This window comes from Myotis yumanensis, unplaced genomic scaffold (assembly GCF_028538775.1).
Source record: "Myotis yumanensis isolate MYYU_CA2020_CCGP unplaced genomic scaffold, mMyoYum1.0.hap1 SCAF_22, whole genome shotgun sequence".
NCBI lineage: Eukaryota > Metazoa > Chordata > Mammalia > Chiroptera > Vespertilionidae > Myotis > Myotis yumanensis.
In genome coordinates this window covers 6,393,570-6,681,927 of record NW_027223773.1, presented here as the reverse complement: position 1 = coordinate 6,681,927, position 288,358 = coordinate 6,393,570, and the positions used below count along the sequence as shown (strand labels likewise).

The 288,358-nt window shown below is 44.5% G+C and overlaps 5 protein-coding genes and 1 non-coding gene across 21 annotated transcripts; 4 read left to right on the top strand and 2 right to left on the bottom strand.

The window, feature by feature from the left end:
- Nucleotides 1–13,052: 13,052 nt before the first annotated feature.
- TRNAT-UGU (transfer RNA threonine (anticodon UGU)) lies at nt 13,053–13,125 on the top strand. Its single transcript has one exon. It is a non-coding gene; the product is annotated as a tRNA-Thr (tRNA).
- A 1,369-nt stretch (nt 13,126–14,494) lies between these two features.
- On the bottom strand, nt 14,495–38,910 carry TAF1A (TATA-box binding protein associated factor, RNA polymerase I subunit A). 4 transcript variants are annotated; one of them, XM_070401016.1, is made up of 12 exons: nt 38,841–38,910; nt 36,942–37,118; nt 34,784–34,953; nt 30,985–31,098; nt 29,533–29,731; nt 26,454–26,584; nt 25,340–25,498; nt 24,690–24,756; nt 22,784–22,907; nt 20,774–20,928; nt 15,970–17,671; nt 14,495–15,016 (listed from the first exon to the last, which is right to left on the bottom strand). In XM_070401016.1, the coding sequence occupies exons 2-11, from the start codon at nt 37,060–37,062 to the stop codon at nt 17,559–17,561; spliced, it is 1,353 nt and encodes a 450-aa protein (XP_070257117.1). In that variant the 5' UTR covers nt 37,063–37,118; nt 38,841–38,910; the 3' UTR covers nt 14,495–15,016; nt 15,970–17,558. The 4 variants fall into 4 exon arrangements, with proteins under 4 accessions (XP_070257117.1, XP_070257119.1, XP_070257120.1 ...); XM_070401018.1 differs by having other exon boundaries at nt 36,942–37,115; nt 38,841–38,906; XM_070401019.1 differs by having other exon boundaries at nt 36,942–37,064; nt 38,841–38,896.
- Nucleotides 38,911–43,756: 4,846 nt separating this feature from the next.
- On the top strand, nt 43,757–78,112 carry MIA3 (MIA SH3 domain ER export factor 3). Of its 6 annotated transcripts, XM_070401215.1 has the most exons (29): nt 43,757–43,895; nt 46,706–46,839; nt 50,319–50,405; nt 52,786–55,603; nt 57,111–57,272; nt 59,077–59,192; nt 63,367–63,498; nt 64,518–64,539; nt 65,307–65,395; nt 65,640–65,717; nt 65,809–65,919; nt 66,902–66,973; nt 67,161–67,265; nt 68,160–68,282; nt 68,371–68,482; nt 69,267–69,322; nt 69,417–69,507; nt 69,861–69,999; nt 71,555–71,656; nt 72,267–72,327; nt 72,427–72,462; nt 72,538–72,605; nt 72,724–72,821; nt 73,231–73,365; nt 74,091–74,156; nt 74,499–74,569; nt 74,680–74,751; nt 76,229–76,379; nt 77,297–78,112. In XM_070401215.1, exons 1-29 carry the CDS (start codon nt 43,763–43,765, stop codon nt 77,602–77,604), a joined length of 5,748 nt encoding a protein of 1,915 aa, XP_070257316.1. In that variant the 5' UTR covers nt 43,757–43,762; the 3' UTR covers nt 77,605–78,112. The 6 variants fall into 6 exon arrangements, with proteins under 6 accessions (XP_070257316.1, XP_070257317.1, XP_070257318.1 ...); XM_070401216.1 differs by lacking the exon at nt 74,091–74,156; XM_070401217.1 differs by lacking the exon at nt 74,680–74,751.
- Nucleotides 78,113–80,733: 2,621 nt separating this feature from the next.
- AIDA (axin interactor, dorsalization associated) lies at nt 80,734–104,180 on the bottom strand. Of its 2 annotated transcripts, XM_070401221.1 has the most exons (11): nt 103,936–104,180; nt 97,247–97,316; nt 92,158–92,211; nt 91,660–91,714; nt 89,029–89,115; nt 88,278–88,341; nt 88,015–88,121; nt 86,760–86,882; nt 84,698–84,820; nt 82,672–82,789; nt 80,734–82,545 (listed from the first exon to the last, which is right to left on the bottom strand). In XM_070401221.1, the coding sequence occupies exons 1-11, from the start codon at nt 104,043–104,045 to the stop codon at nt 82,449–82,451; spliced, it is 1,008 nt and encodes a 335-aa protein (XP_070257322.1). In that variant the 5' UTR covers nt 104,046–104,180; the 3' UTR covers nt 80,734–82,448. The 2 variants fall into 2 exon arrangements, with proteins under 2 accessions (XP_070257322.1, XP_070257323.1); XM_070401222.1 differs by lacking the exon at nt 89,029–89,115 and having other exon boundaries at nt 103,936–104,175.
- A 386-nt stretch (nt 104,181–104,566) lies between these two features.
- Nucleotides 104,567–125,932, top strand: BROX (BRO1 domain and CAAX motif containing). Of its 4 annotated transcripts, none has more exons than XM_070401020.1 (13): nt 104,567–104,673; nt 108,536–108,652; nt 110,498–110,604; nt 110,957–111,053; nt 114,039–114,134; nt 115,549–115,621; nt 116,804–116,909; nt 117,959–118,048; nt 119,541–119,626; nt 120,711–120,792; nt 121,081–121,231; nt 122,432–122,591; nt 123,763–125,932. In XM_070401020.1, the coding sequence occupies exons 2-13, from the start codon at nt 108,552–108,554 to the stop codon at nt 123,844–123,846; spliced, it is 1,233 nt and encodes a 410-aa protein (XP_070257121.1). In that variant the 5' UTR covers nt 104,567–104,673; nt 108,536–108,551; the 3' UTR covers nt 123,847–125,932. The 4 variants fall into 4 exon arrangements, with proteins under 4 accessions (XP_070257121.1, XP_070257124.1, XP_070257123.1 ...); XM_070401023.1 differs by having other exon boundaries at nt 122,455–122,591; nt 123,763–123,854; XM_070401021.1 differs by lacking the exon at nt 104,567–104,673 and adding an exon at nt 105,050–105,122.
- A 23,585-nt stretch (nt 125,933–149,517) lies between these two features.
- On the top strand, nt 149,518–264,090 carry DISP1 (dispatched RND transporter family member 1). 4 transcript variants are annotated; one of them, XM_070401034.1, is made up of 10 exons: nt 149,518–149,617; nt 181,631–181,695; nt 183,160–183,222; nt 226,168–226,693; nt 243,784–243,813; nt 247,787–247,910; nt 248,746–248,873; nt 249,211–249,308; nt 252,458–252,555; nt 260,459–264,090. In XM_070401034.1, exons 3-10 carry the CDS (start codon nt 183,177–183,179, stop codon nt 264,065–264,067), a joined length of 4,659 nt encoding a protein of 1,552 aa, XP_070257135.1. In that variant the 5' UTR covers nt 149,518–149,617; nt 181,631–181,695; nt 183,160–183,176; the 3' UTR covers nt 264,068–264,090. The 4 variants fall into 4 exon arrangements, with proteins under 4 accessions (XP_070257135.1, XP_070257136.1, XP_070257134.1 ...); XM_070401035.1 differs by having other exon boundaries at nt 183,160–183,236; XM_070401033.1 differs by lacking the exon at nt 183,160–183,222.
- The last annotated feature ends 24,268 nt before the right edge of the window (nt 264,091–288,358 follow it).

The following is a 288,358-nucleotide window of genomic DNA, read 5'->3' as shown; positions in this document are numbered from 1 at the left end:
GCCAACAAGTTTCCTTCCCAAGTTGGCACTTGCACTGTCCTTAGGAGCATCCAAAAGGAATATGTATTTTGAGGGTGAGCCAACCTATTTTCTCCTATTTTCTTAAAATGCCTCCTTCAAAAAGCCCACACAGCAATCAAGTAAAATTACTTTCTGGAAATGGATAACACGGAACTCTGGGAAAATACAATCAGCACCAGGACTATCAGTTACAAGAGGCCAGTTCCTTCTTGGAGGACTTGCTGGCCTTTGGGAGATATCCTAAGAGAGTAGGGTGACCTTTGCCTAGTGGTCGAGGGTAACCTGAGCAATTCTGGAGACAGACAGACACACACACACACACACACACATTTACTGCCCCATCCAGAATCTCTGATGACCCGCCCTCCCTCTACTTTTTCATTTCTCCTTGGGAGGCTCCATCTGAAGACTGGAAATTTGCCCAGCTTGCTTGGTAGAAGTCCAGTGACTGACAGAAGCTTTGCAACAAGGTCACTAACCTTAGAAAGCCAACCAAACCCAGTGCAGGAAGGACTAGGCTAATAAGGCCCCCTGTGGCCATGGGACATCTCCACCATAGCATCCCAGAGAGCCACAGCTAGGCCATGGAGCCCAGGAGCAAGGACCACTTTTGCAAATCCCTAAGGAGGGGGTCATGGGAACCTCTGATATTTCTTTCTTTATTTGTTTGTTTATTTTAATCCTCACCCAAGGATATTTTTCCATTGGCTTTTAGAGAGAGTCGAAGGGAAGTGGGGAGACAGAGAGAGAGAGAGAAACATTGATGTGAGAGAAACACATCAATTGGTTGCCTTCCGCATGGGCCCCAACCAGGGCCGGGGATCCAGCCTGCAACCAAGTGCCCCTGACTGAAATGGAACCCAGGACCCCTTTGTCCTTGGGCCGATGCTCTACCCACTGCGCCACACTAGCCAGGGTGGAGCCTCTGATTTATACCCAGTTGGTCAGAAGCACAGGTAAGGACCTGGACCAGCATGCGACTGGCATCTGAAGTGGAGGGCGGTGTTGCAGGACTAAGTCCCTAACCTGTGGGACCTGCCACAGTCCCCTGGGAGTTAGAGTTGACTCGACTTGTGGGACACCCACCTGGTACCCAAGAATGACTTGGTGAGGAAAACCCCACACACCTTGGCACTGGTTCCGAAATCAGACCTATGACATGCATTTTACACCAAAGCTTCAGTGAACATAATATGTCCATCTTGAAGGATACGGGGGGTGGGGGGGCCATTTAAGGTATTTCCACCTGGAGGAGCCATTATCACCTATAGGAGCCATCAATGACCAGATTTCACCGATAGGGGGAGAGTCACTCAATATTCAGTCTTATCGGTCGAAGACCATAATAGCCTCTTCTGGGGCAAAGAGATGGCTTCCACACAAGCCTAGTCCCCTGTGAACCCCGGGACCACCGTCGAAGAGTCACCGAAGTTTCCCAAGAGCCAGTCACCAAGGGCCGAGAGGGACACCTCTCTTTGGTACTGAGCCTGGATTTTACGCAAGGGACCAAAATGCTGTATTATTTGAACGAGCACCATCAAAACTAATGAGACCTCTGCACTCGATGGCTCCTCCTCCCCATCACAGGCTATTCCCGGCCACCTGTGAGCGCCCCCCTTTTAAGAGCTGCCCAGGGCTCAGAAGGCCATGCTGAGAACCGGTTCATCAGCCCATCGGCCAGCCGGCTGCACAGAGCTCAATGCAAGGAGGGAAGGGCAGCCTGGCGAAGCTCCCAGCCCCACCGCACCCAGCGCCCTCTGCCCAGGACTCGCGAAGGCAGCTGGTCCTGCTCCTCCCGCGGTATGAGGAATGACCTAGAAGGCGAGGGACAGGCTGGCTTGGTGGCCATGTTGAAATTCCAGAAGGAGAGCAGATGGGGAAGTCACTTCAAATGAATATTCATAAGAAGAGAATCAATTAGCTTCCTCAGGTGCCACCTGCCCCGTCAACCCGGTTTAGCCCACAGCTGTGGGAGGTAAGGGGGGGAGGGGTTACCCCCGCACATCACAGCCTTCACCTTGAACGCTTTCACAGACTCCCCGGGTCTGATGCCAAACCCAGAACCTGGGCACACCTGGCCTGAAAAGATGGGATATTCTGTGTTTGTGACCTTGGAAACAGGAGCCTTAGGAGCAGGGACCGCTTCTGCAAATCCCCAAGGAGGGGGTCATGGGAACCTCTGATATTTATGTGTTCACTTATGTTTTTTTTAATACATTTTATTGATTTTTTACAGAGAGGAAAGGAGAGGGACAGAGAGTTAGAAATATCGATGAGCGAGAAACATCGATCAGCTGCCTCCTGCACACCCCCTACTGGGGATGGAGCCCTCAACCAGGGCATGTGCCCTTGACCGGAATCACACCCGGGACCTTTCAGTCCACAGGCGGATGCTCTATCCACTGAGCCACACCTGCTAGGGCCGGTGAAGCATTTTTTAAGTCTCCTTCTGATTGTTTCGTGCCTCACATCCAAATGGAGATTCCTGGGCTGCACGGGAAGCTCCAGCCAGTCTCATTAACTTTTCACACCCTCGTAGAGGAAGCAGGCGGACGGACGTGCCCACGCCTGGCTGGCAGAATTCGAGAGGAACAGTTGGAGCAGATCAACCGGAGAACCAACCGCCGAGGGGAAAGGCCACGGCCTCCCCGAGGCTGTCACTCACCCCAAAAAAATGTATTCTCTTGTCACCCTCACTCCCACCCACTCAGCAGCTATGGACGGGGCACGCTGCAGAGTAAGCCGAGCTGCCCGCAAGTAGGCATCGCTCTGCTCTGCGGAGGACGGAAACGGATCGCACACTCACTCTTTCCAGAACTATCTGTCAGGGCTGAAGGGCCGCTCTAGACACTTCGGTCTCCCAGAGCCCTGCCCAGAGACCTGCCGGTGGCTTTACACTTCCGCCCGAGAGTCAGACTCAAGGACAGTTTATCCCTGAATGTCAGACGGCTCCCCTTCGCCCCGGTCCCCTGAACCCAGAGGCAGGCACACTTAATCCGGCCACTAAGTCAGACGCAAAGCACCGTCGGTCGTATTGCCTTGGGGAGCTGGAGGGGTTGGGAAAAGAGCTTTGAAAGTAAGGGTTGCCGAAACCGGTTTGGCTCAGTGGATAGAGCGTCGGCCTGCGGACTGAAGGGTCCCAGGTTCGATTCCGGTCAAGGGCATATACCTGGGTTGCAGGCACATCCCCAGTGGGAGATGTGCAGGAGGCAGCTGATCGATGTTTCTCTCTCATCGATGTTTCTAACTCTCTCTCTCTCTCCCTTCCTCTCTGTAAAAAAAATCAATAAAATATATTTTTTTAAAAAAAAGAAAATAAGGGTTAACAATAGATGCAAGACAATGGGGGGAGGGGAGGGCATGTGCCAGGGCGTGGGGGGGCGGGAGGGAGGTCAATGGGGAAAATAAGGAGACGTGTGTACTACTATTTGTAATACTTTAAACAAAATAAAATTTAAAAGAAAAGAAAAAAGTATCTTAAATAAAAAAGAAGGGTTCATTTTACCAAGGTTCAACCTCGAAATCCCCCTCTCCTTAGTTTACTTCTTTCCCCTCCCGCGCCCTCCCGTGGCGGCGTTCCTCTACTCTTCGTAATACTCCAGTGAGACACAGTCGTTTTTCGCAGAATAAAGGGCCATCTGTTGAGCACTTAACACTGAGGAGTCCTGTGTGGGGATCTCATCCTCTCACCAGCCCTGTGAAAGAGTCTCCCCATTTAACAGGTGATAAAATCAAGGCTCAGGCAGGTCAAAAACATAGCCAGGGATGCTCTCACAGCCACGTCCCAGGCGAGGCTAGAAATGACTGGGGAGACGGACAGCCAACCCCCCCGCCCCTCGCCCCCCTCCCCATGTCTGAAGCAGAGGGTGGGGTGGCCATTCTAGAACCTTCGAATATCTGTGCAGCCGTGCCCCTACTGTAATCTTGCAGCAGTCATTGCTCTCATTCACCAAGTGTTTCCTACTGGCCAGGCATTATTCAGCATAATTTAGATACGTTGTATATCTACTCCTCACAAAAAAAAAAAAAAACACCATTAACCAGACTTGATTCTTGTCCCCACTTTACAGAGGAGAAAACTAAGATACACAAAGATCAAGTGCCTTTTCGAAAGGCGAAGAGCCATAATTCAAACCCAGACAAGACAGTCCGGCTCTAACGTCCACACGAACCCCAGCCATGGCGTTTACCGCTGTCTGTGCTCACACCAAGGCAGACCTCCCCCCCCATGAGACTGAGAGCTCCTTGAATGCAGTGACCAAAGTTTATTCATCTTTTATTCATCTCACACTCACTCACATACATACACACACACACACACACACCACACCCTTAGGTCAATACAGAGTACAGGGTAAGCACTCAATACATTTTTAACTTCTTACATTAATCAACCCCACACATTTTTCTTTTATGTTCCTTTTTCTTAAATGAGAAATCCTGTATTATTTTGGTACCGTTTTATAGGCAAGGGGTTACCTCTCCTTTCCAATAGCCTTCAGCACTCATTAAATAAAGAAATAAAGAGAGACATAAAGGAAGGAAGGAAGGAAGGAAGGAAGGGGCACCCACTTGGCCCAAAATGCCAGAAGCCATAACCAGCAGCAGCTCCTCCTGACCAAGCACCTCAGACCCCAGGAAGAAGTTTAGGGAAACAACGTTTGAGACCATCTCCCCAATGATCAGACGCTTAACAACAGGGCGCGCGCCGAGGGACGCGTCATGTGTGCGAACATGGAAGCCTGCACTTACACGGACCTAACGGTCCCGCCCACTGCACCCCGCGGCGGCCCGGTGCGGCCTCCTGCATAGCGTGTTCTGCACTGAACACTGTACGCAACTGTCACACAGCGGGGTGTCTGCGCGTCTAAACGTAGAAAGAGCAGGTGTGAGCAGCGTAGGTTTCACGCGGTGCACCTGTGCGGGGCACTTACCGTGAGCGCAGCTCTCGGGGCTGGAAGTCGGGCTTGACTGGCTTGGGGTGAGGCCTGGGTGACGGCAGACGCAAAGCACGTGATGGGAGACGGGGTTCAGGAACCAGGGCACCTAGGGAGAGAGCCGGCTTCAGAGAGGAGCCAAGACAGCCCTGCGGACTCCTCCCCCTTCCACCCTCATCTCGCCTCTAACCGACCGCCCTGACATCTTCCATCTTGACTCCATCACTAAGCGTGGTCTTCTAACACCCCACACTATGGATCGCGTTTACGGCCTCCTCTTCATCCTGATTGCCCTCGCTCACGACTAAATTATTACCAGTCTTCCTATCTATAAATTAAGATAAAATAGAGGGTTCCCCCCCCCCGAAAAAAATGTATACACACACTTTGAATAATGCGACAGGCAGTGTTTATGAAAACACATTTCACTTTCAAAACTGAACTCTTGGCTGCAGATACATTTCGGGGGGACGCCCTGCATGTTTGCTTCAATGTCCCAACCACCATCACGCTGAGCACCCGCCTGCTCACATGAGCACAGCGGTTCTCAACCTTGGCTGCACATTAGAATCACCTGGGAATCTCTTTAAAATCCTGATTTCTGCAGGACAATCCATCTTTCTCCATCGGTCCCCTCTCCCCGTACCTCCAAGCACAACGTGAGGGTGCACACACCGTCCCGGGAGAAGGGGAATCCCTGAGGCCTCGCTCACAATCGATCTCCCCCAGAAGGCTGGTCTCTGCTGCCTCCCCCCCCCTCCCTTAGCTGAGCCCAGGGAATGGGGGCAGCGCAATGCAAAGCTTGCAGGAGCCACTGCAGCTGTGGCCAGCTCCCTCCAGACTCAACCACAGGTCGCACGGCCACCAGGCGTCCCTTCTGATCTGCTCGGTCAACAGAAACGGCCGGGACCCAGGGGCTGTGGCTCTTAGCAATGACCTCCCAGCCCAACTTTCTTATGCTCCCACCTCCCCCCCCACTTTCACCGGGAAAACAACTCCTGCCTTCACAGCACGCGGCCACGCTCCAGTTGTAACCCGTCCACTCTCTGGCCTCCCCCAGATCTAACCCTTATTTCAAGAACTCACTCGTTTCCCACCTGCTCCATGGGCCTCCGCTGGCCACCCGGCGTCTCGCCTCCCAACTGAGCCCATCACCTCGTCCTTGGGCATCTGGGATACCTCTTCATATTATTCACTCATTCCCACCATCTGTGTAAGCCAGTGGTTCTCAACCTTGGCTGCACATTAGAATCACCTGGGAATCTTTTTTTTAAATCCTGATTTCTGGGCCTCATCCTCTGGAAATTCTGTTTCTTTGTTACTCATGTTGTGGCCCCAGCCCATAACAAAGAAACAGAATTTCCGGAGGATGAGGCCCAGAAATCAGGATTTTAAAAAGATTCCCAGGTGATTCTAATGTGCAGCCCAGGTTGAGAACCGCTGGTGTAAGCGCTCCCTCCCACAGCTGTGGTCCCATTCCCTGCGGGCAAGAACCACGGCCTATCTGCTTCCCAGCAACACGCTAGTCACCAAAGGGACAGCACTTTTGAAAGAAAAGCTACTGAAATAAACATGTGTTGAGCAAAGCGCAAACTTCCATAGGACAAGGCGCTGGGAAGAGCTCGGATCTGAGCTTCAAGCCCGCGTACATTTTCAGCTGCGTAATCGGAGGCAAGGTCATCCTGAAACACATCCCTAAACCAGGCTGGTCACAGCTGCGTGGCAGGGTGGTTGTGAGCAATCAGTGAGATAAACGAACACCTAATAAGTCACCGAAGCATAGTGTGTCCTCAACAACTAATAGGCACTTTCCCCAGACACCCTGCCTGACACGGATCACACAGGCAACGTTGACAAGTGCCGTGCGCATCCCAAAGCCCCCAGATCCTGGTGCAGGGGGCGTGGCTCTCGCCGAGGTATGGCAGACAAGGTGACCTTTGCCTCTAGGCAGTGGTTCTCAACTCCGGATGAGGCCCAGAAATCAGGATTTTAAAAAGAGTCCCAGGTGATTCTATTGTGCAGCCAAGGTTGAGTACCACGGCTCTAAGGCAGTGGTCGGCAAACTCATTAGTCAACAGAGCCAAATATCAACAGTGCAACGATTGAAATTTCTTTTGAGAGCCAAATTTTTTAAACTTAAACTATATAGGTAGGCACATTGTTATTAACTTAATCAGGGTATGGCCTGTTCTCAACCAAATGGAGGAAGATGGGGCCTCACTCGGCCAGGCCTTGACCAGCAGGACCACGTGTCCCGTGCATGTGGACAGGTTTCTAAACTGGCCGTTCGGAGAGCCACCCGGAGGACACCCAGTGGAGTCCACGGCTCTTCATAAAATAACCCATGAACGTGTGCCCCTGGAGATAGAGTTTGTGTGTGTCTGTCCATTGAAGTTGCAGCGATTGAACAAGAACCCACTGCACAGTCTTCCCCGCCCCGCCCCCAGACGCCTTCTACTCTTGGGGTGATGAGCCCCCCTGCTTCTCCCACGGGGCAGCCAAGCTTCCTGCCCACCCAGGTAGACCCCACGGAGCCTCCCGACTCCACCGCCCACCTACCTGTGACTTCCGGCGGGGACTCCCTTCACTTCCTCCTACGCTCCCTGCCTGTATTAAGACTCATCTTGCAGGTGCTGGTGAGCATTAAATTGGGGAAACCAATGTTCCCCAAACCCTAGTCCCTGCCGCTTCATCCAAGATAGTTGTCATTACGTTATTCCAAGCCCATAAACTCTTATCACGATCCATTCAGTCCGGGGAGGGACCGAGTCCAGACAAACTGAGAAAGGGATTGAAACGGTGGGAAGGGCGCCATCCCCTCCCCATCCGAGGCCCCTCTCCTGGGCTTCCCAGTTCCTCTGCCTTCACCTGGGCCTGTCCGGCCACGTGATCTGCAAACCTGTTTCTGATGGACGTGAACGCGTTTGGAGCAGCCCAGGGGCCCTCTTGCAATCTCCCTGCCCGTTTTGTCCATGTTCTACACCTGAGAGCACTGAGGCTTGAGGGGAACGACCTTCCCAAGGTCAAAGGGCTGGCTGGTGGCACAAATGGAATGCAGGGCGCCCAGACCACAGCCACCCTCCCACCCTGGGCCTCCTCCCTCCCCGACCCACGTGGGGTCTACGCGTCTGGAGGCACGTGGCCAGGGTGACTGGGAACTTGCATGGTGCCACTGAGTCCCCTTTACCATTGAGTGCGTCCTGGGGGACCCTGCCCGTCGCCATGACAACACTCCTCTGGTCCTTGCTCCTTTCCCCTCCCAGGACTGCCTCCTGCGGACCCACACCCTGCTCACCCTCTTAGGGAGGTAACGACGGGGATCCCTCTCCAAACTGGCGACAAACGGAGGCTCAGAGATGTGGCATCCCCGCCCAGGTGTGGGGCCAGGTCGCTTCTAATTCCTAATTTCGGGAGAGCCAGCCAGACAATTAAAAGGACCTCCACGTGACCACTGCCCGTTTACTCAACACTCCGAGGCCGGCCGGGGCCAGATCCCAGCCCAGCTGGTTCCCATTCTCTGGCTCCCCGGGCCAGGCCTGGCTGCGTGGTTTCACCGAATTGTGTATTTTTAAAACCTGACATCTGTAGCCAGATGCCCGCAGGCAGGCAATTGCCCTTTTCCGCCCGTCCGAGCAGGGAAATGTACCTGCCAGGGCTGTGTGCGCTTCGCTGGGCTGCGGACCTGTTTGGAGAACTAAACCTCGCCTCTTACTTTATTTTTCACTGACATCAGTCGCTTCCACGCAGGCAGAGCCTCCTCTGGTGTGGGAACGCGGCGCCCCCTAGTGGCCACTCGCTCAACTGCAGCCACAAGACAGACATCACCGTGGTCACCTTTGACCAAAGTGTTGTGCTCAGGGGAGAGTTTTGTTTTTGTTTTAGTTTTGGTTTTTCTTTTCTCATCGGGGAGAGTTTTAACACTCGTTCTTCTTTCCTCACGCAACAGGGCTTGCCTAGCAGTGTCAGATTTATCTTATTGTTAAGATAAATACGTGAAGACGCGAGGCTCCAGAAAGAAAGCTGAGTCCCTTACCCACTGGCCCTCGGGGTGTCATACTTCCCCACGCTGGCAGCTGTCATTTATAAATGATGAGCTCAGGAGAGGAGAGAGCGTCTCCCAGGTGCCCAGAGAAAGGCAGCCCTCCCCGGGGTCCCCCCAGCACCTCTGGGGACCAAGTCCCAGCTGTACTGTCACCTGCAGGTCAGCAGCTGCAAAGTCTTCTGTGGGACGGACGGTGGAGATGGGGGGCTGCAGTGCCCCCCGCCTCCTCCCAGTGCAAGAACCCAAACCACCCACCTGTTACCAGCCCCAGCGCTGGCCTTCCTTCGAGCTCCCCGTTCCTCTCCGGTTTCTAGAGCAGGCTTCCCCGCCTGGCACCATTGCTTGGCTAACCCTTCGCTTGGGGAGGGTCCACCCTGCACGCTTTGAATGTTTAGGGGCAACCCTGGCCTCTACCCACTAGATGCCAGAAAACCCTTATCCTGCATTAAGACAATCAAACTATCTCTAGACATTGCCCACTGCTCCCCGAGGCTGCAAAATTACCTCCAGTTGAAAACCACTGCTCCAGAAGCCCAGGACACAGAAGTGTAAACATAATAATGCCAAGAGCAACTACTACTCCTATTGCTACCATTTAAAAGGGCACAAAAAGCCCTGGCTGGTGTGGCTCAGTGGATAGAGCGTCGGCCTGCGGACTGAAGGATCCTGGGTCCGATTCCGGTCAAGGGCATACGCCCTGATTGTGTGCTCGATCCGCAGTAGGGGGCATGCAGGAGGCAGCCAATCAATGATTCTCATCATTGATGTTTCTCTTTCTCTCCCTCTCCCTTCCTCTCTGAAATCAATAAAAAAAAAAATACATAAATTTTTAAAAAATAAAAAGGCAGCCCTAGCCAGTTTGGCTCACTGGATAGAGCGTCGGCCTGGGGACTGAAGGGTCCCAGGTTCGATTCCGGTCAAGGGCATGTGCCTTGGTTGCGGGCGCATCCCTGGTGGGGGGTGTGCGGGAGGCAGCTGATCGATGTTTCTCTCCCATCGATGTTTCTAGCTCTCTATCTCTCTCCCTTCCTCTCTGTAAAAAAAAATCAATAAAATATATTTTTAAAAAATAAATAAATAAAAATAAAAATTTCATAACTTAACCTTTACAATATCCTCTTCTACATCATTATTAATGACGAACTACAAAGTTCGCTAATGACTGGTTACTATAATTGTGTTGCATTCACTTCCCTTACGTGCCTTACACACAGGCGCACCATTTCTCTCCGCTAACACTAGCAGCGAATATTCTAGCAGCCCGCGGCCACGTCATTAGTCTTGGACTGACTTGTTTGGTGTGGGCAGCGGGAAAGATTTCGCTTCCGGAGAACAAGAAAAATAGGTTTATTTGCATTACGCTTATTATTTTGTGCAGATATTCAGTGTCTGGTAAGTTAATATTCAAGAAAAAATATTAATTTTTATTAAAATGCTCTATTATTTTATGTGAACGATGACTCGTTTATTTCAGCCCTTTGCATTCGGCGTGTCTCTATCGAAATAAACCTACGTTTCTATGAAAACCGAAGCTTTTGGGTTTTTTTGCAGCAAAGATACACTTACATCTTGTTTACTTGGCCCGGGTCAGCCTTTGAGTTTGACCTGCTTGCTCTACAAGATGGAACGGACTGGCAAGATCAGGTTCTCCACAGAATACCTTGAAGAGCATTTATAAAGGAATGCCTAGTCCTCACCCCACGCCAATTAAACCAGACTTTCTGGAGCCTGGGCAATGACATTTTTTTAAAGTCCCCTGGTAACTCACATGCAGCCAGAATTGAGACCCACACAACCAGGTGAACTGTAAGACCCTCCAGCCCTGTGTTTCTACCTTAAGGCCCCACCCCCTTTAGACTGGAGGTCTTTTCGCCCTTACGTGGCCCACGAGGAGCCCTGCTGGGAGTTGGCTAGTTTCTCTGGCTCATAAGATTGTCCACAAAGTCTTGAGCAATTCTTGGGACTCCCTCAGTGTCTCCACTGTCCTTCTGTCCCTGAACTAGCCATGGCCAGCATCGCCTTCTACCCACCGGGCGTGGAAACCCCGCCCCACTGTCACGGGAAGCACGTGACGGAAGACAGCTGCGTCCCCCGAAAAGACTACCCTCTTCCCGCCTCTGTCTGGCTTCAATCAGGTTCATTCTAACCCGCGGTCTTGCGGGAGGCGAGAGGAGCTCTCCTTTCTGAATATGACTCAGTGCTCCCAAAGCTGTGCTGCTAACATCTCACTCAGCTGGTGTCTGGAGGGGCTCTGGCTACAGAAATCAGGGGCACCTGCAGGCCCCCCATTCTTTTTTTTCTTTTTTTTAAAAATATATTTTATTCATTTTTTTACAGAGAGGAAGGGAGAGAGATAGAGAGTTAGAAACATCGATGAGAGAGAAACATCGATCAGCTGCCTCCTGCACATCTCCTACTGGGGATGTGCCCACAATCAAGGTACATGCCCTTGACCGGAATCGAACCCGGGACCTTCAGTCCGCAGGCCAACGCTCTATCCACTGAGCCAAACCGGTTAGGGCCGCAGGCCCCCCATTCTTCACCTCTCCCTCTGCCTCCTTCACCACCCCCATCTCTGTGAGCCACCCTCCTGCACTAGGCGGGCTGCACACAATACTTGTAGGCGCAACTAGGGATAAAAATAACTTACACCAAGGACTCCCCAGACACCGGGCTCTGTGGGAAGTATTTACACACACGGTTTCAGTGATTCTTCCCAGGCACCCACAGGCGATGGTAGTGTTATTGCAGACGGTTAGCATCCTCATCATCATCATCACTCGCTGAGCTGTCTACCCTCACGATGCCTGCTCCCAGCCTGGAACACCACGACTCCACATTAGATAAGATCAACGTCATCGAAACTGAATCCCCAAACCGAAAAGCCAACAGTTGTTTCCAACGTTCTCCAGGACAGACCACATCTTAGGTCACAAAACAACCCTCAGCGAATTCGAGACGATTGAAATCGCAGCACTGGACACCAAGCCCATGGCCCTGGTGTTTGTCCCTCCTAACGCTGAAGGGCGCCCCAAGGCAGGGTTGACACACATCTGGCTCATTCCCATTCACCTGTCCCTGAACATACACACACACACAAGCTCTCTGTTTCCTGAAGCCACTGATTGCCGCCACGTCCACGTGTGAATTCAGGGTTGGGTTTATAAACCAGTGGGATGGCCTCATCGATGCCAATCCTTCAGCATTTATCGAGCACCTACTCTGTGCTACACACTATTCCAGGTGCTGGAAACACAGCAGGGACTAAAACGGACACCCCTGACCTCGAAAAGAGCCGACATTCCAATAGGAAGAGACAGAAAGAGAATAAACACAGGAAGCCCATCATCTCGTGGGGGAGGGGACAAGGAGGCCGGTGCAGCTTGGAATAGTGGGTGCAGAAAGGTCTCCTGGAGAAAGAGAATGTAAGGAGCAAAGGCTTGAAGGAGGTACAGCAGAGAGGCTTGTGGGCCACTGGGAACACATGCTCTTCTTCGTTCTCTCCTTCGTGCAGGGATAGATCAAGCCGTGGCGGTGACTTCATTCCTTTGGTAAACAGTTCATTAAGCAAAGGGGAATGAGGCATCCTTGCGTGATCCCCGGCATTTTTTAAAAAAAGAATAGGAGTGTGTTGAATCAACGAACTCACCCATAACCAATAACTTACTTATGAGAACCAAAGACAGGCCCCATAACTCCCCTATAAGTATGGATACAAGTTGTCCCAGAAACCACAGAGCTGTCCTACGACCTAGAGGTAACCAGGCCATTTAACTTTTGCATCTTCCCTTCCAGCCTCTGTCTGTTCGCATCACTTACCGTCGGTAAGAGTCAGTGTTCTGTGATCCTAACCTTAAGATGCTGAGATCCGGGGATTGTTTTTTTTCCTGCCTATCGTGGGATAGGCATTTTTCCTCTGGCCTTTCACAGTCTCCAAAACCATCATTATCCACATGGGTGGGATGCATGGGGTCAGTCAGTCTCAAAAGCCTGCCAGCTACAGCAAGGCTGCTTCCAATGTCCTTGAATTACAGTCTCCTAGGTAACGAGTGGGCTCCATAGCTCAGTGGTTAGAGCACTGGTCTTGTAAACCAGGGGTCGCGAGTTCGATCCTCGCTGGGGCCTTTTGCTGGCGCTTTTTTTTTTTTTTTTTTTTCTTTTTGGTCATTATCCCGCATAAATACAAAACAGAAACTGCAAAGAGGAAAAGTCGTCACCTCTGCCAACGTTACCCCGCACGGTGAAAAGCGGCTCCTCCCGAAATGCCAGTGACGGGCTTTGGATGTGACGCGGAAGAGAACGCGCTGGGCCGCAACAAAGAGCAGAAAGAAAAGGGAAAAAAAAGAAAAAAAAGAAAGAAAGAAACAGAAAAGCCATCCTCGGCGACCGTGGCGCTCCCGGCACCTGCGGGCCCGAGCGCTGGAGACGGGGGCCGCCGGCGCGTCCGCAGCGCCTGGGAGCCGGCGCCCCGCGTGCGCGGCGGGAAGCGGAGGGGCGTGCGCGGCGGGAACTCGCGCGCGGGCTGCGGGGCGGGCGGAGGGGGCGCTGCGCCTGCAGTTCGCGCGCGCGGCCGGCAGGTGGCGCTGCGGCGCCGGCTCGCGCTCGCCTCTCCCCACGCCGCACCCGCACCCGGAGCGTGGCCAGCGCGGCTGTGGTCGCCACGTGGCACCCCGGCCTCGCAGCCCAGCCCGGATCCCGGGTCCGGCCCCGATCCAGAGGGAGGGGGAGAGATTTCCCCAAAACAAGCAGCCCACGCCGCTCGGGAAGCCAGTGCCTGCAGCCACCCTCATGGCCCCGTGTTCCCCCTGAATTCCAGAATGCGCGTGACTGCAGAGCCATGAGCATCTTTTCTGAACGCATGAGTGTGCCCACCCACGACCTCCTCCCCGCGCATCCCGGGCTGGAGCGGGATGAAGGGCTGTCTAGCCGCGTGTGGCCTTGAGGCTTGAGTCGCGGCCAATCCGGGTGGAGATGTGCAGAGCATAAAACACAGCCCAGACTCAGAAAACTTAGTTCCCAAAAAAAAGAAAAAAAAGAATGTAAACTATCCCACGAGTAACGTTGTCACTGATTATGTGCTGAAGTGCTAATATAACAGATAGAGTGGATTACATAAAATATAGTTACTTTCATTGTACCTAGCTATTTTTTAAAATGTGGCTAACAGAACATTTTAAAGGAAGTACACATGTGGCCCATGTTTGCAGCTCTCCTACTGCTGCAGGTGTAGGGAGTGAGAGCCCGGCGACCTTGAGTTCAAGTTCATTTTTAACCAGGAAATTCTGGGGCAGGCAGAGGCCTCTGGGTCTGCACGCAGGGAGCGTGGCACCGGCTGAAATGAAACCAAATACCTCCCCAACATAATTGTAAACTCCACAAAGGGCAAGAGAACATATTCTCTATTTTAAAATACATTTTATTGATTTTTTTAGAGAGGAAGGGAGAGGGACAGAGAGTTAGAAACATCGGATCAGCTGCCTCCTGCACACCCCACTACTGGGCATGTGCCCGCAACCATGGTTTTGACGGAAATCGAACCCGGGACCCTTCAGTCCGCAGGCCGACGCTCTATCCACTGAGCCAAACCGGTTAGGGCCAGAGAACATATTCTTTAAATTGACTGACGTTGGGAGTGATGCATGGACCTCTGTACGCCATAAGCATCTGTAGACACAAGCGGCAGGTTTTTAAAAATTATATTCAAAATATTGTGGGGCGTGTGGGGATGGTTTCCGGGTGGGGATGGACGCGTGGCAGTTCACGGGTTCATCTTGGCTCGCTGGACTTCAGCTCTGCAGAAGCACACACGCTGGTTGGTTATTTTGCCTTCCTGTGGGCAGGGTGTGTGCAGGGAGGTGAAGCGTCCTGAAGTCCGGGAGGAAATGGGTCCCACCCAGGCAGGAAAAACACTCCCACTTCTCACAGAAGGGGCAGCACTTCGCTGGTCCGGAATGTCTGTCTGCAAAGCCATTTCAGACCCTGAATCACCCTGAGATCAGGACCACGTCCTCGGAACCTGCAAAGGGGGTAACCATGTTAGGGGGGAGCTTTTCTTGGAAAAGTCAGCACAGGCCTCCTCCTCCTAGACCTGGAGTATATGTGGCGTGAGAGTGAAATATGGTTCTCAGGCGAATGCCACACATTGGGGCGATCAAGAGGTATGTGTCCTTTTGAACAAATGCTGAGTTATTACCTTAGGTCGTAGTATTTACAAAACAAAATAGAGACCTGCGGTGCCATTCCAGGCCAGGTTTGCAGACTAGCGCCCACAACAGCCAGGAAAGAATTTTAAAAATGAAGGGCTGCTACACAGCTCGGTATTCTGCATGTATAGGGTGTCCCAAAATTCACACAAATAGTAATTTTGATAGAAAACACAGGTTTATAATTAAAAATTGTAAATTTTGTATTGATTCATAAAGTATACAGTATAGGGTTATGTATGGAATAGCATATCAGGTAAATGGCCTCCACGGCTCTGCTGGCACATACGCACTCTTTTGTTGAAATTTTCCATGACCGTTTTGCATAAATGTGGCTGAATTTCTATGAGGCTCATTTTCATCTTGATGGCTTGGGGTTCAGAGAATCCACGAGTGATTGTTGAGAAACAAATGCATCCACAAAGTGTCACTGTTTGGTGCGGATTTGGGGCTGGAGGCATCATCAGACCATTCTTCTTCGAAAATGTGCGTGCGTATGTGCCAGCAAAGCTGTGGAGGCCATTTACCCGATGTGCTATTCCATACATAACCCTATACTGTATACTTTATGAATCAATAACAAATTTACAATTTTTAATTATCAACCTGTGTTTTCTATCAAAATTACTTCTTGCGTGAATTTTAGGACACCCTTTAATAAACAAGCCCTGGCTAACATGGGAGTCAGTACAGACAGTACGAATGGAGTGTGGTCTTCGGAACTCCGCTAAAAGCTAGCAGTTGTGACCTTGGGCAAGTTACTTACTCTGAGGACCGGACTTCCTTCTGTGAGCGAGGGATGATTCAGAGGATTTGTGGTGGCGCCATGACGAAATGTAAAGCCCAGGGTTCTTGGTTAAGTGTTGTCAATTATCAGTCACAAAACTGGCTTCAGCTTTCACGGACCTAAAGCAATGTCAGTTGTGGATTCTCACTGCCCTTACTGTGCAGTTAGGTGTGTGGATTTGACACAAGGCTGGCCCCTTGCGGTGGTAGCTGTAACTTGGTCATGCTGGTTCTGTGAGGCACCTTCTTGTCTCAGATGTTTATCAGAAGGTTGGGTACTTGTTTGTTGATAGTCATGTCTTACTAAATATAAAATATTGAAGTAAATGACTGACAAAGCATAGTATGTCCCCCAATTTTCTGGTACAGTTTAAAATTAGTGGGAATATAAGCCAAGAGGGGAAATACATGGTTTGCCATCTAAATATTGGATTTTCTCTGAAGTCAGTGAGCCTTCACGGAACTCAAAGACTAGTTATGTGAACAGTAAACGTGTGAGAGCCAAGACAGTTTTGAAGAAACACTCACTCTCCAGTTTTCCCAAGAGGTTATAAAGTTCAGCTCATACCCCAAGCTTTCCCACTGGGCCTACTATGTGACCCTGGGACACTATTTCATTTCCCATCAGTCCTACTGTGTGACTGGAACACTATTTCATTTCCCATCGGGCCTACTGTGTGACCCTGGGACACTATTTCATTTCCCATCGGGCCTACTGTGTGCCTGGGACACTATTTCATTTCCCATCGGGCCTACTGTGTGCCTGGGACACTATTTCATTTCCCATCAGGCTTACTGTGTGACCCTGGGACGCTATTTCACTAGCTGTTTCCTCCCCTGCCCAGCTGCCTACTGCTATACCTTGTTTCCCAGAGAATGGGGAGGACTCGGGAGCTCCAAAGCATGGCTAAAGATTGCTGTGCCGATAAAGAAATAAATGCAAACAAGCCTAGAGCCTTCTGAAGCTAAGCCAGCTGAAACCAGCCAGCCCTTCCACCTTCTCTGACCCAGATTCCTCTCCTAGAATCAGGTCACTCAGCCCCAAACTGTCCCGTGTTAACACCAAAGGAGAAAGAGGAGAGTCCGTTTCTAGATCTTTCTTGGTTTCCAACGTTTCTCCACAGAACTCATCACCAAAATATTTGTCATGATAGTAAATCCAACACAATCACTTAGAATCTGAAATAAGAATATAAATTCATTTAACAGCCCCACAGTTATGTCTTATTGCACAAAGTCAGGCAAATTATCTGCAAATAACAATAACGGCTGTAGAGGTGTATTCTCTGATTAAATAAATATATATTTTATTTGAAAATTATTCCTTAATAAATATTATATTTAACAGTACAAAAAGGAAATATATTTATTTACCAAGAACAAAGGTAGTGAGACTGTTTCTCCAGCTACAACTACTAGTAAGAGAAAATATAAAGATATATAAAAATAACTTTTTTGTAGCCATATAAAACTACCTTCTTATATGGTTTAAATAAATAAGTACATTCAATAATTATCCATTAAGCTACTACCCTGTAGCTACTAATCTGAAATAACTAAAATTCAGTATCAGGGTCCTGGATTTACAATACTGTGTTTTTTCACTAACTTCTTCATCCGCTTAAATTTCTTCCTTAAGTCTTGATGATCTTGTTTTGAAATATACCGAAAATATCTACAACCTAAAAAATAAATAAAACAAAGCAAAATAAAGAAAAATAGTTTTAATACTTATCAAATCCTTCAAATATACTTCTACATTTTTAGCTTTGCTTCATTCCTGGCATATTAATGATTATGGAAACAGAGTGAGTTTTACTGTCTATACCAGTGATGGAAAACCCTAACTTAACTCTGGTGCCGTGTCACATATAGAAATTTTTTTATATTTGCAACCATAGTAAAACAAAGACTTTTATTTTTGATATTTATTTTTATATATTTAAATGACATTTAACAAAGAAAAATCAACCAAAAAAATGAGTTCGTGTGTCACCTCTGACACGCCTGTCATAGGTTCGCCATCACTGGTCTATACCAACACACCTAAGCACACTCTCAGAGCATCGCCAATGAAATGTACCGCTTGCTACACACGAAGATGTTTCTGGTCCATCAACATTAAAGCATCAACTTTAGCTGGTTTTCTAAGCTGCCTACCACACTCTTACTTAGGTGATATGCATATTATATGCATTCATATATTAAATGAGCCTTCTCCAAAAGCAAATTATTCTAGATTCCTTCTCTTTTTTGTTGTTGTTTTGTAAATATATTTTTTATTGATTTCAGAGAGGAAGGGAGAGGGAGAGAGAGACAAAAACATCAATGATGAGAATCATTGATCTGTTGCCTCCTGCACACCCCTTACTGGGGACCAAGCACGCAACCCAGACATGTGCCCTTGACCAGAATCGAACCTGGGACCCTTCAGTCCCCCAGCTGATGCTCTATCCACTGAGCAAACCGGTTAGAGCTAGAATCCTTCACAAAGTTAGCTTGTAAAAGCAGCAAAAGAGGCATCTATAATAAGAAGGAAGTTATCTGTAGAAAACCTTGATGTAAAGCATTAGAATAAATAAACCATAGGTTAGGTCAGGAGTTATCTAGTCATTCTAACCACTAGCAAGTAGCTGGATGGTGGTCCTATAACTCTGCCAAAGGTGACTGGTGCCCATCTGAAGTTCTGCCAGGTCCTCTTGCCCATTTAAATATTGGATTGTTTATTTTTGTTGTTGTTGAGTTGTATACATTCTTTATATACAGTGGGGCCTTGACTTACGAGTTTAATTCGTTCCTTGACAGAGCTCGTAACTCAAATTACTCGTATGTCAAATCAATTTTCACCATTACAATGAATTGAATGCTGGGCTGATGTTGTTGCGTTCACTGTGAAGTTCGCTGCGCCAACTAGTGGTGGGGTATCTGAAGCTGGCTCGTAACCCGAATTTTAGCTCGCAACTCAAAGCAAAAAATCGGCCGAGAGACGGCTCGTATCTCGAAAAACTCATTAGTCGGGACACTCCTAAGTCAAGGCCCCACTGTATTTTGGATATTAGCCTCTATCAGGATTGTTTGCAAATATCTTCTCCCACTTAGTTGGCTGCCTTTTTATTTTGTTGATTTCTTTTGCTGCACCGAGTTTTTTAGTTTGATGTCGTCCCATTCATTTATTTTTGCTTTTGGGGTCAAGTTCACAAAATCCACTCTGAGACCAAGGTCCCTAGTTTAGTACCTATGTTTTCCTCTATGTATCTTACTGTTTCGGGATTTATATTCAAGTCTTTAATCCATTTTGAGTTAGCTTTTGTGTATGATGTCAGATAGCAGTTTAGTTTCATTCTTTTAACACTTGGCTTGCCAATTTTCCCAATACCATTCATTGAAGAGGCTTTCCTTTCTCCATTGTATGTTTTTGGCTTTTTTGTCAAAAATGAGTTGCTCATATATGTGTGGATTTTGGGGCTCTCAATTCTGTTCCATTGGTCTGTTTGTCTATTTTTCTGCCAATACCTTACTGTTTTGATTACTGTAGCTTTGTAGGGTAATTTGAAGTCAGGGAGTGTGAAACCTCTGGCTTTGCTCTTTTTTCTCAGTATTGCTCTCGCTATTTGGGGTCTTTTGTGGTTCCATACAAATTTGAACTTTTGTTCTACTTCTTAGAAAAATGCCACTGGAGTTCTGATGGGGATGGTACTCCATCTGTATCTTGCTTTAGGCACCATGGCCATTTTAGCTATGCTAATTCTTCTCATCCAGGAATAAGCTTATCTTTCCATTTCTGTGTCTTCAATTTCTCTCAACAATCTCTTGTAGTTTTCCATGTATGGGACCTTCACTTCCTTTAAGTTTATTCCTAGGTATTTTATCCTTTCCGTTGCAACTGCAAATAGGATTGTGTGTTTTCTTCATTTCTTTTTCTGATGTTTCATTTTTAGTTTACAGGAACACAACAGATTTCCGTACACTGACTTTGTATTCTGCACCCTTTACTATATTTATCTATTGTTGTTAATAGTCTTTTGGTGGAGTCTTTAGAGGACCCGAACGGACACTTTACCCAAGAAGACATATGAATGGCCAATACATATATGAGAAGATGCTCAACCTCACCAGCTATAAGAAAAATGCAAATCAAAACCACAATAAGATACTACCTCACACCGGGTAGAATGGCTACTCTCAATGAGATAAGAAGTAACAAGTGTTGGAGAGGATGCAGAGAAAAGGGAACCCTGCTGGTAGGATTGTAAATTCATGCAGCCTCCATGGAAAACAGAATGGAGGCTCCTCAAACCATTAAGAATAGAGCTACCATCGCCCTGACTGGTTTGGCTCAGTGGATAGAGTGTCGGCCTGCGGACTGAAGGGTCCCAGGTTCGATTCGGTCAAGGGTATGTACCTTGGTTGCAGGCACATCACCAGTGGGGAGTGTGCAGGAGGCAGCTGATCGATGTTTCTCTCTCATCGATGTTTCGAACTCTCTAACCCTCTCTCTTCCTCTCTGTAAAAAATCAATAAAATATATTATAAAAAAAAAAAAAAAGAATAGAGCTACTATATGACCCAGCAATTCCTCTTCTGGGTATCTACCCCAAATATTTTTTAAAACACAATCATAAAGATATACATATCCCTATTTCACTGTAGCATTATTCACAACAGCCAAGACACAGAAACAACCTAAGGTACCGCAGTAGGTGAGCTGTCAGATGAAAGAATGGTCATACTTCGTATTTCAAAATCGTCTAGAAGAGACTTTTAGATAAAAAGAAAACACGTACCTTTTCCTAACAATATTCCAGCAACAAAAGCTTTCTCATAAGCCAAAGCTTTGTCCTCCTTCCAATCACTTTTTGCCCAAAAGGAGCTGAAGTGAAAGCCTGGCCACCAGTTTTTCCTGGAATTCCACTCTTCCTGAACCCAGGCAAGGTGACTTCTGGAAAAGACAAAGGTCACTGTCAGAGACGGATCTACGCTGTCAGAACGGGGACTGAAGCAGAGCCTATGAACGATGAGAGGAAGGCGTTTTCAGACCAACGTCTGAGTCTGGCAGTGGGAGGGCACACGCATGAGACCACATCCGTCTGGTTCTCGTTGATCTCTATGCCCTATTTTCCATTGAACTAAACAGCCAGCTCAGTATAGTGCAGTGGTTAATACCAGAGACTCTGAAGTCAAAATCCTGATTCAAATCTCAGATCTCCCATTCGCTGTCCATGTGACCCCGGCCAAGGTGGGTAACCTCTCTGAGCCTCAGTTTCCTTGAGGATATTAATGGCACCGGCTCTTAGCATTGTTATTAAGATTAAACGGGTCCAGCACTACAGCAGTCTCATGGAAAGCTCCTGGCAAATGTTCCTTAAATGTTAGCTATTATTACTACGTAAAAGTTTCTTTAAAACCTCATTGTAAATTACATGCTGCAAAGAATTCCTATCCGGATGCAGATATTATCATACAAATGCATGAACACACGGGTCTGACAGTTGAACCGGACAAGGCTAAGGGCTCATGAATGATTTAATTGAGCAAATACACATTTAGGACCTATTTGTGTCCTGTGGCAGAACTCCTACAGGTTCAACAACTGAACAGGACATTTCTCTGCCTTCAAGAATCTTATGGTCAGCAGGGGTTCAGATAGGGTTTAGACAGGGCTTTCGATCTGCAGAATGGTTTACAGTGAGTATATCAACATAGAACACGAAAAACATTTTATAATCAGCTCTGTTCCATCCCCAGGATCAGGTCAGATCTGAGGCCTGAAACAGGTTCCCACTGATCATGAACTTCCTAACCAACCCAAATGGATACAATGAATTAATGAAACTATTTATTTTTTTAAATATATATATATATATTATTGATTTCAGAGAGGAAGGGAGAGAGATAAAGATAGAAACATCAATGATGAGAGAGAATCATTGATTGGCTGTCTCCTGCACGCTCCCTACTGGGGGAATCTAGCCCACAACCCGGGCATGTGCCCTTGTCCGGAATTAAACCTGGCACCCTTTAGTCCACAGGCCGGAGCTCTATCCACTGAGCCAAACCGGCGAGGGCTGAAACCATTTTTTTATATCCCTTCTTCTCACAAAGTAAAAATGTGACACTAATGATGTTATGATCAAAGCCATTGTTTTTGATTCCCAGCTCACAACGGACTTAAGAAATATTTGCTGAATGAATAACCTTCCATGATCTTATGAGGCCTTAAAAACCGCACTGAAAACTATTGGAAACAGCTGGGAAGAAAGCTGCTTCCCATGTGATTTTAGAAGTTAAGAACATGAAAATCCCAAAGAGCTTTACAAGAGTCCAGCACGGAGTGGGAGTGACCCCGCCTCGTCCTGATTTCCAATTTGAAAACCAACATATTCCCTAACCTAACAGTGGTACTTATTTTGTTAACGTAAAAAATCTTGAGAGAATTTTTGTATGTTATACTTGTGAATTTATCTGTCCTTGTTTTTGATAAAATCAGAAGAAAGCAGCAGAAGACACAGTTCAAGAAAGGTCACTGGTTCCATTCCTGGTCAGGGCACTTGCCTGGATTTCAGGCCCAATCCCAAGTAGGGAGCGTGCAGGAGGCAGCCTATCAATGTTTTTCTCTTTTCCTCTCCCTTCCTTTCTCTCTAAAAGCAATAACAAATATTTTTTTTTTAAATGAAATCCAAAAACATAAACAAATACCGTATTTGCTTAAAAACTGACATATTATCAGCTCTAATATTGGGAAATATTATTATTTGTGCTGACCCAGTAATGAATACCATGCGTCTCTTACTTACCCCATTAAGATCTGTCTGAGATATTTTGCCAAATATTGCCAAGCAGTCATGTTTTTAGTGCATCCAGCAAAATCTAAGACACCGAATAGTACCTCCAGCCCCAGTTTATGGTGCTCTTCTTTGTCTGCAATGGTCACAGCAATTAGGATTCACATAAGAAACTGAGGCACACAAAGCTAAAACAAACATTTCACCAGCTGATACAACATTACTGAACCATAAGCCCTCTAATTTGGCTAAAAATGTAAAACAATTCATTGTCCTTGTACTCTCCTGTGAAGACTCTGAAAAATTCAATAATTCAGTCCATGCTACTAAAGTCGGAATGCGGATTCTCATCTCCGAATGGGCTATACAACTGAATGCCTGAGTTAGGGGCATCCATCCCCCATCCCCACAGTCAAACACCCATGTCTGACTTTTGACTCCCCAAACCCTTAACTACTAATGGCCTACGGTTGACCAGAGGTCATACTGATCACACAACCTCTGTCTGTTATGTGTATTATATACTGTACTCTTACAATACAGTAAGCTAGAGAAAAGAAAATGTTATTAAGAAAATCATGCCCAGCCAGTGTGGGTCAGTGGTTGAGTGTCGACCAATGAACCAGGAGGTCACAGATGGATTCCCCATCAGGGCACATGCCCGGGTTGTGGGCTCGATCCCCAGTGTGGGGCGGGGAGGAGGCAGCCTATCAATGGTTCTCTCTGATCACTGATGTTTCTAGCTCTCTCTCCTTCTCCTTCCCTCTCTGAAATCAATAAAAAAATATATATATTTTGTAATCATAAGGAAGAGTTACAGCATTTATTGAAAAAATCCTGCATGTAAGGGGACCCACACAGCTCAAACCCATGTTGGTCGAGGATCAACTGCATTCACCGAGAACATTGTTTAAAGCGCCTGCCCTGTGTGGGCAGGTCACACACTGTCTCCTACGAGGAGAGGGAATGAGACAGGCTCGATACCTCCTGGATTTAAGCTGGTTTCTCCCTATGAAGCTACATTCTTCTCTGTATGGAGCTGCGAGGCAGCAGTGATTGAAACGAGGCGAGTTATATATACTACAGCCACTTCTCTTTGGCCGACTGCTGCCTAGCATGCTACAGCAGCATCAGCAAACTTTATTTGTAAAGGGCCAGACAGTAAACATGCAGGCCAGGGGTGGGCAACCCCTGGCACGCGTGCCAAACATGGCACGCCAGTAACTTTTGCTGGCACGCGAAACCCTCTTATAATCTTCCATTTACAATTGTGAATCTTTGTTCTCAGTTTTGTTAAGTCTCGTAATAGGAGTAGCCTGACGGATGAAAGTAGTAGCTCGTGCATATCTCTGAAGGTCACGAAATATAAACCTGATGTAAAATCTCTGTCATCAGTGATGCGGCAGCAAAAGTCCCACTGATAATATCAAACGGAGTCATAAAGTTTTCTGTCAGACTATCAGTGGACATGTATACATTAAAAATAAATGTATTTTTCATCATCATATACTGTGTTCTTGTCGCTCGAATGAATTTTATTATTTCTTCAAGGTTCTTCACATACGTACACCTTAAAGAGATATCAAGTAGGCGTAACATGTTCTCAAAAAATTAGGGTTGGCACGCAGAAGAATTTTGAGTCAGAGATTTTGCTGGTTTTGGCACGCATTCGCAAAAAGGTTGCCCACCCCTGATGTAGGCTTTGTGAGCCGCATGGTCTCTGTGCTGCTGCAGTGCAAAAGCAGCCACGGACACCAGGGACACCAGGGACACCAGGGACACCACGCCAGTGCATGGAGTGGCTGGGCTCCAGAACTCAGGTCGGGTGAGCAATGGATTTGGCCCGGGGACCTTGGGCTACTGACCCCCTCGTCCACAGCGTGTCTGCCCGCAGGGATGTAAAACACACAGGACTCACCTGATTTCCTCAGTAACCTATGGAATTCCAACATCAGTGTATGAGACGGTACAATCTGATACAAAATCTGGAAGAAAGGATAATCTTGTGTTATTTGCACATTCAAAAGGCATTTCTCAAATGTCAGCTTACTTTTCAAACACAGTTCTTACTCTCGAATAGCCCTTTAGTGAATGAATCACGGATTTAACAGATACTTAGCTTTTACCCAGTTTCAATTCGGGTATAGAGAGGATTCTCTGTAAAGCTATTGTTTAAAAATCACTGATAATAACTAGATAATCAGAGGTGTAGGGGAAACAGATGGAGACTTTTTATTTTCTCCTTATACATTTTTTATACTGTTTACCACACTTAAAAATTTAATTTCTTTTCAGAAGTCAAAACAGAAAAAAAATAAAGGAAAAAATCTATTTCACACGGGCCCAGCCAGTGTGACTCAGTGGTTGAGTGTCGACCCATGAACCATGAGGTTCCCGGTTCGATTCCCGGTTGGCGTACATGCCCGAGATGCAGGCTCGATCCCCAGTAGAGGGCGTGTTGGAGGCAGCTGATGGATGTCTCTCCCACCGACGTTTCTATCTTTCTATCCCTCTCCCTTCTTTTCTCCCTAAAAACCAATTAAAAATCTTTTTTTAAAAAATCTATACCTTAAGCACACTTATGAGTTTCTCTCTTGGTGCCTTCTCCCTCTTCAGGAAGTTGTATAAGTAGACGTGCGCGTTCGGATTGGATGGGAACTTTTCGTCGTAGGCATAATTAGTGAGGATCTCTCGGGCCCCATCTTGATCCCCATAGAATTCCAGCATCTACATTAAAAAAAAAACACATAGTATCTTAGCTAAATTCTGTCAGACAGTTACATGAAAGATAATGCACAAGTTAATGATGGGCACAAAAACATCATAAAACTGAAAAAGAGCATTTGCTGTGGGGTATGGTGGTCACGCCCGTTTCTGCTCTCCGCAGCATGTTACAGCCCCTGGGGAGGGCAGAGGCCGCTTACAACAAAGGCCTGCTGGCTTCCCACTGTTTCCTTATCCTATTTGTTACTGAAAAACGCAACAACTTCACATAAGAACTGTTCCTATAAGAAATGAAGCGCTTACAGCAGAGCACTCTAGGCTGGAAAGAGAACACAGGACGTCACTCGCCTCGGTGCCCTACGTAACGTCAGCCACAAAAGGGGTGCGTGGGAAGTACAGTCCCTTTCATCCCACTCCAACGTTACCCGGAAACTTCCAGGCTCCCCAGCATCCGGCCTCAGAGATGCTTTTCTGACAACACAATGACCACTTCAGCACTCAGGAAGCATTCACAGAGCCAATTAGTGTGAGGGTTTATTCAGTGCCTCGGGCCAAGGCCCGCTGTCCTTCCGTCATGACTCTGGGGTGACAGCCGTTATTCTTCACCCGATATATCTTGACCTAATTTCAGATTTCTGTCCCCTTCCGTTCTACATCCCATCGAGTCATAAAAGATCTTTCTGCTTTTCTTTTAAGCTCGATAAGAATACTATGGAGTTGACATTTACGACTATATTGTGATTTATTTTATAAATATTTGGCCATGACATGTTATCCAGCGGTAAACACATACAAAAGCAGCATTTACAGTATACTAGTAAAATAAACAAAAAATGTTCAGGCCAAAAAGAGAGACTTTTTTTAAAACAATTTCTAAATATTCGTTTCCTTCTGATCAGTAGAGGTTAGGCTTATAGTAAAAAGGAAACTGATAAAATGTTATGAAAAGTCTACTTACCTCTACATAGCTCTTCACAAAAGGGTCCCAAACTCCAGGCGTCTGAATCAATGCAGAGAAGTTGGTGGACGTCTTCCAGCTGTGCTTGAACATGTTCTGAGATGCTGTGCTGTAAGCATAGTCATCCTCATCTAATCAAAGATCAAAGACTTTTAAGAATCACTCAGAATTGACTGCAGAATCAGCAATCAGTAACTACCCACAAGAAAAGCTCAGGCCCTGATGGCTTTGCTGGTGAATTCAAACGTTGAAAGGATAAGACTGATTCTTCACAAACTCTTCCCAAAAAAAGAACAGAGGGAACACTTTCCAGCTCACTCTATGAGGCCAGTATTACCCTCAGACCAAAACCAGACAAGGACAACACAAGAACATGAGGGACCAGTCTTTCTAGAAACACAGATGCAAATATCCTCAACAGAATACTAGCAAATTAAAATCAGGACAGTGGTTTTCTCAAGGCAATGGAAGGAGAGGCACGGGGCGGGGGGTGGGGGGGATGGGACTTCATGGTGACAGCAATGCTGTGCCCCTTAACCTGGGTGGCAGGTACATGGATGTTTGTTTTGTAATTATTCATTCTACCACACATTTGTTCTATACATTTTTTTTCTGTCTGTATCCCTTTTATTCTATATCCCATCGAGTTATATAGCAGGTCCTCAAATAATATCTTGTGTTCAACATCATTTTGTTATACTGTTGATGACATGTCGACTCTTGTTTATATCAATCAGCCTGTGGTAAAACTGGTTTTATCACATGTCATTTCGCTTATTAAAGTCACAGAACCTATCAACGATGTTAAGTGAGCACTTACTGTATGTCATATTTCACAACCTTAAATGTGTAAAAGAAAGTTAGTCTTTCAAAGGCAACAACTAACAGACAATCAAAATACTTTTTGGTACCAGTGCTACTTTTTAACCAAAAAACTAACTCATCCCCCCAAAAAAGAGGGATTGGTATTCTCTCCCCAGTAGATCAACTGAATAAATATCAATATGGACTTGGAAACGAGGTGATAAGAGGAAAGCAGGTAAGAAATGGTATAGAAAACTTTTTTTAAAAATTGATTTCAGAAAGGGAGGGAGAAGGAGAGAGAATCATCGATCGGCTGCCTCTTGCACGCCTCCCACTGGAGATCAAGCCCGCAACCCGGGCATGTGCCCCGACTCAGAATCGAACCGTGGTTCATAGGTCAACGCTCAACCACTGAGCCACACCGGCTGGGCTAGAAAAACATTTTCAAGCAAAAAGGCAGATCCCTGAGTAAGTCTACGTTGGGTGTGAACTTCCTGTGGAAGGAAGGTTCCCAGTCGCCAAGTGCATGAAATCCAACGAGGGCAGGCCACCGCAGCAGCAAGGGATGGTTATGTGCTATGTCCTTAGGAACTTGGTTATACAGAACTAGCCATAGGTTTTTTCCTATTAAATAGACAATGGAGGCTGGAAGTCACGTAAAGAGCTCCACGTGTCATCCCTTCTTCCTCTCCTGTTGCTACAGAACAACGAACAGATCAGCTGTAGGAAGGGCCTGGACCATCTGTCCGTGGGGGAGATGCTGTCAATGCCAGGTTCCAACGGCTTCTGTCATCAAATATTTGCTTCAGTTCTACCAAACCACGTGTAAGAAAGTAAATATTGAACTGAAAACTTACCTCATCAACATCAGCAAGCCTGTTTTTTTAAAAAAAAAATATCACAGCAGGCATTGTAGCGAGGTGAACTGAAGAAACAGCAGACAGACACGGGACCTCGAAAGATGTGACTGGTGCAGACAGGGTGATACAACAGAAAACACACAGGGAAAAGCTTAGAGCAATTACAAAGCAAGAGGCGAAGAGTCCAATACCACAGGCTGCACAGGAGGCTGATCTATCGGGGTCAAGTGTAAGAATAAGGGGTCTACCGAGTCTTGAAGGGCGGAGGGCATTCTGGGTAAGGGGATGGCATGAAGACCACACAAGATTATCATGATGAAGACCGTGCCTCAGAAGGGTCTTGGGAGAGGTCGGAAGTAGGAAGAGGGAAGGGAATTCTGAGGTTAGTAAAATCACATGACCAGAGACCAAGGAAATACTACTTATCCCATAAGCATAATAAGAAAACACTGCTTACCACACACGACACAATAAATACCAAGACTGAGATTTGGATAGAAAACAAGAAGCCCCACATGTGCCTTTCTTTCCATTGTCTTGAGAAAACCACTGTCCTGATTTTAATTTGGATTAAAAAGGGGTTAATCCCAAAAAGAGCTACGGAGAAAAACTAAACAAGAGAAAGGAAATGAAAACAACCTATAGCTTTGAAGAACACAGATGTGGCGCTAGCACAGGATATCATCACCAGTAAAAAGCAAGAGAAAGGGAACCAAGTTTGAGATGGACACATGGTCAGTTTCTGGTCTGATCCAGAGAAGTGTCTGTGCCCAGCTGGCGTGGCTCAGTGGTTGAACGTCGACCCATGAACCAGGAGGTCAGTGTGATTCCCGGTCAGGGCACAGGCCCGGGTTGTGGGCTCCATCCCCAGTAGGGGCGTGCAGAAGGCAGCCAATGAATAATTCTCTCTCATATTGATGTTTCTATCTCTCTCCCCGTCCCTTCCTCTCTCTGAAATGAATAAAAACATATTGGGGGGAAAAAAGAAAAGAAAATGGTCTGTTATGACCTTTGTACAGAGATGAAACAACTTTATCTTGCTCTATTCTTTAAACATAGTATTCTGAGAAACAACATTATAAAACACACTAAACCCCATTCTAAACCCACAAGAAGAAACATTTTTGATATGCAAAGAAAATGATCACCTTTCCTGGAAATCATATTTAAAAACAGCAATGAATCTAAAATGGTCATAAACCTAATTTATGAATCATCTAAGTTTTGTCTGAAGAGGTTTTTGATACATTGATAGGTAAAAGATGATGGAGAATTTTACATCCATAGAAACATCTGCTCTCTGTAACATCTGGATAAAGCTCAGCTGGGCGGTCGGAGATTCGATTTACTCCTTAAGGTCCCTGTGTCCCTCTGATCCAGAATTATCCCCCAACAGTTCACTGGTACCCACTCACCAAGCTCCGACAGTTCCTTCTTCTTTTTAGACCAAGTGTAATATTGCAGGAGCCCTTTATAGGCCTGAACGAGGTTGATTAACGCCTCCTGGGAAGACGACTTTTCACCGTATCTCCACGTCTCTGCCTGGCTGAGATTTCTGCTGGCGTCGTCGAACATCCCGTGATGCAGAAGGTACAACGCGTGTTGCAAGGAGATCTGCAACCATAATGAGAACATGTGCCATGACCTGTTGGGTGCTTAGAACACCATTCATCAGAAAGCTCAGTAAACACAGGATGTATGTTGGGCCGAGATCTTGGCAGGACACACATGATGTAACAACACTGTCCCCGTCATCCAAAATTTCCATCCAGCAAAGAGGGAAGAGGTGTGGAGCAGCACGAGGTGGGTGAGAGTGAAATGATGTCAGCTTACAAAGAGAGGACCGCGCGATCTAGGGAAAGAGCCTGTGCCCTGGGGACAGACAGTCCTGCCTCAGATGCTGCCCCAAAGCTGCATCAGCAGAGAGGAGCCTGGTGGTTGCCAAGGGCTGAGGGTGGAGGAGGCGGGAAGATGTTGGTCAAAGGGCACACATTTTCAGTTATGAGATGAGTAAGTTCCGGGGACCTAATATACAGTACGGTAACTAGAGTTAATGACGCGGAATTGTATGCTCGAACGTTCCTGGGAGGGTAGAGCTTTAATGTTCTCACCATAACAACAACACAACAGTAATTATGTGAGAAGGAGGTGCGAGCTCACCTTATTGTGGCAACTCTTTCATGATGCGTATGTGGATCAAATCATCACACTGTACGCATTAAACTTACACAGTGTTATATGCCAATTCTATCTCCATAAAGCTGGGGGGAAAACGTTTTCACATATGCAAACTCCCAATTTGTTTAGTTCAATCCTTTTCCAAAAGTGCCGATTGCTAGAGAGCTCAAGCGACTTGAGCAAAGGATGAGAAGGTGGTCCCTGAGAGGGCTGGTCTGGGCAGCTCGAGACATAGAACGAGCAGGTATTTTAACTCAGAGGTCAAGGTAGGCGACAGGAAACAGAGAAGTAGGCGGTTCTCACAGCACTGCTTCCTTTCAGCTTCTTATTTATCCAGGTCCCTAACACTCTGTCTAGGTCAGTGATGGCGAACCTTTTGAGCTCGGCGTGTCGGCATTTTGAAAAACCCTAACTTAACTCTGGTGCCATGTCACATATAGAAATTTTTTGATATTTGCAACCATAGTAAAAGACTTATATTTTTGATATTTATTTTATATATTTAAATGCCATTTAACAAAGAAAAATCAACCAAAAAAATGAGTTCGAGTGTCACCTCTGACACGCGTGTCATACGTTCGCCATCACTGGTCTAGGCCTTTGACCTGACTACTTATCTCACTGCTGAGACCAGCTGTTTTGTTGAAATGAACACTGCAAAGGTAAATTCACAAAGCCCACATTCTTACCGTTAAGTAATTCAAGACGCCAATATTTTTCATCCTGTCAGCAAAGGTATTAAAAGTCTCCACGCTGCTTTTGGGGTGATAGTAGAGAATTTCACTTCCGAGTTTCCAAATAATCTGTCAAAACAGAAATTACTAACAAAAATGTAAAATCTTTGCCTTAACCAATGTCTGCCTAAGAAAGCTATTTTTTTTTTTCTGATTATTTCATTCAAAAGCAACCTATAATTTCTTTTCCTAGATACCACCTCCATCATTTCACTACACTTCACCCAGTGAAACTACTACTGTATCACATGTGATTAAAACTTTCCCACCGATTAAAATACCAGGTAACTATGATAGTGCCATTTTTAAATTAGTCGACTAAAGAAGGCAGGCAGTTGAGATATACAACTGAAGATAATATTTTTAACTAACATAGGAGAAAAACCAAATGAGAGCAATGGACTGGATGTGAGAGGAAGGAGGTGCCAGCTCAGCGAGCTCCCAGCGAGCTTTCTAAATACTGACTATGTGCAACCTACATTTAGGGCTCAAATCTAAGAATGTGTATCAGCTACGGACAGATTTTAATAGAATATATGTTCTCCCCAGAGCACCGTCATGCTGCTGACAGAACTTGGAGCTCTTCATTTCCCATGGGCGTGAATCTCTGTTTCTCTTACCCCACTTTAAAGTGATTCAGTAACATTGACCTGAAAGTAAACTTAGGTGAATTTTAAATCCGTTATTTCTATAAACATACAGACTGGTGGTTTGGTGTAACCATAAAATGCATCTTCCCAGCTTAGAGAGGTCAAGATCTCATTTGCAGAATGCCAGACTGGAGTCTTTTGGAGCCTAAAGAGAACGTGGAGACTACCTATCACAGTGGACTTCAACCTGGTTGTACACAAGAACTACCCGTTAAAAATAAACACTGCAGCCCTGACCGGTTTGGCTCAGTGGATAGAGCGTCAGCCTGTGGACTGAAGGGTCCCAGGTTCGATTCTGGTCAAGGGCATGTACCTTGGTTGCGGGCACATCCCCAGTAGGGAATGTGCAGGAGGCAGCTGATCGATGTTTCTCTCTCATTGATGTTTCTAACTCTCTATCCCTCTCCCTTCCTCTCTGTAAAAAATCAATAAAATAAAATAAATAAATAAAAATAAACACTTCAGGGACTCAGACTCTGATTCAGACCTGGCACAGAGCCCCGTAATCTGCGTGTCCAACAAAAGTCCTAGACCAGTGGTTCTCAACCTTCTGGCCCTTTAAATACAGTTCCTCATGTTGTGACCCAACCACAAAATTATTTTCGTTGCTACTTCATCACTGTCATGTTGCTACTGTGATGAATCGTCATGTAAATATCTGATATGCAGGATGGTCTTAGGCGACCCCTGTGAAAGGGTCGTTCGACCGCCAAAGGGGTCGAGACCCATACACAGGTTGAGAACCGCTGCCCTAGACGATTCCAATAGAGCCGAACAAGCGCCTAGAAACCCCTGATCCGAGTCCCTCACTTCACAAAACAAACTCTGGACAAAAAGAGCCTGTGACTTGCCCAGTGATCTAAAGATGCATGAAACGTTAGTCCATAAACTGAATTTTCAATCAATGGGAAAACCTTTTCTTTCAGATTGTTTTTGGCTCTATTAGGTATCTAACTCATACAGTGGTTACTGTAACTTGGCCAGCGTGGCTCAGGGGTTGAGCAACATCGACCTATGAATCAGGAGGTCAAGGTTCGATTCCTGGTCAGGGCACATGCCCAGGTTGCAGGCTCAATCCCCAGTGTGGAGCATGCAGGAGGCAGCTGATTGATGATTCTCGCTCATCATTGATGTTTCTCTCTCTCTCTTCCTCTCCCTTCCTCTCTGAAATCAATAAAAAATATATTTTAAAAAAATAAATAAAACTATTTAGATTTCCAGGTGAATTATTTCGGACAAACTGTTTTTTTACTGAACAAATTTAACCATATATGCGAGGCACTGTTCCAGAGCCCTGCCCTACTGGAAATTACATTCTACTATAGAGAGACTGACAATAACCAAGAAACATAATAAATAAATTGGCAAAAACTATGGAAAACAAATGGAGTGGGATAAGGGGACCCGAGGGACAGCTGGAAGGTGGAGAAGGGTGTACAGCGCCAACTGTAGTCACACTGGGCCCCGTTGAAAATGCTAGAGTGAGTCCTGAAGACCTTTCCAGGTGAAGGAAACAGCTAAGGCAAAGGCAACCAGGCAGGTAAGAGCCTGTCCGAGTAAGAGAAGGAAGGCGGTGAGGATGCAGGGGAACAAACAAGGAGAGTGACAGATGAGGTCAGAGAGAGGTGGGGGGGAGGGGGTAGAGGGAAGACATGTAGCACACGCAGGCATCAGGAGGGCGCTGGCTTCTACGTGCAGTGACATGGGAAGCCACCGGGTCTTCAGCAGGATCATGTTTTAAAAGGATCACGCTGAGGCCACATGTTCATTAGTCACAGAACTTGGGAGCAAATCAAAACCACCAGGAGAGGTCACCTTCACAACCACTAGGACAGCTGTACTCAAAAGACAGACAATAACAAGTGTTGGCAAGGATGTGGGAACCTGGAGCCCTCCCACACCGCTGGTGGGAGGGTCAAATGGTGTCATCGCTCTGGCAAGCAGTCTGCCAGGTCCTCAAGAGATTAAACTGCTCCCATGCGACCCAGCGATTCCGCTCCTGGGTACATACCCAAACATCCCGACCACAACCTGTACGGAGTGTCCAGCAGCCTTATTCACAATAACCACAAAGTGGAAAGAATCCACATGTCCAACAACTGACGAATGGACACATGAAATGAGCTATGATCTATATAATGGAACACTGCTTTGCAATAATAAAAAGGAATGACGTACTAATACACGCTACAATACGGGCAAACCTTGACAACATTATGTACAGTGAAAGAAGTCACTCACAGAGACCACACATTATATGGTTCCACTTACATGAAATCTCCAGAATAGAAAGTCCTAGATTAGTGGTTGCCAGGGGCAGGGGGAGAAAGGGGGAGGGTGAAGAGAAAAACAGGGACTGAATGCAAGTCCGTAGAGGATTTCTTCTTGGGGGGGGGACAAAAATGTCCACATTTAGACTGTGGTAATAGTTGCACATCTCTGTGAATATCTATGAAAAAACCCTGAACTGTATACCACTGAAATGGGTGAATTGTATGGTGTGTCAACAAAACAATTTCTCACTCGCCCTAGCTGGTTTGGCTCAGTAGATAGAGCGTCAGCTACAGACTGAAGGGTCCCAGGTTCGATTCCAGTCAAGGGCACATGCCTGGGTTGCGGGCTTGATCCCCCATGGGGGGCGTGCAGGAGGCAGCTGATCAATGACTCTCAATGTTTCTATCTCTCTCTCCCTCTTCCTTCCTCTCTGAAATCAATAAAAATATATTAAAATAAATAAATAAATAAATAAATAAATAAATAAAACTATTTCTCTCCTTCTAAAATTAAAAAAAGCGTCGCTCTGGTTGCTGTGCTGAAACCAGACCAGGAGGAGGAAAAGGGCAAACAGCGGTCTCAGCGGGATGGCAATGGCCTGGATCAGGGGCAGCCTGGTCAGACCCCAGTGAATCTGAAAGTACAGCCAACAGGACTTTCTGATGGTTTGGAGATGGGACATGAGAAAAAAAAAGAGGACTCCAGAGTCTGGCCTTAGCAGTTAGATCCATACAACCACCATCTTCTGAGACGAAGAAAATGTGGTGAAGATCAGAACCGTTTCTGCCAAAAGAAACTGAAGCTCCCAGGGATCGGTGACCTCTCCTCACCTCGGGGGCAGCCTGCCGCTTGTTGCTGTCCGAGTCTTCCAGGATCTGCAGATAACTGTGCATGTACTCGGCTGCTCGCTGCCACTGATGCTTCAGCAGGGCTTCTTGGATGAAACTTAAACAGGCACTTGTTGTCTGAGCAAAATCCTTCTCCTTTTTCCCTCTGGTCGCTATAAAAATTAAAGAGAAGAGTCTTTTATGTATTTTTTAATATGTCTTTATTGATTTGAGAGAGGGAGAAAGATAGAAACATCAATGAGAGAGAATCATCGATCGGCTGCCTCCTGCATGCCCCCTACTGGGGATCAAGCCTGCAACCTGGGCAAGTGCCCTGACCGGGAATCAAACCATGACCTCCTGGTTCACTGGTTGCTGCTCAACCACTGAGCCACACCAGCTGGGCAAAGAGAGGAGTCTTTTACCCAGTGACCCCAATTCAACAGCTCAAAAACTTACTTCTGATAAGCATAAGTGTTAACAAGGAGAACAGTGGGTATTACCTTAATCCAGCCCATCCCAAATATCAAAGCTAGCTTCACTTCAAACAAACTCTCCCACACTATTTTAACTAGTTTTAGCAAATGAAAAAAAAAAAAAGTCTAATGTGGAGATGTGTAATTTGATGTTCTACCAGAGTCAGCAAACCCTTCAAATCTGTATCCATCACCCTTTCATTCTTGTACTAAACAATCTGAGTAGAATTGTCCAAGAGGGCCCCAAACGCATCGTCTCAAGTCGTTAGAATGCGTAGAAATCATTAGGGCCATCCTAGGCAAGCAGGGCCTTTAGTACCTTCCAGTGTTCTGAAAACAAGAGGTGGGCTTTAATGTTTTTAAGGACTGAGTTCCTAGTAACTCAATGACATTAAATGCAAATTAGACTAAAACAGTTTTGTAGACAGTAGCATTTAGATCTCTAAAGAACTGACAATACGGGCCTAACCGGTTTGGCTCAGTGGATAGAGCGTCGGCCTGCGGACTGAAAGATCCCAGGTTCGATTCCGGTCAAGGGCATGTACCTTGGTTGCGGGCACATCCCCAGTAGGAGGTGTGCAGGAAGCAGCTGATCAATGTTTCTCTCTCTTTGATGTTTCTAACTCTATCCCTCTCCCTTTCTCTCTGTAAAAAATCAATAAAATATATTTAAAAAAAAAAAAAGAATTGACAATACGGAAAAAAGGGGACATGTGTAATATTTCAACAATAAAGATTTAAAAATAAAAAAATAAAAGAATTGACAATACTCATATTAAGGATATTTGGAATTAGTTACAACCCTGTTATAGGAGCAACTGGTTGCAGACTGCCACTCCTCTTCCCTTTCCATACCTCTAGGGGACCCCCAGGGACCCCCAGTCTTTCAGCTCAGGCACCCTTACTCTGGCAGTACACAGACTAACAGGTACATGCAAACATAGTTTTAGAGCAATCAACTTCCTCCCATACCCTTTCCTAAAATTGATCTCCTAGAGAACTGTGCCTACAGTCAAGGCTTCGTGAACAAAAGCAATATGAGTTGCCTTAAGGTGAAAATGGAGGAGAAAGTGAATGACTAACACATCCAGCACTTAAAGTCATTTGAGATTCCGTTTCCTCACCTTTAAAATGCCTAGCATCGCCCTGGCCGGCTTGGCTCAGGGGAAAGAGCGTCAGCCTGCGCACCGATGGGTCCCAGGTTCGATTCCGGCCAAGGGCACATGCCTGGGTTGTGGGCTCGATCCCCAGTGTGGGGCGTGCAAGAGGCAGCCAATCAATGATTCTCTCTCATCACTGATGTTTCTATCACTCTCTCCTTCTCCCTTCCTCTCTGAAATCAATCAGTAAATATATTTTTAAAAATAAAATAAAATGCCTAGCATATAGATTTATAGCTGATTAATTTAGCCAATGTCAGGGATATAGTAAGTGCTCAGGAAAAAGAAAAAGAAAAAGACACGTGTATCTGCCATAATACAGACTATTATTAATTCAAAGGAAAAGAATTCTAAAACAAAAAATCATCTATTTTTTTATTTCTTTTTGGCTGTAGCATAAGAAATTGTCATCTATGTATTCCTATCCTGAAAAGTGAACCAAGCTTGGTTATTCATGTTGCATTCATATGGGATCTTATCCTCCCTTGCATGGAGGGTAAAATGGCTGTAGGGTATTTTACTTACCCACACTTTCTACTTGCTTTTGGAGCCACGGAAGGCACATTCCTGAACGAGGGCGGACACTGGTTTCCACTGGGTCATCCTCTGGCGTGGGCCTCAGCAAGTCTTCGCTGAAATCACTCATACCTACTTCAGACCGAGAACATCAGGTACTTTCTGCACGTCTTAATTCACAGCCTTCTGGGTTATACAGAAGAACAGACATTTCTTAATCTAGCAAATAACACTTGATCAGCAAAATTAATTGTATCCTGTAATTCCTTTTAAAAATATAAATTTGGGCCCTAGCCGGCTTGGCTGAGTGGACAGAGCGTCAGCCTGCGGACTGAAGGGTCCCAGGTTCGATTCCGGCTTAGGGCACATGCCCGGGTTGTGGGCTCGACCCCCAGTGCGGGGCGTGCAGGAGGCAGCCAATCAATGATTCTCTCTCATCATTGATGTTTCTATCGCTCTCTCCCTCTCCCTTCCTCTCTGAAATCAATAAAAATATTTTTTTTTAAAAAATAAAAATATACATATAAATTTGTCAGCAACAACCAAAATAAATGACCCATTCAAAAAAAACAGACAAAAACTATGTTTCAAGAAAACACCAAGATAGATAAGATACCTGCCCCTTGATTTAAAAAAGAAAACAACTCAAACCTAAAGGAAGAAACAGCAGCCCTGGTCAGGTAGCTCATTGGTTAGAGCACACACCCATTACACCAAGGTTTGGGGTTTGATCCTGGATCAGGGCACAGACAAGACTCAACCAATGAATGCAGAGATAAACGTAACAACAAATTGATGTTTCTCTATCTCTCTCAAATCAAATAAAGGTATATATTTTTTTAATTTTTAAAAATGTAATAAAGGGAGAAACAGCAAAACAATGTATAATAACAAAACAGTACAATAATAACAGCAATAGTAGTAGTTAACATTTACTGGGCCCTTTTTATACATCGGGCGTATAAATCATCTAATTTAATCCTTACAGACACCCTGAAGTAAATACTATTATTTTCTCCCATCTTCATGTTGAAAAAAAAAACTGAGGGTCTTAGTGAAGAAACCTAACCTGGCCTGACGTCACAAGCAAGGTGAGGACAATATTCTATGAACCAGAACTTCAAATTACTTGGCCTGAATGGAGTTTGGGGTCTGTGCGCAGGAGGGGACCGGAATGCAGAAGTGAGGGCGGGAGAGAATCTAGAAGGACAGCCCTATGCCCAGCTGAGTCTGGACTTAACCCTCAAGATGCTCCCCTATCCAGTTTGGCTCAGTGGATAGAGCGTCGGCCTGCGGACTGAAGGGTCCCAGGTTCTATTCCGCTCATGGGCATGTACCTGGGTTGCGGGCACATCCCCAGTGGGGAGTGTGTAGGAGGCAGCTGATCGATGTTTCTAACTCTCTATCTCTCTCCCTTCCTCTCTGTAAAAAATCAATAAAATATTTTTTTTAAATCAATAAAATATTTTTTTTAAAAAAAGATGCTCGGGGCCCTCTCCCTCGCTCCCCACTCCGATGGCTCGTTAGGTCCTGCTGACGGCTGCCTGCTGGCCCTTGAATCTGCCCCTTCTCCGCAATCCTGCGCCGGCACCCTAGCCAGCACCTTCACACTGGGTCCGGCTTCCTGCACTCGCTTTCCAACTAGTAGTGACCTTGCCTCAGATTCAGCCACTCCACGCCACTGCCTGCGTAGATCTTCCAAAACCAGGCTCTAGAGTCCGGAGCATGGGCTTTAAATGGCACCAGAATCGGAGCCCCACGCGCATGCATTTTAACGAGTCCATGTAGAAGCAGCTCTCCCTTTCCAAATTCCCCAAGGCTGCAGGGGCGTCATGCATTTGCCGAGTTCGCCAAAGTCCCTCCACCCTCCCGCCGGCGGTGATGGACTGAGGGTACCGCGGCACTCACCGCCGGCAGCAGGACCTCTCTCGCACCGCCCAACGCAGCCCGGGCTCCGACCCCGCCAGAGCAAACACCGGAAGTGGAGTTAGCCAGAGCTCCGTGTGAGCATGCGCGAAGCCCGCTCCCGGCTCGCGGGCGACGCGCAGACGCGGCCCCGCCCCCTAACTCCTCCTGCGGCTGCGCAGTCTTGGCTGTCCGCGAGCCGACCCCACCCCCTAGCCCGTTCCCCCGCCCTGGTGACCCGGAAGTGATCGCGAACTCCCGCCCTCCCTCGGCGCTCACTCCAGATTTGCACCTTAGTCTAGGGACGTGGGAATAATGGGAGACTTTCGTTGCAAATGGATATTGGGGCGACCGGAGGGCAAGTGGTTGGTGGTCCGAGCACAGCAAATCTGCATAGCCTTTCCATTGCTTCCTTGAAACCATTGTTCTCTTTTCTTAAAATTAAGTTTTGAATTTAGGGGACCCTTGACTACCTCCCCAAAGGTTGGGCAAGACTGTTTTGGGTTTTTCTCCCCGTCTCAGCAGTGGTGGTCTGCTGACCCCTGGAGTCGCTGTCATGAGGACCATCGACAAACTTTTTCTGAAATAGGGGTGGAAAGTAGGGTGGCGAAGTGTGAAATAACGGAAAGTCGAGGAGTCCTAGGCAAGACAGCCCTGGCAACGCAGAGGCCAATGGTAAATGTGTGTGAGATAATTATGAGAAATGCACAATAGATGCATAGCTAGCACTTAATGACTAGGAGCATAAGGATAACTGTATCTTATACTTTTTATTAAGGTCTTCAGATTCATCTGAAATGGCAATGAAATTCTCAAATATCCCAACAATAATCTCAACCTCTGATTACAAAAAAAGAAAAAAATTTGGTGGATCTTGAGATAACCACCATCCTTCTTTCTCCTTCTGCAAAAGTTCCAAAAGAGCTTGGCCTAAATATGTTAAATTCTAAAACACAATTTTAAGCTTTTCGTCTCTTTAAAATAAGTATATGCAGAATAATGTACAGATCTGTACAAATATATGGTATGGATCTGATGTTAATTTTTAATCCCTGCCTTCTTGAGCTGTGCTATCTTTAAATGTGTCTAGTCTGAATTAATATGCACTGTAAGTGTAAAATACATACCAGATTTCAAAGATTTTATATAAAATAATGTCAAATGCCTTGTTAATAATTTTACATTGATTACAAGTTGAAACAGTAATGCTTTGGATGTGTTGTATTAAATAAAATGTATTATTAAAATTAGTTTCATCTGCTTTGTTTTACCTTTTTTTAAAAAAACTTTTTCTTTATTGATTTTTTACAGAGAGGAAGGGAGAGGGATAGAGAGTTAGAAACATAGATGAGAGAGAAATATCGATCAGCTGCCTTTTGCATACCCTCCCCCACCCCCGGGATATGCCCACAACCAGAATGGAACCTGGGACCCTTCAGTCCACAGGCTGACGCTCTATCCACTGAGCCAAACCGGTTAGGGCTGTTTTACCTTTCTAATGTCACTTGTAGAAATTTTAAATTTGTAGCTGGCATCGTATTGCTATTGGACAGCATTGGTCTTGGGAGTCAGTGAGACGTAAGGGAAATATCAGGTTTAGATCCATTATTTAATCATTCTGGTTTGATGTCATTCATTCATCCTCTAATGCATTCCATATCATTTCCTATCCGATGCATATTTAAATAGGGATGAACTTTTTTTTTCTTCATCTTTTGATAGGGATATACTTTTATACTTGAAGGGAACTCTTACTCTTCCTGTATGCAATTGCTCGACATGCACACTTGAATAGTCTTCGTGATGGCATTTATGTTCCTGTTCCTAATTTTATACTGAATGTGTCGATTAAAATGCTGAGGATTCAGAAGGTTTGCCTTGTCTGGATGTGTGATCTGTTAACAGGTTGTCTGTGCTTGTACATCAAGAACTTATTTTCAAAAAAAAAAAAAAGAACTTATTTTCTTCCTCTCAGTTCTTAGTATCTCCTCCAGGAGGCGCCTTTGAACTGCCAAGCACAGCCTGGGAGGTTGTTACCTGCCAGGCTGACTTTTAGTAAGAAGGGAGGTGTCCCTGGTAGGTTCCATCTAAAAATGTCTCCCTTGTGACCAAGTCATTGATTGGCTGAGACTCTTGTGGCACCATCAACCATTGCTGTTGGCTAAGAGCCAGGTATGTTTGCTGTTTAAATTTTTAAACAACATAAATGGGCAACCTTTAATATGTGATCTTATTTGCTTCTTAAAGAAACACCATGAAGTCTTAACATTTAGCCCTAATTTTATAGATGAGGAATCTAAGACACAGAAAAATTGATGACTCGGCCAGGGTCACACCATTGCACTCCTGACAGCTAGCTTAATTCTTCTGACTACATTCCCTGCCTCCACTCTTGTCCTGTAAGAAAGTAATTCATACCTGAAAACTGTAATGGATGAGCCAGCCTACACTGTGGAAGTTGAATTGTACAGGCCCCACCCTGGAATTTGTTCTGCATTTGTATCAAAGCACCAAATATTTGACTTCTGTGAAAATAGCGCCAAGGTAAATTAGGCAGAACCGGAAACCGGAACTTACCTATGAGCTTACTGTATATATTAGTGGCAGTTTCAGATGTTTGCCTTTCTTTCTTTGTACAATAGAAATGGGGACATTTACCAGGACTGGACAAACAGAACATGCTGATAGAAGATCTTGGCTTGCATATGACTCACTCCTAGTAGAACATACCCTTTGACATGGCTTTGACATGCTTTTTGATGGTGGGGAAGGATTTAACCCTACTAGCCATACTTAACACAAAACTCCATTCTCCTGGCTTTCAGAACAGGATATTTACTTAAAGTTCACTTCACTTTAATGATTCCTTTACTTAAAGTCTGATAGCTTTCTCTCTTTGACTCTACTAAGTCTAAATTCTTGTACTTGATTTTCACAAGCTGAACTACCCTAGCCACCCAAATTTATCTCCCAGTTCTCTTTAATAGGATCATTTTGCTCTAGAAAGATTAGATCTCCTTCCTGTCCTTTAAAAATTGCTTCCTGCTCTGTTTTGTCTTATGTTGCTTTCTTCAATTTACCCTTTCCTGTCTTTTTAGAATCTAAATCCTACTTACTCACCGAGACTGAACTCAAATCCCACCACTATCATTTACTTTCCTCCTCCTTTGAAATCTGTAGTGCTTAGAATTTGTACCCAAACACATTTTAGCACTAATTGTGTGTCAGGGCTCTTTTCTCCCTCCCATCCCCCCATTCTTACTAAGAGAGATGATTGGTATTGGTAGGAGAGATTTGTTGATCTTGTAGGAGTTTCCATTCTAAAGAATATGATGAGAATCCAGAGTCATTCTCCACCTTCAGATGTGGAGCCCATGGAGGCTCCTTGGGCACAGGTGTAAAAGGTGGGCCCATCTCCTAGACACTGACCACACAGGCTGACACTAGACCAGTGGTTCTCAACCTTCCTAATGCCGCAACCCTTTATTTATTTTAAAATATATTTTATTGATTTTTTACAGAGAGGAAGGGAGAGGGATAGAGAGTTAGAAACATCGATGAGAGAGAAGCATCGATCAGCTGCCTCCTGCACACCCCCTACTGGGGATGTGCCAGCAACCAAGGCACATGCCCTTAACTGGAATCGAACCCGGGACCCTCCAGTCCACAGGCCGACACTCTATCCACTGAGCCAAACTCGCTAGGGCACAGTGTTTTTATTTTTGACCAAAACCTTTACTAGGATTAACCTGGTTTATAACACGTCAGGTTATTTGTCTTTTTATTATTGAATTTTAAGAGTCCTTTGTATATTCTAGATCAGCGATTTTCAACCTTTCTCATCTCGTGGCACACATGAACTACTTACGAAAAGTCCGCAGCACACCAAAAAAATGTTTTGAAGATTAAATGAATTGATACATATAAAGGCCTTAGAATAACTTACCCTCTCCCAAGGAGAATAATATTAGCTGCCATTAGCTCTCGCCTATTCTGACATTGATTCGTTAGTCGTTTTTTTAATATATTTTATATATATATTGATTTTACAGAAAGGAAGGGAGAGAGAGATAGTGAGAAACATCGATCAGCTGCCTCCTGCACACCTCCTACTGGGGATGTGCCCGCAACCGAATCTGGGACCTTTCAGTCCACAGGCTGACGCTCTATCCACTGGACCAAACCAGTTACAGCATCATTAGTCGTTTTTATGCCAGTTGGTTTCCACTGAATTGGGGCTTCCTTAGGGCCAGATATCTTGTCTCTGACTTACATATTTTTGCACGCCACCCCAGGATTTTGTCCGGTGCCTGGCATGACATGGCAGCATAAAATGGAAGCTCAACACATTTGTTGAGCTTTATCCCTTATGGATAAAGACCCCAGCACACGCAGGTCTCAGCACGGGCGCCCATTGCCCATCTCCATCTCCCAGGCCCCCTCAAAAGACCAAACCCGCCATCTGCTCTAATGACCTCGCCAACGCACCACTCCACTCTCTCCCCCTTCCGGTGCCTGGGATGGAACCTCCAAACAGGAATGAACAGTGTCAGGCCGCGGGTGGGATTTCATAGTTGGGAAAAGGAGGTACCAAACCAAGAATGGGGGTGCGGGTCAGAAATGAGAGGCTTCGAGAACCTCGCGCCATCGCACCAACAGGTGGGAGGTTAGGGACCCAAGGTCGCGGGGCGGAGGTGCGGGGAGAGCGGAGAAGGCAGTTGGGTGGTCCTCCCAGACCCCCTTCATCCGCTCCCGGGGCCCGTGCTGACGTGTCAGCCCAGCAGCTCAACCCCGCCCCGGCCCCGCCCCTCGCGCCTAACCACGCCCCCTACACGCCCCGGCCCCGCCCCCGTTCCGCCCTGGCCCCGCCCGCTGGCGCCGCCGGCCTCCGCCTCCGCGTCACCGGCCCCCGCGGTGACCACAACATGGCTGCGGCGCCGGGGCTGCCCTTGTGCCTGCTCCTGCTCGGGCTGCCCTGGCGGGTCGCGGGCCGGCTGGAGCCCGACACGGGCCGGCGCTTCTCCGCGCACAAGCTCTGCGCCGACGAGGAATGCAGCAGTGAGTGCCCGAGGGCCGCCGGGGCCGGGCCGCGCGGGGGCGGGAGCGGGGCAGCCCGCACGCCGCTGGGGAGGCGCAGCCGGGCTGGAGGGCGGAGCGCCGCGCCGGGGGTCGGGGGCTGAGCCCGGGGTCCCCGCGTGTGTGCCCGGCGGCTCTGCGGGCGCTCGGGCCAGCAGGCCCCGGCCGCGGGGTCTGCGCCTCCCACTTGTTGCCGCCGTTTCATTTTTCCTTTGCTGATCGGGGTGGGGGACTGGCGGGGGGGTTGGCGATGGCCCCCGTTATCCCGGGGCAGCTCCAGCGTCCGCTCCCCTCGTCTGCCCGGCTCCGATGGGAGCTGGGGTGGCGCGCCGCGGGCCCCGGGCTTCCCACGCTGCCTCGGAGAGCCTTCCTGCCCCCGCGGCGGGACCGGGTGGGTGCTGTCCGCGGGCAGATGCGCTTCGGGCTCGCGGGGCGGATGCCCTGCTCCACGTTGATGATAGGTTTCGGCAAGGGCGCTGCCCCTGGGCCCTTCTGCTTCGCTCGGATTGGGGCGCATGCCGCCTTTTGGACGGATACTGGAGTTTTGGGGTTGGGACAGCCTCAGAGTCCAGGCACGCGGCGCATTCCAGGGTCTCCATCCCGCTCTGCTTCAGTCCTGTCATTTCGGTGCTTGAAGTCTTGCCGGCAGCCGGGCGGGGAGGGCGCCAGCAAGGCCACAGTCTTTGGCTCTGAAAGTGTCGGAGGATCTGCCTCGGCCACCTGGGACCCCACAGCCTCCTCGTCTCTGTGCAGGAAGCGGAACTGTTCCCCTGCCTCAGATTGGTGGGGGCGGGGGGAGGGCGCGATGGGTAAGAGAGAGAGATCTTCATTCTCCGATGGAGAGGACTATTACAGTAACAGTGATACTATGTTCACTACTCCGAGGGTTGCATAAACCCAGCCAGCTTTAGCCTTAGCCCCTTGCGTTGTTGGGATCTCGGAGGCTACGTGTTTGCTGAACCAAGATCAGCCTTGCAGTCTCCCAGCCGGTCCCAAATAGCCTTAACTTACTAATAACCTCTTCCAAAAAGGCGGTTCCTAAATAGTAATCAGAAGGTATAGAAAATGATCTTTCTGGAAAGGCCATGGGCCTACTGGTTAGCTGCTTCTATGCAGAGTGGCGTTATTCAGAAACCAGTTTCATCATTTGGAGTTTGTATCCCTGGAGCGCCATTCCTGGAGGTAACCCTGGGGCCCATGTAAATAAACGCTACACAAGCGGCGCAGCTGCACCGTTTTTCCTGTAGTTTTCTCTCTGAGCAAAGCCGGGTTATTAGCAAGCGGGGCTGGCTGTGGCTAACAGCCGCTCTTCTGTGCTTCCAAGCGCAATCCCACCTGAGTTCCTCAAGACCCGTTGCCTGGAGAATCACATGGCGATGCTTCCTCAGTAGGAGATGAGGTATTGGAAGGGCCCGTAAGTGGTCACATGGCATGTGTCCAGCCAGATGTCACCAAGCGCAGCAGGAAGCAGCTGAGGCAGGGTAGGGGCCCTGTTGTACTCATGTGCTTTCAGATAGCTGTTCTACAGCCTGCGTTATGGTGTCATCCCATTATGATGAGAAATCCTCAATGATCTGTCCTGAGGGGACCGAGAGAAACATTGCTATTTCCAATTGTCGTAGAGTCCCCAGTCTTCAATTGCCTGTCACCTTCCGTCTGGCCTCTCACCCAATTATATCTGAATTAGGTTGGTGGCATGCATTAAAATAATGAGATTCTTAGCTTCAAAATCCAAATAACCCCCTTTATGTTTGTCCCTCAAATACATAAAGATACGTTTTCATGTATTTATTGCTAATTGCCTTGTGGAAAAGTAATTACTTCCATTTCATCCTCCTTTTTTTCTGCTACTTAATTGCATTTATTGTCCATTTCATCTTATATGCGAAACTGTGTATTTGGCCAACAAAAAGAAAAATACTTCCACCAGTTTCTAGATCGGATGGGGATGTGATTTAAGTCCTGCATTTTAAGACTGAAGGCAACTACTGAACAGTATTCACAAGTTTTGCTTAATCCCTGCCACAGGTGATGTCCACTTTTGGTTTTGTTTATAGCAACAGGTAAATAAGGCTATTTTAACTTGGTTCTGAAACCTTCTTAATGTTGGCTCCAGCAAACATTCTTTACCTTCAGGAAACATTACCTTGTAATGTGATTGGATCTGCCACATAGGGTGTGACATCCTTTCCCATTGATTTACGTAGATATTGTAAGGAAAGAACAACTTGGCCACAAATGACAGTGTTTACTGCGGGGTGGTAGCAGTTAGAGCCACTTAAATAAAAATAGTGCCTTTTCGTGGTTAGTTCAAGTTAATTGACCCCCTGGGGGTTCCTGGGTGCTCTCCCCAGTGGCTACTACCTCTGCATACAGCCATGCTTAAGCGAGTCAGCATCTGCCCTTGAATTTACCCAGTTGCAAAATGAAGCTTTTTTATGATTATGAAACAGCAGAGATCGAGGACTAGCAAGTTAGAGAGGGAACCAAGAGTTTTGAGACCAGCCTTTGGTGGTGGTGGACACATTGGTTTTTGTTTCTCAGCATTTTCCATAAAGAAAACCAGTGAGAGTTTCCCTCTGCCCTGTCTACTTGCAGGCGATGTCCTGATGTATCATGATAAAGCTCTAAAGATTTTAGATGCTTGGAGCATGTGACTTGAAAGTGATCGATTGCAGACAGTACCGGAGAAAGTTGTTTGCAGTGGGTTCCTGTATTTCCTGATCAATCAATATGGGCTGTGCAAGTCAAATGGTGATCTCTGGTTATTTCTTTGCTCTCTTTACATACAGTGTTGATGTACCGGGCTGAGGCTCTGGAAGACTTTACAGGCCCAGATTGTCGTTTTGTGAATTTTAAAAAAGGAGACCATGTCCATGTCTACTATAAACTGGCGGGGACCTCGCCGGAAGTTTGGGCTGGAACTGTAAGTAAAAATTTGACATCGTTTCTTTTCCTTTTTCATCACCAAAAGAGATTTATTCGGGAAAAAGAAAAGGATTGCAACTTAGAACCTGCAGACATGGTGAGACACGTGCAAATTCTGCCAGGAAGAAGATGGGGAAAATGACATGTTTTCTTTTCGGAGATTGTATGGGCTCGTTTAGCGCTGTCGATTTAAGTAACTGTTTCCTTGGGGTCTGGATGGCGTTAACCTGTCCTCTGCTGTGTGTCCCCAGCAGGCAGCAGGCTTGGCACAGAGTAGGGGCTCAGCAGAGATTTCCTAAATAGAACTGAACTGCTTCCAGCTACTGCTCCTCAGCATCACGTTCTAGACCTTCTCAGCCATGCATGCACCATACACAGCAAAGGATGAAATGGTGCAGCCTGAAATTCCGTAGCTTTCAAACGAAAGGACTCATGGGTTTGAGACTTATTCCTGTAAGCTATGTGCGAGATAGGGTTTCGGGCATTCACGAGGAAAGCTGGTCTTGTGTACATTTCTTTTTTACTAAATTATGAATATTTGAAAAACTGGTAGCTCTGGGAACAGTTACCTAATCATGTGTGCTGTTCTTAGTCTGTTAAAAAACCAAAGTGTCATTGTCACTGTGTGCCTTCTTGTTTGGTTTATTGGCAACTTCTGGGTCATCCTCTTCCTGCTTTTCGGACACTTGTTGCCAGTATTCCCCCCAGCAGCTCGATTCCACCCAGTTCCCTGGTTGTCCTGATAGCAGACATGGCAAACAGTGAGTGCATCATGCTGTGATGTTTTGAATGAAGAGATTCACTGGGATGAGCTGATTGGGAGGCTTATGAATTCTTGTCCTTTTTAAAAAGTGTGATGTGTGGACTATGTATTTATTGAAAGTAGCAACAGTCCTGGATGTCCTTGGGGTTGTCCAAACTTCGAGAAATATCCAGTCCCAACTGTGAAAGCTTTCAATCTCAATAAAACACCAAACAAACAACAGAAAATAAGGCTTGAGAATCCTCCATGGGGAAAAGCAGGTTGATTTTGTTGGCATTCCCGATTCCCAGGGAGGAATCTTCAAAGGCCAACTGGGCAGGGACAGTCCTTGCATTTAGGCAGAATCCCAGTTGAATCATTTGCTACAAAGAAGAATCTATTCTGTTTTTTTCAAGTCTAGCACATGAGATTTCTTAGTAATCTTTATTCTGGGAGAGTTTGTTCCATGTCCCTACGCTACATTTTTAATCTGGTGGTCAAGTGTGAGCCTTTGGATAAGTGACCTCAACTTGCATTTTTCTTTTTTTTTTTTTTTTTTTATATATATTTTTATTGATTTTTTACAGAGAAGAAGGGAGAGAAATAGAGAGTTAGAAACATCGATGAGAGAGAAACATCGATCAGCTGCCTCCTGCACAGCTCCCACTGAGGATGTGCCCGCAACCCAAGTACATGCCCTTGACCGGAATCGAACCCGGGACCCTTCAGTCCGCAGGCCGACGCTCTATCCACTGAGCCAAACCGGTTTCGGCTCAACTTGCATTTTTCTACCTCCACACTCATGTTCACCACCTGACTCGTGTCTAGAAAGCCTGCTGTCTTTCTGGGCCCAACTCTCATCCTGCCTTCTGTGGGAAGCACTCCCCCCTGCACCTGGCCAGCAGGGTCTTTGCCGTCTGCTAATTGTTTAGGGGACACTGTGTTTGCACTGCCTGTGGGACCCCTTTCTCTGCTTTGCATTGCAGTTAGTGTGTGTGCTGTCTTAGCTCCTATGAAATCAAAAGCTCTGAAATGGAAGAGCCCATGTGTAGCCCATTTTCCTTTTGAACAGTGGTTCTCAACCTTCCTAATGCCGCGACCCTTTAATACAGTTCCAACATAATTAAAGCGCAGTGATTAATCACAAAAACAATATGTAATTATATATGTGTTTTCCGATGGTCTTAGGCGACCCCTGTGAAAGGTCGTTCAACCCCCAAAGGGGTCGCGACCCACAGGTTGAGAACCGCTGCTTTTGAATATTTCCTTTCAGGGCGGTGACGTTGACATTTGTTCGAATAGTAGCTATGCAGAATTTGTTCTCTTGAAAAAATATTTTGCTTCCCCCGCCCCCCCCCCAAATCAAATCATTAGCAGTTCCCTGGCAGGGATGATAGTTGGAAACCAATTATAAAAATTATTTCTGGTAACGAGGGCCCATGATTCTGCAACATTCTGGGGAGGGGTCAGGTCATAAGAAGGGACCCCACCCAGTATAAAAATAAAATTTTATACAGCAAAGACAACACAAAGATAAATGTATTTCCTTTCTCTACAGATCTGATTTTTTTCCTCTTTTCCACATTATCTCTAAATAAAATTTTTCTGAGAAGGAGAAAAGGATCTTTTCCCTCACTTTCCTCTCTCATTTTGTGGCCCTTACACTTTATGAAATTAAAACTCTCTCTCCTTGGCTTTCAAATGATTCTTCTTTTCTATTTCTTAGTTTTCATCCTACCAGCTTTTTTGGTTTCTGAGGATTTCAGACTTCAACTGCCAATGTGGCAGTTTTTAATTGCCCTGGCTTATCTAATCTCCAAGGCACTACTCTACCACCAACACTGGCTCTCAGGTAGTTGCCAGATAAAACAAGAGCACTCATAATGAGGATATTTTAGGAGTTAGCGATAAGATAGCCTTTTGTTTTCTTTTTGTGCATTTGATCCGCCTATCAGCCTCCTTCTGGAATGACTGGGAAGAGATCTAACACTCTTTCAGACTTCAGCTAGTAACAGGCAGTGTATGTTTCCCAAGAGGACATGCTTCCTAGTATAACCTTAGCTGCTAGTGCTGTAGATAAGTGGGATCATCTTCTACAGAGGTTTACTCTGCATAAAACTAAAGCTGATGTGTAGATTAGTATGAATTTTATGTTCTCCCCAAATACCTGGAAAATCTAGTTTTTGAAAAAGCTAGTACAATCCATAAATATCAATAAATATTTGTTCGCCTTTTGTTGTGTTGGTCAATACATTTCAGAAATTTTATATTTTTTACTTACTAATTTTCGTGAATGGTGTTTATTGGTTTAAGAGAGACATAAGTACTGGTTTGTGAGCAGTGCTATGAAACATGCAGGAAAATTCTTGCTAGAGGTTATATGGAATTGTGTTTCCAATCAGCTTTGATTTGCAGAGTTTTAATCACATAATATACAACAATCTTTTCTTGTGCAGATCTTTTATCTACTTCAAAACCTAACTTTATGCCCTGTGTTTAGCATTAAGCTGAGTATTGAAAGAAAACATAAGTGGTTTTAGAAAAGTTGTCTTTGCAATATTATTTGCTTAATTTTAATTAGATTAAAAATCTCTGTAATCATAGTGACTGTGTATTTCTGTGATTATATCTGCCTGTCCATTTGTGTATTTCCTCTCATTTACATTTCTCTCATTTATATTTCTTGTACAGAATTTTGATTGATAGTTTTTCTTTTGCCCATTCTTTTTATATAGGTTGGACGTGTTTTTGGATATTTTCCAAAGGATTTACTTCAGATAGTCCATAAATACACGAAAGAAGAGCTACAAATTCCAGCAGATGTAAGTTGTGGATTTTTTTTTTTTTTTTTTTTGGTTCTCCATTATATTTGGCTTACAAATTCATCAGTTGTTAACTACATCAAGTACTCACTTAATGTCCTCTATGGGTTCTTTGACTTTAAGCAAAATGACATAAAACAAAGCCAGTTTTATCATAGGTTAATTGATATAAGCAAGAGTTATGTTTCTATGGCATCTCACAACATGATAATGAAATGACATTGAACAAGATGTTATTCAAGGACCTGCTGTATTTTTTAGTCTTTGAATGTGTTTTGGTAAAAAAAAAAAAAAAAGTTAATGTTTGTGTTTCAGATTTTAATTTAGAATCGGGTTACCTTTAAAAATAGAAAAAAAGAAAAATTTGAAAAGAATATCTAGGAGACATAATCTGATAGTTATCTACGTTGAAGCACATCTTATACAAGGCTGTGTACTCTCATACAGGGTTTTTCTTTGTTACCTTATATGAAAAAAAGTTAAGAATTCAGTTTCTTTGCATTTAGTTATTAAAATGAGATAATTCTTTTTATAAGCAAAAGGAATAGCTATTAGATAGTTTATGTAGATGGAAATCAGGATAAATTGATCAAGCCCTAATTTATGTACTAGGCCAGAAATGCAGATTTACAGGGATTTTCTTATCATTGACCTGTCAGCGACTTAAGGGATTACAGTTAAATTTTAGATTTGGAAAAGGGAACGTTCGAGTTTCAGATGCAGTCCTGTCGCAAATCTACAAGGTACCGATGGCACCAATTCTATAAATCACTCCTCTAGGGAGCACTGACTTAAAATAGCTTTGTCAAGACAAGGATTTTGTGTTCTGAGATCCTCATTCTGCTGATTATTTCTGCAGTTTTAAAATGTATAATACTTGATGCCCACCTTCATTGAGAAGTCTGTGAGCAGCTCTTTGGAGTTGCTTCAGGGTGTGCCAGCTGCTGGCCAAGGGCAGCTCTCAGATGAGAGTGGCAGAATGGGTGATGTTTTAGAGCCATCTCTATTCTTAAAAGTTCCTGATGATCCCAAGGGTCATAAAATCAGTCTTGTTGCCTGTTTGGCCTCACTCCGAATGAAGAGACTTCGGGGTAAGTGGGAGACAGCAGTTCCTTGGTCAAGGGACCTCACTTATTTGGGAATCTGCCTTCTTGCACCAACCTTTGCATGCTTCCCTCAGTTAAGCAAATGGCTTAGAAATGCATGTGATGGAAAAAGAAAATATAGTTTATCCCCACCACACTGGTCAGGCCTCCCCAGAGTAATGTGAAAGTTTAGTTAGGAGAAGAAAATTATCTTTGTTGATTTTTTTAACTTTTCCCTTTGTAGCCCCTTTTATGTCCTTAGGGTTTTTAAGGGAGGGAAGGAAGAATATAGGATTACTGAGAGTCCTGAAAGCAGATTTTAATGACACCAAGAATCTTGATTTAGCGTATATCCCTTACTTGTTTTCAAGTTATCCTTGTGGTAATAATTAGGTGGGAACCCCCTTGACACCGTTCTCTGTTCCTTTACATTTTTACTTCCTGTGCACCTGTATTTCAATAAGATACGTCTTGAGCTGATTTATCTTTCCCAACCTAAGGAAAATAAGAGACAAAATCCGTGTAGACTCAGAGCCAACTGACAGCAAGGGGATTCTGCCAGGTTCTGGCTGGGTCAGCAGAGAGGTTCAGCTTAGAAAGCCGGATGGCAGAGGAGCTAGACAAATTATCACGTGGTGAATTCCCAGGACATCAGGTATCAATGTTGGAAGTTGGGGGACCCAATCACTGACACCTCACTTTTCACCTTTTGTGCTCAGAACACATTGAGAGACCCAGGAGTCAGGCAGATGGAGGCTAAATTGTCACCATTATTTATTGCTGGAGCTTTTTGGCAAACATGCCTCAAGTGTGCAGAAATAAGGGGCTTCCGGACATTGCGGTCTAGAATAAGACAGACTAACACAGCCAGAGGCAGAGCTCAGGAAGGGGCAGGGGGTGGCGGGTGGTTATTCCCAGGGGAGATGTCCCTCTAACTGACAGCATAGAAGAGGGAGGATGTGTGCTCCTTCCAGCTGGTCCCAAACAGAAAACAGGGATGGTGCAGGGCAAACTCACCAGCTGCCTGAGTCATCCCTCCCCTGGAGAAGAGAGAGTGAAGGGAAGCCGGCAGTATTATTCATGTGACAGTATTTCCTTGGGGAAGCAGAAAGCCAGGGAAAAGTGGGTTCCGGCCTCCTGTCTCCGACTATGGAGGAACAGTCATTGCCCGAGGCTGGTACAAAAGCCCCCTAAGCCAAACATGACCTTGAGGCTATCTCTGTCATTGGCAAGGCTGAGAGTTTGCTCTTGTGACACAGGCTACAGATACACTAATGTTTTTCTTTCCCTTCCAGGAGACAGATTTTGTTTGCTTTGATGGGGGAAGAGACACTTTTGATAACTATAATATAGAAGAACTTCTAGGATTTTTGGATTTGCACAATTCTGCAACTAGAGATTCTGAGAAAGCTCTAGAAAAAACCTCTCAGCCTGTGGAAGAGCCTCCTGAAATACCTGAAGAAAGTGACCCTGAACCTCATTCAGTGCAAGCTACCTCAGAAGAAAGAGAAAGTGTTTTCTCAGAAAGCACCAAGGAACTCCAGGGCAGTCATGAGGCTCCGAAGAACCACCCCCATTTAAACAGTCAAAGAAATCACCCTCAGGGAGAACAATCCTCATTGGAACCGCTGGAAGAAATGCTTCGAGATAACTTAAACGTGTCAGCCAGTGAAAACAACACAGCCAGCAATAGCTCTCAGCTCTCCAACGAGCAGAAGACTGATGCTTATAAACTTTTGAAAAAAGAAATGACTGTGGACTTGAAAACCAAATTTGGCTCAACTGCTGATGCGCTTGTGTCTGATGACGAGACAACCAGGCTCGTTACTTCCTTAGAAGACGATTTTGATGAGGAATCAGATGCTGAGTACTACGTAGTTGGGAAGGACGAAGAGGAAGAGGATGAAGAAGACTTTGATGAGTTGCCATTACTAACCTTCACAGATGGAGAGGATTTGAAAATGCCAGTGGAATCTGAAGTTGAGAAATATTTAACTGATAAAGAGCAGAATTCAAGTGAAGAGGATGAGGGGGAGGTAATAACTCAGCCCCTAGGCATCAAAAAGGGTGATAAAAATACAGGAACAACTTTGGAGGATACTGTCTTCTCTGCTGTCACAGAAGGTGAAGAGCAAACAGGTATGGATTTTGAGAGTTCTGATTCAGAGGAAGAAGAGGAAGGTGAGGATGGATTAATCCCAGAAAGCAAATGGGGGAAACCACAATCAGCAGCAGATGATAATGACCCTGAAAAGGCAGAAGATGTAGCTCCTAAAACAAATAATGACAAACACCCAGTAATGGACACAGAACTTCATATTAAAGGAAAAGGAAGGACAGTTGAGGAATCCAACAGGGACCTGGTGGAAGGTAAGGAAGGATTGGAGGATGGAAAGAAAGAAGACAGGACTCTGCCTGGTTCTATGCAAAGCAGTAACCTCAACTCTTTGCCAGCTACTGAAAAGGGTAAAGAAATATTAAAATCAGCCTTTTATAATAAAGAAAATGACCTAAAAGGAGCAGCTGTTCATATCTCAAAAGGGATGGCCCATGAAGAGAAGCCTGGAGAACAGATTTCGGAAGGTGGCTCAGTGAATGTATGGAAACACAGAGCTGCAGGGAATGAAATGAAGGAAGAAAAGACTAAACAGGAAGCCATGGATGGTACACGGCTCTTGGGAGATAATGAGCATAATGCATCCAGAGACAGTGTGGAGAAGGGAATAGATGTTTCTGGAAATGTTCCAGAACAACGCATGCCTGCAGTGGAGCATCCAAGTGAGGAATTTAAAGAGGAACAGCTTCTTAAAACTCAGAATCAACCTAGGTTCTCCTCTCCCAATGAAATTGGTTTGTCAGCAGAACTGGAAGATGAGGGTTCCATTCTGGGAAGAAATCTGTCCGGGCAGCCAGGAGGAGATGTGGCTGCTGCAGTCAATAAGGAAGTGAAGGGGAAGACAAGGCTGAATGAGGAAGAGGTCACAGGGGACACCTTAAGTGAAGAGCTTGTTCATCCACAGCCAGGCACTCCGGAAGCGGCAACAGCAGGCCAGACTGATAGCGCAGAAGTACCAGGTTTCCATCCTGAACAACCAGAGGCAGAGGATGACGATTCCAGCGCTGAAGAACTGCTGGAGGACGAAAATGCTGTAAGTGCAAAACAGTCTAAAGAAAAAGGCCCTGAGATGCAGGACAGGCAGATAGATGTTAATCCGCAAGTCTCTGGAAGTGGAATTTTCGACGCCATAAATACTAATGTAGAAACTGAAGAATACAAAGAAAACACTAGTAATATTTTAGAAACTGAAAGCAAAAATGACACTGAGGGCAGAGGGGTAGGCACGCTAGGCAAGGAACCTGGTGGCCCGGAGGTAGAAACAGAAGAAAGCCCTCCTGCAGGTAAGAAAGCACAGAGACCATCTGAAGGGAGCGACTTTCCTGACAAGAGAAAATATCAGACTCCGGAGTTAGGTGAAGTACTTCGGAGTCAAGACCCTGGTTATCTTAAAGAAGACAACCCTGAGGAACACCCGAAGACCCCGGGGCTCGCAGCGAAGCCTGGGGTAGGGCTCTCGAACGCGGGCCAGGAGGACACACACAAGTTCATGGACACACAGAGCCAGGGGGCTGCTGCCGAGGCACGTGAAGGCGACATCCCCGGGGCTGCACACACACCCGCAAAGCCAGAGCACAGCGCCCACAGGGAGGACCTGCCTATCATAAGCAGCTTCTTTAAGGAGCAGCAGTCTCTGCAGCGGTTCCAGAAGTACTTTGATGTCCACGAGCTGGAAGCCATGCTCCAAGAAATGTCGCGAAAGCTGAAGTCGGCACAGCGGGACAGCCTGCCCTACAACGTGGAGAAAGTCCTGGACAAGGTCTTCCGGGCATCTGAGTCACAGATTTTGAACGTAGCAGAGAAAATGCTCGATGCTCTTGTGACCAAATGGAGAGATTCGGGAATGGAAGAACGTAGCATTCTTGAAGAGGCTGCAGTGCTAGACGATGTTCAAGACCTGATCTATTTTGTCAGGTACACACACTCCACAGGGGAGGAGACTGGACCACTGGCAACGACACAGCCTCCAGAGGGAGGCTGGGGGGGACCAACGGAAGGTAAGTACCCGCCTGTGGCCTTGTCCAGTTGGGTTGGGGGTTTGCCGAAGGGCCTTATACCTTATTTGTAAAGCCCTGCCCACAGCTGAGAGCATGTCTAAAGGCAAGAGGCAGCACAGTGACGTCCACACATCCCTTCCTGCCTTCTTTCAGGCACGGATAAGGATTTCTTACTGTTTTCTTGGAACAGTTGAGAATGGTAGCACTTTCGAAAGGAAACTTTAAAAAGATAAAGATGCAAACGAGACAAAGATGCACAAAATAGACCTGTTAACCAAGTACAAGCTCCATGTGAAATTATGAAAGCGCTTTTGGGAACACAGTTTCTCAATCATAAAATAACTGTAGTAGGAACAAGGTTTGACTGGCCTAACTTTTCAGTCGATGCCTTGCCTGAGGGATTTCATTTCCCAGTTTGCATCTTTGGTGGATGTCGTGTTCTTTCTGCCTGTTGGGAGCAATCACCAAGGTCAGGTCAATTCTACTGGGCCCTGGGGTTCATGTACAGTGGGGCCTTGACTTACGAGTGCCCCGACTAACGAGTTTTTTGAGTAAGGAGCTCGGTCTCGGAACGAATTAAACTCGTAAGTCAAGGCCCCACTGTATTCGGATTGGCCAAGCACTGAGCCAGGATGCAGAGAAAGTCTAACCCAGCAGCTGACACAGAAGCCATTGAGTAAATAGTGGTCGAACTGGCCCTGAGCCAGCGTCCTGACGTAAGCTGCTTCTGAGTTCCACGCCCTCATCTCTGCCCCCCATGCTTTTCAAACTCAGGGATTTGAACTGAGGGTATGTGGAGGAGAACCAGGCGGACAGGAAGGCACAGGGTCAATGTTTCTCCCCAGATGCCAATTTCCCCGAGCATGTGGGCAAGGGACCACCTTTGCATTTCATGAAAGCAGATACGTATTGGGTTAGAACATAAAACTCGAATTTTCAGGGTAGATTCTGAGGTTTGAAAGAAATCCATCTGTGTTGTGGTCACACATTGGGCTATGCTCTGAGCCTCTTAGGGATGGAAATGGGTTCTCTTTGACCGTTAGAGGTGCTTTGACAATATTGGAAGGCACTTCAGCAAGCTGCCTTTGTGTGTAACGCCCTTCTCAGTGCTGGCTCCGAGACAGGCGTGCTTGTGTATGAGAGAGTTCATGTCATTTCTGTGTCGAAGAGACATGTCCTAGTTTTGCTCTTGACTGGATTCTCTTGCACATTTATCTGTGTGGCCAGAGGACGTTAGGTTATTGACATCCTTACTGTAAATACATTTAACTATGTATTTACTTTGGAAGAAGGGTTTCTTTGTACATTTTACTATGTAGATTAGCTATCTTTGAAGTGAGATCAAATCATTTGAAACTCTTAATTTCCTGCCCACTTGTGCTCCATGAGCTGCCAGCACTCGGAGGGCAGAGGGGGTGGCCCCAGGGCTGTGATGGGGTGCTGCTCAGTGGGAGGAGTTCAGGGGGAGTCAGCAAGCTTTGCCGGCACAGTGCATTCTTCCCCATAGAGATACAGCCACCGCTGGAAGATAATTTCCCACAAGAGAACATAGAAGATCTCAAAATGCAGATTCCTGAGGAGCCTGGCCATTCAGATCAACCCGTGACTAGTCACGTGGGTGTCTTAGAAGTGTCACAGAAGCCGAATACTGAGAAAGACGAACACCCAGGTAAAGCTTGCTAATTTTTCTCTACAAAGTAGAAGCATGTCATAAAGAAGAGCTTCTAGGAGGTTTGTTATTAAAAATCGGAAACAGAGGGGAAAGTGATACAGGTATGAACACATTCTGAAAGTAAGAAATCCTAGAACCAACAGAAGCAGGAGCTAAGACACATGAGATCAATCATAGGACACAGGCCAGAGACTGTAAGTAACCCACACACCAATGACTGCTAGCATTAGCTTAGGCCCGTGGTCGGCAAACTGCGGCTCGTGAGCCACATGCGGCTCTTTGGCCCCTTGAGTGTGGCTCTTCCACAAAATACCACGTGCGGGCGCGCACATACAGTGCGATTGAAACTTCATGGCCCATGTGCAGAAGTCGGTATTTTGTGGAAGAGCCACACTCAAGGGGGCAAAGAGCCGCATGTGGCTCGCGAGCCGCAGTTTGCCAAGCAGCAGTTTGCCGAGCCGCAGTTTGCTGACCACTGGCTTAGGCAAATCATTTTAAACTAAAATGTACTTTAAAAGCCTTAGGCTCTTAAACAATTTCAACCAGATCAGCAGCAGCAGACACTCTCAGGGTGGAAACCAGCAATCAGAGTTTAACGAGCCCTCCAGGAAATTCTGATTGGTTGAAAATTTGAGAACCGCTGCTCCAAAACTCACAAATTCAGTGTTTCACCCCCATTCCACACTTCACCTCCCCTGAAGTAGAACACAGTGTAGCTCAGTTCTTTTGTTAATATACTACCTGCACATGGTAAAAAACTTTTTTTAAAACAGGGAAGGGCCCTAACTGGTTTGGCTCAGTGGATAGAGCATGGGCCTTTGGACTAAAAGGTCCCAGGTTCGATTCCAGTCAAGGGCATGCACCTTGGGTGCGGGCACCTCCCTGGTAGGGGGTGTGCAGGAGGCAGCTGATCGATGTTTCTCTCTCATCGATGTTTCTCTCTCATCGATGTTTCTAGCTCTCTATCCCTCTTCCTTCCTCTCTGTAAAAATCAATAAAATATACATATAAAAAAACTCAGGGACAGCCCTAGCTGGTTTGGCTCAGTGAATAGAGCATCGGCCTGCGGACTGAAGGGTCCCAGGTTCGATTCCGATCAAGGGCATGTACCTTGGTTGCAGGCACATCCCCAGTAGGGGGTGTGCAGGAGGCAGCTGATCGATGTTTCTCTCTCATCAATGTTTCTAACTCTCTATCCCTCTCCCTTCCGCTCTGTAAAAAATCAATAAAATATTAAAAAAAAAACAAACACAGGGACAGGGCATTTATGTCCATATGTCGTTATACTGTACGAGTTCAGGAAACAGTACAGAATGTAGCAGGGTGGGATGGTCCAGTGGAGACGGACACTTGTGAACAATAACTGGATCACAGAGCACAGCGAACGTCTAGTGAGAGAGCAACTCATTTCGTCTGAACTGAGAAAGTTGTTTTAAAAACAACATTTTTTAGAGAGAGAGGAAGGGAGAGGGAGAGAGCAAAATATCGGGAATTGAGCCCACAACCCATGCATGTGTTCTGTCTGGGAATCGAACTGGCAACCTTTAGGTGCCCAGGATGACACCCAACCAACTGAGCCACACCAGCGAGGGCGGAGCTACGTTCTTTTATAACTGAAGGCTTTGCTGGCCCCAATGGGAATTCTGAGATTTCCTCTCTATATAATCGTCTTTAACAGCCACAGATCCAGGCACAGTGACTACTATATATTGGGCACTCATAAATATTGTAAGTGAAGAGAAACAATTCTTATTCTAAAGCACACAATAAAATATTCCCCTCTCCCCCCCCTCAACTTTAGGGATATTTGTAACGGAAAGCACTCCTGACTATGCTGTTGATGGAAAAGAGCAACTAGAAATACATGCAGAAGAGCCAGCTAGCGCCACGCCTGTCATGGTTTACTTGACTAAGACGGTAAGTTTGACAGACATGGTTTCTTCAAATAGAATGTTGATGATTACAGTTTTTAAGTTGATTTGGGGCATGAGATGAGAAAGCTAAGGCATTTTTCTGAAAATGACTCCCGATTCTTTGAAGAGGGCCTCAGGTACATGACTCTGACGGGCTCTTAGGTCAGCGCAGCACTTAGGAGGATTTCTGTGTGCCCGAGCTGGGCATATGCACCGCTGTAAAACACGGCAAGGAGATAGAGACATCCACCTGAACACACTTTCATACAGGCCGAAAGAGAGTGTTTACGAGCACTGTGTTGAATAAATCGATTTGCTGTGGTGGGAGAAAGGTCAGAGAAGGTCAGAAGTGGGCTGAGACATGTTTGGGGCAGAGTTGAAGGGCCAGTGGGAGTTTGATGTGTAGTTTGTTGTTGAATAGAAGGACGGTGCGGGGGAGGGGCTGCGGGGGGAAGGAGAGACGGGGCAGTGTGCAGTCAGAAGAAATAACATGTTCAAGCAGATGGAGGCATAAAGAAAAGTTTATTTGGGGGAGCCAGGGAAGCTTTGTTGTGTCATTCAAATGCAGAGTAATGGTCAGGCATAAAGGAAAGTTGTATATCTTGGTGTGTTACACTGTTAGGGATGGGGGTCGGTCCTTTCAAGTTTTTAGCAGAAAAGGGGTATGGTCAGATTTGTTTCTCAGCAAGAGTCACTTATGGTGAAATATTTATTCAGATTTATCTTCCTAAAGGAAGTCATGACCCAAATGAGATATTTAATCTATTTTACCTAAGCTTTTTAGGTCATAGCTCCCCCTTGTGGTGTTGGTTGAAATGGGGTGGTTTTTCTTGGTAAATTATTGGAAGCTACAGAGAAAGTATCCTCCCCTACAAAAATACTTTTCCTCCCGGTTCTGTTATTTCAAAACTTGTGTAGGAAAGAGGAGTTTTTTGTTCTGTAAAATGCCTGGGTTTTGAGCCAGGATGATCTGGTTTCAAATCCCAGATACATCATTTAGATTACAGGGGTGGGGAACACCTGGCCCTCAGGCTGTGTAAGGTCCGAGAAATTTGGTCTGGCCCTGCCAAGGCATTAGGGGTGAGTGAATTGAATGTCTGACCAAATACTGCAGGCTAATTTTTAAGATGATCATTTTGTATGGCCCATGAATGATGTTACAAATATCCAAGTGGCCTTTGGTAGAAAAAGGGTTCCCCACCCCTGATTTAGAAGCGTGGGCAAATTACTAAACTTTGAATATCCGCTTCCTCGTCTTCACAAAGCAGATAATACCTACTCCGATCGTTGTCAGGACTACATGAGTTGATAATAGTGTCTAGCACAGTGCCTGGCATTCTGTAGGCGTCCCCCCCTACCTGCTTCTCATTTGGATGACCAGGGGTCCAGTATAAAGATGTCGAACACCTAAGGAATTCAGGAGGAAGGCCACCGGATGGGAAGGCTGGAGGAAAACCAAACGGCTTCTCAGTTTCCTCCATGGTCATTGTGGTGGGTGGCAGCAGTCCGGGTGAAGGTGTGTGTGACCTGTGAGCAGAATAATGAAATTTCCAGCGATTAAGGGAGGCTCAGAATTCACATTTGATGATCAGAATACATCATCATCCCTTCCACAGTTTCACCGTCTCCGTATGTGGGAGGGATTCTTTATTCCCTTTACGTACAGGTATGCACAGAGCCCTGTTCTAGCCCAGGGCTGGGGGACACAGATGTGCTACAGGTTACAGTTCCTGCTTGGGGGTTGATGGGAGAAGACAGATACGAGTGGCAAGAGAAAAGGGTGCAATGTTGCAAAATAACATTGGTTTGAAAGGTACAAAGCATTTTGACGGCCCAATATGCACCAAGTCTTGTGCTAGGAATAGAAGGTTGCAGCGGTTCTCAACCTGTGGGTCGCGACCCCTTTGGCGGTCCAACGACCCTTTCGCAGGGGTCGCCTAAGACCATCCTGCATATCAGATATTTACATGACGATTCATAACAGTAGCAACATGACAGTTATGAAGTAGCAACGAAAATAACGTTATGGTTGGGTCACAACATGAGGAACTGTATTTAAAGGGCCAGAAGGTTGAGAACCGCTGTTAGGGGATATAAAGCATCATTCTGGATTTCCCTGGTTGTCCCTACTCTGTTGTTCTTGTGAATCGACTCTACACTCAACCCGAGACATGCCTCTAAAGATCTGCAAGAACTGCTTCCTCCCCAGCTTCCTGTCCCGTTTCTTCCCAATCCTCTTCTTTCCATGAATCCCGTCACCATCGAACGCGGGACCCACTGAGCCCACTGGCGCGGGCGTGATAATGGCGCGGTTCCTTAGGATGCGGCTTTTGAAGGGGCATCAGCAGGAACTGAGGCCCTGGAGCCCCCGGCGGTAGGGAAGGGAGCCTTGAGCGGGGCAGGCACCTGAGCGCCGCGAGGCCGAGCGGTCCAGCGAGCGGAGGGACCGCAGGTGTTGGGGGGCTCAGCCCGCGGGGACTGAGGGTCCGGCTCGGGGCGGGCGAGTGGCCGGCCCCGCCCCCCCGTCCTCCTCCGGGTAGCCGGGGCCTCCCCTCGATCGCACTCTTTCCCCCGGTACCTGAGGCAGGTGCGCCCCCTTCCTCCCCGCGCCGGTCTGTTCCTTCCGCGCAGGTCCGTTCGCTCCCTCCCCGCCGCGCTCGACCATTGGCTCCTCCCGCTGCGGCCCCGCCCACCATGGCCCCGCCCCCGCCGACACGTTGACGTCGCCCGGGGGCAGGGGCCGATGACGTGGTTGACGGCAGGTGTAGGAAGTGTCAGTGCCGGCGGCGGGGGAGGCGAAGTTCATTGCCAGCTCCCGCCCCTCGGGTCCTTTCCGAAGGGGGAGCCGGTGCCCAGAGGGGCGCCCAGGGCCGCACCTCGGGGAAGCGTCGCCTCCGTCGCCTGCCCCCGCGCCATGGACTCCGTACCCGCCACTGTGCCTTCCGTCTCCGCCTCCCCCGGGGACTCGGAGCTGCTGGGACCCCTGTCGGTGTTCTTCGCGGCGCTGATAGCCAAGCTCCTGGAGGTGACGGTCCCGTTCCCGGGGGCTGGGGGGACCCCGGGCCGGCCGGCGGCCGTTCTGATGGGAGCGGGTGCCCTGGCGGACGGGGCGAGGGAGAAACGGGGGCCAGGCCCGAGGCGGCGGGACCCTGCAGCGCTGCTCCAGGAGGCGGCGGGCCTGTGCGAGGTGTCGCCTGTTGGTTCCCATTGAGCCCTGAGCAGGCAGCGGGCGCTGGGCTACCCTGGCCTGCGATCGCCGTCCTCACCGGCCCCGCCGCCTCCTCCCCGGTGACCCCGGCTCCGCGGGGGGCGGGGCCAGTCGGACAGGTGCCGTGAACTGGCAGAGGCGCTGGGAACCGTGCACGGGCGGGTGTTTCCTGCACTGCCTTCGCGGAAGCAGTTAGACTGGAGTCGCTGAGGTGCACGGATGACAGTTCATTCAGGGGCGCCGAGACCACTGACCAGCTGTCCGGCCTCCTCGCCAAGTGTCTGTAGGAGTGGAATACAATCGTAGAGGAAACGTGCATTTTTGTGTTACTTTCTACCATTTTGGTTTTATTTGCTGTTGTAAAACTTGATTGCTTGGTACAGGATTTTAATTTTTTGTTTTATGTGGCTGTTTAAGTCACAAACATCAGCTAGATCCAGAAGGATTCTAGCCCTGAGTTAGACACGGTGATGTGGTGTCGCAAACTGGAAATACATGCACAACTTAAAGACATTTGGATTCATACTGTTTAGAAACATTTCAAATCAAACAAGAAATGTGAGGCCGCCCGGCTGGTGTGGCTCAGCGGTTGAGCGTCTACCTCTGAACCAGGAGGTCAGGGTTCGATTCCCGGTCAGGGCACAGGCCCGGGTTATGGGCTTGATCGCCTGTGGGGGCGTGCAGGAGGCAGCCGATCGATGATGTTCCTCTCTCATCATGGATGTTTCTATCTCTCTATTCCTCTCCCTTCTACTCTCTCTAAAAAATCATTAAAAGTTTTTTTTGTTTTTTTTTTAAAGAGAGAGGAACGTGAGGCTGTCAGTATCCAGTCTTTGTAGAAACCGTGGAAGCTATTGAAGATTTTTGAGGGGGTAGTTACCTGCTAGAGGTTGTTCTAGAATGTCTGTGGATAATTCTTAGTGGCTGCTCTGCTGTAGAGTTTTTATTATTTCTGATATTTCTGTTTCAGCTACTTTCTACACTGCCTGGTGATGTTCAGCCCGGGCCTGATTTTTATGGACTGCCATGGAAGCCTGTACTTATCACTGCCTTCTTGGGAATTCTTTCATTTGTCATTTTCTTCTGGAGAACCATCCTTGCTGTGAGTAAATTAGATTAACTTATCTCTTGCCTCATAGGTACAAGGAGTATTTTATAGTCACTGGCCCTTTTGTTTCTTTTTCACTTCCTACCATGAACACAAATCAATGCATGTAATCTACACTACCCTTGTAAAGTAACCCAGTGTAGTCTTCATTGGTGTTGGCTGTCTTTTTTATTTTTTATTTTTTATTAATTTCAGAGAGGAAGGGAGAGGGAGAGAGAGAGATAGAAACATGGATAATGACAGAGAATCATTGATTGGCTGCCTCCTGCACACTCCCTACTGGGGATTGAGCCCGCAACCCGGGCATGTGCCCTTGGCCGGAATCGAACCCAGGACCCTTCAGTCCGCAGGCCAGCGCTCTATCCACTGAACCAAACGGGCTAGGGCTTAGCTGTCTTTTTGTTTGTGCATTTTCCTGCACTAGTCTCCTTTCCCTTTCAGGATTATGACCACTATTCTCGGGGGGTTGGGAAAATCTGAATGATCTCAAGCTTATTTATTAGACTTCTAAATTCAGTCAATGATCACCTTTAATAGGATTCCCAAGGTGTTTTCTGGTGAGAGGAAGAGGCATGTCTTAGTACAAAGACAATGCCTTTAATTTTGTCTTTTTGAACAGTCATTGTTTCTAGATCACATTCTGGCAATTTGGGGTTGTCAAGTTATTTCGGGTAAATGAAGCATTAGTATATTTAATATGAAAATATTATCCATTTTCATTTTTTAAAGTTAGGTGCTTAGTTAATAAGATTGGTGCTCATTCCATAGATATGTAAATGTACCTTTTGTTGCAAAATGAGGTGTTTGCCTTATTGCTTTTCTCTATCAAACTATTTATGAAGTATCACTACCAATTACATTTGAAATGCTTTGTACCTTTTTCTAACCCTATGGCTCATTAGGCTGAACCAACTGTTACTAAATTTCCTTGTAGTTACGATTTGACTATTATATTAGAACTGTATTATTTCTAATAATGAAATCAAATTTCATTTCATTTCTTTCTCTTTTAGGTAAAGAGTCATGTGTACCAAGGTAAATATTTAGGCTGGTTTTGTTATTGTGCTGTTTCCTCATTATTGGTGTTTGATAAGAGTTTTACAAGCTAGAAATAGATATAGTGACATCTGATATATGACTGACTTACTAACTCCTGAAGGTTTCACTAATGCTGGTTTGTGGTTTGGGTGATAGAGTAGGTAGATGCTGATGCTACCCACTGAGATAGGGGATGAGGTAGAACACACTGGCAGTAGGAAGAAGATGCTTGGTTTAATGTGGGGAAGATTGACTTTAAATGTTGATGGAATGCAAATGTATTACATGTGAACAATGTTCCTGGGCTAATGGTATAATCAATACAGTATGTGTGTGTGTGTGTGTGTGTGTGTGTGTGTGTATTTAAGTAGGTAATTTGAGGAATAAGAGATGCAAATCAATAAGCTATACTTTCGTCTGTTCCTCTTTGCAAGTTATGTATAGTTGAAATGACCACAGTTTCTGCGAACAAAGGGGTTTCCTGAAGGGAAGGATATAGAGCTAAAATATTTTACTGTATTTCCTAGCTCTGAAATAATTTTTATTGGAAACTCATTGAAGTAAAGGTTCTTATTATATTTTTCTTAAATTTTAATATTTTACACCTTTATTTTTCTGCTTTTTAAAGGCTGATAGTTATGTTAAGAAGTTCTTTTCCTTCATAGTGCCGGATAAGATGTCTTTGTTGCTAATAGATTGGGTAATTCAGTTTTATTTAGAAGTCATAATTAAATTATGGATTCGCCCCCCCCCCTTTCTTTTAGTCACTGAACAACAGATTTCTGAGAAGCTGAAGATGCTCAAAAAAGAAAACGCAGATCTTGTACAAAAATTGTCAAATTATGAGCAGAAGGTATAATTCTTTTAGTTTTTTTCCCCCATGGTTCCAGCTTCATTTCCTCCTCCTGTCTTACGGTTATTATGCTATTTTTAAATCATATTTTTAAATTCCATTATTCTCTACAAACCATTCAAATTTGAAGCAACCATGATGTGTGTAAAGTACTACTCTTTTTTCTAAAGGGGCCACCTGGTGGAGATAAGTTTGATAGCACTCTAATTTATATTTCTATATTCTGAATGCTTTATCTAAATAGGTCAAGGAATCAAAGAAGCATGTTCAAGAAACCAAGAAACAAAATATGATTCTCTCTGATGAAGCAACTAAATTTAAGGTAAAAATCCCTGATCATTTCGAGGTTACATTCAAAGAACAAAAGAAAAATAACAAGTAATTATTATTAATCTTCATATCGTTTTCTATAGCATAGAATCAAGGAACTTGAAGAAACTAAGGAAAATCTGAACGATACAGCAAAAAATCTGCGTCTCCTTTTAGAATCTGAGAGAGAACAGAATGCCAAGAATGAGGACTTGGTAAGAGTTTTGCTCTAAGTGTCACCAGCACTTGGATTTCAAACTATTTTATTTTTCAAGCTATTTTATAGGTTGGGTGAGTTGAATTCTGCATTTTCCCATGTTGTAACTAGAGTAAGATTGGAAGCCAGGGGAGTTGAACCTACATCTGTTCATTTCTTGGGAACTTTAAATGCTAATGCCACAAGTTCTTATTCTTACGGTCCTAGGAAGTATTTTTGTCCTCGGCCCAGGGTACTTTTTATATTGCTTGGCTCAACCCCCAAAACAGGTTGAGCAACTAAGAAACTAGCCCAGTTGAACAGTGCTAGTGCTTTGTTTTGTTTGCGTGGTTCTTTTTAAAAATAGACTTCTAATATTAGGACAGTTTTAGAGTTCAAGTTCAACGTAGTAGAGAGAGGGTTCCCATATATCACACGCCCAGTTACACTTGATCACCTGGCTGAGGCTGCTCCCCGGTACAGTCACCCCTCTGCCGCCTTGGCCTGCTGTACCCTGGAGGTCACAGCCCATAGCTAACGGGGAAAGAGGCGCTCCACCACCTGGGGAGGCAGCGTCCTTCATAATTTATCGGGAAGTCTCCTCTAGGTGAGGTGTGTCTATTCTCCGGTCCAGCCATTTTTAGTTCAGGCCAGAGAATTTTTAAAGTGACCTCGGCATCTTTTTCTCTCTTTCTAGGAAAAACCATTGATTTGAACTGGTGTACTTGAAAGTTTTTTCAATTTCTTTGCTTTCACCTTTCTGTCTGGTCCTCTACCACATTCTCATAGACAGGAAGGTGGTGGGTGGCATGAAACATTAATGCCTCCAATTATTTTCTTGTTTCCTCATCTCTTTACATTCTTGGCTTTTCTTGGAGGCTAAGACTGGGTCACCTGCTTTTACCTGCTATGCATAGGGGATGGCCCTTCTTTTTTAGCTTATATCCCAGTGTTCCTACTGAAATCCTGATATATTTTTTGTGTTCTTTTCCACATGGCAGATATCGGAAAACAAGATATCTTTAGAGAAGTTAAAGGATGTTATTGCAATGAATGCCTCAGAACTTTCAGAGGTAAAGTTGCCTACAATTCCTGCAAGATATTAATACAATGTCTTAGTTTTATTGAGGAGCAAACACTTATTTGTGCTAGAATATGCAACTGAAAACTATCTGATGTCTAATTGGGAAAGTGAAACTTTGTGGTTTGTTTGTTTTTTCCCTTTGGAATCAATTCATTAATAGAAATGTTTCGCATTAGGTTCAGATTGCCCTTAACGAAGCTAAACTTAGTGAGGAGAAGGTGAAGTCCGAATGCCATCGGGTTCAAGAGGAAAATGCTAAGCTTAAGAAGAAGAGAGACCAGGTAAAGAAAAGTTAACGCGTAGATTATGTAAACTAGAGAACTCAATACCATTGCCTCTTTTTATTATTTTTTTAATATATTTTATTGATTTTTTACAGAGAGGAAGGGAGAGAGATAGAGAGTTAGAAACATCGATGAGAGAGAAACATCGATCAGCTGCCTCCCGCACATCCCCCACCGGGGATGTGCCCGCAACCCAGGTACATGCCCCTGACCGGAACCGAACCCGGGACCCTTCAGTCCACAGGCCGACGCTCTATCCACTGAGCCAAACCGGTTCCGGCAATACCATTGCCTCTTGAATATCTTTTCTCAGATCTGTTTTTAAGGAAATGAAATATGTATGCAGGATTCTATTTTGAGATATGCAGAGTTTAAACTGTGCTCCCCAAATTGAGTACATATGTCCGTCCTCCATCTGTTCTGGATTTTCTGTTCTTCTGTACAGTTTCTTAGAGCTAGCAGAGCTTAGTCTTTGTCTTCAAACACCAACCAGTTATTAACCTGAATTGGCCTCAAGGGGGTGGTGGATTTGCTTCTTAAACTAAAGAATTAATCTAAGCAGTACCTGCTTCATTGACCAAGGGAAGATGACATGGTCTGGGTTTGGGAGGCTGAGATTGTTCCCTTCTATTCTTACTGGTTGTTAGTTCTTTGAATTGGCTGCCATTTTCTGAAGGATACAGTAAACTGCATCAGCTTTTTCACAGCTCTTCTCAGCCCACTGCAGTTCTGAGGGTTGGAGCCACTCTCCCTTCGCCCTTAACCGAGGCCTTAGCCCATGGGGACAGGCAAAGAGGAGCCTGGCTCCAGAATAACCTGTCAGTCACGTGGTCCTGATGTCTCCAGTACAAAGCCCTAACTTTTGGAAATTCGTGTGCTTTAACTTTTCAGTTGCAGCAGGAAATCAAAGACTTGAATAAATCCCACGCTGAACTCAGTGAGCAAATCAAATCATTTGAGAAGTCTCAGAAAGATTTCGAAGTAACTCTTACTCAAAAAGATGATAATATCAATGTAAGTTCATTCTCTTGAGCACATGTTTAGTTCTCATGGATTCCCACGCAACCAGGAGGTTCTTTCTAATATTTTGCTTCTTTTCTAGGCTTTGACGAATTGCATCACACAGTTGAATCGGTTAGACTGTGAATCTGAATCTGAGCATCAAAATAAAACAGGAAATGAATCAGATGAACTAGCAAACGGGGAAGTGGGAGGTAAGATGGGTGTCGGGGAGGCTGGTCCTCTCTCTGCCTTCCTGTCTTTAATCAAGTAACCGATGCGCCTTCAGAATTGTGGGCGCACATCGCTGGATCTGTGTGTGCGTCTGTGTGCGCTGGGCAGAGGTGGGTGGCTGGGCTGCGGTGTGACAGTGGGCGTGCAGTGAGCGCTTGGTCTTGCTTTTCCATCCCAGTAGAACTAGACATGTGCACTGGTGCTGGGCACTGAGCAGAAACTGGAGGAGAAACTGGTTTCCACCTTCACGGAGGTGACACTGGGATTTAATGCGCATCATCTCTGTAGCTCCGTGGTTTGAAGGCCCCACAACCGACTTTGAGAGTGAGGTGGTGGGAGCCATGAACTGACTAGGTCAGGAGAGCAAGGCTGAAGCGTAGCTGTGCTTCCTGATGAGATGTTTCTGGATGCTGCTTCCCGAGTTGGATGTTGCTCGCATAGTGGGTGTTTTCAACCCCACCCGGTAGCAGATTCAAGGGGAGAAGAGAGGAATGAGTCTTTCTAATGAAGATACTTGACCAGGTGGAGGTAGATGTGAGAGGGAAGAGAGAGCTTTGCCTCGCATGTACCTCCTTGCTCACGAATGGCATGGGTAACATTCTTATTGCACAGACTCTCTAAAAGTCAAGTAGCCTAATCAGTTCTGTTGGTTCATTTGCTTTGACTTTGAGTGTTTAAACCTAGTCATTTTTCATTTGGGGGAAATCGAGAAATAGGGTTAAAAAGCACGGGAGGAAGAAGTAATGAAACCTCTTTGTTTCCTAGGTGACCGCAGTGAGAAGATGAAAAATCAGATTAAGCAGATGATGGACATTTCTCGGGTACCGTCCTTTGTGTAGAACAGAGGGGCGTCTGTGCCTGTGAGTCCTTACTGTGCCTCCTTTTAAGAACACCTCTCTCTGCTGCACTTTCTAGACACAGACGGAAATATCCGTAGTTGAAGAGGATCTAAAACTTCTACAGTGTAAGCTGAGAGCCTCGATGTCCACAAAATGTAACCTGGAAGGTAGGTTGCCAGATATTGGGAAGACAAAGAATTGCTTTGGATGCCTGGCTAGCGTGACTCAGTGGTTGAGCAGTGACCGATGAACCAGGAGGTCACGGTTTGATTCCTGGTCAGGGCACACGCAGACGAGATCCCCAGTAGGGGGTGTGCAGGAGGCAGCCAATCAGTGATTCTCTTTCATCATTGATGTTTCTATCTCTCTCTCTCCCTTCATCTTTGCAATCAATAAAAAATTTTTTTTTAAATAATCATTGCATTGGAAAGAGAAAGAATGGCTTCCGGTGTTCGTGTTTCCCACCCTCAAGTTGCCCAGTCCTTGTGCACACACAGCTCACACGTGTTCTCCTCTGCAGACCAAATAAAGAAGTTAGAAGACGAGCGCAGCTCCCTGCAGGCCGCCAAGGCCAGGCTGGAGGAGGAGAACAAGACCCTGAAGCAGAAGGTGGAGATCCTGAACGAGCTCTACCAGCAGAAGGAGATGACGCTGCAGAAGTACGGTTCCCCCGGGTCGTTGGCAACAAGACGGTCGCTTAACTAAAGGCGTGACTATCCGATCACTTTGTCTCCTTTTTAAAGATTACCAAGGTTTTCCACCATGATTAACTTAGGGTTGCCTTTTTTCCTTTCTACCTCATTTTCCATAACTTGCATTTTTCTTTCCATTCTAACCAGTTGTCAGAAATTATTTGAGGGGGAGTGGTGTTGCTAATAACAGTTACTGCTGCAGAAGTGGTTTTTGTTGGGTTTTTTTTTGATGATCCTTACCCTTTCTGTAGTCTTGAAAAATTCTGAGTGATTTACATACATTATTGTTAGTAAATACTTAAAAAGGAATATTTATAAGTACCGCACGCTAACCAATTGCGCCACTGGAGCTCCTAAAAAGGAATATTTAGCTATTGAAGATATATAAGTCAAATACACTAAACATTACATAATGTGACCGTGCCAAGGATGTTGGCCTGTCTTTTAGTTTTTCATCACCATGTCTTGCAGAATGCCCCATCAGCTTTGCTTGAGTGGCACATAATAATAGTATCTGTCCATACTTTAATCTTAGCATCTTACTAGGTAACCGGTCTATTGTAGCCATTCATAAAATACTTGCTGAAGTATTGAATGGGAAGTTAAGAATACATAAACCTTTTTCTCTTTGGTATTAACCTTTATCTATAGCTCTTCTCTCATTTTGTTTCTGATTCATAGAAAATTAAGTTTCAAGTTTAAGTGTCTTTTGAATCAGAACTATGCGCAGAGAGGTCCAAGGGTAACAAGAAGATAGTGTTTTTAAACCGTTAAATGTTACAACCATTGTCATTTATGTTACAGCAGATTGACAGCTTGAGCTGGCAGGTTATTGGGTTAAAACCAGTGTCCCGTAGATAGTACACTGATTATGGGGCAGAGTCTTTTTCTCTTCAGTGGACATTGCCAGTCCTTGGCTTTTCTCCTTATCACAATCCCGCTGAAGCAGGTGGGGAGTGGGATTGGGACCTAAAGGGTGGAAGTGTCTGTGGTTAATTGCACACACAGGAGACGTGTTTTAAAGACTCTTTCTTCAGCGGACTGTCTTCTCATGGTGCCGGTCTTCAGCTGAGAAACAGCCCTTCCGTGACAGGAATAAGAGAAGTAGTTACAGGTCTCCCCGTGGTAGGAATCGGAATCACCCCCTGCTTTACCCTGATGAACTTGACTGTCGGGCAGATTCGCCCTGACTTTCCACACGAGGCAAATGAGCTTTCATTGTCTTGAGTCCCAGAACGTTGCCCGTGGGCCACCTAGTGTTTTATCATCTCTTTGTTTTATTTGTGAAGAAGTAGAGAATTACGAAGAGAAGTTGGGACATGCAGGTGATGTGCCAAAGGCCAGAGCTTGGTTTGCATCCCCAGATGGCAGGTGTGAAGGAAACCCTCTGTGAATCTGTGTGCACGTCTGAGCCTCAGAGAGAGGATGGGAAGGGGAAGCATTGAGGATTTAGGTGGAGGCATTGAGACAGGCGCTGGGGAAAAGGAGACACACTTTCACTCGGCGACTGGCTCTTCCCTAGGAAGCTGAGCCAAGAGGAGTTTGAGCGGCGAGAAAGGGAGCAGCGGCTGTCAGCGGCCGACGAAAAGGCGGTTTCGGCGGCAGAGGAGATAAAAACCTACAAGTGAGTTTGGGCTTTTTACAAAAACCGCTTGTCCAGTTTGCACAACAAACTGGCACATAATAATGGTGAGGGGACATGATACATTTAATTCACACAAGGAAAATTTTCACTTAGCAAAGGAAAATAATGTTTAACAAAAATTTCCCAACACCCAACACTGGTGAATGGAAGGGAGCTTGGTTCATGCCGGCAGAGCTGGGTGGTTTAAGAGCTGTTTTAGGAAGGCAGTTTGCTGTCTGGTGTATCAGACCTTTAAAATGACCGTGACATTGATGGGCCCAGTGCTCAGCTCTGGGAAATTGTCCGTGGATATAATTAAAGGAAGAAGCTTTATGGAGGGAGCTATTGATAACAGGCTTATATGAGCACATATTAAAGAACAGTTAAAGAAATTATAATATATCAACTCGGAATCTCTGGCTGCTACGATAAATAAGGACATTAGGTAGTATTAGTTTTAATTATATTGCACTCTTAATTATAACCATGTAAAATACGTTTCTGTTAGGGTGAAATCTGTAAGGGTACAGTTACAGTAAAGGGAACATGGTAGGATCATGTAACATCTAATTCAGTTGTGCTGGACGGACAAAAGCAAGTGTATTCTTAGGTGGAGAATCGAAGAGCTGGAGGATGAATTGCAGAAAACAGAGCGCTCCTTTAAAGACCAGGTGGGTTTTCCGCCCGGCAGCTACAGGATTCTTTGGGGTCTCCGACAGGCTAGTGTAATGAATCCATAAACATATTTTTTGATGTGTTATCTTTTTCAGATTTCTGCTAATGAGAAGAAAGCGCACGAGAACTGGGTAAGGTTTTTTCCCTTCCCTTTACCTGCCGCATAGTCGACCACAGCTGAACTTGGATACGTTTTCCTCCAATAGCTCAAAGCGCGTGCGGCAGAAAGAGCTATGGCTGAAGAGAAGAGGGAAGCAGCCAACTTGAGACACAAGTGCGTGGTTTGATCCGTTTTGTCAGCTCCTGGAGGTCTTCAAGGCTGTGCTGTGTGGTATTTAATAAGAATTGGCTTCTGATTTCATATTTAAGTCCATTCTTTCTCCATATTCAAGGTTATTAGAATTGACCCAGAAGATGGCGATGCTGCAAGAACCTGTGATTGTAAAACCAATGCCCGGAAGGCCCAGCGCACAGAACCCTCCACGGAGAGGTAGGGAGCGCTCTTGAAGGGCAGCAATCTGTATTTTGGTGCAAACTGAATATAGGTTACTTTTTGTTTCTGTGTGTAATATAACGATGCCCTAGAAACAAGCCTAAGAGCTTAACACAGTGCGGACCAGTAGTTTTATTGCCGGCTTTACCCAGTGGCCAGATAAGTTTCTGTTGAACGAGTACAAAAAACGTTTTACATAAATGCTAAAGGCACGCTTTAAAATTAAATGCCCATGGCGTTTTGAAGTTACTTACTACATGTTCTTACAAGCTAATACCTTTTTAAAGAATTCTCGTGATTGGCCACAAGCCTTAGAACAGAAAACACGAGAATTCTCGTGATCCGTCCGCAACATGTTAAAGAAAAGAGGTTGCCTGCCGTGGTAACGGGGGACTGTCACCTGCAGGCCCCCTGAGCCAGAATGGCTCTTTCGGCCCCTCGCCCGTGAGTGGTGGAGAATGCTCCCCGCCACCGAGGGACCCGCCCGCGAGACCTCTCTCTGCTACGCTCAGTCGAAGAGATGTGCCCAGAAGTGAATTTGGTGAGTATTCATATTCACGTCACCTGTAAACTGTTTCAAGAGCACTTTCCCCTTTTATTTGAGAATTCTAATGCAAACTTTTTAGAATCTGTCCCTAACTAGAGAATTTCTTAATTTTACTTATTTCGAATAGTCTACTGCAAGATCTGCTTTAGAACAGAAACCATCTAATTATTATCATTATTTATCTTACATATAAATACGTGAAGTATATTTATACTTAAGTAAAAGCATAAATAATATTGTTTTTGCTTCGATTTTTATGTTTTACTGTGATGTGTAAGCCTTTATCTGTAAAATAAATTTCTTTGGAGTTCCCTTTTGAAATATTACAAAAGTAGCCTTAAGACTTTATAATTTCTGCAGTAACCATTTCTCACTATAGTATGAAATGCTAGGTCTTTTTTCTATTCATAACTATGTCTATGAGACTCGGTAAGATATGGAAGTCATTACATGCAAACTGAAAAAGGTGAGCATATACTCCTGCATCAGCCTGCGGTGTGCGGTCCCTAACCAGTCCGTACATCGCAGGGTTTGTTGCCCTTCTTTCTAAGACGGCTCCTCCTTTAATTCTCCAAGTCTGGGCATAAATTGTGATGTCCCCTCATAGGTGCTGGGGGCCCTGTTTTTAATGTTACTTTCAGAGTCGAGCCCTGCCCCGTCCACAATTGGTTTATTCCTCCTGAAAATCCACGCAAGGGCTCTGTTCTTTCTTTCTCAAGGTTCAGTGGACGAGCCTCCACCTCCTCTCCAGTGCTCTGAGGCACCTGGGAGCCCCTCTGCCTCTGGTAGGGACCTGGTGTGTTCAAGGTCTAAAATCATGGAGGCAGCCAGCCAGTGTGGCTCAGTGGTTGAGCCTCAACCTATGAACCAGGAGATCACGGTTCCATTCCTGGTCTGAGCAGGCTTGATCACCAATAGGGGGTGTATAGGAGGCAGCCGGTCAATGATTTTCTCTCATCGTTGATGTTTCTATCTCTCTCTCCCCCAACCCTTCCTCTCTGAAATCAATAAAAATATATTAAGAAAACAACAACAAAATCATGGAGGCAGGGGGTAGAGGGGTTTTTATTCTTCCTCAAAGAGTATGTAACTCAGAGTAAGTTTAACTCATCCTCTGGCTTCGACAGACCCCGGTGCAGCTCCCATGATGAACAGCAGCCCAAGAAGCGCTTCCCCTTCCAGGGTGGGTGAGGGCAAGGTACGTATTTCCGGAAGCACTGCGCTGTGTCCGCAGCCCTCTCTGCGCCTCGTCCATCACTGTCTGTGTGTGCGGTTATATCTCTGCTGTCTCATTTATTTTTTAAAAAGCAAACGGTTCCCCAGGAGTTTGAAGGCCCTTCAGTTCCCAGCACTACACCTTTGGCTGAGCATCCAGGAGCAGTGAGTACTCAGGCTGAGGACTGCCCTGGGCTTGTCACACCCGGTGCATTTCTGGAAAGGACACGCAGGCCCTGGCACTAACCTGCCTGCGTGAACTTGCACGGCCGTATGAGCTTCCTCTGGCCTTGGACTTGCAAGGTGTTTCTCCGCTGCTGAAATCTGACCGGTTGACTGGTTTCTGTTTTGGTTCGGTGATTAACCCGTTTGGAGTGCTATAATTAACTCAAACACATGCACAGGCATCACTCCACCCTTACATCGTGTGCTTCCGTGTTGAGCGCTCTCAAGGAAAGTAAATCCACCGTGTGGTACATAACTCATCGTCAGTACATGTGCTGGGAAGTCTGCTATTTAAGACCCTCTCCAGTTGTACAGTAGGCAAACCCTAATTTGAATAACCTGAAATCACAGCGTGGTAACAGAAGGATGTTTGCCGGCGGTGAAACACTGACTAGTGAAAACCTGTCATTACTGCTGTGCCAGTTCCGGCAAGAGCCTTAAATGAGGTTCCCGTGAGAGTATTCTCTTGTCTCTCGTGTAGCGGCTCTCTCGGGGAGTCCTCTGTCATCCCTCACAGGGCTTCTCTAGCTTGAAATAGAAATACATGCAATTTAATTATTTAGAATTTTCAACCCAGTTTCCCGTGAGGAAAGATCAGTCCTTATCTCACAATGCACAGTATCACTGGTGAATTGAAGGTGAGGACTAGCGCCATGCCTGCCTAACTTCACCAACGTGGAACATTGTTTCTGTTGGAAAACACTTCCCGTTCAGTGCAGGACCCCCAGAACACACCTCTCCTGACAGGTCCTCTTCTCCAGGGGCGGCTTGAATAAGACCCAAGACCTCTTTAAGTCGAAGGCTTCAAAGAGAATAGCCTGCTTTGTTAAGAGGGTGCAGAGGGGGGGAGAGCAGCCCTGACCCTGACTCCTGCCTTAGCCTCCCATGCTGGATGACCTGCTGCTCTCTGTGCTCTTTGGTATTTACAACAAGATGATGGTACTTAGAGACCTAGAGACCTGAGAGTTAGATGAAAAGAAATTGAAGGTACTCTGAAGAGTAGCTACGATGACACGTGTAGAGAATGGATTTTTGTTCCCTTTCTTCTCTCCATTCTTCGTATGGAAACAATGAGCTGTTGTGGTGAGGGGAGGGATACGGGAGGAAGGGGATGCCTTGGAAGTAGGGAGGAAGGGGATGCCTTGGAAGTAGGTCACCGTGTATAGCATGGTGTGATTTCCCCCCTCCCACTTGGACATACCAGTAGTAGCATGATCACAGCAAAACTCCACTGCTGTGCCGTGCTGCCTGCCAGGCTGCCAGTGGGGACCAGTGGGAGGAGGGCAGTCTCTTGCACTGGTTCTGCCCATTGGCAGGTGCCCGGCATCTGCTTCTTTGGGGTCCAGCTTTTGCTGGTGTTGGTGCTTCTGTCTGTCATTCCAGAGTATTTCAGACTTGAACCGTTTCTGCTCTGCAGGTGAATATGGCTGCAGAAGGGCCCCCTCCTTTCCCAGGCGTGCCCCTCATGAGCTCCTCCATGGGGGGCCCTCTACCACCGCCCATTCGCTACGGACCACCTCCTCAGCTCTGCAGGCCTTTCGGGCCTCGGCCATTTCCTCCACCATTTGGTATGATGATGGACTTGCCAATCACCTCTCTGTGTGCTCCTTGCTAAGATTTTAACAGTTACTATCGTGGGCTCTGCAATAAAAGGGTAAAGCTGGCGGAGTCCCTTTGAACTTGTCCTCAAGTTTCTTAGGACACATGCCGGGGGGGAGAAGGGGGCTGCATAATCTCCCTCCACTGGGGTGGGCAGAATGGTATCTCTTGTAGACAGCAGAAAGGGGCTGCTTATAGGAAGCCAGAAATATTACTGCTGCAGATGTTCATTGAACCTCTGGGGCTGCGTGCCAGGCTCTGGTGGATAGAACTCACTACTCTCCGAACTCTGAGAGCTCAGGGTGTCCTATAGGACCAGCTACATACGCCATATGTGTGAATGGGTCAGAGTATAAAGGGAAGACTAAACCCTCACTCCCCACCTTGGGAATAAATGGGAAGGAAGTTTTAAAGAGAAGGTGGCGTGGAATAGCTACCTCGTGGATATTGCTGAGTTTAATTAGGTGGAGCTGGAAGGCCTTCCCAGAGGGGCAAGCACCTTGATTGTAATGCTGAGCCCCGCATGAACTTGTAATTGATACAGCGGTGGACAGGATTTCCTTTACCAAAACTTCTTTACCTTGTGAAGCCCTTTTTTTCATAATCGGTCAAATACAAGCCAAGCTCTTGTGAGATAAAGATGGCAGACTTGTGACGTAGGAAAACCACTAGCTAGGCAGAGCCGTGTTGCAATCCTGCCTGTGCTGCTTCATGGCTGGCCGGCCAGAGGCCTGTCACTTAAACCTGCTGAGCCTCAGTGTGACTGATGTAGACAGTGGGGCTTCCACCCCCCGACTTCTAGGGTTGGGAGAAATGAAAGATGAACATTCCTGGAATCACCTACACGGAGATACGTTCATACGTGACACCATTTATATTTTCCCAGGTCCTGGTTTCCGGCCACCTCTAGGCTTAAGGGAATACGCGCCAGGCGTTCCACCGGGGAAACGGGACGTGCCTTTCGACCCTCGAGGATTTGTACCGGGACACCCTCATTTTAGACCTGGAGGCTCTCCTGGCCCCCGGGAGTACTTCGCCCCTGGCCCCCGACTACCGCCCCCGAGCCACGGCCCCCCGGAGTACCCTTCACCTGCTGCAAGAGACTCACTGCCTCCTGGCTCCAGAGAGGAGCCCCCACCTGCCTCTCAGAGCGGCAGCCAGGGCTCCTCCCAGACCTTGAAACAGAGCCCGTAACTCCGACGTGCAGCCGGAGAGGAAGTGGACTGTGCACTATCCATTACAGTCTCAAATCCAAAAGTTTCAATAAAGTTAGTTTTTAGACCTAAGCTGCCCCGGCAGTGTGCATTTTTGAGCCAAACAATGAAAAAATACCATTTCTCCCCTTAAATGAAAAATCACCTCGTAAGCTAGAACCTCCTCCCAACTTTGAAATGTGCAATAAAGAATACCTGTGTCTTAGTTCGTGTAGCATATGTAACTGTTCAATGATTTAGAACGTCATGAAAAATATGAACATTTCCTGTGGAAATGCCGTAAGAACATGTATTTCCATTTATTATCCTGTTTTTAGTGGACACCAGTTGAACGCAGAGCAACGGTGTTTATAAGCTTGAATTTTTAAAGTATCTGGTCGCAAGGACTGTTACGCTCAAAATGTTTACTAAGAAATCACTGAACTTTATCTCCCCTCTTGCTAAAGTTCTTTGTAGTGGAAGTTCATTAAAATTTGGTTATTAATGTTTCCCAAGAGTCTGTTGATTCATTCGACTGTTTTCTCATGAGACTTGTGCCATTTGGGAAAGATGAAAGCTCGGCCTCCCAGCACCAAGTTCCCTGTTGCTCCCTGCTCAGCAGGTTCAGCCTCAGTCACCCAGGCACCGGGACTGAGGGCTTCCTTCACTTCAGAGCAGCCATGGGCCATCTGACAGCACTCACGGCGTTCTGTGATACCTGCCTGGGTCATTCCGAAGATGAGTTTATAGCAGTAGCAAGGAGTGTCTGACCCAGCCGTGGGCAAACTACGGCCCGCTTGAAATGAATAAAACTAAAAAAAAAAAAAAGACCGTGCCCTTTTATGTAATGATGTTTACTTTGAATTTATATTAGTTCACACAAACACTCCATCCATGCTTTTGTTCCGGCCCTCCGGTCCAGTTTAAGAACCCATTGTGGTCCAGTTTAAGAACCCATTGTGGCCCTCAAGTCAAAAAGTTTGCCCACCCCTGGTCTAACCTGATGTTCTGTTGCTTTTGCCATTTGTGCATTAAGGGTGCACAACAGAAGCCCACTGGTTTGGTTCAGTGGTTGAGCATTGACCTGTGACCCAGGAAGTCAAGGTCCAATTCCTGGTCAGGGCACATGCCCAGGTTGAAGGCTCAATCTCCAGTGTGGGTCGTGCAGGAGGCAGCTGATCGATGATTCTCTCATCATTGATGTTTCTATCTCTCTCTCCCTTCTCTGAAATAAATAAAAATAGATTTTTTTTTAAAAAAAGGGTGCACAACAGAAAAATGAAAGCCATGTCTTGTGACCATAAAAGGAAATTTCTTTTATTAAAAAAAGTAAAGTCTATTATTTCTCCCATTCCTTGCCTATGATTTTCAATGAATATGGCAAAAACCATCAGAAGAGTAGAATACTATGAGAAAGAATGATTTAAGATTTGAAGGCTTGTAACATGCCCTAGGTCAGCAACCATGGGCTGACCTCAATTCTTTTTGTTGACTGATTCTACTCCACAGTTAATATTTGAATGTTGGCATTTGTATTTAAAAATCAGTATATCTAAGAATTTGGGTTAACACCATACTTAAAAAGTACTCTTACTACACCATGGATTTATTTATTTTAAATTTTAATTTTTTATTGAAATTTTAGAGAAAGGGAGAGAGAGGAAGAGAGAGAGAGAGAGAAACATCGATGTGAGAAACATCGATCGGTTGCCTCCTGTTCATACCACGACCAGGGATTGAGCCCACAACCTGTGTATGTGGCCTGACCAGGAATCAAACTTGCACCTTTCAGTGTACGGGATGATGCTCCAACCAACGGAGCCACACCGGCCAGGGCTACACCAAGGTTTTAAAACAATGTTTCTTAAGAACCAACTCTTTAGACCCTTTAATTTATAGTAACTTAATAGTATATTTTAAGAAGTTTAAGATTTAGATTAAATCAAAATGATAAAAAGCTGATATCCCTGTTGACTTTTTGACTATACTCTCCAGTTCTCTGAAGGTCTATGATATATTACCTACACCAGGGCCTGTCATTGTTACGACATTTACTCCACTAAGAACACCCGATTACAGAAAGCAAAAGCCTCACTGTGAAACCAAATCTTCCTTCATACTAAACCACTAACACATATACCACTTTAGAAAGATAAGCACCTTTGAAAGAAGATAACCCTTTCAAAATTCATAAGCAACATATCTTCAGCAAAAGAATTCCATCAATAGATCCTCTCACTTAATATCAAGAATAGAAGAAATTTGAGAAGAACTCCATAGTTAACAGCAGAAGTTATTTTTTTAACCATGTAAAATAAGAGTAAATCACAAATAGAATATTTCAATCTCTTTTAGGACATAAAATAATGATGAAGTTAATATAACTTCTATTTTTAAATAGCATTTAAATGTAGATTATACCAGCTAGGAAGACAATCAAGTAGGAAAAGTAAATTAAACCTATTTTAAAATCAATCTAAGCTGGAGTCTTTGTGCCCCTAAAGCTTTTTGGGGTATTTACCTCATCTTCCTGGAAAGTCAGTAAGCTGTAGAGAATTCCCTTGTCACCAACCTGAGCACCTCTGCCCCCGCCAGGACGCCGCCTCTCAGCCCTCTGCTGGCATCACTTTGGCAGTGGAGTCAGACAAGCTGCCAATATCCAGGAAGGGCAGGGGACCATCCCTCAGTTACGTCACACTCGGCCATCTCAAAAGCCACATCTATTGCAGAAGCCATCTCCAGTCATTGTGTGTCTGGGCGTGGTTTTTAAAATCATCTCATTTATGAAGCAGCAATGTTTCAGCCAGAAAGCATTTCTACAGTTGTGGTTATTGTTCAATGGCTGATTTTTTTTTTTTTCATTTGAAAGTAAATTTAAATAATTTACTGTGGGATGTGGAGTATTCTGTGTCTACTGCTTCAAGACAATCACTTCCTTTGTTATTTCATTCAGTTCTGAATTAAAGCTAAGCTACTCACACAGTGTTCAATTTAAGCTTCTTTAATACTGATGAAAGGCATGTGTAGTTCATATAAAACATACTTCGTGAACAGTAGCAGATGCTCCATATAAATTAACACTTTGATATACATGTCTTACGGTCTATGAGAAAAGAGAAAGAACAATATGTCGGTTTTGCTACATTTTAATAGTAGGTTTTTTGAGAGAGAATTTTTTAGGTCTTGTCAGCAACATCAAACAAAAGGTCCTGAGTCCAGCAGGGTATGGAGCGCTGCCCCTACCTCAGTTTACATGACGGGGAGGAAGTGTGGTTCTTGCCCCTTGAGGAGCTTACAGTCTGGGGGGCTGACAACTCACAGTCTAAGAGTTGAGTGAACAACGAAGTTATTTAAGGCAATTCCTCATCCCCTCCAGCTACTGTGGACGGAACCATTTTGAAATTAATCTAATCAAGATGAGAAACCAGGCTAAACCTGGCTGAGAATTCTTTCAGGCTCCTAAAGTTCCCGACATCCATCTCAGTAAACAGAATTGACCCCACAGACAACTGAAAGACTAAATCTCTTGAAGTGCAAGGGCTGGGACAACGTAATTGTGGTTACTTATTTTAAAAAGCAAACCCACTGGACAGTATGACAGGTTATGACACTAGTTTACAAACAGGCCAAGTACTGCACCACATTCCCCTCGGGCCAGCACTGGTCATGGAAAGTAGTGACATGAAACATGTGGGCTCTACATCTCACCCACAGAAAGCCCACCCCGATTTAATGTTCTGTGTATCAAACAGGCGCCTTGTGTATACTATGAAAGTTTTATTTATGCCCCATTAAGTCAAAAATAATGTAAATAGTCAAATTATAACAAGCTAATGACCTGCATATTCCCATATGGATGAATGGTGATATATCTAAACAGGAAATAAATGGCAATCCTATCTACCTATGTAAAAAAAAATAAAAAAAAATAGAGTATCTCTAAATTTCGCATACTTGTCGCTGTAAGAGGTATGCAGGTTTCACAATCAGTTGTCAGAAAACCAGCAGTTATTCCTGCAGTATCTCGTTAGCATCTGACTCAAATTATGTTTAGATTACATGATTTAGAAGACATTATTAACCCACCTAAACATTGGTAATTATTCTGAGATGGTTCCGCGCTAACCCTAGAATCACTATCAGATAGAATAACAATGTGATGTAGAAGAAGAGCAAATCAACACGACTAAAAATATGCTCACTTTCAGAAACAATCTTGTCCTTTGGGAAAATCACAGCTACAACCTGGGAACACTCCCATACGGTACTGCTCTGGCCAAGGCACACTCTACGCAGGAGAAGGATGAGATCAGGTGAACTTAGGCCACCTTCCAGCAGCAGCCTAGAAATTTACTTCTGGGACAGCATCACTGGTCCAAACTCTCCAAAGCAGTTCCACACTATCCTACCCACATCGGCCCAAAGTTTGACATGAATTCAAAAAACCAAAAGAGCACAGTGGAGCAGAAGGGAATAGACGTGTAAACTCTAGTACATTCTTATTGCTGTAGTAAGTTTGAAGATGAGCACATCCTACCCACAACAGTGTTGTTCCAGGAAGCAGGGCAGTAGTGGTCAATTAGAAAGGAGAATATTAACTGCACACTCAATAAAAAAGTAAAAACATGTTTCAAAACCTACAATAAGCCTGTATCCAAAGGAGTCTTACATGTCAGTGACGTGCTGGACATGGGTTCTGTGCTGCAGCTTTGCAGTGGGCTCCCTCTGGCCCGCTGGCCTGGCACGGCCTGCTTCCTGCCTGCTGAAGGGAGAGGATTCTACAGAGCTACGATGGTCCTAGTGAGTGGTAAAATTCACAGAAGTTCCAGGTAACTCATGGCAGGGTCATTCCTTGTGCAAAGTTTGATGTAGATGAAGATAAAGTGGTTTCTTGGTCAATAATTGCAATTTCTTTCTTTTAAAATCAGTGGGTTTCTTGTATCTGTAACCACAATAGAAAAACCACCGTTTAAAATACTTTGATAATCGATCTATTTCAAGGTCACATACTAAGAAGAAATACTAGTCACCATTCCATTAGTACTGATTCCATACGCGCATCACTTACAGTTCTATTACAATGGGTCCAGGTTTAATCTCATCCATCTCCATGAAGGCGAAACACTTGGTACTGGTAAACCTTTTTTTAGGTTTGTAGTGTTTGAATTCAAAGAAGATAGCTGCACCTAAGGGATGGAAAAAGCATTAGCCACAGATAGCACCATTCTTGGCAATACATTTTCTTTGATCACCAGAAGCATATGAACAAGCAACTGGCATAATTTTATAAAGTAACCTTTGCTATACGGTCTGATGGTATGTGGCTGTCACTCCAAACTCTAGCAAAACTTCTGAGCCAGACTGATCGAAGAACGACCCGTGAAATGAGAACAGCCTAGGAAGATGAGCTGACACGCTTGTAAACGTGAAGAAAGTACAGCATATTCATTAGTATTAATATCAGTTCAAACTAGAGTCACTGTACATAACGAATTCAAAGCTGGGAAAAATGAATGGAGTCAACTTCTGAATACAGTCCTATTTTTAACACCCTGCGAGTCAAGTCGTCAAGAACACGGCCCAATAAAACAAACATAATCAGATAGCCCGTGAAACACGCCCCCTCACCCCACATCAGAAACATTTCTCAGAGCAATGGAGTTCAATGGAAAACAAAGTTCTGTTGTATTTTACTGCAGAAGGCACACTTCACACAGACATTTCTTGGACATTATTTCTTAAGCACGTCCTACCTACTTACGCTGCTAACACAGCGATTCTCAAACTCTGGAGGGCCCAAGCATTTGCATCTCACCAGGAAGCTGTTCACTCAGAGACTCACCCTCTAGTCTAACGGGAGCGCTGCAGGACAAGTCTTTTATTTTTTAAAATATTTTTATTGATTTCAGAGAGGAAGGGAGAGGAAGGGAGACAAAATCATCAATGATGAGAGAGAATCATTGATCAGCTGCCTCCTGCACACCCGACACTGGAGATCGCCCCACAGTGGGGATGGAGCCCACAACCAGGACACATGTCCTGACTGGGAATTGAAATGCAACCTCCTGGGGTTCATAGGTTGACAATCAACCACTGAGCCACACCAGCCGGGCAGGACTGTCCTTTAGGACACGGGAACAGCAGCACCGATTTGAGAAGGAAAAGATCAAATCTTTTAGAGCAGCGGTCGCGAGCCACTGGTGGTCGGTGAGGTGTGAAGGGTTGGCGACCGCTGTGTTAGAGATGTGGCAACTGTTCAAGAGGCACATGTGTCTTTTTTTATTTTTTAATATATTTTATTGATTTTTTTACAGAGAGGAAGGGAGAGGGATAGAGAGTTAGAAACATCAATGAGAGAGAAACAGCGATCAGCTGCCTCCTGCACACTCCCCACTGGGGATGTGCCCGCAACCAAGGTACATGCCCTTGACCGGAATCGAACCTGGGACCCTTCAGTCCGCAGGCCGACGCTCTATCCACTGAGCCAAGCCAGTCAGAGCGGCATATGTGTGTCTTGTGCGATCCGCCCACAGGGCTTGAACATCGCAAACACCACAACTGAATCTCCGGTGGTAAAGGGGCTCCGAAGTCTTCTGTTCAGAGAACACTGGCATCCGGTGGACAAAGGCAAGAGAAACGTTTCCTCCCAAGAACCGTGCAACTTGGAACTGTGACTTCACCTTTTTAATCATTTGCTTGTGTCCTTTCCCATCCTCCTGCCAACTAACGCAAACGACAGGGTCTGTCTGCCCAATAGATTCCACTGGAAAAAGTGTTCCTTTCAGCTACTAGAGCCTTAATCTTCACGGAGCCCTGCTTCCGCAGCCCTTCCTATGAGAAAGCTTTCATTCTATTCTGTTGTTAAAGATGATAAGATTTTACTATGGAAGACTGCTTTATTATGTGTTATTTATTATACAACTAGATAACACAATTCCCGATTCCCACATTTAAATATAAATACATATCTCATTCAATCCCATAAACACGATGTGACGTTTACTTTTTCCAACGCTGCTAGGTCCACCAGGCCCACACACATGAACAAGAGGAGAACTCTGAGCACAAGGGGTCAGTTACTGACCATTACACACCTTTGGTTAATTTTTCAACATGCTTCTGGAGCTCAATGTCCACATTAAAGTGAACGTATGTATCTTCTTTTCGGGAAGCCACAGGAGTATCTTGCACAGGAGTTAAATCTATGCCGTTCAGATCTAGAGAGGAAAAGAGTTTCTGCTCAGCAGCCTTCAAATGCACAGACTCAAACACACAGGAACCCCCGGGATTCTGTTTCCTAGAGGCCAGCAGACTCCCAGTTAAGGGGAGTTCCCACCTGGTGTGGGCGGCCACCGAAGGAAGACCTGTGGTCTCCAGAGGTATGTGGAGGGAGCTGAGGAGCGAGGGGGGGACCTCAGGGACCAGCAGAGGAAGCCTTGCCATGACTGGGTACCTAAGGAAGCTTGGAGAGCACACAATATGATCCTATAGTTCAGAGGTGTGTCTTCCCCAGGGAACAGGCCATTATATTCCTGTGTGCAATAACTTTGGAATGTGAATAATATCCCTACTTCCCACCTGATCAAGTGCAGGGCATGGGAGTGCCTGTGAACTGACCTCTAGCAGAATTCCCCTGTTCTATTCAAGTCGGAGGACCAATCGGACATGAAAGCTGCCAATGAAACCTCTCCACACGTGAATGCTTTTGCCTGTATACAACATACATTCTGGTTCCATTTGCTGTAACATAACCTGATTTACAACAGCCAGATGGTGCACTATGTATGGAGCATGGTTTTAATTTCCTGGAGCCGGGAATCTTCCAGTTTAATCAAATTCAATGGGGACTCGCGTAAGGACTCCTCCGTGTTTTACTCCACAGACCCATCTTAAGGGACTTAAAACGATTTAGCACATTTAATTATTTCAGTTCCTAAAGATATTTACACAAAAACATATTTCAGTCCAAGGTGTATGCAAAGATAGCATAAAGCTATCACGGTATCATGACATTGTGTGTTTTACCGTGTATATTCCCAAATGAGATACGCAGCTTTGCTAAGGGCCTATGAACAGTGTCGGACACAAATGCTTTCCTGTCGACCTTGGACTTGATAACTGCACATCAGGAGATAAGGCAGCACCGCACTAGTGCTGTGGATCGTGGTTTCCCCATGTCACAATTTTCCTCCGTGGCCGAGTTCCTTTTTCTTTTATTTGGTACTAATGAACCCACATGCGTCTGAATTTATTTCTGCAATTGGTCAAAGTTCCCTCCAATTCACTGCAGTCCAGATCTGTTTCATTGATTTGCCTCAAACTGCAGATTAACTGTGCTGTCATTTCTGAATAATTGTATGACAACTTCATTCTCAATCACTCAGTAATTATTTTTAAAAGGCCACAGAGTGCTTTACAATAAAGTTCTGTATAAAATGCATGGCGATGCAACAAAAGAACTCAACCACTGTGGTTCCCCTCTTAAACCAAAGACAGAAAAAGTTGTTTTCAAGGCATCAATCATTGGATAGTTAAAAAACAAATTCTAAGACTAACCATGTTTAATAACCTTGGTAACATAGTTCAGGACAAGAAACACGCCACTTTTTAGCATCCCCCGGGACTGCGTTCTGGGTGTGGATGTTTACGGATATGTCCTGTTTCCCTTCTCCACGGATGATTCATTGACGCCCTGACTCTCGCCCACCTGGGCTCGGCTCTCCTGGACAGGAACAAGAGGGCCTCGCGTGGAGGCACCAGGGGACCGGAGAGCACGGCTGTGCAAAGGGAACCACACACCCTTGGGAGGTGGGGGACATTTTTTAAACCTGTTTCCTGAAGGATGTCTTTGCCACGAAGACAGTGCATATGTCTAGGCAGCACCCTTGATGGAATTTTAAGAATAAAAGACATAGGAAAAAAAACCTCGAAAGCAAACATGAGTGTAAGTTATAATAGGAAAATACTTTTAGTAAATCTCTCAGAAATGTTCGGAGAAGGAATGATGCCCTCTTCTCGGGGATCTGGCCTCACTGTAGAATGAATGAAAACTGAGCTGTCATAGACACAAGAGTCCCGCCACCCCCATTTATCCCAATGAGAAACAACATTTTATAAAAGTCACCAGAGGGAAAACATGTAGGCACAGTTATTTACCCTTTACACTGACTGTGATATAGGGGTCAATGCACTGCCCGGCATCTTTCAGACCGATCTTCTCAATTCGGATCGTTAGTAACGTCATTCCTGGTTCTGACGGCAACCTCGGTAATAAAGTACCTGGTAACAGAGAAACAGCAATAAAAATGAGCTCCACTGGTAATTTGAGTGTCAATATTTTACGTTATTTGCTTTCCTACCCACCCCCACCCCCAGGTCCAGGCATAATGACCACAATGGGATTGATTAAACAAGTACCACGACAGTGCACAGGAAAGAGTGAACAGAGCTGGACCGAGACTGTTACTCTGGGAAAGGCCTGCTTGCAAGGTCAGCCCTGAGCACATGTCTGGGAACCTGGATTCGGGGAGGGTTCCCACAGCCCCTGATAGGAACAGCCACTGTGCTTAAGCTATCTGGGCAAACAAGGCGGTCTATGCTGAGTACCTGCTTTCCTCTGGGAGGAGGGACTTTGGCCAGTGCTCGGCAGAGGGTGGCTATGTGATCAGCCCCAGTACCAGCTCGGGCACTGAGTCTCTACTGTGCTGGCCGACAGAACACATCTCCGTGTCCTGCCCCCATTTGTCACTGGGGGAGTTAATCACAACTCGACTCTACAGGGAGGACTCCCGGAAGCTCGCGCCTGGCTTCCCTACTTGCTCGCATACCTTTTCCCTTTGCTGGTTCTGTTCTTGTATTTTTCTCACTGCAATACATTACAGCTGTGAGTACCACTGTATGCTGAGTCCTCCTAGCGGATTACCAAACCTGAGGGTGGTCTTGGGACCCTGACACAGTAAGATACTTTCAGACCACACTTCCAAAATAGCTCCTGCCAATAACATGGCCATAAACGTTTGCTTCAGACTGACACGGGCTCTGGAGATGTCTTCCTCCCCACTAGAGAGAACCAAAATCAGTTCCAATCACCCTGACCTGGGATTAAGTTATGACTATTTTATTTATTTTTTTTAGTTATGGCTATTTTATTTTATTTTATTTTTTTAAAAATATATTTTATTGATTTTTTACAGAGAGGAAGGGAGAGAGATAGATAGTTAGAAACATCGATGGGAGAGAAACATCGACCGGCTGCCTCTTGCACACTCCCTATTGGAGATGTGCCCACAACCCAGGTACATGCCCTTGACCGGAATCGAACCCGGGACCTTTCAGTCTACAGGCCGACGCTCTATCCACTGAGCCAAACCGGTTTTGGCAGTTATGGCTATTTTAAAACAAAGATACCCACCGGGAACTCTAGCAGGAAAGGAATCAGGAGACCCTGCTCCAGCACCACCCTCTTCCTCATCTTCTTCAAATTCCAAGTTCTCTTCTTCACCAGGTGCTAAAATTCTTCTACATGCAAAAGGACAGACATTGAATGAGTACAAAACCAAGTATTCTAGGGAAGCCTCCCAGCTGCTCACTTCCCAGGTAAGATGCTGATATAAACAATGTTGACACAAATAGGTGTAAAATAAGAAAACAAATATGGGTGCGTATTTACTTTACCTTAAGGGGACAGGCTGAACGTCAAATGGGAATTCTTTGTTATAGGTAAGAATATTCTTTAGGACTAGAATAAAAAGAGAAAGGAACATGAATTCTTCTATGAATCAAATCTAAAATTTTACCACAAATGACGGTTTTTTAATCAATTTTCTCTGCAAAGTAATAATTTTTGAAAATGGCCAATCTTATCGTGTATTTGTCCGTGGACTTAGAGGTCTTAGCAAATGGAAATATCCGTAGGATGCTCCAGCCACTGATAATTTCAAAGCTCTGTCAGCTCTCTAAGGAGAGGATAAGTTCCAGAGCCTCCAAGCCCTCATTGAAAACAAACCCCCAAATAGTTCTGTGCACAAAGTTCCAGGTGAAACATGGGACAGACAAGTAATGCCTCCATTCTGGAGCATGACATTTAAAGACTGACATCAAAGATGACCAATCAGAGAGGTAGATGAACATGTCTTAGTCTATGTCCTCATTAGATTTCCCCTCAACTACATGAAACTGGTAAAGTTTGGTAAATCTGGTTATAATGTTCATATATAAAGTTTACTGTATACACACATATTATACACATACACATAAACATTATCATTTATGATAAAGGTTATTACATACATATATATACATTACATACATGCACACAAACATAAAGAAAGACTTATCCTCAAGGGAAGTCTGAAACCACACGCTATGGCACCACCTCCTGGACTATGGCTGTGCTCAATGATTACATTCTGGCATATAAACTTACAGAGAGGAGTTCTACTCTTCTGCCTACGTTGGAGAGGTGCTATAAGTATGTGCTTCATATCTAGCCTTATGGGTTTCCAGTAATTACCTGCAATTATATGAAGGTGAAGTAACGGCATTAACTGGGCAATCCAAAAAGTTCCCAGAACTTTACATTCATCTTATTCAGCCTAATTTTGGAGTCCTGCAGCTTAAAGCTAACATAGGTATGGCGTACTGTCATCTCAAAGAAGGAAATCCCAGTGCACAGACTGCAATTATATGACTTCAACAGGAGTGAGATGTATTTACCAGACTTCTTATAATATAGCACCCCTATTAAGTCCTTCAATGAGAGAGAAATCTGAGACTTGTGTCTAGGTTCTCATTCATTCTCATTCTCTCTCTCTCCCTCCCTCTAGCTCTCACCCTTATCCTTCCTCTCACTCTCTTCTTCTCAACAAATGTGCCTTGAATGTCCACAGTGTCCCATGATGTGTGAGATACGGCAGTGATGAAGACAGAGGTTTCTTGCCCTCACATATGGATTATAGGCCACAGTGAGGACAAGCAGACAATAGATGAGCCAACAACTTAACAAGGTAACGTAAGATTGCGCTTAGCGTGATCAAGGCCGCAAACAGGAAGCCCGTGCAAGTGGAGGAGGAGAGAACGTCAGCTAAGGTGGCAAGGCAGGCCTTTCCCAACTGACTTGTTAGGAGACGTGTGAGCTGTGACCTGGAGTGAGAGGAACCGTCTCTAAGCAGCTCTGGGACAAGGGCTTTCCAGGTATTAGAGAACAGGCGAGAGCAACAACAAAGGCTCTGAGGCAGGAACGAGTCTGACTTGTTCAAGGAATAGAACGGACTGTACAGCTGAATTGGTTAAACAAAGGGAAGTGGCAGAGATTTGAAATGTGATATGTTGATATTACTAAGGATTAACGTAAGAAAATTAAATGACTACCACTTTCAAGATCTTAGTCTTATTATATTTCAGACAGGATTATCAAGAGATTTAAAAACCCTTGAAGGAAAAATACATTAGCAAAATAAAGCAACCAAGTCCACTTGAAAGGTATAGCCATTCATTAATTTTCCTTTGCCTACAGTCTTAGAAGAGGCAGAGGCTAGTTGGACTAAGTACACTTAACTTAAAATATATCCAACACCAACTTGTAGGAAATGATTCTGATACAATAATTAACTCACAAAGTGCCTAGCTTTAATCAAATCAAAATTACAGAGCATATCCTACTGAGATACAATATGCACACTGATGTTCTTTTAGGAGGCAAGAGCAAATTAAAGTCATCTAAAAAGCTAGTAAGTACCAAGGAGGGAGAAGTCCACATGAAAAGAACTATATGAATTCAAAATATAACAGAATGAATCCCAACAATGCTATCTTTCCTTTCCATTCCTACCCCTAATCTTAAAAAAAAAAAAAAAGCAAACAAAAGTACAAGGAATAGAAGACTACTGCAGATTTTAATCCAATCTTCTAATATGTGTGTCAATAAGCTCTCAGGAGCTTGAACTGGAGATAGTTAGGATTGATGTCGATATTCTAACGTTACCGGTATTAATATAGAGCGCAGTGGAGGAAACACTGGCTCTGGAGCCACTTAGAACCCTGGTCAATACCAAGTTCTGGAATAGTGTGGTGAAGGCTTGGGAGGGGTGGGTATGAGGTGGAGCAGGTGAATGGGGGAAAAACATAAACAAAGGGGACCTCTGTAATACTTTCAACAATAAAGATTAAACAAAACCAAAAAAAACCAGTTCTGGAATTTATGAGCTGTAAGGTCATGGGCACGTGTCAGTTAGCAAACTGCAACTGAGTGGATATACCTGAATGCTATTAGGTAGCTGCTACTCTAACCACTGGTAACCATGGTCACCCATGAAAGATCCTTTCAAGCAATAGGAGAAATAATTGGACATGTTTAGAGGGACAGCTAATAAAGACCTAAGGATAAACAGTTTACAGTCATCCTACATATCTATTTGATTTTAAAGTTTTATTTGGAAACAAACTGGGGAAAAAAACACATCAAACAAACAAAAATGTAATGGAAAATAGTGACTACATAAGGATCCAAAGTCCTAATTATGCTTATCATTGAAAAATTGATTATAATTTTCTCTAGAAACATTATATAACCATTAAATAACCATTAAAGCTACCAATGTGCTTTTCTTAAAACAATAGTATATATAGCCAGTCACTAAAGACCATATATTATATGATTCCATTTATAAGCAATATCCACACAGGCAAATCTAGAGACAGAAATTAAACTAGTGGCTGGGAATTGGGGAGTTGGGCGAAATGGGTGGATGCTACTGGGCACAAAATTTTTTTCTGGGGTGATGAAAAAAATAGAGAGGAAGGGAGGGGGACAGAGAGTTAGAAACATGGATAAGAGAGAAACATCGATCAGCCGCCTCCCGCACCCCCCCCCCCCCCCCCCCCCCACTGGGGATGTGCCCGCAACCAAGGCACACGCCCCTGACCGGAATCAAACCCAGGACTCTCTAGTGCACAGGCCGACGCTCTAGCCACTGAGCCAAACCGGTCAGGGCTGGGTTAAATAACCTTAATATATCTAATGGATATTTTTTGAAACAAGTATCACTGAAAAACTTACTTGGTTCTAGCTTCTTCAGGTCCTCCAGTTTAAATTCTTCTTGGGACTGTGTGGACTGAATTCAAAATATGCATATTACAGCTTTTTATTATAAAGATTTCATTATACCACATGTCTTTTAAGTGGCAAGAACTAAATAGTTCCAAAGTAGCCAAAATAAATGAATCTATTTCTTGCTTTCAAAGTAGAAAATGACAAGTCTGAAGCGGATTTTTGTTTGTTGTTGTATTTTGGGAACATTCAGACTAATAATAACAGGAAAAAAAATTAAAGTTATATCTTTTAGTTCTAATTTATGAAAAAATGAACTAAGTATTTTCATATGAGCTTTACTCATGAATTCCTATTGCTATAAAACCCTCCTGAGACAATATTGCTCTTAGTAGGCATGCCTAATGTTTCATTAGAATAGTTCATAATAATTTCTTTTCCTTAACTTTGCAGACCTAACAGTTGGTGGTTTCCTTATACCAGAAAGAGGGGCAAAAACCTATTTACCTGTAAAGCTGCACTTCGTAATTCCAAGCATGTTGCAATTTTGCCTATGGTTTTCTGTAGAAAAAAGAAAAAGCTATAAATACCAAATATTATAACCATTAACTAGTAGTTGTCAAAATCACCAGTTAATTTTTATTGATAAGGGATGTATAATTTCTAAAAATAAGTTAAATTCTCTTTCTTTTTAGCATCTTGCAGATTCTAAAGAAGAGAAACAGGCAGCAAAGGGCTGGGATGAGGGAGACCTAATGTGCCACCACCAATGTTAAATTAAGTTTACTTTGACGGCAGCTTTATGAAATGATTTAAAGGGCAATGGAAAGGACCTCCAACCTGTTCCCTCCAAACTCTGCCTTCTCTTTTTCTCCATAAAGCCTGAAATTCATTAAAAGATTTAAAAGTAAAAGTATCTGAAAGTTAGCATGATATAATTTAATTTTGACTAAGTCCAATCATGACTTACATAATTAAATACATAGGCACTACGAAGCAAAATTAATACCTGTGATGAAGGGTGGCAAGTTTCACAGTCAGGTCTGTTTTATATAATATGAGCTATAAAATGGATATTAAGTGACAGGGCATAGTCCTTGACCTTAATAAGCTCAGCTTCTATGGTGTAAGATAAGACATGTACAGGATCACTGTAATCTAAAGAAGAGACACATGATTCTGTAAGATTCAGCAGAGTAAGCCACTGTATGTTCTGAAGAAATGGGACAAGACCACATGCTCCAGTGACTAGGAGGATTTTTACAACTAAAAAGCTTAGATTGTCATGATTCATTTGTCCCCAACTAAATGGAAGTGTGGGGTGTGTGTGTGTGTGTGTGTGTGTGTGTGTGTGTGTGTGTGTGTTGGGGATGGGGGCGTCATTCTGAAGGGGACCTTCAATGAATAGCTGAGGAATCTGTCATTACTTTAGCAGTAAGTTACACAGAAGGTTTTTGAACACAGAATGACAATCAGATTTGCCCTTTAAGAAGAAAGTTGTGACAACAGAATCCATAGGATGAAGTAGAAAAGGTAAAAGACTAAAGGTAAGATCAGTCGGGTTATTTCAAGTATCCAAGTAAATGGTAATAAACAAGAACATGAATGACTAGGGTGGCTATGAAAAGATGGACACCCATAGAAGAAATATCTGTAAGAGCAGGCAGCCAAATTATGCCCATGTATACTTTCAAGTTCTCCCAAAAAAGACATTTCTTAAGTTTTTATTAGAAATCAATCTAGACCATAAAATTGAAGTACCTTTGTACAATATTTACAGTGCCTTCACAATGAACTATTCTGCAAACAAATGACATGTTTTTCTAAATGTATAAATGTTAGTTGAATATGGTGGTTTTCTCTTTTGTCAGCTTTCTCTGCAAGATAATGAGGAGCAAAGAGGAGTGACAAGTAATCATCCTGGCCCCGGTGCTTAGGCTAGTGTGTATTATTGCAATTATTATATCAATAATAAAAGCTGGCACAGCAACTCACAAAATAAACCTCTACCGAGCAAAATGTGACTCTTGGCTAATGCACAAGTAACCATATTTAATTACCTCCACAATCTAAACATTCCTTTTAATCCCAACATAAGAGTTTAGAAAATACCCAATTTCATTCTGAAAATTTACATTTAAAGATTCCATTTAAATATGTTAAGCACAAAAGGATTCAAGACAGATTTATATAACATCTCAAATAGCTTTTTTAAATAGAAAGACTTTTTAAAATATATTTTATTGATTTTTACAGAGAGGAAGGGAGAGGGATAGAAAGTTAGAAACATCGATGAGAGAGAAACATCAATCAGCTGCCTCCTGCACACCCCCTACTGGGGATGTGCCCGCAACCAAGGTACATGCCCTTGACGGGAATCGAACCTGGGCTCAAATAGCTTTTGGATAGAAATCAGTGTCTTTTCTAAATAAAATCTAATCATTGTTATTCAAATATACCACTCAACTATGACAAAACTAATAAATAATGTTAAACATAAATATAATAATATAGGAGCAGTAATTAATGGCTAACAATTAATAGAGCACTTACTGACAAGCTCTCCTAAGTGATTTATAAGCTTTAATTCATTTAATCCTCACTATAATTCTATCAGCTAGAGACAGTCATTTTATAGATGTGAAAATTAAACAGAGGTTAAGTAAGTTGCCCTGCACATCAAATTTTTTCTATACAAAATATAAAAAAAGCAATACATTTATTTTAATACCATTTGACCATACTTTCTGTTCTTTCAAATATGTTCTTTTTAAAAGGGTTTTGTCTGTATTAAGTGAGATATATCAATGAGCAAGTCTTAAAAATATTACTTAACTCCTTTTCCTTCTTTACTCTAAAATCCATTTGATTTGATACTTTCAACTTTTAAAGTAAAATGTAGTTTAACAACTATGAGTCCACTAATAAACCTATTTTAAAATGAACATTTCTTCAAGTTAAGCAGAAGCAACAGCTTTTCAGCCGGAATCTACTGAACTATGGCAAAATACCAATAGGCATTATTCATAACTATTTTAAGGGACCACACCCAACATCAGTATTAAAAAACGAGTGAAACACTATCATTTTCAGATGTAACAATGACTTTTAAAACATGTTGGATTTATTGGTGTCAAAATCAAGTGCTTGCTACTGTAATTGTTTCACCTTTCCTAGAAACAAATGGACACAAATATGACTGACAAGCACAGGCCACTTGTGCCAGAGTAAGTAATGTGCACTGAGGGTAAGTGAAGTTTAAATTTAGAAACATTTAAATTATCAGCCTTCATTCAAATTAATTGCTCATGCCTGCTATGATATAGAAATGGTAATGTCCTCATTTTCAGAATATTGGCTATTTTAGTTGATTGTTGCTAGGGAAATTGACAACTCTGAAAAGAGCAGTTACAAAGAAAAAGATGGAATAAAAATTGGACAATTAAAGAGCTACATTAATTTTGCTAAAATGTAGTCAATTTAAATAGGTTTTAAAAATACACATAGTTGAAGAAGGATAGTCTCAATCCAGATTTAATTTTTTAGACTTAAACAGCTGGTCATCTACTCTCTAGCTAGGGGGAGGCTGGGAAGGGAGGAAGAGAAGGGCGAGGCAGTAGAAAGGGGATGCCTATAAAATATAACACAAGCATTAGTGCTAGAATTCTCGTTATCACCAAATTTGATTCAAAACAGGAAAAGACTTTCTAAGCATCATGAGACATGATGTTCTATTCTGCCCAGAAACTTACATGAGAAAATCTACGACACCAAAGTAGGGAACTTAATGGAATGAAAGCTTTTGGCAGCGATTCTTTGGCTATTAAACCCAGTTGTTACTATGACAAAACTATTGGGAATAGAAAGCCAAGTCAACTAATCATGAGGGAGGATCAAATAAGAATCACAAATTTTCTTACTTTCCACCGGAAGTCTTTGTGGATATTATGATTAGAAAATCCCTATGAATATTTTATCACCAATTAGTAAAGTTTTGAGGGATCAGTAGTTCTGTTTTAGAGTCCTTTAGACTTAAAATATTGAGGAGATGTATATAAGTTATGCTCTCAAAAATTAGGATTTCTCTTGCCTTAAAATAATAATCATATATGAATAAATATCAATAACCTACGATTAATATTGAAGCATTTACTTATTAAATATTTTTGAAAGCTTCCTGTGCACTAAAAGGTTGTCAGTTCAATTCCCGGTCAGGATTTTGGGCTTGATCCACAGTAGGGAGTGCACAGGAGACAGGGGATTGATGTTTTGCTCTCACATCAATGTTTCTCTCTCTCCCTCTCCCTTTCTCTCTCTTCTAAAAATCAATTTAAAAAAAGGAAAAATAAAAATAAAATATGGTGATCATTTAATTCTCAATACTGTGAAACCAGCTGATCACTTCCTAATCAATTCCTAAATAGTTTTCACAAATGCTATAGAGGTGATAAAGCAAATAGTCTTTGTTCCTTTCCTTAAGCAAACCAATCATTTCCTTGATGGTAATTATTTTCCAGGGCTCAAATCCTAAATATGCTAAATCTATTGTGGGTATCAATAATTATTAAGAAAAAGAGAACAGTACACTTTTAAATTGTAGCAATGTATTTTTTCTTTTTCAACACAAAAAAGTACATTAGATAATGTAGATCCTAAATATTTTAAAAATGCAAATATACTATCTTGTGTAAGAAATATGGCTAATCAAACTCTTTAGGGGTTTTTTCCTTTCCAAACTCCTATAAATAACACTCAAATGAATACAAGGCCTAAGGACCAAAATAAATTTGTTTCAGCTTTCTTAAAAAGTCTACCAAAAAAAAAAAAAAAAAAAAAATTCACTCCCACTCCCACTCCCACTCTTTGCACAAAAAAAGAATTCAAGCAAATTAAGTCACCATAGTTTTCACAATGTGTTTTCTTAAGAGATGAAGGAAAAACTGACACAACTCTTTTTTTCTTTATCTATGAGATTAAAATTTGATTTTACATTAGATACACTTAGCCAGGAAAAAATGGGAATTGTTTCTTCCCATTTCATCTCACTCTTTAAAGTAAAGCTTCTTAAAGCATCCTATTTTTCATCATCTCAAACAGTAAAAGGAATTAACATGACACATTAAAATTTTAATTCAAGGAGAAAGAGCACCAATGAAACATTTTGCAATCTTATGCATTTATTTTGCCAACAGAATCTTATCTGAAACTATTGAACTAATTTTTTTCAGGGGTGACTTTTTTGGGGGGAGTGTCTGTTTTGTTTTGAAAGGAGGTAGAGAAGAAAGCTCACAGTTAAAAATAAGATACAATTACTCATAATCAAACTCCAGTTTATGGACTTCCCTCCCAACCAATGTGTGGATGATCTCCACTAAAGATAAACAAAGTCTAAATGGCTAAGTAAAGAAATTCACGAAGTAAGAAATTCACCAAGTGGCAAATCACGTGGCATCTCACGTGATCACAATGTTCAGCAAAGCATCATCAGTACCGTTCTTTGTATAACAGTTTTGTGTTTTGTTTTTGCCTACTGGAATCAAAAGACGGAACCCTGTTCATTTGGAATTTGACATATCTGGCAATTATTTCATGATACCTTTTGTTCTTCTGTGAATTCAGAATTATTGTGTTGAGCTTGGGCCTCTTTTTGTAGATGTCTTGCTAATCTGTAAGAAGAAAACATATATATTCTTTAGAATTGAAGGAAAGCAAAGTATCTCAAGTGCAACAACGTGAAGCAACTTCAATCCTTTATTCTTAAAAATATTTTATTTATTTATTTATACATTTTTAGAGAGAGAGGAAGGGAAGGGGAGAGAGAGAAACCTTTATGTGAGAGTGAAACATCAATTGGCTACCTCCTGCATGCCCCCTACTGGGGCTCGAGGCTGCACCAGGGGCATGTGCCCTAACCAGGAATTGAACCAGCAACCATTTGGTGCATGGGATGCTGCCCAAGCAATTAAGCCACACTGGCCAGGGCACAATTTCAAATATTTTAAAAAACAGACAGTGAAGTACAATAATACTATGTTCTGGTTTCAAAGTATAAATCTACATTATCTTTAGAATCAACTCTTTATACAATGACAATGAAAATACGATATACTTTTCAGAGCATTTCACTGGGACACACTTGAGCTCTAGACAGTAAAAACAGAATCTTAGAGCTGGAGAGAATCTCAAGTGGCATCTAACCCAACTTTCTTTAGTATGCATACATTTCTGCTGTAACAAGCCAATAAGCAGTTGTACAGATTCTGCTTAAAACTTCCGGTGAGCACCATTAACAGTCCCAACCAGAGACACTTCACCAGTCTATTGTTAATTTGCTGGTAAGATGAGTCCACATTACAGGCATGCCAAAGTGGTAATACCCAACCAAATTACACTTTTGAAAACATTTTTCATGGAAAATAAAGAAAACTCCACCAGTCTGCCATGAAAATCATTGTCTGCCCTATTATCATCAAAATTAAAAATAGCAGCTAGGCCTTGGGTGAATTTTCAAGGATGGAGCTGTGCGACCAGTACAGCTCAACAGTGAAGGTCCAAAGCGATCTCTGAGGCAACAAAAACACAGGATTGACTTTTAACAACTAAAGAATCAAAAGACAAATAACTCAACTTAAAAATTGGGCAAAGAATTTGAACAGACTTTTCTCCAAAGAAGATACAAACATGACCAATAAGCACATGAATATCGATCTTACCATGAGTCACTAGGGAAATACCAATCAAAACCATAATGAGATACCATGTCACACCCACTAGGATGGGTATAATTTTTAAAAAGGGAGAAAAAAAATAACAGTGTAGGCAAGGATGTGGAGAAATTAGAACCCTCATATATTGCTGGTAGGATGGTACAGTCACTGTAGAAATCACTTTGGTAATTCCTCAAAAAGTTAAGCACAGAGTTACATATAACCCAGCAATGTCAAAATCTTGGGTATATTCCCAAAGACTGAAAACATATATTCACACAAAAAACCTGTACACAAATGCTTACAGCATCAGTATGATGCATAACATCCCCAAAGTGGAAATACCCCGGATGTCCACCCATTGACGAATGGGGTAAACAAAAAAGAGTATATCCATTCAATGCAATATTATTTGGCATTAAGAAGAATGAAGTAGTGATACATGCCACAACATGGATGAACCTCAAAAACATTATGCTCAATCAAAGAAGCCACAGAGATCACATATCACATGACTCAATTTATATGAAATGTCCAGATAAGACAAATCTTTAGAGACAGAATATAGATGAGCAGTTGCCTGGGGTTTGGGTAGGAATATAAAGTGACTGCAAATGGGCACAAGGGGTCTTTTCGGGGTGATGACGATGTTATAAACTTTATTGTAGTGATGGTGACCCACCTTGGTAAATTTACTAAAAATTCATTTAATTGCTTATGTAAAATGAATGAACTCGTGGTACAGAAATTAAACCTCAATAGTTATTCTAAACTTTTTAAAAACCTAGGCAAATATATTTTCTAAATCCATAAATGATTGCACCATTTGAAGGCAAAGGGAGACATGATTGTGTCCCTTGAGGGAAAATCCACGTGCTTTTGGATATCAGACAAGCAAGGTGTAAGAGTTGCCATTCTGTTAGTAGAGGTGAGAAATCTATCAAATATTTTTCTCTAGAGAATAAACTCACCTTTCAATGCTTCCTACAGATAAATCAGGACTATTCTCAAAGGGGAGTTTTAATTATACTTTAAACACATAAACAAGTAGTTGACTGACAGCAATCTGTGACAGAAATCAGTGCTTCTCAAACTGTCTATAGTGAAGGACCAGTTCTTTCCCCCAAATCTGTTCCAGACTAATCCTATGCAATAAAGCGTAGTATGCAAATTGTCCCCTCAACCGGGAGTTCAACCAGGGGGCAGGGCTGGCCGGGGAAGGGAGGGAGGCCCCGGCCAGCAGCAGCAGCAGCTAGGGACCCTACCAGTGCACGAATTTCGTGCACTGAGCCTCTAGTACTTCTATAAAATGAAAATGATCATGCAGATGTTAAATTGCTATAGTTTCTAAATCTTAAATCTCAATTCCTTTATTTATCTCACTGCAGACCAGCACCGATCTGTGGACCACACCTGAGTAGCACTGATGTAAGAAATAGTAAAGGTGATTAACAACAGGTATTATTCAGTCTTCAAACTCACCTGTTCACTTTAACAAATATTTACTGAGCATCCACGTGCTAGGCTAAGTCCTCAGATTTGGTTTGTGAAATATCTGATTCTGAGCAAGAGACTCTATTCCACTCTACCCTACGTTAGGGATTTGCCATATAATTTGTTTAAATCTTCCAACAGTATTTTGGCATCAACTCTCTAATGTTCCCACAGCATACAACTAAATCCATCCATTCAACAGAATACGAAAATTATCTAATATCTGCCTAAGCAATTATTTGTGATAGCCTAGCACTACTCTGGACACTCGTATAGCTTGGATATCCTGCCCTCAAAGAGCTTACATTCAGGTGGGGAGAGGGACTACACCAAACAAATATATAAAGTATAATGTATTTTAGATGGTGCCAAAATTGCAATGGAAACGTTTAAGTAGGATTGGTGGGGTAGAATGTGCAAACTGAGTAGAGGGGATGGGGGTGGACAGTAAAAGTGTTCCAGAAAAAAGTACAAAAGCCGTAAACCAGAATCTTCAGGAAACAGCGAGCAATGTGGTAGCACTTTTCATGCTTCTGTAATAGTAATACCCAATTCACTCTGAAATCCTCCAATTAGTCAATTTGATGGTGGAAATCAAATCATACTGGTCTTTATACCCCTAGCTCTCCATTGTTGAGTGATGAAATTGTTCACACTGCAGTATCTCCCATTATGGTAATACTAAACATGATCATCCTTTCCCCAAGCACCCCCCTCCCATAAATTCGCTCCTATACGGAGCATGACCTTAAAGACATTGCTGCCGCCTTGGCCAGTTTGGCTCAGTGGATGGAGCATCGACCTGCACACTGAGGGGTCCCGGGTTCGATTCCGGTCAAGGGCATATGCCTGGGTTGTGGGCTCGATCCCCAGTGGAGGGTGTGCAGGAGGCCGCCGATTAATGATTCTCTCTCAGCATTGATGTTTCTATCTCTCTCTCCCTTCCTCTCTGAAATCAATAAAAATATATTAAAAATATAAAAAAAAATAAAGACATTGCTGCCTACCCCGTGAGAAACGCCAATTATCCTAGCCTCTCCCTCCTTCTTCACTCTCAATATCCGGTCAGTGACTACAGCCTGTCAATTCTTTTTTACATCATTTAGTAGTCCCCAAATGGTCTTTTCTGCAGCCTTTCCTCACAGATAATTAAAATAAAAAAGACAATGTGCCTTCCTTTTTGAATATATGAATTTTAAATTCAACCTTTTTTTTCCCCCGATTGACTTTTTAAAATCTTTATTGTTGACAGTATTCCATATACCTCCTTTTGCCCCCATTCACCCCTTCTAGCCTGCCCCACCCTAGGCCTTCACCACCCTACGGTCTGTGTCCATGGGTTATGCATATATGCATACAAGTTCTTTGGTTGATCTCTTCCCACCCACCCATCCACCCTCCCCCGCCTTTCCTCTGAGATTCCAGAGTTTGGTCCATGCTTCTGTCTCTGGATCTATTTTGTTCATATGAATGAGATCATGTGACACTTGTCTTTCTCTGACTGGCGTATGTCACTTAGCATGATGCTCTCCAGGTCCCTCCGTGCTGTCTCAGAGGTAAGAGATCCTTCTTTTTTCATGGCTGCATAGTATTCCACGGGGTCAATGTCCTTCATCCTTTTCTATCCACTCATCTCCTGATGAGCACTTGGGCTGTTTCCAGATCTCAGCTATTGTAAATTGCGCTGCTTTGACCATTTCAACCTCATTTTATACGTAGCCTCATTTTACACATCTACAAAATTGAAGCCAATCATCACACTGGCAGTTTTTAAAATCTGAGAACTATTCTGAATGACGAAGTTAAAACCTAAGTATGGAGGTCCAACAACGGATTTGTATGTGCCTTTTCCTCGGAGCTAGCTAACAGCTTGCATACCCAACTTTCCTTTGCAAGTTCAATTGGACATGGTACTCTCCACTGTGAGCTCCGCTGCTAAATGCCAACAGCTGCGGGGTCCCACCACCTCACAGCGAGAGGTAGCTTTTCACTTCAGTGTCTGCAATCCTGGCCAACACCCAGCATGAGGACCCACATCGGTGCTCACTGCCTAACCGGCGAGAGTATGGAAGGGCATGTTCTTTGGTAATGAAGAAATCTCATTTCCCAAGTTACACACACGACACATCTTAGACAAAGTGTCTTAAATACTATGGAGCAGAGCAGACAGGATTGGGAATTTTTGCAAAACCTCAGATTTCAGCGGTACAGTATTGTGACCCTGGGTAGTCTGCTTAACCCCAGCTTCTGTTTCCTCTTTTTGTAAAATGAGAATAATACGCTCACCGAGTAGTTGCAAGAGCAAGTGATATCAAGTGAAAGTGCAAATCAAACAATATGCATGGCAGAACCGCCCAGAGCAGGGCCGTTTTCTGGGCCTTTTGCAACTACAGGCAATTCAAAGTCAGTAAGATGGGGTAGGACAGTGGTCGGCAAACTGCGGCTCTTTGGCCCCTTGAGTGTGTGGCTCTTCCACAAAATACCACGTGCGGGCGCGCAGGTACAGTGCTATTCAAACTTCGTGGCCCATGCGCAGAAGTCGGTTTTCGAAAGGAGATAGAGGAAGCAAGTATACAAGACGAGTGTGGATGGAGAGTTGGAAGGGGTCGACCTCAGCGAATGTACCTCAATCAGATTGAGGATGTTTTTAGCAAAGGCCAGCTTAGGAGTACCCTCATTAAATTAATAACAATGTACCTACCTATATAGTTTAAGTTTAAAAAATTTGGCTCTCAAAAGAAATTTCAATCGTTGTACTGTTGACATTTGGCTCTGTGGACTAATGAGTTTGCCGACCACTGGGGTAGGAGAACACCTACACGTCCCACTGCATGGTCACGTAAAAACACAAATAACTATTGTAGAGAAAGGACAAAGAATTTAGCTCCTCCAAGTACCAACCCTATATCCTTCCCAGAAGACTGGGGGGGGTGGGGGGGGGGAGACTTTACACACACATGGTTTTTCATATTCCCTGCAGCCTCAAAACAATAACTTGCTTTAACCCAAGAAGTAAATTAATGGCAACCCTTTGCAATGGCATTTTAGCAGCCAGTTATTTCCAGGGAAATGTGTAAGAATCTAATCAAAGTTTTATATGTACGTAAATCTTGTAATAAAAAAAATAAAAACTCTTACTTTTTTTGGGGGGGGGAGGGGAAACTAGAAAGGGAAAGAAATCAAAGAAACGGGTCCACACACGCACCCGGCGGCTATACATTACACACAGGAAAAGGAGGAGGGGCCCGGGAGGGAGCGGCGGCTCCCGTGCGTGGTCTATTAATTCACATTTTTGCTCTCTTTTCTGTTCACATCCTGCGCGGGCTCCACCCAAAGCACCCGAGCGAGGGGGTGGGTGGGTGGGACCCACGCGCTGCTGAGCACATAACAGTCCCAGAAACCGAAACGGAACCGAGGTGGACGGGGAAAACAGGGCTCCGCAGAGCGATGGGCGGAGAAGGGGCGCGCGAGGGGGGACCACCCTGGTGTGGGCCGGGGAGGCACCTCTGGCCTCGTCGCTTTCCCGGGGGCGCCCCCCCCCCACTTCTCCTCTCCATCGCCACTAGTTAGTCCCCTCCAGTCCTGCACCGGGGGATGGGGGGGGGGGGGGGCACCGTGCACAGAGCCACTCATGCCTGCAACAGGGGCGGAGAGCACCCAAGTTTTCCCCCCATCACCACCCCCTCCACCCCCCGGAGATTCTAACAGAGTAATTGAGGGGCGGCAACCTGCGAGAGGCGGGGTGGGGGGGAAGGAGGAGGAAAGGAAACTGCAAGCGGGGGACCCGGGAGACGGGGGGAAAGGAACTAAGGAGGCAGCCCGATGGGGCCGGCGGCCCGGGAGACCAGGGCAACCTGTTGAATGGGGGCTGGCCCGGGGGAGGCGGGGGCAGGGAGAAGGGCGAGGAAGCCCAGGGAGCCCGCGGATCGTGGTGTCCCCAGGGCAGCAGCCGCTCCGGGGCCGGGCGATCGAGACCCAGTGCCCGCGGGGCCCCACCCAGGGGAGCCTCGGCCGCCGAGGCAGGGATGGGAGGGTCCGACGGGACCCGGGGAGGCCGCCCGCCCGCCCGCCGCTCGGCACTCACATCTGATACTCGTCGATCGCCTCCACCAGCTGGCCCCACGAGTCGAAGTCGGCGCCTCTCCTGAAACTGGCGCCCCAGCGCTGCAGCAGGCTCCGGGTCACCTCCGACATGGCCGGTCCCCGCCCGTCCCCGCCCGCCCCTGCCCCGCCGAGGCCGGGCTCTAGGGCGCCATCCTCCCCGGGCCGGGCCCCGACATCAACAGGGTCGGGAGGAACCGCTCCGGCCGCCGCCGCCGCCGCCGCCGCCACCCGCCCAGGAGCCGCCCAAGCCCATTTGCCGCCACAGCCAAACTTGGCGGCTCGGCGGCGGCCGCCCCCGAGGCCCCGCCCCCGAGGCCCCGCCCCGCCCCGCGTTAGGTTGAGGCCGCCCCGCTCCCCCCAGCGGCCGCCGGCGCTATGGCGGCTCCGCGGCCCGGCCTCCTCTGCGCTTCTCCCTGGAGACGGGGCTGCAGCTCCCGGAGGAAAGGCTAGGGCGGAGCAGCTAGGAAAGGGCCCGGGGAAGGAGCGTCCGGAGGGGCCACGACGACGCGGCGGCCCCCGCCCCCAGCGGCCCGCAGGGCTGCCTCGGTAGCTGTCATGGCCGCCGGGTCACGTGGCCACGACCCGCGCATGCGCGGTTGCCGTCGCGCCGGCTCCGAGGGGCCAGGCTCTGCGCGTCCCTCCCTCCCTCCGTCGCGGGCCGCTCGGACGCTGCCTTTCTTCCCGGACCAGGACCGCCGTCCGAGCTCCGAGGAAGCCGGTGAGTGTGTCCAGAGGACGGGCGTGTCCCCGGAATATCCTGCCCTGGTCGCGTCCCCGGAGCCCCAGACAGTGGGGTCACCCCCTTTTGCACAGTCGCCGTAGATCCCCGGAGAGGGGTCCCCCAAAGTCTCCTGTTGGCATCTCGAAACCAAAGAAAGAGAGAACATGTATTTTGCGCCCCGAGAATCAACAGTATGAACAGAGTCGCGGGACCCCCTTGCCCGCCTCCCCGCTGGTATTGGGGGGCTTTCAGCTAAACTGGGGCTCGTTCGGCGGTCGTCGGCCCGGCCCCCCGGGCGGGGAGTGTCGGCTTTCCGCAGAAATGCCTGTCGGGAAGCGGGGCGCCCGGGGGTGACGCCTGCGCGGGTGGCCGGGCCGGGCGCTCGGGGTGGGAAGAGGCTGGTGGTAAACAGGAAGCGGACGCTCCGTTCCCGGGGCGCCGCTCAGGTAGGCTCCTGAGGGGACCCCGGGATCCGGAGTGGGGGACCCCTGTCAGTCCCAACTGTGGGAGCGTGTTAGGTGGCGGCCTCGATCCCGCTGTTGTGTCGGTGGCTCTGCAGGTCCCCTTGCACCTGCGGTGGGCGTGGCGTCCCTGGACCCCACCCTCCGAGTCCCTGGAAACCGGGGGGCGGGGGTGGGGGGGGGGGGGTGTCTCCGACGGCTGGGGCCAGGAATACAGCGCAGAGATAACCCCCAGACGTGTTCATCCAGGAAGTGGGATGAACAGAGTGTGTAGGAAATTTGCTGCCACAAAACCAGAGGTGTTGCCTGCCACCTGCCATTATCGCCAGGAGGCTGACTTACATGCACGTAGATGCGGTATTTACTTAGGTTGTAGAGGAGGCGGACATGGATGCTGTCTAGATTATATATATACACTGGAGGCCAGGTGCACGAAGTTCGTGCAAGAGTAGGCCTTCCTTCCCCTGGCTGCCAGCATGGGCTTCCATCACAGCCCTGCTTTGTCCGGAAGGTCGTCCGGAAGGACTTCCGGTCTAATTAGCATATTAGCTTTTATTCTTATAGATAAACTCTTTATATCGATATATATATATATATATATATATATATATATATACACACACACACACACACACACACATACATATATGTGTATCCTATATAATAATGAACTAATATGCTAATTAGACCAAACAGCAGAACGACCATCTGGAGCACCCAGGGCTGCAGGGGCCGAGCCCCTTGCACGAATTTCATGCATCGGGCCTCTAGTATATGTATATACATAATCAGGACTTGTTAAATGTCTTGAGTCAGAAGTGAACTTGCCCAGTTTCTTCTTGAGAACACAATGCATTTTCTCTTCATTAAACTCGTGTGCTCTCCAAACCGGTTTGGTGGTGAATAATGAAAGAGATAAGGGAGATGTTAAAAGTAGGCATTTCACACCCTGTGCAGCCCAGGGTATTTTTCCCATTAAGAAAAACTGATCAACAACATTGTATAATACCTTCAAATTAATTAAACCTTATCAGAATTTCTCGTCTGTTACTTCCTGGAATCTAATTTCCACGTATAAGTCTTCAGCTAGGCTTTCCTGTAAAATCCGCACTGCCTCCCTTCAAGGACTTATAGGCAAGTGACGTACACCGTTTTGGTTTTTAAATTTTTTTTTGTAGTTGCCGTTTTACTTACATCGTTTTCCAAATTATTGACCAAGTATTATTTTTTTTTAAATCACGAAAATATTGATTCTTATTTGCTGTTATGTTGAAAGTGTATTTCTTATAGAGCACATGCTATATAACCTGTCAGTTGATGCCAGCATTATCATGGGGGAAGTATAGTTAATTTAAGACCTATTTCTCCTAGCCGGTTTGGCTCAGTGGATAGAGCATGGGCCTGTGGACCGAAAGGCCTTGGGTTCGATCCTGGTCTCTGAGGGTGAGGATTAAAAATAAAATAAAACCTATTTCTCTCGCCCTAGCTGGTTTGGCTCAGTGGATAGAGGTCGGCCTGTGGACTGAAAGGTCCCGGGTTCGATTCGGTCAAGGGCACCTGCCTGGGTTTCTGGCTCCGTGCAGGAGGCAGCCGATCAATGATTCTCTCTCATCATTGATGTTTCTACCTCTCTCTCCCTCTTCCTCTCTGAAATCAATAAAAATATATTTTAAAAAACAAAAACCTATTTCTCTCAAAACCTATTTCTTAGCAGTCTAAATTGCCTGTTTTGGCAATTACATTCATCTGGTTCTCTGTCCTTTTCACTTGTGGCTGTCCAATCAAAGTCTAGTACTTTGCTACTCAAAAGTGTAGTGTAGGGACCAGCAGCCGCAGCATCCCAGGTCCTACCCCAGATGTTGATTTAGAACATGCATTTTAACCCTTTGAGTGCCAACCAATATCCTAGGACCTATGCTAAAATTACCAAGGCATTTTTGCTGATTTTACAGCAGTTTAGGAAAAAAATTATGAATCGCAAGTAAATGGAGTTACATATTCAAAAACTTAAGGAAACCTTTACTACATTGACATATTTAGCAATATCATCATCGCTAATAAAAGCAGACTTAGAACTGGACGCCATTTCGAAGCTTTGATAGCGCACCGAGCACTTTTGGCGAAAGACAGGAGGAACACAATCATGCTCCCCGGCACTCTAGGGGTTAATGAGCCCTCCCCCCCCCCCCCAGATGATTTTTAATGTACTTTAAGGTTTAAAGGTTACTGCTTCCAGTTAACGTTGCAGTTATTGTGGGCAAATGTCCAAATGCTACAGATATTTGCAGATATTTCCCATTTTACCCCTCTTAATCCCCCTCCTCTGAGCCCTTACCTACCCCCCCAGGTCTTCACTACCCTATTGTCTGTGTCCATGGGCTATGAATATCTTCTATATATATAAAAGCCTAAGCGACCATTCGAATGTTCAACCGTTAGCTGTGGTTCGCACTGACCACCAGGGGGCGGACACTCAGTGCACAGGTATGGAATCATGGAACAGACTGATGAATCTCAGAGGGGAGGCGGGAGGGAGGAGGGCAGGAAGAGATTAACCAAAGAGCCCATATGCATACTAGAGGCCCGGTGCACAGATTCTTGCACTGGTGGGTTCCCTTGGCCTGGCCTGCGGGGATCAGGCTGAAACCGGCAGTCTGACATCTCCCAAAGGGTCCTGGATTGCGAGAGGGTGCAGGCCAGGCCGAGGGACCCTACTGGTGCACGTGTACTGGGCCTCTAGTAAGTATATAAGTTCTTTGGTTTATCTCTTCTCGTCCCCCCAACCCCACATCGAGGTATGTCAGTCTCTTCCATGCCTCCATGCTTCAGGTCTTATTTTGCTGGTCAATTCATTTTGTTCATTAGATTCCACAAATAAGTGGGATCGTGTGAATTTGTCTTTCTCAAATTGGCTTATTTCACTTATCATAATACAAATGCTATTTTTTAATAGGTCTGCTCTACACATAGACAAAACAAGGTTGACTTATAGCAATGAACCATTTTGCTTATCTATGTATATTTTACATATATTTTATATAAAAGTGTATATACAGCCGAAACCGGTTTGGCTCGGTGGATAGAGCGTCGGCCTGTGGACTGAAAGGTCCCGGGTTCGATTCCGGTCAAAGGGCATGTACCTTGGTTGCGGGCATATCCCCAGTGGGAGATGTGCAGGAGGCAGCTGGTCGATGTTTCTCTCTCATCGATGTTTCTAACTCTCTATCTCTCTCCCTTCCTCTCTGTAAAAAATCAATAAAATATATAAAAAAAAAAAAAAAAGTGTATATACATACCCTGTAGTAAAAGTTTATTTTAAAAATAATTATTTTTATGCTATTTGCATTATTTAACTTGTATGCATTTTTTTAACTTTGTATGCATTTTTTTAAAAATAGGAAACATCTGGAGAAAATGACACATTGGTTTCATAGGAATCCATTAAAAGCCACAGCTCCTGTTTCTTTTAACTATTATGGCGTAGTCACTAGTCCTGCTGCTTCAAAAATTTGCAGGTAAGTTCCATCAATCTCAACAGGTATTGGTTGAATCACCCTTGGGTACCAGGTACTTATTTAGGTCCCATGGTCAGTCCAAAAGTATGTAACACACTGTCCCTAAACTTAGGCTCCTTACAAACTTATAAGTAACGTAAAGAGTTAAATCATAGATTACTTAAACTTTGCCAGGCCAGAGTCCTTAGTTTTAAATCAGTGAATCCCAGAGAGGCTAAAGCAATCACAATAAAAGAGTTATTATAGTGGTATAAGAGACTCTACAAAGTCGTATGTGAGTATTGTTAATTGGCTGGATATTAAATTCATTGAGTTCTGACCCTATGTCCTGAATAGCCCTCAGAGTGTTCATATAGGAGAAAGGAGTTTGAATAAATTGTATAGCTTAGACCAGGTTAGCAAACCCATGTTCAGCAGATTTGGCCCACTGCTTGTTTTTATAAATAAAGTTTTATTGGAACACAACCCCTGCACCCCCATTTATTTATATATTGTCTATGGTTGCCTTTGCCTTCTCTCTACAACAGCATTTCCTACAGAGGCTTAGATGACCCAGGAACCTTAAAGTATTTACTTCCAGGCCCTTTATAGGAAAAGAAGGCTGATTCCTAATGTAGATAGTAAGAAAGAAGAGAAGTCAGTTCTATCAGGAAAAACTTAGTTCTAGAGTAGTTTGACTGGAACAAAAAGAGATGCAAGAGCTATTTCCAAGGAGGGGTCAGCTGGCTAGATTTGCTCTGGGAAGTTGAAAGCATTCATTGTATATGAGATAGAGAACCAAGGTGATCAAGGCATTGATGGTACCAGTAAAGGAAAATCAAGGGAGATGCTGCCTTTTTGTGGGAAGAAGTAATTGGAGCAAAAGGTGGGAAAACTCCCTTGGTGCTTACAATTTAAATTTAATCTTTAGCCATTTGCACACAGTGTCTCCAGACATTGTAATGCGATTTCTGGAACCCTCACTAGGCAAGTTGCCTTCTGAAGTTAGATGTGGAGCTGGAACAGGACCAAGTTGGAGCTGATGGTGTAGCTCTAGGGTTGGATAGAAAGTTGCACGAGTAGATGAGACCTCAGAAGAGAGAAAAGGAGGGAAGCTAGAGACTGAACATTTTTGGAGTGGGAATGAGAAGGGGGCATAGAAAAAAAGAAGAAGGAACCTTATAAGAGGAGACTCTTCAAAATTTAGAGTTATTGGAGTCAAGGGAGAAAAGAATTTCAAGAAGGAAACAGTGAATCTACAACATTTATTGCTGTAAAGAAGTAAAAGGGAAGGGAGACGTTTTAAAATGACTAATGACCACGTGTTTTTACATATTCTTTAGGTGTATATTGAATTACAGAATGCAATTTCATTTTTAAAATATGGGTTTCTACTTGATAAAGTATATTTCGACATATCAAATTTTGAAATTTCAAAAAGATAAAATCATGCACAAATATTCAGTTTCCATTTTTCAAAATTTTGTTGCGAACTGGGCAGTTCAGTTTACTCGTTCTTAAGTCCTTCCTCCCATCTTACTTAAATGATTGTGTTTATTTAGTTTTTTAAATTAAAACTTGCTATATATTTTTTATTACATGTTATGCCCATGATTTATCCCTTTAAATTAGACAGTTTATTTTAGTACAACTTTTAAAACAGTTATTACTAGAAATTTCAGTTACCTCCAGTGTTAGCCCTAATTAAATTCATTTCTGTGTACTTAGCAATACCTTAGAGGAGGTATGTGTGTGTGTGTATGAGTGTGTGTGGTGTTTTAAAAGCTACAATTGACGTTTTGAGCCACTTTGATGCAGACTCGTTGTAATACCGCTTATAACTTGACTGTCTCTGTCTCATGGAAGCGACCTGAGGTCATCCCGGGCACGGCTGCTTGAATTGTTCACGGATTTGAGCTGTAACCCAGAAATGATGAAGACTGCGGCCGATGCGTATTTTTCCCTTTTACAAGGTTAGTTATGTATACAAACTTGGGAGTTTGTAAAAGACAGCTATGCACAAGTTCACATTTAATTCTTAGACTTTTCAAATCGGAATATAGTCTTCTGGGCTGTATTCTTTGGTGTGCTTGAGGTTCAGAAATGTGAGAATGTAAGAGTGGTATGTGGTCTTTCTCACATTTTGAAAATTAAATGTGTTCATATTTCATAATGCGTTACTTTAGAGAAGGTGTGAGATACAGAAAGAGAGGGAGAGGTTAAGAGTTTCGTTCAGATACCTGGAAAAGTCATTATCTGAAAAACTTTCTAAATTTAATACTTGATGTTGCTTTCTAAAACTGAAATGTTTTGTACCGTTTATAGGTTTCATAAATTCATTGGATGAATCTAGCCAAGAAAGTAAGTTACGATATATTCAAAATTTCAAGTGGACCGATACATTACAAGGACAGGTTCCAAGGTAGGCAGTGCTAACAGTACTAAATTGAAGCCATTTTTAAAACTATTTAGCCATTTACTTAACTCATAGCCCCTGTATTTGAAAAAATAAAATATAGATCCAGTCAGTATTTTCTCTTATCAGGAAATTAATTTTTAAAATTTCACCTAAACTCCTAATACATGCTGTTAAGTAAAAATATAATATTTCTCCTGGACCAAATCTGTTTTTCAGATAATCAGTACAAATGTTAACTAGACTTTAACAGCCTTGACTTTTAAAATTTTTTTTTTTTTATTGACTTCAGAGAGGAAGGGCAAGAGAAAGAGAGATAGAAAGATCAATGATGAGAGAGAATCATTGATCGGCTGCCTCCTGCACGCCCCCTACTGGAATCGATCCCCTAACTTGGGCAACGTGTCCTGACTGGGAAGCAAACTGTGACCTCCTGGTTCGTAGGCCGATGCTCAACCACTGAGCCACGCTGGCTGGGCCAGCCTTGACACACACAGAGTGTTCGGGAATTTGGAACCCAAAGCTAGCTTTCGGTCTTTGCCTACATTCAGGCAGAACAGAATTTGGTTTTTCCCCTCCTTTTCCTTTTCTGATGAATAATTCAGATGTCTTCGGTCAGTGTCTTTCTTTCTTTCTCCCCAATCCCACCCCAGTTCCATACTCTTTTGACTCACAGTATTTATTTTCTTAATCTCTCTACACTGTTTCTGCTCATTTTAAAAACTCCCCCTCAGAACTTTCTTACCACTTATTTGAGACTAATTAGAAGAGATCTAATTATAACAGGAAGCAGATCATAATGGTGCTACATTTTTATTTAACTCCTTTTTTTTTTTTACACCACTGAGCTATTTAAGTGGTTGTGTATCTTTATATCAACTTGCTAGAATTACTGTTTTCTAAAATCAGGAGGGAAGGAAATGGAGACGGCTGAAAGGCCAGACAGACTCGCATTAGAGGCAGGAGCGTGGGCCTTGGATTCACACATAACGAGGTGCCATCTCAGGGCCTCTTCCGCTTCGTGTTGGGGTTGCAGGTATAGGCCTTTGTGAGAAGCAGAATAGGAACACTTATCTTAAGAGACTAATGTAACGCCAGGCACAGAACAGGCATCCAGTGAATGTGAGCTTCCTTCCTTCCTTGGGAATGTTGTTTGCAGAAATCATAAATTGGGTAGGAAGTTGGGGACTTTGCATCCTTTCCACATTTTGATATTCTGGGGTCCTGAGGATTCCCAAGTCCTCATTTTTTGTTTTTCTTTCTGTGACTCCTTTGTATTTTATCTAAAATTAAGGAATATTTTTATTTAAAAATATCTTTTTTTAGAGAGAGAATCAAACCGCTATCTTTATTACATTAGAAAACTTTGGCAGCTCCTAAGACTGTTTTGCATCACATACACTTGGCACTTTTCCCCACCGTGCCAAATATTGATTCCCGTAACAGCATTTCCCGCATAGTTTTATGAGACAGTACAGAATTATATGATAGAGGCCTTAAATAATACTACTGAATATTCAGTACATCCGAGGTATTTAAGTAACTTTATGCTTGACTGCTACTGATACGCAATAGAAAATACACTTACGAGTATAGAATGAAAAATGTTTCCTCAACTGTACATACTGTGACCACTGCTTAGATGTGGTTCACTAAAAGTGGAATATTTGGGAGCGAGGCAGATTGAAATAAATGAAGGAAAAGTGGGAGTTATTCCTGTGACTATAAGTTAGCAAAGCTATTTTATTACTTAAAAGTAAAGTTATAAATTAGAAATGCCTACTAGATCACCAGAGATAATCCATTTGAGAGATCTCAGTGCTGAAAAGAATAAGCCATGAAACTATGCATTAAATTTTTTCTGATAGTTTGTTCATAACGTATTTTTGTATAACATTAAACAGGGTAGTTTATAAGTTATTTTTGAGTTACCATATGTCTTATAACAAATCTCCTTTTTTTTAATCTAAAAAGTTTCTATGTCTCCATTTCTTTTAAGATGTAGGCAACAAAATAGAATCATGATTTTAGTTTCTTCCCTTTGGGTAATTTTTCTTTATCTTAGTACTGTGTATATAAATAAGGGCATTGGTTTTTTCCTCAGTTGAGATAGATCATGGATAAGGAATTGTCAGGGTCTTGGCAGAAGCCTAATGATTAAAAATTAGTATTATCTTATTTGCTTAATAAGCTTTTGTCATCTTTATGTCATATTTAGAATAGAACCTGAAGGAAACAACATATAAAATATACTTGAGTTTACGACCGTTTTCTTTGTCGTACGCTGATTGGCTTAGCTCAAAATCCTCTTCACTTTCTTTCCAGCTTGGCTTTTTGCCTCTGTTCCTCGATTTGTTTTTATGAACCATCTGTTCCCGTCAAGCTAGCGGGGTCTCTGCAGTCAGGAACATCGCCAGACCTTCTTGTGCATTAGCAGCATTGTTCCCTCACCTGGGACGGTCTCTGCTACCTTGCAGCCATCTTTCAGGGCACACTCCAGATTCTATAGCTGCATTAAGCGTCTTTAATTATTTAGCCTGAAACCATCTCTCTGAATTCCATTTCCTTAAAATGTGGTATAAGAGCCACCAGCTCCAGAAGCAATTGAGTACTTGTTAAAAATGCAGATCCTGGCCCCCCACCCCCAGACTTTCTGACTCTCTGGGATTGAGTCCCAGAAATCTGTGTTTTTAAAGCTACTTTATGTACAGTAACCTTTGGGAACAACTGCTAGTCTCATGCTTACCTCTACCATCATTACATTCGAAAGCCTTGGCTTACTGTTAGGGAGTATATACCGGGCAGTGTGTTTAGTCCTTCGTTGTTAATTACGTGTGTGTCTTATCCGTCTGTGTTAAACACAAGGACTGTTTTCTTCATTTTTCAGTTAGCATAGAGTTATCTCTAATTTTGAGTTGGGTGTACCAGTAGGTCTCATGTAGAGATGTCTTAATAATTGACAACACTTAATGATCATGTTTATGATTCTAGTGCCCAGCAGGATGCTGTTTTTGAATTAATTTCCATGGGATTTAATGTAGCTTTATGGTACACCAAATATGCCTCGAGACTGGCTGGAAAAGAAAAGTAAGTTAAAAGGGGATGGTTTATATGCATATGTGTTATTTTTCCAGTATATGGAGCTTTGTTATTAAAAAATCTAGCCTATTGATAAAAAGTACCACTTTGGTAAGTGAAAGGTTGCCTCAAAATGTTAGCATATTAAGCATCAGAATTATGGAGCCCAGTGTCAAAAGGAGGGGAAAAAATGAATAATCTTGTCATGGGGAAGGTCTTTTTAAATAAAACCCTAAACCAAGAAAAGGAAAAGATTGAATATTTGAGTATGTAAAAGTACTATAAACAGAATTTTTAAAATGACAGATGGGTCAAAAAAAGTGCAATGCATTATACAAATTATTTTTATAAAATGACAGATGGGTCAAAAAAAAGTGCAGCGCATACTACAAATTATTTTTATAATGTATATTCTTTTTTTATAACTTTTTAAAAAATATATATTTTATTGACTTTTTACAGAGAGGAATGGAGAGAGATAGACAGTTAGAAACATCGATGAGAGAGAAACATCGATCAGCTGCCTCCTGCACATCTACTGGGGATGTGCCCGCAACCCAGGTACATGCCCTTGACCGGAATCGAACCTGGGAGCTTTCAGTCCAAAGGCCGACGCTCTATCCACTGAGCCAAACCGGTTTCGGCTATAATGTATATTCTTACAAGTCAACAAGGAAAAGACCAACACATCTAATGAAAATAATCAAAGGTCATAAATAATTCACAGAAACATAAATAAAAAGGATGCAAAAGATGTTCTGAAGGATTAAAGAACTGTGAAATAAAATGAGATAGAGTTTTTATAATCGTAAAAGTAGATATTAACAATACGAAATCCACTACCAGCTCTGATGCATCTGAACACGGGACTAATATGCAGCCATTTAAGAATGAAGTTGATGGATGGAGACTTGGCTTGGAGTGGTGAACACACAATTCAGTATCCAGATGATGTCTTATAGAACTGTACATCTGAAACATATCATTTTATTAACCAATAAATTCAATTTTTAAAAAATGAAGTTCAATTGTGTAGGCTGTTGTAAAATGATCTCTAAAGTAATTTAAGGGGTTTAAACAGGAGCAGAGGAGTGACTGTTGTGTATTATGTGTTTTTCAAGTGTGTGCATGCATTAAGTGTCCGACGTTTATGCCGTTTACGCACAGATCATCTGGAAGGAAAAACAAGAAGCCTTTGTTCCGACCACTAGACAGCGTCTCTCTTTTCATTTGTAGTTTCTTCTCTTTGGGTCTTTTTCATGTGCATTTGTTAAATGTCAAGTTAGATTTTCTAAAAGGAAGAAAGCTAGTAGTGAGAAGCACAAATGACTAATTTGGTTTTATGATACATGATGTATTAGTTGTTGGTTTTAATATGAGAAATGGTTTTGATCCTCAAAGTAATGTAACCACTGTCTTTAAGCATTACAGAAGAGGAAGCAAAAGAGGTCCATCGAAGCCTGAAAATTGCAGCTGGGATTTTTAAACATTTAAAGGTAAAAAAATAATAAGATGTATTTCTAATGCTTTAATTCTGGAAAAAAAAATTTAAAAAATAGTTTTATTGATTTCAGAGAGGAAGGGAGAGGGAAAGGGAGATGGAAACATCAGTGATGAGAGAGAATCATTGATCAGCTGCCTCCTTCATGCCCTGCACTGGGAGTCGAGCCCACAACCCAGGCATGTGCCCTGACTGGGAATCAAACAGTGACCTCCTGGTTCATAGGTGGATGCTCAGCTGCTGAGTGACACCAGCCAGGCTTGAGTAATTTATCTTTACTTCTTGGGGGTGGAGGATGAGGGCATTATTCATTATGTAAAAAGTACTAGTGTGTGTGCTGGTTTCATTATGTTAAGTACCCTGTTGATGAGTGGGGCCAGTTATAGAATAGCGTCTCCATTTTAGAAAATCACCAGTGAATTTTACAATGAGAAAACTCACGTCATGATTCACTGCATATTTTTCCGTCTCTTCTGAAAAGGCATAAGACAAAGCCCCGAAATTGCTGGTGCTGACCGGTTCTTATTGCTGTCTGCAGCAGTGGCCAGAAGCAGTCAGACTTCCGCATAACTGAGCTGCTGTTTTCTCTGTCTCAGTGAGAACACTGCAGGGGCGATCAGCACACACTCCTTATACTGAATCGCCTGAAGATAGGTGGAGATTAGGAGAAAGATTAATATATTTCCAACCAGAATCACCCGCACCTCATTCTCACTAAACCACTATTTCCTGGAGACCAGTGTTGGGTTTTCTTAGGATGCTTTTACAGTGATTACAAAGCTGTTACCCTGAGAGAGCTGTAGAATTGAAGTCATCTTTATATCCAGGTGTTAATATATGAGAGAGCAGTGCCGCTGCCGTTCAAAAGGCTACTGTTTCGGTTAAACATTTTCTAAGGTGAAAATATGATTTGCACATCTAACCAATCCATTATGATCCAGATTTTGTTCTTGAATTTCTTATTTTTACAAAAGCTTATAAAAAAGCTTCGAAAGTTTTAGTATATAGAAGCTTTTATTCTCTATAAGTTTAGTGTTTTTCCTTTTTTTTTTTTTTTTTACACATTTTTTGATAGTACCCTATATTTCTGATAAATCCCCATCAGCTTCCATTTTCTTCATCTCTCACAACTGGGTTAAAAGAAATTTTGGCTTTTTTTTCTTTCTTTCTCTTTCAGGAAAGTCACATCCCAAGGCTTATCACGCCTGCAGAGAAGGGGAGAGATTTGGAAGCACGGCTCCTAGAAGCTTACATTGTTCAGTGTCAGGCCGAGGCTCAAGAAGGTATCTTAAGATTGTAAGGTGTTTTTAAAAGAAAGTCTGTATCGGCATTTACAAAAATTATTTTTTTAATTAATTTATTTAAGAGAGAGGAAGTGAGAGAGAAGCAAACATTGAAATTTTTGTTCCACTTATTTATGCATTTATTGGTTGTTTCTTGTATGTACCCAGACTGGAGATCAAACCTACAACCTTGGCATATCAGGATGAAGCTCTAACCAACTGAACTACCCGGCCTGGCTCCCCCCCTCCCCTCCCCCCCTAATTTTTTTTCAAATTAGAATTAGCTGGAATTCAGTCTTAAGTTTTGAAAATTTACAGTGAGGAATAATTTTCCTTTAGCATTTGCCTTCATTTTTAGTTAGCAGGAAAAGGCCTCACAATGTCATGTCTCTTTTTAAAAGGATTTGATTTCACGTTGTTTCTGACAGAATAAAATTAATTCTGTAACTCATCTTGTCCCCCTCGACCTTGCTCAGTCCTTTTCTTCTTCCACTATTTGGCTTGCCTTGAAATTACTCCCTTTCCATGGCAGGAAATAAATGAAGACTTAGGCGAAAACAATAAACTTTGTAGGCTTTTGTTTTGCTTTATTTCTGATTCCAGAGCCCCAAAGGTATTTGTTTCTTCTTACATCATGCTGTTTTATAGTAGTAATTTCCTGTGACTAACTGGTAATTGACTGTAATGATTTATTTAAATAAAGAAATGGGCTCCACCAGTGTGGCTCAGTGGTTGAGCGTCAACTCATGAGCCAGGTCAAGGTTGCGAGCGCAATGGGGCATGCAGGAGGCAGTCAGTTGATGATTCTGTCTCATCCTTGTTTCTGTCCCTTTCTTCCTCTCTCATCCTCTCTCTCAAATCAATAAAAACATTAAAAAATTAAAATAAATGGCATCAGAACCAGCAAGCTCATTTTGTGTTTGCATTTTCTGTAGCTTACTTTTCATATTAAAAGTTTTAAGGAATGACTAAAACCCCACATAGGTTGTTGGACTGTCTTTTGCCATTAGAATTGAACTTAGATGCATTTGATTGTGTTTTGGTCACAGTGACAATTGCTCGAGCCATTGAGCTGAAGCATGCTCCAGGACTAATCGCCGCGCTGGCCTATGAAACAGCCAATTTCTATCAGAAAGCTGGTACGTTCATAATCCCCTTGTTACACTTTCAGCCTTTTGATGTTCAGATTAACCTCCGGTCTAAATAGGAAACCGGCAAATTAGAAAGATTCTCAGACTTTTCACTATTTGCAAAACTGCAATAACATCTGCATTATTTTTATGAATTTTGTTTAAAAGAAAATAAAAGAATTAGAGCTGTTCACAGTTAATATTGCCCCATAGCTTCTAATGGAAAGGATGGTACTATACTTTTTAACCAATTATGTCTAATAATTATATAGCTGTTTTGCTTTTGAAAATTTTTTGGTCTTTATTACAACCTTATAGCTACTATAGTGAGACAAGAAACTAAAATCCAGAGAATTAACATAACCGACCCATCATTTAACTGCTAGCAGTTGAGAAGCTGGGACTAGAACTCTGGTTGTCTCATTAGCCTATTTTTCTTTTCATTCACTTACTTAGGAAACACATGCATGTTCCTGTGTATGGGATGGGTACTATTGTAGTTACTGGGTACACAAAGATCAGTAGAACAGATTCAGTCTAGGGAAGGGGACAAACACATTTTGTGGCATGAAGTAAGATGGTACAGCGGTGAAACATAAGCCTGAAGGGCCTGGGCCTGCAAGAGGAAGGTGGTGTGTAGCCTTATTTTGAAGTATAAATAGAAGTTCCAAGTGTGCTAGGAATCTTTAGCGATGGGAAGAGGAGAACATTCTGTAGTTTATAGAAATACAAGGGAACTTAGCTCCTTCTGGTAGCTTTGGACAGATGCTCTTGCTGAAACACAGGACGAGTGTTGAGCGGAGAGGTTAGGAAAGTGTGCGTGGGTGAAGTCATGAATGGTTTGCAAGCCTATCTGAGAAGTTTGGCCTTTTATTCAGTAGTTGTTTGGGGCCCATTAAATGATATAAAGTAAACTTGACTTGATTGCATTTGAGTTTTTAAAAGGTCTCTATGGTTGTAAGATGAGAAATGGGCGTGCTTAGGAGGAATGGTTATAATGTAAGGAGAAAATGATGAACACTTTGACAACAATAGCGAAGTAGGAAATAGGGAAGAAGAAATAGATTTGAGAGATGCGTGAATGTGTGTACTTCATATGAGATTCAGGGATGAGGCTGTGAATGAGTGTGTCCTTCATGCTTCTGACTTGGGTGACTATAGACTACCCTGCATTGCTATATAACTTTTAAAAAATAGATAATGTAATAGTATAAATCATATTTACCTTGAAGTTCTTAGTTATATCTATTTTTATCATTATGTTAAACCTAAATTACATTAACCATCAAATCAAAGAAGGGCCCTGGTACTTAACCAATCTTATTATGTAGTTATTGGGAAAAATAAATCACTTGAAATAAAGCGAGGTTTTAAAAAATGTGTAAATGCTTGAATTTTAGACTTGAATGTCATTCTGCTTTTAGCATCTGAACACATGAACTAAAAGTCGTCTAGTGAATCAGGGTGAAATGATATTTTGCTTTTTAAAATGTAACTTTAGATCATACTTTATCCAGTTTGGAGCCTGCATACTCTGCTAAGTGGAGAAAATACCTTCTCTTGAAAATGTGCTTCTACACGGCTTATGTAAGTATGTGTAACCCGGAAACAATAAATTATTACTGTCTTCCCCGCCCCTGGAGTGCCAGCTGTGCCGTCTCTCCCGACCCTTCATTAGCGTTTTACAAACAATGGACGTTCTCAGTAGATGGTCACCCACAGTGGGTGCAACCACCAAGGTGAACTAAGGTGGGTGGAGAGAGAGATGGAGAACTCGGAACTGGGTTCTAGCAGTGGAGTTGCTGTTCCACTTAAACCTACTTTTAAGCTGGACCCTTCTGCATACTTAAGAATTCTCTCATTTCATCCTGTAGGAAGATACTTACTAATTCTAATCTTAAGACATACCGTGCATATTTCACCTTCGCTGGTAAAGAACTATTAATAAGCACTCTTTGGGAAGTGGCCTTTCTGTCTCTTGTACCCACCAAACATTGCCCTGGCCATTGAGGCTCAGTTGATGGGAGCATCATCTCATACACTGAAAGGTGGTGAGTTAGATTCCCGGTCAGGGCACGTACCTAAGTTGCGGGTTCGATCCCCAATTGGGGCAGGACGAAACAGATGATGTTTCTCTCCCTACCTCTCTCTGAAATCAAAGAACAAATTAAAAAAACAAACAAACCCTTTTTCAGATCTAGGTTGATATTTTCATTTCTTACGCCTTATCACCTGTTTTCAAGCATGCTGCATAAGTCCATACGTGCGCTATCCTTATACTGATGTAGACATTTAAGAGTGAGCATATCCGACTTCATGCTTCAAACCGGTTTAGTCCTAATTTAAGTCCTCCCTCCCACTCCCTCTCCATTAGCACAGTGCTTTCCCTCCTTTACCCACAACGCCCTAGTTTTAGAAACAGGTTGTAACAAATGCTTTTTGCTCTCAGCCCATGGTTAAAAGACTAGTTTGGCCCAAAGATTTGATGTAATTCCACTTTTGATACGAACAGAGATGGGGGAACGCTTATTCAAGTAAATGAATGTAAGGGGTTGCATTGAAACTTCAAACAGTGGACAAAAACAATGATTATCTGATGCATGTATAAAACAACGGCAGCGGAAAGCATCATTTGTGGAGAAAATGAATGAACATTTGTGTCTTTTATCAGGCTTACTGTTACCACGGTCAGACTTTGTTGGCTAGTGATAAATGTGGTGAGGCGATCAGGTCTCTCCAAGAAGCAGAAAAATGTGAGTATTCCCACCAGATTATTAACTCCCTTCTTAAAAACACAAGTTTTATCCTAAAGGGGAGGGGCAGTTAAGAGAGACCTTGGCTGAGTTCGTGAACGGGGATGGGAATTGGAGAAAAGAAAAAACATTTCAGAAACCTGGACTCTCTAGAGAGGACCCAGCTTCCCCTTGCACTGATGCTGGTGTTGCTGCCCCATTGCCCGCCTTCTCTGATTTCAAGCGCTTTTAGTGTGAGTAATCAATAGTGATTTCAAATCAAATGACTTTCTATCCCTTTCACACAAGCCTTTGCAAAGGCAGAAGCATTATGCAAAGAATACGGAGAAACCAAAGGACCTGGACCAACAGTCAAGCCTTCGGAACACTTGTTCTTCAGGAAACTTGGAAACCTTGTGAAGAATACCCTAGAGAAATGTCAGAGAGAAAATGGATTTATGTGAGTATAGCTTAGCAGTCTCTTCGTAATATTAATGCTAGTAGGCTGTTGACGCTTGAACAGCACAGGTGTGAACAGCTTGGATCCACTCACAGGCAGGTTGTTTTGGTAAATATCTGTAACTTCCACCCATAGTTGGGGATCTGCAGATGAGGAGGGTGAACTGTATGCATTGATCTGTTTCCAAAGATTTTATGTCAGATTGCAATTAAGATTAACTTTCATCTTCTCTTTAAAGTTTACTTGTGTTGTCTTAATGCTTATTCTGCTTCTGCTGACGATGTATAAAAGCAGATTTCAAGATGTAAACATGAATTTTCAGTTAATGTAATAGCCCCTTATACGGTCCTGATTTTCTGTTTCGCTGCCATTCTCTCTCCATGTGTTATATATATCCTCACAACTCCCTTTGCATATTCATCTCACTCTGGTTTCAGCAATCTATACTACTGTCTCAGTTTTGTTATTAAATCAGCATTGTTCGAACTGTAGGTTGGTAGATACAACTTTTTAAAGATATTTAAAGTTCCCATACTTTTTAAAAAATTATGAGTTAATTGGAAATAGGGAAATAATGTGCTCAATGTGGAAAACCTAGAGTGAAGTGCAAAGAAGATAAAGCCACAGTCCTCATCACTTTGGTGCCTTTCCATTCAGAAATAGTGACGTCTCCTCATTTAGCGAGATCTCTCTTTTTGGCCCTCAGTCTTTCACGTGGGTTTTGTACATTTTTTTGTGATGTTCATTTCTATCGGGTTTCTTTTCGGCATTCTAAATAAAGGTCTAGTAGCAAATATATTAGGGACAAAACAGCTTTTCAACAGTGGGCTGTGAAGTTAAGCCCAAGTTGTCTCTGCTTTGGTCTCCTTCCATCCCTCCCCTGTTCTTGCACCTGGTCATCTGAGCGCCTTCACTCCCTTGAACACGCCCCGTGTCACCTAATCACTCCCCTCAGAAAGCATCCCCAAACCCGACCTGGGTTAATTGCCCTCTCTTGTGTTCCCCGTGGCACTCTGTCGTCATAGCTTCAGTCACACTGCGTCGCTGTCGACAAGTTTTCTTGTCTGTCTCACCTACTCATCTATAAGCTACACGAGGCAGGTTGCACAGGGCCCTGAACATAATAGGTACTCAAATAGTTAATGAATGAATGAATGAATGAATGAATGAATAAATCGCTGTGTCAATGGCTTTTTGCAGTTACTTTCAAAAAATTCCAACAGAAGCACCACAGCTGGAACTCAAAGCAAATTACGGCCTGGTGGAGCCCGTGCCTTTCGAATTTCCTCCTACAAGTGCGCACTGGACCCCAGACACGCTGGCTGCATTTGACCTCACCAAAAGGCCCAAGGACGACAGTGTAAGAGACTGCTTTTCCATTCCCTCACAGATCTTTTTTAATCCCCACCCGAGGATTTTTAGAGAGTGGGAGGGAGGGAGGAGGGGGGAGAGAGAGAGAAAAACATCGATGTGAGACAGACACATCGATGGGCTGCCTCTTGCATGCACCCCTGCCAGGGCTGGGGGACCTGCGATTGAGGTATGTGCCCTTGACCAGGAATCGAAACCGACACCCTTTGGTCCACGGGCCGATGCTCTAACCACTAAACCAAACCGGCCAGGGCTCATTCACAAACGTTTAAAAAGAATTCAGGGTTAGCATTTTGATACTGTTCTCTGCACAAGTAGATATATATATATTTGTCCAAATGTGAAATCAGCTAACTGCAGTGCTTGGTGAAATGACCTCGAGGCCTTCATTGTCTCCTGGTTTTCCACCTAATTCACTGGCCTTGTTTTCAACACATTGTCTTGCCTTCTTTCCAATTTGTCAGAGCCTCCAGTGGGAAGAGAGTGGGAAAGCACCTGTGAGGAGGACGGCTCACCCATGTCTGTTTCTCTAGCGATGCTCTCTGTTTCTATGTAGCGTCAGGCAGGGTAACTGAAAACTTGGCCTGATTTCAACATCGCGTGGAGTCACCCACCGGTCAAATAAGACTGCTTGTATTCACGTCTATCTAAGCCCCTGCTGTACTCAACCGAAGGGTAGATGAAGTAGAAGTGTTGAGGTTTGACTTCCAAAAGAGGGAGGGCTCTGAGCAAAAAAGGAAGTGGGAATTAATTCTCCCTTGAAATGGGGTGGTTTTTAAATAGTTCCCCACCCGTGCTACAGCCATTGTGCCTTAAAAGAACTGTCTTTGTATCCCGTCCCGCCTCCAGAACAGTGCCTGTCACTGTCACGAGTGATTTCCAAACAGAGAGGCTCCTCCTGCATGTTGATCCTCGGTCTCCTCCTCAGACAGCGTAGGAGGAGCAGGAGCCTGAGCTTTGCCCGTCGGTTTCCATCCCCACTGATGTGCTTTCCCATCATGTCTTCAGTCGAACCGATATGTAGCTTCTAAACAGCTTCGCTCCTCCGCTGTTGGAGAATTTAATGTCGCGTCTTTTAAAAGTTGGAAGTGGAAAAGGTCTAGTGTTTGTTTTCCGAATCTTCGCTTCTGTTCTTACGTCGTATTGTTCTTTCTCCCTAGACCAAGCCCAAACCGGAAGACGTGAGGCCCGTGAAAGAACCAGACATCAAACCTCAGAAGGACACAGGGTGCTCCGTCTCCTAAATGCATCGCCCCGGTGCATGGGAGCTGCTCGCCTAGTGGACGAGATAAGCCATGGACTTCCGTCCACATTTCTTGAAATGATTTCTCCGAAGCCTGTAGAATAACGTAGTCCATTCAGAGGGAATCGGCCTTCAGTGTAGTTGTTAGATTTTTAATACACCGAGGCTTCATGCTTTATTTCCACATTCCTTTTTAACCAGGACAACATGGGGAAGACTTGATTCTGCTCTGAAGAGTGTATTTAAGGGTTGGGTCTTTTTGTTTTGTTTTTTTGTTTTTTCCCCCACACTCTGGGTAATAATAAATTACAGGTTAATATCGTATAGGCCAGAATCACGTGGTCATGGGTATGTTTTCTCTCTTTACAAAAAACTTACTTTCCTGCCGTTTAATTGATACCAGCAGAATGACAGGAGTCTGTTTTCACAGACAGTTTTCCCTTCACCTTTCTGTTCATTGTAGCACAGATTTAGGTTCTGAGTTAGTTACCTTTTCCACTGGGAAAAAAGTCACTTATAAAGGTTAGAAAATGTTTATACCCAACCCCTTACGATCGATCTATAATTTACTCAAAAATCAGTGTTTGCAGGGATGTTGAGATCACTTACGGACTTCTGCTCTGGCGGCCCTGTACCTCGTCCGTATCTGTAAACTTTCAGCGGTTTTGACGAGTTCCTTTCTAATGGGTTTTTCACCTCCAGGGCAGAACTTTGCAATAGCTCGTATGTTTCTGTGTGAGGGGAGCCAGAACGAAAAGGTTTTTGAAGAAATCAGATGTTGCATGGTGTCGAGAGAAACGTTGAACCTAAGGGGAGGGTTGTCCTGAATTACACTGGTCACTCCACTTCTTTGTTAGAGAAGTTAGAGTAAAATGCTTTGGTTACCTGGGTAGTGTACCTTGCTTTTATGTGATTTTCAGATACACAGGATATGTGTTGCTTTATGCCAGAGGCCAGAGCAAAAACTGAACAGAACAACAGATTCGGTATGATCTTAACAATAGTTTGTAATATTTGAAACCGTTTCATATGTACATAGACTTGGGATATAGTGGATGCATACACCTGTAGGTTTATCTTTTGATTATTCTCTGGGGGCATTAGCTAATTTTCCTATTGTAAATGGGCTGGCTCACCTAATAATAAGAGCAGTATATGTTGGAGCTTACTACATGCCGCGCCCTGCACCGAGCACTTCCATAGATAAACCCTTGAATCCACACCGCAACTCTGAGAAATAGGTAAACTCTGCCTAGAGTGTTGAAATAGGAATAAACTTTTCATTATGCAGAATAGATTATGCCTGTCTGAATCAATATTGTGCTCAAATAAGTGATTACTAAAATCATAACTTACACTCTTGAAACCAGCTACATAGGATCAGTGTGTTTAAAAAATATATGGAATGCTACCAGAAGTAACATATGGAAATGCTCCTTGCTGTAACACGTTTTTCAAAGCTGCCGTTTGCAGAATAAATAGAGTAATAACTGAACAGACATCACATGTAGTTTGCTGTCTCTAGAAACTATTTTAATTAAATTCGCCACATTGTGATTACAAAGTCATTCTCCTGTTCGTTGTACACCAGTAACTGACAGAGCTGAGCTGTCCTTGATGCAGCTTATAGCTTGGCCCGGAGGGTCAGCTTATCGTAGGTACCATGCTTATTAACCAAGCTACTAGTTCTCACATTCACATTGTGTGCATCGTACTGCCACACACGGAATGAAAGCATGTAGTATGCTCAGTGCTTCTGTGATATGCAGTGAATGCTGGCAGTTTAGTCCCTCACTGGCAACTTTGACCTAAGCAGGTAAACGTTCTGTTGACCCCGCAAAGGCGACACTTTGTGGCTGAAATATCCCCTTTATCATATTGTTTGAAATAGTGTTGAGAACGTGGGGAAGTTAAGGAATGTAAAGGAGTTGCATGAAGGTTCTAGAGAGGGAACTATTTGCATTAACTGTTGCAGACACTTCATACTTCACTTAAAGCAGATAATGACAGCTAACATTCTACTAAAAGTGCTGTTTGTATAATGAATTACCTTTTTATTTATGGAAATAAAAGTAATTTTACTTACAGTTTCATTGACATTTTTATTTGCTCTTCTATAAATATTTTTACATTTATTAAGCCAGTGACAGTTAACACGGTGCAATATCATAATTTTTCACAGTGACATTGGGAAGTGACAGAGCCACGTGTGTCCGCTGTTTTATGCTACATGAGCTATTTGGTTTCTGTTTATTGGTACTTACCACCCCTTCATCTCAAAGCACAATTTCGATTGGCCTTACTCATAGTGTTTGTCCCTGTGATACAGTCTGCGTACTGTGGTAGGCTAGCTAGCGAGCTCATCATCGCTGAACACTGCTCTGCAGAAAACTTCGTACTTTGGAAACTTGAGGTGGCATTTTCAATGTTATATAAATATACTCAGAGGTAAAACCGTATTCAGAAACAGTTCCTTATTCTCCAAACTTTAGAAAACACCACATTTCTTATCTCTTTTAATTTGTGCAAACAAGTACACTGCAGTGTCATTGTCAGCGAGGACTGCTCGGTGGGCTTTGGGGCCCATCACTGCTGTCACCAGGGGCTTGTGGCCCTGGGGTGGGGGCAGAGGGCGCGATGGGGGGAGCTGGGAGCAGGGACCTGCAGTGGCCAGGTGAGCAATGCTGAGGAGGTCTTACGTCAGCTCTTGGCTGCATTTAACCTGGTTCACTGGAAACATTTTCTGATTAATGGAAGCGGAAAGAACTCTAGGAAATTTTAGGTATAACCTTCCAGAAGTTAAATGCCAAGATCTAGACCTAGTATGTCATTTTGTCACCACAGATTACAATGCCGTGTTTCAGTGGAGGAGTTAAAGTGCAGTGATTAGTGTGTAAATGTGATGAGAAGTATATTAAAGGGTGGCCATTTTAACATGGGGACATAAAATTACAAGTCTCTTCTCTCCTTATTTTTCTAATCTATTCTATGGCACCTTCCCCCACTCATTAAGGTGAACGAACTGTATGATTCATTTACGAAAATACTGAGGCCCAGCTGCGTGTCAGGTATTGGAGGGGAGGCGATACCGCCAGGAGCGCACAGGGAAAACCCTGCCACTCTGCCGGGAAGATGGGGGAGGGGAGAGGAGACAGACAAGGTAAGCGTGTTCCATGAGGGTAAGTGCCAAGGAGAGAGAGCGAGCCTAGGAGGTGAGGTGTTCGGTGATGGTGGTGGTGGTTGTGGTCAAGGTGGTCAAGGGAATGGAAGTTGCCTTCAAAAAGGAGCTCAAATCAGACCTGGAGGAAGTGGGTGAACAAAGTCTGAGAGAAGGACTGGTCCAGAGGTCCTGCTGGGGGAGAGCCTGTGGCCGGAGTGAGGAGTGCGGGGAGAGGTGTACAAGTTGAGGTCAGCGAAGTGTTAGGGGCCAGATCCACAGCCTGTGGGCCATTGCTGGGACGCGGGCTTCCATCCGGGTAAGGTGGAACCCCCTGGAGCGTTTTACGCAGAGGAGTGACATGATCTGACAGAAGATTTTAACAACTCTGGGTGCTTCTGGAGTGTAGACTGTAGGGGGGGGACACTTAAGAGGCCGCCCCCATCATCCAGGTGAGAGGTGATGGCTGAGACCAGGTGGGTGGCCGTGGAGTGGTGCTGTTAGGATTCCAGAAACATCCAAGAGCGTTTCCTAATGGAGGTAATGTGAGGTGTGATGAGAGGAGAAGAATCGAGAACGACTCCAGTGTTTTTGGTCCGAGCACCTGGAAGAATAGAGTTGCTGTTCAGTGAAATGAGAGGACAGCCAGAGGAGTACATGTGAGTTGGGGGGAGGGGGGGGTGGTATCGGGGGAGGGAGGGTGGGAAGGAGGAGACTGTGAGAGCTGTGCAAAGACTTAAAGACAGGTTAGGATGGACATTGTCGATTAGACACCCAAGAAGAGGTGCTGAGTGACAGTAGAATCTATGACTCTGAGACACAGGGGGAAACTGGCCTGGAAATACAAATTCCGATATAAATGTGTGTAGATGGCATTTACAGCCAGAAACAAGATTATCAAGGCAGTAGGTAAAAAAAAACAAAAAACAGAAGAGCTACAATCGCTGAGCCCTGAGGCAGGCTAATATGGAAAGGCCAGGGAGATGTTATTGTCCATTAATTACAATGTATACTCAGGAACTGCTGTTGATAAAGGACACTTGGGGGTTTTAAGAAACAAGAAGAGAGGCGCTCATAAGAATTGAAGCCCGTGGCAGGGACTGTTTGGGCCTTTGAAAGATCGCTTCAAAGCACCCATATCCAGGCACTTGGTGTGAAGTTGGCCATGTTCCCAAGGTTTTCTTAAATAAAAATAAGTAGATTCCACACGGCAGTACTGAGCCCACTCTATGTCACCGGCACTGTGATTGCGAAGACGGCTTTCGCAAAGCACATCCTACAATGTCCACTAGGTGGCAGGAAACACCCACTAAATCAGCCGCAGGTCCCGCCCCGCTCTCCTTTACCCCTCCCTGTAGTAAAAAGAGTCGCTCTGACTTAAAAGATGCATATGTCTCCTTGATGTGCACGATTATCACTTAGAACAGAAACTGGTATTTTCTTCTGAGGTTCAACAGCGGCCATTCATCTGTAAGATAATGGGGGTGAGCCAGGTGTCTGGGGTACAGAGTGCTTCATTCCGTTTGGAAATGTGTGTATTGGGAGCTGGGTTTGCGAGGAGTAAGGCCATGAGACTGTTAGGCCTTTTTCATAAACTAGATATTTAAGATTTTTTGCTTGGGGAAAGGTGAGGGAGGCAGGTTCAGAAAACCAAAAAAACAAACACAAAACCCTCTTGAGAAAAAAAGTAAGTCACGTATCACAAATCTATTTCCATTTAGAAGTTACACCTTCTTCCACTCTCCTTAGGACACTAGTCCACACACTTGCTTGCACAATGGAACCCGCTGGGCAGCTTCAAAAATAGCCCTGGCCCCATCCCTAGAGATTGTGATTGACGTGGTCTGAGATGTGGCCTGGCCTTGGACGTGTGTGTGTGTGTGTGTGTGTGTGTGTGTGTGTTTAATTATTTTAATATTTTTATTGCCCTAACCGGTTTGGCTCAGTGGATAGAGCGTCGGCCTGCAGACTCAAGGGCATGTACCTTGGTTGCGGGCACATCCCCAATAGTGGGTGTGCAGGAGGCAGCTGATCGATGTTTCTCTCTCATCAATGTTTCTAACTTTCTATCCCTCTCTCTTCCTCTCTGTAAAAAAATCAATAAAATATATTTTAAAAATAAATAGATAAATAAATTTTTATTGATTGCAGAGAGAAAGAAAGGGAAAAGAATAGGGAAATAGAAATATCATTGAGAAGGCTGCCTCCTGCACACCCCCTACTGGGGATCGAGTCTGCAACCTGCACGTGTGCCCTGACCGGAATGGAACCGGCAACCTCTTGGTTCACGGGTCGACACTCAACAACTGAGCCACACTGGCCAGGCCTTGGAAGTGTTTTAAAGACCTCCAGATGATTCTGATATGAAGACAAGTTGGAGGGCCACCGGGTTCACTAAATACCGAATGTGCAAATATAACGGATTTTCCCGCAACTCAGACACAGTTCAGCCTGCTGGTCACACACAGGCGGACGGTCCCATGTCAGCACCCTCCATCCAGGGCCCTATATTCATGACCACTCAGCAAACAGCATCTAGCACCAAGTTCCATACTGCTTTCAAAAAGAACCAGAACTGGTGAAAGCAGTGAAAGAGGAAGCAAAGGGATCATCGAGGTGAGTTGCTTTTTGAGTGCATTTGTCTTTTCTTTGGGTTGTAGAATGTTTGATTTCTCAGGGCACTGACAATATTTACTTTTGCAATAGTATTATTCTTAGAATACTGGTGTGCTTCACCCCTCCCTCCCTCTCTTCTTTCATTCCTTCCTCCCTTCATTCTACTCCTTCCCTTCCTTTCCCTTACCTCCTCCTCCTCTCCTCTCTCTTCCTTAGTGCGGCCTGATTTAATCTCTTGTTTCCTTCGTTTTATCCAGCATTTCTGTGTGTTTGGAACAATAAGGAGAATCCTTCTGCATCCGCTCAGTGTGCCAAATCAACTGGTATAATCTTAAAACACCTTCTATAACAATAAAAGCGTAATATGCTAATTAGACCGGACAGCCGGATGACCTTCCGGACGTCCTTCCGGACGATCTTCCAAGTGATAGGTACTTAATAAGAGCCAGCTTTTACTAAACACTGTCTCTAAGAATTGCTCTACCTCCTTCATGCGTCTTTACTCCTTCACTCCTCAGTTTCATAAGGTTGGTACTATATTCACACACACATTCAAACCATATCCTTATTTTATAGATGAGGAAACCGAGACACGGGGATCCTAAGTTATAGGGTTTTGAACCTAAGCAGTCTGGCCCCACGCTTGTCAGCCTTATTGAGATTTCATTTAAAGGCAATAAAATTAACTAAAAGGGGGGAGTTCTGTGGCATTTGGCTTATATATAGTTGAAGTTTTCCTTCTTTCTCTCCGCACAAGGAAAGTGACAAGGAAGGCAAAGGGAATGGGTCGGAGGCCCAGCCACCTCGGCTCCTAATGAAAAGTGCCGCCTGCGAGCCGCTAGATATTGGCGTGACGTTTGACTCCGCAGCGGATGACGGATGTATGTTTTTATTCATAAGGATCCATAAGGACTCAGGTACTCACCCAAGAATCATATTGCCCTCAGAGGACCGGAATTTTGCCTCACTCCTCAAGGCAAGACTGAATTCACTGAGCCGTATCACTGGGCCTCCTACCTTACTGTGGCGTGTTGGGACCGAACCCAGCAACCCCCTCCCACTAAACGAGCGTGTCTGTTCCGTTGGCCACCACTGCCTCGTCCCGTATTTTCCACTGGCTGACTCACCCAGGTGGGTCCTCAGTGCACCAGGAAACACCAGCATCCCCTCCAAACAAAATTAGGTTTCCAGGAAATCCAGCTCTTTGGTGTTATAACTCTTTCACTCACAGATCCATAGCCAATTTTCCAAAGCACGACCATAATATCAAATTGACTCAGGAGGAAGGGATTCTACCATTAGCCACGCTCAGAACCAGAACCAACACTCCCCAGCAGCAACCCAGACAGTGGTATCGTTCTTGTCGCCAGTCCATAGCCCCCCTCTTTCACGGTGGGTCCCCTTTATTGTTCTCTCATGCCACCTCGCCTTGGTCTTCATCCAAGTCCATCCCGCTTGGAGAAGGAGCCACGGTCCTAGTCCTTTTCCTTCCAGGAGGCATCGCTGCCTTTTGTCTAGTTACGGATGCTAAGCAACATGTGGAGAAAAAGTATTGCCCAACCCTATCTGGAAGCTTCTAAGATCCGATGTTACGCTGGGAAAGGGGCAACTAACTTCCTCTCCCAGCAATAGTTACACCCCAAACTCTTTGCCAAGCCCCAAAGATCCCCCATTAGGCACATTACGTAGCCAAAAGCCTTGAATCAAGAAACTCAATTTAAATGATTTTCTGGCCCTTGATGGTTTAGGTTATCGCCGCCTCTCATTGTGTGGAATGTAGGTAAATTGAAGTTAATTTTATTATTTTTCTTTCTGATGATGGACTCACCTACACCTTAACGTTTACAGTGGAAATTCACAAAGTCTGAAGGCATGAGAGAAGCTCTCTGGCAGATGCCCACAGGCACTCACCCTCTCCCTCCATTTATGAATCATTTGCATGTCTCTCCCTGAATGAGCAGCCTGCCAGGAGCCGTTGGGTCTTTGCATCTCCGCAGGCTTGTGGGTGAAGAGGCCCTTCAGTTATTCCTGTAGAAGTTTCCACCCTCTGCCAAATGGCTCTGCCTGCGGCCACAAGATATAATCATGTTTTCACCTACAGCAAAATGGAACGACCCCCATCTTTCACTATTCTTATTCTCAGGCACCTCACTCGTGTTTGCCAAGAGCTAGCAAACACAGTGGTTGGATTTTCAGGCAAAGGCGGGCAAGATAGGAAAAGCTCTTGAGAGAAAATCCTCCTTGCATGGTCCCATGTATGTTGGGGACAAGGGGTCAGGGGCCTGGCTCCGTCATTCTGAATTTAATGTGGGTGGGCAGTAGTCATAGCCGGCAGAGACTGGTAAGCAGGTTGGAAAAGGATGATCCTGTTTTTGTTGTTGTTTTTTTAAATATATTTTATTGATTTTTTACAGAGAGGAAGGGAGAGGGATAGAGAGTTAGAAACATCCATGAGAGAGAAACATCGATCAGCTGCCTTCTGCACACCCCCTACTGGGGATGTGCCTGCAACCAAGGTACATGCCCTTGACTGGAATCGAACCTGGGACCCTTCAGTCCACAGGCCAACGCTCTATCCACTGAGCCAAACCAGTCAGGGCAATGAACCTGTTTTTATGCATCTGTCTGAAATGTATGTACAGCTGATATCCCAATGCTTCATCAGGGGAGTGTTTTGGGTTTTGTTTAGGAACTTGGTGATGTTTTTGTGACCAGAAATATCCTGTAGGAACGTCACCCTTGCTTATATCAGACCGCCCGTGGTCACATTGGCTTTCGTATGCTTCTTTCTGTTAGCACATTGCGACGGATGATGAGAATTCTCGCTTCACATTACACAGTGTTTTACAAAGTCTCATACTTTAAAAAGATATTAGCTGGTAAGAATATGTAATAAATAACTTCAAAATGCAATGGGTATTTAATTGTAAAGAGTGCCTTTAACGTTTATGTAAAACGTTTTTTGTACTCGTTCAATAGAAATTTATCTGGCCACTGGGTAAAGCTAGCAATAAAACTACTGGTCCGCAATGTGTTAACATTGCAGATTCCAAGAACCTATCCATGATGTTGAGTAAGAACTTACTATGCAGGACAAATGGAGTCTTCCACCCTCCGGCTGATTCTCATTGAGGAAAGATACACAAACCGCCTTCAGAAACCTGTGGAAGCAGGAAGAGCACTGAACAGGGAGCTGTGAACATGGGATTCTAGCCCTGGCTCGGCCACCGGCGAGTTCTGTGACTTTGGGAAAGTCGTTCATTATTCCTGGGCTTCGCTTTCTAATCTATGGAACGAGGAGTTTGGACTAAAGGAGCTTTTCCTCAAGTCTGTCCTGAATAGTATTCACTTTCATATTTCAAAATGGCCTGAGAAATTTAATTTTTTGGAGGAATTCACTTATACAAAAGGAGAATGGTTTCCTGGCTGTGGGACTCTCCCAGGTGTTTAATATGCTAATGTCATTGTTAAGCTCTAAAAGGCAGATCTAATGTATTCAGGATTTTCAAATGCATTTGCTTATAAAATCGCTTGTGCACGGAGCATTCCAGTAAGCAGCAAATCCAAGGAGCTCCCTTCGAGAAACACTGAACCAGATCATCTTAAATTGTCTTCTAATTCTAATATCCTCATTCTATCGGGCGGGAATGGTACTAAGAAAATGGGCACGTGTCACATGTAAATGACACAGGAAAGTGGGAAATGTTTTTCTGTTGTTTTTTTTTACCCTCATCTTCTTTAGGCTCTTCTCTGTCTTCTTAATGGCACCGCCATGCCTGCTGTCAGCTGTCAATCTATCCATTGCCAAATCCGCACAATGCATTCTTTCTGTTATCTCTGAAACCCATTTCCAAGCCAGTAACCCTGCCTCCAGGCTTTCCTGGAGGACCTATTTCTTTCTTTCTTTTTAATTTTTTGTTAATCCTCACCCGAGGATACTTTCCCATTGATTTTTTTAAATAGGAGTTCTTTCTTTAAAAATATATTTTATTGATTTTTTTTTTACAGAGAGGAAGGGAGAGGGATAGAGTCAGAAACATCGATAAGAGAGAAACATCGATCAGCTGCCTCCTGCACACTCCCCACTGGGGATGTGCCCGCAACCCAGGTACATGCCCTTGACCGGAATTGAACCTGGGACCTTTCAGTCCGCAGGCCGACGCTCTATCCACTGAGCCAAACCGGTTTTGGCAGGAGTTCTTTTTTAAAAAATATATTTTATTGATTTTTTTTTACAGAGAGGAAGGGAGAGGAATAGAGAGTCAGAAACATCGATGAGAGAGAAACATCGATCAGCTGCATCCTGCACACCTCCTACTGGGGATGTGCCCGCAACCAAGGTACATGCCCTTGACCAGAACCGAACCTGGGACCTTTCAGTCCACAGGCCGACGCTCTATCCACTGAGCCAAACCGGTTAGGGCTCCCATTGACTTTTAGAGAGAGTGGAAGGGAGGGGGAGAGACAAAGAGAGAGAAACATCGCTTGGTTGCCTCCCACACAGGCCAGGGATGGAACCTGCAACCAAGATACGTGCCCTTGACCGGAATCGAACCTGGGACCCTTCAGTCCAAGGCTCTATCCACTGAGCCAAATCAGCGAGGTCGTGGACCTATTTCTTGATGATTGCTTTTCTGGTGGGAACACTCAAAGTCTCTCGTAAGGGCATGAAAAGGCCCCCTCTCTCTGCTTGTCTGTTCTTGACCTTGTCTGTCCTGGACCTCTGTCTTCTCTTGATTTTGGTGCCAGAGGTTTTTCTTTTAAACCGTGCAGCTCATCAGGTCACCTCCCTTCTCAAAAATCTTCAAAGCTCCCACATGGTGACGGAATAAATTTCGAAATTCTTCAAGGTCATCCATGGTCTAGCCCTAGCATATTCTACCTTTCTTATCTCTATGAGCCAAGCTCCCCGCTCCTTAAAAACATCTTATCTCATGCTTTTTTCATCTATGGGAATATAATCTTTTCTCTTTAGGTTTCCTGCCTCTTCTCTGTTGGTTATTGAAACGTGTACCCCCAGTAAAACATTTGTATCATTCAAGGCCCAGCTCTCCCCACCTCCTTTGAAACTGCCCCTGCCCCCGGCATTCTCATTTAGATGGCCATCTCTCTTCTCTGAACTTGGCTAGAACCTCCCTTATCACATATGCCCCCTGCCAGTATTATAGTGATTTTTAAACTCCTGCCGGTCATTCCTCAGATAATAGATTGGTTGGACAGGAGCAATAGTGAATGACTGGACTCGGCTTAAAAGCTCAGTGTGAACCCATTCATTTGTTCACTCATTGAACACTTCTGTTCAGACACTGGAGCACATAAAACATGGATAAGATCCTACAACCAGTCCCTTGGTCCCCCCAGTACAGCTCCGGGTGCTCACGGAGAGGCACCAGTGGACAGTCCATCACAGACCCCCTCCCCACCCCCCCTTCCTGAGCAGAGAGCGCTGCGCAGGCCCCAAACACTGTTGCTGCTGCGATGATTCCTTTGGCCCAGGTGGTAAGATCCTGTCATCTGAGATCCTTCATGTTCCTTGAAACCCATTAAAAAAAACACCTGTCCTTTGATCACACCTCCAAAGCCTCATTTTCAGATTCATCTTAGGAAGGCTCTGGAACAAGCCTGCACTAAACCCTCCACAAGTCCGGGTGCACTTACCAGAGCGTTATTTACTGAAACCTCCGTGCAGTGTGCAATCCACACGCAGAAGTCCCCGAAGCTGGCGGCTGGGGAGATGGAGCAGGAAGATAAACCAGCTTTGATGCCGGTTTCAATGGGTGGTAATTTCTTGCTTCCATGATGCTCCACAAACACAGCTGTCAGGAGTGCACTGTGTAAATCAGATGCTAATTAAATTAAATTCCCACTAGAATTAAGGCAGCAAAGGATTTTGTCTTGTTTTCTTGCAAACTAGGCCTCTCCGTCAAGACAGCTGGAGCACTGGCATTCAGGTACGTGGAAGCAACAGCTGCAGCGAAGCGAAGCAACTGCTTCCAGAGCGGAATTGCCATCGGTGTCAGGAAAATGGATGGCATTTTGGACACCATCTGGAATGTTAAAAATGCGAACAATCTGGTGGAGACAGAGCTGGACTGGGACAGAGGAGAACTGGGCTATGAGGTCAGTTTTGGCAAAATCATTTTACAGCTCTAAGCCTTATTTTCCTGCTTCCTCCCACCCACTTCCCTCCCATCCCCCCTCCCTTCTCGCCTTCCACTGAATGTTAGCTGAGGGACAACTACTGCCAGGCAGTCTACTGGGTCCTGGAGACACAAAGATTCAAAAGATACTTCCTGCCCTGACCGGTTTGGCTCAGTGGATGGAGCATAGGCCTGCGGACTGAAAGGTCCCAGGTTCGATTCCGGTCAAGGGCATGTACCTTGGTTACCGGTACATCCCCAGTGCAGGGTGTGTGGGAGGCAGCTGATTGATGTTTCTCTCTCATCGATGTTTCTAATTCTCTATCCCTCTCCCCTCCTCTCTGTAAAAAATCAATAAAATATATTTTTTAAAAAAGATACTTCCTGCTCTCTGGATCCTCCTGATCTTTTTGTGTTTTGTTGTGTGTGTGTGTGTGTGTGTGTGTGTGTGTGTGCTTTGTTTTCAATATATTTTCATTGATTTCAGAAAAGAAGGGAAAGGGAGAGAGAGAGATAGAAACATCAATGATGAGAGAGAATCATTGATCGGCTGCCTCCTGCACACCCCCCACTGGGGATCAAGCCAGCAACCCGGGCATGTGCCCTGACCAGGAATCAAACCGTGACCTCCTGGTTCATAGGTCGACGCTCAACCACTGAGCCATGCCAGCCGGGCCCTCCTGGTATTTTTGGAGAACCAGGAGGTGGGACTCTATGGTCTCAGCACCTTCCATGACTCACAGCTCTGCCATTCCAAATATGAACTTTCATTCAACCAGCGAGCAGGTGATGTCGACTCTGATTGTCAGTGCTCTGTCCCACCTCCCTGCTGAAGAATACACAAGACACAGTTTTCTAGTGAAGTGCGTACGCTGGATCTCCATGGTAAATGCCTTTCTTTCTCTGGGTCAAGGTTAAAAAAGTTTGAGGAACACTGATCTCTGTCAGGGCACTGAAATGTGCAGTGGTTTCCATCCCATGGACACAGCAGGAGTGAATTATGGGTGATAAAATCTTGCTAAAAGAAGGGATCATCTGCTGTGTTTCTTCAGGGACATTGTCAAACGTGCTCATAAAGCAAATAGATGGCAGAGGATGTGTAGATTGAAAGGTTTGTGATGAGAGAGGGTTTTCCCAGATAATCGCTTCCCTGAACCGTGTGTATCATGTGGCTGCTGTTGAAACTCCGAGAAAACGTGTTCCAGCAGATAGCTTTCCTTCCCTAATCCCACCCATCCCCATGTCATTTATTACATCACCAGCTATAAATCACCTTCTTCCTCTTCTCGCAAAAGGCACCCTCGCTCCACTTCTTGGGCCCCCATGCAATGGCCTGAAGACATATTTCCTACGTCTCGGGAGTGAGGACTGTCCTGGTAGCAGATGATGGAGTTGTGTTGTGAATTATTTAAGGCAGCATCCGTCGCGAGTGCCTGACATGAGAATTCAGTGTTTTGGATGGTAGTTCAGAGTCAAAATCCCAAGAAAGGTAAAACCTCAAGAATGAAGTCATTCCTGTGTGTGTTGTCAAATGGATGGCTGGCTAGGTTGTTTGTATAAATCATGCTCCAACACAGGGAAGCCGCAGAATCCTGCAGTGTGTGCAAAAAACAGTTCCTTCGTCTCTTGGCACGTGCCTTTGGATTTTGAAGGATGATGCTTTTGTAATTTCAAAACAGGGTTTCAAGATCTATGCACTCGGGGAGCTCGAAGATGCTGAAGGTAGGAGGCCATCGGTATAGCGTGTGGAAGGCCCTATAGGGCCTCATCTCAGAGAAATGAGAACCTGAGGTCTGAGAACTGACTTGTGCCAGGTACCTGGTAGTCTTTTTCTCTCTTGTCCCAGTTTTTTTTTTTTTTTTTTTTTTTTTTTTTTTTTTTTTTAAATATATTTTATTGATTTTTTACAGAGAGGAAGGGAGAGAGATAGAGAGTTAGAAACATCGATGAGAGAGAAACATCTATCAGCTGCCTCCTGCACATCTCCTACTGGGGATGTGCCCGCAACCCAGGTACATGCCCTTGACCGGAATCGAACCTGGGACCCTTCAGTCCGCAGGCCGACGCTCTATCCACTGAGCCAAACCGGTTTCGGCTCTTGTCCCAGTTTTTAATTTAGAAATAGATCAAACCTACAGAGAAACAGAAAGGATAGCACAATAAGCATTTATATAGCCTTCATCTATCTTGGTTCACCGACTGTTAACATTTTGCCATGTGATTGCTTTTTCTTATCTATCTATCTATCTAGATATCTATATCTCCTTATCTACTAATTAAGTTGTAGACATCATGGCAATTTACACTTAAATACTTCAGCCGCTGTCTCCTAAGAATAAGGATATTCTCCTACCTAATTGTAATATTTAACACATTTAATAGTAACACAGAGCCCAATCTAGATTTTCCCAGTTGTCCCCACATCTGGTATTCTTGATCCTGTGCCAAGATTCTATTCCTCAGCACCTCCAATTCCCAGAAAAAGCATTTCACTGAAGTCCTCTGTATCCTCCTCACCCCACGGGAGGGATCAAACCCCACAGCCCGGACGATATGTTACTATTTGACACCCCCCCACCCCCCCAGGAAGGGAGGGACACATTGGAGAGAGGCCTCCTGCTGGGACAGTGCCCCTCCTTTCACCCTCAGGGATGAGCAGGAGCCTTGGGAGGGGGGGGGATTTTCTTTCCAAACAAGCCCCTCTATTAAAGATCTGACATGTTTAGGGGGTTGTTTACAGCTAAACCAAGGCCAAGGCTGCCCTGCTATGGCATCCAAGGCCCTTCATGAACCTCATCTCCCGCCCCTCCTCCTCCCAACCCGCTCTCCAGCCTCCCTAACAAATGAAGTTCCCTCTGACCTCTAGGCTGGTGCACGTGTTCTTGTGCCCAGAATACGATTTCTCCCGTTACACCCCCAGTCTCCTCTGAGCACCCCTGGCCTCCCAGTCTGCTCCTCCTCTGTCTCCCAGAGGCCCTCACTTCTCCTTCCTGCACCGACACACTCGACTGTAATTGTCTGTTTATCTCTATGGCGCACCCCTCACTGTGGGCAGAGGGCCAGCCCATAGCGAGTGCTCAAGCCGCCTTTAGTACAGGGATTGATTGCATGTTGAGGGACCGCTCCTTGTTGGGGAATTGGACCCCCTGCAGCCCCTGCATTCCTTCGCTAGGAACCGCTGTTTCATGCTAGGGCTTCAGTGGGTAATGAGTGTTATATGATGGAATCCGCATCCTCAGGGGGTCATGCTCCAGATAGGGAAGCAAGTCTAACGGACACAGAAGGCCGGATAGTAGTCCAAGAAAATGGGGTGAGAAATGGCTGACAGCGCATTTCAGACCGGATTATGCATCGGAACCACCCAAGGGGGCTTGCTAGAAACACAGATCCCCCATCTCTGCACCCCGAGGTTTTAACCAAAGGTCCAAGGCTCTCTTGATGCAAGTGACCCTAGAGCAGTGGTTCTCAACCTGGGGGTTGCGACCCCTTTGGGGGTCAAACGACCCTTTCACAGGGGTCGCCTAAGACCATCGGAAAACACATATATAATTACATTTTTGTGTGTGATGAATCACTATGCTTTAATTATGTTCAATTTGTAACAATGAAATTGGGGGTCATCACAACATGAGGAACTGTATTAAAGGGTTGCGGCATTAGGAAGGTTGAGAACCACTGGGCTAGAGATTCTGAGGTGCTGGGCCATGCCTGACCTTCAGGAACCACTGGCAGCTAAGGGCTCAAACTTCGTAAGATGCAGGGGTGGCAGGGAGGGCCTCCCCACCTTCAGGGCCTTTGTGTGAAGAAGAAGACAGCCCTTGGAAGGAGGCCACCCACGGAGCGTGGCCTGGCGGGTAGAGGCTGCACTTCTGCTTCCGTTTGCCCCTTGGCCCGATGCGTGTAGAGGGCACAACCTGAACACACAGATCCAGCAACTCTGCCCGCAGGGAGGAGGAAGAAGGTCACAGGTAGGGATTCGGTGGAGCCTGAAGGAGGCGGGAGGAAGAGAGCCACTCGATTGCATGTACCATTTCTGCGACCGGGAGCAAAGGGTATCCAACCACGCCAACAGCCCAGACCCTCTTCTCTACCGAGCCTCAAGTTATACAACTATATTGATCTCAGTTACCAAAGGAGGTCAGGTATAGGAGGGTGTTCTGTACATTATTAGGTACCATAAAAATTTGAGTTATCATTGTGACTCCCACCAGGAGAACTGGCCTGTTTCTACAGCTTCCCTTCCTCACGTGTGACCGCTGTGAGGACTCGCTGAAAACTCCCGTGTTGTTTTTGGAACTGGTCACTAGGTGTAGCTATTTGTTAAGATAACATTGTACTGACTAACCTTTCCCCTGGCTCTGGAATTCTTTAAAAATATATATATATATATATATATATATATATATATATATATATTTTATTAATTTTTTACAGAGGGGAAGGGAGAGGGATAGAGAGCTAGAAACATCAATGAGAGAGAAACATCGATCAGCTGCCTCCTGCACACCCCCCACTGGGGATGTGCCCGCAACCAAGGTACATGCCCTTGACCGGAATCGAACCTGGGACCCTTCAGTCCGCAGGCCGACGCTCTATCCACTGAGCCAAACCGGTCAGAGCTGGAATGCTTTTAAATTTTTTTTTGTAGAGGTACGGAGATTGTTTTTTTCTCTATCTGATTTTAAGAATTACCCGTGGTATTTCCCATAATTTACAGTGAGATAATTCAAGGTCAAGTAAGGGAGACAAAAATGTCTTTAGATTCTACATTTCTTTTTTCTCCTTTCATATCCTTGATTTTTTAAAAAATATTTTTATTGATTTCAGAGTGCAAGGGAGAGGGAGAGAGAGAGATAGAAACATCAATGATGAGAGAGAATCACTGGTCAGCTGCCTCCTACTACACGCTCCCCACTGGGGATCGAGCCCACAACCTGGGCATGTGCCCCTGACTAGAATTGAACCCAGGACGCTTCAGTCCACAGGCCGACAGTCTATCCACTGAGCCTAACCAGCTGGGCTCATGTCCTTGATTTTAACCATCATCTTTCTCACTGCAATGCCTGCAAGGCAGATCACTCCTCCATCTCTATATATCCTTCATTCAACACATACTTACTGAGCATTGAATCCGGGCCAGGTATTGGGTTAGGAGCTGCAGATACAGAGCGAATAAAACAGTGTCACCAATTACCCAGCTTACTCTGATCGCTCTTTCTTGGACAACAGACCCACACTACCAACTTCCTGTTGGGAAATGAGCTAAACAAACTCACCTGTCTTTTCTGATTCCTGTTAGGTCTGATCAAATAATGGAATCCATACCCTCTCCCCTGGGAAACTGACCTTTAGGTCATTTTGCAACTGCCATTCCCTTTCGCTTAGACCACATTCCATTTGCTAAGACCATTAACTTTCCCCTCCAGCCTTGCCCAGGATCCGGACCAGTCCAGAGAATTCCCCACTGAGAAAGCCCGCCTAGAGGCCTTTAAAATCTCTGTCTCCCCATCCCCGGGTGCTGACGCTAGTTTGGGGCTCAGCCCATCTCGTTTTCTAGATGACCTAATCCTATATAATAAAAGGCTAATATGCAAATTGACCAAACAGCAGAACGACCAGTCACTATGACACGCACTGACCACCAGGGGGCAGACACTCAATGCAGGAGCTGCCCCCTGGTGGCCAGTGCGCTCAGACAGAAGCCAGGCTCGTGGCTGGCTAGTGCAGTGGCAGTGGCGGGAGCCTCTCCTGCCACAGTGGCAGTCGGACATCCCCTGAGGGCTCTCGGACTGCGAGAGGGCGCAGGCCAGGCTGAGGGACCCCCGTGAGTGCACAAATCTCGTGCACCGGGCCTCTAGTACATTTATAATTCTTTACTACTTTCGGTCCCGTGTGTTCCTCCTTCGGTGACCCTAACATTTCTTCCCACATTGAAAATCTCCTGAGATAGCTAGCATCCATGGAATTCGCCTGCTGAGTTGCTCAAAAGAGTACATACTGTGTGAGTGCATTATTACAAAGTTCAAGACCAGGCAAAACCAGTTTCTAGTTATTGTGAGGATTCAACAAGTAGACACGTGCAAAGCCCTTAGAACAGTGGGTGAATTGAAACTAATCAATACATGTGAGCCACTTTTATTATGATAGAGGGCAGTAACTAAAACCTCTCTGAGATAAATTGTACTCATTAAACGGTCTTAATTGAAGAGTCTTTAGGTGCCCTGAGGAAAGAATGACAAATGAGCCTCCACTAAGGTAACTACTCAGAGATGTGGAGTGCCGGGACTTCCGGCAGAGGTGGCATTGGCAGTGAAATGAGGCTCATGGAAGGGCAGGCGGCAGAGAAGGTCGGGCAATGAGGGTGGAGAGGAATCATCGCCTGGCTCCAGGAAGCGGGGTGCTGGGGGTGTCTAGGAAGTTATTTCTGAGGGAAGAATGGGAGGGTGGGAGAAGCTGGAAAGCATGTGTAGTAGAAGCTCCAGAGAGGGACTTAGGGGGTACTCCCACATCATATAGCTCCATCAGCCTTCCTCAAGCCACCCCAAATATGGACACTAGGGCCAGCACTTATGTTTTAATGCTGTGAGAGGCAAGGCCAATAGTGTATTTTATTTTTTTATTGATTTTTACAGAGAGAGGAAAGAGAGAGAGAGAGATATTAATGTGAGAGCGAAACATCGAATGGTTGCCTCCTGCATGTGCCCCAACCAGGGATTGAACCCACAACCCAGGCATGTGCCATGACCCGGAATAAAACCTGCAACTTTTTAAAAAAATATATTTTATTGATTTTTTACAGAGAGGAGGGGAGAGGGATAGAGAGTTAGAAACATCGATGAGAGAGAAACATTGATCAGCCGCCTCCTGCACACCTCCTACTGGGGATGTGCCCACAACCAAGGTACATGCCCTCGTCCGGAATCGAACCTGGGATGCTTCAGTCCGCAGGCCGATGCTCTATCCACTGAGCCAAACCGGTTTCAGCAAAACCTGCAACTTTTTGGTGCACGGGACATCCAACCAACCGAGTCACACCGGTCAGGGCTGGGCCAGCACTTTTTATAGTTTAAGAAAAACTACAGGTTTGCTTTGGAAACAGCTTCAGGAAAAGTTCCTTGCCCCATTCTAACCGGATCACTGCCAGAGTATCCCTCTTTTATAGGGAATCTGGAGCAGCCCTGGGTTCCTTGCTCTCTAAGGCATCCGCCCACACCCTCATTCTCCCTGAGATGCTCTGTCAGGCTGATGTGATCGACAGGACTCCAGCCCTTCATCTGGTTCCAGAGGTACGGCCCACAGCTGGCTGCCCCCCTGTCCTCAGTCTGGCCATGTACGGAGACCACAAATACGCTGTCGTGCTCCGGTCCCTTCATGATCTCCGGTAAGAATGTACGCACGCTCAGAAGTGTTGAATAGCAAAAATACCATTTAAAAAAAAAAAAAAAGTTGGATCTTTACTTTCTACTTACTGTTCTCCCTTTCCACCTACTCTCCTTTTACTCAGGGATTTTTAGATTCAAAGCAATTGAAATAGCGGTTGGGCGGATTATAATAGATATTATCAAGAAGGCTTTAAAAGTGCCTTTTAAAGTACTATATTCCTTATACTTCCATTTCAATATGTAAGTGTAAAAATATCTCCATAGAGTGCTCATGCACTTAAACTGTCATTGTCAACTTAATGGACAATCATCATCCCACAGTCATTTTAATCCGCAGTAATTATAATGGCACCATTAAGTTCTTTTCAAGATCTGTTCTACATGAGAATGAGTGTAACTTGATCATACTTCAACAACCTGGGTCATTACATGACTGTACTCTGAAACTCCTCATAACTGGTGGCACCAGGGATATTTAACAAATACTATTTGATTTTCTTATTCTCATCATGTTTCCTTCTTCCTCATCTTTTTTTTTTTAAAGAAGAAGTATGATACGGTAAAGGTGTGGGCATGGAGAAGGAAGTAGAAACTATGCATTAAATTTTTCAAAAGAAAGGACTAATTCAAAGTATGTTTTGATAATAGAAAAATAGAGCCTTAGAAAAAGTTGGGTTGGCATTCCTCTAGCTAAAATAAGAAAGGTCTGAGTCTTTCTCTCTCTTTTTTTTTTTAATCTGAACAATAAAGATTCATTTAAAAAATTTTTAAAAAGTTCAACAACAACAAATAAATAAATAAATAAATAAATAAATAACGGTTCTATGAAATGTTACCTCACAGGGTGACTTGATCATAAATTCCTAACTGAGCAAGTCACAGTGGGTAGTCATGCCCTAAGCATACAATTTCTTTACTAAAAGGCTTATTTTTGCCTTAAGCATACCCTGTCCCTTGGTTCTGTGCATCTAGATTATTGCACCTTAGAAATAAGCTGTAACCACCCTCAAGAGAGTATATACTCTTGTTAAGGATCCTAGAATCCAATCACCAAGTTGTTTCCTCCTACCTTCATGTAACCTTCCTTACTTCCCTCCTTAATTTCAAATGCAAGACAAGAATCTGCAGACTGTTATTCTCCAAAGCATTTATCTCAGTCTGTTGGGATCTTCCTCCCAGGTGTATAATCTTTTTGGCTCAAATAAATTTTATAAAAATTCTCTACAGGGTTCGATGTTCTTATGTTGACACCCATCAGAAGACAGAGCTATCACATGGCTCCGGGATGCATATTTGCCCTCATCAGAATAGGAGCAAAAAAGGAATGAGTACTCTCATGTGGCAAGTGGCATTGGCATCAGCAGCAAGGACATCACTCCCTTTACTTGTATCCTTTTTAATGGTCACAAGTGTGGCAAGACCAGATAACATTTTGTAGTGAACAAAGTTGGTGATGTGGTGTCCTGGGCAGTTATCACATGCAAGGCCATTCAACAGCTTATGAGCTGTCTTTCTTTGGTCAACTTGGTCTTCCCACATTGAGGCCTTGTCTTTGTCGGTTCAGGCAGCCAAGGCAAAATCCTATAAGCTGGGTATCTTAAACAACAGAAATGTATTTTTCTACCATTTGGGAGGATTGAAATCTGAGATCAAAGTGCCAGCATGGTCAGGTTCTGGTGAGAGCTGTCTTCCTGGCTCATAGACTGCCTTGTCCCCTGTTGGGGTCCAGCCCCAGCGGTCCAGGGGTTCCCAAAGGTGTGGATGGAGTTGGCAAAGAATGAAGGAGACGGAGACAGCGTTCAGTTGATCAGCATAGCCAGATTCTCTCTCTTTATTGTCCTATTACATCTGTATTTATACCATTTGATCCTATAAGCATGCCTCTATAATTACATCATGGTATGTTTTGGGTAATCTTCTACAGTTCCTTGTTTCATTTCCATAGTTTCTTATCTGACCTTTGCCAAAAATCCTGTCTCTATCTAGTTCTGTTGATTTTAATCTTGTCTAGGTTAATCTCTGTATTCCATTTCAAGGGCTATTCCAAGGTCACTGCTCTACTGATAAGCTACAAGGAAGTGACTGAAGGAGATTATCCTACCCAGTAAAGGTTATGTCCTCCCAACCTCGCTGCTTGCCTTCCCTGGGACTGCCCTGTGTCGGTGGGTCTCCAGGGGTATAGGCTTTGGTGCTTTCCCTAGTGGGCAGACCCCTGGGGATGTGGGCCCAACAAGTCCCAAATTTATTGCCAACAATCTTAGTCCAAGTTCTTCATAAGTAGTACATGCTATTTCTGTAACACTAGGGGGGTTTATTGATTTATTCTCTTCCTTAGTCCTGTTAATCCCTAACTCCAGGGAAAAATCCTCACCTGGGGAAACAACCTTTCTCAGGGAGGTGGTCCTTGTTAAAACACATAGCACTAAGAGGGGGAGCAAACATATGCCATATACGCCAGGTCCCTTGAAACATAAGCTGTGCAGATGTTTCTTACCTGCAGCAACTGTGTCAAGCAGCAAGGGTGGACCGGCTTCCGGCAGTCCCCCCTTCTCACTTTCTCCCTCTGTGCTCACATAGCCTTGCCTTGGTGCCTGTATGGAGAAAGATCTCTCTCTCTCTCCTGAGTCTTTCTCTTTGTAAATCCTGTTTCAAGATATCCCTTGTTAAGCTAATTTTGCATTTTATTTTCATAGATGTTATATATATATATTTAAATATATTTTATTGATTTTTTACAGCGAGGATAGAGTGATAGGAACATCAATGATGAGAGAGAATCATTGATCGGCTGCCTCCTGCATGCCCCCCACTGGGGATGGAGCCCGCAATCCAGGCATGTGCCCTTACCTGGAATCGAACCTGGGACCCTTCAGTCCGCAGGCCGATGCTCCATCCACTGAGCCAAACCAGCTAGGGCAGATGTTATATTTTTAAGAAAAAGTTATTATTGGCCGTGATACATTGATTTAAGCCACTGTGGGGTGAACTCTTTCGAAAGCCCAGAGCAGATGGCTCTCGGTGTCTTGAAGGGCCTGTGAGTGCCTGGAATTCTGGGAGAATCCAGAGGGGTAATCCAGCTTTTTAGAGAAAGGGATGCTCTCTAAGGTGTAGGAGGGTTGTTATCGACCTCCGCCATTGAGATCGCTTTGGAATCTTAAACAAAAAAAAGCAAGAAAGATTATCTTTTTCTTTAGTCTATGAGTAAACAGGAAAAGGAAGGTAAAAACCAAGTTAGCTAGGAAACCCAATCGTTTCTGTTTCAGGTGGATTTGGCCAAGACAGTTCATTGTTTTTGTTAACTAAAAAAAAATGACATTTCGCATCATGAATGAATGATTTTAATATCTGAAACATATATGTACTTGCATTGTTTGGGGCACACTCATACTAAAAAATAACCTGAAATTCAAATTTAACTGGGCATCCTGTATTTTGTCTGGCAATTCTACGTGCAGGGTATCTTTTGCAATGTGAAGAAGACCCACCTCAAGACAAAAAATACAGAGTAATCAGAAATAACTCTCGCTGATCCTGTCATGTCTATTCAAGGCAGTTATAACCAACCTGCATTGTATTGTTTGATTTTAAAAGTTTTTAAGAGAATGCTATAAAAAAAAAAGTGACTTCTTACTGACTAACCAGGATCTTTTGTAGAAAAGGCATATTCCTCTCTAAGGTATACATTGTTTTTACAGGAAAAGTTTGGCCTCCACCTTCCCAGCCTGCAGTTCATGTCTTCTTAGGACAGAAGTTTGTGTCCTTGAGACTCAGAGCTGCAAATTCATTCTCTTACTCCCCTAACGATGAGATTTTCAAGTTAGGAGTAGAGCTGCGTGTCTATTTCAGTTGTCAAACCATGGAGCGAAATTTTTATTGAATGGAAAACTCTTGTTTTACTAGTCATGTTGGAATTTAGCAGGTAAAGCTGGGGCAGGGGCATTTCTGCTTAGTTTGATTTTGCTGCGACGCCAACAAAGCGAGGCTTTTGCGTCAGTCAGACACATGGAATGCTCATTGTTTTTGCAGAAAGACAAGGACTGGAGCTTTAAGTTATTAACTTGTGTACAAGTCCTTGGGAACTCACGCACCCAAACTTCCAGTTAGTGAGTCTCATGCCAAGTTTCCCTGCTGTGTTTCTCGTTTACATATGGAATGCGCATTGGGGTAGGCCTCAAGTCAAGATATTTGATTGTGAAACAATGTGTTCCTGTGGAAACCATGTTTCCCTCTGCGTTCCACAGGAGAAAAGAGGTGAATAAGGTCCTATTTTAGTTCTATTTATAAATATGTTTACTTCCAGAGGGTTTGAATCTGGGTAGACAATGTTTTTATGGGATGTACAAACCTATAAAATTAGACTTAGGGAAGGGGGAAATAGGAAGTTATTGTTCAATGGGTGTGGAGTTTCAGTTTGGAAGATGAAAAAGTTCCCAACATTATGAATACACTTAATGCCACCAAAGGCACTTACTTAAACATGTCTAAAATGGTCAATTTTATGTTTTAGATATCTGACTACAATAAAAAATAGATCAACATAGCAAAAGTTTTGTTTTTAGATACTTCAATTACATTGAAACATTTCCTGGGAAGCCCTCCTGTTAGGAAGGAAACACCCTAAATGTAATCAGAGTGATTTTTCACTTTAGTCTAAAGGGAATTTTGGAATCACAGAAGATTGAGGGCCTCATAGAAGATTCCTGGCCATTAGTACTATGCAACAGAGGCGGGAATAGTTACTTCTCAACTAGTTGATCTTAATTGTCACTCAATTCACAATCTTTAATGTAATTTTCCAGCAAACTCTTAATATTCCAGGGAACATGCTGTTGTGATTTATCCAACTATAGACTAGTTTATTTGGCCACAAATGACTAAAGCACAGCACGTGCAAAGGGGAGAGAGATTGTTTCAGATAGAACTGCTGATGATGTTTTTCTTTTTTAAAAAGGAAAGAAGGGGGCTAGGTGTGCAAGAAGGTATTTATTAAACACTAGTAACAAGCAAGGAAATAGCAATAACGCTAACAGTATTCATTACTGTAGCTGACAATGAACTTGGCCCATTTCATGGTTCTCTGGGGCTTCAGCTGGCATCTCAGTGGATTGGGGGTGATTTGCCCAATTGGCAACTTGAGGGGTCTGCGCCTTGGTGGGTCCTGCTTTTATAGGGTTGTAGTAGGCATTCATTGCTTTTGCATATATATGGGTATGGCGGTTTGAGAATTCACCCTCAAGGGTAAAATGTTCTATCCATGATCTTTCCAGTTCTTATTTTTCTTTAACGATTAGGTCAGTCAACCCATAACCTACTGTTCCCCTAGAGAACACCCCTCCTCTTTCTTGCTGCATAGAGTCTGGAGTCCAAATTCCTTGATCTAATGCTCAACAGTCTTTCTGATCTGGCCCTGCCTCCTCTCGCTGTGCTTGCTCTTGCCTCTATGACCTCAGGCCTTGCTAAATGAACTGTGTATGTCCCTCCAGCTCACTGATTCAGCCAAGGTTTCGCTCTCTGGCAGCCTTCTCCTCTACATGCCCCTCCCCACCTTGTGTGACCTTTAACTCATTCATTGTGTTAGTTTCCACTGAAGAGGGTGTCCCTTGAGGGTCTTTCTCTGCCCAATTCCCTACACCCCACTGTTCCCTACCTCACTACCATAGTTCCTTTAATGCTTGATGTTTCCATTGGCCCCGTTTGTTCATTCATGCATCTGTCCGTGTACTACATCAAGCTTCCTGAGGGACAGGCCGCTGTTGGGACTTATTCTGTGCCTAGTTCACTGCCCTGAGCGCCTACCTCACTCCATAACTCAGGGGCTCTCCTCTGTTTTGGTTGTTAGATGAGTGATAATATAAGTAGGTGACAAAAATTTGAATTAAGGAATGAAGCAAGACCACCTTGTATTGTGATGCTTATATCTCACTTGCACTGCCTAGTGGTGTGATTAACCTCTGTTTAAATGTCAGCTTCCAGCTCGGCCAGCGTGGCTCAGTGGTTGAGCATAGACCTATGCACCAGGAGATCACGGTAGGACTCCAGGTCAGGGTTCGATCCCTGATGTGGGGCGTGCAGAAGGCAGGCAATCAATGATTCTCATCATTGATGTTTCTCTCTCTCTCCCTTCCTCTCTGAAATCAATATATATATATTTTAAAAAATAGTCAGCTTCCTCCTAGATTGGAGTGCAGGGCCAGTGTCTGAGCCATCCTGCTCTCCACAGGGCGCGAGCAGGGCAGATGCCTGGTCCAGCGATTGCACAGGGCGGACCCATCCTTGGAAAGAGAGGAGCTCAGGGAATAAGCACATAGGTGCTGCCCCGAGCCACGGGAGGGCGGGACTTCCGGTCCCCTTCGCCAAGCCTTCCGGCGCGAGGCGGAAGCCGGGCTCGGTCCGGGTCGGAGCCGGAGCGCCCGGCGCTGGGTCCTCCGTGGACGCTTCCCGCCCCGCAGCCGCCGCGCACCGCGGAGGGGAGACCGGGTAGGGACCGCAGCGTCGGGGGTCCCCACGCGGGGCAGGGAGCCTCGGGCCTCGGGGTTTGAGGGAGGGGACCGTGACGGGGGACAGGGACGGGGGAGCCCGCGGGGGTAGCGGGCAGGGGCTGGGGAGGGAGGCGCCGGGACCCTGGGCGGGGAGGCCGGGGGCGGGGAGGGCGGAGGGGCGGGGGGCCGGGCGGGGATGCGGGGGGCGGGAGTGCGGTGACCGGGCGGGGATGCGGCTGGGGGGACAGCGTCCCGCGTGGGGGAGTGTCCCGGACTCGGTGACCGCGAGGGCGGCGCGCGGTGGCCCAGGTGGGCTCGCAGGGGGATGGAGAGGAGGGTCCGCCCTGCGCGGGGCGCGCACCGGAGGGGATGGCGGACCTAACGGGTCGGAAAGACGGCCGGGCACCTCCGAGTATTGGCGGCTGAGCTCGCATCGCTGCATTTTCATGCTGTGTGTGTGCGTGTGTGTGCGTGTGTGTGCGTGTGTGTGCGTGTGTGTGCGTGTGTGTGCGTGTGTGTGTTTCAGGAAAATAGTTTGCATTCCTCGGGAAGCTGGCACCCTCCTTCATTCAGGTGCCAACCGAAGCTGCGTGTCTTTGTCAGACAGATAAGCTCTTGCAAGTCGTTTCATCCCAGCAAGCCCACCAGAGCTCTCCTCTGGAGTCTTGTCTGCCCTGCAGAGCCTGTGGGCTGTCTGATCTCCTTTGTTGTGGAAATGAACTTTTAAGTGCATGTAGAATTAGGGTAATAATTGCATGGGAGACCCAGCTGTCAAACCGTTTGCAGTTAACAATTCGTGTTGTTCTTCTGCCCGACTCACACAGAATACTAAAAGTTATCCTGTTGGGTTTAGTTTTAGATTAGGGTGCAATGACTAAACTACTAAGAACTTACTGTTGCTTTTTATTTCTGCTACAAGGAAATAAATCTCTTTGCCATGGGCAGTATTTAAAAAAGATATATTGGTAGCCCAAGATTTGTTGTTATATACACGTGGACACGTTTAGTTTTCCTTAATGGGCTTGTTTTTTTAATCATTACCGGAGATAATTATAATTATCGTCTACATTATATTTATGTTTTATTGGCTGCAATTAATACGCATTTCCTAATCTACATCATACAGCGTCTTACTTCACTGTGATTACCAAGGCTCTCTTAGCTTCAAGTAGATGGTAAGTGAATTGTTTGCCACAAACTGGGCAAGAGAGCCAGGGAGAGCCGTAGCGTTGTCATTGGTGGAGAGTGATACCAGGTGATTGATTGGCTTCTTCCCGGAGTTTCATATTTCAAGTGTTAAACTTGATTATTTTTAAAATTACTGTATTGGTACAGCTACTTTTTAGATCTGATTTGGTCCTCTGACTTGCACCGATTCACAACAAAAACACAAACATTTTCTGTTTATTGGTGTCTGCTAACTTTCTTTCCCCCCAGCTTTCCCCCCAGCTTTTGGAGGTATAACTGACAAATAATAATTGTATATATTTAAGGTATAGAATGTAATTATTTGATATACATATAAATTTTGAAATGATTACCACAATCAAGCTGATCAACAGATCGTAACCTCACGTTGTTACCATTTTATTTCTTTTTTGTGTGGTGAGAATACTTAGGATCTACTCTCTTCTAGATTTCAGATGTGTACAGTATTATTAGCTGTAGCTTATAAACTCTTGAAAAAAATATCTGTGCTTGAGTTTCTTATAAATTCTTAAAGATTGTGTTGAGTCAGGGCTGCCTTTGGATTGATTGTAGCTAAGTTGCTAATGCTTTTTGTCGGGCTTAATGCTCCTTGTAGGGCTTACCGGCAGATCATCTCCAGATTCTTCTATACAGTTTTCTGCAGAAAAGGGTGATCAGTGATGGTTCTCTGGACCTGGTGCCCTCACTCCCTGGGAGACCCAAGAATTACAGGCTTTCCCCATGTTTGTAGTGGGTTTTCCGCTCCCTACCACTCACTTTTGCATGCATGTCTCCGAAGAACAGAAAAACACAAATCATTGGACTTACGTTCTAACCTACCTGCCTCCCTCCTAGCCCTCACGATGAAATGTCACATTCACGTGTAGAATAGTTGAAAACTTGCTTGAAAGAAAGTATCTGGGACCCGCCATTTCTTATGTTTATGATTTTGCTTTGGAGTTTAGCCTTTGAACTGTGTATGAACTCTCATCCATACTCTAAAGACTTTTAAAAACTGCCAAGAACTATAAAAAAGTAAAAAAAAAAAAAAAAAAGACCTATAGAGGGAACACAATCATTAATGTTCTTGGAAACTAGGCTTGCCAATGGCCTTAGTCCATTGTTATTATTATATAGATGTATAATTATGTATAGATTATATATAGACAGACATAGATTGTATGCAGAGATTATTCCCATTTTTAGCCAATGTCAGACCTTTAAAACCCAAACTAATAGACGCATTTTTAAAGCCTTGGTTCAAATCTTAGTTCTTCATCTCCATCTTTTTAAAGTTAAAATTGCCAGTAGCGAAGTCTAGCTTAGAGGAAAGAGTCTGTTAGTTGATGAGATGAATGCTGTGTTTCTTGGCTAGTGAATGGGAAGTGAGACCTACAGGCACTGGGTTTTCATTCCGTTAGCACCATCCTAGTAGAGGAATAGAAGGAGCCCTAAATGGAGTGCTGGGATACCTGGGTTCTAGAAGTAGCTATGCTGCTAATGGGCCATGTGGTTGAATGAGGTGTTTGGCCCTTTAGTCTCAGCAACTGCCTGTGAAAAGGATTGGATTCTACCAGTGTTCTGATTTCCCCCATTGCCATGGCAGTAGTATTCCTCTCTGCAGCTGCTTCTTAATTCCTAGCCATGGGAAGTCTTTTCCTAGGCTAAGCATGGCTCACTAATGGCCCCCAGGGCCCCTTTCAGCTCTGATAGTCTAGAACTGTGCCGTCCAGCATAGCAGTCCCTTGCCCACAAGCCGAGATACGACCAGCCCTTTACAAAAAAAGTTTACAGTTACGTGGTATCACTAATAGTTTTATTTTATTTTTATTTTTAAAGGTATTTTATTGATTTCAGAGAGTAAAGGAGAGGGGGAGAGAGAGAGAGAGAGAGAAACATCAATGATGAGAGAGAATCATTGATAGGCTGCCTCCTGCACACCCCCTACTGGGGACCGAGCCCACAACCCAGGCATGTGCCCTTGACTGGAATCGAACCTAGGACTCTGCAGTCCGAAAGCCAACTCTCTATCCACTGAGCCAAACCAGCCAGGGCACTAATACTTAAAAAAAAAAGAAAAGATTTTTAATTGATCTTTAGAGAGAGAGAGGAAGAGGGAGAAACATCGATGTGAGAGCAAAACATCAATAGACTGCCTCCTGCATGCCCCCCACTGGAGATCGAGCTGTAACCCGCACATGTGCCCTGACCAGGAATCGAACTGACAACTTTTTGGTACATGGGATGATGCTCAACCGGCTGAGCCACACCAGTCAGGGCAGTTATACTTTTTGAATGGAACCACAGTGTGATTTTAAGAAATTGGCTCATGAAATCGTAGGGATTGGCAAACCCATCATTTGCAGGCCAGGCCAGCAGGCTGGAAGGTCAGGCAAGGGTTTTGCTGCAGTCTTGAGGTAGAATTCCTTCTTTGGGAAATCTTGGATTTTGCTCTTTTGGTCTACAACTCATTATATGAGCACCCCCCCCCCCCCCCATACACACACACACACACACACACACACTCAAGGGTAATCTTTACTTAAAGTCAACTTATTGTACATTAACCACAAAATACCTTTACTGCAACCCCTAGATTAATGTTTGATTAAATAACTGGGTATTATAACCTAGCCAAGTCAACACATAAGACTATCCACAGTTAGTATTTAAAACACATTTGGTATATTAAATATATACCAAATATATATAAAATATTGCATAGAGATTAGCAAATAGGAGAGTATCTGTATTCATCATCTTTAAGGGATTACCTGGGTTTTTAATTCATGTATCCAAGAATAGAAAATGGACAATTTAATGAACCTTGTCACCCTTTGAAACTTAAAAAGTTATTTTCTTTTTTATCTGTCATACATTATTTTTTTAACTTAAGATGCCTTGGGTCATTTTAAAATGGTATAATAATTTTTGTTCTTATAAATTAATGCTCTTGCTAATCTTTTTGCATAAAACATTCTTAGAGCTGGGGGTTAGTTTTCAGCTTATGCGGTCTCATGCCCATCGTTTATGGTGGAGAAACTGGTCCCAGAAGGTGGAGTCATTTGCTCAGGTAATGCCAGCAAGCGGAAGGACCAGGAGTGGAAGCCAGGTCTGGATTCCGAGCCAGTGTCTGCTACAAGAGGGACTACAGTTACGTGAAGCGAGTCAAGGGCAGGCTTTCTGAAGAGAGGCTCATTTTGAGTTTCTACTGAAGGGATCGAGTATGAATTGACAGTTAAGAGAATGGAGGTGTATTCAGGCCATTCAGTGACAGGGCGGGGGTGGGGTTGGGGGGGCAGAGAGATGTGGGTATGTCATGGGTATTTCCAAGTGGACAGCATATCCTATTGAGGGCACATGGTGACATGTGGTACCCGGGGGCTTGAAGAGATCTTACATGTCAGAACAGGCGAGCCATGGGATGATTCACAGGGGCTATTCCAAAGGAACGTAAGTAGAGAGAATGCGTGGACCGAGACGGGGGACTGAGAGAGCTTGCTTGCTTGCGGAGTTGAGAAGAAGGGAACTTGCTGTGTTGGAACCCAAGTACTCCCAGTAAGCACAGGCCCGATTCGGGAAATCTAGAGGGGACTCTAGGATTCTGTGGGGCACTCAGAAAACAGTGTAGGACAGCGATGGCGAAGCTATGACGCGCGTGTCAGAGGGGACACGCAAACTCATTTTTTGGGTTGATTTTTCTTTGTTCAATGGCATTTAAATATACAAAATAAATATAAAAAATATACATCTTTGTTTTACTGTGGTTGCCAATATCAAAAAATTTCTATATGTGACATGGCACCAGAGTTAAGTTAGGGTTTTTCAAAATGCTGACACGCCGAGCTCAAAAGGTTCGCCATCACTGGTGTAGGAGGTAAATGAGCCTTTAGAAGGTTGCCAGGTTTTTGGCATGATCTGAGTTTACTTCCTTACCTGCAAAATAAGCACAATAATGCCCACCGCATGCAGTTGTTCCAGAAGTGTTTTATGGTCCATTTGTTGCACTTTAAACTTTTATGAAATGCGATCAGTGTATCAGTGAATGTTTTTCCAAGGTACCAGAATGAACGTCGCATCTAAAGTAGTCGATGCTTGTGACATTTGCTGCGTGGATCACAGCAATAACAGAGAGGTGGCGGCGGACGGAGGGGGCTACTCACATAAAAATTCATTTCTTTTGGAATTCGAAGCAGGAACTTTCCTCATATTACAGGCTGCTGCAGGGCAGGGCTAGAATCCAAGCTTTGATTAAAAGCACCCAAACTCTCTTTCTCTTTTCTTTACAACCACAGTTATTGCCAGCTGAAAAGTATAATGGAGAGTAATGATGAATGCATTTCCATCTGCTGCAAAAAAATTGTTTTAGGCCGTTTCATTCTTTTACACCTAGATAAAAAGGCCGCTTTGAAATGAAGGGTAAATTAGTGGTTGCCAAATAAGTGGTTATTAGATTCCTGCTCTGGAAACCTGTTTAGGTGATACTGACGGGGGCAGCTGCCAGTTACAGTTCCGTCTGAAATACTTTCTCCCTGGGGGTGGGGAGGGGGGTGGAATTCAAGCACTTAGAGACTTTCTTTCCTTTTCATCCCCAACTTGTGGGTTTCAGATAGAGGTGTTACTTTCCCTGAGACGCTCAGGTTTTCTCGGGCTGTCAAGGCCAAATGCAAACCAAACTTTTGGAATGATCCGCAGTAGATCTTTCACTCATTGGGACGAGAGCTGAGCTGGTTGGAATAGGCCGTGGCTCTCATGCCCTCCTTGCCCGCTGTGGGAGGGGCTGTGGAATGGCTGTGTCTCCCCCATAGGTGATGGGTCTTGATGCTTTTTTACTTTAGTGTGGTTTCATTACGGTTACCCCTCAAGATCACATCAGCAGCAGTATATTATAGAAAAAATTTAATCAGTCCCTTAATACTGTAACCTAATTATTAGTAATTAGAACTCTGGGCTCCAGTGAGCAGATTAGTACTTTTCAAGGATTTTTAAATTTGTGTTTGGTATGGGATCCAGGTTATTGTATTTGCTGAATGTTGATGGGCATTAGGGTTATGTACTCCTATCAGGGAGTGAGGCACTCAGATATAATTTAACTTCTGTGCAAGGTGCTTTTTTTATTATTTGTTGTTGTTAATCCTCACCCGAGGATATTTTTTCATTGATTTTTAGAGAGAGTATAGGGGGGGTGGGGGGGAGACAGAGAGACCAACATCGATGTGAGAGAGACACATTGATTGGTTGCTCCCACCCGTGTCCTAACCAGGACCAGGGATCAAGCCTGCAACTGAGGTGCGTGCCCTTGACCGGAATCGAACCCGGGACCCTTCAGGCCACCGGCTGATGCTCTATCCACTGAACCAAACCAGCCAGGGCTAAGATGCTTTTTGACACCTGCTACTGTGGTGTTATAAAACAATTTTAGAAAGGGGATGGATAATAATTACACGCTGGCTGGCACGTATTAAATACTTACTGTGTGCCAGATACTGCGCTAAGTGCTTCACATCTGTTCTATCTAATTTAATCCTCACTGTAATCCTATTAAGGGCCATTATTACGCCAACTTCACAGACATAGAAACTGAGGTAGACGGAGGCTAAATGACTTGGCCAAGTGAATAGTAATAGGAGCTGGGATTTGCATCCAGGCGACCTGACTCGAGGGCCAGGGCCCTTGCCTGCTCTGCTGTACGTCAAGCTGATGCCTCTGCTTCAGACATAAGGCAGCTCTGTGTAAGGTTTCCACTCGTAAAGTTCCCCCTGTCGTTTCCCATTAGGGGCTGTGTACACAGGCCGAGTTTCCATTTCTCTTCTAATAAAACTTCATCTTTCGGTTCAGTGGTTGCCCATTGGTTTCTTGCAAAACGTTCTCAGCGTCTAGCGTTTTTGTCCCAGGTGAGAGGATGGGGTCAGTTGGCTGACACTTTGGCATCTGTGCTTTAAGGTCGGCGTGGTCAGATCTTTGTACTCATAGAAATGAGCAGTTAAAGCAGCCTTTCCGTTGGGTTATAGTATAATTTGAACTCTATTTTAGACACATATGGAAATTAATTTTTATTTGATAAAATATGCAGATGGAGACATTCTGAAAGCAGCCTGTTGTAGAGGAGAAAAATCCACTCAATTTAAACTGGGCCGTGGAGAATTAGAAAAGGGGGGGAGGGTATGGATCATCCATATGAGGGTTGTTGAATTCAGAGTTTCTCACCTTTTTCCTCCTTAGAGTTATTTAACCTTGGAATAGTATTATTTGGAAATGCCTGACTTTCTAAACTTTAACTGAACACTTTAGGTTTGGGAGCACAATTCCTAAACCCATGAAATAATCTTCACACAGCATGATTTTATTTTATTTGTACTTTGGGATTACACACTCGTTCCTAATTTTCACAGGTTTGAATTAACTGAAGTGAGTTGCACATCTTTGAGGTGACATAATTCATAGTCTTTTTCTTTTTCTCCTAGAAAGTTTGGGGTTGGAGGGATAGACAGCTATCTAATAAAGCAGCAACTGGGTTTTCTTTTGTTTTTAAATATGCTTTTATTGATTTTAGAGAGGGGGGGGAGAGAGAGAGAGAGAGAGAGAGGGAGAGAGAGAGAAAGAGAGAAACATTGAATGGTTGCTTCCTACCTGCCCCCTACTGGGGATCGAGCCTTAACCCAGGCATGTGCCCTGACCTGGAATTGAATTAGTGACCTCTTGGTGCCCGGGATGACACAGCCACACCAACCAGGGCACTACCGGATTTTCTTTATCTTATATGAAGTGTTAACCTTTACATTTTGCTGTGGAAGGGGCCTTGACTTCAGATTGAATTTAATCTGAAAACCTAAGCACACATAGGCACACTTTTGAAATAGTAATGAGCTTTAGGTACTGCACGTAATACAATTTCATACGGAAGCTTTTTAGTCCTGAATAAGGGAGGGATATATAGAAAGCCAAGGAGACGAGGATGGCTGAATTCTATGTAATAGTTGTGGTAGTCCTGATTGAAATAGTCTAATTCAGCAATCTAAAGCAATGCCTGCTGCTCAGCGAATACTTCACTGTCATGAAAAGAAGCGGAAGGAAATGGTATTTTGCAGATCGTGTGCCAGGCGCTGTGCTAAGATCCTGGCTTGCATGTGAAGATCCTGGGCTCACCATCTCTTTTTTCATTAAGACGAGGAAACTGATATTTCCTCATCTTTAAAAGCAATAGAAAAATATATCCTCGGCTGAGGATTTAAAAAAAAAAGTGATGGTAAACCTTCTTTAGGTTATATTTGTAAGGATATAGGTTATAGAAACATATAAACACTGTTACTAGTAAAAGTTCCTGCAAATTTGTCAATACCCTTGACACTCATGGTATGTTCAGCATCATATTATCAGTCATATTCCAGTTATGTTAAGATATCGTATGTAACTGAAATAAGCAAATTTCCTTGTCAATTACATTATAATGACCTCTTATGGCATCTCTAACCATGGCCATTTAAAAGTCTTTTGTAATTCACAGACAGTTGTTTTTCACTCCTAATTCTTTTTTTTTTTTTTTTTTTTTTTTATATTTTATTGATTTTTTACAGAGAGGAAGGGAGAGAGATAGAGAGTCAGAAACATCGATGAGAGAGAAACATCAATGAGAGAGAAACATCGATCAGCTGCCTCCTGCACATCCCCCACTGGGGACGTGCTCGCAACCAAGGTACATGTCCTTGACCGGAATCGAACCCGGGACCCTTCAGTCCGCAGGCCGACGCTCTATCCACTGAGCCAAACCGGTTTCAGCATCACTCCTAATTCTTTTCCAAAAGTGTTTACAATCAGCTGGAGGCGAGAATGTTCAGTGAAGCCATCACTTGAGACTGTGCCAATGGACTGAGTAATTTTCTAAACTAATGAAGAAGTTGATGGATTCATAGAACTGCTCACCCAAGATCAAACAGAACAAGAATTAATTACACGAACTGATGAGGATGATTATAATTTTTAATGACTTTTTGTTTGAAACGTTGCTGGCTCTTTAATGTTGTGTTTTCCTCTTTTCTCTTAAGCTATCTATAATTTACAGCAGTTTGGCAAAGTGTACCTTTGTGAACAAAGATGAAACAATTTTCTCCCTATGTGATCCCTCCAGAATTCAGAAAATCTTATTGAGTAATTTTAGTTTCATGGCAATCTAGCTATTTACATAAGTCGAACAAGAATCCGTTTCCTGCCTTAGCCAGTTAGGCTCAGTGGACAGAGTGTTGGCCTGTGGACCGAAGGGTCCTGTGTTCGGTTGCAGGGCACATACCTTGGTTGCAGGCTGGATCCCTGGCCCAGTCAGGGTGGGTGCGGGAAGCAACCAGTCGATGTGTCTCTCTCACATCAATGTTTCTTTCTCTCAGTCTCTCCCTCTCCCTTTCACTCTCTCTAAAAATCAATGGAAAAAAATATCCTCAGGTGAGGATAAAAAAATTAGGCTCAAAAAGCGTTTTGATATGAGTTTTCCTCATGTGTCTTTTAATGCATTTTTAAGTGAAAAATCATGCATGATAAAAATAGTATGTGTACTGTATTTTACTTATTTTCTTGTTTAAAGTATATATTAGGAGGGCATCTAGAATAGAAAATAACTTTAAGGCATGTTTCCTATATTCTTTCTTTGATGTAATCTTGTAATTTGATTATCTACATATGATGTGATTTCCTTTGCTCACTAGATAAACACTGTTAAAAATAATCTTTTAATTGAAAAGGCGCTTCACCCATCTATTTTTTAATGTGTTGAGGTTAATGCTTTATCAAGTTATTCAATCTGTAGCCGGCGGTCTTAATGTAGTGGCTCTTGGCAGTGGTTGTCAGTGAGCTCTAACGGAGGAGATGAGCATTTGAGGGGAAACAATTGTGGGCTTTGTAAGCGGTGATGTTGAGCAGTGACTAAGTACATTCATGTGCACGGCCAATGTAAACTCCAGACAGATTGCCCAGCCTTTTCCTCGAGTGGGTCATGTGAGTCGGTGTTTATCACCGACTTGAATAGCTTCAAGTCTCACAAACCACAAAACTTGACCATGAAACCAAGCAGCTGTTTCAAAGGACTCTTTGCAAGCAGATTTTATTTTTTATTTTTGGGGTCACTGCCATGAAAAGAAGATTGTGCAATGTGTGTATGCTCGCTGGAACTTCCCTCCCTCCCTCCCTCCCTTTCTTCCTCCCTTTGGCCCCTTTAAATCAGATTGCAGTGCAGAGGTTTCTGCAATACATTTGGTGGGTCGTCTCCACACGCGGCCTTCCATCAGCACAGTTGGCTTTGTGCTAAGGCTCATGGGCCATTGCATTGGAAAAATTAAAATAGTGTGCAGGGTACTTGGTCTCTGTCTTTCGGAAATGATAGTAGGTGAGATTGTAGCCTCTGTTTTATTTAGATCTGCTCACTGCTTTGGTTGTAGGCTTAGTGGGGAAGGAGTCTAATCCCTAAAGAACAGTATCTACGTTTTCAAAGAGCCTGCAAAGGTGGTTAAGTGGCACTTATGACTGATGGGTCTCTGGGATTTAGATGCCTGCGTTGTTTTCAACAGAAGGTTACTATTGAAATTATTCCTGGGTCCTATCTTTCTTTTGCAGGATGTGTGTACATCATAGTTGTATAGAACCTTTAATATGCTGACCTCCAATTGCAGCGGTTCTCAACCTGTGGGTCGTGACTCCTTTGGGGGTCGAATGACCCTTTCACAGGGGTCGCCTAAGACCATCCTGCATATCAGATATTTACATGACGATTCATAACAGTAGCAACATGACAGTGATGAAGTAGAAACGAAAATAATTTTATGGTTGGGGGTCACTACAACATGAGGAACTGTATTTAAAGGGCCAGAAGGTTAAGAACCGCTGCTAATGTGAGGTGCTTCTCTGATGATTCTCTTAAAAACTGGGCTGTTTCAGCATGGAGAATGTCAGCATTATTATCTGGGGAGAGCTACTTCTCCAGGTTAAGTACTGCGCGGTTTGGCTTTTGTGCGTGTGCACACGTACACATTTGGAATTACGATTTTAAGTTAGGTAATGATGTCAAAAATGGGGAGATTATTTCAGAGGCAATAAGTAGTTTATTTATTTTTTAAATCTTTTAAAAAAATTGATTTTAGACAGAGAGGAAGGGAGAGGGATAGAGAGAATATAAACATCAATTGGCTGCCTCCTGCCTGGAAGGAGCCTGTAGTGTGTGTGTGTGCCCTGACCAGGAATCGAGCCAGTACCTGGGGTTCATGGATCAGTGCTCCACCACTGAGCCACACTGGCCAGGTAATAAGTTTATCTTTGGATAATAAAGGTATCTTGAATTAATTTAACAAATACATTCTAAGTGTCCATGTTGTATGTAGAACTCTGTTTGATGCTGGAGAATTTATAAACACCTCTAAGTTCTTATCTCTTATCCTTAAAGACCCTACATCCTATAATTGCTGAATGTAGTGTAGTAGTTCAGATGAGAGAGATATTAGCACAGCACAAAGAGAGTAGAGAAAACTTTATGGACATCATGAGCTGGGCTGGGACTCCCAGATAAGGAGACATAGTGTAGAGGAGGAAACACCCAGTAGAGGGAGCCTGAGTGAAGGTGGGAATCGCAGGGTGTGTTGGAGGGACCAGTTTGGCCGTAGTAGGTGGCACAGGTGAGGGAGTAGGGGAGACCAGCTTGGGACTGGGATTGGAGGACTTGCGTGCCATCCTGAGGAGACTTTACATCTTGTGAAACAGTGAGATTCATTCATTTGGTAACCAACTGAATATGAATGGTGTGCCAAGTGCCAACGAGGCAGAAGAGTATAATGGGTAAGGGCAAGGCCCTAGAGCAGGGATCCTCAAACTTTTTAAACAGGGGGCCAGTTCACTGTCCCTGAGACCGTCGGAGGGCCGGACTATAGTTTAAAAAAAAACTATGAACAAATTCCTATGCACACTGCACATACCTTATTTTGAAGTAAAAAAACAAAACGGGAACAAATACAATATTTGTATTTGCATGTGGCCTGCGGGCCGTAGTTTGAGGATCCCTGCCCTAGAGCCTCTAAACTTCCGGCTGGAGTCCTGATCAACTACTTGATGGCTGACTGAGCTTGTGCACACTTCTCACCCTCTGGCAGGGCTAGACCGATCGGTGATGGCAGATTTGTCAGATCACCAAGTCATTGATTCTTATCAAATTTTCTAATGCTTAAGGTCTTAATAAGAACGTTCATTTTCTGGTTCCTGATCAGAAAATATGTAGAAAACTATTATTACTAACAAAAATTTTAGTATTTCACTTAGTAGTTTTTTTCAGTTGAGAATCTTTTAAATGAAGGGTTTTAGCTATTTTTTAATTTCTTTTGGCTGCTAATTTTCAGTTAGATTTAAAATGAAAATAAAAATGAGTTAGAGTTAAGCTTTTAAGTGTAAATTTAAGTAAGTTAAAAATAAAATCCAGAAGCACTCCAGAGAAATCACAGTTAACCAGAACAGTCTTGCCCCCCCTCCTGGGCTAGGCTGTTCAGGGTTCTGTGTGTGACAGCCCCACCTGTAGCACACGGGGTGGGGAATCATTTTCACAGAGACGAGATGGATAATGGTTATTTCTTTGGTCATTGCTGTTGTTTTCTTACTCAGAAAAGGGAGTTTGGAAAGCATTGTGGACAGGCAGCCTTCGCTTCTTCTGCCTGCCTACAACACACCCTGCTGGGCTAGACCCCTGTGTCTGAGAATAGACTGAACGGAGTGGTAAGGTAGGGGAGGTGAAGTCTCTAGGACAGCCTCACAGGACGTCATCTCAGTGTGGCAGACGTGGGGGTACTGAGTGGGTCCCTCCAGATCTCCGCCTTTTTGTTCAAGGTCACTCCTTGGTCTTGGGTTGATGGCGTTTAACATTGGATTGTCCCACAGGTACCCTCCAGCACTCGCTGCCTTTTTACCCTGAATTGCCTTTGGGTCTCTGATTTTAGAGGCCAAATGTGGACAGTTTAGTTCCATATTCAAACTGTGTGGCGAGACTCGTATCGGAGAGTGGGAAGCGGGTTTGGCCTGAGGACAAGGGACCAGGGAAGGCCCGGGCCTGCTGCTGCGCCTTGTTCCTTGGAATTTATGTCCCTTTAGTTGCTGACCGCTGCTTTGCCACGACTGCGTGAAACTTCAGTGTGATGTATGGGTTCCGAAGCGTGCATTTCAGATGTTAGGAATTGAGCTCTAAATTCACTTGACAGAAACCAGACTCATTGTTCCTCCGAGACCCTTGGTGTAGCAGAATCGGAGCCAGAAGACCTGGGCTGGAAGCCTAGCTCCTCCTCGATTATTTGTGTCACTCTGAGCACAAAATATAGTTTTTCTTAATCTGATTTCTCTTTAATATCAAGGGAGGGATAGTTCTTCCTATCGTTGGTTGTTGCAATGAGACTTGAATAAGAGAGCATTTTATAGCATCCTAAAGAGCTATTTAATGCCAAATGTAAGGGGTGGACTCCGTCTTTGAAGACAGGCAGCGTGTCACAAGTACCCATGTGCTAAGGATCAGATTTGAGGGCTGTGTGAGGGCAGAACCCTGTTTGCTGCCCTACTGTGTACCCAACATCTTTATAGAACTGTGCTTACACATTTTCTTTATTTCTAAGTTTAAGAACTTTGCAGCATTTGTTGTCTATTCACCAGCTTTTCTCAGATGTGTGATTGTTCCTTCCCCATCTCAGAATAAATGGGATAGGAAAGCATAGCGCCCTCTTCTGTAGCTGGACAGATAAGCTACCCCTGGGGGCTAATCCCAAACAGTAAAGAGGCAGGAGAGGCCACAGCAGGGTTCTCTCGAGTTCCCTGTCTGCCTCTGATTAAAATCTACATGATAGATGGGGATCTGGAGGACACAATACTGAAAAGAAAGATGTTTGGCGAGACTCTGTGGACAGACACAGGAATCCAGGCTTAGCAATTGAATGGAGAATCCAGTAAAGGAATTTGGTCTGGGTCCAGGGAAAGATAATGGGGCACGTGAGGCCTTACCTTTGACACGCTATCCCCTAAGCTTACACACCTGTAGCTCCCAGGCTGCACACTTTCAAAATGCTACCCTGTTGATATTTTATATATGCACATCAGCATTCATATACTGATGGATGATAGTTAAGATTTTATGTATTTTAAGTCAATGTCCTCTTTTTTTAAAAAAAATATTTTTATTGATTTCAGAGAGAAAGGGAGAGGGAGAGAGAGAGAGAAACGTCAATGAAGAGAGAGAATCATTGATCGCTGCCTCCTGTATACCCACACTGGGGGATCAAGCCCACAACCCAGGCATGTGCCCTCACGGGAAATCAAACTGTGACCTCCGAGTTCATAGGTCGACACTCAGCTAGTAAGAGAAATATGTCCTAAAGTTAATTTTTTTGAAAGTGAAGTATTTGACTCTTGGCTCTATTACACATGAGCTGAATGATATTGGGCAAGTTACTCAACCTCTTTTGAATGTTCTTTTTTTATTAGCTATAAAATGAAATAGTATCTTGCAGAGTTGTTGGAATGAAAAATAATATTTGTAATGAAACTTGAATAAGAGAGCATTTTATAGCATCAGTACAGTGGCAGGCACACAGTAGGGATTCAATTAATGATGGGTATTAGTTTTTGATCTTGGTTTCATGTGTAAGTATTTGTATATCATTGGCAATAAGTTCTATAGATATAATATGAGCATTCCAAATAGTGCCAGTCTTGTGAGTTTCAATATTTGTTTATAGATGAAGTATATATTATGTTCCTTCATAGATTCCTGAAGGAGCAGATACCATATTCTGTTGAATTATATGCAGTAACTCAAAAGACATTTATCAGTTGTCAGAAGCAAAATTGTAATTTCACATTTGGAAAGGGTCACTTATTTTTAAATTTTACTTGGGTTATATCTGTACCCTTGACAAGAAAATTAATAGTCTTTGTGAACTAAATTGGAGTAATGTAGGCTATAGGACATACCAATTATATCACATTCTCTCGGTACTGGAGTCCTCATCCCTCTCCACCTTCTCATTCCCTTCCTTACCGTCTCCCTCCATCTTTGATAATACAGACAAATCTGCTAACTGTACCCCAGTAACTGGTCTTTTGTTCTTTTTTGAGAAATAGAACTCCTAGTCCCTCCCCAGTGTTAGCTAACCCACGGCCACCCAACTACAATGTATCTCCCAGCTACACACACTAAATGGAGCCCCGTGACTAAGTGTGGGACCCTGGGATGTAAAAGGAAGAGATGTGGGCAACTTCTGGGGTCATCTTCCTACAGACCAAGTCACTTGCCCTGGAAGTCCTTGTTCCCTTTTCCTCTTCGGCTGGGCAGTGACAAGAATGAAAGCAGCCCTGGCCGGCTTGGCTCAGTGGATAGACCATCGGCCTGTGGACTGAAGGGTCCCAGGTTCGATTCCGGCCAAGGGCACATGCCTGGGTTGCGGGCTCCATCCTCAGTGTGGGGTGTGCAGGAAGCAGCCAGTCAATGATTCTCTCTCATCATTGATGTTTCTGTCTCTCTCCTTCTCCCTTCCTCTCTGAAATCAATAAAGAAATATATTTAAAAAGAATGAAAGCAGCAGTCTTGGGCCCAGAGATGGACACTACGTAATGGAGATGACGCACCAGCCAGCTCTTCTGGGCTCCCTGGAGTGGAGCTCTTTGCCCATCCTAGATCACTCCCCTACCCGTGAACTGCTCTGTGAGAGAAATAAACGTCTATCTTATTGACGCCCTGGTACCTTTGTATTTGTTTATTGCAGCTATTACAGTTTGTTGCCGTCTACCTAGTGGCCTAAGCAAAACTCTGCTGTAAAGAGTTGTGGGTTGTCTACTGCCTGGGAGAAAATATTTGCAAATCATGTACCTGATAAGGAGTTGATATAAAAATAGACATAATGAACTCTTATAAGTCAATAGCAAAAAACAATCTGATGAAAAAAGGGGCAGAGGATCCGAATACATTTTTTCCGAAGATGACTTACAGATGGCTAGCCGGTACGCAAGAAGACGCTTCACGTCATTAATCATCAGGGAAGCGCAAATCCAAAGCCAAATGATGTAACACTTCATATCTGTTAGGATGGCTGTTATCAAAAAGACAAGAAATAGCAAATGTGGACGAGGGTGTGGAGGAAAGGGAACACTTGTGCACTGTTGGTGGGAATGGAAATTGGTTCAGCCACCATGGAAAACAGTATGGAGGTGCTTCAAAAAATTACAAATAGGACTACGATAGGATCTAGTAATTCCACTTCTGGGTATTTATCTGAAAACAAAGACATTAATCGAAAAGACATATGCACCCCCATGTTTACTGTAGCATTATTTACAATAGCCAAGATACGGAAACAACCTAAGTGTTCACTGATGGATGAATGGATGAAGAAGATGACACACACACACACACACACACACACACCACAAAGGCCAAGAAGTGTCAAATCACAAGAGCAATCAAAAAAGAAGAGAAAAACGAAACCATGCTGGGAAGGGAAGATGAGACGATTAGTGGTGCTGGTAGCAACCGAGATGGATAGATGTCGGAGAGGTCTGAACGCAGCAAAAGCAGCAGCAAAAGCAGATAAATGGTGCCACCATCATGGCTGCCTCTGAAGACAATGGCAGATGCACCCTCGTTGGGGTGTGGTGTTGAGACTGGGAAAGACACCTGGGAACAGCAGTCGTCCTTAAAGTGCTCCCTTTTCCCATGCTAAACACTCATCTCGGAATATAGCCCGAGTAGCCCATTCGCTGCTCTGCTTTTGGTATTTAAAACAGCATGTTCACATTTGTTTCCCCAGATCTCGTCCTATCAGTGGTTCTTACCAGGATTAGTAGGCCTGGTATGTTGAGATTTCCTCTAACTGCTTGTTGCTTCCTTTGATACTTTATATTCCTTCCCAGCAGGAGGAAATACAGCCATGCATAGCATTACCACCCATTTTACAGGAGTGGGGAAGTCAAGGTGAAGGCTAAGGGCTTCTGCAAGGACTGAAGGGGAGGAGGCTTTCAAGTGTGGCTTAGAAGCCAGGAGTTTGGTGTTTTTATAGAGAAAAAGTAAGATGGCTAATTGAGCAGGCTTTCTGAATTTAGCTTTTTTAATGCTGGATTCTACACTTAAGTACATTAAATCTTTCAAGTATTATCTATATCGGTACCAGCTAATCTACCTTTCGCTCTATTATGGATGGCTGAGCCAGCCTCTCCTTTTAACAAAATCCTTGATGTATTAGGTCGTTAAAACAAATTCTAACATTTGGTGCTCATTAGTGTTGTAACCGAAACAAAAACATTTTAATGGCTGATCCCAGAATATTTTGAAGTTAGTGTAACTTTGCTGGAAAGGTATTTAAGCTACGGTATCAGTTGCAAGTAGGCCATGAGCCAATTTTCAAAGCTGTTTCTAAGTAAGACATTGAGTTTTTCAGAATGCAGAAAACTACATTATGTGGCACCGTGCCATGACACAGAGCAACAGAATGAAACAATTACAATGGGTTTTGTATCGATAATTGTATTTCTAAGTGAGTAGTTTAAGGTATTATGAAACAGAGTTTAGAATAACTCCCCAGTGTGTACAGCAGTTGCTTTATTTTAATGGTAGACCATGAAAGAGTTGTTTGAATATAAAGAAAGATGGGAATAGCCAGATGACAAAAATTCAAACTCAGTGTTCAACTCTTTTGCCCATTTTTTAATTGGGTTGTCTTCTTGTTATTGAATTTTAAGAGTTCTTTATATGTTCTAGATAGAAGTCCTTTGGTGGCTCTGTGTATTTTGAATATTTCCTCCAGTGTATGGTTTGCCGTTTCATTTTCTTGGTGGTGTTTTGGGAGGGCATACATTTTTATTCTGATTTTTAGTTTATCAGTTATTCTTTCATGGTTCATGCTTTTTGTACCTTGTCTAAGAAATCTTTGCCCAGCCTAGTTAAGGTCTTAAAGATTTCATCCTAGATTTTTTTTCTTTTTTTTTAGAAATTTTATACTTTCTAGCTTTTACTTTTATGTCTATAATCCATTTTGAGGTTTTTTTTTGGTGCATATTGAGTATGATGTGTGTGTGTGTGTGTGTGTGGTCAGTAGAAACCCATTGAAAATGTTTGTATGTGGACAAACATTTAGTGACAGTGTAGAGATTGCAACCAAGAGTAAAAACATGGTGTGAGTTGATAATAACCCGAACTAGGAGAGCAGGGAAGAGAGAGATTTGATGGCATTTTAGAGACAGAATAAATTGGATGGGGAGCGAGCATGAATTGGATGGAGAGCAAAGATGAGGCTAAGGCTTATGGTTCCAGGAAATAGTATGGTTTGTGGCCAGGACTGGAATATAGGACAAGGAAAAGGAGAAGATTTATGATGAATGGAGAAGAGCTCTGTTCTCACACTCTTGACTCATGTGACAGCAGGGCATTTAGTCCTTGTCCCTATGCACACATGTTGGGGCATAGCCAGATTCTTAGTGAGAACACTTCTTTTTTTTTTTTTAACATTATGTCTTTTTTTTTTATACAAGTCTTTTTTTTAAAAATATATTTTATTGATTTTTTACAGAGAGGAAGGGAGAGAGATAGAGAGTTAGAAACATCGATGAGAGAGAAACATCGATCAGCTGCCTCCTGCACATCTCCCACTGGGGATGTGCCCGCAACCCAGGCACATACCCTTGACCGGAATCGAACCTGGGACCTTTCAGTCCGCAGGCCGATGCTCTATCCAGTGAGCCAAACCGGTTTTGGCAAGAGAACACTTCTTTTTATTAACCCACTGTAACCAATTTTCTATGTTGTTATATAGTCTCCATTCCGGTATTTTTTTTATAGCTTAACAATATTATAGTTTTGTAATAAAGCTACGATATATTTGCTATATAAAAGAATTATCTTGTAAAAAGAAATAAATGATGCCACCAAAATGGTTTCCACTGTACTTCCCTCCTATTTCCATCACAGCATAACCACTTAGAAGGATATTCTTTCATTCTTTGTCTAGATATGCAGACATCTCACATCATACTTTTCATGCAAGTAAGATTGTATTATCCTTATTTATTTTATTTTTAAAAATATATTTTTATTGATTTCAGGGAGGAAGGGAGAGGGAGAGAGAGATAGAAACATCAGTGATGAGAGCGAATCACTGATCAGCTGCTTCCTGCACGCCCCCTACTGGAGATTGAGCCAGCAACCTGGGCATGTGCCCTTGACCAGAATCGAACCCGGGACCCTTCAGCAGGCTGACACTCTGTCCACTGAGCCAAACCAGCTGGGGCTAGACCTTCTAATTTTTATACTGTGCTTATAGAATGACAAGAGCTGATATTCTTTATGTATAGATAAATTATGTGAAGAAATGCAACCAAGATTAGATGACAGTTACTTAGAATTGTAGGTGTTCAAGATTACAGCCTCTTTATAGGCAGAGATTATGTCTTATTTCATTTAACAAGTGTTTTTTTTTTTCATTTAACAAGTATTTATTGAGCACCACAGTGTGCCAGTTGCTGAGCATAGAGCAGAACACAACCTATGCCTTGAGCACTCAAGCAGCTCATATCTAATGGGGAAACAGACATGTAAAGAAATAAATATAAATAGTGTGAAAAATACATGTTTATATACACCAATTTTTTTAAAAAAAATATATATATTTTATTGACTTTTTACAGAGAGGAAGGGAGAGGGATAGAGAGTTAGAAACATCGATGAGAGAGAAACATCGATCAGCTGCCTCCTGCACACCCCCCACCGTGGATGTGGCCACAACCAAGGTACATGCCCTTGACTGGAATCGAACCCAGGACCCTTGAGTCCGCAGGCCGACGCTCTATCCACTGAGCCAAACCGGTCAGGGCTACACCAATGTTTTTAGTTGTTTTCTGCTGCTATGGAAATATTTACATCAGAACAGCTCATATTCACTGAGACATTTTCCTAAACATATGGACGGGATGATGAGAATATTTAAATAGTGTTTTTATGCTAACTTCCTGGGAACTATATTTCAAAGTACTTATTTGTCCCACCACCTCCTACCCTCAAATTCTTATATGATACCCATCCCAAAGAAGGCAAAAGGCCACATTTTTGGAATGCTTCTTTTGTATGTTTTCTGCTTTGCAAGATGTTAACTCTGTATTCCACGTTGAATCCTGAATAGGCACTGCATACACGCTACATATTAACGAAATGATGGTAGTTTCGGACCTCGTGCTAATATTGGTTTCTCTCACTGCTTCCTCTAGTTCTGTGACTCAAATCATGTAATTAATTGTATTTTCATAAGGTAAATCAGTGCAGTTTAAAACCCAGGCATCTGTTCTCTATATGTTCCACACCTGTGACACTATGATTTCAACCACTCACTTATAAAAGAGAAACACATTGTCAGGGGGCACCCCGGCTTTGAAGCACGCGTTCTATTTTTCGCTTGGTAACCATGTGAAAAATACCAATTACTGAAATTCTGAGAAGAATGAAGTTACTTGTAAACCTAGTATTCATACCAAGAAGGCTCTCTAAATCAAAACCATACAGGGATGCAATAGATCAAATCTGTGGAGCATAAACCTTTCAAGATCAATGTCGCTGAAAAAGTATCCGTGATTGGGGAAGGCAGCTTTAACAAAACAGTATTGTTACAAACAAGAAAAGTGAGACAGCTGGCGGCCAGTCTGACAAACACGTACCATGCAGGGAAGCCACGCAATTCAAAGACCTCGGTGCGTGATCTGGGTGAATGCCAGTGGACTGTTACAGGTCATATTTCTTTTCTTTTTTTATAATTTTAACTTAATTTTTAATACATGTTTTTATTGATTTCAGAGAGGAAGGGATAGGGAGAGAGAGATAGAAGCATCAATGATGAGAGACAGTCATCGATCAGTTGCCTCCTGCATGCCCCAACTGGGGATTGAGCCTGCAACCCGGGCATGTGCCCTGACCGGGAATCAAACTGTGACCTCCTGGTTCATGAGCCAACGCTCAACCACTGAGCCTCACCAGCCAGGCATACAGGCCATATTTCTCGTACATTTTTGTTACTATTTTAAGGCATATGAAATCTTTTGAATGGAATTTCCAGAAATTAAAAACATACATAAAAGTACCATTTCAGTTGGAATAAAAATCATAACACACAATTTATATGTCAGTTCCATCTCAACAAAACTGGAAAATAAAATCCTGAGCATTTCAGATCTTGAGGAGAATAGCCTAGATTCGGGTTCAGTGTCTGTTAAGACAGATAATGTATTCTATGCAGCATCACTTTTCATTATTAGAACATTGTCTTCAGGAGGAGTACAGATATGAGCGGTCTAGAGCTGCCTCTCAGAGTCAGGAAGACAGGCAGAGGGGCATGGTTGTAAGGACTCCGGGGCTGGTGTTGGTCTCTGTTTAAATCCCAGCCCCGTCACTGGCTAGCCTACTGAACAACAGACTCAGTCTTTCTGTGCCCGTTTCTTGAGCTGTGGAACATATAAGATAGGTCTTAGACATGGAAGATGTATAAGCTTTAATTACATGAAAAATGCTGAGCATATCATGAGCACATGAGCAGCACTGAGTAAATGCCAGCGGTCAAGGTCAGTGAGAGCAGACCTTCACCCCTTGTGTGCGTTCCCTCCATCTTCCTTTACTCCTCTGCTTGCTTTTATTTTCCCTTTTCTCTCTTTTTAAAAAAATATACTTTATTGATTTTTTACAGGGAGGAAGGGAGAGGGGTAGAGATTTAGAAACATTGATGAGAGAGAAACATCGATCAGCTACCTCCTGCACACCCCCCACTGGGGATGTGCCTGCAACCAAGGTACATGCCCTTGACTGGAATCGAACCTGGGACTCTTCAGTCCATAGGCCGGCGCTCTAGCCACTGAGCCAAACTGGTCAGGGCTCCTTTTTCTCTTTAGTTTTCTAATCTTCCCACCCTTTCTCTCTTTTAACTCTCTTTCCCCCCAAGTTTTTATTAGCTTTAAGTATTTCCCAATTCCTGTTATTTTGTTTGGCAGGCTCAGTGGCCATCCTTTCCTTTCCCTTCGTAGGCTTGAATCTCTGCCTCCGGGCCTCTTCACCTGAGACCTTCGAATGCCCTTCAGAGACCTGAAGACCCCCTGACACTACACAAAGTGTGATGAGGGGAAGGTTCCATAGTTCTTCCCCTGCTTTCGGAGGATTTCACACTTTCTCCAAGGTTAAGAACCATTGATCGATGGGATGTAACTGCCCTTCCTCCCAGATGACTTGTTGGGTCTCTTCACCAGTTGCCTCATTGGTATGAGGGGACCTCTTTAGACTTGGGAAGATCTCACCACTCTGCTATCTAGACTCGGAGAGCATGGGAGATTTGTACCATAGTATTCTAAAGGCATTGAATTCCCAGGTAATTCATCAGCTATTGCCCTGTTGTGTTGTGCTTTACTGTTTGTATAACAGCTTTGTTTTGCAAAATGTTACTGGTTTTAGAGAAACATTATGCATTCCATATGGCCAGCTCCATTTCAACCAAAGTAGATATTTCTCATTGTAATTTCTTTTCCATTTCTGTATGATACAGCCCAGCCAACTTGGAAACAAAGCATCCAATATTTTAGAAATCAGTTGTCTAGTGAGAAACCAATGAATTTGGAATGAGTTATAAATTCATTAGCGAAAATTCCAGATTGACAGCATTTGGGGTTTCTCCGAAGCCTTTGAAGGCAGGCATGTCAACGATAACAAAACAGTAATGTGGACTTTGGGGAGTTTTTTTCGACTTGGCCAAAGAGCCCAAGTTGTTTTCTTAACTAAAAATCATCATTCACATGAGTCATCCTGACAGCCTGAAAAATTTCAAACTCCTCTAGGAAAAGAAGATACCCAAGAAGCACATTCTTCACACGTCCTACCATGTGCAAAAGTCTGGAGGAGAAAAACATCCCTTTGAAAAGAGCGCTGCTTTCATCTCTGCCCTGATAACTCTGGGCATAAAAATAAAACGCCCACTTTCAAGGGCGTGGATTCCACTGGGGAGTAATCAGACCACATTACCCAACAGACCCCTTACCTCCTCACCGCCCCACATACATAAAAAAAATACGGGTAGTCAATCCTGCTTGCTTAGTGTGTGGAGCTTAGCCAACACAGCAATATATAATATATATATATATATATATATATATATATATATATATATATATATATGTTGTTTTTTTTAAAAATATATTTTATTGATTTTTTTTACAGAGAGGAAGGGAGAGGGATAGAGAGTTAGAAACATTGATTCAGCTGCCTCCTGCACACTCCCCACTGGGGATGTGCCCGCAACCAAGGTACATACCCTTAACTGGAATCGAACCTGAGACCCTTCAGTCCACAGGCCGACGCTCTATCCACTGAACCAAACCGGTTAGGGCACCATATACATATTTATCAAAAATAAACTGAGTACCTAGCATGTGCTCTGGGTGTACAATGGTGAACATGACACTTGAGGTCCTTGCCCTTGAGAAAAACATAAATACACATACACACATAAATACATCTACACACATGTATATATACATACACATACGTATGCACACGTATAGTGTGTGTGTTCCTATACAGATAGTGGTAAGTACAGTGAAGAAATGGATAGGGCCCGAGGAAGGGTGAGTTTTGTTTTAGAATGCCATCCACACCCGGCCAGGGTGGCTCAGTTGGTTTGACTGTCGTCCCTGCGCCAAGAGGCTGCAGGTTCCATTCCTGGCCAGGGTACAAGCCCTGGTTGCAGACTCGATCCCCAGTAGGGGGCGTGCAGGAGGCTGCCAATCGATGTTTCTCTCTCATCATTGATGTTTCTATCTCTCCCTCTCTCTTCCTCTCTATAATCAAAAGCATACATTAAAAGAAAAACTTTCCTAAGAAGAGAGGGGGCGCTGCCCACCCCCTTTCCCTTTACTAGGGAGCTACTACTAGAGACAAAGCAAAACAACAACTTGAAAACAGTGAACCCATTCTTGCTTTTGTGCCAGAGGACCTTCCCGAGTAAGGGGGTTAGTGTACCCGTCGGGAGGGTTTCCTTGTATGACAAGGAGCCTCATCAGGATCCCCTCACCGGCTCCCCTATTCTTTCCTCCTACTGCCCTCCTGTGCCCTCTCCTCGTAGACAGGGAAGTGGGGAAAAGAAACAGGACACAAGTCCCACAGCATATTTATGTGTGTGTGTATGTGTATTTGTGTTTTTATGTGTGTGTGTATGTGTATTTATGTTTTTATGTGTGTGTGTATGTGTATTTATGTTTTTATGTGTGTATGTGTATTTATGTTTTTATGTGTGTGTATGTGTATTTATGTTTTTATGTGTGTGTGTATGTGTATTTATGTTTTTATGTGTGTGTATGTGTATTTATGTTTTTATGTGTGTGTGTGTATGTGTATTTATGTTTTTATGTGTGTGTGTGTATGTGTATTTATATTTTTATGTGTGTGTGTATGTGTATTTATGTTTTTATGTGTGTGTATGTGTATTTATGTTTTTGTGTGTGTGTATGTGTATTTATGTTTTTGTGTGTGTGTATGTGTATTTATGTTTTTATGTGTGTGTGTGTATGTGTATTTATGTTTTTCTCAAGGGCAAGGAATTGCAGAAGACCTGTTAGCAATGGCAGATTTAAGCAATTAGTTAATATTCAAAAGCCCTGAAAGTTATGTTCCTAAATCTTCTAACCCAATGGAAACGTGCATTATGCTCATTAAGAAGGATATATGGGGAAGTAACCGACAGACTGAACTGTTTAGAAAGCAGCATATTTTAGCTAATAATGAGTCGTAACCTTTACAGGGTTAGCACATGGAAATCGTTACTGTGCACCAGCAGATAGAGCCCCGGCACCATACCTCTTAAGTCAAGGACTAAGTCTTCATTCATTATGCCAGGGCGCTCTGCCCTTCCCAGTTAATCTCATTCGCCTGCTCGCTGTTTTCCATGCTTAAAGAAACGAAATGTAAAGGGATCGCTGGCTTAATTTTGCCGCGAGAAATGCTTTCTCCCTTTTATTTCTACCCTTGGAAGAGTTTTGACTATTTCAAGTTTTGCATACGAGTAAGAGGACCACAGTTTTTAAGCTCTGGAGGTATGCGATTTGAAGGCTCCCTACCTAATGTGCCTGGAATTTTTCTCCAATTATAGAAGAGGCAGACCATCGTTCTCCAGTTTCCAAAAAGGAATGCAGCTGCTTGCAAGAGGTCTAAACTAACAGGACATTTAATATTTTGAAAAATATGTCCTGGGGGGGAAAGACTTTTCTGTTCAAAAAGATATTAAATTATTTAGCTTGGCAGCTCCAAGATGTGAATATTTTGAGCCCCGTGGATGTCACTGATGTTTTATCGAGTTCAAATGGGAGCATTGAACGCTTTATTCTTTATTCACACCGTCTTTTATTAGATCTCACTTATAGACCGTGGGCTGCAACTGCCTGCAGGTCCTGTGATCTTCACGGGCGCATTCTACTTCCAGGGGATCCGTGTTTAATTTTCCAAATTCTCAGCAAATAGCAGCGCTGCCGCCTGAATCCCTCCACCGAGATTCCTTCCGGCCCAGATGCAACTAATAGTTGCAGGCTGCGTGGCTGTCATTCATGACTAATCCAGGTAGGGCTGCTCACTGTTTCTAATTTTCTTGGTCGGGACCTGAAGGCAGGGTTTGCCTTTTTCCCATGAGAAGCCGGTGATCGTGGGCCTGACATTCCAGCAACTGGAGACGGCGGCCTCTCCACACCCACACAGCCCGGCTTTGTTTCAGGGCCGGCATAGACACCAGCTTGGTGATAGACATAATACAGCGGAGGACAGGCGTGAAATAGGGTGTTAAGGACAAGGAAGGATGCGTGAGGGATTTGCTCCTAAGTTTTTAAAGTTGGTGTCATGGAAAGCAGCCATTTCCTGCCACACAAGATACCCATCGATGCCATTTGCCATTTTGGGTCAGAATGTTGAAGTGGGTGGACAATACGTGTTTATGTTCATGATAATTCTTGTTATAGAAACCATAGAAGACTGGGATGTCCTCAAGGGTAGGGGTCTGTGTTCTGCTCATCTGTGTCCACTGTCTGACAAATAGTAGAATCTTAACTGTTAACTGAATGGCTACATTTATGAATGAAAGAACTAGAATGTTTTGTTTCTTTATCACTTTTTAAAAAAATATATATTTTATTGACTTTTTACAGAGAGGAAGGGAGAGGGATAGAGAGTTAGAAACATCGATGAGAGAGAAACATCGATCAGCTGCCTCCTGCACACCCCCCACTGGGGATGTGCATGCATCCAAGGTACATGCCCTTAACCGGAATCAAACCTGGGACCCTTCAGTCCGCAGGCCGATGCTCTATCCACTGAGCCAAACCGATTAGGGCTATTTATCACTTTTAATATTGATATAAATTCAAACTTCAAGAAGAATCATAAAATTGGTACAAGGAAATGCCATATAGTTATACTGTTTACTGAGATTTACCGATGGCTCACTCAGTTTTCAATGTATGCATAATGGTTTTCTGAACCACTTGAGAATAAGTTGCCAACATTGGTTTCGTTTACTCCTATCCACTTCAGTACGTATTTCCTAAGAAGAGCATTCTCTTATAATAAAATATAGTACACTTATCAAAATCTGGAAATTTCACCTTGATATAATACCATTTTCTAGTCCACATGCAAATTTGTCCATTGTCTCAATAATATCTTTTGTAGCTATTTTTTTCTCAGTCCAGTATCCAATCCGGGATGACACATTGCACCTGATTTTCATGCCTAATTGGCCTCCTTTAGTTTGGAACAGTTCGTTAGCTTTTCTTTTTCTTTCTTGACCTGAACATATTTTGAAGGGTAGAGGCAGTTATTTTATGGGAGAGCCCTCACTTTGGGTTTGTCTAATTATTAGGTTGTCATTGGAGGGAAAGCCATGGAAGGGAGGTTGTGCCCTTCTCAGTAGATCCTATCAGCAGACACAGGGCATCAGCGTGCAAATATTGCTGATTTTTCACTTGGTTGCATTATATCCACCAGGTTTCTCCACTGTCCAATTACCGCTTCTCCTTTGCAGTTAATATGTAATTTGTGGGGAGGCACTTTGGAACTGAAAATGTCTTGTTTCTCATTAAACTTTCACCCCACAGTTGTTGCGCCCTCATTCGTTCTTCCACATTCTGTCGTTGGCTTTATGCTCTAAAGAAGCGCTTCCTTTCCCCCTTGTCTTTATTTTTCATTTGCATTAGTTTGAACTCGTAGATTCTTATTTTATTCAAGGTGTTCCATTCCATTCTGTCCTTAATTGTTTTGATTCTTGAATGATTCTAGATCTGTCCTGTGGAGCCCCTACCAACTGCTCCCCTGCCTTGTGATATGTTTTCATTATTCCTGGGGAATTTCTGACTTTCTGGTGTAACAAGATGCCCTAAGTCCTTCCTTGCCCCAGCCCTGGGCTCAGCCTTTTTCTAAGGGGCCCTGACTCCCTTTCCCAGTGAATGGTATTTAAAATTAACATCTGGGTGTGCTCATCGCTCTACTGTGTCATTGGTTCTAGATGCTCTCAGGTCTTCGATCTCTCAGACTGAGCTAGGAAGTGTGTGTGTGTGTGTGTGTGTGTGTGTCTACGTCTATGTCTAAATTAAAGTTCTATATCTAATTTAAGAGTTCATAGTCAGTATTCCATTTCAAATCCAGCACCCCAGGATTCATCCCAGTCCTCCATGTTGATGACTCCCTTCTCTAACAGTGAAAAACTTGGCTTCATGCTACTGTTTTATATCCCTAGCATCTTGTCCAAGCCCTGGCAATAAGTGATAAATATATGTTTTAAGGATTGAAATCAGGGGTGGGGAACCTTTTTTCTGCCAAGGGCTATTTGGATATTTATAACATCATTCGTGGGCCATACAAAATTATCAACTTAAAAGTTAGCCTGCTGTATTTGGTCAAACTTTTAATGAACCCACCCCTAATGCCTTGGCAGGGCCAGAACAAATGATTTCACAGGCCCTATATGGCCCATGGGCCAGACGTTCCCACCCCTGATTTAAATGAAAGAGTAAATAAAACAGTCATGGAGTTATCTCTGTAAATATCCACACTGCTGTGACCAATGCCTAGCCTGACTTAGATGTTGAATAAAACTTTGGCAAACAAATGGTTCTCTCCGACATCTTCATTTTATACTTTCGAACCAGATGAAACATGACTCCATATGAGTACTCTTGTGTGTGCATTTTTTTTTTTACCATTTAAATCATGAAACCAGATAAATTATTCAATGAATATGAAGTCTTTTTTGCAATAAGAAAAATTAGTAAATAAACTTGCAACATAAAGAAGAAAAATAGTTCCTTTATTTTGCTCAAAAGAAACCCCTGGAAGTGGGCAGCGCCATTGAACAGGTTTCAGTATTTCTAATTATAAAACTTGCAGCCTGCAGAGTCTGTCTGGCACATTTTTCACATTTGTCAGCCCTGGTGATGTGAAATATGTTCTTCATCTGAATTCTCTTCCTATCCCCCCTGCTGTCAAGGCAGAAAGAATTTCCACTTCCCTGCTGCTTATTATTAAGCTCTTCTAAGCAAGGATGCTTGAAGATAACTTATGAGCCAGGGACTAGAAATTTCTGATAACCTTAAGACTCATGGCCAAATCATATGATTAACTTGGTGAGGAATCTGGGGGAAAGCAGTGGGGTTTCATTCACCTATGCCCTCAAACGTTAGAGATTTACAATTCAGGGCAGCCATTCACGATGTTACTTCTTGAAGTGCTTCCCCCCCCCCCCCCACCCCGTCCAGCCTTAAACCTCAGGAAATGTGGTCTATTTTTCTCTCTGATGTAATTAAAACGAACAGCTTCTTCCTCATAAACTCCTAGTTTATTCTTAGAAACTTGCTTAAAAACTGGTTGCTTTTTCTATTGACCTAAAGAATGTTCCATACAGCATATGCATTGTAACTTCTCATACAGCATTCCAAGAAATAAGGTATTTTACTAAACATAGAACAAAGTCTTCAGTTCAGGAAGACTTTTCCACAAAATTGGCTTGGGATTAATTTTTGTTTGAAAGTTTTCTGCAACAGAACTTCTTTAGCCCTTTATGGGAACATCTATTGAAAAATGTTCCCCACGTTCATAGGGGCAGTGCCAGGAGTCTGCATCTCCCACAACGAATAGAAAAATCACGACATTTAAAGCACTTCAGTCTTGAAAGCCTTTTTTATTTAAAGAAAAAGACCAAAAAAAGTATCACTTTACATTCATCAACTTTTTCCCCGCGATTAAATGATTGAAAGCAAAGTTTTATGGCTTCATATCTTTTAAGTATAGACATATAAAGCTAAAATCCCCAAATTGTCACTTAAAAAATACTTTGGGAGTGGTAGTGTTATATCAGATTCCCTGATGCTGATTTTGTTTTATTGCTCCAGCATCAGCCTATATTACTTATTTTTCTCACACACACACACACACAGTATTAACTAGTAAAGGCAGGTATACTTGCCAAATTTCTAAAAATGTCTCTGTACTTTTAGCTGAAGTTCTGTGTTTGTTCCTGTTTGAGTTTTCACTTAAGGGCCCCCTGTTGTGTTTTATGATAATTCAGTATTTTCTTTGAGGAGTATAGATATCCCAGGAACATAATCCACAGGAGATGTAGTAGTCCTTCATGTATATTCATATGTGACATGTTTATATATAGTTGAATGAGCATCATGGAGGGATAACTAGGCCATTAGCATTAATTATCTCATGGAGTGGGATTGAGAAGGATTATTAACTCTTTATCATTATATTATTATTATTATTATTTTTAAAAATATATTTTATTGATTTTTTTTACAGAGAGGAAGGGAGAGGGATAGAGAGTTAGAAACATCGATCAGCTGCCTCCTGCACACTCCCCACTGGGGATGTGCTCGCAACCAAAGTACATGCCCTTGACCGGAATCGAACCCGGGACCTTTGAGTCCACAGGCCGATGCTCTATCGACTGAGCCAAACCGGTTAGGGCTCATTATATTATTCAGTTTGTTAGAGGAAGCATCTATCACTTTTGTTAGTAAAGGAATCTAATAAATAGAAATTGAAATCAATCCGTAGCTTTGTGTATTTAGGATTCTTTTTTAAGAAACTTAAAACAGTGAAGTCAGGTAATAGATTTTTTCATAGAAGAAAAATACAGATTATCTGGCTACTGATTGGCTCAACTCTAGTATTTCTAATACCTTCACATTCTTCAGTAGCAACATCTCTATACAAAAAGTTACATCTCAAAGATAATTTTTAGACATGCTTTCCTTAAGATCCAATTTTTCTAATGCTCATATTCTTGATTCACATAATGTTAAACATTTTTCATCTTAGTTTATTTCAGAAATCCTTTGTATTTAGCAATAAATTGATTAAACTAGTATATTCACCAATGAAAGATGAATATTGTTTCCATGTGAAACCAAGGCTAATAAATTCTCACAGTGCCCTTTATTTAATTAAGACTCAAACCTTCTTTTGCCAAGAAATGAATTGCTTGGTGTAATTACAGTCTTCTTTTTTAAAGGGAACAAAATTAATTCTCTGCATTTTGTGAATTTTCATAAGTTTTCTAAGGCTCTGAGCCTTCAGTAATTCCAAATAAGTGCAAATGCCCTTGTAATTTTCCAACATTAGGGAGCCTCAGGCCCTAAGAGGTGGTTTGTTTGTTTTAAATCACAGGTACTAATAAAAGAAAAATATTTTTGAATGTAAATATTTACTGGAAGTTTCTTAATCATAGGTTTCACATTGTACTAACAAAGCAGCTCTTCACATTAAATAGAAAAATTAGTCAGTTGAAAACGTCAGAAAAATGTCAGTAACAATTTGAGTGTATTTGGGATTGAGAAAACAAAATACTAATCCTTTTCTTAGTTAAGGTTTGTTATATATAATCAGTTGCTCTTGTAGCAAGCTTTTATTTTTTTCATTAAAGTAGCACCAAATTAATATTTTTTAAAGACCATGAGATTATAATCAGGATCTGATTCAAGCACTACATTTTTTTTTTTTATTAATCCTCACCTGAGGATATTTTTTCATTGCTTTTAGATAGAGTGGAAGGGAGGAGGGTAGAGGGGGTGGGGAAGAGAGAGAGAGGAACATCAATGTGAAAGAGACACATCTATTGGTTGCCTCCCTCCAAGCACTACATTTTAACAGGGGAATTCTTTCTCTCTGAGGAGCTAGCAAAGCTTGTAAAAACCATGACCATTTGATCTAATAGCTCATGATAGTTTTAAAGATTAGTTGATTCAGGCTATAAGAGAACAAGATAAATTATACATGATGAAACAACTATAAAGAAAAATAGAGGGATCCTATCTTCTCCTTGATCTTTTCTATATTCTGAGAGATGTAACTTACAACTGAATATTCATAGTAGCTTTTCAAATGAAACTATTAAGGTTAAGTCTGCATGAAGAATTCTGATACTATTACTGTAGCTCTAAATGAAAATGAGATGATTATCAGGTCAAAGGAAATCAGTAGTTTGCTAGTGTTTGGAGGGGGTAAAGTGAAAATAGACAGTGAGAGAGCATTGGGGGCTGGTAATGGGATGGGACTGGTGGATCCCTTAGCTTGGGCCTTACATTCATGGAGGGCCTTAAATTTAAACTTTTAATATTATCCCCAATTAAGGTTTATTTACAGTTGTATGTTATTTGTATGTTATTTGCCTCTGTGTTAACTATAAAATGTACTATGAATTATTCTAACTATAAAATGTACCATGGATTAGATTATTCTAACTATTTTGGCCTTTTTCTTTCCTTTTCTACATCCTAGGAGCCTAGAAAGAATGGAAATGGCCGGAGCATCTCTTGACCTCTTCGAGGAGCAGAATATTTTAGGTAGGAAATAGCATCAGAAAACACTAACTAGATGCCTGCTATAATGAATTCAAATGAAAAGTTTTGGATGTCGCTGTTGTATTTTAAAATATCTATGTGCTTCTCAAGTTTGCCTGGAAGGGAAAAATATGTGAAAACATCCAGGCAAATTCTGAAAAGGAAGTTCCTAAGGGAAACTTGATGTATCAGATAGCAAAATGGGGTAACATACCTACCTGTTAGGGTTGTCATGACAACGAAAAGGTATTGTTCAGTTAAAATCCTTGGGAGAGCCCGAGCCAGCTTGGCTCAGTGGATAGAGCGTCAGCCTGCAGACTGAGGGGCCCCGGGTTCGATTCTAGCCAAGGGCACATGCCTGGGTTGCGGGCTCAATCCCCAGTGGGGGGTGTGCAGGAGGCAGCCAATCAATGATTCTCTCTCATCATTGATGTTTCTATCTCTCTATCCTTCTCTGAAATCAATAAAGAAATATTTTTAAAAAATCCTCGGAAGAGCATCTGACAGAGAACAGTTTTTTCTCTTTTTGAGCATGCAGTATTTTTCCTTTATTCAGAATGGGCAGATTTTTCTAGCAGTCCCCACACACATGTAGTAATAGTGTAAGACACGCATGGGAGTGCAAGCCCCCAATTCAGGGCAGTGGTGACCTCCTGGAGGGGAGAGAGGGAATAAGATCCAGAATGTTCCTCTTGGCTTGTGGCGTCAAGGGGCCCCCGCTTGCCTTGTAATACTTGATTTTTAAAAAAAGGCAAAATTTAAAGATTTTTCTAAGCTGGAAAGCAAGTCCATGGATACTCATTACTCAAACCCAACAGGACAGGGTTCTTTCTAACATCTCTCCTTTTCTTATTTGTAACTTTTCCCCCCAGCATGAGAGGAAAGAACCTGGCTCGCATTATCTCTAATATGTTTACTTAACTCGTTCAAACCTAGTAGACAGATAAAGCAGTGGTTCTAACTGGGGGCAGTTTTGTCTCCCAGGGGACGTTTCTGGCATTGGCTGGAGATGTTTTTGGTTGTCCTCAGTGTCCTACAGTGAGTGCACAGGACAGCCTCTAGAAGAAAGAGGGACATGGTCCAAAATGCCAGGAGTGCCAAGGTTGAGAAAGAAACCTTGACACAAAGTCGTCTCACTAGCCAGTCCCCCCCCTTGACAAATAAATGTACTGACTCCAATATAATATTTGTGTACAGGTCTTTTAGTCTTACAGTATTTACTCAAAACAGTGTTGTCCATGTTTATTAGGGTCACTTCTTTCCCCCTCCAACATGCTTAGGTGATTGATGATACAGTCAGGATCATCTGTTACTGTGTTTATTTCAGTTCGGGGTCTTATTTATTTGTTGTTGTGTGAGTGTGTGGAACATGATTCTAAGAGTCAGAGCAGGACAAAAAGGGCCCCAGAGAAGTGGGGGAAATTGTTAAAAGTTCTCCACGTGATTCTGATGTTCGCCTGTTTTCAGAACCACTGGGCTAGCTCATGGGCTTTGAAGTGAGACCTGAATGTAACTCCAGTTTCCCACCAGGTATGGAATGTTGGGTAAGTTACTTGCCCTCCCTCAGCCTCCGACTCCTCCTCCTAAGGATTGTTGTGAGGATGTAGAATATATATGCGGTGTTCATCACAGTGCCAGCCCGAAGGGGGGCCCAGATGATCGCTGTTTCAATTCTTTCACGTTCCCTTTTAGCAAATATTGTGTTGCTACTCTGTTCTGAGGCACTGCTCTATTTCTTAACATGGATGCATGCCTTTGAGCAGTTCACATTTTAGGGGGCTTATAGCGGTTTTGCAGAAAATGCAGTGACTATTTCTTTACATTGACGTGCAATATAAGAGGTTCAGATAGTCATGATTTTCTGGAAGCTTTTCCCTAGAAAGCCTCACTAATGCAGACTGTGCACGTATCATGTGAACTATCAAGGATAAAAAAATACAGATAAATAGATAGTTATGTGTCTCTGCCTCTCTCAAATGTGAGTCATTTCAGGCTTTTAAAAATGGATATCAAACCATGTGAAGTTGAATTCTCAGGAGTGAGTGCCTGCCGATAAGCGTTCAGTGTTCTCAGGTATGAGACATTTAAATGGTTTTATTATATCTGTGTAGAATGTCTCTACGCATCATCTGGAGATCTGGTTAAAAAGCAGACTCAGTCAATAGTGTGGGGCAGGGCCTGGGAACCCACATTTCTAACAAGCTCCCAGCAGCTGCAGCTGGTTGAGGTCGAGCTTTGAGTAGTAAGGGTTTATTGCACTGACTTTGAATCCCAGTTCTTCAACGTATCAGATGTGAGTCTGCTGTGAGGGACTGTTTTCACTCTATGTGTATATGGTACCTTGAGGTATTAGCTGCCGATGTCACCCTTTATAGCATTTGAACATTTAACAAAAAATGTTTTCATTGATTTTAGAGAGGAAGGGAGAGGGAGACAGAGATAGAGACATCGATGAGAGAGAAACATCAACATTGATCAGCTGCCTCCCGCACACCCCCTGCCAGGGATGGAGCCTGCGACCCAGGCATGTTCCCCTGACCAGGCATGGAACCGGCAGCTTCCCAGCACATGGGTTGATGCTCAACCACTGAGCCACACTGGCTGGGCACATTTGAACATTTTAAATTAACACTCAGCACGGGGAGAAAAACCTCTGATAACTGATGGGTATAACCGAAACACAGTGTCATGATAAGGCAGCTAAAGAGTCTCCTTTCACTTGGAGCCACGTGTTATCTGTGAGGGTTCTTTCTCCCACTAAACCAGCGATGGCGAACCTTTTGAGCTCGGCGTGTCAGCATTTTGAAAAACCCTAACTTAACTCTGGTGCCGTGTCACATAGAGAAATTTTTTGATCTTTGCAACCATAGTAAAACAAAGACTTATATTTTTGATATTTATTTTATATATTTAAATGCCATTTAACAAAGAAAAATCAACCAAAAAAATGAGTTCGCGTGTGTCATAGGTTCGCCATCACTACACTAAACAAAGTACCTGAAGAAACCGAAGTTAGAACCAGACTCGCAGATCACTTCACCACAAGGGGTTAAATGAAGATTGAAAAGCACACACATGTATAATAACACTGTTCTCACTGTTAACATATTAATAATCAAATAGTTTTAATGAAATAATTTTTGAACTATTAATAAATGGAAACTTTAATATATTATTTACTTCATCAGTCCTTTTAAAATTTCTAATATGTGTGTGTTTGAATTTGCCTAATTTCTTGGTATAGAAATACATTTCTGTGATTTACATTCCAAATGGGGGGTACGGACGACTTTGCTCATGAGGGGTGGGAGAAAAAGGTGGTGATTCTACTGCCGTTGGCACAGAGAAGAGGACTTCGTTCTGAAAAATGATTGAGGGCGACGTTAATAGCTATGGGCGGAAGGGCTTGTGGAGAAAGACCTCTCAGGTTCCGTCTCCAGCTCAGATCACATTGCTGATATGCACATTCCTTATCGGTCCCTCCTCCCTGTTTTCCCGATGCTGAGGGCGGAGAGCTAGGCGTGGGGAACCTGGATAGTGAGTGCTGGGGGGACACGAGACAGGAAGCCAAGCCATATTCGGAGGTTTATTAGATACCACCCCTGACGGCAGGAGCAGCTACCACACCTGCTGGCCTGCTGTTAGATCCAGGTATGCGTGCATTCAAAAATGTTTATTGAGCACCTACTGTGCGCTTAAAAATTACATTGGAAAAGACCACAGAGCCTCCAAACGTGCTTTCAGACAAAGCTGGCTCCAGTGGCTGTGTGAAGACGGTTAGATTGCTCTGGTGGCTGATACCTGCATTTCTTCCTTAAGGAGGATTAACTTAGTGCAGGAGACAACCAGCTCCACTGCGGCTGGCTGGGGGCCAGCTCTTTGAAGTTCCTTCCTCGCACAGACTCACCCTGTCAATCCCAAAGGCAGAGGAAGCTGGCCTGCACTTTGATGTCAGGACGGCTCTGAGAGACCCTCTTAGGTTGCGCTGCCTTTGAAGCAGTGACTCAAGGCAATCTTTGCTTACACGGGGCCAATCATTTGACCTAGCAAGCCTAGAAAGAAAAACCCTTGGCCAAAAGGGACTTGGAAATAGCTACGAGTGATTGGAAACATCGCGTCTCTACGGAGAGTTTCCAGAGAGATCAGTTGGAGTTAATCTGGTTTACCTAAAGGCGCAGGATTAGTTGTTCAAAATGATTCCTTATGGGTATTTGCAGGTCAGTGGAGTGCGTCTCTGTGAATTCTTGGGGCAGCGGCTGCTTAACTGCAGACATTTCTGGGAAGAGCCAGTTTATCGCTAAATGCACAACAATCCATAAACACAAAGTGTGCGGTTGAGATGTTTTTAAAAGCCAGCTGTAAAGGGTTTGGCGTGGGGAAAACAGCCTCAGAAGCCGAAGGATCGGTTTCAGCGATAGCACCTTATCAGGTTTCTCCTGATGCCAGGTTAATGGGAACCGGGAGCCGAAAGCTGGAGCGGGTTACCCACGTGCACCTTGGAGTGTTGCTTGTTAAGACAGGCGCGTTGTTGAAATATTTGTTTGAATACCTGAACCGCAAGCCCTTCTCTTCCTGGCTCTTGTCATCCTAGGGGCTGGCTGCTCACAGCATCTGGACATTTTCCAGGCAGCTGCCATTCAAAGAAACTTGTCCAGGTGTCTTCTGCTCCCACTGCTCTTCAGTTCATAGCCAAAACACTTGTTAGTTTCTTTTCTTTTTTTTAAATATATTTTATTGATTTTCTGCAGAGAGGAAGGGAGAGAGATAGAGAGTTAGAAACATTGATGAGAGAGAAACATCAATCAGCTGCCTCCTACACATCTCCCACTGGGGATTGTGCCCGCAACCCAGGTACATGCCCTTGGCCGGAATCGAACCTGGGACCCTTCAGTCCGCAGGCCGACGCTCTATCCACTGAGCCAAACCGGTTCCGGCAACACTTGTTAGTTTCAAGCATGATAGTTGCCTGAACTAGGTAATCATTTATAAATGCCATATTGTCTTTTTGAAATTTAATCTTGTTTTATTCATCTATCTATTTATTCAATTTATTTAAACAAAAAAAAAAGTTCTCCCACTGTACCCCCCTACCTCTGGCAACCACAAACCTGTCCTCTGTATCTTATTTATGCGTGGATTATTTATTTAAAGTTCACATGCAACAGAGATCATATGGTATTTGTATTTGTCTAACTTATTTCACTTAGTGTGAGGCCTTCAAGTTCCATCCATGTTGTCACAAATGGAAAGATTTTGTTCTTTTTTTATGGCTGAATAATATTCCATTGTATGAGTGTGTGTATATATACTTACCACAGTGTTTTTATCCACTCATCCATTGATGGACATTTAGATTGTTTCCATATTTACTATAAATAATGCTGCAGTGAACATGGGGTACATATATCTCTTGTAGTTAGTATTTTCATTTTCTTTGGGTCAGTACCCAGAAGTGCAATTGCTGGACCGTATGCTAGTTCAGTTATTATTTTAGGAACCTGCATAACATTTTCCACAGTGGCTACACCGATTTCCATTCCCACCAACTGTGCACAAGGGTTCCCTTTTCTCCACATTTTTGCTAGTACTTGTTATTTCTAGTCTTCTTGATAATAGCCATTTAACAGGTGTGAGGTGATATCTCATTGTGGTTTTGATTTGCATAATTAGTGATGCAGTACGTCTTTTCATGTACCTATTTGGACAAATCAGATGATCTGCCCATTTTTAATCAGATTGTTTATTTTTTTGCTGTTGAGTTGTATGAGTTCTTCATATACTTTGGATATTAGCTCCTTATCAGATATATATGATTTGTAAATAGTAGGTTGCCTCTTCATTTTGTTGATGGTTTTCTTTGCTTTAGTATCTATAAATATCTCATCAGTCTTGTTTTTTATATTTTTATGTTCAAAATAAAGATATCTTTAAGAATAGAAAGAGAGCTTTGTCCTAATTTGGCAGGTTGGAATGGGGTTAAAGGTCAGAATAACAGAGGACTGACACTGCTGACCCGCCATCATTTGGTCGTTTCAGTCACTGATCTGAGTCACTAATCATGGGTTCCGATTGGGACTCTCTGGGCCCTTGGCTACAGATCCCTGAAGGACTTCACCCTTTTGCAAAGTGGATCTGCCTGAATGTTAGGAGCAAGTTGGCGTTTCATACCAGTTGCTTCATTTAAGACCGTTTCTGGGAGATGGTTTAGCTCTATAGAGTTATCCCCAAATAGTCCCAACATGGCCCTATTCAAGGTCCCGCATTCACCTCCAAGTGATGGGTGGGCAATGGGGAGAAAGGCCCTCTAGTAATTTTTGATTTTAGATAGACTAGCCACCCATAATAAGTATCCCATGTGAAATACAGGCTGGCTACTCCATGGACATGAATGAGATGGAGTAAAACCCTACATGCATATCATATATACAGATATGTATTAAACAAACTAAAAAGTAAGGCTTTCAAGCTATTGCATGTGTAGGACAAGTAAATCTTAAGAAGTAAAGCATTTTTAAAAGTAAAGTTTTCAGAGGTATTTTTATTAAATGAAAAGAGTTAAAAAGTTCTACTTTTGGTAAATTTGTTTTCTAGAGCAAGAGAAAGCGGCGGGTGGGGCAGTATAAAAATGATAAAATTAGAATGTCCAACACAATGAGGGAGTCTTTTAAACTTTGAGTTTTTTGGTGTTTTTATCAGAAGATATTCTGATAACAGAATAAATTCAGCTGCACATTGAAGATAACAGACAAACCAGAAAGTGTTGGAATAACCCTCATTTTCTCTCACAAACTGGGAGAGGGTAACTAAATCTTCCTAAACATCCACCGTGTTAACTTCTACCAGAACTATGAAAACTTTAACGCCTTTTTTCTTGTTATTTTTGTAACAACCTTGTCTTGAGTAACTGATAATGTTCAATTTTCTATTGTTTTTCCTACTTGAAAGGCTTTTAAGAGATTTCTTAGTATATTTAGTTGTTTACTTGTTTTTAACTTGAAACATTGAAAATAAATACTTTTTTTCTGAGATTCTAATTTAAAAAGTATATTTTATACTTTGAGTAGCATGGATTTTGTATTTATGATTGCGATATATTTTGGGAAAGTGTGTTGGGATCCTTTCTGAAGTCAAGTATTTGAGGTTAAGAATGAGGAAAGAAAATACCCTTAAAATGTAAGTAAGCGAGTATTAAATAAATTGATGTTTAATCCCTTGAAAGCCAGGGTTTGGTTGGATATCCAGTTACCTCGTACGTCTTGTCTGTTGAACTGATTGATGATAGGGAATCTGTTTTCCCCAAATAAGAGCTTTTCAGCAGTTCCTAAAGGAACTCTTTCAAGAGATTTTCTGATTAGGGGAGACAATGCCAACAGTAGCGCTTGGGATACTGTCTCGTTTGTGACACTGTGGCTTCCAAATGTAAGCTGTTCATTGGTTTATCCTTTTCCCCATGTGACTGTTTTTCATAGTCATATCCACATATTATAACTCTGTGAAATTCATATGTTTTGGGGCAAAGGCTACAAGAAACAGAAAAAGGAAAACAGTATGTTAAAAACATGGGTTAATGGATGAAAATGATTTTTAAGAGTTTCTTAACGATGCTGCTATCACTTCAGCAATATAGGCCATTCCAAGGAAGACCGTTTTCATTTTAGACAGTCTTGAAAGAAACATTTTTTTAAGCCTATTCCATTGTGTTGTTTCAGAGTAGAAACCTTAACGAAGAAAGTAATGAAAAGTTCTGTATCTTCCTTGAAATCATTTTCAGATCAGTCAGAGCTGAGAGCTGTGTCTTTTGAGTTCTTTTGTTGGCAGAAAACTCAATGGGAGTGGCAGAGGGGATCTGGTAGGGAGATAAACAGACCCAAAAGAAGTGTTTCCATGTGGGATTTGCTCCCTTTTTGCAGATTCCAAATGATAAACAGGGAAAGCGTTTTAATTCTCCTGTGAGAAGTAAAGTTTAGCGATCAAAGCAGAGATCGCTGATTCACAGGAATCCGTTGATACCAAGTCCAAAGCAAAAGCAGGAAATGTTGACACGGAGTCACAGGTTAAGATGGATCTTTCTGGAACCTGGATAGGAGCATGTAGGAGAGAAGGCTTCGCAGTCAGTCTTGTTTGTGGCTGTTGCCATATGTCAGTGTGAATTCCCTGGCTCTGTCTACTGCTAATAGTGATTCAGCCTCGCAAAAAAAAAGTATTAATATAAGTTTATTCACGTAGTATACTTGGTATGAGTCCAATAAGTGGTGTTGCAAGAAATAACAAGTTTTGACAGCAAAATAAATTCTGAAATTGGGGATTTGGACATGGACTCTGTGTTATGCTATTAACCTTACTAGGAGATCCAAACATTACATTATTCGAATACTGCCTAATACTCTTCACTCATGGTTTCCAGTGCTTGACATTTGCCACAGGCTACACTTATTTGTACACTTTAATAGAAGAAATGCAAAGTGAAGGTGTGAATGTGGCTGTGGAATACTCCCACATGAAATCTGAAACTGATCTGTGTAATCAGAATTAACCAAGCAATATTGACTTTAATAGTGAAACCAAAATCAGGGTAAGCGGACAAATAATTTTTTAAAATATATTTTTTATTGACAGGCCCGTGTGGCTTAGTGGTTGAGCGTCAACCTATGAACCAAGAGGTCACGTTTCAATTCGCAGTCAGGGCACATGCCCAGGTTGCAGGCTTGATCCCCACTGTGGGGCGTGCAGGAAGCAACTGATCAATGACTCTCTCTCTCATCATTGATGTTTCTCTCTCTCTTCTTCTCTCATCCTCTTTGAAATCAATAAAAATATATTAAAAGTAATAATAATAAAATATATTTATATACAGCAAATGCACAAATGATCTAAAGACAGACCTAATATTGTAAAACCTGAAACCAAAACTTTTAGAAGAAAACATAGAAGGTCTTTGTGACCTTAGTGTAGGCAGAGATTTCTGCATTAGTCTGTTTAGCTGCTATGACAAAATACCACCGATGGGGTCGCTTAGAAACAACTGGTTTTATTTCTCACAGTTCTCGAGGTTGGAAGGCCAAGGGCAGGGTGTCAACAGCGTTAGATGAGGTAGTACACGCCTCATTGTATCCTCATGCAGCGGAAGGGGTTAGGGACCTCCTTGGGGTCTCTTTTATAAGGGCACTAATCCTATTCATAAGGCTCCGCCCACAGGATTTCCCAGCTCCTAAAGGCCCCGCCTCCTAATATTACCAGATTGGACATTAGGATCCAAAATGAATTTTGGGGGGACACAAACATTCAGACCATAGCAATTTTTTAGGACAAAAAAACCCCACTATTCATAAGATAAAACAGTGTTTAATAAATTCAAGATAATAAATTTTTCTTCTTCAAAAGATACCATTTAAAAATAAAAAAGCAAGGCACAAAACAGGACAAAATATTTGTAACACAATGTCTGACAAAGGGCTTATATCTAGAATGTTTAAAGAATTTTTACAGCACAATGATAAAGAGAAACAATTTTTTAAAATATGGGCAAAGACTTGAAAAGACACTTCAGTTACTTAAAGCCTCTGATGAGATGCCACTTAGAACCACCAGAATGGCTCACATGAAAGAGGCCGAGAGTAACAAGAAGAGAACAAGTGGAACATTGCTAATGGGAGTGTGAAATGGCATCACCACTTGCAAAGCAGGGTGCTTCGTAGGCAACATACACGTACCTTACGTACGACCCAGCAACTCCATACCTACATATTTACCCCCAAAGAAGTAGAAACATATGCCCCTATAGAAACAAAAGACTTATTCATGAATGTTTATATCAGCTTTATGCATAATAGTCAAAAACGAAAAGTAACCTAAATGTCTATCCAGTGGGAATGGATAAATCGTGGTGTGAACATTCAATGCAATACGTACTCCTCATCAATAAAAATGAATGGAGGACTGATACACGCAATTGTGATGACTCTCACAGACATCTGGTGACTAAAAGGGAGTTGGCACAAAAGAGTACATATTATATGGTTCTATTTACAAAGTTCTAGAAGAGACTTAAGTAATCTGTAAATACAGAAATTAAATCAGCGATTACCTGGATTGGAGTTCATTGGGGAGATTGGCTACCCAGGGTACAAGAAAACCTTCGGTGCTGATGGAAGAATTCTCTATCTTTTTCTTTTTTTTTTTTTAATATATTTTATTGATTTTTTACAGAGAAGAAGGGAAAGGGATAGAGAGCCAGAAACATCGATGAGAGAGAAACATCGATCAGCTGCCTCCTGCACACCCCCCACTGGGGATTCGCCCGCAACCAAGGCACACGCCCTTGACCGGAATCGAACCTGGGACCTTTCAGTCCGCCTGCCGATGCTCCATCCACTGAGCCAAACCGGTTACGGCGAATTCTCTATCTTGATTGGGATTTATCCATTCATTTGCCAAAACTCATTGAACTATATGCTTAAAATCTGTACAATTTATTGCGTGTAAATTATACTTTAATAAAGTTTAAAAATAAGAACATGATGACATTTTAAAAATATAATTAAAATATTGTTAGCATCTCGTTTTGTATATTTTTTAAAAGGCATTTGCCACGTAAATTTATGGGGAGTTGTTCTATATTTCTAGGGTGCTTTATTAGGCAGTTCAGTGAACCTGTCATGAATAATTTAATTTTGCACTTAATAGTCGGGGTTAAATCCAGAAATAATGAGGTAGGCCCCACTCCCTCAGGGAAACAGTCCTTAACATCTACAGCTTTCACTTTTATTTGAGCGTTTTCTAATTTAAAAATACGTAGCAGTTTTATTATATTTACTTTTCTGTATTTTCAGAGGCTAAATTATGTGGTGTCTTAGTTAACCTACACATGCCTTAAAAACGTGAGTGTGTTCACTTTGGATTTACTTTAAAAAAAATACTCCATATCTAATCTGAATCAGAAGAATCTATCTTCTTCCACGTACGTCTTAAATCTTCCCAGTTAGTCGTGCATTTTTCCTGTCTTTTCTCCCTTCTGCTTTGTGTCTTGGTGTCCTACAGGTGAATTGTTGCCATCTGATTTTCACTGGCCACATTCTTTGAGACAAAACATAAGCTTTCTGATTAAATCCTCCTATTTGTAAGGTTCTGGTCACTTTCCGAGGGATTCTAGCGTAGAGTCCATGGAAGAAATACAACATTAGTTTGAGTGGGAAAAGTCTGCACTAGCTGATGTATCATAAAAGTTTAAGCCAGTGACAGATGTCTTTTTCAGAGGTGGGGCCCTTGGTGCTTAGGAGAAAGGCAAAGAAAATGGGGGGGGGGGGGGGGGGAGGGGGGAAGGAGAAGGGGAAAGGCACAGGCATGCTCTAGCCCAGCGGTTCTCAACCTGTGGGTCGCGACCCCTTTGGGGGTCGAACGACCCTTTCACAGGGGTCGCCTAAGACCATCCTGCAGATCAGATATTTACATGACGATTCATAACAGTAGCAACATGACAGTGATGAAGTAGCAACGAAAATAACTTTATGGTTGGGGGTCACCACAACATGAGGAACTGTATTTAAAGGGCCAGAAGGTTGAGAACCACTGCTCTAGAGAGAGTGAGCCTGGGGAAATGAGGGGGTGGGGGAAGGCACTGGAGAGAGAGAGAGAGGGAGGGAGGGAGGGAAGGGGCTTGCTCTAGGTCCCTTGCCTTATGGGTTTTCAAAGGCAGGAATTTTAGGGGAGGTCTCAAGGGAGGATCTCAATAGAATATTCATCAGCTTTCCTGGTATGTCCTTTCATGTTCCTGGTCTCTACTGATTGGTCAGTGCCAGGCCTGGATGTCATTCGTCATCGCAGTTGGTCCTGGTGTCAGCCATGGCATCACCTGCCTGGCCTTGCTGCTCTTCTGGTCCTGGAGCTGAAATACAACTGAGGCCTAGGTGTTCTCTCCAAGGTTTAATGCTTAAGGGAGTGGTCATGCAGGGCTTGTATGAGAATCTTATGAGGCCATTCTCCAGCCCCCCCTTTTTCTTCTAAAGGGGTCTACCACATGACTAGCAACATACCAGGGGAGGGAAGGTCAGGGAAAGGTCTGAACCTCATGACCAGCGATATGTTAGGGGAGGGGAAGTTCACCCTGGGGACCAGGGCCCACCCCCAAATACTTATCCTCTAAGTTTCCCATTGCTAGGTCCCCGGGCTTTCTGCCCTGGTTACCTTCCATACCTGACTTATTGTTCCTACTCTGCTCACGTCTGTCTAACTGCCTACTATATCATCCACCCCTCCCCCCCCTCAAGGGTTCTTGGCTCTGAATTCTTTAAGGGAAAGGGGTGTAGGGTCTCTTCTATAGCTGCTTCCTGCTGAAGAGGGACAATTTTCCTTCAGAGCCAAGTGATCCTTGCTGTCTGTCAGAGGGATGGTGAGGCCCGGGCATGGAAGGCGGCTGTGATGGTGTTTAGAATCGGTAAGCGGCTGTATTCCTGGAGTACAAGTAGGACTTGTAACCTGGTGAAGACAAAGTGTGTTATAAATGTTAATGTTATTGGGGCAAAAATTAGAACAATAAGAACCATGACGAATGGTCCAATGAAAGGCAGTATCCAAGTAAGGACACTGGGATTTCCCCCCCCCCCCCCCCCCCCCCCCCCAGTTTGGCTTGCCCAGATTTTGAACGTTGTTTGCCCTGACCAGCAAGTAACATCTCTGGTGATGAAAAATTCAGGACCCAGTTCAGTTGACAGGCAGCAAATGAAAGTACGAAGACAGTTAACTGGTCTGCAGTCTAATGTCCCCAACTGTGTATTTTAGATTCTTTTGAAACTCAGTTTCCCCCTGAATTTACTAGTGCCCTCATTTTCATCAAAGAGCCAAATTACGACCAGTGTACTTACTGCAGTAAGTCCAGTTTCAATTTAGCCTGATTATTTGCATAAACCTAACAAGAGTCGTAATGGGCCATGGAGGCTCTCTTACATCTGCTTCGCTGGACTCTCATAAGGACCCTCCAGACTGAGCTTTCATTAGCCTCTCAAGGCGAGGAAGCCACACCGCACAATTGCCATCAGACTTTGTGTGCAATACCTACAGGTTTTGGATTCTTCAAGTTCTTGAGGTTCTCCCAAAAGTCTTGAGATTCTTCCTCTGCCATTTCCCAGGAAAGCAACCTTCATTCCTGACCTGGAAAGACGGCCCTGAACCATGTAAATAAGCAAGGTACCAGGCTTTTTCCCCAAGGGGATTTTATCTACCTCCAAAGTCTTAATTCCTTCAAGCTTTCTGGTGACATTCAGAGTCTAGGCATGTCCCTCTCTAACATGACATTGCAGCCAAAGTCCTGATACCAGAGATATTTGACATTATCTTCCAATTGTACTGAACAATATTCCTCTAAATCTTTTTAAAAAAATATATTTTATTAACTTTTTACAGAGAGGAAGGGAGAGAGATAGAGAGTCAGAAACATCGATCAGCTGCCTCCTGCACACCTCCCACTGGGGATGTGCCCGCAACCAAGGTACATGCCCTTGACCGGAATCGAACCTGGGACCTTTCAGTCCGCAGGCCGACGCTCTATCCACTGAGCCAAACCGGTTCCGGCTCCTCTAAATCTTTGACTTATCAGATACCAAACACATTCCCAGAGATGTTTGCTCAGAAGCTAGGGAGGGGATCTCTGCGTGTTACTGCCTTATTTGGGTGGCCCCTTAGAAAGAGGCAGTTGAGTGAATAAACATTGATTTTGTGCCTACAGACATTTTTTATTATTTATTATCCTTATTATTATCCTTATCTGCTTCAGTGTTTGTATTTAGATCAAATAAAACCTAATATATGTGCTGTGTACTCCTACAGCTCAGATCCCTTTTATAGAAAAGAAAGAACAGTAGCCTGCTTTTTCCTTTCCCTAATCAGGAAGAATGAGGCTAATAGGTGTTGACAGCAGCTGCAAAACAGTCTCATGTCCTTTATGTAAAGGGTTAGACATCTTCAGAAATCACTTGAAACATAGAGAGTATTTGATTACATGCCAGTGTGAGGTTTTTAATCTGTTTTATTCTTTCAAAACTAAAAAGTCATCTCCAAGATTGAATCTGAGTTATTTGTTAGGTAGAAAATGTATTTGTGTGAGCCCCCTAAGCCTCTGCTCTTAAGAAATCTGTTAGGTCATAAGTCAGTACGAAGCCATTTGTTCTGAACTGTACTGTAGATGCTAATTATTTACTAACAGTTGTAGACTTGTGCAGCGTCATTTAACACATTACTATTCTTGATGTCCAAAAGAGGCTAAAGGCTCATTGCTGAAACCTTTTCTCTTAATACATCTTTTATTAAATTTAGAAAGAATAATTTATTTTCAGCTTATTCAGGGACGTTTGCTTGGCCTAATAAAGTGATTCCTAATCACTTGATTATACTATTGGAATATTTTGCTTTCCTGAGCTGTATTTTACTATGTTACTAGAAAAAACATAAAATATAGTAGTCATGGCTGCAAGTAATGTTTGCTGATAAATGCAAGTTGGATAATTTATTTTGAGACTGATTTTATTTGCTTTCTGGATTAATATTTTATTATTAATATATCTTAAAATAAAAAAGGAATTAAGAAGCTACCATAAACCTTTTTTTTTTTTTTTTGGAACAAGTTGGAGCATAACATGCAGAAAATAAGATGGATTATGACATATTAAGTGTTCTGTTGGGTTAACATTTTATTTTACAAGTAGTTAAATAATTTAAGAAATATTTCTTCCCTTCAGTGTTAATGCTAAATCAAGCCAGTCTGAGATACATGTTAGTAATGGTCAGGATGGAAAATACACACCTGTGGTGAGAGACTAGGTCATGGTAAATATGTTTGTACAGCTGTGTGCTAATGTTAGTTATTACAGAGTACATTTACAGAATCATGTAATGAGCCTCATTTTCAAACAACCATTAACTTTGGCTTAGAAATGACTAATTAAAGAATAACTTCATTTTTCAAATGCAGACTGTGTAAACAATATATAGCATTGCCATAGCTATCTGTAAACGCTGAACACATAAATTTGATCATAAGTATATGTTGGCTAATTTCTGAGGAAATAGAGACTTGTGAGATTACTTCTTATTTATAATTTATGCTTTCATTGCATATAATGCCTACTCTTAGTCCCAGACTGAGCTTCCATTAAACTTTATTGCACTTACATGGACTCTTCTGTCATGCTTTAATAAAATTATAAAATTACTTAATTGGGTCTGTGTGAAAGCTTCCTTTATCATTAATAATTCCATTTATTCCATGGGGTTATTAGTTTTGGATAACTTACATGACTTCATTCAGATTTGTACTAGAATATGAATAAATATTTAAAAATTAGCTAAGCATGAGTAAAAGCACATTCTAAAATGGACTCATAGGACTTTGAGGATTAAGAAAGATATTTTACTCAAAAGAGTGAATAAAATGTTATCACTATCCATGTATTGCTGTAGTGTTATCTGTACAAATACATTATCTGAAAATGTAGCAGGCAGTGAGTGGCTTCATCCTTTTTTAACTTTTGAGCACCTATTGGGTCTGTTAAACTAGAGACGCCAAGATGGAAGGTCTGTTTCCCGCCCTCAGTTATTTTAGTTTCCATCTTCCTGGAGAGAAACCAAGCATCTACCTGTAACTATTAGCCAGTACTTTTTAAAAAATCCTTACTCAGGGATATGTTTTTATTGATTTTTGAGAGAGAGAGAGGAAGGAAGAGAGAAAGAGAGCAACAAAGATAGAGACCGAGAGAGAGAGAAACATCGACTAGTTGCCTCCCGTACTCACCCCGACCGGGGATTGACTGGGTGTAGGTATGGGCCTGACCTGGAATCAAACCTGCCACCTTTTGATGAATGGGACGGTGCTCCAACCAGCTAAGCCACCCGGCCAGGGCAGCAATTCCTTTTTAAAACCTGCTACATGAGAGGAAGTTATTGTAAATCTATTCAACATATATGTAGTGGTATCTTTATTATGCCCTTAACTCTTTTTAGAGCTCTTTGAAATGGATACTAAGTTATGTAAGAGGGCCAAGAAAGAGAATATAGAGACTCACTCTAGCTCCATTTCTACTCCTGGGAAAACCAGTTCCGAGAGCGTTGGGTCAGTTGTTTTGCCTGTTGAATTTAATTTCTAAGGTGAATATAGAAGCATGGGTGTTTCGAGTTGATTTGAGGTTAATTATGGAAGGTTTCAACCTCAATTCTTTTCATGGCACTACACACGGTGACTAACATATTACAGGTACTTCATAAACATGTGTTGAATTATTGGATACATACAAAGGATTGATAAAATAGCCACCATTTATTGGCAGATGAGGAGGAGAGCCTTTTAGCAGGGAGAGGACAGCCGAGGTGGCAAGCACTGTGAGAGGGTTTGTTACTTTGGCTACGTGATGAGGGGGGATCAATGAAGAATCTAACAAGAGGGCCTTACATACTAAACCGAGGAGTCCTAGCTTTAGTATGAGACCCCTGGGTTAGTCCGTGACTTTCTGGTCTAAGGGGGATTAGTTCAGTTAACTCTGTAGGATATAGTAAAGGGGGGAAGATGCTAGAGCAGTGGTTCTCAAAGTGCGGTTCCCCGGCTTCTGCGTCAGCTGAGAGCTTGTTAAGGGATGCAAACACCGGGGCTCTACTCCAGAACTTCCACATCAGAACCTCCTGCTGAGGGACGAGGGACGGGGAGAGACCCTGCACCCCGTGTGAATGGGCCTCCCAGGGACGCTGATGTCAGCAGGCTCGCCGGGTAATATCTGGAAGAGAAGGGTTCTGTCAGAGAGATGCCCACTGAAGTCAGGTTCAGCTGTAAATGGCTGGTGTCGGATTTGATGAGTTAGGACAGCTCTGCAGAAAGGACGACTCACTGAATGGACAGCAGTAGAGAGGTCTGCGCCTTGGTGGCGTGACCTCAGGCTGTCAGCTTTGCAGAGGGAGGGACACTTAGCTCACCCAGAACTAACCGGAGACTTCCGGTTTACAAAGCACAGTGTTAATGTGTTGTTATCGTGGGCACAAAACTCGCTCCAGCCAGAACAATAAACTTTACACTTGGTGTGTTTGTCCTCCTAGAAGATAAAATTATAAAGCAGAGAGGTGTGATGGACAGAAAATTAAATCAAAGGCACTTGGATATTCCTAAGCGTTATTTATGTTGATGTGCTTTACTCGAGTTCCTATGTCCAGAATTCTGATGGATGTTACGGGTTATAATAAAAACCAAAGTGGAATCTCAAGAATGGCAGTGCCCAGGAGTGCTTAACCCTACTTTTGTAATTACTCTGTAGGTTGCAGTTGTCTCCATTTGTGGTTTTTCTCCCAATAAGTTGTTTTAGAAACCAAGATTACTACTCTGTTAGATTAGCAGGGGTCCTCAAACTTTTTAAACAGGGGGCCAGTTCACTGTCCCTCAGACCGTTGGAGGGCCGGACTATAGTTTAAAAAAAAACTCTGAACAAATTCCTATGCACACTGCACTTATCTTATTTTGAAGTAAAAAAACAAAACGGGAACAAATACAATATTTGTATTTGCATGTGGCCCGAGGGCCGTAGTTTGAGGACCCCTGGATTAAGGCATACACCGCCTAAATTTTCCTCTGCCTTACCTCATTTCCAATGCTAGATGTTGTCCTCTCCCTTCTGTTTCCGATTTTCCCCTCAGATTACTTTAGTTTCTGCCTTGCTTTTCTTCCCCATTGTGTGATGCGTTTGTCTTAAATTTATCATATTGGTACTGGGCCTGTTTTCCATTTCCCACATTCCCTTTACCATTGGCCTGTTCCTTCCTTTTTCTCATTCTCTCCTCTTTCATCCCTGTTTGCCTTCGTTTCCTCATATGTCAGACTCTTTTTCTACAAGGGATTTCTTAAAGTTAATTATAAGGGGTTGATTCATGATTAATCAAATTGCTCCTTTTAACTGGAATGTATTCTCGGGGCTTCTTAGACGGCAGAAAAATAAAAGCCAATCACACCATATCCATAAGCCTCGGTAAACTTTTGTTGAACTTATTTGGTTACTTTAGGTTTCACTAAAGAATGTGAGCTAGAAAAATAGCAGAGTGATAGGCACGTGCTTTCATGTCTGAGCACTGACAGATGAGGTAGCAGGGACCGCGGTGGAGCAGGGCCGCCATATGCAGAGATGTGGCCTGAGATATGAGACAATCTGCAGGGTGCTCAACCTGAGTGAGTGTATTTTTACAGCAGGAATGCTTTAAAAAAAAAGTCCTTAAAAAACTTGCAACTAGGAAATAGTGATTGGAGCTTAGTACATTAAAAAGATTTATTTTGACTTTTGTGAAAAGTATCACCCTCACCCTATCTCCTTGGTTCTTGGTAGTCAGTTGTATTCTTTTAAAAGGTTTGCCTATGAAATGAAATATAAAATTACGATGGAGTCATCAGATAAAATATTAAGAATTAAGCAAATAAGTTAATGGACTAAGTTAATTTTTTGTGGATAAAATAATTAGCTTTCAGATATCAAAATATTAGTTTGTGTGTGTAAATATAGAGTGGGGATGTTACCGTTAGATCCATATTATCTAAAATATGAACTTCCAAGTTACTTGATTTGAAAAAAGAATTTGGTTCATAAAATATTACATTACTCAAATTATGTTCTTTTATTTGCTTAGTAATAAGATGTTGCCCTTGTAGCTTCCTTTTCCTCTTTCCCTGTAAAAACTATTTAACCTTTAGTCTTTAAAAAAATCATAAGATATTAGCATTAAACATTCAGTAAAAGAATTGGTGAAAAATAAAATAGGACCCTCTTACTGGCATTCATCTTTGGGATAACTCTCATACAATTTTCTGTGTAATTGGACACTCCAGGGCCAAGTGGGGATAACTTGTTCCCAAATTTGTACTTGAAAGTGGGAGTCGGTCATTTCTTTAAAAACATTCTTAAAAAATAGGTAAGTTCTGTTTATATAAATAATATGATTACATGTTTTTCTCCCCCAGCCAGGACAGGCGTCCCCTGACGCCAGGTGATCCAAGGAAATCATTAAAATCCTTGGCTGTTATAAAATTCCTTGCTCCTCTATTTGAAGTCAGGCTTGATCAAAGGGACCAGGATTTACATTTTAAAAAGGAACTTGTGCAATGCCACAGTTGAACTTTCCAAGCTCAGGACCGGAATCCAGAGTCCAGGTTATCGCTGTACACAGATTTAATTGCCTTTCATCATATATTATACCAATGGGATATATTAGTTTTATGCTTTGAAGTTAGGAATCAGAAAAAAATCCCTCTTGTGGCCTGGTGAGGTCTGTACATGATTATTAATTTGGATTCAAGGTGTGTTTTTGGACCAGCTCAGTGGATTTTGAAATCAATAAACTTTTACTGATTTCAGAGACAAGATGACGTGGACACCAGGAGCTTACCTCCTTTTTCTGTCTTCTCACCTGCCCCTTCCCCTTTTTTCACTTGCCCTTTGAGAAGGACACAGAGTTATTTATCACTGTCAGAATAAGACTGTAAAGACTGTCCCCGACAGTGGATATGCTGAGAGATCTTGTCAACTTTAGGCTTCGACAGTGTCAAAGAATGTAGGGAAGTTAAGATCATGGCAGCAAATACTGAGCATCTTTCGCATATCCTGGCTTCATAAAACCTAGCTCAGCTCTGGTTGCCCTGGCCACTGCCTTTGGTACCAGTCGTCAGTGTGTCAGTATTGACAGTAACCGTTGTTGCAGATAGAATCACAGATGAGCAAAAGCGTTATTTCCAAAAGGTATGCTTTGATCTAAGCAAAAGGTACATCTGAACGTTATGCAAGATCAGGGGTTATGCTAGAGATTTGTGACGGTTCTGCTTGTTTCTGTACAGGGGTTCTGAGCTGGATCCCTGAGGCTGGGTTTGACTCCGTGCAAAGCCAGGAGGGTGTGGACGCGTGTTGTTACTAAGGCGTTCCACTTGGCAGGGGAAGGAGTGAGCGCTGCATTGCCTCATCTCCCAGAGGGCTGGCATAGGGAGTGCCTGCCGCTCCTGTGCTGTAACTGAGGCTGTGCCCACGGTGCCCTCACCGTGCGAGGGAATGAGACTCGAGGATACGAAGTAGAGTCCACAGGATTCCTGGTGGCTGGCTGAGATGTCCAGGAAAGCAAAGAACGTTGGGTGACTAAGCAGGGCAGATGCTTTAACTTAGGAAGAGAACAAAGAGCTTACCAGTTTCATTTCTCCAGTACTCTTTTTAAAAAATAAATTTTTACTGATTTCAGGGAGGAAGGGAGAGGGAGAGAGAGTTAGAAATATCAAAGATGAGCCGAAACCGGTTTGGCTCAGTGGATAGAGCGTCGGTCTGCGGACTGAAAGGTCCCAGGTTCGATTCCGGTCAGGGGCATGTACCTGGGTTGCAGGCACCTCCCCAGTGGGAGATGTGCAGGAGGCAGCTGATCGATGTTTCTCTCTCATCGATGTTTCTAACTCTCTATCTCTCTCCCTTCCTCTCTGTAAAAATCAATAAAATATATTAAAAAAAAAAAAAAGAAATATCAAAGATGAGAGAAAATCACTGATCGGCTACTTCGTGCACACCCCCTAGTAGGGATTGAGCCGCAACCCAATCATGTGTCCTGACCAGGAATCAAACCGTGACCTCCAGGTTCATAGGTCGACACTCAACCACTGAGCCACACCTGCTGGGCTCCAACACTCTTTTTTTTTAAAAAAAAAAAATATTTTTATTGATTTCAGAGAGGAAGGGAGAGGGAGAGAGAGATAGAAACATCAATGATGAGAGAGAATCATGGATTGGCTGCCTTCTGCACGCCCCACACTGGGGATAGAGCCGCAACCCAGGCATGTGCCCTTGACTGGAATCGAACCCGGGACCCTTCAGTCCGCAGGCTGACGCTCTACCCACTGAGCTACACCAGCTAGGGCTCCAACACTCTTGTCATCCTTTCTTCCCCGGTAGTATCAGGAATTTTCAGTGACAGAACTGTGCAGTGTCTAAATACTGGACATTGCTAGTAGCCTGGTGACACACAGCTCTTTTCGGTTTCTTTTGAAGGCAGAGGTCATCGTGGTGATATCCTGTTGTTAACATAACTTGGAACTCTTCGTGAATAATTGTGGGAGCTTATTTTACTGTTGTTGCTTTGTCATCAGCGTAACCGATTGCCCATCTCCTGTGGCGTTCCTGTGCCAAAGCAGTGCGCGTTCCAGTGCTTGTTACATGTTAGTCACGGTCATTTTGGTTACACAGTTTTTTGTTATAAAGGAATAGAAATGTTAAATGCAGTTCAAATATTTCCCCTTGCATTTTTGTCAGAGGTTTTGCGATCTTAAGTCATTTGAGTTCCTGGGAACAGGTTAACAAGGCACGTTGTGGATTTTTCTTCTCTAAAGATGTTGACGGTTAAGGGTATCTCAGAGACTGGGGCAGGTTTCCCCTGGCCCCGGGAATAGCATTCGGAGTCCTTTGAGGAGGCCAACGTCTAGTAGACACATCATAGCACACACGTGGGTCTGGGTCTGGGTCTCGGGGCAGCTGCCTCGTCGTGTCAGTTCCCACCACCGGAGCTGGAGCGTTTACCAGTCCACACCCAGGAGGTCCATTCTGGCTGACAGCCCGGAAAGGCCTGCCACTCAGGGGTGGCAGTGACCAACTGGAACACTTGCTGGGCTTTCAGCACTGGGCTTCGCAGCGAATGTGCCCGAAATGCCTGTTGTTGCAAAGCCTGAGTGTGGAGCATATCAGTCATTGTGATGACCTTTGTTTTCATGCTTTTGAAGTGGCATTTGCTGAGCTTTGTGACATGCTGTCTTTAAAGATATTAAGAAAACTTTTACCTTCCATGACCTAATCCTAACTTCTAATGTCCCTCATTTATAAGTGTATTCTTTCAGTCATGCCTATGGTTTAAGTCTAACAACACTGCTATGTTGGGATATTTTTTTTAATATATTTTATTGATTTTTTACAGAGAGGAAGGGAGAGAGATAGTTAGAAACATCGATGAGAGAGAAACATCGATCAGCCGCCTCCTGCACATCTCCTATTGGGGATGTGCCTGAAACCCAGGTACATGCCCTCGACCGGAATCGAACCTGGGACCTTTCAGTCCACAGGCCGACGCTCTATCCACTGAGCCAAACCGGTTTCGGCATGTGTTGGGATGTTTTAAAAGATATTTGAGAGGCCTAAATAAAATATTCTAGTATATATCTTGCATTCTTAAATTTTGGTAAAAAATATTCTCCGTTCCTATTTGTTATTACATTATTTCTTATCTTTTAGCAGCCGTCTCACAGAATTTTATTTTATATAAAAAAGTTCTGAAGCCAGACAGCCTGAGTTGTGTAATTTTGGACTGCTGGAAACTTCTGAATAATGCATAAGTGTGTTTTCAACATATAAATCAACTCCCACTACATTTGTGAAATACCTAACCCTAATAACGCCTTCTCTTAGAGTTTGGGTAATTTAAGGTTCTTTCTTGCCAACAATAATAGGACTACATATTATAAGAAATACAAATAAATAAAATAGGGTTAAGAGTGTTCACTTGCTTTCTCCCATACGACCTCAGCTGATGCAAGAGGATGCGATATGTCACAGAATTATGTAATCTAAGCATTTAACTCTGGTGACGGGTGTGGGTGTGCAGGTGACACGTGAAATCTGACTTGGAAAATTAACTTGCAGGTATTTTTATTTCATGACATAAGGAAAGTAAGGGTAACTTTCGCCATAAATATTAGAAGTCTGACTTACAGAAAATTTCGATTTATTGGTCATAATCCCTCTAAGCATAGGCATAACACATTCATTTAGATTCGTTTAAGGTCTGGCACCAGTGCAACTGAAGGTGTTAAGATAATGTTCTAATTAAGTGACAGTTAAGACACAGCGGTCTTCATTCTGGCCACGGAGCTCCTGCCAGGCGTATCTGTTGTGAAAGTAAAACATCTTATTTTGAAATCCTAGATTGCAAACCAAAAATATTTGGGAAATTCTCCAGAGCCCATGGGTGTATTATGTTTTGCTTTTAAATCTTTGTGCAGCACCAGATTATATTCTTAGACGATCCACAGTCTCGTTATTTTGTTATGGCTGAAATGATCCAGTTGTTTTTGATAGAAAATGATCAAATCTGAGCCTCCTCTCTCCTCCAACACACAGCACATTCTTTATACTTCATGTGGGAGACAGACTCGGGCAGCAAGCTATTTACACTGCTCATGTCAAGACAAAATGTTCACCAGAATTCCAGCGTGAGACCCATCGTAAACTAACCTGCTGGAGTTATTTTCACATTTTAAAAGTTTTTTTTTCATAGTAATTTTTCAGTTCAGTTAAGGAGGGCTGACATTTTTGGCTGCTTTTGATATTTCCCAGTAAGATTCTTTTTTCTTCACAGAAAAAAAGAAGACTGCCTTTTGTCTGAAAGTTACTAGTCTCTGTACCTTTTGCTTTAACATATATACCTGAGCTTTTGATCTTCATTCAAATTTTTGGTATGTATAGATCCATAAGTGAATTTCATTCTGGATGATCGAAATGCTTTCTGGATTACAGTTGGTCCTTGAACAGCACAGGTGAGAACTGTACGGGTCCATTTAGGTGGGTATTGTATGTATTTTCTCTTTTTATGGTTTAAAAAATACTTTATTGTAAGAATACAGTATGTAATACAGATAATAGATAAAATACATATTAATGAACTTTATGTTAGGGTCCATTTAGGTGGGTATTGTATGTATTTTCTCTTTTTATGGTTTAAAAAATACTTTATTGTAAGAATACAGTATGTAATACAGATAATAGATAAAATACATATTAATGAACTTTATGTTATTGGTAAGGCTTCTTTCTGGTCAACAGGTTATTAGTAGTTAACTTTTTGGGGAGTCAAAAGTTATATGTGGATTTTCCACTGCACCAGGTCAGCACTTTTAGCCCTCTCGCACTGTTTAAGGGTCAACTGTATGGATAGTTTTTCATCGAATTAAGCACAGGATGTAATGAATAAAAATTAAGTTTCCTAGATTCACCTATTTCTAAGACACTTTATCACAGAAATCATAATTGCTGCAATAAAATCAATTGGCAATTAAGCAGAAAGTCCATTAAATTTAATGGCTCATTGTGGGGGAGGCCTCTTTTATTTGTTTTCATTCTTGAAAAATATTTCTGCTAATGCCAAGGACAATCCTACCTTGGAAGCCAAACAAAAAGAAATTTTCAGAACTGCCCAAGAATAAGCTTGCGTATTGGCTTCTTGCGTGACTTCTGGTTTAAAGAAAGGCCAGTGACTGACATCTCTTATTATTCAGCACCAGTTGAATATTCAGAATTGAAAAGCAGAGAATAGTGCAACATGGCAGTCATACTTAAATTATATGGAATCTTGGCCGTTGTTTCTTCCCCACAACCGTGGTCCTTGGGGCCCATATATATCAGCAGGAAAATAGGATTTGTGTGCTGAATTTTATTTTGCTGACTGCATTCCAAAACGACATATATTCTGCTTAATAAAGGACATATGTAACAGTAACAAACTATAAAACGTCATTTTTTAAAATTAATATTTGTCAAGTACTGGCAGTTACTAGATCTTCCTGAAGGGTCTAAAAATGATAATAGAGCCCAGCCACCGAGGCTCAGTGGTTAGCGTTGGGAGCAGCTTGGGGGGCCGCTGTGACGATGATGAATCCGGAAGCTCTGTGTTGCTTAGGTTGAAATGTAGCAGAGCACAGGTGCGTCACATCATCAGACTGTGGCAGTGATCCGAGGGGCAGTAGGACCTAGAAAGTGGGAGAGGGAATGGGAAGGAAGGGGTGGGTATATGTGCCAATGACTGCTCTTGAAAACAAACAAACAAGGGTAGGTGGTGGCATAAAGGTCAAAGACGACTCTCATCCTAGATCCCGATGCCACACAGATCGGTAAATAAATATCTAAGTGAAAATTTGGGGTTCAAGGGACAACGACTAAAAGAAAAATCAGGATGCTATTTGAGGATGATAAGGTAATTTACATTTTAGATTATTGAGTTGGAGCTGCTGGCAGGACACATACTGAAATGTCCTTAGAGAGTTTAAGGGACTGAAGTTTTGCCCCCCTGAGCTGCCTTTTTGGGATATTGACTTAAGCTATTTATTGAGAAGACTTAGAGGGACCCTTTGACCCTCCCCCTTTCCTGCCCAAAAGATAGGAGTTCTTAGGATGCCACCTAAGCCTAATTTAAAGTAAGCATGGTAAGTTAGAGGGCTTCAGGCAGGGGCTGGTGGTTCTCAACCTTCTGGCCCTTTAAATACAGTTCCTCATGTTGTGACCCCCCAACCATAAAATTATTTTTGTTGCTACTTCATCACTGTCATGTTGCTACTGTTATGAATCGTCATGTAAATATCTGCTATGCAGGATGGTCTTAGGCGACCCCTGTGAAAGGGTCGTTCGACTGCCAAAGGGGTCGCGACCCACAGGTTGAGAACCGCTGGGTTAGTGGCTACCTCCTGTGTCCGATTGTTTGTGACTTGCCCAGCAAGGATTTGCCTGCTGTGTGTGTTCCCCTCTCCCTCAGCTCCCTGTCAGTGGCCCCTCTCACTTCTGAAATCGAAGATCCCATACCCAACCATCGGTATTTCAGAAACACTCCAGTACCATGTAGAGTGTCATCTGCACAACTTTCCCATGGCTACTGGTTCTGAACTTGTCCTTTCAGATGGCTAAGCTGTGACTTGACCAAACTGGAAGAAAATCGGACTGATTTTTAAGGGACTCTGCTGTCTAGCTTAGCCCACAGTTTGCTCGTTTATGACTGGACATTTAATACACACACACACACACACACACACAACGATTACTAGGTGGGATTTCTAAATGTCAATAAATATAACAAAATCTAGGATTATGTTTTGGCCTGAGTTCAGATGTGAAAGAGTTTGTTAATCAGCAGGTGGTTGTGTGTTTTTCCCCCCAGTTTCTAAAAAGTACCTGCTAGCTCTTGTCTCTCCTCCCCTCTCCCATATTCTCTCTCTAATATTGAAGACAGAAGGAATCCTAAATAAGTGATTTAAGAAAAACAGGGATATTGGTTTCAGAGAACATTGGAACTTCGGTAAAGTTCCTAGCATTTTCCTTTTCACTCTAATATATTGAGAAATAACTGAAGCGATTGGAAATAACACTATTATTTATAAAATAATAATGTATTCCACGTGACAGTACTTAAAATGTACTTAAATTGTCTATTTTTACACAAACACAGCAAGATTTTAAAATTTTTATTTATGGATTTTAGAGAAAGGAAGGGAGAGAGAGAGAGAGAGAGAGAGAGAGAGAGAACACCATGGATTTGTTGTTCGTATGGGGATCGAACCCACAACCTTGGCATATTGGGATGATGCTCTAACTAACTGAGCTACGTAGCCAGAGCTGAAGCCAACAGTTTTAAATAAAGTGGTTAAATCAGTAACCTGCCTAATAGTGTCACGTAGAATTTGCAGGTTTATGAGTTGGGAGATTTCAGGTCTTCGGTTCCTGTGACACCTGAACTCATTAAGGGGCTTCTTGAAGTTGTTTATGGGATCAACCACCCCAGAGCCTGTGTTTGCCTTTCTTGCAAGGACAAGCACAATGAAACAGTGTCAGCCTCTTTAATAAACTAAACCAAACCATCAAAGAATGGTAAACACCTCCGCTTCCATTTGAATTCTCGAATTCCTTCTTGGGGATTTTTAGGTATTATAGCAGTTGGCATACATAAGGCATGACATCAGCATACCCTAAGATCGCAGGGACTGGATCTTTTAATATATTTACTTGCCTAAGTGCTCCTCTTTTTCCCTCCCTCCCTCTTCCTGTCGTTTTCCTCCACAGGACTGACTCTTTCTACCCACTGTGAGCTCATACATGGTCTTTCACTCCCAGCATGTGGTCTCAGAGCTGCAGCAATATCACCTGGGAACTTCTAGAAAAGCACACTCCCAGCCCCACCCCAGTCCTCAGAGTCAGGATCGCTGGGGATGGGACTCAGCAGTCTGCCCCCTAGCAGGCCCTCTAGGAGGTTCTGGCGCACACTCAGGTTTGCAAATGCCCATTGGAACTATTGGTCTCATGCAGGGTGGGGAACCTTTGTTCTGCCAAGGGCCATTGGGTATTTATAACATCATTCACTTAATATAATTCACGTCATATAAATTTGTGTTGCTATGAAAAAAGCTCTTAGATTTATTGAATTTTGAGTCCCGCCTGCGGTTGCCTTGGCAGGGCCAGACCAAATGACTTCTCAGGCCTTACACAGCCCGTGGGCCGGACGTTCCCCACCCCTGGCCTAATAGTTAGAAATATATACCTTCTTTTTATTGAGAAAGGTGTAGCCACATACTTAAAAGTCACCGTTTTGAAGCGTACAATTCAGTGGGTTTTAATGTATTTTCAACTGTCACCACTGTCTAATCCCAAAACATTTTTATCACCCAAAAAGAAACTGCGTACCTATGAGCAGTCACTTCCTATCTTTTGTCCTCCCCCCATTCCCAGGTACCCATGAATCTACCTGTTGTTTTTATGGATTTGACTGTTCTGGATATTTCGTGTAAATGGAATCATACAATGTGTGACCTGTTGTGTCTGGATGTCACTTAGCGTATTTTCAAGGTTCATTCCTGTGGCAGCATGTATCGGTGATTCTTTTTCTTACGGCTGAATAGTGTCCCGTTGATGGACGCATTGGGTTGATCCAGTCTTCTGCTGATGGGCATTTGAATTGTTGCCTTGGCTGTTACGAATAATGCTGCCATGAACATTTGTGTACACATTTTTTGTGAATATGTTTTCAGTTCTCTTGGGTGTATACAGTTGATTCTCTTTATTTGTTTGAGCTGTATTTCAGAAAGCCTGCCCATGCTGAATTGGTGAATACTGAGCGATCACTTCGCAGGGAAATACAGGACTGGGTTACTTTGAGTTTCTGGTTACATTTTAAATAAAATATCTTTTTATTGTTTTCAGAGAGGAAAGGAGAGGGAGAGATTTAGAAACAGCAATGATGAGAGAGAATCATTGATTGGCTGCCTCCTGCACGCCCCCTACTAGGGATCGAGCCTGAATTGTAGGCATGTGTCCTGTCTGGAATCGAACTGCGACCTCCTGGTTCACAGGTCTACACTCAACCACTGAGCTACACCGGCCAGGCTCGAGTTACATTTTTGACAACCAATCACTACTTGTCTTGTGTGTGTTTCTCTTTAACACACATCACAGCCTTTTTGAGCTTAGGAACTCTAGACAGCACTGCACATTACTTTTGGGGGCCATTTTAAACAGTGAAATTACCAAGAAAAAGCACAAAGATGTGAACAAGGGGGCACTACGTAGACCAGTGATGGCGAACCTTTTGAGCGCGGCGTGTCAGCATTTTGAAAAACCCTAACTTAACTCTGGTGCCGTGTCACATATGGAAATTTTTTGATATTTGCAACCATAGTAAAACAAAGACTTATATTTTTGATATTTATTTTATATATTTAAATGCCATGTAACAAAGAAAAACCAACCAAAAAAATGAGTTCGCATGTCACCTCTGACACGCGTGTCATAGGTTCACCATCACTGACCTAGACTGTGGAAAGAACCCGTGTTTACAGTCTGAGAGCTGAACCAAGAGCGCAGCCACCTGCTCATCCTCACCTGGGCTCATATTTCCCACCTCTGCACCACATACCTGATGCCTGCGAGGCTCCGAGGGGGTACTTTGGGGTCACAAATAAATTTTAGCAAGTTTGTAAATACAGAATCCTCAAATAATGACAATCGGCTGTACCTCCGGGTGAAATTGCTGAGTCATATGGTAACTCTGTGTTAATTTTTTGAGGAATTGCTAGACTGTTTTTCATAGTGGCTGCATCATTTTACATTCCCATCTGGGTCTCACTTTCTCCATATTCTTGCCAACACACGTTTTTCCTTCCTTCTTTCGGTTACAACTATCTGAGTGGATGTGGAGTGGTGTCTCGCTGTGGTTTTAATGTGCATTTCCGTAGTGATTAGTGATGTTGAGCCTCTTTCCGTGTGCATATTAGCCATTGGTATCGTTTCTTCAGAAAAATGCCTATTTTAATACTTTGGTCTTTTAGATTGGATTATTTGTCTTTTTATTGTTGAATTGTAAGTTTTTACGTGTATTATGGATACTCGCCTCTTAGATATATGATCTGCAAATATTTTTTCCCATTCTATGGGTTGTCTTTTTTTGATGCATACAAGTTTTTTATTTTGATGAAGTCCAGTTTTACCTATTTTTTTGTTTGATCGCTTGTGCTTTGGTGTTTTCTTTAATTTTGAAAGTGCTGTCTTCATATAATTAATCAGTACAGCCTGTTAAAAGAATTGTTTCCACGTTTTCAGTAAAGAAGTCATGGAGAGTTCGATGTCATGATTTCAGTAAATGATCGCTTATTTGCCAGTGGACGTCATTTGTCAGTTTAAAGTGGTTGTTTGCAGGTATTTACCAGGTTTTTATGTTGTGGCCGTGGCATCAGCAGGGCCCACATGGTAAGGCCGCGTCAGTTTCATTGAACAAAGTGCTGGTTTTGTTTGGGAAAACTGAAGAGAAGCACTTACAACTTTTAAACAGTATTTTCTTCTTTGATAAAGAAGACTCTTCCTCTTTTAAAAGCGAGGAACTTTCTGCCCTAAAAAGCAGGGTCTCAAAAGCCATTTGTGAAGGAGCAAAAATCCCCGGAACTCGGAAATAAACACGGATGGGTGTTTATTTGTGTTAGTTTAAATGCAGTAGCCCCGCGTGTCAGAAAACTGAATCTGCGACACTTAAGTGAGTCTAAGCAAGCAAATAATATCAGCTCGCATGGCTTTAATCTGCTAAGTAACTTTAAATCCAAGAGATCAAAGGAACGCGTAACTGAAAACAGCCCTTCGCGCAGTTTCTCCGAAGAAGCAGGAAAAGGCTAGAAATTACATGTCACCTTCATATCCTGGCTTGTGACCTTGTGCTCAGATCAAGCCCCTCTGTGTGCCAGCTGTTACCGTTATTAAGACCTTGCCCCTAGGGGTTAAGTAGGAGGGAAACTCCTGCCCTATAGGGAAGCAAACACTGCAAGTCCCAGCCCCTAACACGCCTCATTCAAAGCGAGCGGCACCTCCTTGTCATTCCTCTGCCCCGCGCTCGGCTGCGGCCGCGGAGCTGCTCCTGCCCAGCTCTGCTCGCTTTCTGCTGGGCTGTGTCCCTGCGTCCCTGCAGCGGTTGGGGCTTTTGCCGCTGCGATCCTTTGCTGACCCAAAGGAGCCGGAACTTTCTTCTTTCAACATCAAGGTAATGCTTGGCCTCCTGCCCATTTGTTATCTGGGGAGACTGGACTTTAAAAACTGGACTTTGTTCTGTGCTTCTAAGAGTTGAATTTAAAATTCCAACTTGCAATTTCTTTTCGGAGTAAACTTGGAAGGGCTTCTCCATGCATTGAAATCCGATGTTTATTTAAATTGTCGTCTTGCATGAGAAGGTGAGGCAAGCCGTTTCTTAGGAAAGTTTATGAAAATGTGCTATCTTTATGAAGTTGGAAGGAAACCGCAGATTTAAAGCAGCATAAACCATTGTTTCCTGCTTTGAGGTTTTCCTTTAACCACTATCTAAATCAGAGAATTTAAAAAAGATGTGCTACTCTTTACCCATTAGTAGCAAACTAGACGCAGAATTATAGGAATGACTTTAATTGCTGTTGTGAATCAGATATTGTAAGAAAGTAAGAAAACATCAGCATCTTCCCACCTATAAAAATAGAAGTCTCGTGAAGAACCACTTAGGGACTGAATTTCCAGGCAAGTTTAATTCTTATCAGTGTTCATTTCGAAGACACAACTTGGTATACATCCTCCAGTTGTATTTGAGTCTATTAAATGCCGCATGATGAACTATATGCATTTTAATTGTAATAACGGTCACATTATAATTGGATTTACTACTTAAAGCAGAAGTCAGAATATATTTGCCATATTTACTTTTGTTTAAAATGAGAATGGATGGCCCTAACTTGTTTGGCTCAGTGGATAGAGCGTCGGCCTGCGGACTGAAGAGTCCCGGGTTTGATTCTGGTCAAGGGCATATACCTTGGTTGCCAGCACATCCCCAGTAGGGGGCGTGCAGGAGGCAGCTGATCGATGTTTCTCTCTCATCGATGTTTCTAACTCTCTATCCCTCTCCCTTCCTCTCTGTAAAAAATCAGTAAAATATATATATTTTTTAAAAATGAGAATGGATGATTTATATGTGACTGTTAGAAAAATTCAAACTAGTTTAACCTGTGAAATATTTGTGTGTCTGCTAGCAAAATGTACATCTGAGAAAATTAGATAAAAATTTCATAAAACAGATTTCATGCAAATTATGGACTGATCATAATGACTTCAGTGAAAATGCAAGAAATAAATAGACAACGTACTTCACAGTTTGCTAAAATATTATTTGACAGGTATTCCTGTTGAAGGAAAAATGAAATATGTACTTTTTAACCACAAGAGGGTTATTATAGATGATCATCTTTATAATTTAATGAAACCCCAGGTCCCTTTGATGGCTGGGAAGTCCCCAAACTCTGCCAATAAGCCCTAAACCAGTGTCTCACTGTAGACAGAAGAGTCACTATTTTCCATGGCTTTAATGTCTGCTGACACATTTCTACTTTTAAAATGTTGAAATAAGTAGTCTTTTTGCAATATTTTATTTATTTTACAATTTTGCATTTCTTCAAAAAACTATCTGAGAATGCTTTCACTGCCAAAACCTTGTATATCGGAGTATTTCATTGGACTGTGCTCCATTTGTCGCTTGCAGTAGGCAAAAATAAGGCAGAGTATTTTTTATGCTTCCCATGCTCCATCTAGCTTACATCTCAGACCTGAATTATAGAACCGTGAGCATGAGCTAGTTGTATTGATTATGCAAAAAAAAAAGGATAATATTTGAGAATCTGGAATGATGGCCCTGCAAAGCAGTTGAGAAAATACATGTTATTGGTGAAAAAGGTGAAGGGATTAAGAAAAAATAAAAGGCCGTAACCGGTTTGGCTCAGTGGATAGAGCTTCGGCCTGCGGACTGAAAGGTCCCAGGTTCGATTCCGGTCAAGGGCATGTACCTTGGTTGCGGGCACATCTCCAGTGGGAGGTGTGCAGGAGGCAGCTGATCGATGTTTCTCTCTCATCGATGTTTCTAACTCTCTATCCCTCTCCCTTCCTCTCTGTAAAAAATCAATAAAATATATTTTTTAAAAAAAGAAAAAATAAAAGATGCAGATAACAGTATGGTGATTGTCAGAGGAAGAGGGTGTTTGGGGGAGGTGGTAGAGGGCAGAGTGGGGATAAATGGAATGAGACTTGACTTTGGGTGGTGAGCACACGATGCGGTGTGCAGATGATGTGTTACAAGGTTGTAACCAATGTCACCCCAACAAATTCAATTAAAAAAAGAGAAGAGAAAAGAAAATGCATGTTACCCTTGCCTCAGGCTGGGAAATGACTCATATGTGTTATAAAATTGATTCAGCCAACATTTCCATCTAATCCCAGTGGCTTTGTCATTTATACCGAACCAATAATCAGCCCTTTTTGGCAAGCAGTGGGGAACCTGCTTTTCAGTGTTTGCTGGGCACCATTCCTCACCTTTCCTTGTAACTGCTGAGCTCCTGGGGCTGGAGCAGAGCGCTCACTCACAGCTCCTCTCTTCCCACTCGTGTGGGTGACGCGCAGCCTTTGCACGCTGACTGTGAACATTTCCCAGTTTTTTAAAAAAAATTGTAATTTATTGATCACACCCTAACACAGGAAGTAGACAAATGAACTGCTTAGCCTGCCAGCCTGTCTGAAAAAAATATAAAACAAAGCAACTATAGCAAATTAGAAAAGGGAGACTTGGGGAAGAGGGTGTCTTTGTTCTCTCTATCTTCTATTCTTTCATCATTTTAATCTCTATTAAACAGGCTCGCTTATGACAGGCCCACATATGAGATTGTAAGGGAAGTGTTCAGGGGGAACACTGCAGGTGCTCATATGCCTATAAATCAGGAACCCGCCTAGTTAACCGAACAATATGATTTAATTACCTCTGTGTGCAAGCAGGAATCCCACAGGAACAGTAAATATCATTTCAGTTCATCTAATACACACAAGAAAGCAAATAGCAGAAATCATAAGCATTTATAGGGTAATTTAAGTAAAGAATAGAAAAAGGCCTCTGAAAGGTGTATCCAGGCTCTTATTACTAAGTTAATTTCCTCACCCAATTCAAGTAAGAAAAGATGTTTTCCTACGCTTAACATCTCAGAGCCCTTTAAGCAAAATGTGTTTCATGCAAAAACTCTGAGAGCCATTTCCCAGGTCGCTCAGTGGGCGGAGGGACCCCTTGAGATGTCTTGAGCGGGGGAGGGGGGTACTGCGGGGAGAACCCATCTGGGAGCTGGTCTAGGAATCTCATTTGCTGCCTCTCAAACTTCCCCAAGCAGCGGGGAGTGGGACCTGGTGGCATCAGAGACTTAGCATTTGTGGGAAAAGCTGAGATGATTCCAAGTGTAGCATTAAAACCCACACCTTGCCATCCAAGTCAGACAACTTCCAAGGCCTTTATGGTGATTGGTCTCCATTTCTGACTTTATGGAAGATGTCGTAAGAACTCTCCCCTTCTTTTGCCTCACAGCGTCTGGGAATAGACGTTTCTTAATTGGATTGACCTTTGCAATGGATTTTCCCTTTGAGCTGCTAAGTCTGAGGTTTCGAGATGTGTGAAGTCCTAGACGTGCATGACTTCAGACGCGTGTGATCCCTTCGGCAGCATTGATGAAGCTCAGTAATCTTAGCCTGTTTCTGAACAGGACTAGGGAGGGGCGGGCAGGGTACAGTAACATTGCTCTCTTGTAAACTTGCCTGTTTTGCGATGTTAGTAGAGCCAAATAGTTTGAGATGAAATATTATGGCCTCACGATAGGCCTCTCCCATCTTGAGGGACCTGTTCATTACCAAGGCATCTTGTAATTCTTATTTGGCGGGGAGGTGGGGCAGGGAGCAGGCCTGGTGTCTGGAGGCTGTCTGATCCGAGAATTGGAACATTTAAGATGCTTAAAATACAGTAAAAATCGTCCCCTTTTCTTAATTACTGGTTTATTCTTTTTGCATAAAACTTTAGGAAACATGCCTTTATAATAGAGGGGCTTGGGCTTCGTTTTTTGGAGATTGGCAGTGGTTGGGGTATAGTTTTCCTTAAGGGTTAAATGAACTCATGAAACAAATTGGCTATATCCTAAACTTTATTCAGATGATCTGTAAATGATTGAGGTTATGTGACCACTCGTTTATGTCTGTACAACATTGTTCCACATACATTCTGCCCTGTTGTCTCTCAAAGTAATGTCCTAATAAAGGTTTCTCTTCACCCTTGTCCCCATGCTTACACTTCAAAAGTACTATAGATGAAACCCCTTTTCGTTATAACCAACAAAAATTAAGATAAGCAAATACTACAGAGCATACCTAACATGAAGTACTCAGTCCAGTTTTTTAAAATTATACAGCAACATTCTTCATTTCAAGCAATATGTTTTGAATGTTGACTATTTTGCGTGGCATTTGCTTGCTCTCATAAATTGACTAGAGGCCTGGAGATCCCTCAGCCTGGATTGCGAGAGGGTACAGGCCAGGCTGAGGTACCCCACCGGTGTACGATTGGGGCCTGGGAGGGACACGGGAGGTTGACCAGCTGGGGAGGGACTGCAGGAAGGCTCCAGGGCATGTCCGGCCCGTCTCGCTCAGTCCCGATATGCCAGACCCCAGCAGCAAGCTAACCTACCAGTTGGAGCGTCTGCCCCCTGGTGGTCAGTCCACGTCATAGTGAGCAGTTGAGCAGCCTTAGCATACCATTAGCATATTATGCTTTGATTGGTTGAACAGATGACCGGATGACCGGACACTTAGCATATTAGGCTTTTATTATATAGGATTAGCATTACTTTTATAAACTGTAAGTCATTGGTTCTCACCCCTTACTTCACAGTAGAATCATTTGGGGAGTATTTTTAAAAATATGAATGCTGCCCTAGTTGGTTTGGCTCAGTGGATAGAGTTTCGGCCTTTGAATAAAAATATATTTTAAAAGAATACTAATGGCCACACCACAGTACAGTATGGATTAAATCATAACCTCAGGGCCTGTGTCTGTAATTTTTTATTTGTTTATCACTGGAGTGACTGTAATGTGCAGAAAGGGCTGAGGCTGCTGTAATAGATTTGTTACTTGTGGATATTTATTAAATTTATTGCATTTCCTTCAAGATTTGCAGCAGACTCTCAGTGAATGTCTTGGCTGGTTCTTGGGTTAGTTGACAACCTCTCAGAGGGCTTTCTAGAATTTGAAAGACTATTGATAGATATTTCTGATTATAGAAAACTTCTCTAGTTTTGTTTTGTATATTCTTTATTATACAAATGAACATAAGTCTCCAGACTTAAGATTCAATAGAAATTAGTGCAACTTAATAAAACTAGTAAAATACAATTTTTTTTAAATCCTCATTCGAGGATATTTTTCCATTGATATTTTAGAGAGAGTGGAAGAGAGAGGGAGAGACAGAGAGAAATATCGATGTGAGAGAAACACATCGATTGGTTGCCTCCTGTACGAGCCCTGACCAGGGCCCGGGCGGGGAGGAGCCTGCAACCTAGGTACATGCTCTTGCCGGATTCAAGCCCGGGACCCCTTGGTCCGCAGTCTGACGCTCTATCCACTGAGCCAAACTGGCTAGGCCTGGAATAGAATATTTTAAGGGGAATTTAAATTCATCTGAAATAGGAACTCAAAGATATAAGAAACCTCTCTCTCTCAATCAAGAGCATTGATGCTTATGATTATAGCACTTGTAAGTGTGGGAAGAAGTGGTGAAGATTCTGTGGACTGATAAGTTTTATGGATGAACTTGGGAAATATATCTCTTGAAATCTATATGTAGAAAGATAGCTTTTATGCTAAAAAGAGGATGTTATTGACTATCATTTACCCCAGATTGTAAAAGATAAACTTTATTTTATACCCGCATTTCTCTTCCCACATTGATCTGTTACCAAAGGCACATTGGACATAAAATAAATGAGAGAAATGAGATTCGTGTTTCCACAGCCCTGACATTCCTATTGCTCACCCCTGCAGGTATAATGGCTCTGCCTTGACAACCTAACTCATATCCAGCAATGAGATGCTTCCTAAATTCAGGGTCTTCAGATGTACTATGGCACATACACTGTGATATCTTCCTAAGGTCACTTGATTTTTGTTGTTGCAAATATGAAGGGTAGAGGACTTTGCCTGGCAATTTTAATTGTTTCCCTGTATCATAAGCTCTTTGTAAATATTATGAACATTTTTTGTAATAATGAAATGTATAACATTTACAGTTTATCGGTGCCTTTATCAATATATATCTCATATTGCCCTGGCTGATTTGGCTCAGTGGATAGAGTGTCGGCCTTCAGACCAAAGGGTCCCAGGTTCGATTCGGGGCAGGAGCACATGCCCGGGGTTACTGGCTCGATCTAGGGCGTGCAGGAGGCAGCCAATCAATGATTCTCTCTCATCATTGATTTTTCTCTCTCTCTCTCCCTCTCCCTTCCTCTCTGAAATCAATAATATATATATATATATATATATATATTCCCTCATATTAAAAGAGGTTATATAAAAGTCTTAGGTAGGTTTCCATTTTCAACAATGGTATTAGTTATCATAAGTTTTATATACCTTCTTAATAATATAAATATACTAGGAAAGTAGTACATTTTCATTGTAAAAGAATAGTAATCTTTACTTTTGGATTTTTTGCTTTTTCATGGTGTGATGGAAAGCAAACTAATATCTAGAAAGTTCTTATGAAATGTATATTTAGGGTATTCTCAAATGTATGACACTGTGTTTTGGGAAAATGGTTCCTAATGAATTGCAGTTTATGCTGAAGGGAAATAATAACTATAATTATTTTTGTATAGTTCTTTGCAACATATAAAATGTTTATAGGTGATTAAGTGAAGATATTTAGAAGTGTTCTTACTGAAGCAGAGTTTAATGGTAGAAAGTTCATGAACTCGAAGAAAAATAAGATTTTAATTTGTCTCAGCAGGGGTGGAGATTATATTTCCTTATTTAAGACCACTCTTTATAGTTCCTTAAAAGTGCCGATTCTTTATGAAAGATTCAGATTTGCTGTCAGGTCACAAGGACATTATTTTGAAATAGTCTAAATGCTACATGACCGCCTGGCCGGTGTTGCTCATTGGTTGAGCATCGACCCATGAACCAAGAGGTTGCTGGTTTGATTCCTGGTCAGGGCACATGGCCTGGGTTGTGGGCTCAATCCTCAGTAGGGGTTGTGCAGGAGTCAGTTGATCGATGTTTCTATCTGTCTATCCCTCTCCCTTCCTCTCTCTAAAATCAATAAAAATATATATTTTTTAAATGCTGCATGACCATCAAGGCCAGTCCATGGCCTGGCTTTTCAGGTCTTTATAACATGATACTTAATTCACTGAACTATATTTCTTAAGTGCAGGATTGTGCCTTTTAAAACTATCTTGGGAAATATTTTTCATGTGGACCTTCAGACCGAACTTTATATCAGTAGCCTCTAGTGGGCCTATAAAAGCTAGCTGAACTTGGCAATGCCCTAGGAGCATCCTGAGGTAGTGGAAAAGCCTTGCTTTTCGAGACATACTCATCTGAGATTGAATTTTAATCATGTGATTTGGAGGGGTTATACTTTAATATCTTTGACCCTCAGTTTTCTCTGTAATGGTTTAATAATATCTTCATAGAGGTGTTGCAAAGGAAGTATTTCACACAGTGAGTTAAAAACACACACACACATTTTTAATAGTCCTTTGAGGGGAAAAATATTCTGGGAGACAAAACCTAGTTGATGTCCTTATCCTGCCCGTCTTTAATAGCCCACGGCAGCAGATGCCTAAGACCCAGTTCTTTGTCAGTTTCTCTGGTGCTTTTAGAGAAGCTATTTGTTCTCTGGCCACAGCACTAAGTATGAATAAGTCAGCTTAGTACCAGTGATCAGAAATGAGACCATCATTTGGGGCTAAGCAGCAAGCGGTTTTAAGAGGAGCTGTTTTATATTAAAAAAGGATTGGTAAGTAATGGGTATGATATCCCCAGACTCCTTTATCCCCAGTGTGGAAAGACCCCAGCGGTCTCTCTACACCCATCTATTGGTATGGAGGATCGCTGGAGAGAAAAAGACAAGCTCACCCAGTTACCTGGGCGCAGGTGCTTCAGTCCATGTATGTGTTGCTCTGAAAAGGTTAAAGATTTCACTGGTTGTTTTTCTATGCACACAATAGTTTGGGTCATAAAATAAGCCAGAATTAAACTTGGTTGTCAGTTAGAACCACTGTTGTTAAAATTTGTTGCTTTTCTCTGTTTTAATCAGAAAAAATGGGCCTTTCTTTCTCTGTCGAGTGTTGTCCTTTCCCTACTTGTTTTATCCATCTGCTTTAATTGTGCATCATTTTGTCATTGCTTCGGCCTCATTCTCTTGTAGGCGCCTCGCCTAGTTTGTGGCCGGGCCTTGCTACACAAAATGCGTTCTGGGACCAGCAGGGTGGCCATGCTGTTGGCAGCTTGCTGCCCCACTCCACAGGGGCTCTCTCAGAATCTGTACTGTAGCATCACCCCCAAGTGGTCCTTAATGCCTGAGAAGCACTGGGCTAGTGTTGTGTATTTTTTAAAATATACTTAGAGAGGAAGGAAGAGGGAGAGATTGAAACATCAATGATGAGAGAGAATCATCGATTGGTTGCCTCCTGCGCGCCCCCTATTGGGGATCGAGCCCACAACCCTGGCATGTGCCCTGACCGGGATTCGAACCGTGACCTCTTAGTCATGGGTTGATGCTCTACCACTGAGCCACACCGGCCGGGCAGTGTTGTGTATTTTATCTAGTGAAACTGTGCTAGAGGGGCATCACTCTCCTGAAAAAGATGATTGGCTACACCGTGGGGCCTTGTTGGTGATACAGTCTTGCCATTTCTTGTTAAGTTTGGCGTTATGGAACCTCATGAAGCAAAGGGTTACCTGGAACACATCACCTGAGCTTATGAATGTAGTTTAGCCGAAAGCCCTCCAAACCTTGGCATCGGGCTTTGAGGGGACCACTTAAGGCTGACTGTGCCTCAGGTTTTCTTTTGCAAAATAGAGTGGCAATGCCTGCCACACCTGCTCTTCTGAGGGTATTAGGAGGAGCAACTCAAGAGAGCTCATGCGTGGGAAAGTGTTTGGAAATACCAAAGCGGTGTGCTGGTGTGGCTGTTGTGGGATGAAGGTGATGTGCCTGCAGGCCGGAGGAGCTGTTTGTGAAGGATGGTGATGACTTTGCTAAATGGTTCCCGTGGTAATTGGAGCAGGTCTGTGTATCCTCTTCAACAATACATTGTATTCGAACTTGACAGTTTGCTGGCCACGCCAGCAGTTCTGACTCCCAGTTCCAAGTGGTTACCATGCGCTTTTCATAACACTCTTTTTAGATGTTGAACCACCTCAACAATTTGCATCCTTTGGGTAAATTGGGCCTCATTAGCACGTCTTGGCATGTAATATGTTGACAAATAAAATGCCCATAATTCAAACAGACCCTATTAGGATTATATGGTAGCATTTTCAGTGAGATACAACTTGTTGTCTTCGAAGCAAGGTGATTTCCTTATGCCTTATAGGTGCTGACTTTCCTGAGTCCCAGACCAGAGTAGGATATAATCGCTCGGCCCTTCTCCTCACGTGAACTCTGATGACTTTTCTCTCTACATTTCAGCATGACTGAAATGTGGTGTGTGTCTTCTCTGTCGTGTCTGCTTCATGCTTATGGCACTAGTCAGAGTGCTCTTGGCTTAAATAGCTTTAGTCCAACAAACAATAATTATGTTTCCAAAAATTTAGAAGCTGTAAGATAAGATATATTTTTGGAACATATATTTACATATATGTTTGAATATTTATTTTTCTGAATAGTTTATTCATCTGTTCTTATTCCCTAGCTCCATTTTCGTTCCCTGCTTTCTCCATTTGATATATTGTGTAGGGTGTTATTGTAAACGAGCACAAATATATCAGCAGATAAACAGTTTTAGATGCATCCAGTGAATACGTATCTGGTTATCCTCTAAGGTAAAATAAGTTTGCTTTTGCATATTAATATTAATTACCTTTTGTTCATTAATAGTCACTGTGCTAGAAACTTTATGCGTTGTTTTATTAAAATCCTATATAGAAGATACATTTGTAGTAAAATTTGCAAGTAGTATGGAAAGTAAAATGTGAAACTTCTCCACCTTCCCACATGGCCCAGTCCAACCTTCTGTCGCGAAATAATGGTAGCATTTTCTTAAGTCCTTCTAGGAATTATCTGTGTGTTCTAACCATTATTTGTGTCTCCCTCACATTTTGAACAAACTAGATTCCTATCATGTAGGCTGTTCTGCAGCTAGGGTTTATTTACACATGAAGATCGGCTTGGGGCTTCTTTCCATAGCAGAACCCTGAGCCAACACATTTGTGTTCCTATTGTACAGCACACCCAACGTGTGGACATGACAGAGTTTAATTCTCGTATTGATTGAGTTCGTTTCCTGTTTTCACTGGTACAAACAGTGGTGTGGTCAATAACTTTATCCAGACATCATCTTCACACATTGTTCCAATATGTCCAAAGGATAAATGCCTAGTAGACTCGTTGGTCAAAGATGAGGGTATTTTAGATTTTGATTAATTGCTCTCTTAGAGGGTTGAACCAATTTGCATTTCAAACAAATTTAACTCTAAGAACAAGCAAGACTTAGAGACCCTAAGAGTGTGAGTAACTTGACCCAGGTTCTCAACTTTCAAACGCAGACCCGGCCAGGCTGTTTCTTCCAAGATACAGATGTCTCGGCTGCCATCTTAAAACACAGCTCTGGTTTTCAGATTAGGGAGCAGCATTCGGTACTTTTTTATATTCTCACTCAATGAAGCAATAATGATAATTCTTCCATTATAAAGACATTGCCCTTTATAGTTCTCAAAACATTTTTATATTCTCATAATGATCTATGAGATGGACATTGATTACTAGCCTGATTCATACATTTGAAGAACTGAGGCTCAAGGCAAAACACTTAAATCTTAAAATATAATCAAAAGATGGTTCTTGGCCAAAGGCCTTGTAGCCCCGACACGGCGAAGCACCCAGAACATTAAAATGCTAGTAGAAGAGGTGAAACGGGGAGATGCGATTAGTGGCTGTGACTGTATTGCCGTTGGCATATTAAGCGCATGAACAGGAAACACACTAAAGTCTCTGGCCACGGGCCCCATCACACCTCCAGAAGAGCTGTTTTCTGGCAGCCCTGTGTATTATGGCCCCGGGGAAAACGGGTGATTTCAACATAGCTGTCTTTGAAAATTGTTCATTATATTTGATCCAAAACTGAGTTTAAATTCCCACCATGAATACCATGATCATTGCATTTCTAATCGCAGAGCATTACATGTACAGTAGCTCCTTTTTTATGATGTTGACTCGCCCTCTGTCTCATCCCCTTTTCTGTTCTATCCTAGGCTCAAATCAAATCTTTTTCTCATTTGTCTCGGTTCTAAAGAGAGAAGCTCTTTCTTTGTATGGCCATGGGTCAGCTCTTGAGTTCAGATGGAAGCTTTGCTGTTCTCCTGGTCCCCGAATCCTACATAAGTGCATCTACTGAACTTGATCCATAGACATCTCTTAAGACAATCTTTCTTCTGGTTTTGCTTTTTATTATTTTTTTACTTCTAATTCATAACTTATAAAGTCAATATGATTTTTCTTATTTTATGATTAAAGACACAATCATAGAAAGCTCATGTGACTTACTTCAACTACAAGCCAGAGTTCAAATTATTCTTTACTATCCACTAGCTTCTAATTCATCGCAAGAGGTCTCCAAGTTACGAAACAGGTTTTGTTCCAGAAATTCATTTGTAAGTCAGTGATTTGGCATTCAAACTGCACTTTACCACATTGGGGGGAAAATGTTATAAATGGTGATTGAGTCCCTTGGCTGGCCTGCAAAAATCTGTTTAACTCTTGTGTAACTACAAAATGATGCATTTGTAATTTTTTTAAAAAAGAGGGAATGATAGTTGTAATTCTGATTACAAAGAAAAAGAAAAACTATTATAACTATTTAAAAAATATTTGTATTGATTTCAGAGATGAAGGGAGGGGGGTAGAAACATCAATGATGAAGGAAAATCATTGATTGGCTGCCTCCTGCAAACCCTACACTGGGCATCGAGCCCATAACTCGGGCATGTGCTCTGCCTGGGAATTGAACCGTGATCTCTTGGTTCATAGGTCAGTGCTCAACCACTGAGCCACGCTGGCCCAGCAGAAAATTACTTTTTCCTGAGGAAAAGCAGATTTGGTTAGAAGATAGGGAAACATGGAATTGACAAGAGCTCAGAGGAGATGTTAGAGCGCTTGGGAGGGTGTTGGAGAAAGATTGATGGCCTCTGTGTTAAGCCCAGCTTCACTTGAAAACTGAGGATTTTATTGTTAGACTAGAGGCCCGGTGCACGAATTCATGCACCAGTGGGGTCCCTCGGCTTGGCCTGCGGGATCGGGCTGAAACCAGCTCTCCAACATCCCCCGAGGGGTCCGGGATTGTGAGAGGGCACAGGCCAGGCTGAGAGACCCCACTGGTGTACAATCAGGGCCAGGAGGGACATGGGAGGGCTCCAGGGCGTGTCCGGCCTGTCTCACTCAGTCCCCATTGGCTGGACACCAGCAGCAAGTTAACCTTCCAGTCAGAGCGTCTGCCCACTGGTGGTCATAGCAAGCGGTTGAGCAGCCTTAGCATATCATTAGCATATTATGCTTTGATTGGTCGAACAGATGACTGGACGACCGGACACTTAGCATATTAGGCTTTTATTACATAGGATACTTTTACTAGCACAACTCACCCAGCAGGTGTGATTAGAGTTAATAGGATTGATTGAATTAAATACTTTAAAAAAAATAAACTCTGAAATATTAACCAACCTGGGATGGTAGAACCAAACCATCAAATCAGAAAAGCCTTCCTTCCGTCCTCCTGATGGAAAGGGGAAAGGGACTCATTGATTTTCCCATTCAGCCCAGTAGATCCCATCAACTGGTAGCGTGGCCGAGGTCAGGAGGGGAGGCTCCGTGAGTCATGGGTGGAGGCGAGAAAAAGAATGTGCCTTCAGTATTTGTAGAGTGAAAGCTTCCACTTCTGGGAAATGACTGCATTTATCTCATCCAGCGTTGGCTTCTTACATTATCTAGACTGCCTTTCACTTAAGCGTACAAATGAGCATCTTACATTTCAATTAACTTTTTTAAAAAAGTGCCTTTTTAGATGGCCTTTATGTTCTGTTGTTTTCAGAGCATTTGCACACAGCGTTTTCCTTTTGTTAACAACAAGAGGGAGGATCTGCCCTTCAGTAAACAGAAGCTTAAGTGAGCAGATCTTGCTGAGACAGCACATTGAGAAGTGGTGGAGGATTAGAGTTGGTGCCTCCCGGGTCAGTTGGGGCTCTTCCACTCCCTACCTGCCTTCCTACTAGCTGGATAAGAGAATACATTTCACTGCCATTGCTTGGTGTTGGGTATGTTATCTGAATATTTTATAAAACATATAAAACTATATTTTATAGTATATATGTATACCCAGGAGTGACTCAGTGAAAGAGAGAGCAACGGTATTTACTGCAACAATGCAAAAGCCCTCTCAGTAGCCATTATAATGACAGTGGGATTGGCAGACCCCGTTCAAAGTGATGATAAGGCTGATGAGAGAGGCAACAGCTCCTTGATTTAATATATGTTTTGATATTTATAAATGCTTTGTCTTTTTATTAAAACAGTTGATTAAATTCCATCTCTCTTAGCTCTGATACTTACGTAATGGAATGTATGTATGTGTGTGTGTCTGTGTGTCTGTGTCTGTCTGTGTGTGTTTGAGGAGTTTTATTTAAAAGGTAAATAAATCAGTAATGCTAAATTTGTCTCCTAGCATAATGGGTATCTTCTGGGCATGAGGATGCAGGTGGAAACTCTATGCATTGTTCGGGCATGTTCTGCTCGGAAGCGCCCCTGTTGAGTAGTTTTCACGGGGGGTGGAAACACCATGTCCGCAGACGGGAAAGAGGTGGTTGGTCGGGGTACCTCTGGTCCGCAGATATGGGGGGAGGCTGGAGAGAGGGCGCCCCTGAAGCTGTTTTGCCTGCATAGAAGAGTGCCGCTCCAGAAGGGCTAGAGAGCCAAACCATTCTTTTCCTCTTGTTGGCTTCCATGTAAGGTTAAGTAGACCAATCAGAGCCAGAATCCTGTTTTTCAAAGAGCTGTTTTTAAGTATCTTTCCTGACTTTCCACAGATTCGCCTGCCTCGCGATAACTGGATGATTTTATGTCATTGTCTTCCTTAGGGTCAGGAGATTGGAGCATGGCTATGAGCAATGGAAACAGCGATTGTGTGGTTCTGAGCAATGGCAGCCTCGCAGCCAGCGCAGCCCCCCCGAGCCCCCCGCCCCCCTCGGACGGAGACCTTGCAGCCCAGCAGCTCCCACCCAAAGAGGCACCAAGAGCCAAAGTGAGTCCAAACGGATGCCTGCAAGTGAATGGCACAGTCAAACCCTCCTTCCTGCCTTTAGACAACCAAAGGACGACGCAGCTGTTGCCGCCATGCTGCCACCCTTGCCCATACCATCACCCGTTGACTAGCCACAGCAGTCACCAGGAGTGCCACCCCGAGGCCGGCTCGGCGTCCCCGTCTGCTTTGGCCTCGTGTTGCCTGCAGCCTCACTCAGAGTACTCGGCCCCTCTGTGTCCACACCATGCCCCTGTTTACCAGACCGCGTGCTGCCTCCAGCCCACTCCCTCCTTCTGCCTGCATCACCCCTGGCCCGACCATTTTCAGCACCAGCCTGTGCCACAGCACGTAGCCAACATCAGGTGAGTGGTCCCAATGTTCGGCTAGCCGTCAGCATTCAGAATGTGACTGATTATATGGTATGGTCAGGGCACAGACAGCCAATAGGTGCATAAATAAGTGGAACAACAAATCTCTCTCAAAACCAGTAAATTAACGACAACAAAAAAGATTTACGGAGCAGTGAGCCCGCTCCAGCATGGCTCGGCCTGGCTGGGCCCTGGAGGAGGGGCGTGTGGTTGGAGGGGAGAGGGGTGCTGGGACCAAGTCCTACAGGCACTGTCAGTCACCTTCAGGAGATCGCTAGACTTGATCCTGTGCCAGTGGGAGGTATTATGTGTGTGTGCATGGTTTTTGTGTGTGTGTGTTTATTGTGGAAAAATATATATAACAAAAGTGATCATTTCACCATCTTTAAGTGTACAGTTCAGTAGCATTAAGTACATCCAGATGGCCATGCAGTCGTCACCACCGTCCATCTCCAGAAGATTCTTCGTCTTCCCAAACTGCAGCTCCATACCCATTAAGTCCAATCACTCCCCGTTAGCCTCACCCCCAGCTCCTGCCAACCACCATTCTCCTGTCTGCCACCAGGAATTTGGCTACTCTAGGGACCTCAGAGAATTGGAATCATAGTGTACTTGTGTCCTTTTGTGAATGGCTGATTTCACTTAGCAAGGTTCATTCACGGTTCATCCAGGCCTTCGAGTAGTATGGCAGAGTTCCCTCCCCTTCTAAGGCTGAATAATACCCCATTGTAGGCATGGATAGGCCACAGTGCGTTTATCCAGTCATCCGCCAGTAGACAGTTGGGTTGCCTCACCCTTTGGCTGTGGTGACTCACGCAGCTGTGAACCTGGGTAAACAACTATCTGTTTGCATTCCTGCTTTCACTTCTTTCGGGTCTACACCCAGAAGCACAGTGACCAGGTCCTATGGTCATTCTGTTTCACTCTTTGGGGAGCCAGCAGACCGTTTCCACAGCTGCTGTGGTGTTTTACATTCCCACCAGCAGTGCACATCCTTGCTCACACTTGTTCTTTTGTGTGGTTTTTTAAAAAAATTACAGCCGTCTTAATGGCTGTGACGTTACAGATTTTTAAGCAAAAAGAAGTCCTGTCAGATTTGCATGTGAGAGAGGCCCCTGGTCTGTCTGCGTTATAGAGAGCAGGCTGGACTGGGCCAGGACCACTGGAGAGAGGAGGACCAGGAGGAGGCTGGTTGCAGTAATTCAGGTGAGAGATGATGTGACTTGAACCAGGGTTTAGAAATCATTTCATGCTGGAGAGATTTACAGGTCCTACATTCAGCTGGTCATGAGAATCACCTGGAGAGTTACAAAAAACATACATATAATAGGAAGGGTTTTTTGCACTGGAAACAATAGAGACCCTAGGACAGGAGTGGGCAACCTTTTTGTGAGTGCGTGCCCAAACCAGCAAAATCTCTGACTCAAAATTCTTCTGCGTGCCAACCCTAATTTTTTGAGAACATGTTACGCCTACTTGATATCTCTTAAGGTGTACTCCCCGTTATGTGAAGAACCTTGAAGAAATAATAAAATTCATTCGAGCGACAAAAACACAGTATATGATGATGAAAAATACATTTATTTTTTAATGTATACATGTTATGTAAAATTATTTATTTATCTAAGATGCACCGACACTGAATTTTTCTGAAAAATAAAAAAGTCAATATTAAGAAAAAAATTGTAAATGGAAGATTATAAGAGAGGGTTTCGCATGCCAGCAAAAGTTACTGGCGTGCCATGTTTGGCACGCGTGCCAGGGGTTGCCCACCCCTGCCCTAGGAGTTCAGAGATGGAAGGATCCCTGTGGAGTGAGGTCAGGGACAGTCTGACAGAGAAGAGAGAACTTGAGTGACCCTCGAAGGGCGACCAGGACGTGAGAAAGGACTGTAGGAGGCAGAGCCTGGGATTGGGGGGAGGTATGCAAGAATAAAGCCAGGCTGAAGGAAAGTAAGGAGAATGGGTGGCGGGTCAAGGGTCATCTGGCTGGTCCCGAGCGAGGAGAGGTGTTCCATCCTGAACAGTCGGGCTGTCTCCGAGCCTCCAGGCTCCTGGCCTGCGCTTTGTCCTGCGAGATCTGGAAAATGTCTCGCAGGAGCCAGTCACGTTCCATGTGCGCTGGTTGAAGCAAAGTATTCATTGGGGATCTTCTTATTGCCGTATTAAATGGAAAGGGGCAATGGTTTATGACAATTACTAAGGAGTTCTGCATCCAAAAATAGCATACAAAATTTCTAATCCAAACTACACTTACCTTTTAATTTGGTGTCGCGGAGAAGTGAGCTCAGTGGTACCAGAGGACTTCGTAAATGATACTTGGCAATGCCACAGACGCAGGACCATGGCAGGCAACCTGTGATGGTTTTGGGCACCTGCCAAATGCCTTTTTATTTCCCTGAAGGTGGTTTCGTAGACAGATGGTCAGTTTGAGTGTTCCCCGTGGCACCCTGGAGGAGTTACAGCTCTGCAGAGCTAAGAAGGCTTGGCACAGAGGGGCCCTGCACCCCCCAGCATTAGCTCAGCCTCTTAAAGGTTAGATAAACATCATCCCCACCCCCACCCCCCATATATTGTGACTGTGTCATTTTTTGTAACCTATATTTCCTTTCTCCTTTGGCTCTTTATTAATTTTCCAATTTCTGACTTTTCAGAGGTTTTCTTTTTGTTTCCCCTTAAGACACTAGTTACTTTCTGTGGAGGGAACTCTTTAGAAGTAAAGATTCTTGTTTTGTGTTAAAAGAGATAGAAACTACCACTGGAAGCCTTGTTCTTTCATATGTGCTGTACCATAAGGCCCAGGGGTAGTTATAACGTTGAGCATCATTTTCCGAAGTGCCTTCCTTTGCTACCCCTGGCCTTCCGTGAGCCACCCTTCCCCCTCTCCTCCGCCCTGGTGACTGTGTAATTGCAGTTAGCTAGGGAATTGGAAACCCATAATCACTTCGAACACTTTATCAGCATTATAGCGTGAACCTGGGCCTGGACACAGACCTCAGAGTCTCCGATTGGCCCACATCACCAGACTCAACCCAGTGGCTTTTCTAAGATGTTAGAGCTGTGAGTGGCGAAATTCAAGGTTAGTTCCTCACTTATTTAGCAAGTATTTCATGAGAACCTGCTAAGTGTTACGTGCTGGGGACAGGTTAAAAACTGAGTCCATGGTCCCCACCTTCAAAGACGTGGCAGTGATGTGGACAGGGTAGGACACTTGGACTGAGTGTAAGCCATCCACAGGTAGCTTGCCTTCCTTGATCAGCAAATATTGACTGAGTAGCTGCTTTGTTCCCTGGAGCAGCGACGGTAAATATCTGTGCTTTGTCAGGGGCATAGCCGGTTCTTCTATTAATACAAAAAGAGAGCCAGCTTTATAAGTTCATTTCCCCCTCCTTTCCTCTCTCAGCCCTGAAAGGTTACTAGTAGCTAAAAAGTCATTGGTCTTTGTTTATTGATATTCGTTGTAACCTGTCTAGGACTATGGCAGGTGCGTTGAAATCCTGGTTCTGCCATCTGCTAGCTTTGTGGCCTTGGGTAGATATTTCAGCTCTCAGCGTTAGCGTCTCTCTGTAAAGATGGATAACTGTGGCCATTTTGCACATAGCACCGTGCCTAGAACCGAATAGTCATTCTTTCTTCTCTTTGTTCCTTTCATTTTCTTCTCTTTTTCGTTGGTGTTGTTCTTTACTGCCTGTGCTGATTCTGTTAACATTGTTTTAGAAACCAAGCCATTCCTGAATCCTGATGTAGCTAAGTATGGCTTTTCATTCTTGTTTATCAATCACACATTCGCCCCATCAGCCTCCAGGAAAGAGCAAGTGGAGAAGGTCTCAGATCTGCCTCCGGAGAGGAAAGGGGGCTGTTGGGAACCTCTCCAGCCCCGAGGCTCAGGGCCCCTATACCTTATACTAATTATATAATCTGATTAGATAGTTAATTTTAGAAGTCTGGTCAGATTAAACCTTGATTTCACTGCAACCATGGTTTATTTTTACTTTCCTTAAAGTAGTCCAAATTAACTTTTTAAAACAGGATAATGTTTGTAAAATTTTAAATGTTCCAAGCTCGCTTGCCAAAGTAAGTGTGTTTGGCAGCCGGATTGAGCGAAGGCCTATTTTATTAGCAGCACTTCTTTTAGAGGCTTTTTTATGTTATAAATGAGCAGGTTTTAGAGTGTGCAGTGCCTCGTGGAATGCTTTGCGCACAGCCTGCAATACATTTCAGAATACGAGCTTTGGTCATCTTGTATTTTAACCATCAATGTCAAGAAACAATGCCCTTCTTATTTTATAAAATTAATTAATATAACATTTTGCCGTGAAGTAATATGTTCTTTACCCCCTTTCCATATTATTGCTTAGCAGGTACTGAGAGGGAAGAACAAAAAAGAAATGATTCAAATTTTCCTTTTGTCGTTGTGGTCAAAACTAAAGTTTAAAAAACGTAAACTATTTGGCAAACAATAAAAGGTAAATGTCATTGTTATGGATCAGCTACAGCTCTAATTCCAGGAAAAAGGCAATTATCTGTGATATCTTCTCAAACTTCAGTGGATTGTTAAGTGTAATTTAAAAGAATTTATAGTACTTCATATTTATAGGAGAATTTTGATTGCTGTACTATTTTGTGTTCTTTTCAGCAAAATTGACTCTACTCTATTTTTTTTTAAATATATTTTTATTCATTTCAGAGAGGAAGGGAGAGGGAGAGAGAGATAGAAACATCAATGATGAGAGAGAATCATTAATTAGCTGTCTCCTGACCGCCCCCCACTCTCATCGAGCCTGTATATGGGGCATGTACCCTGACTGGGAGTCTGACTGTGACCTCCTGGTTCATAGGTCCTGGCTCAACCAATGAATCACTCTGGCCGGGCTCTTTTTTTTAAATATACAAACCAGATAATCAACCAATTGCTTGGTGTTTGGGAGTTTGAAATACAGCCTACTGCCTGGGGCATATTTGGAACCAAATATTTGTTGAATGAGTGATTACCCAAAATATATCAGGAAACAATTTTTTTTAATTTACGAAGCTGAAATGTGTGTTTTTTTAAAAAAAAAACACCCCTCACAAAGTTAGTCACTGGCATCAGACAGCTTATAGTCTAGTAGGAAAGAGATGATCAAGGCAGAAATAACCACACTCTCTGAGGACCAAAATCAAAGTGTAGAGGCTCGGGGAGTCCCAGAAAGGAAAGGGGGGCATAGGAGAGCTTAGAGGAGGCATCAGGGGAGACGTGGGCAGGGGGTGCTTTAAAAAAATAACAGGAGCCCAGCTGCCCAAAGTAAGGGGACCGGAGGCCTGGGGGCCATGAGAGGGGGAGCAAGTGGAGGCAGCCTGGCAGGCGGTCTGTGCCTGGAGGAGGGACCAGAGGAGGCCTCACGGACACGGTACCCTTTGGGTTCATCCCATTGGCCCAGCGATGGCGAACCTTTTGAGCCTGGCGTGTCAGCATTTTGAAAAACCCTAACTTAACTCTGGTGCTGTGTCACATAGAGAAATTTTTTGATCTTTGCAACCATAGTAAAACAAAGACTTATATTTTTGATATTTATTTTATATATTTAAATGCCATTTAACAAAGAAAAACCAACCAAAAAAATGAGTTCGCGTGTCACCTCTGACACACATGTCATAGGTTCGCCGTCACTGCATTAGCCCTTTGAAATCCATACGCGATAGTCAAGGAAGACTGCTCCCTAGAGCGCTAGAAACAGTGGGTTCCAAATGCTGTGTTTTCATTTACTTGTGTATTTATTAAGCATCTATTAAGCATCTAAGTACTCTAAATGCAGGAATTATATACTTCTACCACCTTTGGTTCCTTGCTATTTCCCTACGCTTGTTGAGCCAGTTTCTTTGTACGAATGCATAGCTCCAGGGCCTAGCAAGGAGCCAGGTATCTAGTGAGCACTCAGAAAGTCATTATTGAATGAACGGAGGAAATATTTGAGTCCCAGTCAGGTCCTTCTTCGGCAGAGCTTGATTTGAGGCTGTTCTAATTTAATAATGAAAATCAGGCCCCATTGGTCCAGTGCAGTGAGATGTTTGCCAAACAGCAGGAGGAGGTTCATCAGGCTTTGAGCCCTTCTGGAAGCTGTCTTATTACTGTTGAGTTCATTTTGGGGATAGCCCATCCTGTCCTTTATTACCCCCCAACCCCCCGCCCTCACCACCTCCTCAAATAACTTGGTTTCTAACTTTTTAAAAATTATAGCCTTACTAAGAAGAGGAAAGAAGGAAGGTAGAGGCCTGGTCCACTCCCCCAGTTCCTAAGCTGCTTTCTGATTTGATGCCGGAGCCCCTTTGAGGAATCCTGGGAGGGGCCGGGAGACTGCCCAGGAGAGTCAGCGCCCAGTACCCTTTCTGTTTGCTCAGCTTGGGCACCTCCAGGGTATTTGCAAATCTGGTGTAAGGAGCTCTGTAAGCAATCAGCAAGGTATAAAACGGGTGGATGAAACGGATCCCCGAATAAGAGTTTGGGCTTACCTTCGTGCATGTGTATTTATGCATTTAGAAGGTGGAATAAGATGAGAGGGGCCAGGAGCAGGCGTGATGCCTCCTTCTGTGTGACTTTGCTGAGCTGTTGGTTTGGTTAAATTGGTTTGCTTTAACCCCTTTGGACTGCTGCAGGACTCGGAGAGTTACCGAATGGCTTGCGATTCAAGCAGGATGCTTTCTAGGGGAATGGGAGCCATTTACTGCTTCCGAGCACTACTTGGTGCGTCCAGTCCGAAGCAGCACGGGGGACACTTATTGCATTCATTCCTCCAGACCTTCTTTGGGCGGCTGTGGTCCCTTGGGCCTGCCCACCGCCCCCTTCCTTAGACACTGCTTCCATTATGTCGCTCCTGTCCCTGCTCAGAAATCTCCCATGGTCTCCCCGGACTCCTAGACCTGGTATCGAGGGTCCTGGCATGGCGTGTGTCTTGGGAAGAAGGGTGTTCACGGGGAGGACTCTTGCAGCCCTGCTTAGGAACAAGTCAGAGCTCAGTGAGTACGATTCCTGTAACGCCTTTCCCCCTGCACTCTAGGCGTTTAAACAGAAAGCTGATCAATGACCGTGTCTTCGTTCTCACTGCTATTTAATCGACAGTTGGACTCAGATCATTATTTTGGTCCTGGCTGACACTAACTATTCTGGGTCTTGGCTTCTCAGGCATGCGCCTGGGACTTGGTTTTTCCGCTCTCAGCATTCATCGGCCTACCATGTTGGCCAGCAGAAACTGAAGCTGTTTCATTGTAAAGCTAGCCCTGGGGAGATTTATTTAAGTGTATTATTTGCTTGTTATAATGTCCCCCTCTAGCGAAGAATTAAACCCTACATTAAGCTTCAAATTCTAGGGATTTTTCCCCCCTCTTACCCCAACTTCCTTCTCCCAACGCTTAAAATTCTAGTGCCTGGGATTTTGGCTTGAGAAATTTGGACCTTGTTCCAGCATCCCATGCTCTTAAGTTAGTTAAGTTTAATAAGATTTTTCTGGCTTTCTTATGAGCTTTTCTTGGATCTCTTATTAGCGATTATTCGCATCTTATTAAGAGAAGTCTAACCTGTGTGCGTGTGTAGCATGCTTTGTACAGGGCTCGCAGCAGCAGTCCGGCAGGGAGCGGCTCGAGTTTAAGGGCAAGCACTTTATAATCGAGTGTACGTTTAAAATGTGGCACGAGGGGGAGGGGGGTTTGGGGGGTGGGGACGAGAGACTGGGGGACGGGGTGGGGTGGGGGGGATCTGCTTGCTCTACAACCTCCACCCAAACCCTGCGGCCTTCACCTCCTGGCTGGCAAAGAAGGTTTTCTTTTAACCCAGGCGACTTTGCAGCCATTTCAAAATATTGTGAATTAACCAGTTGTCCTTTGCAGAATTCGAATTGCTTTAAACGGTTTCTTTATAAAAATAAATAAATAAAAAGGGCACTCTTAGCCTCCTCTTTGAGGGTGTGCCTCGCGCCAGGCCTGAGCCATGTGGTATGTTGACCTTTGGGGCTGCCCCTCCCCCTCCCCCTTGTAAGTGGTAGAGACAAAATGTGTTTGAAAAGGAATTTCCCATGCCCCGCTTCCCTCACCTCTCCGGGGGCGCAGAATAGCTGCCCTTTAACTAGAGATCTGCCAGACCTCGGAACTCCCCTCGTTTTCAGGAGAAATAATTAATAATAGAAGAGGAAGTGACGCCCCTCCCCCATGCTCATCCAGTTTTGTCTGACACAATTACTTTCTTGTTTCCCGAAATAACTGGGGGGGTCGGGGGGGATAGCATCATTTTCTTTTATTTATTTATTTTTTTTGCTTGCTTTGCTTCTTAGGACCAAGCTCTGCTAAGAATAGAAAAAAGTCTTTTAACTTATATTGGAACTCAAGCTGTTTGTTCCATGAGCATTTGATTTGTTCCAGCTTTAAGGGGTTTTGAGTCTGAGTGGGCCGGACAGACTCACGTACATTGCACACAAAACATTCTTCTTTGGAATCCTGGTATCTTTCTTTTGCCAGCGAGTTTGGTTAAGTTGTCTTGGGGCTTTATAAATACGTGCAAAAGGCACATTTCTGTCATTTTCACTGCAGTCTTTTATCACGTCTCGGCGATATTCTTAGTGTCTCTAGAGGGATTTTGCAAATTATTTAACAGCTGAGTTGGAGGGGGAGTTTTCTGAGCTGATCAAGAGCTACTGAATGCTTAGGAGGGCTTTACAGTAGATCGAAGTGAAGGGCTAGCAGGCTCGCCTCCTCCTCTGGGAGCTTCTCTGTAAAGCCAACTCCACTCTGAGCTGCCACCGACCCGGGGTTTATATATAGAGTTTATTTATATATGTTTTTCTTGATTTGAAGAGAGCAGAGTTAGGTTGCGTTTTTCTCGGGATCTAAAAAGGAGAGTGTTTGTGACCTGGTCCATTGTGCACATCCTGGCTTATTCGCCTTCTCCCTGTGTCCCTGTCCGCCTGTCGCCTTCCTGTTTTGGTGCTTTACTGCTCACTGCTCAACAAGGGGGGTGGGAGGCTGGAACTTCCAGGGGGGACAAGAGATGACAAAGGAGTGATTTAACAACGCTGGGGAAGTGCAGGGCTGTCCCGAGGCAGCCTTCCTTAGGGAAGACGGTAACGCATCTTCGTCCCTCTGCCAAAGATGTTCTCGCACAAGTGAGCCAAGATGATGAAAAGATTTAAGTTTTCCATATGGAAGAGCCAGATTCGGGGCCAGGAAGAAGGAACAGAAACGTGTTTTGAACGTTTTTGACAAGAAAGAGCTCTTGGATTCTATATATGAGAGCCTTTCCCTCGCAAATACCGCGGCGGAAGCCAGGTTCTGGGAAAACGGACTGTGCTCAGTTGACTTAGGATTGAATGTGAGTTTACTTTGCACATAGTCTGTGTACACGGCGAGCACGCGGGGTCTGCTGTAACCCCACTGCTCTGGGGGTTCCCACTGTTGCTCTGTTAGGAGGTTGTTCTGAATGAGCAGAAAGGCCTGTGAAATTTCCTTTCAGGATTTTTGTTCTAGATCAGCGATTCTCAACCTGTGAGTCGCGACCCCTTTGGGGGTCGAATGACCCTTTCACAGGGGTCACCTAAGACCATCGGAAAACACATATATAATTACATATTGTTTTTGTGATTAATCACTATACTTTAATTATGTTCAATTTGTAACAATGAAGTTGGGGGTCACCACAACATGAGGAACTGTATTAAAGGGTCGCGGCATTAGGAAGGTTGAGAACCACTGTTCTAGATGATAATTTAGCAGGTGCGAGTCCTCGGGGAACTAAAGTTCTCATGTTTGGTTGGGGCTCATTTAATAATCTCATCTGATCTTTCATTAACCAGAATTGTCTTCAAGTAGCAGATGCAAGAATAACGCTCTAAATTACCCACCAGTTTTCTAAAGGGAATTAGGATGTCCTCCATACTCCGGCGTGGGACTTGCCCATCCTGAAGCCAAAATGACCAAAGCAGTGTGATTCTGTGAGAAGAACTGGATCAGAGGGTCCACGAGGACAGATGAAACCTGAGTCAGTGAGCCCCTTGGCGGCTCTGTGGGCTCCATTCTCCAATGCGGCCGGGCCAACACTGTGACTTCCGACAAGCAGGATGTCCTAGGCAGCCCTTGTCAGGAAGCAGGACCGCAGAAAGCCGATCTCCTATTCCCATTCCTCCCAGTTTCCCCAGGCTGGCTAACCAAACAGGCCCCAGCCAGCGGGCCCCAGCCAGCGGGCCCCAGCTAACGGGCCCCAGCTAACGGGCCCCAGCCAGCGGGCCCCAGCCAGCGGGCCCCAGCCAACGGGCCCCAGCTACCCGAGAGATTAGGTTCCCACTGTGGTAGTCCCGGAAGGACCAGTCAGAACTCGCACGTGTCCCAACCATCACTGAGCTCAAGGGAGCAGCTCTTGCTAGACGGCACCACACCACAGCGTGGGGGCTCAGCCAGACCGTGGAAATTCAGTCTCTTGGCTGCACAGGGTGCCACAATCAGCGCACAATTGTCATAATATCAGATGCCACGGGTTTTATGAAAATGGATTTTTGGATTCTGCTTTTCTCCATAAAACAGGGCTTTACACAAGATGATACCTGGCGCCTCTCAAAGGCACAGTAAGCGAAACAGGGCAGCCTGGCGTCTGGATCAAGGATGGCTCTTTGCTTGTAAAAGAAGTCATAGGAATTACTAACAGAACTTAAAATGCACGTCCAAAAAGTCATGGCGAAAAACATGCCACAACCTAGGGGAAAAATACTGGCCACCATTGTGATGTCTGAGCTTTCATACAGACCTCTTTTAAATAAACAGGAAACATAGACGTATATAAGCAAAAGAGACATGAAGAAATGTGTGAGTGTGACTAGTTATGTGCTGTAAGTAATGGTAAAAGAATGGGACATTATACAGCTAATAAAAATCATGTTTTCAGATTTTAATTACATGGCAAAAAGCTCATTATCCAGATGGATAACACTTGAGACTGTGACCCTAATTGTGCATCTTTAATGTGTATATTTAGGCACAAGGGGTAAAATACTGAAAGGAATTAGGTCAAAGAGGGGTTAGATCTGTGTAGTGAGAGTTAGGGTGATTTCTTTTTCTTTATAATTTTCTGCATTTTCAGACTAAAAAAATGAATGTGTGTTTTAATCAGAAAACAAAACCAACATTAAAACAAAATTGATCTCCTCATTAAAGCTTGGCTACTCCTTTAAAAATTAAAATTCATGTTTTAGAATGGGAAAACATTAAGCAAAAAAGTTGATCATAAATAAATAAATAAATAAATAAATAAGAAGAGCCCTGGCTGGCGTGGCTCAGCTGGTTGCGTGTCATTCTGGGCACCAAAAGGTCGCCAGTTCGATTCCCAGGTCAGGCACATGCCCAGGTTTGGGGCTCGATCCTTAGTAGGGGGCATGCACGAGGCAACCAATTGATCTTTCTCACATTGATGTTTCTCTCTCTCTCATTCTTTCTCTCTCTCTAAAGTCAATAAAAAGCATCTATATATATATATATATATATATATATATATATATATTTTAAAATAAAGATTTTATTCTGCCTTTCTTAGATAGTGGATGGGAAACTCGGGAAAGAGGCTTTGGAAATTTAAAAACAACTCTTTCCACTTGAGCACGCTCTCCCGTTCGCTCTTCTGGTGAAACCCTTTGGGTTGGTGCAGTAGACCAGTCCTGACCACTTCTGACCACGAGTGTCTTTGATGACCTGGGCCCACTGCCTACAGCGCTTCTTCCTCCTTGGACACCTGCTGGTACAGATGTGTTCCTGGCATCCCGTCCATCAGCCTCCTGTCCATAAACTAACAGACAGGGAGCTCGGCCCTCTCCTCCCACCAGCACTTTTTCATTAAACCATTTGTCTGGCCACGTAAAACGTGTCTCTCTAGCTATTCACGTAAAGAGCCAGCATTACTTTTCAGAGCATTTTAAGACACTAGTTCTTACCTCCCTTACAGAAGAACTATTTTTATTGATTGTTCACATGGAATATTTCAATATAGAATTTTGATGGGAGAACCTGGCTTCTTCGCTTTTGCCTAGCAGCATGTTAAAATAATTATGATCTGGAATTTCACAGGAGAATACAGTCCAATTTCACAGCAGGAGAAGACTTAGAAATAATTTAATCCAACTCTGTTTATTTCACAGACGAGGATGAACCCCCATTTAATAACAGGTCTTCTTCCTGTGGTCTCTTTAATACATTCTCCTTAGAATAAGTTCCTGAACTTTGGAGTGGCATTTGGCTATCATTGTCATATATCATAGGGTTGCAAACAGAATCTACACTGTTGTGAAATGAATACATTGAATTGAAGGTTTTAGCCAAGCTATTCCGGAAGTAGAGTGTCACAGGGGCCCCACTACAGCCTGAGAACATGTGGTCCCACCCTGGGGGGAGGGGGGGTCCTCATTTTTCTTCAGAAAATTCTCAGTTGTCCTCAGTCTCAGATTCTCTTTTTTAACCTCAGACTTTAAGCTGAGAAAACCCTTTTCTGTCAGTATTATTTTTATAAAATCTGCGTTCAAGTTTTGCTTTGATCTTTACTTATGAAAGCTTTTGGCATTTGTTTGGAATACCTACATTTAATTTTTATGCTAAAGGAGGACTATGAGAAAATGTAGGTAAGGAAGAAAAATCAATTCACTAGATATTGTTGTTCTTAAAAGCATAACTAAAGAATTTCTGTGGAAGGGGAGGGAATAGTCTGTTCTCCTGGCTAGTAAAATGAAGATATCACAGCAGCTGCAGAGTATTGGTTTCACTGTTGGAATTCATTTTGATACAGTGGATTTTTATTATTTTTTTAACTCCCCCCAATGTGGTTTTTTTTTTTTTTTTTAAATAGCAGGTGTGACTTTTAACCTTCCAAACTGAAATTGTACAATAGCGAGTAATTTTGAAGGGGCAAAATAATCCAAAATATGTGGGAAAGGAATTGAAGAAAGATTAGTAATCTTTCCATGTAATTTTGAGCTCAAATAATAGCTCTTACATTGAACAAAATAGAGACATGTTATACTAAAAATTGAGAACTGGCAAATGTTAGAGAAGATAATTGGCAAGTTTATAAATTACGATTGTTTATACTTTTAATCTCTGGTCTAATTAATGGAGGCCTTGTCTTATTAATAAAATAGGTAACTTATTTTCAGAAATGCAAATATATCTTCACTGAGGTTATAATTAATATATAAACTCTTGTGTATATAATTTGTACAGTTGGTAATGAAAATGCAAAACATTTTACTATTTTATAGATAAGATCCATAAAACTTTGAAAGTGGAGAAATGTGTGTGTCTTTCTTATTTTAATAAAATTAACGAAATATATTTGTTGAATAAGTCCCCAAAATGTACTTATAAAACCAATTGTTTGGACAACCTCCTTGTGTTGTAATCCAAATTGTCACAAACTTCACTTCCGTAGGCACTGCCACTATTTTTAATTCATTATGTAAATAGGCATTAAATGTAGCTTTCAGCATTTCTAATTGTACTTAAGGCACCTCATTATAGGTAAATATTAAACAACAGTGAGTGTGGAAATGTGTTATAATATACATAGGATATATAAATCTTGGTTTATCCAAAATTTCATCAGAATTTTTTTCTTGTAACACCATGCATACTTCTGACATTTGATACTCATAGTTTTGATTCACATGTTCATAAGATTCTCAGAAGCTTTCTGAGTCATTAAAGGTAGACTTAGTCTTTTCCACTTTTCTCTCTCGGCACTGTATACCTGGACCACTGCAGCAGCTCCCAACCTCGTCTCCGTATCTGTAGTGTTTCCCTTTCTAGTTCATCCTGCCCATTGCCACCACGTCATTCATCCTAAACAGTGTTTTCATCATATTCGTTGTTGCTCAAGAAACTGTAGCAGCTTCCTATTTCTATTACCCATTCTAGTCTTCTGCTTCCCCCCAGACAACTGCTACTCCAACAAGCCTCCCTCCTCCCTCTTCCCTCTCAGGAAGGCCTGGTGACGTAGCTACACTGCCCCGCAGTTCTGTTTAGCAGAGGTTTGGCACAATATTTATTTCTTTTCTCTCTCCCTCCTGTTTATCCATCTGAAGCCCACCTGTCCTTTAAGACCTAGCTCAAATTCTACTTCTTACGTCAAGTTCAAGGCTACTCTTTGGACCACTCTGTTCCAATATCACCTCCCCGTGCCCCATTCACTGAGTGTTTGTCCTACACCTTTAAGTTCTGATGGTCCTTGTATTACTCTCCAGTTGTTTCTTGCCTGGATGTCATATTTTCCTGGCAGATCATCCCAGGCAGTGGTTCAAGCTCTGACCATGTAGCTCTACTCCAAGCCCCAGTGAGCCAGACCCTGAGGAGGAGCCTGGAAACCCCTGCTTTAATAAGCTCCCCAGGTGATTCCAATGATGATCAAATCACTTGGTGTCACTTCAACTGTGTAGTAAATCAGTTGACAGAATGAACTGTAGGTTTTGTATTAAAGGTATTTTTTAGCTTCTTTGAAAGCTTATGATCCGTGTGTAGTGTTACTCTTTTTCAGTCTATTTTAGTTAGCCAGGGTGCCCCATTCTCCCCAAATCAGTATCAGTGAGAGACACTTTCAAATAAAATATTGCAGCCACATATACATAAATGAATACGTACATATGCAATTTCCCTTTATAACAATTCTTTTCACTTCTTAATTATACAAATAATTAATGAATATAGTCTCACGAAGAATTTAGAGATACAAAAACTAACTCTTGATTTCTTCTCCCATGTCAGACAGGGCTATCGATTTGCCATCTTCTCTTTCGAATTTTTAAAAGATTTGCTAAATTTCTTTCCTAAGATTTACTAGTAAAAAGTGCTTGGTCTTTATTAGATGATCTGTAAACATTAGCCCTCCACTCCCAACCTTTTCCTCCTGCCTCCTAGGTTATTTTATATTTTGTGTAGTCGTTGGGACGCTGTTCATAGCAACAGTTTCAGACGTCACCATGACCAATACTTTGGGTCAGCACCCCTTGGCGTTCAGGAAACACATCGCACAAGTGGTTGTGCTTATCACTGGACAAGACCGGAAGCGTGTAGACCTGGTGCATGAAAGATGGATTAGCGGCCAGGCTTACATGTCCCAGGGCTCCTGTGTCATCCTCGAGGCTGAACCCAAGTGTGCCAGTGGTCACTCATGCAAACCCTTAACGGTGAAGAATGGTGGTGGTTTTGTTGGAAATCTTTCCAAGAATGCTCACTGACGTGTGGGTTCTTTATTTCCAAACGCTTTCTTCCTAACGTGTCAGCACTGAACCCGAGTTGTCACTTGCAGGATATGCATGAAAAGGCATCAGGACCCAACCTCCTGGGACTGTTGCAACTAAGACATGCTACCTGGAGCACTTGTTTACCTAAGTTTGGTTACTAGTTGTTCAGAACCTTACAAAGCTGTTTTTTTCCAGAGCTTTGATTCTCCCGAGTGCTGGGCAGAGCCATCTGGAATTGGTGCAAGCTGATACTGTCCCTCCTTAAGTTGTGATATTAATCCCGCAGCTCTGTCCACAGTAGAGTTCTCTAGACGAGGGACACGTCTTCATGTTTCAGCATTCCACTTCCCTCGCCCTTCAATCTCCCACGCCCTCCTCAAATGTTATTAAAAGAGAGAGAAATGGTGAGGGAAGCAGACCATTGGTAGCTTTTAAATTTTTTTTTCTGTTTCTTGTTAACGTTTTCCCTCCCATACAACTTACTTCTGGTTATTACCTTTAAAAAATTTCCCTTGCCTCTATCTGCCCCAATGCCCCTCATCATGTCAAGTTCCCTTTTTCTGAGAACTTGACGGGTCATTAGCTGTTCCCTTGACATACCCCAGCTCACTGGTCACCGGAGTAGTGAAGCCAGGACCCTGAGCTGCTGTGATAGTTCTCAGCCGGGCAGTGCCAGGGGCCATAGATTCCTCATCACGAGTCCCGGGTTCATAAGTACTTCATTGACTTACCTTCTTAGGCAGAGTTGAGCTTAGCCCTGTAACAACGTCACTGTCATGCACTCTCACACAGAAACGCTTTCTTGAGTGGTAGAGAAAGGATGACGCTCTGCCTAGGCCTCCGGGGATGGGGCACAGCCAGCTTATCTGCACCCCGCATGTGAGGGAGGGTCCTGGACCTGCCAGTGTCACCCTGAAGACCTAACTGCAGTGCAGGCCGAGGTGCCCATCCGAGGTTATTACTGTTTGTTTTCTGGTGTGTGTTTTGACCGGATGGTATTAAAAGGTGAAAGAACCCTGGGAAAACATTGTTTCTCTCTATAACAGAAGTTAGATTCTGTTTTTACAAGTTTTTATTGTCTGTGTAAGTCCGAAGTGAGTGTGGAAAACCACCCTGCAGCTTTTATTAGACAGGTATTAAAAGCTGCAAATGGAAAGATTTCACAGTTGGAGGAAGACTCCACTGGATGGGTGAAAGTGTGCGGTGGGCTCCTGCCTGCCTGCTTTCTCAGATGTTTTCTGCGGAGGTTGAAAGAAGAGAATGAAAGATAACACAGGGCGAATCAAAGGGATTTCGTGTCTTACCTGTAGTTGTGGTTTGGGTGTTTCCAGCATCTGCTTGTCGTGTCCATTAGTACAAACACTTCAAAGGGATCCAGTGTTTCCCCAGGAGGGATCTTTGTGGGAACCTCAATTTTTCTTTCTCAATCGATGTCGACAGTCTCCACTTAGGGTCTCAAGTTGAACATAAAATGAAGTCGTTACTCAAGCAGAAAGAATGCGATGAATCCATAGTTTCTGTCTCTGAGGAGTAAACTAGTCTCAGATCCATGACTTTCTCAGGGAAAAAAAGCAACAACAAGATAGCAGTGCGACATAGGAAGAAATAGAATATTTACATTTGTCACAACCCAGAATGTGTATAATTAAATATCCCTTTGCAGATGCAGATCTTTTTATAGCCTGTCCTGGTGGTTCTGAGATCACTTTCGACCTACAGATAGCAAATCTCTGTTGCCTTCCCAGGATTCTTCCAGAAGGCGAGAGAAGTGAAATGCTGACTATAGACATTAAGCCTTTATGTCCTGGTGCTTTATTTCTGATGGTTTTTCTTTTGCTTTTTTTTTTTTTTCCAGACCATCCAGACCTTTCAAGTTACCAAAAAGGTACAGTAATCAGATCATTTTATTAAATAACAATCTTGCCTGCATGCTTTCCCCTCCTCGTATTTTCTCCACGTTTTGCTGCTGTTTCCACCTTCCTCGTTCATAGTTTGTGAAGGAGAAATACATTTCCCCTGAGCTGGTTGCTTGATGGACCCTCTCTCCTCAGTGGTTTTCATCTCCAGGTGGCTTTCTGGCCTTATCCTCTTTGTGTTTCATCGCTCACATTAGCCTAATGATTTTGCTCTCCTTCCTGTAATGGATTGATTGGCCTCTCATTGAGAAGAGAGATACATAATATTGTGTCAATTCCCATGGCTGGAATTCATGGCACTTTTTTCCAAATACATTGGTTGTGTTTCTCCCTAAAAATTCCTTTGCCCTATTAAGGTGGAAAAGACTCTTTTGCGTGAAAATTTTAAAGTTTTACCTTTCCAGGGGAAGAGCAAAATTTTAAACGGATACGAGTTTCTGAACAAACGGTCTTGTCTCATCAGATATCCTTGAACATTATGGTTCCAGGTGTAATATGATTACACCGTAAGAAACGCAAAGCGATCTTTGAAATTCACTTGCTAAAAATGCTCAGATGCGATAGCTCTAGAGCCTTTGGAGTAAAATGACTACATAAATTTTAATATGAGCAAATTCCCCTTCCATTTAAAAAATACTTATTTTTTAAAATGTTAGTAAAATATGCACAGCATAAAGTTTACTATTTTAACCATTTTTAAGTGTTCGGTTCTGTGGCATTAAGTACATTCATATTATTATGTGGCCATCGCCACCACCCGTCTCCAGAACTTTTTTCATCTTGCAGAACTGTAACTCCCTCTGTCCAGCCCCTGGCAACCCCCCGCTCTTCTTTCTGTCTCTGTGAATTGGACCCCTCTATTACCTCATCTCAGTGGGACCAGGCAGTGTTTTGTGTGATTTCATCACAGGCTGATTTCACTCCGCATACTGTCCTCAGGGTTCATCCATGTAGCACGTGTCAGAATTCCCCTCCTTTTAAAAAGCCGAATGATATTCCATAGTCTGCATATACTACATTCTGTTTATCCATTTTTGTGGAAAAAATAAAGGAAAGAGGTTATATCAGTAGAGATGGCGTATTAAGAACAGCTGTCCCCGGCAAGGTTGGCGCCTGAAACATCTGGTGAGGAGGGTGGTGGTAGAGTTAGGTGAAAGGCGGGGACATGTATGTAAAAGTCAGCACATGTGTGTCGTGGGTAGCGGCACGGCCAAATCAAAACCAAATGCTTTCAAGGGAGGGGAAGCAGTACTTGCAGCGGGCCTTTTAAGGTGGCTGTGCATGTGTGTGCAGAGTTTTCGAGAACACAAGACAAAAAGCCATTATAGGGGTGCATTAAACCACAGTATGAAAGCTAAGCCATTGGGGGCCCACTGCCCTCTATTGATAACGTGCTTATAGGTCAAAATGAGTAACTTCTGGTTCAGTTGAAAGAAAATGGATCCGTTTAAAACAGGGTCTCGTGAGTCATTGTGGAAGCCCGGGGCATTTTCATTTCGCAGGGCTGATCTTTTAAAGGTCTGGCACGTGAAGGCCTCTGTGCAGACTGAAGCAGTGAAGAGAAAGTCTCAGGTGCGCTATTGACCGAGGACTTGACTGCTTCAGAACCCGTTCCTTGCACCTTAGTTTGCATTTGGCGGGGGAGGAAATAAAGCGTGAAGAATATAAGAGCTGGGTGTGTTCTGTTAGGTTGAACTAACACCATCAGCCTGTTGTGGTTTATAGCTTTTCGTGTCATTCAGAATTATCCTTACAAGGTTTTTCCATCTTATCTAGCAGCATTTTCCCTTGATAAGTGAGTACTTGTCAGACTTGAAGTCCTGTGGATCTAGGTGGTTTTGCATGGAGAAATTAGCTGTTAGTGTGGCTTAGGCATTTAATTTTAAAATTCGAATTTGGGAAGAAGCTGACTTCTTCCAGATGTCTTTTGTTTCTCTTGTGTTTGAAGCAAGAGATGATATCATAGTGGTTAAGAGGCCAGATGCTAGAACTAGACTACCTAGATTCCAAGCTTTGGAACTTTTTATTGAGATATAATTGGGGTAATATTATATTACTTTTAGGCGTACAAGTTAATGATTCAATATTCTATATATTGCAAAAGGATTACTGCAGTGAATTTAGTTAAATCAGTCACCGCACAAATTTCTTTCTTGTGATGAGGACTTTTATTTTGGCAAATACACAACACAGTATGATTAACTGTAGTCCCCGTGCTGTGCATTACAGTCCGTGACTGATTTATTTTATAGCCGCTGTTCCTTGGTTTCATCTCATAAGTTGTTGTGAGAATTAAATGAGATGATAATCTATATAAAGGAACTCCTTGTAAGTGCAGGCTAGCATGCTTTATTTTCCTAAGATTACTTTTAAAAGAATAACAATGAAAAATACCTCTACGCCCTTTGGCGCCCATTGGCTCAGTGATTGAGCGTCGAGCTGTGAACCAGGAGGACACCATTCGATTCCCAGTCAGGGCACATGTCCAGGTTGTGGGTTCGATCCCCGTTCAGGGGAGGTGGGGGGAGGGCGTGCAGGAGGCAGCCGATCAATGATTCTTATCATTGATGTTTCTATCTCCCTCTCCCTCTCCCTTCCTCTGTGAAATCCATGAAAATATAACTTTAAAAAAACAGCCTCTGCAAGTGCTTCTTAAAGCATAATTGTTATATTTTAATTTCCTCATTAAAATTTAGTTGGAAGCAAATATCCCCACAAAGCCAGATCTGTGAAGCTGCGAGAGTAGAATATAAACATCAACAATCTATTCTTAGAGACACATAGCAGCTTCTTTCCAGAATGGTATTTACAGCCCCAGCTTTATTTACACAGCTAGCATCTAGCATGACGCTGAAGAAGTCATTCACAAATATATGAGTAAGAAGCCAGTTTCAGACGAGCCAGAAATGGCCATCACAGCAGCCCAGGGAGTTAGCATGGACGAGAATTTGAGAGTCATTGTCCACAAGTTAAACGTTTCTTTTTTCTGTAATAAAACTTCAAGACACTTGGAGTTGGCAAGACAGATTCTGCATTTTAGCAGAAGTTCAGCGTAGTTAGGTTCTACCGAGCGCTCAGTTCCTATCAAGACCGGGAAGCATCAAGGCGTGTGGTCCAGGTCTGGTGGGAGGGCCACCGAAGTAGGCCTTTGGGTCAGAGGTGGAGAAGGAGGGCGTGGAAGGGTGTCTGGAGAGAAGACTTTATGGTGGCATTTGGTAGCAGAGCGGTTTCCGAGGCGTGGTGAGAGACTAAAACCAGGCGGTAGTGGTTGGACAGTGAAGGGAGATGAACATGGGGGTTTGTTCATCTAATCAATAGGTAGTTATTGAGCACCTTTGAAAAGGTACTGTTGTAGGCTCTGATACTGCACTAAATAAATACATTAAGCAAAAATCTTTGCCTCATGGAGCTCACAGACCAGTGGACATGTTCATTATGGTTTTAGCTGGAAGGAAAGTTACAGGTTTAGGGGATTCTTTGGTTTGGTTCAGCTGTTTTTAAGATGTACACTCGAGGAATCTGTTTATGGGCTGAATCCTTTTTCCAGAACTTGCAGAGTAAAAGTCTGGAGAAAGGGAATAACCAGACAACCAGAGTTCTGGGAGAGAGGCGAGGAGTTTGGATCCTCTGCTAGAATACATCTTCTTTCCACTGAGGAAGTGTAAATTTCAGATCCTCTCTTCCCCAGGCACAGATGTCGATAGACCATGTTATTTGTCAGAAATAGACAAGTGTTCTGACTCTCAGCCTGTGGCATGAGGACCGCTGCCACGTCATCGCAGAAATGAGAGGACAGTGATCTAGTAATCTCCTACAATTACATAGGAATACTTATAACGCACGGGAGCTCTTATTGATACATACCTGCACTGGGTCGGAGATAGCAAAACCTCTCCATTGCTTCTAAGAGGCCTTCTCGGCGCTTTCTCTCTGCTCCTGCAGTTACGCGGCCCTGCTCGCCGACTGGCCCGTGGTGGTTCTGGGCGTGTGCACTGTGCTCATCGTGGTCTGTGCCTTGGTCGGAGTGTTGGTGCCGGAGCTTCCCGACTTCTCTGACCCGCTGCTGGTAAGGAGGGTTGGGCCAGGAGCGTTTGTTTATCTCTTTTCTTTAGGCCAAAACCATCTAAAAAAAAAAGTATGTTAATACCAATTGCATTATGTTAGATAGGATCCCATTTTTAAAAAACCTTCTCAAGCCATTGATAGGAATACAGGTCCCTTTCAGCAAATTAGAGATGTAGCTTCTCTGTCCCCAGATCCGTAAAGGTTAAGAAACACGCTCACCATGAAGAATCTGGACATTGTGCTTCTCAGTCCCCATGTTTAATTTAAAGAGCAAGAAATTGGAGAATCTGCTGACTACAAAAAATTTCATGAAGTCTTTAAACTGTCTTCTCCCCCCTCCCCACCCCTCCCTCACCCCCAAGAGAAGCTAAAGGAATTTCGGCATTGCTAAGAGATAGTAGGGTCTGTTTCTAAGTAAAATCTGCTTTGGGGTGGAATAATGAGGAACATATGAGCAAGTTGAATGATACCCTCCTTGTGAAACACTGTAACATGCACAATGTAATTTAATTTGACCATAATATGTTATAACCTAAAAGTAGGCATTTACAAAAACCTTAGGTATGAATTTGAAAGAAGCTTTAGATAAGTTTTTTTCCCCTTTCCTGAGACATATGACACACCAAAGAGTCAATGTTTTGCCACAGTAAATAGGTGGTCATTATCAGGTTAAGTCATCTTGTTTTAATGCTGGTCACCTCTGGAGTAAGGAACCTCTGTATGTGTATTTTCGGTTGAAAGCTATTCATCACCTTGACATTGCTTTCCCAAACTGGTGAACTACCCTCAGCCTGAAATGAAGGACACTAACAGGAATTTGTAACTTTTCGCCTTAGGGTTTTGAACCAAGAGGGACTACAATAGGCCAGAGACTGGTCACGTGGAATAACATGGTGAAAAACACGGGCTACAAAGCAACATTAGCCAATTATCCCTTTAAATATGCAGATGAGCAAGCCAAAAGGTAATCATTTATTAACGTTCAGACAAAACATTGCTTAGTGAATTCCACTTTTAAACATTGCCTGAGCAAAAAGATAAAATGTAAAACGTGTGGCTCAAAATCTTGTTTAAATTGCCATTGTCTAGTAAGATTTTGTTGTATTGGGATGAAAAAGTGAGCATTTGGGGCCTTTTTTCTTTCAGAAGTGAGAAAATTAATGTTGGTTGCTTATATTAATCCTTCCAACTTAATTTCCACTGCTAAGTAGGCCATGACTTTGAGGATGTCCTGTTACAGGCACGTATATGGGCCTTGAAATAGCTCGCACTTTATTGAAGATCAACTTGCTCTGTTTCAGCCATCGGGATGACAGATGGTCAGACGACCATTATGAACGAGAAAAGAGAGAAGTGGACTGGAACTTCCACAAAGACAGCTTTTTCTGCGATGTTCCAAGTGAGTGGTGTTTGTAGATGATCATACCTCTCAGCGGCTTCCTGGCCCTCTTGAGATTGACACGATTAAGATCTAAGATCGGGACTGATAGCAGTGTGTGGCTGGTCTTAAAGGGATTCTAGCTTCATTAACTTGTCATTGTACATCTCCAGGTCAGCCAGCCACTGCTCTGAATTTGTTTACCTATAAGGAAAATGAATAAGGAAGAGATGATGGAGTTATACTTGATTTTAAGGAGGATATAAATCTAGTAAAATTCTTGTGCTGGCCCCAAATTTCAAATCACCGTTTTGTTTTGTTAATTCTCACCCAAGGTTATTTTTTCTATTGATTTTTTTTTTTCCCCAGAGAGTGTGGAAGGGAGTGGGAGAAAGAGAGAGAAACATCAATGTAAGAGAGACAGATCGATTGGTTGATTGGTTGCTTCCTGCACGAGCCCCAACCGGGGCCAGGGATTGAGCCTGCAACCAACGTACATGCCCTTGACCAGAATTGAACCCGAGACCCTTCAGTCTTCGGGCTGATGCTCCCACCACAGAGCCAAACTGGCTAGGGCTCAAGTCACTTTCTAAAATTCCTCGTATTATTTAAAAAATAGTGCACATTTTGGGATTGAACCCTGAAATAATCTACTGTATGACCAAAAATGTAGTTTTAAAATTTTTTTTAAAATATATTTTATTGATTTTTTACAGAGAGGAAAGGAGAGAGATAGAGAGTTAGAAACATCGATGAGAGAGAAACATCGACCAGCTGCCTCCTGCACATCTCCCACTGGGGATGTGCCCGCAACCCAGGTACATGCCCTTGACCGGAATCGAACCTGGGACCCTTCAGTCCGCAGGCCGACACTCTATCCACTGAGCCAAACCGGTTTCGGCAGTTTTAAAATTTTGATTCCTTCAAAAAGTCTTCTGTGGCCTTAACCGGTTTGGCTTAGTGGATAGAACATCGGCCTGCGGACTCAAGGGTCCCAGGTTCAGTTCTGGTCAGGGGCATGTACCTTGGTTGCGGGCACATCCCCAGTAGGGGGTGTGCAGGAGGCAGCTGATTGGTGTTTCTAACTCTCTATCCCTCTCCCTTCCTCTCTGTAAAAAAATCAATAATATATATATATATATATATATATATATATATATATATATATATAAAAAAGTCTTCTGTGCGCCTGCCTTGTCCTTAGGCATTAGAGACAGATGAGCAAAGTCAAGCCCAGAAGCCCAAAGCTTGAATGTCACAGGGACCTGGGTCATGATGTGCGTGAGTGACCCAGGCGGGAGACAGCAAGAAGCGATTCGCATGGGGAGCTGGAGAGCGCCTCTGGGAAGAAAGCAATTGCTACTTTGCAGGAGAACATGCCCTTGCAGAAATGAAAGGCCAGATATTGTAAGAACTTCCCTGAGGCCAGGAAGCCAGATTTATGTTGGCAGCAAATTTGCTGAAAATCTGCTGTCGCCTAGAGTTGGCCTAACCCCTCTGCAGTTGCCACGGAGGGATGAGTACAGGCCAGAGCAGCGGTCGCCAACCTTTCAGGCCTCACAGACCATCGATTGGCGACTGCTGGGCTAGAGGAAATGCATGGAAGTGTGTAAGTCGCCGATCAGCCTAGATGAGGAGTGAGGAACTGTGGAATGAACATTAACATTAAGCTCTTTTGAGTTTAGCTTTTTTGGTTGTTGTTGAAAAGCTCTCTAAAATGTAGCTTCCTGTAGATCAGATCACAGAGGACCTGATTGGCTCTCGGATGTTTCTAGGTCTTGCCAAACCCCCGGGTCTTTATTTTGGACACTGTTTCACTACATAGTCATAGCGAGATAGAAAGTAGGAGATTAGGGAGCATATTATACCAATCTCAGGAAGCAATGCAAGTTTCTTCTTTGTCTCTTATTAGAAAAGTTGGTTTCTGGTTAGTTGCATGTTCAGCTACCTTGTCTCTCTCAAAGTGTTGCTAGATATTGCTTAACCAACATCTCTCTTAACCAGGAAGCACATTAGCAAATTCAAGAGATACAGTCTCCTTTATATTTCTGTAGTCAGCACTAAATATTTGTCTCATGAGCAGTAGGTTCCACCCTGATAAAGTCATTTCTGACTGCTCGAATGAAATGTTCCACAAAGCTTATTTTGATCTGTAAAACCAATCAACATAAGATAACAGCCATTCGATGAAGACAAGCGTTTACTAAAGAAAACTTCAGAATCGTGAACAAAGTTTATGTAATAAAAGCTTTATTCATTCATTTGCAGGTTGAGTTTCATTGTTAGCACATGTAGGCATCTTAGATCACGTGAAACTCATCCGCTTCGTTTTCCTTGGTTCAGATTTTTGGTCACAGCCGGGGAGGCAGAAAGAGGACTTACTGAGCACCCCTTTTCCGTCTCATTTAGTCCCCACGGCAGTTGGAGATGGTGTTGCTGTCTCCGTCTAACCAGTGAGGAGCCGAGGTGCAGAGAAGTAGTTAGTTGCCCAAGATCGCCAGCTAAGAATCGGCAAGACCTGGTCACACCCAGGGCTAACGCCAAAGACCACGCCCTTTCCAGAACATCGCACAGCCTCCCTCATTCAGAAACATGTTTTATATGAGGATGATTTTCCACACAGTTTTTCTACTCTGGTGAACTCAGCCAGGACGTGGAAGGGTCTGTGATCCTGGCCAGCAGTCTGTACTTAGTGGACTGTTTTTAAATGGATCACCTGCCATGCCTCCTCTCTAGTTAGCTGCCAGAGAAAGAGAGCATCCTTACCATCCGTCCTCGGCAGTCCCCGTGCGTCATTCTCTGATGTTATGTGCCATCGTGGTGACGTGTTGGGAAATGAAGAGGGAGGCAATCAATTAACTGCCTGCTGGACGGTCTATGGATTGCTCTTGCTCATTAGAGTCTGACCCGCACTTCGTTTGTCATGTGAGTCCTGGGGTTTTTCAGGTGCAGAGAGCAGACAAAGGCCTTGAGCGAAGACAGTGTTAGAGCGCTGCTTTTTTTTTTTTTTTTTTAATCATTTTCTCCTGGAATTTGTCGAAGGAAGGGCTCCCCTGCCGGTAATGAATTGTCCATGTGGCTTCCCAGTTTGAATCGCTTCTAAATGCCAAGTCTTATGGAATCCATGAATAATTTGTAACCCTGTTTCTTTTCTTTTTTCATATCCACAGGTGACCGCTATTCCAGGGTAGTGTTTGCGTCAGCCGGAGGAGAGACGTTATGGAATTTACCAGCAATTAAATCGATGTGCAATGTAGATAATTCAAGGGTATGTAAAGGGAAACTGGAGTAGGTTTGGCTCCAATGAGGCGATGCTTTTGAAACTCGGCTTACTGCTGAGCCCCGTCTGATCCGATGGGAGTCCTCGCGGGGCTCACCTATGAGGAGTAAACAGCAGTGGCAGGCCGCTTGGCAGTCTCTTAGATCCCAGGATCAAAGTGTCCGTCCCCACCCTCCACACTGTCTTCCCGAATAAAGGACTTGTTTCTTTCGCTCTCCTGTTCTTTGTCTGTGACAGTCTCTTGTATTCTTTCACAGCAGCTCTCCTTTCAGGATCATAGTTAAGACTCTTTTTCCTTCTTTTGTCATATTTCCTCTCCTAATCTGCTTTCATTGTTCACCACGCTTCCCCCCAGGCAACTGTCAGCGCCTTAATTACACAGCCAAATGCCTCCCTTCCTAGCAGTCCCTGGGCCATTTCCCTGTGACCTCAAAGGAAGGTTTAGGGCACAGGCTGGGGAAAGGGACATCAAAGGATATGAATCGGTGTCTGTGCACATGGCCGGAGCACTGCAGGCCGGGCTGCCCTCTCCTCCACACCTTGCTCCGGAGAAGGCAGAGGATGCGGGGAGACAGCACTTCCTGTCCCGGAGCCCAAAAGCGGTCAGGCCAGAGCATGCCAAGGCCGCCTCTGGGAGAGCTGTCAATTCCCCGAGTTCAGAGGCATTTTCTCCAGGTAGAAACTGCTGTCTGATGTCACTCCTGGGCCTGTCCAACCACAGTGACCGGGCGGAAAGGAACTCATTGCATTCTTAGCGCCACCCTAAGGTACAGCTGGAAATGGAAGCGCGTGCAATGCTAAGAGCTAGCCTGACCATCGGCGCAATCGCCTCTTCTGGTAGCAGCGTTCCTTAATGGAGTACAAGGCAGAAAGAACGCTGAGGCCACCCAGACCAGCCATCTCATTGAGCCGAGAACTAAGTTCTCAGGTTCGCTAGTTGGCCCCAGATCTCCTGACTCTCTTCATCCTGAGAGGCGTTTATACCTTTTGGAAGTAACTTCCGCGTGGGGTGAGCCATCAGGATTTGCTGCGAGTGCCATCTTGTCTCTCCAGTTCCAAACAGGCCAGAGGCACAGACCATCAGTACACGACAGCGGCTTCTTCCCAGGTCAGTTTCCAGAGGCCGCATTTTCTCTCTCCCACACGATCAGTTCGTTATTGGGGAGCTGTGAAGGTGTTCCTCCTCGTCGCGGGCTCCACCTTCTTCTGTAGACAGTGAGGCCCGGAGGAGGAGATTGTGGAGTATCTGCGATGAGTAGACTATGCCCCGTCCTGTACCTTACTCACTAGGCCTGTGACCTTGGGACTTGTAACCCAGTGTAAGCCGGGCTGGTTACTGGATGTTCACACCTTGGATAAGAACGGCTCCTTCCCTTCTGTACCTCCTAGTTCTCGTTACCCCACCTTCACAGTTGATCTTTAGATCTTCTCCCCCTGAAGACACTGTAATGACTGAATTCACGCTGTTGATTAGTAGCTGATGTTTATTGGGCGCTGCTGATGTCTGCCAGGGCGTGTCCCAAACACCTAAGGAATTATTTCATTATTCGTTGAATTATTATTCATTGGCACCACAGTGTTATGAGTTAAGTACTGTTTTTGCCCATTTATTTATCTTTTAAATATTTTTTATTGGTTTCAGAGAGAGGAAGGGAGAGAGAGAGAAACATCAATGATGAGAAACATCAATTGGCTGCCTCCTGCACGCCCCTTACTGGAGATCAAACCCACAACCTAAGCATCGGCCCATGAACATGACCTCCTGGTTCATGGGTCAGTGCTCAACCACTGAGCCACACAGGCTGGGCTTCCTGCCCATTTTATAGATGAGGAAAGTTCCCACAGGAGGGAAATGGCAAATGCAGGATTTGAGCCTGGCCAAGTCTCACTCCAGCCTGTGCCTCATGCTCCCAAAATGCAGGAAATACACCATTTTTGTTCACTTTTACTATAGACGCCATTTCCTACTCAAACGAACCTCAGAGTCACCATGGCCTGGAATAAGTGTCATTTTTAGAGCAAGCGGTTTATTCTGTGATTCCTTCAAAGACTCAAAAGCCAGAAAGCAGTGCTGAGGCACATAGCTTTCACGAGTGGGAGCAATACACTGTTTCATTTATAACCCATATCCATCCAGAGCAGATAGATAAAATCACATCAATAGGTGGCTTCCCAAAAGGCATACAGAACGGACACGATAAAAAAGCTGAATGAATGGCACGAGGAGAGAGTAATGGGAGGAAAATCATGAAGCTAAGGGTGAGATTTAACAGGAAAGAACGCATACCCCGTGATCCTGTACACTGGCTGATCGGGAGCAGCAAACTTGTCTGTACCCTCCCTGAGAGCCACCGCAAAAAGCAACTCACAGTCAGGGGCGAAAGCCATAGAATAGGATAACCGGTTCGTTTCTCGAGGACGCCCAGTTTCCCCTAATAGTAAGGCAGGCGAGGACCGCCCTCGCTCCTCACAGCCTTCATCAAAAAGCAGGATGTGTTCAGGGTCCTCAACCTGCTCACAGAGATACAGGATGGACCCTTAGCTGATTGGTAGGCCCTGTCTCAGGCAGGGTGGTAGCAGGAACACGTCACAGCAGAAGCATTTCTACAAGAGATTAATGCAAGGACATCTAAATATGTGCCTGCTAGTGGTTTTAATACATTAGCAGAATGCAGGCCATAAAGGAAAGGGTGCACTCTGCTTCTTTGAGTGTTTTTCTCCCCTGGGCTCGGAATAAGGATTGGGTAGCTGCGCCGTCAAGTTTGTAATCCGTAGCAAGGACACCCTAAGCATTGTGGTCCACGTGTGAAATGTGCGGAACACACCCAAGACACGCAGCTCAATGAGTGGCCCAGCCAGTCGCAGACCCACACCAGCACGTGGACAGCTAGATCACGGGGTCCCCAAATTCTGCCTCCGAGGGCACGGCTATCATTTTCACTTGTTAAATTAGATGCTGTTTTTACCAATTGCTGGCGCCTTTGTATTCTCATCTCTAACCCAGAATAGTAAGCCTTTCCCGTAGGGATGAGATATTCAGTGGCATCTTGGTTAGCAGGTCAGATTTCAGTTATTTCAGATTGTTGCTGAGCCTCTTTTAGTCCCTCAGCTCTGGACCCTTTTCAGGCTTTTATTTGTTGCCGTGGTTTGAGCAAACTGTGTCCCGAGGCTACTTGGCCATCTCCTGCCACCCTCTCCCCCAAATGCTAGTCTTGTACTTAAGCACTTGATTATTAACAACATCACGTTGAATGGGACACACACCAAAATGACACAGAGCAGAAGAGCTTCACTGTCGGTAGGTCGACCCTAGAAAACATCTGGTCCTCAGTGTAACATCCAGGGGGACCGGGTGCGTCCCTGTCACCCGCCTGTGCTGACAGCACACTGAGTTCACCCCCAGCGTCCGTTCCCACGACAAGCCCCAGACACGAGTCTAGGCAGCCCTGCCCTCCCCCCGAAGAGCTTCCGCTCCCAAGCTGTCGGCTCCCTCCTGACAGTCTGTTCCTTAGCCTTTCGCAGGAGCCTCCGTTGTCGCCCCGTCTTCTCCGTTCCTTTTCTGCCCTTTGACCTCGGGGGCCCACCGGCAGTTGGTCACTCGTGCCCAGGAGTGTGCTTCTCTAGCTTGTCTCTGCTGGAAACCCTGAGCCCTGCTTCTTAGTCTCTGCACATCGTCGGAGGCAGGACTCTGAGCGATCGGCTGATAAAAGGGATTTGAAATTCGGTGCCTAAGACCCCGTTTTCTGGGGCCGCTCTCATGGACAGCTAGACCCTCCCCGGTGCTTATTCTAAGGAAGACCTGCAGCCCTCGCCTTTTCTTCTCTCAGGTCCCCTCAGTTTTCCAATCACGAGGCCCGTGGTCACGTGGGGGAGGCGAGGCCAGCAGTTACTAGAACCTGGGATTAGGGGGTGACTTGCTTCCTTTTAGCTGCTCCCCTCAGCCTCTTAAAATAGCTCCAGCTCAGCCGCTAGTTTTAAAAGCTAAGGTCTGATTTAAAGCTCTGCTGCCTCCTTTCTCTCTCTTCTTCCTTTACCCCCTGTTTAAGCCAACCCCACCCCTGCTGCCGTCTAACCAGGAAATGTGCAGGGACACGGGACAGCCACGTAAGCACCATGCTTTCCGCAGCAGCCGATTTGCGAATGCCTCCAATTAAGAGTTGCTCACGAGAGTTACAAGAAGTCGCTCTCACTCACTCTGTCCCTATGTTTATAAATGTCAAAGATTTTGAAATCATCCCTATGAATGCTTTCCCCCAAAATACGGCAGAAATATATGTCTTCTGCATAAAGACATACCTGCTTGCCAAGCTCTGTAAGCTCCACCGGGTAATATATAACCGAGTGTCAGCTGGCCGAGTCTCACCACCAAGTTAGGGCCGCTGTCCACCACACGGACTCCTCTTGGCGTCCCCTCCGCAGGTTCACGCAGACCCTTCCACATAACACGCTGGTCCTTCCACATGAGTTAGAATCACTGGTTTTCTGGTCTCATTTCCCTGTCACTCGCGAGCGACTTGAGGGCAAGGACCGCTGTGCCGTATTCATCTTGTATGGGCGTCAGTAACATTTTTTCCTTTTGAACGGAGGGACGGATGGGACCATTCGACCTCACTCCTGACCGCCTAGGCAGTTCCTTGTCCTCTATTCCTTTAGACTCAGGGCCTCAGGCACTAGCTTCCAACCCCGGGTAAGTGAACCTTCACGATGTCTCAGCTCTGTCCTTACTTCTTGCCCTGCACGCGCCCTCGGAACTGCTTTTCCAAGGTGGTCCATCCGCCAGCCCCGCCTTGGAATCGGGATCGCCTCTCCGGAGGCTGCTGGCATTTATTTTTGATAGTGGCCATCCAAGTAGTGTTCGTCTGGTCCAACATTCTCATCTTTGATCAGACATCCTCGTGGAAAACAAAAACCCTGCTGTTATTTGTGAAGGTTATTCAAGGACAGGATTCTGTGCTTGCCTTTCCAGTTTCCGCTGGCAACCTGCTGCCTTTATCTTTCCGTCCGGTCACTTCATCCGCTGCAAACAGGTTCCTTCTAGCAGATCCTGGATTTCGTAATGGGTGCGATTCGTCTGCCTCCACCTGAAAACTGTTAGGCACTGGGGTTGCTTTGCCTCTCCGCTCCCCAGGCTGAGTGCAGGGGCCTGCGGGTTCTCTCTCTGCAGGGAGGGAACTGGTATCCACCTTGAAGACTGAAGGGTGCTCTCCCAGAGTTCCCTGGTGTCCACTAGGCATCTGCTCCCCCTGACAGTCTATGTGACTGTCTTCACCTGGTAGCAGCTAAATAAAAATTACCCTATTTCGTGAAATGTCAAGTAATTCTCACTCTTTGGAAGTGAACTTGAAAATGAGGGCTTTGTTACAATAAACATTGATTTAGTACACTTGAATGATAGCCTTTTTGGCTCTTTTTTCTTTTTTTTTTTTTAAACCCCCCCGACAGAATATCTTTAAAAACAACAACTTTTTATTATGGAAATTTTCAAACCGATGCAGAAGTAGAATAACAGAATAATTTCTCATGTGCAAGTCTCCCAGCTTCAGCAGTTCCCAGTACATGGCCAATTTATTTTCTCTGAGTCCCAATAAAGTACAGTTGACCTTGAACGGCATGGCGGTTTGGAGGGCCAACCCCCTGTGCTGTCGAAAATTCACATAAAACTTTTGACTCCCAAAAGGCTTGACTCCGTAGCTTGACGGCCAGGGCTTAGGTTCTGAGTGACTTGGTTCTTTGGTAAGTCTCAGTTCTAAAGAGGTGATTGTGCCAACATGTCCTCCACTTGGAGAAGGTATTTCGTGCATGATGGATAAAGCCCACTTTAATAAAGATCAAGGTGGGTTTAGTAAAAAATATTCACACCCCTCTTTTTTAAAAAAATATGTTTTTATTGATTTCAGAGAGAAAGGCAGAGGGAGAGAGAGAAACATCCATGATGAGAGAGAATCATGGATCAGCTGCCTCCTGCACGCCCCCTACTGGGGATCAAGCCCGTAACCTGGGCATGTGCCCTGACCGGGAATCGAACCGTGACCTCCTGGTTCCTAGGTCAACGCTTAATCACTGAGCCACGCCGGCCGGGCACTCACACCCTTCTTGAACTTTGGCGTTTCCTCCCTGAACAGCCTTTGGCAAGTGAGACGAGGGGCCGTGAGTAGTGCGTCGTCTCTAGCTCTGGTGCTTCCGAGAGGAGTCTGCACGGGCTCCCAGGAGGGGCTGTTCCGAAGGCCGTGAACTGGCACTGGCTTCCGCATGAATCAGCAAGGCCAGGCTTGGCATTGGGACAACTTTCCCATTTTCTATAACAAGAACAGCCGTCAGCAGAAAGTCCTTCTCCGGGAAGAGCGGCCCATGGGAGGTACTGTCCCCGTGAACCCAGGTCGTCACACCTGCTAGTACCAGGCAGCGGAGCCGTTTGCCGAGAGAGGAAGTTCTCCTCAAGGGGTTCGGCCACTTTGAGTAAACTTTAAAGGATGCGGAGGAAATCATTAAACTCCTTCTTATTTATGGTATTAACTGTACATATTCATTTACAATCAGATATATCCCAGGGTGGGCACAAGTAGGTTCACAGTTGTGAGTACACATAACAGAGTTTCTATTCCTGTATGATTATTGTATTATTTCTTTGTACAACTATAAACCTACTTGTGCCCACCCCTGTGAATGTACATATTTCAGGAAACAGTTTTATTTTTGGGCTTTCATGCATCTTTGTCAGCGCTTCTGGTATCAACAATCACTTTTTAAAAAAATTGTTTTGAAGAGGTTTTTAATTGATTCTTAGAGAGAGAGAAAGGGAGAGGGAGAGAAACATCGATGTGAGCACAAACCATGATTAGCTGCCTCCTGCACGCCCCCTACCAGCTCCCTACCAGCTTGGGGAATGTGTCCCGACCTGGAGTTGAACCGGCAACCTTTAGGTGCACAGGGTGAGGCCCAACCAACTGAGCCACACCAGCCAATTGCTTTCTGATTCGCTGACAGTTTTCTAGGAGATGTCGTGATGCTTCCAACTGGGTTGATTGAGCCACTATACCTTCATCACCCAACGTTTCATACTGATAACCAGAGATTTTGGGCAAAGCCACAGATTGGTTTCATGAATCAATTGGCCCGTTGTCCTCTTAACTGATCCGGTAGGTATGCAGACCCAAGCCTCACAGCCTGTCCACGTTATTGCTTTTCAGAGGCACTTTGAAAAGGCTTGTTTACGGAAGGCGTGTTAATTTCCTCCCCTCTTTGAAACCACACCAGCACTAGCTGAAGTTGTTTCACACTTGCCTGTCATCCCCAAGCAGTACTTTGTTGTTCAGAGTTAAGTAGCCTAGCGAGGACTTTGCCACAGCAGGGCTCTGAGGGGAATGCACACTGGGCATTCACACACCAAGGATGGCTATTTACCTTCTGTAACTCCCTGGCCCTCGAGGCCACCTTAACCCAGACCTCTGAGCAACCCTCTTTATTAATTTACTTACTTAAAATACGTTTTTATTGATTTCAGAGAGGAAGGGAGAGGGAGGGAGAGAGAGAAACATCGATGAGAGAGAGGTCAAAGTGTCCAGGATGCAGGAGACCCTCACTTTTCTCTTATTTTGTTTTTCTATTGTTTGGTTTTTAAAAATATTTGTATTGATTTCAGAGAGGAAGGGAGAGAGAGAGAGAGAGAGAGAGAGAGAGAGAGAGAGAAATATCAATGACGAGAGAGAATCATAGATCGGCTGCCTCCTGCATGCTCCACACTGGGGTTTGTGCCCACAATCCGGGCATGTGCCCTGACCGGGAATCGAACCGTGACCTCCTGGTTCCTAGGTCGATGCTCAACCACTGATCCACGCCGCCCCGGTGAGCGACCCTGTTTTAAACGCCGTCCTCCGTGTGTCTCTCTCTGCAGATCAGGGCGCACCCCCAGTTCAGCGACCTCTGCCAGAGGACCACGGCCGCCTCCTGCTGCCCCAGCTGGACGCTGGGCAACTACATCGCCATCCTGAACAACCGGTCGTCCTGCCAGAAGATCGTGGAGCGGGACGTGACCCACACACTGAAGCTGCTGCGCGCCTGCGCCAAGCACTACCAGAACGGCACGCTGGAGCCCGACTGCTGGGACGCGGCGGCCCGGAGGAAGGACCAGCTCAAGTGCGCCCACGTGCCCCGCAAGTGCACCAAGTACAACGCCGTCTACCAGATCCTGCACTACCTGGTGGACAAGGACTTCCTGGCCCCGAGGGCGGCCGACCACCCCGCGCCCGCCCTCAAGTACAGCATGCTCTTCTCGCCCACCGAGAAGGGGGAGAGCATGATGGGCATCTACCTGGACAACTTCGAGCGCTGGAACGCGTCCGACGGCGTCACCATCGTCACCGGCATCGAGTTTGGGATCAAGCACAGCCTGTTCCAGGACTACCTGCTGATGGACACCGTGTACCCCGCCATCGCCATCGTCATCGTCCTGCTCGTCATGTGCGTCTACACCCGGTCCGTGTTCATCACGCTCATGACCATGTTCGCCATCATCAGCTCCCTGATCGTCTCCTACTTCCTCTACCGCGTGGTGTTCAACTTCGAGTTCTTCCCCTTCATGAACCTCACGGCGCTCATCATCCTGGTGGGGATCGGGGCCGACGACGCCTTCGTCCTGTGCGACGTCTGGAACTACACCAAGTTCGACAAGCCCCAGGCCGACACCGCGGAGACGGTGGGCGTCACCCTGCAGCACGCCGCCCTGTCCATGTTCGTCACCAGCTTCACCACAGCCGCCGCCTTCTACGCCAACTACGTGAGCAACATCACGGCCATCCGCTGCTTCGGGGTGTACGCGGGCACCGCCATCCTGGTCAACTACCTGCTGATGGTCACGTGGCTGCCCGCCGTGGTCGTGCTGCACGAGCGGTACCTGCTCAACATATTCACCTGCTTCCGGAAGCCCCAGCCGCAGGTGTACCCCCACAAGAGCTGCTGGGCGGCCGCCTGCCGGGCGGGCCACAAGGCCCTGTTTGCCGTCTCCGAGGCCTCGCGCATTTTCTTCGAGAAGGTGTTGCCCTGCATCGTCATCAAGTTCCGCTACCTCTGGCTCTTCTGGTTCCTCGCCCTGACCGTGGGGGGCGCCTACATCGTGTGCGTGAACCCCAAGATGAAGCTGCCCTCCTTGGAGCTGTCTGAGTTCCAGGTGTTCCGGTCGTCTCACCCCTTCGAGCGCTACGACGCCGAGTACAAGAAGCTCTTCATGTTCGAGCGCGTCCACCACGGCGAGGAGCTGCACATGCCCATCACGGTGATCTGGGGGGTGTCCCCCGAGGACAACGGCAACCCGCTGAACCCCAAGAGCAAGGGCAAGCTGACCTTGGACAGCAGCTTCAACATCGCCAGCCCCGCGTCCCAGGTCTGGATTCTGCACTTCTGCCAGAAGCTGCGAAACCAGACCTTCTTCTACCAGACGGACGAGCAGGACTTCACCAGCTGCTTCATCGAGACCTTCAAGCGCTGGATGGAGAACCAGGACTGCGACGAGCCGGCCCTGTACCCCTGCTGCAGCCGCTGGAGCTTCCCCTACAAGCAGGAGGTCTTCGAGCTGTGCATCAAGAGGGCCATCATGGAGCTGGAGCGCAGCACGGGGTACCACCTGGACAGCAAGACCCCGGGGCCCCGCTTCGACATCAACGACACCATCCGGGCCGTGGTCTTGGAGTTCCCGAGCACCTACCTCTTCACGCTGGCCTACGAGAAGATGCACCAGTTCTACCGGGAGGTGGACGCGTGGATCTCCCGCGAGCTGAGCTCGGCCCCCGAGGGCCTGGGCAACGGCTGGTTCGTCAGCAACCTGGAGTTCTACGACCTGCAGGACAGCCTCTCGGACGGCACGCTGGTCGCCATGGGGCTGTCCGTGGCCGTGGCCTTCAGCGTGATGCTGCTCACCACCTGGAACGTGATCATCAGCCTCTACGCCATCGTCTCCATCGCGGGGACCATATTTGTGACGGTCGGCTCTCTCGTCCTGCTGGGCTGGGAGCTGAACGTGTTGGAGTCTGTCACCATCTCGGTGGCGGTGGGCCTGTCGGTGGACTTCGCCGTCCACTACGGGGTGGCGTACCGCCTGGCCCCGGACGCCGACCGGGAGGGGAAGGTGGTCTTCTCCCTGAGCCGCATGGGCTCCGCCATCGCCATGGCCGCCCTGACCACCTTCGTGGCCGGGGCCATGATGATGCCGTCCACCGTCCTGGCCTACACCCAGCTGGGCACCTTCATGATGCTCATCATGTGCATCAGCTGGGCCTTCGCCACCTTCTTCTTCCAGTGCCTGTGCCGGTGCCTCGGGCCGCAGGGCGCCTGCGGGCAGATCCCTCTGCCCAGGAAGCTCCAGTGCAGCGCCTTCGCCCACCCCTCGCCCGCGAGTCCTCGGGACAAGGGACCCAGCAAAACGCACAGCGAGAATGCTTATCACGCGGGTCTCCGGGGCCAGAATTCGGATGCGGAGCATGAGTTCTACGAATTGGAGCCTCTGGCGTCCCCCAGCCGCCCCGCCTCTGAGAAGGCCGCCTACGAAGAGACCCACGTCTGCTCCGAGTGTCTGAGCGGCCCGGCCAAGAGTGCGGGGATGCCCGTGCCCGCGGCTTACAACGGCGAGCTCGGCCAGAGCGCCCGGGGCGAGCCGAGCTCTGCCTTGTTGCAGCCGGCGCTGGACCAGCGCGCTGTGCGCCACTTCTTCTCTCTGAGTCAGAGATGCGGCTGCCCAGCTGCCTACAGACACGTGCAGTACGGCCCACACTCCTGCCACCAGATGGGCGACTGCTTGTGCCACCAGTGTGCCCGCGCTGCCGGCGGCTTCATGCACGTGCAGAACGGCGTGGCACCCCTGCCTGTGGCGCACCGAGCCCCAGAGGGCTGCGTGCCCCCCGTCCCGCACGTCCACCACTGCCCCTGCCTGCAGGGCAGAGCGCACCCCCCAGCAGCGCAGAGCCCTCTGTCACGGAGCTGCTTCCTGCACCCCGGGCAGCACCTGCAGGCCCAGGACCCAGCGGGCAGGGGCAGCGGACACAGCCTGCAGGGCCTCGAGGAGCCACGCCCGCAGGTGGCCGAGCCGTCAGCCCTTGTCTGCAGGAGCTCAGGGTCCTCGCAAAGAGCAGGTGATCCTGAGAATAGCCAAAGGGGACCCGGTCCGCACAGAGACACGGGGACCGTGGCGGGCGGGGCAGGGGCTGAGGACCAGGACTCCGGGTCCGCGGGGCAGCCCGACAGGGCGGAAAGGGGGGCTGAGCCCTGCCCGTCACAGACCGACGTCCCCGTGAACTCAGAACGTTTGCATCCGAACGAACCAAAATTTCTATTGAACCATTTCGTGGGGGAGGCCGGGTGCGGGTCCTGCCCGAACCGCCCCCAGGGCTGCGGCAGGATGGCGCGGGCGCGGTGCGGTGCCCACTGCCGGATGCCCGCCTTCGAGGCCGCCGTGCCTGCCGTCTTAGCACACGCGGAACTTTCTGGTGAAAGTCTGTTAATAAAAACACTTTAATAAATGCAGTATTAAATTCTAAATTCCGAACCGGCGCCTCGATTGTTCCTTTGAAGGGGAGATGAAACCCAGAAGGTTAGAAAAGGAGCCCAAATGCGCAGGAAGGAGGTTTCACTTTGTTAAAAATCACGGGAGACTTTGGTATTCCGTGTGAACGGTCGGACCCATATCTAAGAAGTGGTGGTGGATCTGTTTTATACTTTCAAAAAGTCCAGTTGTCTTACATCTAAATCCAGTTCGAAAAACAATGGTCTCTCCCAGCAGCGAGTCAGAGAGCGGAGTGTGAGTTACCTAGAAGTTTCCGTTCTCCTGGAAACCCCGTTTGCCTGATAGCTGCTTCTAGCTGCTTCTGGTGCCGTGGTTGTCAGTAGTTAGGACATTTGCACACGCCACGAATGTGGGTTTTGGTAGAGCTCCTTTTGCTGGAATTCAGGAAGTGGAACTGTCGGCATCCTGCCCCTTCTGAAGAAAACTGGTAGAAATATTTCTAAATACCATGTCCCCCAAACCCCCAAAGTTATATTTGTTATTTTCTAGGAATGGTTTTCTATATTACATCTGCCTCTTATTCAGGGCTTTCAAAAAAGAGTAGGAAGGGATCTCATGGTGTCCTGACTCCAAGCCACCGCCACCAAACCACAGTACTAGGTGGCTTTCCAGGTTTGCTTGAATACTTCAGGGACGTTAATCCCTTATCACTGGGCAGCACAATATCACTATTTCTAACTCTGTAATGTCCTAGAGAATTGCAAAGCAGATAATAGATTAAGTGATAAGAGAAAAGGGCCCTTTCACTGTGAAATATTTGTAACTGGAGGGTATTTGCTTAGTGAAGGAATTGCAGGCTGTTCCGAGGACATGCCTTTGAGATTGGGGTCCCCGTGACCACAGTCGGTTCCTGACTTCCCTGCAAGGTCACCTTTTAAGCCCCGGCTGACTGGGAAGTGGGGTGGGCCCAGGGCGCGAAGCTCATCACAGAGAAGAGCTGTATTGTTTGAAAGAAGCTTCGTGGCTTCCTCTTACAGGTAATTGCTGTGAAATGCACACCCCCCTAAGACAATATTCTTTAAAGTTATGCCGAGCTGCTCTGATATTAAATGTCATTGCAAGAATAGATGCCCCCGCCTCAATCATCCTAACTTTTGAAACTTTGTGTCACGGGTAATAGGAAGAGTCGTTTTACAAATGGGGTCTCACGGACCGTTAAATGTTCCTGATTCACGTTGGTTCACATGGAAACCGCCTTTCCACCAGCCGTTAGGACCGTTTCTGACGGAAACATGAGGAAACAATGGCTTTGAAAGCAGCTGTCTTTTCTCTTAAAAGAGAAGGGTCATGTGAGAAGAAAAAAAATGAAGCCTGGGTTAAAAAAACTCAAAGACCCAACTGAGATTGCTTCTCACTGGATTCAGACATAGCCACGAGAGTAGAAATCTGTTGAAATTATGAGGTACGTTTTTTGTTTTTTTTAATGCATAGGTAACTATCATGTTCAAATATTCTTCACAGCAGAGGATTTTTCCAAAATGCTTGCTGGCATTTAGTTTATCTCCAGTTGCTACACTAATCTATGTAATCCATGATGGGTTTTTTTGTTGTTAAAACGGCCACTTTCATTAATGTTTGATTTTTATACACTCAGAGGTTTTATATCTTTGCATTAAATAGATAGAAAAAGAGATAAGGCATGAATATCTGTAGTTGACTAGTAGAATCTTGTACCTTTTGCTGTTGACAGTGTTTTAACTGCCCTGATTTTGGATTTTTTTTTTTTTTTTTTGGTGGATTTTTTGCGTGTCTCTTCTCATGAGCTTCAGAAACCAGTGTGCACACCCAAGAACAACTCGCCAAGTGACCAGATCAACACCGTTTCCATGGACTTTCCTGAGCCGTCGGTTGCAGCATGAACGTGACCACACGCCGGCCAGCTAGGTCACAGCTTGCTAACTCAGCAGGCCTTCCTGAGAGTGGGGTGTGAGCGCTGTTCTAATTGCAGGGAGTCGAGGGGAAGAAAGCAATGATGTTCTGCCTCCAGCAGTCTGTTCAAAAAAGGGCCCCTCCTAGAATGGACATTCTTCAAGAGTGTCTTGAGGCCTGTAGAATTTTAATCTTGAATAAGAAGATAAGTCACCCCGACCAGCATGGCTCAGTGGTTGAGCGTTGACCTATGAACCTGGAGATCATGGCTCTATTCCCGGTCAAGGGCACATGCCCGGGTTGCAGGCTCCATCCCCAGTAGGGGGTGTGCAGGAGGCAGCCGATTAATGATTCTCTCCCATCATTGATGTTTCTCTCTCTCCCTCTCCCTTCCTCTCTGAAATCAACAAAAAATATGTATTTTTTTAAAAGTCAGCGGCCAGGTTGTTAAGAGCATCTCTGTAGAGCATACATCTTCCTCTGAGGGGGTTTAAGCCAACATTGGAAAAGCCAGTCAGCACCTCCCCCGTCCTCCCCGGGCTCCTAAAATTCGATCCATTTCTTGACTTGCTGCTTATTATTCATGACTCTGTGATATCCCCGACCCTGACTATCACAGCGAGTCGAGTTACATCTCACATACTCAAACCAACCGGAATAGCCAAACTTCGACATTTATAATCGTATTTTTTTACATAACTCTCTGTACTGTAACTACATCTTCCTAAGAAATGAAGGGCAGGTTATTTTCAGTACGAGGTTTGTTGTTGTTGATGTCGTTTTAACTAGTAAGATTCTTATAAATGAGCTGGTTTTAACTTGAGACAAAGTGACAATCGGGAAAATTTGCTCAACCTCTATTCACTAATTGGACCTTTCTGGTCAGCGATCTGGACTTCCAATTTCCACTATTTAAAGGAGAAAGGATTTGCTAAGTAAATCAATAACCCAAACGAGATTACGAAGAGGCTATTTGCCTGCCTAAGAGATCAAACCTCCAGAGTTTACAACACGGCGTTAGTGCAGTATTTTTGGCAGCATCATATGACCCTTAACAAATCTCACTGATAAAGAATGGTCCAGTAGGACTGACGCTCTCGAAGCAAATCTCTACCAGATGTTTAGGGACTAGCTGAGAATAATAAAATAGCATCTATTTTTAAACAGACTTAGCTGTGATCTTTGTTGGACTCTCTTCACTCCCACGAGGGCCATTGTTCGGCCGCGGAAGCTCCCGGGTCTGCAGGGACACTTCCGGTCCTCAGCACTCCGGCCTCTAGCCGCAGGCTTACCCTCCCTCCAGCAAAATTTCTTTCCGTGCAAAGATCTGAGAAGGCTTTGGGAAACCAGCAAATCTCTGGCGACATCCTCACTCAGGTTGAAGTTCACCAGTGTCTGTCCTTCTCTACAGTCTGATCTCTTCACCTTCCATTTTCTGAATAGTGTGTGTGATTAGTGGGATAGGTCAGGTGGGAAGAGGTAGATGCTAAACAATCTTGGGTCGTTGAGTAAGATCCCAACTTGAATTTTCACCCTATTCTGAAAAGGATCTGAAAAGAACCCTGAGCCCTCGCCGGTTTGGCTCAGTGGACAGAGCGCCGGCCTGTGGACTGAAGGGTCCCGGGTTCGATTCCGGTCAAGGGCACATGCCCGGGTTGTGGGCTCGATCCCCAGTAGGGGGCGTGCAGGAGGCGGGCGTTGGATGTTTCTCTCATTGATATTTCTCTCCCTCTCTCTCTTCCTTCTTCTCTCTCTAAAAATAAAATAAATAAAATAGAATGTTGCCTGGAAGAAAAAATACTGTCACAACACCTGTAACAAAGGATCAATATCTCTCTCACCCAGGACTGAAAGAAAAGGAAACCCAGTGGAAAAGCGGGCAGACCATGGAAACAGGCACGTCACCGGCGGAAGCTTCCAAATGGGCCCTCTGTTTGCTAGATGACTGACTTAAGCCATCGGATTGGCCAGAATCTTAAAGATGGATGGCGCCCAACGTCGGAGAGAACGTGGGGGAGAGAGGCGGTTTGGATGAGTGAAAATCAACACACTATTTTGGAACGTCAGCTCCTGACAACCATTGTGAATGTGTATAGTGTGTGACACAGGAGTTCCATTTTTAAGGCTCTTTCCTCTAGCGATGACAGCATGCGTGTGCCAAATATATGTGGGGTGTGTGTGTGGGGGGGTGTTCGTGATGAGAATTTAAAACAAATGTAATGTCCACCAATAGACCCCCATTAAATAAAACTACATAAAAGTGATGCAGGCGTTTCTTAGCTGCGTGGAAAGATACCCAGGGCGCAGAAGGAAGTGGGGGGAAGTGTTGCCAAGAAAATGTTTAGAACGAGTCGCACAAAACTTTCAGCAGAGGCTCCCTCTGCGGACCAGGGCTGAATCTCCCTTGATTTGCCTGCCGTCCAGGTGTAGATCCTAATGACTAATGAAGGAGTAATTTCCCATTACTTATGTGCTTTTTATTCGATGTGATTTTAACTTTATTTGCTTTAAACATTAAGATAAGAAAATCATTAAGTGACACAGGTCAGCCTCCATGCTGGAATCGAAGTGCGGCCTGTAATTGAGGTGTGTGCTGTCATCAAGACGCATGGGAAACAAGCAGGAAAGGTAGGAGGCACCCCAAGTGTTTACTGTGATCCATGTAATTAGCCCCTTTTCATTTATGAGCCAGGGGATCCCTTAACAACCTTAGGGAAGAAGTCAGCAATATCATCCCTAGTTTATGGACGTGCACACTGAGGAGGAGAATCGGGAAACACTCATCCGGCCACATGGCCACAGGCGCTGGGGAATCACATCACGGAGACTCGGGTTCAGCTGGAGTTCACAGCCTGTGGGGCTGGTCCTGGGCTCTTCGTCCCCCTTACTGATGGGGCGGGGGGATTTGGAAGTCTGACTCGCCCAGGAGAGGCCAGGGGAGTCGGATCTTAAGGGAAAAAAACCTGAGTTAGGTTCACACCTGCTGGCCCGCCTGCCGGGAGGCTGGGGCTGCGCGTGGGTGGGGCTGGGCCCACGCTCCCAGGTGAGATTAGTTTGTGGATTAATGATGCTCAGGACCTGTTATATTGGGAGGCGGCGTTGTTTGTCCTGCAAGCATAGGTTTGGAGACGCCAAGGATGGAATGCCGAGTGGGAGCGTTTGACCGTCCAGTGGGAAACGGAGTGAGCAGGCGAGGCTCCGAGGGACAAGGTCGGAGGAAGAGGGTGAGGTAGGTCTTGGAGGCCCACGGGGGCGTGCGGCCTGGCTCGGTGACATGAGTTTGTGATGGGGGCCGGTGTCTGCTGCTGCAGGAGGCTGGCTGTTGGTGGCAAACTCTGCAGTGCCCCGCTGGGGTCGGTGGGGTTGGCCTCTGCTGCGTCCAGTAGAGGGGGGGTTGGAGGGTAGGCCGTGAGCCAGCACCTGGCCGGCAGGTCTGCCTGGGGCACCTGGCTGGGTGGCCAGCGGGTCGGTCAGTTTCTTGTTTGGGTCCCCATCAAACGCAGAGGCTGGGGCCCACGGATGGGAAGAAGGGCTGCCTTCTGCGGACAGCGGCATGGCCGTCTGTGTGGTTTCAGAGGCTTTCCCGGGGCAAGGGGCTGCCCACCGCGGGCGGGCCCGGCCTTCTCGCCACCCTACCCGCTGGTCTTTCGCCTGGGATCCCTCCGTCCTGCTCACTCCCAGGCTGAAGGCCGGTGGCGTCCACCCTCACCCCCTGGGCAAAAGCCCAGCCTGGACGTGGCTGCCGGGGTCGGCAGGAAGCAGGCTGGGTGCGGGGGGAGGACCGACGCCCCCCTCGTCGGCTGGGGCAGGTGGCGGGAGTAAACAGGAGGTTGTCGGGCGCTGGAAATTCCCGAGTGAGGTCTTTCTTTATAACTGGGAGGAAGGGACATCCTGACATTGATCGGGGAGATGGTCCCCGCTCAGCATCTATTCCAGACCCACACGGAAGGGCGGGCGGCGGGCTTTGTCCTGTGACCCGACGGCCAGGACACGCCAGGCCGGGGGTGGGCGCCCGGATGCCCCTCCAGGCCAGGCAGAGGGAACTTAAGGTCCTGGGAGCCCTGGGAGGGACTCAAACCCAGCCCCGCCCTCTCCAGGGGACCTGAGGCTGGTTGGTCCCTTTGCGTCTCTGGCTGGGCTGTGGGGTGAAGGCAGCTTCCTGCTGGGCTGTCTGGGACACCAGTGCGCACCCCTCATGCCGAACACAGGGCCCTGGGGACCTCGCCTAGGAGGCGGCCCAGGCTGTTCACCCTGGTCATTCAGGAGCTACGCCTGCCCCCAGGCAGCAGGGACCTGGAGGACAGGGCCTGAGCGGACACAGTGGCCACTGGGTGGATGGCCTGTGCTCCCTGTGCGTGAGGATCGGTGGCACATACTGGGGTCCAGCAGGGCCAGCTCCTGTCTGCCTCCCTCAGCCCCTTGCTCCCGGCCCAGTGAGCTAGTCCGTGCGAGACCCCGGGGCCTGCAAATTAACTGCCTCCCCTCCTGTCTCCGCTGGGATCGCAGACCTGCCCCCCAGCAGCCCCCGTGGCCTCGAAGTAAACACTCCCTCGGTTTGTCCCCCAACATCATTGAGTTCTGAACTGCTGAGGTTTTCAAGAGAAAGTGCTGGCTTAGCAGGTGAACTGAGTCTCGGGCTGGGAAATGTCCTGGCTGGGGCCTCCTCTTCCGGGAGGTTGGGAGCCGGCGCCCGTCATGGTGGATCAAGGGGGCCTATGAGATCCTGAGGACTTCAGGGGGCCGGGTGGGCCCCAGCGTTCGGCGAGGGGATCTCGGTAAAGTCGGGGCCTCAGAAGGGCCATTGCGTCGCTGAAGCAGTTCCTGGGGTCGTGTGGGCCCAGGCGATGGGAACGGAGCTCGGGAAGTCCAGCGACCACCCATCCCCTCTCTGGGTCCCCGCTCTGGTTCCCTGGGAGAGAATCGCTTTGAGGTGGGGGTGCCTGTTTAGCCCAGCACCGCCCCCTCCCCGGGGACACCCCCGGAGGCCGCTGGTTTGTGCGCCAAGCTCTTCTCGAGGAATGACAGGCTCTCGGTTTTCTCTGATCCTCTTACCCCCGGCGTGTTTCAGGCTCACATAATGCAGTCCCCCTTTCCTGGAAACTGGATATCGGGGTACTTCGTGGCCAAGCACAACTGTTCCCTGCTGTGGGGAAGGAGCCAGGGGTGGGAGGTGGCAGGGGCCCCATCTCTCGGAGCTCCCCTGACTCCTGGGTGCGGGGCTGGGGTCAGGGGGCCCAGGGAAAGCAGGGATTCCTGGGGGAAGGGTGGCCTGCAGGCCTGGTGGGACTCAGGTGTCCCCTGCAAGTTAGTACCGAGGTCGAGGCCAAGTCTGTGAGGCCCGGGTTCCCCTCGGCTCCCAGGACCCCGAGGGGAGAGATGCAAGGCCACTGCCCAGGCCCAGAGCTGGCCTGGTCTGCATCCCAGGGACCCCGGGAGACCACAAGGGCAGGGAGGGGGTCCCCTGGGGGCAATTGGGAGAGAGGCAGCCATGGGCGCTGACCCAGAGCCTCTCGGCTGCCGAGCTAGAAACTAGGCCCGATTCCCACAAGTGCACCCCGAGCCTGGGGTGCCCCCTCATTTTGCAGGGGTTGGGCCATCGCCGGGCAGCGGTTTCTCAGGGTTGGGGGGGTGGGGGAGGGAGGGGGTTTGACATGAGAAACAGCTGGAACCCGGCGCTCACACTCACTCAGGTTTCACTCTGTTGTGATGGAGGATTAGCAGGAGGAGAGGGGGCGCAGCTGTGGCCGGCCTTGGCCTTCCAGGTCTTTCTCCCTGGGCCGGCCTCCGCCTGAATTTGGGTGCTTGTGTCTGTCTGAAGTGGGGGCACAGGAAGGACCCTGTGTTTGCGCACTTGACGTTCATTCACTGATGCTCACAGCGTCATCCCTTCACGCACGTGGTCGGCAACCAGACGCTCTCGCTTGTGCGCTGCTGGGCCCGAAGGTGTCAGCAGCCCCAGGGCTGAGAGGGCCGAGCTGGGTTAGGGGTGTGGGGAGCCAGGGCCAGGAGAGTAGACGATGGTCAAGGCCTCCTCCAGGCTCCGGGGCTGGGGAATGGGGACTAGAGAGAAGGTGCCAGTGGGGAGCGCCTCGAGGCCTGGCCGGGCTGCCTGGAGCTCGGGGTCCTGGGCCGGCCTGATGGGCTCCTTGCTCTGGGCAGAGCTGGTCAAGTTTCCTCCCACCCCAAGCTGTTCTGTCTGCTTGGCAAGAGCCACAGAGAAGGGCCCAGACGGAGCACCCAGGGTCAGATCCTGGGCGACCATATTGTCCGTGGGTGGCTCCTTAAGTCAGCGCAGGTGCTGGGGCAGGTGCGGCCTGGGGTTATGGGCATGGTCTCCCCCTCCCCGCCCCCCCCCCCCGCCCCCAGCCTGAGACAGGGGCTCAGCGCACAGCTGACCCCACCCCGGTGGCTCCAGGGCTGCATGGACAGCTGTTGGCAACATCCAAGTGACCCCAGAGTCTGACCACTTCTTTCCTCCCTGGGGACAGGAGGGAGCTTGTATTTTTACTATTTATTCATTCATTCATTCATTCACTCATTTAATTATTTTAATCTTAAAAACCAATGGGTTCTCTAAAAGCACCCAGATAGGTAGGTAGTACCTCTTTAAAAAAATTTTTATTCTTTATTGATTAAGGTATTACATATGTGTCCTTATTGCCCCCCCACCCCCACTCATGCCCTCACCCCCTGGTGTCTGCGTCCATCGGTTAGGCCTATATGCACGCATACAAGTCCTTTGGTTGATCTCTCCCCGTTACCCCCACCCTCCCTGCCTTCCCTCTGAGGTTTGACGGTCTGATGGATGCTTCTCTGTCTCTGGATCTGTTTCTGTTCATCAGTTTATGTTGATCATTATATCCCACAAATGAGTGAGATCCTGTGACATTTATCTTTCTCTGACTGGCTTATTTCGCTGAGCACAATGCTCTCCAGGCCCGTCCATGCTGTTGCAAATGGAGGTTGTATTTTTAAACCTCACATCCCAGGTGCCCTCCCTTCCTGGAAGGAAATGCTCTGGTGCTATTGTGGAAAGTGAAAGTAAAGGTCATCCATGCGGCCTGGGGAGCTGGGGAGGGAGGGTTAAGGGAGGGAGGGGTGCTGGGAGCTTTGCCCTGTCAGGGAGCAGGGACATACACACAGACACGTGTTTCAGGTCCAGCAAAAGTGAAGGCGGAAGGCACCCCGAGACCCAAGCCACGTCCCTCACCAGCAGCCCTTTGCGTGTCCGCCAGCCTGTGACTCCCGAGCAGGGGCCCAGGCCGCCCAGAGAGAGTTCCGGGCTGAACACGTCCGGGCCCACTGGTCTCTCTGGGTTCCAAGTTCACGGCACCGGGTGCTGGTCCTCCACGCTCCCTCTGGGGAGCTGCGTGCCGATGGCAGGGAAGGCCCTGCCGTGGTTCAGAAGAACATCCCCGTTAAGCGTCCTGAGGGAGGATGCTTGAGTACGTTCACATTAGATCAGCGGTTCTCAACCTGTGGGTCGCGACCCCTTTGGGCGGTCGAACGAGCCTTTCACAGGGGTCGCCTAAGACCATCCTGCAGATCAGATATTTACATGACGATTCATCACAGTAGCAACATGACAGTGATGAAGTAGCAACGAAAATCATTTTATGGTTGGGGGTCAGCACATGAGGAACTGTATTTAAAGGGCCAGAAGGTTGAGAACCACTGCATTAGATGCTGCATCGGGAAATGATAGCCGTGTCTGCCCAAGAGCCAGCAGGCAGGGTGTGAGCGAGGGGCGTTGTGCTCAAATGAAAGATGAATGAAACCCCTTGATCACGGGGCCACCTGCATCCCCTTCTCTGCACGTTGCTGATTCCACGCCGGGCCCTGGGGGACTCGCCCAAGGGTGCCTGGAACCTCCTTGCTGACCCCCCTCGGGAGGCAGGCTGGGGAGCCAGGCCTGACCAAGCCCTCGATGGCCAGACCCCACGCCAGCGCGGAGCCACAGCCCCCCAGTGACACTCCATAGAGAGGTGTTCGCCTCCGCCCCAAGGCCCTGGAGCTGGGGTGGGGAACGTCCGGCCCTCGGGCCACACAAGGCCCCAGAAATCCTGTGGCCTGGCCCTGCCAAAGCCTTAGGGGTGAATGATTAAATGTTTGAGCAAACACAGCAGGCTCATTTGCAAGTCGATCCTTTTGTGTGGCCCTTGAATGATGTTATAAACACCCAAATGGCCCCTGGCAGAGAGAAGGTTCCCCACCCCTGCCCTGGAAGATGGAGTTGCCTCTCCTGGCACCTCTGGGCTGGAGGAGGCACAGGTGGGATGGCTGTGGCCCACGCAGGCTCTGACCCGGTGTCAGGCTGGTTCCCGGGCCGGACAGGGGCTCCTACGGTTCTGGGAGTCTCCGGTGACCAGGCAGGCCACCACTTGGGGGCCAGGGGAAATGACTGAGGTCCTGTCTCCTCTCCCGCCGGGTGGGAGTGGGAGGCTCCTGTCATGCTGAGGGCAGGACGGCGTGGCTGGGTGCTCCCCACACCTGTGAGCTCCCCAGGGCAGTGGCCGTGGCTCTGGGTGGCTCCCACGCCTGGCCATCGTCCCCAGGGCCTCTGCACGGGGCCCTGCGTGCTGTCTCATCCCCATCAGACAGCAGGGCCCTAGAGGGGACACGTGCTGGGCGTTCAGACGCTTGTACATCGCAGGGCAGCTGGTCACGAGCCGGCCATGACCAGGTGGGCACTGTTGGCCGTGTCACTGTGACCTCGGCTTTGTACACGTTCCTTCTGATTATTCGATGAGGAAGTGGGGCCTCAGGGAGGCTAAGTGACGTCGGTACAAACAGAGACGGGGAGGGTGGAGCTGGGCTTGGACCTGGCTTCTCACCCCAGCTGGTCCCCACTCGCTCTCTCCCTCGTGGAAGCCCACAGGTGGTCCCTCCTCCCCTCCTCTCCCCTCCCTTCTCCTCCCCTCTCCAGCGTCTCATTTCCCACGCTCACCTGGGCTGAAAAAGCCCAGGAATTCGAACTGGTCGGAGGCCCCTGCCCGCCCCTACCCCCCACGCCTGGCCGAGAGGGCACGGGGCGGGGCCTGCGCTCCCCCTGGCAGCCTCCCCGACCCTCATGGGTGGGTAGGGTTGCCACACTTAGCAAATAAAACATGGGCCACACTTGTACCAACAAAAATCTGTTGTTTACTAGTATCTGACATTCAAATGTAGCTGGGAGTCCTGCACGCCCCCTGGCCCCCTGGCCCGGCCCAAGCAGGCTGCTGTCCAGGGGGACATGAGCCCAGGGGGAGGCTGGGAAGGAGAAATAGAGCTGACAGGGGGGAGAGGGTGCGAGGGCAGGAGGGCAGGGAGAGGGGCGAGGGAGGAGGGGGTGAGTCCTGGCTTCCCGTGTCCAGCCAGGTCCCAGTTCCCTCGTGGGGGACAGCCCTTCTTCTGTGTCTCTCCCACAGGCGAAGGGGGCTGGGCTGAGACCCCGAGGCAGGCAGGGCGAGGCGGGGCCCTGAGAGAGGCCCCTTCCAGAACAGAGGGTGGGAAGGGGCTCCCAGCTCAGGGTGAGCCCAGGGCCCCGGGGCAGCCCACAGAGGAGAGACAGGACTTGTGCTGCTCAGAGAAGCGATTCCGGGGGCAGACAGGCACCCGGGTGACGGAGGGCTGCCCTGTGTCCACATCTCATCACTGTCGGCCGGGGACTCCCTCCCGTCTGAGCCGGGCCACACCCGGAGGGGCCTTGCGGGACCCCAGGGAGGGCTCCCCGGGCCCTGCTCAGAGCCTCTGCGCCCGGATCTTCCCAGAGCCCCCCTGCTCGCCGCCGCCTCCTCCCGGGGAAGGGAAACATGGCCTGTGCGTGTGCTTTCGGGAGTGATTGCAGGGTTTGCTTCCTGGCTTTGCGACTGGGTGTTTCTCTCCTCAAACAAAACGTGGAGGCTCCTAGGCGGCAGCCCCGCCCGGCTCCTGCGGCCCCTGTGGGATCCGTGGCGGGATTTCTGTGGCCAGGCCCGGCTATTTCCAGCCTCGGGAAAGGGTGGCAGCCCCGTGTCAAGGCCATCCTTGTGGGACGTGGCCGAGCATTGCCCGTGACACTCACAGGCGGCCTTTGTACGGCCAGAGCTCGTGGGTGCCCGTGGCCATTGGCAGAGGCCCCGGGGGTGGCACTGAGGCCTGGGGGCGGCGGGCGTGGAGGAAGGGGTGGTGTCGGTAGAAAGCTGTGACATCCAGGTTGCTCAGTAAACACCATGCAGGTGGACAGCGGATGAAGTCTGACGCTGAGAGGGTGGTGGGACACTTGACGGGGAATCCCACCGGACAGGGGTCCCAGAGGGGCTGAGCCTGATCCCAGCAGGGGACTCGCAGGGCCCAGGGGAGGTGCCCCAGGCCCCTCCTGTTCTGTCCTCAGGCCTGAGATTAGCGGGAGGTGAGTGAGAGCAAAGGTGTGGAATTAAAGAGGGCATCACTCCCTAACCCGGAACCTCACCCTCACCCTCTCCCTCAGCCTGACCCTGACCTTGGCCTGCAGGTGGGGCCTGGGCAGACCCTGCAGCCGCACCTCGGTGTCCCCAGCACAGCACGGGTGGGTGAGTGCGTGGACTCTGGCTGGGGTGGGGTCTCAGCCCCGGTTCTAGGTCAGTGACGGCGAACCTATGACACGCGTGTCAGAGGTGACACGCGAACTCATTTTTTTGGTTGATTTTTCTTTGTTCAATGGCATTTATTTTTTTTTCAACATTATTTTTTATTTTATTTTATTTTTTTTATTGCTTAAAACATTACAAAGGGTATTACATATGTGTCCTTTTTTTCCCCCGCCCTTGACAATACCCCGGCTTCCTCTGCCCCCCAGTGTCTTATGTCCATTGGTTATGCTCATATGCATGCATATAAGTCCTTCGGTTGATCTCTTACTCCCCTCCCTCCTGCCCCCCAACCCTCCCTGACCTTCCCGCTGCAGTTTGACAATCTGTGTGAGGCAGCTCTGCCTCTGTATCTATTATTGTTCAAAAGATAATAATGGTCTCTATTATCCGTGAATGGGTGAGATCATGTGGTATTTTTCCTTCATTGACTGGCTTATTTCACTTAGCATAATGCTCTCCAGCTCCATCCATGCCGTTGCAAATGGTAGGAGTTCCTTCTTTTTAACAGCAGCATAGTATTCCATCGTGTAGATGTACCACGGTTTTCTAATCCATTCATCTACTGATGGGCACTTAGGCTGTTTCCAGATCCTAGCTATGGTGAATTGTGCTGCTATGAACATTTGGGTGCATATATCCTTTCTGATTGGTGTTTCTGGTTTCTTGGGATATATTCCTAGAAGTGGGATCACAGGGTCAAATGGGAGTTCCATTTCCAGCTTTTTGAGGAAACTCCATACTGCCTTCCATAGTGGCTGCACCAGTCTGCATTCCCACCAGCAGTGCACAAGTGTTCCTTTTTCTCCACATCCTCTCCAGCACTTGTCGTTTGTTGATTTGTTGATGATAGCCAGTCTGACAGGTGTGAGATGGTACCTCATTGTTGTTTTGATTTGCATCTCTCGGATGATTAGTGACTTTGAACATGTTTTCATATGTCTCTTGGCTTTCTGAATGTCCTCTTTTGAAAGATGTCTATTTAGATCCTTTGCCCATTTTTTGGTTGGATTGTTTATCTTCTTTTTGTTAAGTTGTATGAGTTCCCTATAAATTTTGGAGATTAGTCCCTTATCAGATATGACGTTGGCAAATATGTTTTCCCACGCAGTGGGTTTTCTTGTTTTGTTGATGGTTTCTTTTGCTGTGCAGAAGCTTTTTATTTTGATGTAGTCCCATTTGTTCATTTTCTCTTTAGTTTCAAGTGCCCTAGGAGCTGTATCAGTGAAGAAATTCCTACGGCATATGTCTGAGATTTTGTTGCCTTTGGATTCTTCTAGAATTTTTATGGTTTCCTGTCGTACATTTAAGTCCTTTATCCATTTTGAGTTTATTTTTGTGTATGGTGTAAGTTGGTGGTCTAGTTTCATTTTCTTGCATATATCTGTCCAATTTTCCCAACACCATTTATGAAGAGACTATCTTGGCTCCATTGTATGTTCTTGCCTCCTTTGTCAAATATTAATTGAGCATATTGTTTCGGGCCGATTTCTGGGCTCTCTATTCTATTCCATTGATCTATATGTCTGTTCTTGTGCCAGTACCAGGCAGTTTTGAGAACAGTGGCTTTGTAATACAGCTTGATATCTGGTATTGAGATCCCACCTACTTTGTTCATTCTCAGGATTGCTGCAGCTATTCGGGGTCTTTTTTTATTCCAGATAAATTTTTGGAGAGTTCGTTCTAGATCTGTGAAGTATGCCGTTGGTATTTTAATGGGAAGTGCGTTGAATTTATAGATTGCTTTGGGTAGTATGGACATTTTAATGATGTTGATTTTACCAATCCATGAACACGGTATGTTCTTCCATCTGTTTATGTCTTCCTCTATCTCTTTTTTCAACGTCCTGTAGTTTTCTGAGTAGAGGTCTTTTACCTCTTTAGTTAAGCTTATTCCTAGGTAGCTTAATTTTTTTGGTGCGATGGTAAATGGGATTGTTTTTATAATCTCTCTTTCTGAAAGTTCACTATTGGTGTATAGAAATGCCTCAGATTTCTTGGCATTAATTTTGTATCCTGCTACTTTGCCAAATTCATGTATTAAGTCTAGTAGTTTTTTGACGGAGTCTCTAGGGTTTTGTATGTATAATATCATGTCGTCTGCAAATAAGGACAGTTTTATTTTCTCTTTTCCAATTTGGATGCCTTTTATTTCTTCTTCTTGTCTAATTGCAATAGCTAATACTTCCCGGACTATGTTGAACAGGAGTGGTGAGAGTGGGCATCCTTGTCTTGTTCCTGTTCTTAGGGGAAATGGTGTTAGTTTTTGACCATTGAGTATGATGTTGGCTGTGGGTTTGTCATATATGACTTTTATTATGTTGAGGTATGATCCTTCTATTCCCACCTTGCTGAGAGTTTTTATCAAAAATGGGTGTTGGATTTTGTCAAATGCTTTTTCTGCATCAATTGATATGACCATGTGGATTTTTCTTTCAATTTGTTGATGTGATGTATCACGTTTATTGATTTGCGGATATTGTACCATCCTTGCATCCCTGGGATAAATCCTACTTGGTCATGGTGTATGATCTTTCTGATGTACTGCTGGATCCGATTTGCTAAGATTTTGTTGAGGATTTTGGCATCTATGTTCATGAGGGATATTGGCCTGTAATTCTCTTTCATTGTGTTGTCTTTACCTGGTTTTGGTATTAGGGTGATGCTGGCTTCATAGAATGAGCTTGGAAGTGTTCCTTCCTCTTGAATTTTTTGTAGTAGTCTGAGGAGGGTAGGTTTTAGTTCTTCCTTGAATGTTTGGTAAAACTCCTCTGTGAAGCCGTCTGGTCCTGGGCTTTTGTTTGCTGGAAGCTTTTTGATGACTGCTTCAATTTCTTCCATAGTTATTGGCCTATTGAGATTTTTAGATTATTCCTGATTGAGTTTTGGAATGTTGTATTTTTCTAGGAATTTGTCCATTTCCTCCAGGTTGTATAGTTTGTTGGAGTAGAGCTGTCCATAGTATTTTTTAACAATCATTTGTATTTCTGTGGGGTCTGTTGTTATGTCGCCTCTATCGTTTCTGATTTTGTTTACTTGGGTCCTCTCTCTTTGCTTCTTGGTGAGCCTGGCTAGAGGTTTGTCAATCTTGTTTATCCTTTCAAAGAACCAGCTCTTGGTTTCATTGATTTTCTGTATTGTTTTTTTGGTCTCTATGTCATTTATTTCTGCTCTAATCTTTATTATCTCCTTCCTTCTGCTCACTCTGGGGTTTTCTTGTTGCTCTCTTTCTAATTCTTTGAGTTGTAGAGTTAGATGATTTACTACCATTTTTTCTTGCTTTTTGAGATAGGCCTGTAGAGCTATAAACTTCCCTCTCAGGACTGCTTTCATTGTGTCCCATAGGTTTTGGATTGTTGTGTTTTCATTGTCATTAGTTTCCAGGATGCTTTAATTTCTTTGATCTCATTGGTAACCCAATCAATATTTAATAACATGCTATTCAGCTTCCAAGTGTTCGAGTATTTTGGGTTGATTTTTTTGTAGTTCATTTCTAATATTATGCCATCATGATCTGAGAAGATGCTTGGTATGATTTCAATCTTCTTGAATTTGGGGAGACTTTGTGACCCAATATGTGGTCTATTTTTGAATGTGTCTTATGAGCCCTTGAGTAGAATGTATATTCCGTGGCTTTGGGGTGAAGTGTTCTGAAGATGTCAATTAAGTCCATCTGATCAAGTGAGTCATTTAGGGTTGCTGTTTCTTTGCTGATTTTTTGTCTAGAGGATTTATCCAGAGATGTCAGTGGTGTATTAAAGTCCCCTACTATGATTGTATTGTTGTCAATCTCTCCTTTGATATCTTCCAGGAGTTTTTTTATGTATTTGGATGCTCCTGCATTGGGTGCATAAATGTTTACCAGGGTTATATCTTCTTGTTGTATTGATCCCTTTAGTATTATGAAGTGGCCTTCCTTATCTCTGGTTATGACCTTCACTTTGAGGTCTATTTTGTCTGATATAAGTATTGCTACCCCAGCTTTCTTTTCCTTTCCATTTGCCTGGAAGATATTTTTCCATCCCTTCACTTTCAGTCTGTGTGAGTCCCTTCTAATGAGGTGGGTCTCTTGTAGACAGCAAATGTATGGGTCATGTTTTTTTATCCATTCAGCCACCCGATGTCTTTTGGTTGGAGCATTTAGTCCGTTTACGTTTAAAGTTATTATTGAAAGGTACTTGTTTGTAGACATTTCTTTTTTTGTGTGTGGCTGTTTTCTTTCTGAGCTTTTTATTTGTTCTTTTTACACCAGTCCCTTTAGCATTTCTTGCATTGCTGGCTTGGTGGTGATAAACTCCCTTAGACTTTTTTTGTCTGTGAAGCTTCTTATTTCCCCTTCCAATTTAAATGATAGCCTTGCTGGATAGAGTATTCTTGGATTCAGTCCTTTGCTTTACATCACTTTGTAAATTTCTGTCCATTCTTTTCTGGCCTGATGTGTTTCTGTTGAGAAATCATTTGATAGTCTAATGGGAGATCCCTTGTATGTAACTTTCCATCTCTCTCTTGCAGCTTTTAAGATTCTCTTTGTCCTGAACACTTGCCATGGTAATTATGATGTGTCTTGGTGTGGGTCTTTTCAGGTTCACCTTGTTTGGGACTCTCTGTGCTTGTGTGACTTTTTTCTTCCCCACCTCAGGGAAGTTTTCTGATATTATTTCTTCGAATAGGTTTTCTAATCCTTGTTCCTCTTTCGGTTGTTCTGGCACCCCTATTATTCGTATGTTGTTTTGCTTCATGTTGTCCCAAAGCTCCCTTAGGCTCTCCTCCTGTCTTTTAATTTTTTTCTCCAATTGCAGTACAGTTTGGGTGTGTTTTGCTTCCTTGTCTTCTAATTCACTAATTCGGTCCTCCGCTTCTCCTAGTCTACTGTTGATGCTTTCAATGGTGTTTTTTATTGCAGCTATATCGCTCTTCATTTCTTGCTGGGTCTTACATAAGTTATTGATTTTTTCATCTGTTTCTTATTGCTTCTTGCATAAGTAGTTGATTTTTTCATCTGTTTCTTCTTGCTTCTTGAATAAGTTGTTGACTTTTTCCTCTGTCCGGTGTATGCACTCTAGGACCCTTATTCTGAATTCTTTTTGTCATGTTGCATGCCTCTGTATCACTTAGCTGCTTTTCTGGCGAGTCCTCCTTTTCTTTCCTTTGGGGGTTTCTTTGCCTACCCATGTTTGATCTTGCTGACATATGTAGATGTTGAGTCGTTCAGTGGCTGCTCCCTGGGTGGCAGGGGCTCCTTGGGTTGTGGTTGCTGCTCGGACGGTTGTGGTAGCAGCTGCTTCCCAGTTGGCAGCAGCTCCTCTGGTGGGTGCTGTTCACAGCTGTGGTGGCTCTTCTGGCTGGTGGGGGGAGGCTTCACATACAGCTGCTGTTCCTCAGACAGAGGGTGTGGTGATCAGGAGGCTGCGGTGATCAGGGGGCTGCTGTTGCTTGGATCTGCTGTGTTGATTTAAAGGCACAAAATACCGGCATTTAAATATATAAAGTAAATATCAAAAATATAAGTCTTTGTTTTACTATGGTTGCAAAGATAAAAAAATTTCTCTATGTGACACGGCACCAGAGTTAAGTTAGGGTTTTTCAAAATGCTGACAGGCCGAGCTCAAAAGGTTCGTCATCACTGTTCTAGGTCCACAGGGGTGACCCTGAGAAGGTCCAAATGCCACTCAGATGTCTCCCCATGGAAAGAAAGAACGAGAGGCTTTTGAAAAATTGTAGCCATTTTCCCGAGACGCCTCTTCTTGAAGTCAGGTGGGGGCCCAGGGACCCTGAGGGTTGGTCCCCCTAACACTCTTGTCTCCTGCCTGGGTTGCGGGGGGGGGGGGGGCGGGGGGGGGGAGGGGGAAGCAGAGGCTCACCTGTCTGTCTCCCCACCTTCCCCCCACCACGTGCCCAGAGGCTGTGGTTGTTCCTGGTGGGTTTTGACAGGAGCCTCCTGGCCTGGGTCAAGCTTGAGAAGGTCAGGGGTTAATTCTGCCCCAAGGCAGGCTTTGTGCCTGGTGTCCAGGCAGGAATTCAGAGTATGTGGAGGGCTCTCCAGTGGAAGGAGGCCCCAGGCCACAGTGGACATAGGACTTGCCCTGCTCACCAAGACCAGGGGCCCCCACGCTGACTGGCAGGGCACAGGTCTCAGCGTTGTCTCCCACCAACACCTGCTTTTCGGCCCCCCCTTGGGAGAGGCGGGCCTCGCGGGGCATTCCATGCAGAACAGGGCCCCTTGGGAAGGGAACTTGGGGTCCTGCGCCCACTGAGCAAGATGTAGAGCAAGCATGTCAAACTCATAGGCCGACACGGGCCAAATAAAAAAGGTGTAAGCGTATGTGGGCTGCAAAAAACCCCCCAAAGCTTCCATTTTTATAGAAATGCAGGTTTATTTCGGTAGAGACATGCTGAATACTAAGGGCTGAAATAAATGAGTCATCAACATAAAATAATACAACTGTTTAATAAATATTAATATTTTTTCTTGAACATGAACTTACCAGACACTGAATAACTGCACAAATGAATAAGTGTTACGCAAATGAACCTATTTTTCCTGTTCTCCGAAAGCGAAATATTTCCTGTTGCGCACACCAAATGAATGACGTGGCCATCGGCTGCTAAAATATTTGCTGCGAGTATTACTGGAGAGAAATGGTGCACCTGAGTGTAAGGTGCATTAGGGAAATGAATGCGACACGATTAGATTATAGTCATCAGTCATTAGTGAACGTTGTAGTTCGTTAATAATGATGTATAACAAGACATTGTAAAACTTAAGTTACGAAATTTTTATTGAAACGTTTCTTGCATACCGTTATATTGGCTGGGCCACAAATATATTCGTTGTGGGCCGCATGGGCCGCGAGTTTGACATGCTTGCTGTAGATCCTATAAGGCAGGTCCCCTCTCTAGGCTGGAACATGCCGTTGGTCCTCCCTGTGGGAAGGACATGGCCAGGGAGGGGCCTCTGTAGTGTGGCTGTCAGAGCAGAACCCCTGTTTTCTTTCTTTAAAAAAAAATTGATTTCAGAGAGGAAGGGAGAGGGCGAGAGAGAGAGAGAGAAACATCAATGATGAGAGAGAATCATGGATCGGCTGCCTCCTGCATGCCCCCTACTGGGAATTGAGCCCACAACCCGGGCATCAAACCTTTACCAGGAATCGAACCTGGGACCTTTCAGTCTGCAGGCCAACGCTCTATCCACTGAGCCAAACCAGCTCGGGCGGGAACTCCCACTTTCTAAGGTGGTGGGGTCTGGACCTCATTTGTCACAGAGAGAAAGTAGTTGTGATGTGGACAGTGGCCAATGTCCCTGCAGAGGCTCCCAATCAAGGGACAGGACAGAGCCACCTGTTGAAGACCCATGTCACTCCTAGAACTTCAACTTTCCCCTCTCACCCTTGGCTCAGGGCCATCCTGTGTCACCTGCGGCTGGGCCTTGTGACAGGAGGGACAGAGGAAGGGAGGGTCCCCACCCTCGATCCCCCCTCCCATTCCCCTTTAAACCTGTTTACGCGTCTTCAAACCCGCTGTCCTTTTCCTTCCCCGGGGCCTGGCAGATCTATTTTTGAGGATCTGGGCCGGGACCAGGGCTGGGCGAGGACAGCCACGTCAAACAGAGTTGAGCTTCCTGCCTGGGCCTCCCCGCCGTCCCGAGAAGGGGCCTGGCTCCCTGCCTCCGCGTCTCCCAGAGAGAGAGGGTGGGTGGGTGGGTGCAGCAGGGCCTGAGGGAGGACGGCTCGGTGAGGCCTTGGAAACCTAGAGGAGTTCTGGCCGGGTGGATCGGTGGTTAGAGCATCATCCCATAACCCCAAGGTTGTGGGATCCATCCCCAGTCAGGGCACATACAAGAACCAACCAATGAATGCACGAATAAGTGGAACAACACAGCGATGTTTCTCTCCCTCTTTCCCTCAAAATCAATTTTTAAAAAAAAGAAAAAGAAGCCCGATCTGGATGGCTCAGTGGTTGAGCGTCGACCTAGGAGCCAGGAGGTCAGGGCACACGCCCGGGTTGTGGGCTGGATCCCCAGTGTGGGGCGTGCAGGAGGCAGCCGATTCATGATTCTCTCTCATCATGGATGTTTCTATCTCTCTCTCCCTCTCCCTTCCTCTCCGAAATCAATAAAAATGTATTTTAAAAAAATTAAAAGAGAAAAGAAACTGAGAGGTGGTTTACTCCATCTGCTAAAATGGAAGTATTTTCCCCTGACGTGTAGGGTTCACTTATGACTAGAGCCCAAACAAAAACAGTCGCTGAGCCCAACACCCAATAAAGTCCCCGTGTAGCTGCCCCTCACGTTTCTCCCCGGCCTGGCGGCCCAGGTACACGCTCCCCGGGTGTTTCGTGCGCGCCCCGCCCGAGGCCTCCTCCCCTCTCCGCGGCCTCGTGCCCCTGGCTTTCCCCAAAGCGCAGGCCTCGCCATGCCCGCCTCACGTCAGCGCTGTCCACAGACACCGTGTGTTCCCTGGTCCAAGTTTACCAGCAGGGACTGCTGCTGGGTGTGGGCTTTGAGGCTGAGGCTGAGTCTCTGAGGATCAGAGGCCGTCCTCGCCTGGCTGATCCCGCAGAGAAAGCCAAGGGGTGTAGCCTGAGCTGACTCAGGCTGAGTCTCCTTCATGGGTTCAAATATGTCAGTGTGTAGAGTCATGGACTTGAAATGTCAGAACTGAAAGGGCCGCCCTTGCCGGTCTGGCTCAGTGGATAGAGTGTTGGCCTGTGGACTGAAGGGGCCTGGGTTCGATTCCAGTCAAGGGCTCATGTCCAGGTTGCAGGCTCGATCCCCAGTGCGGGGGGCATGCAGGAGGCAGCCGATCAATGATTCTCTCTCATCATTGATGTTTCTAGCTCTCTCTCCTTCCCCTCTCTCTCTCTCTCCAAAAAAACCCAAAACAAAACAAAAAATTAAACATAGAACAACCAGGCAGTTCTACTTCTGGGGTTATATCTAAAGGAAGTGAAATCGGTGTCTTGAAAAAAAATTTAAAAGCTCCACTCCCGCTCTAGCCGGTTTGGCTCACTGGATAGAGCGTCAGCCTGTGGACTGAAGGGTCTCGGGTTCGATTCCAGTCAAGGGCATGTGCCTTGGTTGCGGGCACATCCCCAGTAGGGGGTGTGCAGGAGGCAGCTGATCGATGCTTCTCTCTCATTGATGTTTCTAACTCTCTATCCCTCGCCCTTCCTCTCTGTAAAAAATCAAAATATATTTTTTAAAAAATCTTTAAAAGCTCCACTCCCACGTTCATGATGGCATTATTTCTAACAGCCCAGATGTGGAGGCAACCTAAGCTGATGGATGGATGGACAAAGGAATGGGGGTGTATATCCACGTGGTCTTGCACACCCTTTCATAGGCTTATTCCTAGAGATCTGAGTCTTCCCGCCTCCTCTCGCCTCACGGTACAACGTTAAGTAGAAGTGGTGACAGCGAGGGTCCTTGTCTTTTCTGTAATAATAATGGTAAGAAAGGGCTTTGACAATGACAGTGCTTCTCTTGTGCAAGGAAAAGTACCGGCACGAGACCCCACACAATCCTGTCTTCTTTGTCCTCAGACAGCAACTGAATCCGCTGTTAGGTGCCGGGGGAGGTGGCCGTGGGCGAGGTGGCCGTGGGGGAGGTGGCCATGGGGGAGGTGGCCATGTCATCCTGGATGTAGCTGGGGAGCTTGTCTCCCAGCAAAGAAGGGAAGGGAAGACAATTGATACTACGGGGTATTTGGGGGACCCGATCCAGGCCCCAGTGTGACTCAAAGGGGTGAGGACGAAGGACAGGGACTGTCAGCTACTTGGCTGATGCCAGATCCAGCCCTGGGTCACTGGTATTCTTTATCAATTATTTTCACTTAAGTTCTTGTTTGGAAACGTGCAAACATGACACAGGAAGCTAACCTCCACCAACCCTGCCTTCTCAGAGGCGCACACCGTGGTCACACGTGGCTTACAGGAATAATGCGGTTTCATTTATAGGGTTTTTTGTACAAGTGGGATGCTATTATTACTTTTTAAATTTTAATATATTTTTATTGATTTCAGAGAGGAAGGGAGAGGGAGAGAGAGAGAGAGAAACATCAACGATGAGAGAATCATGGATCGGCTGCCTCCTGCATGCCTTCTACAGGGGATCGAGCCCACAACCCGGGCCTGTGCCCTGACCGGGAATCGAACCGGTGACCTCCTGGTTCATAGGTCGACGCTCAACCAGTGAGTCAGGCCGGCCAGGCTGGGATGCTATTTTTTGTGTGTGTGTGTGTGCCCTGGCCGGGGGTCAGGATGATGCTCTAACAAACTGAGCGACCGGTCAGGGCGGGGTGGGTGTGAGTGTGACCTGGGCTCAGAGGAGTCCGTGGAAAGGGGGTTCCCAGGGGAAGGAGAAGGGGACAGTACTAGGTGTAAGAAGCAGCACTGGAAATTTTGTGTAAGAAACAGAATTTTCCTTTATGATGATTTTTAAAAAAATCATTTATACCTAGAGATCCTGACGAAGGCCCAGGCACAGGCTTAAGTCAACCTCAGGCAGCTAGTGAGCCGACTCAGAGTCACACACAGAAACTTGTGCCGCTGTTGTCCCTGCAGCAGCATCACTGGATTCCGGGGCACCGAGTGTGGACGAACCAGCTCTGAGCACGGCCCACGCGGACTCCCTGATCACCCCCCGCCCCCAGATGTACCATTTTTTTGGTTCAGGCGTTGGCTGGAATTTTATTTTTCAAGTTCATTATTGCAAACCTCTCTTTCTGTCAAGTGAATAGACAGAGAATTGGAAGTAATTGAATTAAAGGCACTTTTATTGAGTACAAACACAGGCAGACTGATTAACGCAATAGTCTTGTACTCACTGTTTTCAAGCCATTGGGAACATGTTCTCCTTTTCACTAACTTTCGGCTTTTTTTTTAAAGCTCTAAGCCAGGCACTTACCCGTGCTTTGCTCATGAAAAAAAAAAAAATCGCCCATGGAGCCCCTGCAGGGCAGCGTCCAGACACTATCCAGGCCGGCGGGGTCTGTGCACACGTCAGTGCGGACACCCCGCTGGCGTCTGTGCTCGCTCAGCTGCGGTTCCTCGCCATCGCGACGCTGCAGGGTCAGCTCCTGGAGCTACAGGGCGACAAGGAGGGATGAACGTGGGAGAGACCCACAGGGGCCTCCTCTCCGAGATTCTGGCAATCCCACGGTCTGGCTGTCGGCCTCATCTGCCCAGAGACCTGGGTGTCTGCACATCAAGAACGGGTCTGGCCCAGGAGGCAGACTCCCATTAGCCAGACTCACAGAGGCTGATGTATAGACCAGAATAAAACCCTGCATCCCCGAGGGGTCTGCTGGGTTCTCTCCCTGCAGTGAGGCTGCTTGGCGAGGTCAGTGGCAATGAGAAGGCGGTCCTTAAGTTCAGAAGCAGAGCCGGGAGACGTGTACTTGAGTGTTTAATGGTGTCAGGCCAGAGCCATAAGACTTTGAAAAAGCTCTTGATTATGAATTACGCCTGGCAGATTCCCAGGTGGTCCATGGGGCACAGGATGCCCCCCCCCTCCCCGGCCCTGTCCCCTGACCCCAAGCGCCAACAGGGCTGAGGGTGAGACGCCCAGCTCCAAGGTCTGAAATTCTGTGCGTCTTGCCAAGCAGGGAACAGGTCCTTCTGGACCCGGGATTGTTGGAAAGACTCGATTCCTGTAAGTCTGATTCGTGGCTCCCCTGTCACGAGGGGCCTGCCATTAGACGGCTTGGACATCGTTGTCGGGGTCTGGCAGTGGTGAATGGGTGTCACCCAGACAGCTGTGGTTCTGGGAGTGACGGGAAGTTCTTCCTAC

Bases quoted from the DNA above. Each gene is read 5' to 3' on its own strand.
- TAF1A (XM_070401016.1), bottom strand. From the start codon at position 37,062: ATGAGTGATTTCAGCGAAGACTTGCTGAGGCCCACGCCAGAGGATGAC. The intron at 24,757-25,339 runs GTATAGATTTTT...CCTTTCTTCCAG, and splicing joins AACTCATAAGTGTGCTTAAG to ATTTTGTATCAGATTGTACC. The intron at 22,908-24,689 runs GTGAGTCCTGTG...TGACCATTGCAG, and splicing joins TAGGTTACTGAGGAAATCAG to ACAAAGAAGAGCACCATAAA.
- MIA3 (XM_070401215.1), top strand. From the start codon at position 43,763: ATGGCTGCGGCGCCGGGGCTGCCCTTGTGCCTGCTCCTGCTCGGGCTG. The intron at 71,657-72,266 runs GTGAGTTTGGGC...GTGTATTCTTAG, and splicing joins GAGGAGATAAAAACCTACAA to GTGGAGAATCGAAGAGCTGG. The intron at 74,570-74,679 runs GTACGTATTTCC...TTTTTTAAAAAG, and splicing joins CCAGGGTGGGTGAGGGCAAG to CAAACGGTTCCCCAGGAGTT.
- AIDA (XM_070401221.1), bottom strand. From the start codon at position 104,045: ATGTCGGAGGTGACCCGGAGCCTGCTGCAGCGCTGGGGCGCCAGTTTC. The intron at 91,715-92,157 runs GTAAATAGGTTT...TTTTGAATTCAG, and splicing joins TACGAAGTGCAGCTTTACAG to TCCACACAGTCCCAAGAAGA. The intron at 82,790-84,697 runs GTGTGTAATGGT...TCCATCCCTTAG, and splicing joins TGTTGAAAAATTAACCAAAG to GTGCAGCTATCTTCTTTGAA.
- BROX (XM_070401020.1), top strand. From the start codon at position 108,552: ATGACACATTGGTTTCATAGGAATCCATTAAAAGCCACAGCTCCTGTT. The intron at 118,049-119,540 runs GTACGTTCATAA...ATGTAACTTTAG, and splicing joins CAATTTCTATCAGAAAGCTG to ATCATACTTTATCCAGTTTG. The intron at 122,592-123,762 runs GTAAGAGACTGC...CTTTCTCCCTAG, and splicing joins AAAGGCCCAAGGACGACAGT to ACCAAGCCCAAACCGGAAGA.
- DISP1 (XM_070401033.1), top strand. From the start codon at position 181,644: ATGGAAATGGCCGGAGCATCTCTTGACCTCTTCGAGGAGCAGAATATT. The intron at 247,911-248,745 runs GTAAGGAGGGTT...TTTTCGCCTTAG, and splicing joins ACTTCTCTGACCCGCTGCTG to GGTTTTGAACCAAGAGGGAC. The intron at 249,309-252,457 runs GTGAGTGGTGTT...TCATATCCACAG, and splicing joins CTTTTTCTGCGATGTTCCAA to GTGACCGCTATTCCAGGGTA.